Source organism: Sus scrofa, chromosome 8, assembly GCF_054392235.1.
Source record: "Sus scrofa isolate SSC_HxYL_T2T_F1_AM1 chromosome 8, Sscrofa_HxYL_maternal_Yorkshire_Landrace_v2.0, whole genome shotgun sequence".
In the NCBI taxonomy this organism is placed as follows: Eukaryota; Metazoa; Chordata; class Mammalia; order Artiodactyla; family Suidae; genus Sus; species Sus scrofa.
In genome coordinates, this window is record NC_139390.1 from 90,714,771 (window position 1) to 91,003,128 (window position 288,358).

At 40.8% G+C, this 288,358-nt stretch overlaps 2 protein-coding genes and 2 long non-coding RNA genes across 42 annotated transcripts; 1 reads left to right on the forward strand and 3 right to left on the reverse strand.

The window, feature by feature from the left end:
* Positions 1-319: 319 nt before the first annotated feature.
* GAB1 (GRB2 associated binding protein 1) lies at positions 320-131,665 on the reverse strand. 31 transcript variants are annotated; one of them, XM_084972803.1, is made up of 13 exons: positions 123,572-123,654; positions 107,871-108,026; positions 44,033-44,327; positions 31,243-31,468; positions 30,750-30,830; positions 26,070-26,671; positions 24,768-24,853; positions 24,272-24,575; positions 15,639-15,728; positions 13,605-13,698; positions 12,422-12,545; positions 5,515-5,637; positions 320-2,305 (listed from the first exon to the last, which is right to left on the reverse strand). In XM_084972803.1, exons 3-13 carry the CDS (start codon positions 44,088-44,090, stop codon positions 2,147-2,149), a joined length of 1,947 nt encoding a protein of 648 aa, XP_084828929.1. In that variant the 5' UTR covers positions 44,091-44,327; positions 107,871-108,026; positions 123,572-123,654; the 3' UTR covers positions 320-2,146. The 31 variants fall into 31 exon arrangements, with proteins under 31 accessions (XP_084828929.1, XP_084828913.1, XP_084828923.1 ...); XM_084972787.1 differs by lacking the exons at positions 107,871-108,026; positions 123,572-123,654 and adding an exon at positions 130,567-130,967; XM_084972797.1 differs by lacking the exons at positions 15,639-15,728; positions 30,750-30,830; positions 107,871-108,026; positions 123,572-123,654 and adding exons at positions 46,155-46,315; positions 127,764-127,860; positions 129,849-130,058.
* On the reverse strand, positions 79,963-84,377 carry LOC146400937 (uncharacterized). Of its 2 annotated transcripts, none has more exons than XR_014812895.1 (2): positions 82,903-84,377; positions 79,963-82,589 (listed from the first exon to the last, which is right to left on the reverse strand). It is a non-coding gene; the product is annotated as an uncharacterized LOC146400937 (long non-coding RNA). The 2 variants fall into 2 exon arrangements; XR_014812894.1 differs by having other exon boundaries at positions 82,687-84,377.
* LOC146400938 (uncharacterized) lies at positions 110,972-115,490 on the reverse strand. The gene is made up of 2 exons (XR_014812896.1): positions 112,507-115,490; positions 110,972-111,795 (listed from the first exon to the last, which is right to left on the reverse strand). It is a non-coding gene; the product is annotated as an uncharacterized LOC146400938 (long non-coding RNA).
* LOC110262149 (uncharacterized) lies at positions 130,637-169,230 on the forward strand. 8 transcript variants are annotated; one of them, XM_084972830.1, is made up of 4 exons: positions 130,637-130,826; positions 160,059-160,120; positions 168,158-168,238; positions 168,920-169,230. In XM_084972830.1, exons 1-4 carry the CDS (start codon positions 130,637-130,639, stop codon positions 169,064-169,066), a joined length of 480 nt encoding a protein of 159 aa, XP_084828956.1. In that variant the 3' UTR covers positions 169,067-169,230. The 8 variants fall into 8 exon arrangements, with proteins under 8 accessions (XP_084828956.1, XP_084828957.1, XP_084828952.1 ...); XM_084972831.1 differs by having other exon boundaries at positions 168,929-169,230; XM_084972826.1 differs by having other exon boundaries at positions 167,938-168,238; positions 168,920-169,050.
* The last annotated feature ends 119,128 nt before the right edge of the window (positions 169,231-288,358 follow it).

The following is a 288,358-nucleotide window of genomic DNA, read 5'->3' on the forward strand; positions in this document are numbered from 1 at the left end:
ACCCTGGGAAATTTTCTACAAATTAGAGTGTTGTAGGTCTTCAAAAACGGTAACGTGTAAAAAATTGAGAAATGACACTAAAAAATTCATCATTGCCTTAGACACTTCTGATCGGTAGCTTTAAAGCAAGATTCCTATTTTTGAATTAGTGATATTTATTGTTGTGTTCTAAATCTCAAAGTAGGTTTATCCTCCATGCAACACAATTTAGTATCTCCATACTTGAACTGCGTTGTGTGTTCTGATACTTCAGGTACAGTGTACCAATTTGGGATTTTCTCTTGTGGCGTCATTATAAAACAGCTTGCGCACACCAAACTCGAACAATCATTTTTATTTAAAAATCCACCTCAAAATTCAGTTCTGCGTTTTAGTTTTTGTTTGAAAAGAAGCAAACATTTAAAAGCATCAAATGTGACTCGTCTACAGTTGATCTTGTTATGAACACTTTTAGTTCATGGAGGGGACATAAACTCATTACATGGATTAGGCACAGTACAGTGGCCAGGGGGCCGGAAATTGGGCACATCTGTGTATTCAGGCAACAGTAAGAGGTCTGAATGGAGGGGACAGGCCTCAGCTGTGGGCTCTCCTATCTCTGTGCCCCCTCCAAAAACTGTTAGTATGTCTCCAAATCAATACATAAGAGATTGTATGTAACTTAGTTAAAAAAACAAACAAACAAACAAGCCAACAACTATACCTGCTTTCTACATTACATTGTAAAGCCAAGACAGATAAATACAACTGTAGCCTCACTATATATCATTTGTGGTCTTGACAGCCTTGTCACAGGACCATGTTACAGGTGAGACAGAATTATACGATAGCTTCCGTGGTTTCAGAAATCTGGTTGGAAGAGGTCCATGACTATAATATTTCACATTATAGCAAGGCTCCAATATTTACGGTATTTGGGGCAGTGAATATAAATCACAGTACAAAATCATTCTTTTACTGGAAAAGCAATAGGTGCTACATAGGAGAATCATTTATGAGACATCTATTTTTTTTAAAAATGCAGATATAAAACATTAATTGCATAGGGATTTAAATAGGATAAGGCCAAGAAGAATATTAAGTTTTTAAAAAAATCATAGGGCACTATGGTGTTAAAAGATAGAATTTCATTCTTAAAGTAATACATCTGAATGACTGTCTAAAAATCACAGTATGTTGCTAAAACTAACAGTAAATGCCATGTGTCATCAATTTCAAACCGGAAACCCATGTTAAAGGACCAGCAAGAACAGAACTAAAGCTCCTTGTCTAAACCCAATCAGTGTTATCAGCACACCAGTGCTTGGTACGTACCTGATTAGTTATATAACCTACACTTGGCCAAAACAGTTTAATACGTGTTAAACGCGAGTGTTGAGAGCACATCATCACCACAGAGCACACCTCAGTGATTTGTACACTTACTTGGTAGTGTAATTATTTACTCTTTCCAAGGTATAAGATCCCACCTGGCAAAATCTTCACTCAATGAACCAAAAACACTGTAATTAACAAAATATAATAAAGTTCCACCATTGAAAACTAAATATACACGAACCAGAGAACTGAGTCCTGATACCAGTACATACATGAAGCTGAGCACTTCGGAAAGCAATGAATGATGAGTCCAACCCTATTCTGGAGTTTTAAGCTAACAGGTTACCATGTGATGGTTCGGGTAGAAAGGCAGGCTGTGACTCAACTTCTCCTTTCCATGGTGTTCCTGCATTTTAAAGAGCAGTTTCCCAAACTAAAAGTAGCTTAGTTCACTCAGCATCGTTCTTAGAGCAGTGTGAGGAAGAATAAGAACTCCCAAAGGAACCATGTTACCATCCATGTGGGAAGACCCAAACCAATGTTTTAAATGAAAAAGTGCATAAATACAGTAATACTAAGAAAGTGTGTTAACTATGGGACAAATGCTTCTCCGGGAACCCAACAATACTATTTTCCCACATTATGTACATGTGATGAGTTGTTCAGCTACCAGAAAGCACCAATGACAGTCTCAACTGCTTGACTCAGTCTGAAAGTTCCTTTGACTTCAACTCTACCTAGAGTCAAAGAGTCAAGTCCTTTTCCATCAAATAGGGTTTTCTCTTTACCATTCAGTCCTCTTTTGTTCAGAGACAGCAAAGTGGCGTTTTTACTTCACATTCTTGGCTGGTGTTTCAGACTCTGTGGACTGCCTCCCATCCGTCCAGGCCTCCCGGGTGCTCTTCAGAGCCAGGGTCTTCTGTTGGTCAACCACGACATAGTCCACTCTCTCGTCAGCTACACTGCTGCCTGAGCCGCTGCTCTTTTGCTAAAAAGCAAAGGAAAGACCTATAAACACCCATATAAAAGGAGTGCTTCTGAGTGAATTCCAACCTTAAAACACAGACACACATGCACTGCGAATGACTCTTGATATTCTACGGCGTCACCAAAAAAATAATGTTAACTACCTCTGTTTAACCATGTTCTCTCTCTCCTAACTGTACTCTGTTTTCCCCTTAAATTTAAAATCACTCTATCTGGAGTTGCCATTGTGGTGCAGTGGAAATGAATCTGACTAGGATCCATGAGGATATGGGTTCAATCCCTGGCCTCACACAGTTGCCATGAGCTGTGGTGTAGGTCTGATTCGACCCCCAGCCTGGGAACTTCCACATGCCGCACTTGTGGCTCTAAAAAGCAGAAAAACAAAACAACGCCCCCTCCTCCCATATTTAATAATTCAAACTGATGCTCCCATCAGAGATGGAATTCTTATAAAAGAGAGCAGACACCTGGTTTATCTTAAGATACAGTTTGTCTTTAGCCTTTAGCTTCAGCTTAATTTTAAGTCTTGAGAACACATACCAGTGTTTGCTTTCAGAGCTAAGAGAGGAGTTTTTGAAAAGGAGTATCTCAAGAATGGAAAAATCGTAAAATACAACTAGATATTTGCTAAGTTAAAATAAATGTGATTACTAATGCATTGCCGGGCTTGCTAAAAATTAAGGGAAATAACCAAGGTGTGAAGGAAGTGGAGGGGCAAAGAGCTGCTGAAGAGTCAAGACAGTGTCATTTTTAGGATAAATGCCAATATGGGCAATGCTGTTAGGAGGCGTTGGGAAACAATCCTGTTAGGCCATCACCCAGAGCGGACTGAGGCGGTTCTAGGGTGGCAGCATCACTTGCTTCCTAGTAGAAGCAAATCCTTTTTGAAGGAAATTTAGGTCTGCAGGTTTCCCATGGGTAGGCTCAGCAAAATAAATTCGCAATAAAAATATATGAAACACACCAGGAAACAAGCTATCAAGTGTGTGAGTTAGCAGAAAGAGTAAACACAGATTCAGACTTCCATGGACTTCAGATACTGAAAACGTGGCAGAAATAGTATGAAAGACAAGTTTATAAAACGTTTAAAGGAATTAAAAAATTAAATACAAGGAATAACCAAGGAATAAGAAGCCCTTCAAATCAGCTAGGCATATTTGAAAAAATACAGGTAGAACATCACTTTAGAAATGAAAAATAAAAATCATATAATTAGTATTTTAATATAAATAATAATAAAATAGTAAAATTAAAAACTAAACACATGGGTTAAGCAGAAGAATTGAGAATTAGTGAACTTCGTGACAGATCTCAAGAAATTATCCAAGTAAGCATAAAGACATGATAAAACAGATAATATGAAAGAGTGGTAAAAGGTATGAAAAACAATGAGAAATTCTAACATCCAATCAGAAACCTTAAATGACAGAATAAAGGGAATAGTGGAAAAGCAGTATTTAGAGAGATGACGATTGAGACTTTCCCAGAAATGACAAAAAATATGAATCTAGAAATAAAGACTGCATAACTTCTATCACGAAGAATAAATAAAAATCTATGTCTACATATCTAGACACAGTGTCGTGAACCTGGAGAACACCAAAGATATAGGAAAGATCTTAACATCAGCCGGACAGAAAAGACCAGTCACCTACAAAGGAATTATAATTAGATCGACAGCATACTTTTAAAAAGAACTTTATTTATTATAGTTGAGTTGCAGCATTGTGTCAATTTCTGCTGTACGGCACAGTGACCCAGTCATACATAGATAGGCATTCTTTTTCTTATGCTATCTTTCATCATGGTCTGTCCCAAGAGATTGGATATAGGTCCCTGGGCTGTACAGTAGGATCTCACTGCTTATCCCTTCTTTTTTTTCTTAGCATGTTTCTAAATATCTGGAATTTATTTCAATTTAAATCATATACGAATTTAGCTTATAAAATGGAGAAAGAATACTTTTCATCCTACCAATTTATTATTTCTTACCCTTAATACTTATTAACTGTTTATAACACTCTCACCACAACTCTTGACTGAACAATTATAAAATATATAATCTTTTCCTGGATACTGTGTAATTATTTATTTTTTTTGCTTATCCATTCTAAATGTGACAGTTTAGGTTGACAGTATCCTTTTCAAGAGGAACAATGGAAGCCAGATGTTAGAAAACAGTATGTCCCATGTGTTGAGAGAAACTGTCAGTCAAGACTTGTTAACTTGGAATTCCCGTCGTGGCTCAGCAGTTAATGAACTGGACTAGTAGTCATGAGGGTGCAAGTTCAATTCCTGGCCTTGCTCAGTAGGTTAAGGATCTGGCGTTGCTGTGAGCTGTGGCAGAGGTCGAAGACGAGGCTCAGATCCTGCGTTGCTATGGTGTAGGCCAGCAGCTGTAGCTCTGATTCAACCTCTAGCCTGGGAACCTCCATATGACTCAAGTGCAGCCCTAAAAAGACAAAAAAAAAAAATACAAAAAAAAGACTTGTTAACTCAAAAACTGATCCTCTCCAACCGCAAACTCTTTTTTAAGAATGAAGGCAAAATAAAGACATTTCACTTAGACACAAAGTGTGAGGATTTACCATCAACAGACTTTTACTAAAACTTTTAAAGGAAGCAGGAAGAAAACTGATTAGAGAAGGAAGGTCTACGATACAAGAAGGAATGATTAAAACAATGATTAAATGATTAAAAAAAGTTAATATTAATGACTAAAAAAGAATGATTAAAAACAGTTGACTAAATGATTTAAAAAGTTGGTAAAAATGTAGGGACATGTAAATAAACACTTTCTATATAATAAGAACACCACCACTAATAATGTCCCATTTGTGTGTTTAACAACAACAACAACAAAATCCCCCAAATTTGGGGACAAAATTAGCAAGTAGGTCAGAAAGGGAGTAATTTGAGCTAACAGCGGAAAGGGAGTGAAGATTTTGGAACTTTAGAATTTAGTTAAGTTAGCGTTTCAGTGGCAACAACTTAAAAAGTAGTAAGTGTGTGACTTCCATACCATTAGAAACGAAAAAACAAATGTACCAATCTGCATAACGTTGTGATTTATAAAAAAGCATTAAGTAATAGACTTTACTACATTTAAATGAAACATATTAATACTATTAATAAAATCCCCCAAAGGAGACATGATTCTTCAGGCTTAAAAGCTAGCTACTTGTACTTCTAGAACAAGGCTTCACTTACCTTACGTGGTGGTGTGGACTTCCCAGTATCTAAATCTAGATCTAAGTATTCCACTTGTTTGTCTCCTTTGGGTTTGATCATTGGGCTGCTTCCTCCATCAAGACTATTACTGCCGAAGAGATTCTGAAAGTGTAATACAACAAGATCCACTGTCAAACAATCCTGGGACATACTGCTTATCACCTTGTTTGTCAAACATTAATTTCAGGAAGACACAGCTTGAAGAAATGTCTCCTTAGAAAATTAAATGATCTTTGGGGATTGGAGAAAAATAAATAACATTAAAAATTTGCTGAAAATATAGCTTAGATAAGCAAGCTAAAAGTAGTTTGAAAAGCGAAACTTAGTTCAGATTAAGACTGGCACATTAAGCTACAGTTACAAGAGCTCTACCCGAACACTGATAAAATGATGGAATGATAACTGTACTCAATCACATGCTTGCTTTTTTTTTTTTTTTTTTTTTTTTGGCCACACTCACAACATATGGAAGGTCCTGGGCCAGGGACTGAATTCCAGCCACAGTTGCAATCTACAACACAGCTATGGCAATGCTGGATCCTTAACCCATGGAGCCATAGCAGGAACTCCTCGATCACATTCTTTAACTATGGGATATATGCAGTCTTTGCTTTCAGATTAATTTCTTTTTTAAGGATTGACTAAGCTGGCTGAGTAGAAAGACACTAAGCTTTCAAATTAAAATTTTAAAGAAGTTCTGTATTTTATTTAAAGGCTTTCACATCAAAATTAGTTTAGAATAAGCGCAGTAACTAAAGGCTATGAATACCAACTGTACTGGCAAAGTCTACTTTATTTCGACCATCTGGAATTTTTACCACTCAATTTTCTGCCTCCTCTTAGCTCTATCGCTTCTATATTAATAGGACCTGTACAACAGATGGACTACTCTCTAGGAAAAGAAAAAAGGAAGAGAGAGGGCAGCAATAAATAACAAGAATGAAAAAGCCTGAGGCAGAAAGATGAAAAAGAAATAGGTTATCAGGAACCTATTAAAGACGATGCTAAATAAAAAGGGATAATGTGAACTTACGTCCCTATGTATACCCTTTACTCTGATTATGATGGTCTTCCAAATGAGCTCCCAAAACCAACTTGCTTCCAGGCCTTTTTTTTTTTGTCTTTTAGGGCCTCACCCATGGCACATGGAGGTTCCCAGGCTAGGGGTCAAATTGGAGCCACAGCTGCTGGCCTACACCACAGCAATGCCAGATCTGAGCCACGTCTGTGACCTACACCACAGCTCATGGCAACACTGGATCCTTAACCCACTGAGCAAGGCCAGGGATGCTAGTCAGATTTGTTTCCACTGAGCCATGATGGGAATGCCTTCCAGGCCTTATTTTTTGCTTTTTTTAGGGCTGCACCCTCGGCATACGGAGGTTCCCATGGCTAGGGGTCCAACTGGAGCTGGAGCTGCCGGCCTATGCTACAGTCACAGCAACGCAGGATCCGAGCCTTGTCTTTGATGAACACCACAGCTCAGGGCAACACCAGAGCCTTAACCCACTGAGCAAGGCAAGGGATCGAACATGCATCCTCACAGATGCCAGTCAGATTCATTAACTGCTGAGCCACGGGAACTCCCAGGCCTTTAACCTCACCTAGAAGTGTTGCCGACTGCATATTCATTATGGACTTTCACCCTCGAGTCTTCTATCACATAGATATTACAGCTGACATGTCCTCTCATACTTCTGAAGAAAATCGTAATGATGTAATGAACCTGACGATTTTATACCTGTTAGTACGAACAATGCAATTTGGAAACTGCATATATCTGGGTCTGCTGATTCCCCCATATGGCTACTCCATTTTTTTTTTTTTTTTTTCGGCTCAGGCTAAACAGAGTAAGCTACAATTTAGGGAAAGGACAATCTCTAGGAAAACACTGAGTTTATTCCCTTCATTTATAAGCAGGGCTGCAGACAGCCCTTGTGAAATAGTTTTGTGATTTGGAAAAGGTGCTTCTTCCTCTGGGGTGACAGAGTTCTGTGCCAGGACCCAGAGCCTGGTGAGTGGGACATGGCCTGGGTCACCTGCACTCAAATGCAGTGTGTGCAGGGTCTACTGTAAAGACAACATCCTGTACACAGCAGAAAGCCTGCACGACCGAATGTGACCACCCTATTGGTAGCAACAGGTTTTTAAACCACACTTCATCAACTACCATTAATAAAATATTTAAGAGGTATTGACCGTAAAATGTAGGGCACAAAAAAACCATTAAGCAAGCGTTGGTCAAGCAGCGCCTATGGCTGTTCTCCTCCCCCTTCCTAATTCATGAAAAATCTGAAAAGTTTTTCTCCAAATGACTCCACATTTCATTTTCAGATAAGAAAACCAAGCAATACTCTGTATGTGCATGTATGTGTGTGCAATTTTGTATTCAAATGTAAGACAGAACCCATACCCGGAATTTCCCTAATTGCAAACATCTAGACTTGTTCATGGTATTGGAGGCTATGCAAGGAACCCTTGAGTTCATATGATGCACACATTTAATCTCAGGAAGCTGTTCCTAGAGAGAATTTCTCAGAATTGCTAGTTAAGTGGTTTTCTGTCTAATAATCACTAAAACTGGAAATTTTTCATCTTCAAGTATTGTTACAGGGAAGTCTCTTTGCTTTGATCTAATCTCAACTGGGAACAGCCTGTCTGTTTTCTAGCCTTTCAGTGTTTTCCCAAAATGGTTTAGAAAAACCCTAAGATTCTAAGAGTTATTTACAAGTATTCTGTGAATTAAAAGAAAAAAAATAGTAGTGCTTTTTCTAAAATTCTTTCAAAAATGCTTAACATCATTGAACATATTTTTTTTATTGTTGCAAACTATATGTCTTTAGTAATGGTGTACTATCACTTGACTTTCAGGTGTTACGTTAAGAGTTCCTTTCACGAATGCTGGACTTTGAATCTTTGTATAAACGAATAGGCACCCATCACCAATTCACTGTTTCATTAGACACTGCCTATGCCATCTCTATGACTGCCAGGATAGGAAAGAGATCCTGCTCCAACATTTCAATGTATAGAATTTAATCTTCACTGTCCCTATAATCCAGATTTGATCCCATCCTTTCTCAATTTCTCTAATTTTTCTTACGGACTTCATCAATCCAGGCAGGTGTTAGATCTTATGAACTTCTATGGTTTCCCAGGAAGACACTAAATTCCAAGAGGTGTGGGAAATACTGCTGTAACTATCACATTCTTCCCTGAAGAAGTTTTTTGGACTATGATGGGCCCTTGCAGTTGGCAACACACCTGGAAGCCAGGTAGGTTGTAAAGGGCACAGCTGACTTTTCTATTGTGGATGGAAGATGGGTATTTTCACCTGGGGCATTTTTGCTTATTTCTAACACTTAGGGCCTATGTGCCTTAGAAATTCACCATCTGGGGAGTTCCCCTCATGGCTCAGTGGTTAACGAACCCGACTAGGATCCATGAAGATGCGGGTTCAATCCCTGGTTTCGGTCAGAAGGTTAATGATGTGGCTGTGGTGGAGTTCCCACTGTGGCGCAGTGGTTAACGAATCTAACTGGGAACTATGAGGTGGCGGGTTCAATCCCTGGCCTTGCTCAGTGGGTTAAGGATCTGGCATTGCCTTGAGCTGTGGTGTAGGTTGCAGACATGGCTTGGATCCCGCATTGCTGTGGCTTTGGTGTAGGCCAGCGGCTACGGTTCTGGTCGGACCCCGAGCCTGGGAACCTTTGTATGCTGTGGGAGCAGCCCAAGAAATGGCAAAAAGACAAAAGGAAAAAAAAAAAAAAAAAAAAAAAAAGGATATGGCTGTGGTGTAGGCTGGCAGCTATAGCACCGAATGAACCCCTAGCCTGGGAACTTCCATATGCCTTGGGTGAGGCCCTAAAAAGCAAAAAAAAAAAAAAAAAAAAAAAAAAAAAGAAGAAATTCACCATCTGGTAATTACTTTGATACCTCTACCGGTAGGCAAAATTACCTTTCTGGCTTAGTGTTACAAAATCTAAAAGACCAATTTTATATTTCCATTTCCTCTGACTTTCTGATTTTAAAAAATAGTTTTTCTTTCTAGTCTTTTCCTTTTACCTAATACCTACTCATAACAAATCATACTTTCAAACTTTCCTATTACAGGTCATTTCCAATATTTTAATGGTTATTTACCATTTGGGACAAAATATGACTTCTTAATATCTCAGAAAATAATTACTTTTGTAATAAAAAAATTCATTCAACCATCTAAAGGTGAAAACTGATGTGTCAGTACTCTGATGCAGCACTAAGAATTACTAGAGGGTATTTAGTACAATAAAAAATAAGTTAATAAAAATAATAAAACACCACTCATCAAACTGAAAAACAGTGACTCCAAAAGCAAAAGTTGATTAATAAAAATTGCCCTGTGAAAAATTAGTGAAAACATTTATTGATAAACAGTCTGTATTCTATTTCAGGGTTGACATAAATATTTTAAATTATTCACTTTGAACACTTAAATTTGGTAATATTTAAAGTTAATTAGTTCAAGCATCAAATCAAGCTTTTTAGGTCACTTAATTTTGGTCCCTGACAACACACGGTTGTGAGAAACCAGTTTTTGCCTCAAGTCCAATAAAGACATAAATTCACTGATAAAACTGGACTTCATATTTAAACTCTCTAAACAGAACTGTTTTAAAATAAAACTTGGAAATTCCCTTGTGGCACAGTGAGGATCTAGCATTGCTGCAGCTGACTGTGGCACAAGTTTGATCCCTGGGCCAGGAACTTCCATGTGCCTTAGGTGAAGCCAAAAAAAAAAAAAAGGATAGAAAGGAAAGAAAAGAAAAGAAAAAAAAAGCAATAGGAATGATACCCATTCCCAAATTTTAACATTAGGTATTTGCTTTTCAGATGCTCCCTGGTTGTGCCCCACTCTGTTCTCAGTTTCTCCCCTGGGAAGAGACTTTTTGGCCTGGCCCACTGTCCCTTGGTCCAGAGGCGATGCTTTCTAGTTCCTTTCCTGTCTGTGTGGCCAGAGACTAAGTTTTGGTCAATGGTTTGTACTCAGCAGTTTCTGGGAACCTTCTTTATGAGGCAATGAGGTCAGAGCCTCTGCTCCTCCTCCCTTCCTCCCTTCTGCAGCTTGGAATGGGAATCTGCGGGCTGGAACATCTTCTGGTTCTACTCTGCACGTGAGCCGGACTCAGGGAACAGTGGGCTGGGGAGCTGGAAGGGGCAGAGAGCCCCGAGGGCTCCTGGAACCAAGCTGCTGCAATTCGGAACTGACTCTCTAGACGTTTACACAAGAAAGAAATACGTGTCTGTTTTAAATCCTTCTTATTCATTTATTTTCTGTTACTCAGAGAGGACCCTTATGACAACAGATGTACTTATCTACTAAAATACAAACAACAGAGCAAGCAGAGCCTCTTGTTTAAGGGAAAGCAAAACATTTTTAAAAATTTAAATTGGCTTGTATTCTTAAACATCTAAAGTATTTTTCTGGCAACTATCTGATTTCTGGGAAACATAATACCTGCTATTATTATAAAATTTTTCTGCCTTGTGGTAGTAACAGCCGATCTGAAGGAAATCAGGTTTTAACAGGTCTTCTTTGATCTTTAAGCCTTTCCTAAGGATGTATTATTGAAAGATTATCAAAAGACTTTGGATATAAGATTATTTCATTCTAAGAGTGCACTGATGTGGGGCTTGGAGAAACGCATTATAAAAATGCTTCCAGTATGAACCACCTAAATGTCCTTTGACAGAAGAGTGGATAAAGAAGATGTGGTACATATACACAATGGAATACTACTCAGCCATTAAAATGGCGTTTGCAGCAACATGGATGGACCTAGAAATTTATCATGCTGAGTGAAATCAGACAATGAGACACCAACATCAAATGCTATCACTTATATGTGGGATCTAAAAAAAGGACACAATGAACTTCTTTGTAGAACAGATACTGACTCACACACTTTGAAAAATGTACGGTTTCCAAATAAAACAGGTTGGGGCATGAGGGGATGCACTGGGGGTTTGGGATGGAAACGCTGTAAAATTTGGTTGTGATGATTGTTGTACAACTATAAATGTAATAAAGTTGAGTAATTAAAAAAAACAAAGAAGTGGAGCCTAGATGATACAGTCTGAAGAAATCAGCCTCTGGAGCCACATAGGTGGAAAGGGTAAAAATAGATCTGCAGGAGTACAGTGAAAATTAACAGCACATAGGATTCTACAGGTATTCTTTGCTTTATAGATTTTGGTTGTTATGTTTCGACAACATATTATGATAAATAATAATTAAGCTCTGTTCGTCAAAAAAAAAAAAAAGTTTCCAGTATGAAGTAATTTCTTGAAGAGTTTCAAAAACTCCTAAAAGAAATATAACTAAAAGAAATATAACTGGAAAATTTTATGATTTTTTTATGCTAATTTATATATCTTCTTTATAGACACTGATACCACACTTTGACCCTCTATTAGTTTTAGACTTCATCATACTATCTTTTTTTGTTTGTTTGTTTCAGGGCCATACCCAGGGCATATAGAAGTTCCCAGGCTAGGGGTCAAATTGGAGCTGCAGCTGCCAGCCTACACCACAGCCAGAGCAACACGGGATCCAAGCCATGCCTGTAGCCTACACCACAGCTCATGGCAATGCCAGATCCTTAACCACTGAGTGAGGCCAGGGATCGAACCCACATCCTCCTGGATACTAATTGGGCTCATTATCGCTGAGCCACCATGGGAACTCCTTATGATACTATTTTTAAAAAGTTGCCCTGTATCCTTTTTCCTGAAGGCGATAGAGATAGATGGGTGGGTAAGGTGTATGGACTTGAAAAAAGTCTGGCGTGAATGATTCAGAAGGGCTGCTTAGGAAGGAGAGATGTTAAGAGAAGACTCTACTTACTGAGTCTTCACTGGACAGGTTTGGGTTCATGGGAACATAATTCTCTTCGCTGTCGTGCGAGTCGCTGCTGGACGTCGTGCTGTGCACTGAATCTGGCCGGGGAGACAGGGGGAACCTGGAGGAGCTGATGACAGAGACGATCGTGACACACACATCTGGACCACCGAGGCTCCTCAATCCACTCCAAAGTACCAAGGAGTGACAGCACATTCTTCCAGCGAGTTAAGCTTACTGTCATTTATAGTGCATGTTGATTACAGTACAATTTATCACGCACATTCAAATGCACAACTAGTATTTACGGTTACTTGTAAAGGGATTCTTTTTTTTAATTTAAAAATTTTGCTTACAGTTGTTAGAAAATATTGGCTATATTCCTTATGTTGTACAGGACATCCTCGGGGCTATATTACACCCAATAGTTAGTATCTCCCACTTTCCCACCCCTATGTTGCCCCTCCCTCTGCTCCCCACTGGTAACCGCGAGTTTGTTCTCTGTATCTTTGAGTCTGCTTCTGTAAAGGCGTATTTGCAAGCACTGAATTATTTGGTGGACCAAAAAAAAAAAGTATTGTTAGTGACGTGAGGATAAGTAGAAAGGCGCAGATTTACAAAGACAGACAAGAATTCCTATTTTTAATAATTGGCTATACATACACACACACACACACACAAAACATGAACACATTCAACACAGGTTTGTAAATGCATCCATTTTCTTCATTTCCCCATACACATTTAAATGAGTCTTGATTAAACAAACCCCTCACAAGAAACTATTGTACTTTTCAGAGCAGTTCTCAGAAATTTCTAGCCTCATGAATCTTTTGCTTTTAAAAATTACTGAGAATCTCTAGAAATTTTTGATACGAGTGATACCTATTGATATTCACCATACTACACATCATAGAAAAAAATTAAAATATAAGCATACACAAATGCTCTCTTAGCTGTCACAATGAAACCATCAAATATTATGCCATCTATGGAAGTCTCTGGTGCGTACTCATGAGAATAGGAGAGTGGACAAAGCAAATGACATTTTAGTATCTCAATGAAAATAGTTTTGACTTCACAGAATCCCAAAAGGGGGGCTCCCCAGACCATCCTTTGGGAACCACTGTTCTAGGTACTTTCCATTAATAATGACCAATCAAAGTACCTTTTTGAAACAAAGACTTACTCTCGAGCAAAACTCCTGGTGATGGGAGATCTAACCGGGGCCTGTAATTCTTCCCATTCTGGCAATGGTTTTATTTCTAAAGGTGCTGGCTTGGCTGAAACAAAAGAGAGTAAGAGAGATTTTAGGATACAGAAATTTGGAAAATAAAAAGATCCTCTTTCTACATCTCTATTTACATATTATAGCCAGAGTACACACACCTAAGACCCGCTGGCTTCACACATGAAAACAAGTTCACAGTTGTAATATGATTTTCCTACAGGTACAGAGCTAAAACAATTGGTGGCAAAAGCTAAGTTAGACAATGTATCCTGACTGTTGCCTGAAAGCCTAAATAAAGCTCTATGATTAAACATGTTTTTTAATTTAAGTGAATATTTTATGAATATAAACTAAATGAGAATAAGAAAGAGTAATGTGACCCAATTCCTTCCTAGTTACTTGATTTATACTTTTCATTATTTCCTTATTTTATTTTTTTCACTAATTTTATCCTCAAACATGGAGATTTAACTTTCTATATAAAAATGTTTCAAATTATCAACACTGAAACACCAGCTATACAATATACATAGGTGATGATGTTTAGAAAGCAATAAACACACAAAACTGTTAAAACCAAAGACTGAAAAAAGAATTAATGTCCAAATTTTTTTTTGTCTTTTGAGGGCCAAACCCGTGGCATAAGGAGGTTCCCAGGCTAGGGGTCTGTAGCCATCGGCCTACACCACAGCTCATGGCAATGCTGGATCCTTAACCCACTGAGCGGGGCCAGGGATCGAATCCTCAACCCATGGTTCCTAGTCGGATTTGTTTCCGATGTGCCACGACTGGAACTCCCAATGACCAAATCTTTTAAATTAGTTCATGCCCAGTCTGGAAACAAATAAAACAAAGCAATAAAAATGCCTTTATACTCAAACTCAGCTTGGAGAAAAGGCCATAATTAAACACTTGCCTCAAATTTTTAGCTTCATTTAACCAACAGTATTCTTTAAAAAATTAAGTAAAAAAAAAATGTTAAGATACATATTATTTTTATTTACAAGCTGTCTTTCCTTCTTCACCCCACTGCAGTGGTAGACAATTACTCTGCTAGTGTATATACCACAGAGCTCCTGGCCCTTAAAGGTCAGGCTCAAAGTTCTCAGAAATTCATGAAATGAGCAAAAGAACCAAAGCAGTATTACTTGCTGATATTAATTATATTTTAGGAGACTATTTAAACATAGTAGGTAAATATTTTAGTTACATTTCATCCTGCTACTCTAAAGAAAAAAGTTTCATTTTTTCCCAGGCATTCTTCCTCCAGTCTTTGTCCTCATATGTTTACTTCTAATCAACCAAGCTATGATTATCTTCAAACTATAAAAGAGGTAGTCATTTTAAAGGATTATGTAGATTCACTGGGGTTTATGACTCAGTTATTTTTGTCAACTTGAATACCCGCCAAATCGATGTGATTTTCCGAAGAGTATATTAAGTTCAAGATAAAATCATTTTGCTCATCTAAATACTTAAAATGGACATGAACAGAATACTGTGCTCACTGAAGGTATTTATCTCTCATGTTTTCACTTTTTTAAAACCCAAAGGCTAACAACAGTCAAATTTAGTCAAATTCTAAGTAGCAGTGTAAAATAATGAATCCAAGGAAATGACTGATACTGTCTCAGAACAGAATACATAGTACATACATTACACCTAAATACAACTGGAACTCACAGGCAGTTTACAAATGTAAAGAAAACAATGCACTGATATCTAAAAGGTTAAAAGAATAATACAAAGGACAAGACTGAATATCATATATTATCAAATATCTAACATGCTGCTGCTGTTAATTGCATGACATATAGACTCATTGTGAATTATGGGAAGCATTCACTTTAGAAATGACGTGCTGGGAAGCTTTATTTTATTTACAACAGCAATAGTATGGAAGGCTTTTCTCCTTTACTTTCAAAGGAAAAAACATCACAGAATAAATAAATTCCCAATACCCCATCCAGCATGCGGTGCTAAAGTACATACCCTTTCTTCTTGTAGCAAAGTCACCTATGGTTTGTGAATCAGTTCGCTCTAAACCATGGGGTTTGGGTCTTAAAATTTTAGGACTTTGACCTAATTGGTAAAAAGAAGACTCTCTTAATATAATGTTATTTAATTGGAAAAAAAAATGGATTCTGTAAAAAAGCAACAGAGCCCTGAGCAGAAATGTTACATCTCAAAAGCATAAACAAAAGACCCCTTTGTGGAGACTACCTCAGTCTTGCTACACACACACAGTCAGGCTCAGTACCATGGGAACCAGGAAGCTGCATGCAACAATGTAATAAGCAAAGTGTTAATAAAAGGTGGTTGCATTTTAGCGGCATAAGCCTGGTTAGTTGTTATCTTTATTTGGAGGAAGGGAGGAAAAGCATGCCATGTTAGTTATTCTTCTAACATGCCTTAGAAAACTGGATCAAATGAAAAATTATAAAATCCCTCAGATTGCTAGTATCTGGCATCTCTTCCGAGAGTACCAACCAAGGCCTACTTTCTTAACTTGATGGAGGTGTTTCAAAAACCTTCGTCTGACTACTCCTTCACCTCCTGAGAGCCCTTCTAGAGAAGCAATTCGGCAATGTCTGCTAATCCAAGATCAAAACCAAGACCATCATTCTCTTTCCCAGGATCCTCCGGGGTTGCCCAGTGACACCATGTTGCAAGGATGAGATGTCTAGATTGTCTAGTTTTAATCTGTCTAGTTTTAATCTGCATATTTGAAAGCACACATTCAGATGCCATCTTTTTCTTTCTTTTCTTTTTTTTCATTTAATCTCTGCCACAGGCAGGTACCGCTGAAAAGCCTTACGAAAAGTACAGGTTTAACAGTCAGCAGTTGGCCTCATACTTTTTTCCACTGGAAGCTTCGATGCCAGAGTAACAATAACATTTCAATCAAGAATTTTTGGATGGTTAATGTGAGAAAAGGAAGGTACATCTATATGCATGAATGGGTTACTTTGCTTACAGCAAAATTTGACAGAACACAGTAAATCAACTATAAGAAAAGGGAGTTAAAACTCTTCTCAATGGCACCAAATTCTCTCTTTTTCTTGGCATTTACAAAATTCAGTTGATATCTATTAGATGGCAAAATTAGAGTGTGATGACTTCATTGCTGATATCTAGAAAAAACTTAAGTTTCTGAAGATGTGATTTCCCAGCTTACACAACATGAAAATTCCCTAATTCTCTCACGTCTTCTCAAGGGTAAAATCATATTTTTTTTTCATAGAAAAATACTTCATTAAGTGAAAAGATTTTTTTTTACAGAGCATTTATAAAATTTACATATATTTTCAATTCCACACAAAGTTTAAGGTTGATTTTAGGACAAAAATCTCAATGTAAAAATGTTGCACTGGATTGTACCCAGTCACTTAGGCATTTGGGTAGCTTTATTTCTTTGTATTTTTTATTGCCAGGCTCAATTCGACATTTAGGTTCCTGACAGAGTTCAGAAAATGGTACTCAGATGACGGTGCAGTATTACTTATGAGGAGAGAAAGGAGAAACGTCAAAGGTTTAATTAAGAACTTCTCCTCTACTGCCTGGAGGCCATTTCTTGGCTATTTCTCCAACTGCTTAAGAAAAGGATGAAAGTCAACTAAAGAATAAGAAATCAGAATATTGAAAAGTAAAGGCAAAAATGAACCACGTCTGGAGATGGGCTGATTCTCAAATTCTGAGAGCCAACAGAGTAACTCGTTTGAGCCTCAGCTTTTAAATCCAAGGCAGGTACAAGTGGGCCGGACTAGGTTTAAACACACAAAGCAACATGACATATTTCACTTACTGAAGAAGCACTGGCTACTAGGGAAATTCCCATTGTGATGTAACCCTTAAGGGGTTAAAACGACCTCACCTGGGTTTCTCAACCTTTGGATCATGTGATCAGCTCCCTCATGTGGAGAGCAGGTTGCTACATCTTAGCCTCTAGTTCAGACCTCTCCCTCAAGAGCCTCATCTGCATTAACTACAAAACTACCTGACCTGGAAGTTCGGCAGGTTTCATACCACATGTTCAAAGTGGATTCTATCCTCTTTGATCCACCACAAACCTGCTCTGTTTCCTCTTTCTCCAGTTGCTACAGCAGATCTTCTAGGAGTTACTCTAGATCCACTTTCTCTCCCAGCTCCCTATATCAATGCTATTTTCTATTTATTATGAATGGCACTGGTTTGTTTACATTCATCCAAGAAAGTAAAAAAATCTGCAAGTCTGAAGTCCTTTCCTTTTTAAATGTGCACTTCATTTACCTGGTCTGTTTTTCTGAAAGTGATGAACTCACACTGCATGGCTTGACGACCTCCACCTATACTCCAAGTGCCCTTCAAACTTGTAAAAATAAATCACTCTAGGTCTCCAAGTTGGAGGGAGCAACTGAGAACCAGGAAAGTGATCTTTGTTAGGCCTTCCTGTCTGATCATTTCTAAAGCAAGGCTTTAAGAATCCTGGATTTGGAAAACTAGGCAAAGCATTCTTTAAAGAAGATGCTAAAAAAAGTGTGATTTTATAACAGTTTACATTAAAAAAAATACAACTCTTTTCCTATCGTCTCCTTAAATCTTAGAATGAGCTTTCTAGGGGCCAACCTGATTATGTTACTTGCCTACATAAAACCCTTTAATGGTGTACTCAGAATCAAGCTCAAACTCATTAGCATGGATTATAAAAGCCCCAGGGTGAGGCACCTGCCAGGCATTTGGCATGTGTTCCTGCATTCATACTTTCCTCCCTCCCACCCAAGACTCTGAGCCAGTCCTGTCCCGCCTCTTTCTAAAGGATCTGGGTATACTGTTTATTCTGATTAGAAGATCCTCTACCATCATTTAATTGCCACTCACCCGCTCAGACTTTCCTCAGAGGAGTCAGCTAACCGTGCCAAGAGCTTACCTCAACCCCAGCCCCTTCCATGCTAATTATGATAATGTGTTTACTTTTCTACCTCCTCCATTAAATGGTGAGCTGCTTCAGGGAAGCCACCTTTTCTTCCTTGTGTTTTGAGGCCCAAGACACACCAGACGGTCTATCCTACCGCCCGGAGACCCTTCAATTTGTTTTGATGAACTGCAGTTCTCTTAAAGATGGCGGTGTTTAATCTGATCAATGTCATAATTTTGTGTTTGTCTTTGAGAAGGTAAATAAAAAGCGCCATTAAATGTTGTTTCAAAAGTTGATCATTCCCATTACGGTCAAGGCAGTCACATGAGGTCATGCTTCAGAGAAGCAGATGGAATCCTCTTTGAAAAGTCCAAACATGATGAAGTTTGATTTTAACAGGTACTGCTTACATAAATTTGACTCAAAGTGGAAAACATATTTTCTCTATCATTATAGGATTAATCAGCCTAAATTATTTACTCATCTGATGTTTCAAAGATTATGCTATTTCTAGTAGGCACCTCAAATATCAAGAAAGAAGAGCTGTTCCTATTGAGGCTCAGTGCTAACAAACCCGACTAATATCCATGAGGATTCGGGTTTAGTCCCTGGCTCCACTCAGTGGGTTATGGATCTGGCCGTGGGTTGCCGTGGCTGTGGTGTAGACCAGCAGCTGCAATTCCAACTGGACCCTTAGCCTGGGAACCTCCGTATGTCATGGGTTGGGCCCTTAAAAAAAAAAAAAATCAAGAAAGAAGAAAAATTTACAACATTATGATCCTCTGTTAATTCTAAGGAGTCATCAAGGTCACATACTAAAAAACTTTTACACTTGTTTTAATGTTCTCCTTGTATAAAGGGGAATATAATCATGACAATTATACTGGAAGGTCGGGAACATTTAGGAAAAAAAACCCTGTGTGTAGAGGCTATGCTGTAAAAATGCACTCTACTCATTTCCTATAAACTAACCATACTGAAAATCTGACTTGAGAGCTCATACTTTAACACCTGTTTTTTAAAATCTAGTTATATTGTCTAGTATCATTTATTCATCTGCTAAACATTTATTAGAGTATAAAAATAGTTTTTAAAGATCCACCTTGGGAAGCTCCTAGATTCATCTTCTGGGTGCTTCCTCCACCAAAGTGAAGATCCAGACTGAAGATAGTTTAACCAAATGAATGTAAAAAAACACCAGAAGTAACCTCACACTGCTTTTTTAAAAAAACAAAACAAAAAGAATGGTAAAAATGACTGCTGAAAGCCATGCACGGACAAAGCCAAACAAAATAAAACATAAAGACACCATATTTGAGGCTTAAACAGCTGCTATATCATGTTTGAAAGAGCCTGAACGGGCCTACTTAAGTGCAGAGATGAAGTCTGTAATAGATTTAGATAAGGACTTACTTTAAGAGAAATCACAATATCTTAAATGGCTTTTCCATCAAAATATAAAAATTTCAGTTGAAGCAATCAAAACAGAATTTGTCCTGCATTTCCAGTGACTCACCTGCTTTCCTAATATTTGATATATGTAAATTATGTTTTTCTTTTCTGTTAATATACACAAAACTTGGTTCAAATACCAAGAACAAATACCATCATGGCAGAAATAGTGTGGGTGAAAATATAGCTACCACAGTTGGGTGATGGGTAAAAGGGTCCATGAAAATACATTAAACATAAGTGTTTAAAACATCTATGTATTTTTGCAGTTCAGTAACTCAGAAGTATTTGAAAAACTCAACTGTACTACTCACTGCAGCAGCTGATGCCTATAATTGGGGGTAAAAACAAGACTAGAATGTCACTAATTCACTGTAGACACTTCCAAAGAAAATCACAGGAACTGGTTAGACTGGGTGTTGAACTAGTTATACTGAGTTTTCAAACTAATCAGGCCATATTTTATAGAATTAGGTTTGCTTATTATGAGGTTTAGTTAATAAGAGATACTACAATAATAGATGGAGTCATGTATCTGATGTCACAAAATTTTTGAAAGGAAAACAGACTCATCACATGGTATAAATACACATAATGAGAAGAATTTCAGGACCAAACAAGACCTTTATTATACAGTTGTAGTTTTTAAGGACAGACTTTGCTCCAAGATCTGAATTTGGTTTTTAAAATATTCTTCTTGAATAGCTATAAACGTTCTAAAGTGAGCTGACAAAGTTTCCCCTGTAATATTAAATGCTTTTTCATGCTTCCTCTTTTATATTCTACTAATTTTATTTTTCTTTTTACAGCCACACCTGCAGCATATGGAAATTCTGCAGCTGCATGCCTATGCCACGGCCACAATACCAGATCTGTGGCTGCATTTGTGACCTATGCCACAGCTTGTGGCCACACCAGATTCTTAACCCACTGAGCGAGGTCAGGGATCAAACTCGCATGCTCATGGACACTATGTCAATCTGTACACTATCCTGCTCAGCTCCAATGAGAACTCCTCTTCTATTATTTTAAAAAGCAGAGTGGATACAAGAAAAGTAACCCTCTGCCCTCCCTTTTTTTTTTTTTATTACTATGACTGTAGCAACCTCTTTACTGTTCTACTATTTTGATTCTGCCAGAAACTACATGGATATTTTATTCTGGGTGCTTACTCGGTTCATTGCGTCTCTAAGCAGAGATACTAAGTCAGTCATCTAGCTCATGAGGTCAGGATTGTCTTTCAACAGTTCAGTTAATTTTTATTTTTATTTTTTTTTGTCTTTTTGTCTCTTTAGGGCTGCACCCGTAGCACATGGAGGTTCCCAGGCTAGGGGTCTAATCGGAGCTGTAGCTGCCGGCCTATACCACAGCCACAGCAGCACCAGATCCTTAACCCACTGAGCGAGGCCAGGGATCGAACTTGCAACTTCATGATTCCTAGTCGGATTCGTTTCTGCTGCGCCATGACGGGAACTCCAGTTCAGTTAATTTTTAAAAGACTGAACAGCATCTCCAAAGTAACCAAAGAAGCTACTTTGTTCTGTTCCATAGTAAAGTCACCTTAGGTTGGTTTAGAAGACTAGGACAATTAATCTTTCATGTACTAGAATATATAGTACTTTCACTACATACATAGGGAGGTATAATTATACATATATGCAATGATATGATATATATAGTTTATGTATTTTATATACATAAGCTAATATCTATAATAATATGGGGTGCATGAACTCTGTCAGACCTAGGTGATGTTAAAACTTTCCTAACGTAAAAACAGGGATCTTTTCTGATTCTGCTTTGTGCTTACCACGTAGAACTGTTAACGGTGGACTATACCAGGAAATTTCAAACTCTGTTCTACAGAGTGTGACGAGAGGCAGGGGAGGCAGCGGAGGAAGTGGTGAAAAGCTGGAAAGACTCAGAATTTACCCAAACTTTCCCCAAGGCATACCATCTCTGTATTTATGTGGCGCCTCAAGATATAAAACTGTTACATTTGGTGTCAAAAACCAGTGATCTGCTGCTAACATGCATTAATTACAGGAAAAATAAGGAAAAAACCAGCTTGGCATTAAAATAAAGATCTTGATGTTTCATGACACTTATATCTCAATCCTTCCACAATCTGTGGGCTCAATTATAAATCTATACATGCCCAAATATACATTTGCATATTGGATGCAAAGAAAAAAAGATGTCTAAATAGATTGAAATTATATATGAGGACAAAAAGAAACAAAAGGAAAAGTTATCAAATAAAAACCTTGAGATGCTCACACCCTTTCTGAAAGAGCCAGCTCTAATTATGGTCCTGCTGCCAGGCCTGTCTGGGTGGCCAGGCACGTGACCTGTGACCAGCTTTCAAGCTGCTGGACCACAGGTGGGCACTTGACCCAATGGCAGCCAGCCTGTGGGTTGGACTACACTCTAGCAGTGGCTTGAGGAGGAAAGACAAGGAGACCAATCAAATGCTGCTGGAGCAACCTGAAGTGAGTAAATAATGAACGAGGCAATTAGCAGCAGATGTGGAAGCTGCCAGGGCCCATAAAAAGGAGCCAGGAGGCGGAATCGAGGCCAAAGGGGCACTGGAGGCCAACACTCTCTGAAAGCAGAAAGCACCTGAGGGTACAGCATCAAAGAAAACAGCGAAGAAGGAAAGAACATGACAGACAACAAGACAAAAGTAAAGACTTTCCGGAGGACAGAAATGCAGATAGGGCAGGACAAAGTGACAGGCTCCCAGGACCGTCTCAGTTCCTACTAACTTTTTCCATTTACTTACTTAAAAGTAAAAGAAAACCAAAGTCATTTTTTTAAAGACACTCTGAATGACCATCTCTGCTCCCCACAATGGGAATGTAACTGGAGTGATGACCAATGATCCAAGCCCAGGTTAATGAGACATTTGCACAAACATTACATGCTTTTTTTAAAAAAAGGCTACATAGAGTATATGAGACTTTTCAAATGTGCTGAATCCCCCAGAAGTTGCGCCACGCATCCCACAGCCAAGATACTAATTTATTTAATTGTTGAGATTAAAATCCACACTAGCAGCATGCTGCAACACAGCTGGCTGGCTGGGTTCAAACCACTCAAACCCAAATTTTAAACGTGGCTGCCCAGTACCAATTTGGCTAAAAAGCTTCTTTTACATTGAGTTCTTAACAAACCATGCTACCTTAGAATTTAAGGTTACTTATGAAGGCCAGTATGAAAGACTCGACTAGAAGCATTTGTTTACACCCCAGCAAAGGTAGAATCATTTTAAAGAAGTTGTTACATGGACAGAATGGAAAGAGTATACAAGTGACCTTTTTGTTCTTAAAGAATTACATCAAATGTACTAATAATCTCAAATCAGACTTGATACTAAATACTCTGGAGGAGAGGTTACAAAACTGCAGCCAAAGACCAAATCTAGCTGGTAAAGGTATGTGGTAGGATCTGCCATATCCTGTGTTGCTTTTAAAAATAATTAAATTAGGAACCTAATACATGGCACAAATGAACCTTTCCACAGAAAAGAAACTCATGGACTCACAGAAGACTTGTGGTTGTCAAGGAGGAGGGGTACGGGGAGGGAGTGGGATGGACTGGGAATTTGGGGTTAACAGATGTAACCTATTGACTTGGGAATGGATAAGCAATGAGATCCTGCTGTATAGCACTGGGAACTATTATCTAGTCACTTATGATGGAGCACGACGGGGGATAATGTGAGAAAAAGAATGTATATATGTATGCGTGACTGGGATACAGTAGAAAATTGACAGAACGCTGTAAACCGGCTGTAGTGGAAAAATAAAAATCATTTAAGATAATTAGTTGGCAGAACCTAAAAATCAAAAGATAATACACAGTAAACCCCCAATTTGTGACTTTTTTTTGGATAACAAAAGGATTTTCCTCTAGGGGTCGATGTTATTTCACCAAGTCCACAAAGGGTCACCCCCAGGCAGTAGTTAGTTCCTCCATGTGGACAGGGTAAGGGCATTCCAGTTTCTCCTAATTATCTCCTGCTGCTTGCCAATCCCTGTGAGCCTTTGAGTTTGTAACCTCTGCTCTAGAGAAAGGAGACTTAACAGTCTCACCTGAGCTTTAATCTATGACATGTAATACTTATGCACCTATAAAGAGCAACAACAGTACGTAAACAAGTCGACAAGCAAGGCAATAGGAAATACTTCCGTATCTCTAGCCCCGATTCGATTTTGGATTTAATGACAGTTAAATGCAGATCTAACAGGCAGCCCCCAGCCCCTGCTCTCCCTACCTTTTCTGTCTGGCTTGAGATTCCGATCCACGGGGGGTGGTTCACAGTCTGCAACAGGAACTGGCCTTCTGGGAGGGGTTTTGGGGCTGGACCTGAAGCCCATGTGTGCAGGAGGAGGAACTTGCATTCCAAATGAAGAAAAATCAAAGGTCCCTGGAGTCATTGGCACGTAATTTGCTTCCTGCATTGGTTCCGTAAAACTGCGGGAATGTTGCCGGGGCGGAGAGTTGGGATTCATTGGGACGTAATTTTCATCCAGTTCTTCACTTGATATACTTCCCACTGTCAACACATTTTTGATTTTCTAAAACACACATACATTTCTTTTAATAAACAAAGACTACTGTCAAACAGGAAAACACAATTGTAAGTCACGTCTCTTCATATGGATTTGAAGGGACTTTTATTTTGAGATCCCATTTAGTCTCAGGGCCCTAAGTGCAAGATTCTGACAATGAAATACACACTCGATGATGCCAAGGTCGATTATACTTACAAAGGGGTTAGGGAAGCCTTCGAGGGAACTAGATCTATCACTTGGAAGTGTTCGTGGAATATCATAGCAGTCTTGAGAACTAGCATCTAAAACAGAGAACAAACTATCAATATTTTCTTCCCACCTTGGCCAGTTCTCAAGGCAATCAGGACTGACCCCTCTCTCTCTTCTATATGAAGGCATGCATGCACACACACAGATTTTTAAAAGGGTGCTCACAGAATAATATCTTGAATTGAAACATTGAACCGCTAGAAAATGCAGATATACACTTATATGCTAACAAATACCAGTATTTGACCATGACAATGAGTGAATGTCTAAGCCTGGGATGAGATGGGTTATCTAAAGATGGAGAAAATGCTTCTATTTTCTCCTCTTTTGCATCTTTGGGTCTAACTTTTATCTCACTAACTTACAACCACTTCCAGCTATATCACAGCCACTTCAAGAAGGACGTTAGAAACTGATACCGAATGGCTAAAAAGTGCTGCCCTAAGTGACATTCACAACAAATCAAATCTTTATTTTCTTGAAGACAGTTGGATAACCCCACCACAAAATCCATTGTGTCAGCACACAGATTTTAGTGTGTGTGCCTTTTAAATGTGGGCTTCTTATTTTCAGGGCTTTAAGGACTGCAACGTATAACCCAGACTCTGATTTTTCTCCTCTCAAAATCTATGAGTTTTGGCAGGCTCTTGGAAACGGTACAGCAATCAGTGCAGTGGGGGTGGGGGGGGGGAGAGAGAGAGGAGGAGTGGAAAGTCAGAGCTTTAAAAAGAAATAAAACCATGCTGACAAAAAGCAGAAGGGCTTGATTGGAACTGAATGTTACCTGTTAGACATAACATAAAAACTGGGGACCTAGGAAGGAAGGAAACAGAGCCCCACAGATGTGACACAGAAGCAGCCATAATAGGACACAAATAGAGGAAAGGGTATGACTTGGGAGAGGCTCTGTGGCTGGTCCATTTCCTGTCCCTCTGCCCCCGTCGGGTCTGCCCACCCAGAATGCAGAGAAGGTGAGAGAGAGGGGTGCATGCTTCCTGAGAGGGGGAAGACATTACTAAGACAAAAAACTCCACCTCCCTCTCCCCTCCAACAGAACATGCATCCTCCGTGCACAAACACCCCGCCGGGAGCTCCTGAGACTCTGCTATCTCAGCTCCCTGAGGTGGGCTCAATGCAGAGCTGAAGCAAAACGGGACTGGCATTTAACATCACACCAGGAGCAAATATTTGCAACAAGAGATGTTCTAGCCTTAACCTCTAACCCGGTAGCAGCCACGTAGAGCTGACCTTTCCGCAGTTTGTTCAGATCCACGGTGGAAATGGTATTGCTACGGGACGGAGGCACCCCCGCGGTCGGGATACAGTAACTGCTGTCAGTGTCCGAGGCCGCGCGTGGGACGCTACATGTTTCCACAGGAGACCGATCGTGAGCCGGGTGTGGCTTTGGTGGCCGAGGTGGAGGAATATCTGGAATAGTGTCCAGCTTTGACGTCTGCCCCAAGGTTCCTTCTGGAAATGTTCGCGGAATCTGGTAAGTATTACCCGGCGTGGGAGGAATGTCATAACTCATGGACACATGCCTCATTTGGGTCTCTAAGCTCGCGGTCCCCGATGGCGTGTTGAATACGTAGAGTTCTCCGTCTGCTTCCGTGCTCGAGGGAGACGCCTTGGGCAGAACATCGTGGGAGAAACTCCTGGGCAGGTTGTAAAGGCTGGAGTCTACAGAAACTGACGGGGCTCGAGACGGTGGAGAGTCGTACATCATCTGCTGCTGAAAAAAGCCGTTCACTCCATGTTTGCTCTGGGAGGAAGTGGGGTTTTTATGAGAAGGGACGTTATCATTGCAGTCTGTCTCCGAAGAGGTGGGTTTGGCAGCGTCAGGGTGCATTCTAAATAAAAATTGTTAATGACAGCAAATTAAACCTGGTAAAGACCTAAAACTACATTTTAGTAAATATGTTCATAGCTTAGCAATCAAAATCCATGGCTTGTTTCATTAGATATTTGTGTGTGTGTGTGTGTGTGTGTGTGTGTGTGTGTGTGTGTGATCGATCTGATTTTTAAAGCACGAATGTTCTTAGTTTTTATGATTATACACCAGGTAACAAAACCGCCACCATAAAACCAAAAGCATCCTCCCTAATTCCTAACTTCTATCTGGCCACACCCCCACCTCCACCTATTAAGTCCACACATAAAACCACAATCCCTGAAGCACTGGAATTAGAAAGGTACAAAACTCGGAGGAAGGTAAATGATTAAGGAACAGACACAAGGAAGAACATTTCCTCGGAAGAGCATGCAACAACCTCGTGCCAACAGTTTACCAAGTTGATCCACTGCTCTTTAGCCCACCTGTGGCAACTCTGCTGTTCTGTAAAATGAAAAGTCTAATGATTACCTGGTATTGAATAAAGTTCATGTGCTCTACAAGGAGGTGGCAACCTGTTAGGTTTTGCATAGCTTCCTTTTCACTAATTTTCTTTAGCAGATATTTAGCCAATACTATAAAGAGGATCAAAATACAAGCCACAGAGTTAGCCAACTCCAAGTAATAATTAACCGTGAGATAACTCATTGGAGTACATTTTATGCTTTGTGGAATCTCTTGTTCTGTGGAATCACAATTTGGGAATAAGCCAAAACGAAGTTACCAATAGCAGAACACCTGTCCTTTCTTAATGCTAAACAAGATACCTTAACTACCCAAGTGTGTTGTCCAAAGCCCTGTAGGAACTTAAACTCAATATCTTAAAAAATAACTTGTGATAGTTTTTTAAAGGGCCTGAATCCCTGATTTCTTGGTAACATCTGGTGCTATGTACTGCATTTATTCATCAAAACTCTCTCTCTCTAGTATCAGAGAACTTTTATTGTGGCAGGATAGCCTGACTTCTCCCTCACTGATTAAGCCCTTGTTTCACTGACCGGCTCTTCTTCCTGTGTCTCCATCTAGAAAGGGCCAACAGAAATCAATCCTCTAAATCTTCACTGGACACGCCATTAAAAAAATCCTCCTTTCCAGGAGTTCCTAACGTGGCTCAGGGAAAACGAATCTGACAAGCATCCATAAGGACGCAGGTTCAATCCCTGACCTCGCTCAGTGGGTTAAGGATCCAGCATTGCTGTGAGCTGTGGTGTAGGTTGCAGACACAGCTCGGATCTGGCACTGCTGTGGCTGTGGTGTAGGCTGGTAGCTACAGCTCCAATTAGACCCCTAGCCTGGAAACCTCCATATGCCTCAGGTGCAGCCTAAAAAGAAAAAAAAAAAATCCTCCTTTCCCATAACTTCACCTTCTATGGAGTGCTAACATCTACTGTCTTCTTTCCAAATTCTTGAGTCCATATTTTCAAAGAGTTCAAATATATTTCTCTTGGTTAACCCAGGAGACCCTCACTCATGGGTACCAAACCAAACTCAACTTACTTCTCAAATCGATGGCTTGCCACAAAAAGAAATATATTTACGCAGGATCTCTAAACTCAATAGCCAGTCAGCTCTGATTCATTCTCTTTGATCGCCACCACTACTTGGCACCATGTCCTTCTTCCTACCCAAGTACCTATTCCCCTGCTCTGTTCCCACCGCTGCCGCCCAAAGTTCAGGTCTGTGTCTCTGCTGAGATCTACACCACTGACCCTTCCCAAGTGAACTTCTTTCCTCTTGTTTCTCTCTATTCTAGTCCATCCATGATACCATCCATGGGACCAGTACTAATGGAAGATAGTTTCAAAATATGGTTTTTATATCACTCACCTATTCAAATAAAATCCTGTCCAGGGTCCCTATGGGCTGTAGGAACTACAAAAAGCCCTCAAACCACTCCACTTGGCACTGAGACTACTGACGGCCTGGTTCTACCTTAGATGCCCTACCTTACATCCTACTGTTCCCCACAAGGAGTCCTTTACTCCCGATAGGTTTTCCTCCTCATTAACTTCCTCCCCTTGCTCTCATTCTCACTCCCTTTTTCCTCAGGCTATTTTTACGTAAATTATTAACTACTGACCGTCTCCTTTTCTCTCACCCACCAGGTGTGCTTCAAATCCTACTCCTTTTCTGAGGTTCCTCACCCTCCATCTCAACAACACATCGCTGTCCTTTCTAGGGATTTCTTTTTTTTTTTTTTTTTTTTTGTCTTTTTGCTATTTCTTGGGCCGCTCCCGCGGCATATGGAGGTTCCCAGGCTAGGGGTCTAATCGGAGCTGTAGTCTCTGGCCTACACCAGAGCCACAGCAACTCGGGATCCGAGCCGCGTCTGCAACCTACACCACAGCTCACGGCAACGCCGGATCGTTAACCCACCGAGCAAGCGCAGGGACCGAACCCTCAACCTCATGGTTCCTAGTCGGATTCGTTAACCACTGCGCCACGACGGGAACTCCCTTTTCTAGGGATTTCTAACACACCTTGTAAAATGTGCACTTCACTAAACTCAAATGTGAAGTCACGAGAAGCTCAATGTACTAGTCCTAGGTTCTCTGTCCTTGACTAGCTTACAGGAATGGAGAGTAAAGACAGTTATCAAGCAATTTCCAGTTCCGTGATGAAAGAGAGATATGGGGGTCAACCAGAATGCTATGAAAACCCAGACAGGCATTTAATCCAGCCTGGGAGTTTGGGGGGAACATCTCGAGAAGCAGGTGTCTGCGCTTGTAGGATGTCTTGTAGGATGAACAAGAGTTGCAAAGGCAATGCTCATTTCTTGCCTTCACTTATCAAGACTTAATGTTTGCATGTTCAACTCTGAAGGCTGCATGCGAGAGGGCTGTATATCTTATTAGTTTGTACCTTCAGAGCACTTAGCAAAATAGTGGGCCCACAGCAGGTACTGCACAAATATTTGCTATTTAACTGTCACTTTTGCAAAAGATAGACACAAACTCTATCTGAGCAATGATTCTGAGCATAATCTCGACTACAACAGGAAAGCTGCTGATACTAATGAGATCAAAGAAAGACATATATAAAAGGAAACTGTACTGAAAACTGCCCCTTGGCTGTTGGCTTTTAAAAAGTTAATGTGGAAAAATAACTGTGGCTCTCTCTAAAATAAAATCTTAGTTAGTAGCATAAGGTAATAAAGTTGCAAGTGTATAATTTTAAATATTCACAGCAAACAAGCAAAAATCAAGTTAGAATCTGATATTAAATAGTGCTGATTTATAAATTTTTTTTTTAACTCTTACAGGTAAAATCCCATTACAACAAAAATATAAAATTCATCCTTGGAAGGTTTGTGAGCTGTTTCCATTATCTCTGGGAATGTTTCACAGAAACTCATTTGTGGATTTATCTGAAAAAAAATTTTATCTGAAAAATTTTGAACAGGTGCTTTGTATGATTCTACAGCCTAGTAAGAGTCACTTTCTACTTGAAAAAAAATATTTTTTTGTTATGAAAATAATGCTTAAATCTAACACCTGTTTAAAAAAAATCTATTCACATCTCAATGCAATGCACCACCCCCCTTTAATGGTGTAACTTAATAAATATACCCGATATCACTAGCTGTCACTTAGCTGTTAATGGTATGACGGGCCCCTTGATCATCAGTTTCTGGCTCCAACTCTGTTACCGAAAGCCTTCTCGCCAATTACTCACTATCAAATGAGAAGAATGATCCAATCAAAATATCTTCGAGCTTAGAAGAGAGGGGTATGGGAGCAGAGATGGGCATGACATCAAAACCAAGGATTTGGAAAAGTCTTATGGAACCTCTGGTCAAGCACTGAAATCCACAGACTTCATTCTACTTAAAAATCTGTAAAGTAAAGGCCTGTGGTAAGCTCTGCTTCATCGCTAGGTATGACGATTTGAAAGTTTCCAAGTGTTTAGCAATGTATTTAATTTCATTAAATGTCACTAATGCCCAATTTGTTTATTCCACAGAATTTGCTATATTGGGATTTTACCTGTATGATTAATTTCTCACACAAGATCCAAAGCAACCATAACACACTCACTGCAATGGAATCGTTTTGCTTTCAAAATCTTCTAGCAGTAGGTATTCCTCTCCTTCTTCAGAAACAAAAGATGACCCTTGGCTGGTTTACAATCACATAAGAAATGGAGCAAGATCACCATTTATAAATCAGTGAAATCTGTTAAGCAAGTAACACTGTGAGTCTGTAACAAAGACTATGACGCAGGAGACAGATTTCCAAAAGAGCTTCACAGCCACAAGTGTTCTTTGCAAAAAAAAAAGAAAGAAAGAAAAAAAGAAAAAAAAAAAGACAGAGAATGCGTTTCTTCAATATAATATCCTGAATTTCTTCAAGATAATCTCTCGAATATCAGAGATCATTAGTGGAGAAACATAAGCCTGAAATACAAGCCTAAAAGATAAATTTCCATGGATGGTCTCTTTTAAGCCTTTGAATTAGGGTTAAAAAAGTTTAAGGGTAAGATTCCTAAAGGTATGCATGCACGCATGCTCGCACACACAGAGTGGCTTACCTGGTGGGTTCTGGCTTCTTGCTTTGACAGTTGATTAGCAAGAGGTAGTCTTGAGGATCCTCCTGGATGCCAAGAGTTTCCAGGTGTGGTGGAAGGCTGATTAGCTGATAGGGAGGAGGCGGAGCAGCAGAGGAGGCGTCCACCTGGGCGGACGGTGGTGCTGCATTTATCGCTAATGGTAAATCAGCTGGTGCTGGTAAGGAGCTGCCGGGTGGCTTCACAGGATCTGCAACACCCAAGTGTGACCATCACTGTCCATCCCATTTTAAGAACTGTTGCTTAAACAAAACTCCTTGAAAGTTTGGAGATAAACTGTCTAACTACACGAACCCAGGAATAAACCAGGACAGTGTCAGTTAAAATACATACGACCTGAATGGCAACCCTGATACAGAAAATAACTTTTTAGAGAGATCTGGCTTTTTCCTCCAGAGGCTCTCAAAAAGCCATGCTTAACACTGTCCTGAACAGATTTCGGTTTTCTTTTCCTTTAATTTTTTTTTTTTTTTTTTTTTTTTTTTGCCTTTAAGGGCCACACCCTCGGCATGTGGAAGTTCCCAGGCTAGGGGTCTAATTGGAGCCACAGCTGCTGGCCTACACCACAGCCACAGCCACAGCCACACGGGATCCAAGCTGTGTCTGTGATCTACACCACAGCCTCACGGCAATGCCGAATCCTTAACCCACTGATGGAGGCTGGGGATCAAACCCACATCTGCATGGATACTAGTCAGGTTCATTATTGCCGAGGCACAACAGGAACTCTCCAGTGTTTGGTTTTGAGGCTACCAGGAATAAAGGTTTTAGCATAAGCAGCAGCTGATTTTTTTGCCCCACAATAATCAAGTGTTTTCTAAGTCAGGCCAACATTCTAAGGAGACCCATTTTATTATGTGGTAGCTATAGGTCCACGGTGCTGTGTGTACCAGGCAGGGCTCGCTCTTTACCCCAAGTTTATTTTTTTTTATGTTTCAAATTAATTTTTTATTAAAATATAGATTTACAGTGTTGTACCAACTTCTGATGTACGGCAAAGTGACCCACTCATACATACATACATATATTTCTTTTCTTATATTATCTTCCATCATGATCTATCCCAAGAGACTGGATTGCTATTCAGCAGGACCTCACTGCTTACCCATTCTAAATAGTTTTGCATCTACTAACCCCAAACTCCCTGTCCATCCCACCCCTTCCCCCTCCCCTTTGGCAACCACAAGTTTTGTTCTTTTTGTCTCTGAGACATACAGGAGTTCCCGTCATGGTGCAGCGGAAATGAATCCGACGAGGAACCATGAAGTAGCGGGTTCGATCCCTGCCCTCACTCCCCAGTGGGTTAAGGATCCAGCGTTGCCGTGAGCTGTGGAGTAGGTCCCAGAGGCGGCTCGGATATGGCTTTGCTGTGGCTGTGGCCGGCAGCTACAGCTCCAATTAGATCCCTAGCCTGGGAACCTCCATATGCTGCAGGTGCGGCCTTAAAAAGACAAAAGACAAAAAAAAAAAAAGAAAAGAAAAAAAGACATACAGAAAAGATGCTCAACATTACTAATTATTAGAGAAATGCAAATCAAACTATGATCAAGTACCACTTCACAGCTCTCTTAATGGCCATCATTAAAAAGTCTACAAATAATAAATGCTGGAGAGGGTGTGGAGAAAAGGGAACCCTCCTACACTGTTGGTGGGAATATAAATTGGTACAACCGCTATGGAAAACAGTATGGAGATTCCTCAGGAAACTAAAAATAGAACTACCATATGATCCAGCAACCCCACTCCAGGGATTATATCCAGGCAAACTGTAATTCAAAAAGATCTATTTGTTTTTCTTTTCTACTTCTCAGCCAACTACGGAGAAATAGGTCAAATTCCACGATTCACTTTCAGGGAAAGAGCTTTTCTTTATGGTATCAGGCATCACCTCTTCCCTCAGCTTATAGCCCCAAAAGGATTTACTGGATTTCCATAGTATTTTTACTGGATTTCCATAGTATTTTTATGCAAAAGGGGTCAGCAGGTAAAGAAGTGATTTACTAAGCACCTATGTCCTGAGAAGACATGTGAAAAATTGCATATAATGAGTAATTTGAAAACAAACTGAAATTTAGAAATAAAATCTCACAGCAGTCCACACAACCAAACCTTGAGGGCCCAGGAGAAAAATTGTTTGGTTAGGAATCCGAGCTAGAAATCCAGAAAAAAAGGTAAACACTCCTATTTGAATAAAGAAATCTGTTGTTTGTTTATATTAGGAAGAAAAGCTGTGTTGAAGTTGAGATGTTTCACACATACACACAAATTACCTAAAGTGGTAAAAAGTGGTAAGAGAGTTAATATGTTCTACAGACTAGTATCAAAGGCAGGTCATTTGGCCTGTCACCTTCCCAGGAAAGAGCTACCTGGCAGCTCTCTCTTGGCTAGATTCTACAGAGTTAAGTCCACACGCTTTTGATGTCTTTGTGTATTCCACATAAACAACGTTAACATTAATATCCATCCATGCAATGCAGCCAAGTATACAGAGCTTATTTAAAAATGCTTCTGCTGCAGAGCACAGAGAACTCATCAAAATGTCTTAATTTCATAGGATCTCATACATACCTCATCTACCCAATATTCTGTGATAATCTATGTGGGGAAAGAATCTGAAAGAGAATAGATGTGTGTGTACACATAACAGAATCACTTTGCTGTACACAGCAGAAATTTTTACAAGCTTGTAAGTCAACTATACTTCAATAAAACGTAAGAAATAATTCAGCATGAACTGGAGATAAACAGTTATATATTAAAAAACAACAACAACAACAAAAAAAACCCAAACCCCAACTGTTCTGGAGTTCCTGCTGTGGTGCAGTGGGTTAAAGGATCCAGCACTATCTCAGCTGTGGAGTAGGTTGCTGCTGCATCTCAGATTCCATCCCTGGCCTGGGAACTATATGCCTCAGATGTGGCCATAAAAAAGAAAAAACGAAACAAAACTCTTCTTCCTAGGCAGAGAAGCTCACGTCCTAATTGTAAAGCTTGAATAATAACACGAGTATTTTTATTTGCTATTTAGTTTATCTTTATTGTAAGTCCCCCAAATAAACAAAAACAATCAGAACTCCTGTGGCAGATGCTCAAAAATGTTTCATTCACCCAAGAGAAACTCACTGAGCACTTTCTCTATGTCAGGTTGGAAGAGATTAAAGCAAGGCACACTCTCTGATCTGCAAGACCTGGTCACATGCATGCACAGTTTGGAATTGGGTCCTTTAGAAGTATGTGAGCCCTGCTAGATGCTAATTGAGTATGAAAACTTCTTTCAGTTGGAGAATTTGGCAGATGTGAGCTAATTTCTAATGATATATCTTTGTTATGCTGCATGCCACATCACGTTTTCACACAAGCTCATCTAACAAAACCTAACACATTAGGGCAGCAACTAACTAATTCTTATTTATTTTTAAATTGAAGTATTTACAATGTTGTGTTAATTTCTGCTGCAGAGCAAAGTGATTCAGCTACACATATGTATATGTTCTTTTTTATATTCTTTTCCATTATGGTTTATCTCAGGATATTGAACATAGTTCCCTGTGCTATACAATAGGACCTTGCTGTTTTTCCATTCATTCTTTTTTTTGAAAGTCCAGAAGATGGTGAGAAAAGAAAAATAAATTTTTAGACATTTATACAACAAAATGCCTTAATTTCATAGGATCTCATATATACCTCATCATATCTAAGAGACGCTGGCTATAGTGTATATAACATACCCTATGAAATGTTTTACTGTTTTGACTGTTAAAAATATAAAGAGCTTTATTGGAGGGGATTTAAAATGTGGTAGATTGATCAGTGACTCAAGAGTAAATCCTTGTGGACTGTTAAACTTCAGAGAACTGTAAAAAATATTCACCCTTTAAAGAGCTTAAGAAAAATATAAACAACATGGAGGAAAAAAAAAATCAGAGGGATCAGAGAGTAGTTGCTGTATCTTACAGGGTATATTCACAAGTATGTTTTATATACTTCTCCTTTCTTCTACCAGAGATATAGTTAAATGGTACAATCCAGTTCAATGTTTAGTTCTGACCAAACAAAATGAAACTAAACACCGGAAAAACATTACTATATAAAAGAGTATGAATTCTCGTTTTCCACTGTAACTCCTAAAGTAATTTTTCCAGGTGGTTGTTTTTATAGATATACTTTTCCTTTAATGTTTTTTTCTAAACTGGATGGCTATACACTAAATGAACTGGGTGATTCACCTTAAGAGGGGAAAATAGTCTCCCGGCCAAGCAATCACTTTTGTCTGGCCTTGTTTTATTAACACAATGGGACCATCTCCTTTTTGACCTTCCGTCTTTCCCATCTGTGAATGAAGAAAGTGCTTTTACTCTCTTTATGGCTGCAAGATCCTCTCAATTTTCTGAAAAAAGGACTGGGACTCAAAGTTTCTTCCTTTCTTTTTTTTTTAATCTTGTTCACAATATGGAAAGACTTGAACATATGTCTAAGAGGCAAGAACTCGAGGGATACTTCCCGTTATGTTCACGAGCGAGCTCGTGGAAGAAAAAGGCCTTCCGAGAGCTGTGAACAGCAAGTCCACCCGGTCCAAACAAGATGGCTTACAAAGGACTTTAAAAGGGAAGGGGATATTGCTTTACCACTTTGGGCTCCGATAATGCACCATCCTCAAAGTTTTAGTGTTTGGGATGATTTTGCTCCCGTTAAATTCACCTAATACTCATCTCTGCCTATTTTGATGCCAGCCCCACCTGGTGTCTAAAAATTCTTTAACATAAAATTTTTAGCCAAAGTTCACCAACTGGTCTGAAAAGAGAAACTTCTCTTCCATCTTGTATAGACACATGACCAGCCTCTACTCCCTCTAAGTAGTGGAGGAGACTGTTTATTGCTTGGGTTTCTAACTTACTGCTCTTTCTAAGTATTGCTGGTATCAAGTTTCTGAGAACCAAACATCAGCTTAGGGTTTGCTTCTGTGTGTAAAATTATTTCCTGTCTCTTAATTCAGAAGGCATGAGGAGCGTAATTACCATCCATTAAAAAGGCCTAATAAGCTGCTGTAGGAAACTCTTAATTGAATTTTACTGACAAAGCTAATATGTATTGCTAAGGAAAGCCCTAACAAGTTTTCAGTGAAGCAGATTGTTCTGCGAGAAGAACCACAAATAATAAATGAGGTCACATGATCCCTACCCTAATGCATGGTTTTACCCCATCTGGAATCATAACATCCTGGAGTTAGTGCTCCTCACAGAAGTTGGGGTGCCCAGATAATGCCTCTAAATGTTCAAAATTATAATTAAATATATATTTAAACCATATATATTTAAACCAAATATTCAAAATTAAACATATATTTAAACCAAATGTAAAATTATATATATATGTGTATACACACACACACACACACACATATATATTTATTTAAACCAAATAGCACAAGCGCTTAAGCCCAGAGAAGCAATCCTACTCTTTCTTGTTGCTAAGGTAGAATATGTTGAAGTAGATGTGACAGAGCCTCTGATTTGGTGACTTCTAATGCGCCCTACCTGAGCATGTGGTGTCAAAACCGCCGTGTTGCTCACCTCCTGTCAGAAGACCAGATGAGATCCTTTTCTCTGAAGATGGGCTACATCTGCTGACAGAACTTTTTTTTCTTTTGCTTTTATTGCAAACGTTTTCCCTTAATGTTCACAATGAAAGGTAAGTATGTCGAGGTCAGTCTGTACGGAGACCTGATTTACGTGGTCTGGGGTAGAATATTTTTCCTCTAAAGAGAAGCATTTCAAATAGATCTATGTCTAATGAACCTAGCAAGTAAGAGTCTGCCAAGAGTATACATTATTATTAATGCTAACATAACCATCTTCTCACTTCTGAACACAGCCTTCTTTATAGAAGACTGTTTTATAAAGGTAAATCTAACACATGGATACAAACAAGAAATAGCAGTGGTTGCAATTTTCAGTGAAACAACCTGAAATTTCTTCACATTATTTAATCAAGTTCTGAAGACCTTTCATCATAGCCCAATCTAGTTAATATGTTTCAAGTTGACAATGTTTTATCTTTTTATTTGTCACGACCATCTCCTTAACAGAGTGTGAACACATTCTTGGAGACTTTAAAAATAAACCCCCAGTCAGTGCTGACAAATGCCTTAATTCTTATCCAGAGGGGGTCACTTGTATTTGAGAAATCTCAGTGTCAGGGCTTTATCTCAGGAGACTCAGTGCATCAAGATCTCAAAGGCAGTAGCTTGATCATGTGTAATAAAACAGCACAAGACAAAACAAAACGGATTCTGGTTGAATTGGTCCTCAGGAAAATGCACATTAAAATCACAATGAGGTTCCACTACACACTCACTACAGTGGCTAAAATTAATGATGCACAATACCGAATCTCGGTGACAATGCAGAGTAACTGGAAAATTTATACACTGCTGGTAGCAAAGCAATCGGTACAATAACTTTGGAAAACTAAAGCTACCAAGTCTACTGAAGTCTACCAAGTCTATCCCCATCTATCTATCTACCAACCTATCTATCTACTATGATGGAGCAATAATACCCATGGGTGGATACTCAAAAGAGCTAAGCATTCATATCCAGCAAAAGACACATGTAAGAATGTTCACAGTAGCTCTATTTGTATTAACTACAAACTAGAAGCAAGCCAAATGTCCATCAATATGTGAATAGACCAATAATCTGTGATATGTTCACACAACGGAAGGCTACATAGGATACAGAACAACTGTCCCATCCTACATGGATGAATGTCACAGATTGACTGCAAAAAAAAAAACAACTGTCCCATGCTACATGGATGAATGTCACAGTCTGACTGGAAAAAAGAGGCCAGACTCAATGGTTTCATTTATAAATTTCAAGGATAGATAAAACTAATCTGTGGTGATAGAAGCAAAATAATGGTTATCTCTGAACTCTTTTCTGGGTTTTTACTGGGAAGAAGCATGAGAAAACCTTCCAGGGAACGGGAAGTGTTCCATTTCTTGATCTGAGGGGTGGTTTCAGAGAGCTCTATGTCTATGTAGATTCCAAATGGGTACATAAAACTATATTGAACTGTATACTTTAGATCTGTGCCTTTCACAGTCATATGTTATACTGGAATAAAAAAGGAAATAGAAATTTAAGTCCCCTATCCCCTACGAAGTGCTGCTTTATAGGAATGGGAACATATGTGTATTCTTTTTTTTTTTTAATTTGTTATAGTTGTTTTGCAATGTTGTTGTTAGTTTTAGGTGTACAGCAAAACGGTTCAATTTACATTTTACATCTATCTATTCTTTTTGAGATTCTTTTCCCTTAATGGTTATTACCAGATATTGAGTTCCCTGTGTTATACAGTGAGTCTTTGTTGTTTATTTTATATATAGCAATATGTATATACATTAATCCCAAACTCCTAATTTACACCTTCCCACCGCCTTTCCCTTCAGGTAACCATAAGTTTGTTTTCTATGTCTGTGAGTCTAGTTCTCTTTTGCAAACGTACATACATTCTTACATGTTAGTTTACCTCCGTTTCTAAAAGGAAGAATATCAAACAGAGAATCACACTTTTTTTTTTTTTTAAAGCCAGCATTATCTGAGTGTTTTGAGAAAAGCAACTCAACAGATTAAAAGGCAACTTTCTCCACTTGTATCCTTAAATTAGACCAGGAGCCCTTGCGCCACGTTAGCTGCCTGCAGCCCCAAGGCTGTGTTTTCTGGCACTTGTTTAGCAGATTTAACAGCTTCTCCCTCGGTTGTAGAAACAAAAATAAATCTGCACATTTCCAAGAAAAACAAAAGAAATTAGTTTCTTACTCTCAAATCTACTAAATAAAAGCATTCATAGGAACTACACATAGTTCAATGAGCTAGAATTGAAAAACAGATTCGGCCTGCCAGCATATTCTGAGTATTCAATAATAGCAGTGGTCACCTGGGGCAGCGGAAATAACATGGTAACGATATTTTGAGAGGTTCCTGGAATCAAAACACAGGTCAGATTTTTCCCCTGTCCTTTTGTTTTCAGGAGAAAATTAGTTATTCTCCTAGGGGTTGGGGAGAGTTATGTTCTCAGACTGTAATACCAAGCATAGATGATTTCTTCCCACATCTATCTGAAACTAGTTATGGTAAAAAATCATTTTGTGTTATTAATTTGAAGCCAAGAATGGGAGCATATTCGGCTGTCTGGAAAGGGAAGAGCACGGGGCTCTGGGGACAGATCTAGGTAAAAGTGAAAACACCTATTATTTAGTGAGTGGAGGTGAGACCTATCTGGAAGCAGAATAAGAAGCAGGTAGTAGACTTAATGAGAGAACACAAACATTTTGATATTTACCTTGTCACATTAAACTGTACGGATGTGATCACAGAGAATAGTAGCAGTTCTCTGCAGTTTAGAATCTGATACAAATCTTTAAGTATGTGGAATTTTTAAAAGTCATCTAGCAAAGTCAGCTAAGTACAAATGAATAGGGAAATAACAGTGGTTAACTTTTTTGCAATTTTGCTACCGTGCATCGAAAACCAAAATTATGGAGCAAAATAAAATATTTCTTTGGCTCCCTGATGCTACACAATGAAGGACTGCTTATCTTTACCTGATTTTATTCCAAGAAATTCAAGCCTTTAACGTAGTTTAGAAAGACATGTCTAAACTATGGCTATTTGGGAGGTGGCCAGGATGAACGTGTAAAAAAATCTAAATTTTAGAATTAAAAAGATAAACACAGTTGCATTTAGATAGGGATCAGGAGCTAAATTTAAAAGTTTTAGTAAACTAAAGTCCCCAGAGGCTTGTTTTAATGAATAGATAAAAATGATCTGTGATAAGCATAGCTATTCTTGGTAACCAACTCAGCTTATATATATCAAATTTGACTTTTTTTGGGGGGGAGGGTGCATGCATGGCATATGAAAGTTTCCAGGCCAGGGATGGAATACTACATGCAATTGCCACCCGTGCCATGTGACAAGGCTGCAGAAACCCATGAGCCTTAACCCACTGCACCACAGTGGGAACTCTTAAACACATCAAATTTGATGAATCATACTTTTAATTTTCTTACAGCCTCCTCCTTATGGATACTGTGAAGACTAAAAGTTTACAAATTAAAAACTTCACTCCCAGGGAAATACCCTTCTTATCTGTTTTAGAAGGATTTGGGAGTTTTGCCACTGAAAAGGTGGCTTTCGAGTTTTGAAACTTTCCTCCTCCCAATACTAGTAAGTTTATGAGGGGCGAAACAGGCACTGTAACCAATTCCGACTGTTAATGCCAACAGAAATGTTCCAGTGAGGACAAAAATAAAGTTCTCAGTACAGTATCAGTTACAGTCACAGACCTAAAACTACCTAGGCTTTTCCTGACCCTCCTAAGAGGCAATCAGACGCTAGTGACCTATGCTTTTTTAAAAAATTTGTTTAGCAAAACACCTATCACCTGGTATTATTATAATTCCTAGATTATTTGCCCATTTCTCCTACTAGACTGACTGTAAGCTCCATGAGGACAAGAACTATATTTGCACATTCCCACAGAAACATACTTTAATATATGGAATTATACCTTAATACTACATTTAATACTTATAAGTACTAGTATCATTATATATTAATGACATGTCATAAGTCATTAATATGTATGTTAAAGCATGATTTATATAAGTAAACACATGTACACACATGTACTTACAAACATGAATAACTTGTATTTATCAACTGTAATGAATTATTTTGGGTATGAATCTTCTCTCATTAGATGCTCAGTTTCTTATAATATTTGCCACCTGGCTCCCTAACTAGTCACCTAATTTATGCTGGTTGAATGAACACCCCAGCCCTGGAGAATACTGGCAAACTCAAATAATGTGATAGATGAATCAATCAATTTTCTAAAGCAGACAAAACTTACTTCTTCCCAGAGCTGACTGGGCCTTCATCAAGCTCCCAGATGATAATGAATCATGAGAAGGGGGAATAATTGGACTAACTCCATGCCTTTAAACTTGCAAAACTAATTTGGGACACTTGAGCATTAGAAATTGTCCTTTTAAGGTTTTCAACTCTAATCACCCCCAAAGGAGCTTCCAAAAATTACACACTCACATTCCTTGACTGAAGAATGTACTAAGAGGGTCTCTCATATCCTTCTGTCAAATAGGAGAATTATAAAGAAAACAGAGAAAGGACACCTAGTTGAGTCTCAGGTTAGCTGAATCTATACAGACAACCAAAAGAGACAGAAGTCTGCCTTTCTATCCCCCAAACAAATTCTAAATTCGCAAGGTAGCAGGCAAAAGAACACCATCAACACAGAGGTTATACAACTACTTATTATTTTAGCTGAAAATCCATCATACAATGAAATGAATGCAAAGTCTAAATCCAGGAATTATCTTTACGGGGTGGTTGTTAAATAACCATTAAAAAGTGAGAGATATCATTTGTGACTAAACTTAAAAACCCTCCACTGCACTCAAATATAGACCACATATGTAAACAAGAAAGGAAAGGAGTTTAATTAGAGGTAGAAATAATACTCCCAGGCCCACTTAAAATGTGAAATGTGAGCATATTTAGCAACTTTACAAAAACAACCAAAGCTTTAATTCCACATGTGCAATAATTTCTCGAGGCTTTTACACAGTAGAACTTCGCTGAAGGGCTCTAGACCCTGGGCCTCCTGTCTAAATTGTAGGCCTCCTTCCCTTTCGCACTGCTCTTGTCCCTTGGGCATTCTGGAGTCCCTCAGCATGGGGTTCCCCCTGCCTCACTGGGCCAATCCCAGCCCTGGAAGCCTCCTTCTCCTGGGGGCTGATCAGCCAGAGAGGAAACCACACGATGACCTGAGCTAATGAGAGATGAGGACTGTTTCACTTCAATCCAAATCTTGATGTTGACTGTTAAGACAATTTTTCCACCCTTTGCTGAATCTCCAGCATGCCGAAATATAGGTATTTGGAAAGGCACACTTGTCGATGTGAGTATAACCATAAAGACAACAGGGTTGAAGACCTCAGGTTGCCTTTATTTCTGATGCTTGGCTCTGCAAACGTAAACCTGTATTGGAGACCCCTACGTGGGTTCTTCAAGTTTGCTTAAAAAGGAAGAGAAGTAGAGAAGCAGACAGGGAATATAAATATAAGAAGACAGGGGATACCTAAGGTCAGGACATCCAAAGAGGAATTCCACTTGTAAGATTCTTCTGGAGGCCTCTCATCACTCAGCTCTTCCTGGAACAGGCACCCAAATCTCAGCAACTCTCCCCTTGCCTTCATTGGTCACAGTCCTCTGCTCTAGTCAAGGAGTGGACTCCACCAGTGGGTCCTTCCCTCACCTGAGAGCCTTCAGGTTCTGCCTCCCTCCTCTCATTATGGAGACAGCTTCAGTTTACAATCAGTCTTCCTCCGAGGAAGCTTTACTTCACTATCTCTTATCTATAACTTGAGCCCCTTCTTCTTCCATGCTCTTTTTAGGACCTTTGTGTTAAGTAAACTCACATGTTTGTTACTTTTTCATCATGTTTGGTGACTGATTCTCATTTGCTTTTCATAGATATTGCCAGTCACCTCGGCCATTTCATAACTTCATAATCCAACTTAGTTTAAAAAATAACTCCTGTATCCATCAATAGATGAATGGAGAAAGAAGATGTGGTATATATACAATGGAATACTACTCAGCCATCAAAAAGAAGTGGCTTTTGCCATTTGCAGCACCAGGGATGGACTTGGAAGACATTATGCTAAGTGAAATATCAGACAGAGAAGGCAAATACTGTATGATATCATGCATATGTGGAATCTTAAAAATATAACAAACACATGAATGTAACAAAGAAAGAAGCAGGTTCACAGATATAGATAACAAATTGGTAGTTACCAGTGGTGAGAGGGAAGGGGGAGGGGCAATACAAGGCAGGGGAATAAGAAAAACAAACTCTTGGGCATAAAATAAGCTGTAAGGTCATGTTGTACAACACAACAAATACAGCCAATATTTTATAGTAACTGTAAACAGAGCACACCCTTTAAAAATTGTGAATCACTATACTGTATTACTATAACATATAATATTATATAGCAACTATACTTCAATTAAAAACAACTCCTAAGAATTAAGTTGAAGGAGTTCCTACTATGGAGCAGTGGGTTAAGCATCTGACTGCAGTGGCTTGGGTTGCTGCAGAGGCAGGGGTCTGATCCCTGGTCTGGTGCAGTGGGTAAAAGGATCCAGCATTGCTACAGCTGCAGTGTAGGTTGCCGTTGTGGCTTGGATTCAATCCCTGGCCGGGGAACTTCCATAAGCTGGAGTGAAGAAGAATTAAGTTGAACCACTTGAAAATGTTTTTCTAATAGGTTAAAACAGTCAAGTATCAGCAGCGTTCCAGGGGTCAACCTAATATTTATACAGGAACTCAAGAAATACTCTTAAATACGTACGTCTTCTTGTCACCTTCTTTAGGACATTGTTTAGACATTGCTCCATGGTTGTCTCTCTTTCTAAAAATCTATAAAGTTTCTCCCTTGACTGTTTAGACATTGCTCCATGGTTGTCTCTCTTTCTAAAAATCTATAAAGTTTCTCCCTTGACTGAAGAAAAGCTTGCTTTTCCCAAATGCTATTATTAAAAAATATATATATATATATATACTGTGCAACTGAAATAACAAAGAACTCTAAAACAGTTTTTAAAATGTAGTAATAAGAGAGAACCCAGGTTGAATCACAAAATCTTGAACTTACCTTCTTCTGTAGGATTAAACCCACAGATGTCACAAATACAACGAACCCACTTATTCATCTCCTCTTCACTGTCTGCTACCAAGTAGAAAATCCGGTCGATAGTGTTGATATCAAAAATGTAGCTGTTTTCAAACTCTTTTTTGTTAAATGTCAATCCAGCATCAACTTGCTGACATAAATTTAAATCAATAATACGGATAGGCTTCTTGGCATGATCATTTTTGTAATATTCCAAGACATCTGGATCGCCAGTCAAACGGCCACTTCGTAGCACAAACCATCTCCTCTTCCATGCCTAGGAAGAAAACAAAAATATCCACTCCGGGTTACTTGGACAGAAATTTTTCAAGAGGATACCCATTTGTCAAACCAACTTTTTAGAAATGCATTAACTAGAGAAAGTAATATATGATGTTTTGTTTCTACAGAATAATCTACCACCCCAGCAAAGTTTACTGATGCCTCCTCAATTAACTTAATAATGTGCGTGTGTGTGTGGGTGTGTGTGTATATATATATATATATATATATATATATATATATATGTCTTTATTATTTTATATTAGATCTTCTGATAAAATATTATAAGACACTGATTACTAGAAGATGGTACATTGATAATAATATTATTATATGTAATATCAAGTCAACAAACCAAGGAAGATTTAGTTTTTACTTAGTTTAAAAAAGCAAATGGTGCTGGGAAAACTGGACATTCATGTGCAAAAGAATAAAGTTAGACTCTCACCTTCTACAAAAATTAGCTCAAAATTGATCAAAGGCTAAATGTAAGAGCTAAAACTATAAAGTCCTTAGAAAAATACATGGGAAAAAGATTCGTGCTATTTGATTTGGCAGACTTCTTGAAAATGACACTAAGTAGTCAGGACACAAAAGAAAAATGGAAACTGGATTGTATCAAAATTTTTATATCTTAAAGGACATGATCAGAGAATGAGATGGCAACTCACAGAATGGGAGAAAATGTCTGCAAATTATTTATTTCATAAGAGATTAAGTTCAGAACACACAAAGAACTCCTACAACTCAGTGACAACAAAAATACACAATGCAATTTAAAAATGGGCAAAGGACCTGAACAGACTCTGCAAGAAAGACATAAGAATGACCAATAAGCACAAGATAAGATGTTCAGGAGTGCCTGTGGTGGCACAGGGGAAATGAATCCAACTAGGAACCATGAGGTTGTGTGTTCGATCCCTGGCCTTGCTCATGGGGTTAAGGATCTGGTGCTGCTGCCATGAACTGTGGTATAGGTCACAGATGCGGCTCAGATCTGGCGTTGCTGTGGCTGTGGTGTAGGCTGGCAGCTGTAGCTTTGATTAGACCCCTAGCCTGGGAACCTCCGTGTGCCAGGGGTGTGGCCCTAAAAAGACAAAAGACCAAAAAAAAAAAAAGATGTTCAACATCACTATGCTGTCAGTAGAGAAATGCAAATCAAAACCACAATAAGATCCATATGCATGAGAATGGCTATTACCTAAAAAGCAGAAAATAACAAGTATGGGCCAGAATGTGAGGAAACTGGGACCTTTGTGCATTGCTGGTTGGAATGTAAAATGGTGTAACCACTGGGGAAAATGGTATGGCCGTCCTTCGAAAAATTCTAGTGTGGGTAAATAACTCAAAAGTACTGAAAGCAAGGCCTCAGAGAGATATCTGTACACCCATGTTCACAGCAGCATTATTCACAACAGTCAAAAGGTGGAAGCACCCCCAAATGTCCACTGATGAATGAAGGGATAAATGAAATGCTATTCAGCCTTAAAAGAAAATTCTCATACATGCTACAATCTGGACAAACTTTGAGAGGTTATGCTAAGTGAAAGAAGCCAGTCACAAAAGAACAAAAATTGTATGATTCCACTTATATGAGGTACCTAAAGTCGCCAAATTCAAAGAGTGAGAAAGCAAAATGGTGGGTGCTTAGGGTTATGGGGAGGGGGGATGGGGAGTTAGTGTTTAATGGGTAGAGTTTCAGTTTGGGAAGATGAAAAAGTTCTGGGGAGAAATGGTTGCAGAACAATGTGATAGTACCTTATGTTGAACTATACACTTAAAAATGGTTAAAATGGTATATTTTATGTGATGTATATCTTACCACAATCTTTTTGCAAAAGCAGTGTTTTCTCATGCCTTAATATCATTCCATATTTTAAGCTATAGGTTTTTCTCTCTCTTTTGAGGGGCTGGTGGGGGGAGGAAGGAGGCAAGAAGTAGGAAGGAGGAAAAAATGGTTTAGAAGCTTTCCTGGTCTCTCATCTGGAAAGTAAGCAAAGAAATAAACTGTGGATAAAATCTGTAATCTTGAGAATAGCATACAACTTAACAACAACAAAAAAAGCCAACTTTCTCTTTCTCTTTCCAACAAACGCATATTGGCAATCTGGACCTACACTCAACATGTATTCCCTTCACAAGTTTTGGTAAATTTGGAGTTTGATTATTACACATATGAAGTCTAAAATTCCTTTACTATTACCCTATTTAAACTCAACATTGATCAAATAATAAAAGCAGAACCAACTGCCTGAAACAGTCAGCTTCATCAGGCTTTAAACCCACCATCTCTGCCCAGAGACAAAAATGAAGCCTGACTCCTCTTTGAGGGCCTTCCTCAGCCGGCAGCAAGCCAGACCAAAAAGAGGCCACTGCAGCAAGACTCAGTGGCCTACAAAGAGACATTCTCTACTCCAGACCGAACATACAAAGTCAGATCACCCAAAGGAAATGCGGGAAGTGCAAGGACAGACAAACAGGACAATTTATGAACCCCAAGGGTGTCACATATTCTTAATGGCCACTGTTCACATCTGTTCATTTGGAGAGCATGATGCACCAGTCACATCTCAGTCCGCTCATTCTGGAAAAGTATAACACAACAAAGCATGTCTCTTCCTATGGTAACCCAGACTAAGGAGAGCTTTATGCTGATGGCATTTCCAGAAATTTTCAAGTATGAGTATGGTGCTCTATATAACCATCTAATTAGGCCAAGAAGGCCCACCATGTTGGTACTGTAACACAGGCCAATCTTTCCAAAACATGATTTCTATTTCTTCATTAACATAAAGACCAGTCTATTTTTTAAAAATCTACTAAATTTATAATCACCAAAAGCAATACTAGTATGACTTGATAAAGTTTTTGTTCTTCAGAACTTGGCAAAACACCAAAAGGCATTGCAGTATCATAAAAATTGTTTCATTTGATCCTGAAAAATCCATGTGAGCACAGAAAAAGCAGGACTGGCTAAAATCCACATATATTTCTCCAACAGATGTTTAGTCACAGCTGCTACCCTCACCAAATTGTTTAATAAATTGTGACATGAGTCAGTTGTGACTGGTAGTTTATTGATGGAGTGCTAGGAAGCCGGGACAATGGTCTGAGGCAGAGACAGAAAAAACAAAAACTAAGGGGGTGGAGTGGTCCATACAAAAGCTCATTTGGTCTCTAATAACTTGGATTATTGTACCAATAACTCAATAAACTAGGGTGATAACTTCAGATTTAACATTTTAATAGATTCTTTAAATTGTCTCCACCCAAGAAGTTCCTGTCTTGTGGCACAGCAGAAATGAAACCAACTAGGACGCATGAGGTTGCAGGTTCGATCCCTGGCCTCACTCAGGAGGTTAAGCTTCCGGCCACCATCTCTGCCCAGCCATGAGCTGTGGTATAAGTCGCAGATGCGGCTCTGATCTGGTGTTGCTGTGGCTGTGGTGTAGGCTGGCAGCTGTAGCCCCGATTTGACCCCTAGCTTGGGAACCTCCGTATGTTGCAGGTGTTTTTAGGTCCCTAAAAAGACAAAAGACACACACAAAAAATTGTCTCCATCCAAGAAAATTTAGATATATTAAGAACTAAACCAATGAGATAAGCATCCAATGTTACTGATTATACTGTAAATGCCATGCTAGGTACTTGTGGGAAGAAATACAAGTAATTCATGATTCCTACTCTCAAGGAGTTTACTAATTATGAAGGAAACACATACATGCAAATAATTTGAGAATACAGCAACCTTGGCAAAATCTATGCAGAGCTATTGCTAAACAGACAGGTATTCCTTCATGGAAAAATTTATGTAATCCTTCAATAAGAAGATCAGCAGAAAAATCACAAACATCTAAAAATATTATGTATGTAGTTCTTTAATATCATCAAGCTTTTAAACTAACTTCTCAGACTGACTGCAGCTCAAAGTTAAAAGCAAATGATTAGTGTCTAGAAGGAGAAGGCAGTGTTGAAGTTCTACAGATGCTTTAGATAGTACTGAGAAGTCAAAGTGCTTAATTCACATGAATTTAGCACTGGTTTCTGGATTATAAAAAGCCATTCTGTTAATATATGACATCTATTTATTTCAAAATAAATAAGTATCCTCTCTTAGTAAAATTATGCCTTCATGGATACCTCCCTATCCAGCAGTAAGCTTGAAAAATGAATAGAGAAAAGAAAATTCAGTATTATGCCACTTATCAGAGCCATCTAGGAATCATATCTTTTTGTAAGTTAAGTGATTTCTCCAGATAATGAGAGGTTCATCTTTTAAATACAGAAATGACTTTTTAAAACTTTAATATATTGCATGGAAGTCCTTCTAAAATACTTTACTATATAATTCACTGAACATAATTCACCCACTGCCCAATGACTCAGACTAAGTATTACAGGCATCAATTTCCATACTGCACGTCAATGAAGCTCTCAGGCTGTTGGACTGTACAGAGGGACATTTACCCCTCCAGTAAATAGTGTCGTACTGCTGTGCTCATAGAGTTCACCTGTACATTTTTAAATACCGTCTTTCTTCTCTCACGGTTTATCAATTGTCACTTGTCCCTCCTGAGCATAAGGTTTAAAGGATGCCAAACTGTTTCCTGCCTCAGGGACTTTGCACCTCTGGCTTCCCAAGTCCAGGATGTTCCTTCCTCGTTTTGTCAGGTGGACTTTGACCTTTAGGCTTTCCCTTCCCTGATGACCCTCAACCCAGCCACCCGCAATGTAGAGTGGGGATATTTTGGGGATCCCATCACATGTAGTGACTTTTGTTAATTTTGTAACCCAATTTTTCTTTATACTTATTTAGTACCTAACTCCTCAAGCAGACCTCATGTGAAGTCTGAGGAGACAGGGGCCTTGTCTGCTTTATTTGCCATTCTGCACTCAATGCAGAGCACAGGGTCTGGTGCTTAGACATAGTCGTACCATAAATGGAATTCCCCTAAGACGATGAAGTTGTAAAAATTTTTGAGATTATTAGTTTAGACATACAGGCCACACTGAATAAAAAGGTATGCTTTCAAAACCTCTTCCACTTGAGAAAAAGAACCCCAATACTGAACATATACAAAATAAAATGAACAGAACTAAGCTTTATTAAATCACATCAGGAAAATAACAGAAAGAGAAAAGAATGCAGTATGTCCTTATGCTACAGCTTATGTGTCCCTCTCTGTCATCCAGTTGACTGTGGCTCCTCCATCCATTTCTTTGCTTCTCTGATGAAATGACACTGTTCAAATTTAAGAGGCCCTTGGAAATGAAAATAAATAGCCAAGAAAGGAGCAGCAATGAATGGCTGGTCACTCGACAGATTGGGCTAGTGATTACAGAGGCCGAGAAGACATTATTTAAGAGATGAACCCTTGCAGCAGGAAATTACAGCATGAAAACACAGAATTTAGCCAAGTAGCACCTGCCACTTATTTATTTATTTTTAACAGGGTCCAAATGTGACTGTTTGTCTCGGTCACAAAATGAGTCACTCTCATTGAATCTGGCACAGATTAAACTGGAAAACAAAGGCAATTACATAAACTACACACTTTAATAAGGCAGATACAAAGGTTCTCTGGATTAGGGTACAAAGCACAATTTAGTCACAGAATAAAGCTTGATGCTCGACAAGAGAACTGACATCAGCACCCTTGCTAATCACAGCACAAAAGCTTCTCTATGTTTTGTCTGAGCACAAAACGGGTCCACATAAATCAGTCTTTGTTATCTGAAAATATCTGGGATTCTTAAAGTTTGCCCTATTTTTATCCTCGCTGCCTTGGTAGCCCCAGAGAAAGCTGTACATTGCCTTGCCAATCCCGCAGAGTGGGAACAGACAAAAAAAGACACATTTTCTAGAAACCTTTAAAAACACTCAAAGCCAGTTTAAACAAAGGGCACGTGAAAAACCATTTTAACTACTGGCCTTCCAGGATGGGTAGGTTTGCGTGAGAGGAGCTACGCAAACATTTATTTTGTTGTCACTTCTTACAGTAGTCATGTTAACCTGAAGTTGAAGAAATGATGCAGCAATAAGATTTGGGGGGCAGGTCTGCATCTGCATGTGGCTTAAAAGCGCCACACGCTGATACCAGTGTCCCATCTCAAGATTAGCTGTGGCTGCTACATTAACATCAAAAGAGAACAGCATGTGGAGTCCATGGATCCCAAAAGAAATATATTTAGGTCAGACTGCCAAACTAAATATCCATAATGCTCGGGGTATTTGCATTGCCCTTTACCCATTCCTGGCGTCTGGTGACTGCCTGCCGCCTGCAGGCCGAAGCCAAACTCTTCAGCAAGGGGCTCTCTGAGCCTCTCCCCATCTCCCAGCCTCACTTCTTGCCTCTCTGCCTTCCAACCACATCAGAAATGCTTGCAGGTCCCCTAACATCAGCTCCTGCCCTGCCTCTAGCTCTGATATATGCTGCCCTTTGGCACATGATCCGTCCCCTGGATTTACCTCGGACTTCTTCATGGCACCATCACTGAGTGGCCCCCCTCGAAACTCTCCGTTTCTATTTCATTCCTAGTAACAGTGTTTGACATCCCTACAAGTGAGCTTCTTGAGGGCTGGAACCATATCTCTTCCTTTTCTTTTCAGCACATGGAATTTCCTGGGCCAGGGACCAAACCTACTCCACAGCAGTGACCTGAGCCGCAGCAGTGACAATGCTGGATCCTTAACCCACTGAGCCTCTTCTAGAGCCATGTCTTTTCACCTTTCATCTTTCTTCTCCTAGTCCCAGGGAGGTGCTCAGTCCATGTCTGCTGAATATGTCAGTTAAAGGAGACATGAACAAAAATATGGAAGTTTGTACACTCTCTAGGCATTATGGGGATATTGACACGGCTGCAGTTTGCCCAGCTCATCATCTACAATTGGGCTGACGAGAATTTGTCAGGCAAGGTAGAGGCGCATAAACAATAAATTCATTTGTTTTCAAAGCTTTACAGCTATGAGAGGAATTTTTAAACTTCACTTTGAAGGAACTGTTCTTTTAAATAATTTTTATATTTAAGCCAACTACATACATCATACTGAAGATAGACTTGTCACATGGAAGCAAGGTTCTAAGATAGGTTTATCACACATCCTACAGACTATGGGGAGATACACACTGACGACAAAGTTCAAACTGGATCCCATTATCTCCTGGGAAGAAAAAACATTTCGATCTGGTTTAGCTTCAAACCATTACTTGCAACAATATTAACAAACTCACAAAATATGCCTGTTTTGCCTAACTGGCAAATGGGTTCAGCTTTAAAAGAAAAACACTCCAACTGCTACACACAATTGTTTCCTGAGTTCCCCCTGGTATAACTGATCTAGCACATGTTTACAGTATACGGCTTTTTTTCTTTTTCTTTTTCTTTTTCTTTTGCTTTTTAGGGCTGCACCCACAGCATATGGAAGTTCCCAGGCTAGGGATCGAATAGGAGCAATAATAGTTGCTGGCCTACACCACAGCCACAGCCACTTAGGATCCCTGACCCACTAAGCGAGGCCAGAGATTGAACCTGCATCATCATGGATACTAGTTAGATGCATTTCCCCTGAGTCACAACGGGAACTCCAGTATAAGATTTTCCAATACTCCCCAATCTCTTCTCTGTACTTTTACTGGAAGAGCTATTCCTTAAAATAGAACCAAAAAAACCTTTACTGTATCACAGAAATTGGCCCAACATTGTAAATCAATTATAATTTTTTTAAAAAAATGAGAAAACAACAACAACAACAAAAACAAACACAGAGGTCCTTTTAAACTTTGGTCTAATTCCTTATCTTCTCAAGCCTTCTGCTCTGGCCAACATGCTCCCTCCTTGTTTTTGTTCACAATATTTATCAACCAATGGCAAATATATTTGAACTCCTTTCTTGTATTGGAAACCTAATCCATTCTTCAAGATTCTGCCCAAACCTTCCCCTTTCCTGGCCATACCTTCCCCCTGGAGTCTTGGCAACTCATCAGTTACTGCCTGAAAAGTCTTCTGCATCACTATGCGACAGTTTGGAACCATCTGTTATTCTACTAGGTACATTTCCAAATGTTCCAAATGCTTGTGAATTATTTTCCCAACTAGACATCAAGTTCTTTGAAAGCCAAGACCATTCCTAAAATTTTTAAATATCTGCTACAGCACTTCATGTATTGTGAAGCCCTCAAAGCCTCAATGGGATGCTTTTCACGTTTTCTGTTCATCATGAGAATTGTGGAAAGCCAGTGAACTTAAATGAAAAGATCTCAGGGAAAGGAAAAAGAAGTCCGCAACTGTCCTTAGGATAGTCCCAACTCCCTTCCAAGGATGGTATACAAGGTTCTTCAAAATCATACTTACAGGCCTTGCCTCTCTACCAAATGCACAGATTTTATTTTATTTTGAAGTCTAACACACATCCTCTCTCTCTCACCCAATGAGCTCTGACTCAGTCTTCAAGACCTAGCTCAAGACCTATTCTTTGCAGCTTCTCCAAACATCCTCTGAGTTAGGGTACCTACTCGCTCCCGTGTCTCTGAGGTTTCAGCACACAGGTCCCAGGTAGCCCGTTAATAAGCCCATTCCCTTAAAGCAGTTCTGAAAGACCTCTGATGGCTGCATGTAGGGCCCTCAGAATTGCTGAATCCTCAAAGTTACCTTGACCGGATAAACTGAAGAAGAGCACTCTCTATATCCTTGAGCCAACTGACCTTCCATCATAAAACATCACCACTGTAATTTTACCAACCCCATTATTATCATAGGGGAAAAGTAGAATGAGACTCTTAATTCTGAAATTCCTCAAAAGATATTTCATGATTGATATTTAAAGAAAGAAGGTCATTACTGTGAATTTGAAATTAACCTATAATCTTAGAAATTGGTAAAAGGTTATGGTTGAACATATGTGTTTCAGAAAATGAAAACGTTTATTTTTAATAAGACAGGTTTGTGGGTTTGGGGGCCATGCCCGTGGCATGCAGAAGTTCCCAGGCCAGAGATTAAATCTGTACCAAAGCAGCAACCCAAGTCACAGTAGTGACAAAGCTTAACCTACTAGGCTACCAGGAAACTCCAATAAAACAGGTTTTAATCTAAACTTCATCAGCAGGGTGATGTTAACCTTAAATAAATTATAAGATATCTATATGATAATAAATTGATGCAAAACACTAAAAAAGTGAGATAGATTTGTATACAAAAAATTCCCACAAGATAACTGTTCATTTTTTTTTTTAAAAAGCAAGTTACATTGTATGATTCCACTTTGTCTGAAATGATTGTGTGTCTGTCTATATAAACTATGTTTAGAGAGCAGGTCTGGAAGGAGACACAGGGGAAGTGTTAATTGTGGCCATTCCAGGAATAGGGATGGGAGGGTCAGACCAGTTTCATATTTTTATTTTATACGATTTTGGGTAGTCTGATTTTTTTTTTCAAGGAGCTTCCATTTATTACTATTACAATTTTAAAGACATTACATGTTTTAAAAATGTATACCTTAAAATGCTCTAAGAAAAAGAAGTCAATCAGTGTTTTAAAATTTAGTAATAATGTATACACACACGTAAAGGTTTATGTACGTATGGAATGCATACTCTTCTTATTCTGCAATTAGTGAATAAATTTAGCCTTTCTTTTAAATATAGAATTCCAGGATACATCTGGAGAGAGTCTTGGTCAGGAAATAGCTTAGACAAAGTGTGACCACTTTGTTTCAAAGACTAGAATTTAGAGGGTTAAAACAAAAAAAGAAAAGAAAGTTGGTAATACTTAAAATAGAGAAAAAAAAATTTCTTTCCCCGAACTCTGGTGGTTATAGTCTCACAATTTTTATTTTAAAACCCTTGTCAGCAAATGGTAATACACTTAGATATTTAAATATCTAAAATAAGCACTTTGGGAATTACTCTACCTATTAAAACTATTAAATTTCCGTAACAGTAATACAACCATGGTAAATAAAATAAAGAAAAACAAATTAACCATGAAGCAGGGACAAAAGAAAATCATTTGCTTTAAAACACTTGAGTTGTTTTCCAGGAAGCACCATCTTTTCTCATAGAGCAAAATAAGGAAAAAACAGGCTCGGTGGAAGTTTCCACTCCACTGGCTCTGTCATTATGATCATCTGTTCCAAACACACACAAGCCTAAAATTTCCTGTTTTCAAACTATTGTCACCATTTTCTAGCCCAGTGTTATCTGTGCTAACTTTAGCTTAGTAATATAAACAAATTCAAGAATACACCAAAAATAATGCAGAACAATGCCTAGATGTAGGCTAACGACTGTGCCACAAACCTTTTAAATAGGAGTTTACATACAGTTCCTTGGACAAAAACAAATTAGCTAGACCTAAACCAATTTCATAACAGCAAAACTAACCAAAAAAAAAAAAAAAAAAAATCAAATTTCACGAAAAAAACCCCAACTGATCAAAAACAAAACAAAACAACCCCCCCCAAAAAAAAACAACCACCACCACCAAAAAAAAAAAAAAACAAAACAAAACAAACACCCAATACTGTAGCTGGGAAAAAATTCAAGAAATTTTAAATAACTAATTAATACTACATATCATTTATTTGTTGAAATCATTGCTAAACTGATACCTATTATCTAAATGCTTTGGTGTAAATCCTGCATAAAACAAACAAAGCAACAAAAGGCCAAAAACTTCCTAGTATTTAATACAGACAAACTAGTTCTTACACCTTTTGGGGTCACAGACTGTTTTGCGAATCTAATAAAAGCAATGGAACTTTTTCTTAGAAAAAGGTACATAGATACTACTGTACAGTTTCAGGGGTTCCCAGACCCCTGAGGCACATGTTAAGGATACTTGAAATAGGACTACCCTTTAATGCTTCTTTCTACAAAAAAACAGTCTGATAGGACAGTTGGACCCTAAGTAGTCATGTTAGTTATTAAAGTCCCACAGGAAAAGTAGGATACCTCATGGCATTGGCTCTCAGTACAGCACTGTGGGGCAGGCTGAGTACATTTTTACCTGTAAATGCTATTTTACTTCTCATCATATGCCTAATTGTGAGGGCTGTGGGGACACACGAGCTCTGGGTGTTCTCCAGGCTGCCTTATCCTGACTGGCAGGAGGCTGAAGAGAGGCAGGGGCCCGGCCAGTGGTGGATCCAAGAGAGGCTTGCAACATCCTATGGGGCTGGGGGTGGAGGCCTGGGGTGACTTCCCAACCCCACATTAGGAAGAGACCACCTGCCTTGGGTTTCATCAGCTCTCACCCTTTTTCTGCCGCCATGTGCACCTGGCGGGGGGGGGGGGGTCAGTGAGCTCATGTTAGGGTGTGGCCATGGGGACGTGGGGTCAGCCAGTCCATGTTATCTCCTGGAATCAGCCTGGGGCCTGCCTCTGGCTTAGACAAGTGGTACTTGGAGTCATATGTGATCTGGCCAGCTAGAGGTCTGATGGGGGCTGGAGCTAGTACAGAGCAAGTGGGTACCTGGCTGTGTCTTTTGTGTATCTCCCCAAGAACCTGCGCAGGAAGAGGCAGCAGAAATGTCCAAGAAGACGCCTACCAATCCAGCTGAAAACAGCCAAAGTACAACAAAGGGCTGTGACTCTGGGCTCCAAACATGCCCAGAGCCTCTGCACCCTCCATTTCATCTCTAGGAACCTCACCTAAGGAAAGGACGCAAAACTCAACTACACAGAGGTATCAAAATACTCAATACAGTGTTGCTCATGTGAGTAAATATCTGAAACAATCTAAACAGTCAACAGTCTGTAGGGTGACCAACCATCTCAATTTTCCAGGACTGTCCCTGTTTAATTTTTCTTTTTTCTTTTTTTTATGGCTACGCCTGCAGCATGTGGAAGTTCCCAAGCAAGGAATAAATCTGAGGTGCAGCTGTGACCTATGAGGCAGCTGTGACAATGCCAGATCCTTTAACCCACTCCGAGAGGCGAGGCATTGAGCCCACACCTCCAGAGGGACCTGAGTTGCTGTAGTCGGATTCTTAACCCACTGTGCCATGGTGGGAATGCTGCACTGTTCCTTTGTTAGAAGTCAAAGCTGCACGTCCCAGGAAACCCGCAGTTCTGAGCAAACCAGGAAAGTTGGTGACAGTAGGGCATTGAGTAAATAAATTAAGATACATCCCCAGAAAGGAGTCTGACATAGTCGTTAAAATGATGCTTTGTGAATGGCATTTTTAAGAGTCCCCTCCTCCATAGTTTGAAAAATTTCCAAAACACTGTGGGACTTTGGCAAGGAACTTGTCTTTTCCATGTGGAGGAACTGGAATTTGGTGTGAAGGAAAACTGGCAACACCTTCCTGTCTTCCTTTTCCGGCTCTCTGTCACCTGTGCCAGGTAAAGCTGACTGCTCTGGACATCCAGAGCACCCGTGCAAACTTCTATTCGAGGACTCTCCTCTTGCATGTCGAGCAGTCCTTTGTGCAGATGTTTTCTCCTCCAAGATCTTATCTCATCCCCCTTTAGGCTAAGTGCTCAGTGCAGCACCTTAAAAGGCCTGTGTAATAACTGTTACCTGAACAAATGAATCAGTGGCTCCTGGTGATCCTGAGGACGTAATCTTCATGTAAATGGATGATGTGCCAAACCAACAGCAAGCCTTCTTATCACTGAAGAGTCTGCCCACAGTCCCATCAAATATCCTCCTCCTTTGCTCAGTCAACAAAAAGTGAAACTAACTTCACCAAGAAACAAGTCAATGTGAAGCCACGTGAAACCATGCCAATTAATATCTGGAAATTGCAACTTCAGACAGGACCTACAGTAGTTTGAGAGGTCTACTCATTTTCTTTTTTCTTTTTAGGCATATGGAAGGTCCCAGGCTAGGGGCCGAATCAGAGCTGCAGTTGCTGGCCTGCACCACAGCCACAGCAACCTGGGATCTGAGCTGTGTCTGCGACTTATACCACAGCTCGTGGCAACACCAGATTCTTAACACCCTGAGTCAGGCCAGGGATCAAACTCACATCCTCATGGATACTACTCAGGTTTGTAACCTCCTGAGCCACAATGGGAACTCCAAGAAGTCTACACAGTTTAGTTAGAAAACATTACTTATGTTCGTATATTTATTTATACATACAATTATCATCTCTCTATATATGTATATTCAACATCTGTGTTTGCGTATGTGTGTGTATAATGACATTCCAATCTAAGGGTAGAATGTAATGACATTAGAAGAAGAAAGGCAAAACACGACATACTATATAGTGCCAATGTACATATTTGACTAAGGCATAAGACACGAGAACTTAAATTTTGTTGCTTAAGTGGTAGAAAACGGATATCACATCTTTATTTATTTACTTATTTTTCGTCTTTTGTATTTATTTAGAGCCGCACCTGTGGCATATAGAGGTTCCCAGGCTAGGGGTCTAATCAGAGCTATAGCTGCCAGCCTATGCCAGAGCCACAGCAGTGCCAGATCTAAGCCGCATCTGGACCTACACCGCAGCTCACGGCAACACCAGATCCTTAACCCACTGAGTGAGACCAGGAATTGAACCTGCAACCTCATGGTTCCTAGTCGTATTCGTTTCTGCTGCACCATGATGGGAACTCCCTGATATCACATCTTAAAGTCACAACATTTTCCACCACAAATACAAATTGTAATCACAGCTTTAGAGTGCTGGCCAACAGAACTCTCTGTGAAGGTGGAAATGCTGCACTGACCTTCAGAGTAGCACTAGCTGCATGTGGCCACAGAAAACTTGAAAAGTGGCCAGTGCGACTGAGGAACTGATTTTCTAGTTCATTTAATTTAGCTGTCTGTGTCTAGCAGTTATCATTGGGTAGTGTCATTTTAAAGTCCATTTCTTTGGGAATTTCCCAGTGGCCTAGCAGTTAAGGATCTGGTGTTGTCACTGCTGTGGCACAGGTTTGATCCCTAGCCCAAGAAGTTCTGCATGCCATGGCACAGTCCAAAAAAAAAAAAAGTCCATTTCTTTGATCTGAAAGAGAGACAATACCAACTGCCAAGAAGTCTAAATAAGAAAACCCACAATGAATATTTAAATTGTGTTCCTGTAGGCTGCTGTGCCTGAGATGCTAACAATCTATTTCCTGAACTTACTGTGTTCCCCAAACTTAGTTTGCTCCACAAATGCATATATCACTTATGTTGTTTTTATTACTTTCTGAAAAGAACATGCTTGCTTAAATAGTGGCTTTTTAAAAAATAAATACCAGTAACAATCTGAAATTTTTAAAAATTTTATCTTCCCTAAACCCCAAATTTCTAAACTTTATTTCCTGTTCAGCTATCAATCCAAAATAATTAATTCTGGAATAAAGATAGCATTTAGAGTTTCCGGCAAAACACACTAAAACATACTCCTTTTCTCTTTGAAGTTTCTTCCTATTAAGTAAAACACCAATATTTGGATCACAGTTCAAAAACAACATCTAGAGAAAAAGCACTGAAGTGTTACAAAACAAAATTCAAATTCCCGAAATTACACTTACATGTAAGCAAGCCAAAATAATGCTCAGTATAATTTTCTTCTAAACATCATCAGTACAAGGCTTCCAGAACAAAAGATACGGCAACAAAAGGTTTCCTTTGAAAGACATGCTTCCAAAGAGATGAATTATGCATTCTGGAGTCACTGCCTATAAAACACATTAAGTTCAAGATGCAAAGAGTAACCTCACCCAAAGAGGGGAACTAAGCACACAGGTGAACATGACACAAAAATTACTCCAGGGAGTTCCTGTTGTGGTGCAGTGGAAACAAATCCGATTAGTATCCCTGAGTATGCGGGTTCAATCCCTAGCTTCGCTCAGTGGGTTAAGGATGTGGTGTTGCCATAAGCTGTGGTGTAGGTTGCAAACACGGCTCAGATCTGGTATTGCTTTGTCTGTTCTGTAAGCCGGCAGCTGTAGCTTCGATATGACCCCTAGCCTGGGAACTTCCCTAAGCTGCAGGTGCGGCCCTGAAAAGCCAAAAAAAAAAAAAAAAAAAAAAAAATTACTCCAGACATAATGAAATCAAGAGGATCTTTGAAGCAAATGTGGAGGACTTGGCCCAAGAACCGATGTTGACGCCTCCCCCACCCCCCACCCCCATGACCAAGGGGGTGTTACTCTTTGGAAAGACATGATTCTTTGGATAAAACATGTTTTCATTCACGTAACACAGATAACAATCTCATTATACAAGAAAAGCTGCTGATCATTTACATCTTTTTTTTTTTTTTTTTTTAAGTCAGTGCTACCTTGCCCCTTCCATGATATGTCAGCCCTAAAATGAGCCTGGCTTTCTTTTTCCTGTCAACTTTCCATCTCCCTTGACACCACCCAAGCCTCCTAACCTTTGACCAACAGGAAGTAGATACAATGGACTGAAAATAACAGCCACAGTAAGGACTTGCGTATGCATGTGATTTAAGGCTGAGAAAGGACTGAGAAAGAAAGGTTGGGGGAAAGAAAAAAGAACTAGCTATTTCTGCCAGGGCCATCTGGCAGGACACAACTCATATGAACTCCAAGGAAAACTACTGCCCAAGTTATATAGTGGATAAAAGCTAAAAACACATAGAGTGTGTATAATAATACGTATATAGATATACCATATGCAGTTGCCACAAGATAATGTACACACTTATCTGCTCTAAAAACGGTAGAAACCCCACGAGACAATCAGAGTCATTCACAGAGCGTTGGCATCTGAGGTAACAGACGACAACTGACTGTGTCTGACTTGCCAACTGGGAAGTTCACTAAAGTCTGTAGAAGCTAAAAATAGCCACACAAACATGTTTACAGCATTTTAAAAATACGGGATCCACACTGTCTTCTAAATATAAATCTTGGGTTTGGAGCACAGGGATTGGCTTTGGGTTTTCACAGACGTCACTGGGACATCCCACACTTTGCCACAGAAATTCACATCTCAGTATTTAATTTTAAATACATAATTGGTGGTATTTAACCAGAGTGAAGGCGGGGTGGATCTGGAATAGAGAGGACAGGTAGGAAAGGATGGCATCTACTCCCCCCATTCAATTGAGGGCTTTGGAAGACCCCGAGCCCCAACTCTTTGTGGTAGGATCAGATCGTCATGAAATGCTGAGAGGAGCTATTCTTTTTTATTGTTTTGTTTTGTTTTTATGGCCGCACCTGAGGCATAAGGAAGCTCCCAGGTTTGGGGCAGAACTGGAGCTGCAGCTGCCAGCCTATGCCACAGCCACAGCAATACAAGGTCTCAGCTATACATGCGATCCATGCCACAGCTTGCAGCAATGCAGGATCCTTAACCCACTGAGGAAGACCAGGGATTAAACCCGCATCCTCACAGAGACAACACTGGGTCCTTAACCTGCTGAGCAACAATAGGAACTCCTAAGAGGGGCTATTCTGCCTGAATCTTCCCTCTCTACATCTACACTCTAATCCAGTCCCTGCCCCCTTCCTGAGACTGTAGGTGCTCTTGCAGTAGATACATACACACAGGAAGTCAGGTGGAACATGAACATGTGTAAAAGCCCCCACACCCTCACTGGTACATGAGTGCAGGCATGTTGAAGGCAACAATTCTAATTCTTCTCCTGTTCCTAAAAAGTGAAATAATTCTAAATCAAACACAGGAAAATTTCCAACTAAAACCCATAATGCTCACATCAACTGGGATTGCTGGGGGTGGGTGGGTGGGGCTGTGTATTGAGACCATTAAAGAGTCAAATTAGTGTTTTATTAACATAGAAAAAAAAGTCTATTTGGTCTTTTTACTTTATGCAAAATTATTTTTTTATATTAACTTCTCGATAGAATTTGTTTAGATTTTATCTTCTGCATTTAGTTCCAAGAAATATTTAAAATCTGTCAGCTATTAAAAAAATAAGGGAGAAGTTCCCACCGTGGGGCAAAGGCATCAGAGGCACCTCTGCAGTGCCGGGATGCAGGTTCGATTCCCTCCACCCAGCACAGTGGGTTAAAGGATCTGGTGTTAGCACAGCTGTGTGTAGGTGGCAACTGTGGCTCGGATTTGATCCTTGGCCCGGAAACTCCATATGCTGTGGGGCAGCCAAATAAAAAATAAATAAATAAATAAGGGAAAGAACCTACAGCCAGCAACAGGCTGAGCCCTACGCTTGTATGTTATAAACTTCAAATGCCTGTGCCTCCTAAAGTGCTGTGGTGGAATCTATATTTCTGGGGTTATCTGATATCCAAGTGAAGTGTTCTGGCATAATAAAACTATGTAAGACATACGGGCATTTTCTTAACTTTTTTGTTTTTACAGCCACACCTGCAGCATATGTTGGTTCCTGGGCTACTGGTCGAATCAGAGCTGCAGCTGGAGACAACGCCACAGCCATGGCAACACCAGATACAAGTCACATCTGTGACCTATGCTGCAGCTTGTGTCAGCATCAGATCCTTAACCCACTGACTGAGGCCAGGGTCTGAACCCACATCCTCACAGAGACAATGCTGGGTCCTTAACCCACTGAGCCACAACAGGAACTCCAACAAATTAATTTTTAATAAATGACAAGCAAAAACAAATTCAACTGAAAAACCAGAGGAAAATTATATATCATCCTATCATCAAAAAAATATATCTTTTCATATATTCATCTTTTTATTTATATACATTCATATTTTTAAAGTAGCTAGCATTTAAAATAAAGATGAATGTATTTTTAGTTTTATAAGCCACATACCTACTTTCAGAAGTTTAAAATTCTTGGCTTTAAATTTTTAATTCCTTAATATTTCACTTGTTGTGAACTTTTTATCATGCTAGAATTATGAAAATAAAGGTGAAGCCCTCACTGAAATGCTTTCTGAAACCCAATAAAAAAACACTTTTGATGACTGTAAAAACAAAACAAAACAAAACCAAGACATTTATTTACTGTGGGCTTTCTTAGCACTGCACCCTAGATACACTCTAGCAATTAAGATATTTAATTATAACTCCAATATCCTGCTGGGCCTTGTCCAATTTGCTACAGTATGCAGTTGATGCTCTAAGCAAATAATATCTAAAATAAACATGTATTTTCTCCAAAGAAATCCTATTACCTTGTTTACCAATAATGGTGAAGAAAATCACATTGTGTAGAATGATTAAGTCCAACAGAAGAGTAATTTATTCCAGAAAAAAATCTTTTGAGACTTTAACCTACGTTAAAGGCATTATTATAACTGGAACACATTCTCATAATAAATACCTTGACTTCTTGGCCATTTAAATGTTCATCCTTAAAAATTAACAGGTTAGGCAATCTATTTATAGATTATTTACAATGAACAAAGGAGAGTTTGGTTTAAAAATAGAGGAAAGGTTGGGGAGAAACAAAATACCTCTAGTTAAAATTTGACTAGCTTTAACAAAGAAATAAAAACAAAAACACTGCTCTGTATATTGCTGAATAACTGACCATGTCTTTTGTTGAATAATTGACCATGAAAAGGCAAAAGTAATGAGATTTTCATTTAAAGATTAAGATTATGTAACCCTAGGCTGGATGAGGTCAATGATTTGTGGTAACTAGATCCAATTCTTGGTGGAGCAGAGACAAAGGAAGACTGAAAAACACAACATCTTTGGCTAGCCCCCTAGACAAGGCACCGAAGCCCCCACACCAACCCCATATGGCATTCTAGTCTTTAGGAGCAGTTAGAAAAGAATCATCAGAAATAAAAACTATCCAGCTTTGCAGTCATCAATAATTCCTTGTGGGGAGCATTATAGGGATGGGGGAGTGGGAGGTACAAACTAGTAGGTGTAAGACATGCTGCCAATATAATATGTAAACATAGCCAATATTTTGTTATAACTGTAAATGAAGTGTCACCTTTAAAAACTGCATAAGAATTAAAAAGTATAACAGAAAGAAAAGAGTATAAAGGGAAAGAAAAAAAAAAGAATCCCTTCTGGTTCCTCTCAGCCTCTTCTTTTCATCAAATGGCTTAGAGGGCAACCATAAGTAATCGTTTGTTTATATTCAGTCTCCTGGGAGCTCCATTTTCACTGCCCTTTTCTCAAATCCCAACACACACAATGCTTCACAAAAGCAGGGACCCAGGGAGTAGTGACTGACTGACTGACTGAATGAATGAATGAGAGTCTTCATGTACAAGGTGCACCCTCCAGGGATCATCATTACAATCATCCATAAACAATAATTAAGTGGTTTGAGGTTTGAGGGTGGAAACATGCTAGAAAAGCATAAGAAATATACTGTGACAATGAATTAATTGGAAAATTACCATAAGCTTGAATAAATGTTTACACTTTAAATACAGAAATAAGCGTAATAAAAACCACTCTAGATGCTATTATATGAAATACATTAAGGAAAAAAAAAAAATGTTCCGGCAAGGTATCCCGAAGGAGCAGCAGACACGCGGGCATAAAATTATAGCGAAGGCAATGCGGGGCATAGGTTTCCTTTTTTTTTCTCCATTCTTTCGTCTGCCCCCTAGTGGCGTCCTTAGGAGCAGAGAAAACATGAGAAAGGCAGGCACTACAGAAATCAGGAAAAACCAAAACAGCACACAACACAGAACAGAACAAAACAAAGCACAACAAAGCACAAAAAGAGTACTTTGGACTTCTACAAATCAGTTACTCAAGAACAGAAAGTTAACTTTGGAATTTTCTATTCCACACTTTTGCCCCAAAGACAAAACTTGTGTATTCACTTAGGTAGGTTCACTATTTCCTTGTGCACCTTTGGACTTTTGATCATTACCTTTTAAGGAAAAGGCAGCATCTCTAGATGGCATCGAGGTAGTATGTGCATTTTTGGATGTGCAAGCAGACAATTTATTAACTGCTAGTTTCTAAGCTCATGTGGTTGGCCCGCTTTACTTTCTGTTTTTTCAGGTGTCTTTGATAGGAGTAGCTCAAACAAAATCATTTCCATAAGAACAATTCTGGAAAGCTAGGAGTTCATTTACACAGCACTTCAAATCAAGGGACAGGTAAAGTGAAACGAGACGCTGGTTCGGGAGTAGCAGGCATGGCTGAGTGACTCCTTGGGGAAAGCAGGCTTATCTCCATGGGGATCTTTCTGTCTGGAAAGGGGTGTGGGTTTTGCCAATGATCTCATCAGCAACAACGGGCTGCCCATTTTACACCCGAGTTTCACACTAACACGTACAGTTCTTTAAATATGATGACAGACGCTGCCACTGACTCACGTAAATAACCAATCACGTGGGACCCGCCCCCCCCCTTGGGACTGGTGACACACATCTGCTAACCAGCCAGCCAGGGTTACACAAACTCTACTCACTGAACAAAACATCAGAAAATTTCTCCTAAAGAGAGATACGAGTATTAGACATGGGTTCTAGGCTTCCGTGATCCAGTGATTCTATTTCTTAACTTCTGGAGCAATCAGAATGCTTAATAACTCGTGATTATTTTAAACAAAATGATTTCTGGAGAGGTGATACTAGACTTTCTCTCCCATATAAGTACTTAACACATCTAAAACTCGTCCTGCATCGGTAAGAATTGTTTGCTAGAACTGTATTAAAAAAAAAAAAATCAGGAGTTCCCATCGAGGCTCAGTGGTTAACAAACCCAACTAGTATCCATGAGGATATGGATTCGATCCCTGGCCTTGCTCAGTGGGTAAAGGATCCGGTGTTGCCACGAGCTGTGGTGTAGGTCGCAGATGTGGCTTGGATCCAGTGTTGCTGTGGCTCTGATGTAGGCCAGCAGCTACAGCCTGGATTCGACTCCTAGCCTGGGAACCTCCATATGCTGTGGGTGTAGCCCTAAAAAGACAAGACCAAAAAAAAAAAAAATCAAATAGGGAGTTCCCTAGTGATTAAGGACCTGGCGTTGTCACTGCTGTGGCTAGGGTCACTGCTTTGGTGCAGGTTCTATCCCTGGCCTGGGAACTTTCTCATGCCACAGGCATGCCCCCCTCCCCCCCCAAAAAAAAATCAAAGGAAAAGATCCATACAAAAAAAGCATTCAGAGATGAATAAAAGCATAAAATAAACAGAGCTCCTTTAATTACCACGTATGACACTCTTTGAAGAAGTGCACTAGTATAATTCTAGCAGGTTCCAAAAACAGTTTCCTTCCAGTGCTTTATAACTATACCTTACAGGTCCACAGTATCAGCTTAAAACACCCTCACCAGCTTTCTCACAGAGGAAACAAAGGGGCCTAAATCAAGGGAGATGAAGTATTCCAGGTTTACTCTCATAAGCCAATGCTCAGGATATAGGAACACAAGACTTAAACTTTCTTAGACTGCTGCACATGCCATGAAAGGCGAGAGAGATGAGACAGCTGATATCCATCTTCCTCCGTCCATATATCTTTTTAATCTTTTCCTCTTGAACAAACCCTCAGCAACAGGAAGTATCAAAAAGACAGAAGCAAACTCCTATGCTGGTAATGCTTTCCCCCGTTTCTCTTCTGTTGCTCAGATCTCTACCAGAAAAGCCAGGAAAGGCAAATTTCTACTAAGGACTCCCAAAAGATTTCCCCCAATTATCAAGATTCGTATGTCAGGAAGAAGGAAGGTGGTGGTAGGCGGGGGGGATTTTCCCAGCTCTCTCTCCTATCCATACTAGGATACGGAACCTTGGGTTAATTTTTATCTGCTGTCTGTCTTACTACCAAATTATTTATAGAGGGCAAAGCAGCTAAAATAATGGACTTTTAAAAACTTACTATATTTAGAGAATGATATCACTACTAAGTTTTAAATACACTAACATGATATAACCCTCGAAGCATGCTTATATATCTAATTTAATGTTCTGGAGTCTGTTCAAAGTATTCATTAAAATGAGTAGCAAAGGAACAAAACAACGAAGAGGCAGCTGTTCAGTTTGTACATCTGATTTGCAGCGCGTCGTGTATTCTAGTTAGAGCAAAACAAGCTTCTCAAGAAAGAACTGTTACTTTTAAAATAATCTTTTAAAAACTAGTGCAGTATCATGACTAAAGACTTAAGTTTATACAAGCTGCACTAACTTTTTGTGTGCTATGAAATTAAACATAGCATGAATCCCAATCGTAATCATATTTATTATTTTGTTTGCTGGTTTGTTTAGCAGCATCTCCTCTCCCCAAGGAGACTAGAGGCAACATAAGAGCAGACAGAGGCTCTCCCGTCCACCAAGATCCTAAGCACATGAGATGAAATAACGGGTGCCAAATAAAAGCATTTATTTATCTTTTTTTTTTTTTTTTGCCTTTTCTAGGGCTGCTCCTACGGCATATGGAGGTTCCCAGGCTACAGGTCTAATCGGAGCTGTAGACGCCAGCCTACGCCAGAGCCATAGCAGCGAGGGATCCAAGCCACGTCTGCAACTTACACCACAGCTCACAGCAATGCCAGATCCTTAACCCACTGAGCAAGGCCAGGGACCGAAGCCGCAACCTCATTGTTCCTAGTTGGATTCGTTAACCACTGTGCCACGACGGGAACTCCATTCCTTTTTTTTTTTTTTTTTCGTAAAAGCATATATATTAAAGTATTCCATTAAGTTCATACCTGCAGGAGGTTAAAATATCAAATGGTGCACAAGAGCTTCTCAGGCAACACAATAATCCCCACCATGGCATCCTCACCCCCAGTTCCACCCTCAAGAGAAGCATGTTCTGGTTTTGGCTTCTCTTAGTGGTTATGCTGGGCTGGTTATTCTTGGTTTAATGCCCTCACCCCCACCCATCCTTTGCCCTTCTCTGTGTTTAGAGGTGGGTGTGTGTGTGTGTGTGTGAGGGCAATTTCCTCTCTCTCCTGGCTTTAACTCCCACTTTCCAGTGGTGGCTGCCTCATTTCTGAGTACAGCGCCCCCAGGTAGTTGCTCCTCATTGTTCCAAAGCTCACTGGTCTTGTACACACAATTTTAAAAAAAATTTTTTTCTTCCTTATTAGAGCAGCATATGGACGTTTCAAGGCTAAGGGTCAAATCAGAGCTGAAGTTGCCAGCTTTCGCCACAGCCAGCCACAGCAACACCAGATCCTTAAACCAATGAGCGAAGCCAGGGATCGAACCTGCATCCTCATGGATGCTAGTTGGATTCTTAACCCACTGAGGCACAACGGGAATTCCCACACAGTTTTTAAAATTAGCCTTTACCATTTCCTCCTCTGTCCCTCCAGCCCTAAGGGTATAAGGACCCTCACCTAAGCCCAGCCCACAGCACCGTAAGTACTCCCTTCATTAAAGCCTGCAGGTGAACCTTCTGAGCTGAGGTGTCTCTCACCAGGACACTAATAGATACCTCCTGTTTCCAAATACCATACTTATTGCGCATGACGTGTCCCTTTTAGACATATCTATTGAGGTCCAGCCTCGACAGCTCACATCCCTCCACTGCTTCTTCCCTCCTTCCTAAGGGATGGCCACCAGTTCCAGTCTCTCTATGAGAGGAACTTTGAGTGACGTACTAAGCTGCTATTGTAGTTTCTCAGCACAGAGTGTAACTTTCTTGGAACCGTTAGTTTTCATCTTCTCCATCTCAATCTCTCACGCCCTTCCACTGCCTAAGTGTCATCTGCTATATACATGCTTTGACCTTATCAAGGCTGATCACACTCGCAGTCTGTTCTATAACCACCTCAATTTTCTATGTTTGTTGGTTTTTACTCTACAGGTTGAGTCTGAGAGTTTAAAATCAGTAAAGGGCATTTGCACTCTCATGACCATGGATGCGTTGTTTCCTACAGTCTCATGTTGGGGCTCACACTGCACTGGCTTCTCTGCTTGTCCAGGGTCAGGGTCACAATGGAGAATGCACCTTGGGTCGAGGTCTGATGGATTCTGTTTTCTACCTCACCAATTGCCTTAATTAGATCTTCAACTTTACCCAAGCCTCTCATGATAATTCCCCTTTTGTCAATCCTCTCCTTTCCTGGGTCCACTCTGCTAGATTCTTTCCCTGCCCCACCCTTCTGCTTCGCCAGGAATGGGTGTCCATGGGTCTCCCTCCTGTGATTCCCTGCCTTACTGTCCCAGGATGGGTCCACCATGCCCAGTAGGCTGTGCCTTCCTCCTTCTTGGTTTCCTCCTTGTTTTGTTACATCTAAACCCGGAGAAAGGGTATATGAAAGGCACCGTTTACAGATGGCAGCAGAAAAGATTCATGCATCCCAATGTTCTTAGCAGTGCTATTTATAATAGCCACACATGGAAGCAACCTAAATGCCCCTCGACAGATGAATGGATAAAGAAGATACACATAGGAATATTACTCAGCCATAAAAATAATGAAATCATCCCATTTGCAGCAACATGGATGGACCTAGGGATTATCATCCTAGGCGAAGTAAGTTGACAGAGAAAAACAAATATGATATCACATATGTGGAATCTAAAATATGATACAAATGAACTTATTTACAAAACAGAAATAGACTCACAGACATAGAAAACAAATCATGGTTACCAAAGGGGAAGGGGGGGGATAAGGGATAAATTAGGAATTTGGGATTAGCAGATATCTACCACTGTACCTAAAATAGATAAACCAAGGACCTACCCTATAGCATAGGGAACTATATTCAATATCTTTTAGTAACCTATAATGGAAAAGAATCTGAAAGAGAATTGGTATATGTGTCATAACTGAATCACTTTGCTGTACACCTCAAACTAACACAACACTGTATACTTCAATAAAATAATTTTTGTAAAAACATGGCCGCATAGCATAGAAATTAATCACACTTTATGATACACTGCTACGTGAAAGAACACTGTTTGAAAAATTAGTATTTACTATGCTATTCTCTTAGAATAATGGGAACGACAATATAGCTGCCCTTCATATCCACAGGTTGCACAGCCATAGTTTCAACCAATCCTGGATCAAAGTTATTTGGGGAAAAAAAAAAAAAATTCCAGAAAGTTCCAAAAAGCAAAATTTCAATTTACCATTCTAGCAACTACTTACACAGCATTTACATTGTATTAGGTATCATAAGTAATCTAGAGGTGATTTAAAGTATACAGGAGGATGTACACTAAGTCATTTAATAGAAGGAACTTGAGCGTCTAATGGATTTTGGTACCCGGGGAGGGGGGGATTTCCTGGAACTAGTCCTCCTTGGATACACCAAGGGACAACTGTATTTTAAAAGCCCTCTCTTGGGGTTCCTGCTGTAGTGTAACAGGATCAGTGGAATCTTGTGGGTGCTGGGACATGGGTTTGACCTCTGGCCTGCCACAGTGTGTTGAGGATCCAGTGTTGCCACAATTGTGGCTTGGGTCGCAGCTGTTGCTGGGATCTGATCCCTGGTTCAGGAACTCTATATGCAATGGGGAAGCCAAAAGGGGGCGGGGGGCGCTCTTGGGAGTTCCCTGGTGGCTTAGCAGGTTAAGGACCTGGCACAGTCACTCCTATGGCTCTGGTTATATCCCTGGTCCTCCTGGTATTCACATGCATGGCCAAAAAAAAAAAAAAAAAAAAAAAAGGCCCTCTCAAACATTTTTAACTGCCTGAGCCATGGGCCTCTAACAATCGTACTGCTTACCATTTAAGTTACAATAATATTAAACCATGAAAACATGGATTTCATGTTCGATTTCCCTTTTGCATACTCAACTGCTCATGGGTTAAACAGAATTCATTCAAAATTTAAAGGATTCTTAAAATATTCTTAGCACAAACACATTTAAAATGTCACCAACTGGCAACCTATATGCATCTGGGGAGGATATTTAAGTGGAAATCATGAAAAACTGTATTTAATCTACTCATTCATTCACTCATCCAAAAATATTTATTAAGCACCTCCGTGTGCACTGTTCTAGTTGCTGGAGGAACATGAGTACTTTAAGAAACAAAAATTCGGAGTTCCACTGTGGAGCCGTGGGTTAAGAATCCGACGGCAGTGGCTCGGGTGGCTGTGGAGGCGAGGGTTTGGTCTGTGGCCTGGCGCAGTGGCTTAAAGGATCCAGCACTGCCACAGCTGTGGCTCGGATACAGTCTCTGGCCCAGGAGCTTCCATATGCCGTGGATGCAGTCATGAAAAATAAAGCAAAAAACAAAAATCTGCCTACCTCAGCAAATGTGAATTCTCATGGAGGAAGACAGACAGGGGTCAAGAAGTAGGGTTTTCATTCTCTATCTGGTTTGAGGGAAAATTAAAGTTGATCCAAAAATGCTAACGTTATCTGAACAATCCAAAGGATGGGGGGAACTGTCGCGGCACTCCCATAAAACATATTTTAGTGCCCTAAGTCCTGCTATTCTTTTTTTTTTTTTTTTTGTCTTTTTTTTTTTTCTGTCTTTTTGTCTTTTTCTAGGGCCGCTTCCCGTGGCATATGGAGGTTCCCAGGCTAGGGGTCTAATTGGAGCTGCAGCCACCGGCCTCCGCCAGAGCCACAGCAACGCGGGATCCGAGCCATGTCTGTGACCTACATCACAGCTCATGGCAACGCCAGAGCCTTAACCCACTGAGCAAGGCCACAGATCAAACCCGCCACCTCATGGTTCCTAGTTGGATTCGTTAACCACTGCGCCACGACGGAAACTCCAGTCCTGCTATTCTTAATGTGGTCCCACTGGGCAGTGACAATTATCGAGCTCTCACAATCAGATTCTAGGAGCTGCAGGCCTGAAAGCTCTGCAATCTGGTCCTCTGAAAGGCCCCCATCAGCTAATACGATGAGGTAATAATCAATGCGCGGCTGCCTGTGTCATCTCCATGCCAGGCCGTTACTTCAGCTCCCTGACATCATCAAATACCAATCCCGGAACACTCCTCTCTCTGACCCAACCTCCACAGACAGAATAAACGGCTCAAGTGCAACAGAAGCCAAGAGAAAGAGTAAATTATACTTCATTCATTTTTTTGGTTCGTTTCTTTAAGTTCTACATTCTGCAAGTAACTTAAGTTTGTTCTTCCCCTACTTGAGAGTGATTCAAGGGGTACTGGAGAAGACGAAGAAAGGTATTCAGAAATCCATCAGATGTGTTTTAATGATGATGATGATGAAGCAAGTGGTGAAAGTTAGTAAAATGACTTGGCTTCACAAATAAATATACAAAATATGGTGATTTTGTGTGTGTGTGTGTGTGTGTGTATTTGTGATAAGTATTTTTTTATGGCCACACCCACGGCCTATATGCGTTTCCAGGCCAGGGACTGAACCCTCGCCTCAGCAGCGACCTGAGCTACCTTAGAGACAACCCTGGATCCTTAACCCTCTGTGCCACAGCAGGAACTCCTGTGACAGTTTTGAGGGAACTTATATACAGTGTGTGTTCAGTGAACATTATTTGACTTGATGCTGGAAATTTATTTCTGCGGAGGAAAATAATCAAACAAAAGATGACAAGCTTTCTTCAATGGGAGCACTAAATTGGGCACACAGAATAATTAGAGTGGACTCCCCAGAAAGGAGAGATACCGGACATTTGCAGAAACCACCAGCCTCCCTTTGATCTAATCTTTCTCCTCTTCTGCTGACTGCCTTTCATGATCTTGTTTCTTCTTTATCTCTCACCATTATCCTCTCTCCGATCTTTCTTATTTCCACTGTATTTCTTCTTATGCTTGTCGTAAGTACATCAAAGAATGTGTGCTTGCTTTGTTTTAAAGTGTCACATTTAATGTTCTTTTCTAAACCTAAAAAGCAGGTGTCTTTATCATGTCCTTTTAAGCTTTCAAGGTTTTTGTTTGTTTGTTTGTTTTTTAATGTCTGAGTATGGGTCTGTCTTGACTTCTTTTTACAGTAAAGCAGGCATTATTAGAAAGAAAATGGGCCTTCTGTTTTGACACAAAAAATAGGTAATGGTCTTTGACAATTTGGACATTCACCAGTTGAAAGCAAAGACTAGTTTAGATGACTTTTTAAAGATTTTTCCCACAATAGTACTAATTTTCATTAACATCTGTTGAGTACTCACTCAGTACCAGGTCTTGTTCTAAGCACTTTATACATTAACACAGTTCTCATCTCTGTGAGGTAGGCACTGTAATTAGCCACATTTATAAATGAGAAAAGGAGTCACAGAGAAATTAAGTAACTTGCTCAAGGTCATACCAGAAGTGGAGAGCCAACATTTGAACCAGTTCTCCCTGGCTCCAGTATCTGAACGTTAACTATTTAACATTATATTATCTGTCTATGACAGGGAGCAGGAAACATTTTTGTAAAGGGCTGGATCGTACACATTCAGGCACTGCAAGCCACACATGGTCTCTGCCTCATAGTCTTCCTTTTATTTTTATTTTATTTTACAAACTTTTAAAAAGGTAAAGAGCCTTCTTAGACATAAATCAGACCCACAGGCTTTAGTTTGCTGACCCCTAGGCTATGATTTAATTAATTCATATGAGCCCCTCTACTACTTTTCATTTAGACAAATTCAGACAGAAGTAAAGGTGAAAGATTCCAGAGAGGTGGTTTATAATCCATAGTCCATGAATGCCCAAGAGCTACCAATCATGGCTTGTCAATGAAACAGTCAAGAAAATGCAAACATCTTGGAAGCAGTGCAGGTGTCCATCAACAGAAGAATGGATAAAGAAGATGTGATTCACACACACACACACACACACACAGCAATACTACTTAACCTTAAAAAAGTCAGAGAAAAACAAATACTCCATGATATCTCTTATATGTAGAACCTAAAAAATACAACAAACTAGTGAATATAACACAAAAGAAGCAGACTCAGAACAGAGCAGCGGTTACCAGTGGCGAGAGGCAATACAGGGGTGAGGGATTAAAAGGCACACACGATTAAGCATAAAACAAGCTCTAAGGGTATACTGCGCAACACAAGGAATACAGTCAATATTTTATAACTATCAATGGAGAAGACCCTTTAAAAACTGTGAATCACTATATTACATACCTGTAACTTCTCTACTGTACAGCTACTATGCTTCAATTAAAAAAAGGTACAGGATAATGTGAGAAAAAGAATGTATATATCTATGTGTGACTGAGTGTCACTTTGTTGCACAGTAGAAAACTGATAGAACACGGTAAACCAGCCATAATGGAAAAAATTAAAATCATTAAAAAAAAATGAGAGTAGAAGAGTTGAAGAATGAAGTGTACAGAATGTACCCAAGCACTGTCTAGGTTAGGGTGAATCTCAATATAAATATTATTATAGTTCCATCATGAGGATGAGCTCTTAAGCTCCCTTATGGTTGAAGGACATTTTCCCATATTATCTATGTTTTCTTATCAGATTCTGTGCTTCCTTAGAAGTGTTTTGGTTATAGTCTGGCTACTCACTATAGATTTGCCTAAACGAAGAAAATATTTCAGTCTTGTCAACATATGGGCTCTGGTACATATGAACTGTAGTATACAGCTATGGAGAGAGACGTAGACAGATGCATTTTTATTTTAGTTTTACAATTTCTTAAATAATTAAAAATTTTTTTCACACAGTTCTAAGCTTGGTGAATATAAATCTGATTCTGAATGAGGAATCTGTTATTGTTATGCTCTTGAGATCTATTATCTGAATCACAAAGCCCACAGACCCGAGCCTGGACAATGGGAAATTAACCAAAATAATGGCCTCCAGGAACACCTTTGGATAGATGGGCTCTCATCATTTTTTTATACATTTACCTTGCCTTGTCTTTCTTTTGAATTTATAAAGAATTTACAAATATTCTCAAAAAAAAAAAAAAAGCAAATATCAGAAACAAAGACTCACAAGAGGCTTATGAACACACACAAGGATGTACAGCTTACAAATATGGGCCAGGTCGTGTTATCACCAATGGAGATTAAAAAACACAGAACTCTAAGTGAGCTTCAGCAACCCAGTACTTTACAAGCAGAAAACTCTGAATATTCCTCCTTAATCTGTTGGACAAAACTACTATTGTAATCTGCTCCATGATGCCTAACAACAGCATCTAAATATTGAAGCAATGCCTTCTTTTTCAAAGTCCCTCATACTGATTGTTGAATTTTGAAAATATTCATTATTTTCAATGTCAGAAACTAAAGAGAAGTAACTAGTTAACTACTAGCCCAAGACCCCTGACGAATTTGGAAATCTAAGAATCTAAACTTCAACAAATGCAGTTCTTCTGGGACCTCAGGCCAAGGCCCTACCCACCTAAAAAAGGAAGGTGCTGTACCACTTATCGGCCTCTTAAGATTTTAGAATATCTGAAATGAAAGTTTTTGTAGGCTCTATATATTTCACAACTTAATTTTCATTTTAAAAACAGTGCAGCATTTTGATAAACACATGCAGAAAGTAGGAGTTTTCGTACTTTTTGGTTTTTGACTCTCACAGGTCAAACAGATCAAGCTACAAAATCCCACCTAAATTCCTGAGGGAAACTTACTTCTTTAGAGGTAAACACACTGACACGAAATTCGGTTCTGGGTATATGTTGTTATTTGTTTTGTCATTTTTATGGAGGAAAAATTTTAAAAGACAGACTAACTGCTACGTTCTTTCCTATCCACTTTGGTTCATCTGTTTAAAATAGCTGCAGGTATTTTCAGCAGTTAGGCAAAGGGTTACTTGCAAAAACAAAACCTGATGCCTGCTCACATATGAGCATTACTTGCATACAAAAGAGCCCAGCCTAAGTTACTTGCCAAGTCTAAAATTGTAGGAGATTTTAAAAAATACTATGGACAGACTCCAGACATAATTTCATTCCTTCAAATTATTTCTTAGCAATTGCTAAAAGCACAAGAATAACATAACTTGGAGATCATCTTTATAAGCATTTAAAGCTAGATCTTTACCCCCAGCTTGGCTGTGAATAAGAATCTGGACATTTCTGTTGAGGAAAGTTTGCTTACATGCTAGGTTTTTGTTTTGTTTTGTTTTGTTTTTACCGAAAGTACTTTCTTTTAAATGCAGAAACTCATGTATCTCACCTTTCTGTTTTCTTTGGCAATAGTGACAATTCAGAGATGATCTCAATGAATATTAATGTAATTTTGCCCTCCACATAGTACAAAGTGTATCTTTGAAAGAGAAAAATCAAGATGAATAAGTCTTCTTTATGCAAGTCTCCTCTTCTCTGCCTTCTTTTTCGGTGCTTTGAAATAACTTCCTTGCTCCTAGAAAAAGTTTCTCTAGAAGCCACTGTACTTTGTCCTCGCTGGGTCAGATAAGGGGTTAAGTTTAATTTACAAAGCTGGCCTTTCTTGTCAGTGGCCTTCACTCCGTTTATCACATTCCCACCCCTTCTACAACCTTCTACCCACCCTTCCCACTCTCCCTCAAGGCTTACCTGGATCTGTGGTTTGACACTTAAAGGCCCTCCTCCCTCAAAAAACAACTAACCTCTTAGAGGAGACACAGATTCTGTGCTGCTATAGCTCCATCATCCCTCTTCCCCTAAAGCAAGGCTACTGAAACCCTCACTTGCAATGTTATATCTTAGTAACTAAATAATGGTGGAATTTATTAAACTCTGCTCCCCCAAGTCCGTTCTTCCATCCGTCCACTGTGAACACCTTATAACGAGGGAACATACCGTCCAGCTAGAAATTCCAGCCTCTCTGGCAGCCAGATGTGGCCAGGTGACTGAATTCTCCCCAGCAGAAAGTGAGTGTAGAGGTGTTTCTTTTCTGGCTCTGAGCCTGGAGATGCTGGGTATGGTGCCTCCATACTTCCCCTTCCCCTCAAGTTTGGACTCAGAAGTGCCCATGACCTTGCTCTGACCACCCAGGTGGACCCTGCATTGTGGGGAGGATGAAATAACAAGCTAGAAGGAACCTAGGTCCCTGGATTTCTGCAGAGGGCGTGACTGCCTTGCCATGCAAGTCTGGATCCGCTAAATAAAGGTGTATCTTCTTTAATTCACAGTATTGGGCAAGGGGGCGGCGTCTCTTGTTCCAACAGCATTGGCTTTATCACAATTGGTACAAGCACTGTAGGTAGCCCTGTTTTGAGAGCCTTCCTTGAATTTCCTCATTAATGAACTTGTGAGGAAAGTACTGTTACTATTCCCATTTTCCCGATGAAGAAACACAGACTTGGAGGACAAAGGGACTTTTCCCCAAGGACAAACGGTAGTGAAAGGCGGTACCAAGATCACTCAACTGCAGGTATGTAGGACGGAAAATCCAAACGCCTACCTGCTACACTGCAGGGTCCACTATGAATCACTTTGCAAATTATCTCACTCTGACAGAGATTTTTCTCCTGTGTAATCTCTTACAGACCTGAGCAGAAATATTATGAGCTCAAAATTAAGGGATACAAATCATATCTGGTTTGCTCACAAATCCTGTTAACCTACTGTTTGTTGAAGATCTACTTTGTAGAAACCCCCCAATGCTTCAAAGGAATGAGACAGCAGAGCGAGCTGAAAGAGGCTAGTGGTTGAAACTTTTTACTTCCTTTCCAAAATTCTGTTGTGTAACACACAAAGCCTAGATCTGTACCTCCATTCAGTGCTGTAAGACACGGGATTAATTCAAAATAAACTCATTTTGGCTGTTTAGCCCCTTCTTATGAAAGGGCCCACGAAACCCTTACTCAACACTGGGGCTTTTCTTTCAGTAACTCACCTTCACTCCTCCCAAACTTTTTAAACTAAAACCAGGGGAGGTGCCAGGGCCCTAGGTACTGAAGCAGGTAGGCGAGGTGAAGGCAGGAGGCGGATGGGAAAGATAAGCTTCTTTTGTCTTTACATTTCACCCCCAAAACAAATCATTTTGCTGAGGAATCCCTTTAATCTTCCAGAAAGCTCTCTCTCTTTTTTTTTTTTTTTTTGGCTGTGCCTGCAGCACAAGGAAGTTCCCCTTCCCCTCAAGTTTGGAATCGAACCCTTGCCACAGCAGTGACTGAAGCTGCTGCAATAACAATGCCAGATACTCAGCCCACCGCACCACAAGGGAACTCCCAGAAGGCTCTTAAAGCTAAGTACCAGAGTCCATGTATTTATTCCTTTAACAAATATGTGTTGCACACTTTTATCGTTTGTTGAGCCCTGTGCCAGGCACTGGACACAGAGCAGTAATACAGGAAGAGTTAGGAGATGGAAAGAGAGAAGTAACTTTCACATGATGGTAATGGCTTTTTTTTTTTTTTTATCCTAACGAGTAAAAACTCCAGGATAAATTGTTTAATTATTTAATACTGCAGAGTGCAGTTAAAGAAACCCCTTCCCTTCGTTCTGACCTCCTTCCGTCAGAGGGGGCTGTAAGCCCTGTTTGGAGGTGGGCTCCAAGCATCAGCTTTTGAACTCAGGTGAAGCCGTACTGTCTAGGGAGCATCTTTCCTTCCAATCCTTTCAGAAGGTCTGAATATGCATTTAAAATTCATGCTTATCCATCTGCTTCCCACCATCATCATCGACCTCACTAGGTTTTAATTAACAGGACATGGATGAGTGGACGGCATGGGTTCTTTGCCACCATAAGCACGAATTTCCTGATTCAGATGGGTCCCCTCATCTTAGGTTTCGTTAAAAAGATGGAGGAAGCAGGAGTTGGCACTCCCTAGGGTAATACATCATTTCTACAAAAACAAAGCTCTTCTGACATTTGATAAGCCACTGTGGAAAGATGAAGCTGTGAAAATGCTATCTTCTGTGAGTATAATGGGAGTAATTTTAGTTGGTTCTTCTGTGTCGTAACGTATGACTCTGGCAGTACTGGTTAGAAAAAGGCTCCAATCCCTCGCCAGGCGTGGACCAAGTGGCTTTTCTGCAGGTGGCTCTTCTCCTGCACTGGGGGCTTCTGCCTCCATGCTCCCCCTTAACCCTTACACACGGGCAGTCAGGTTTTTGGTTCAGTCCTGGATTCCAAGCAGCTGTTTAAAATTTCCAACCATAAATGAATTCAAACGCTGCCTCAGGTCTTAAGAAAATACTTTTACAATGCAGTGTTTGTTCTCTAAAAACTCGCTAAAAATTGCTCTTAGGTTTTGAAGATCTTAAGCGGCATTCGTTTTCAGCATAATTATTAGAGCCCTATTTTCACTTGCACCAAAACTCCTCTAGGTAAGTCAGTTCCATTTTTTGCAAGACGCATTAATTTGTACAGAGCATCACGGTGCCACTGGCCAAGATCTACCAGGTGAAGGCGATGATGCAGGGCTCCAGCAGATCTGGGCCCTGCCTCAGAGACCTCACAGCCTCTGGGAGACTAGAAACAGGGTGGGGGAGGGATGGGCTGGGAGTTTGGGGTTAGCAGATGCAAACTATTACATTCAAAACAGATAAACAACAAGGTCCTACTGTATAGCCCGAGATAAATCAAAATGGAAAAGAATATAAAAAAGAGTGCATGTACATGAATAACTGAATCACTCTGTGTTACAGCAGAAATTAACACAACACTGTAAATCAAGTATGCCTCAAATTAAAAAAAAAATTGGATAACTCTAACCCCACCCAGAAAGCAGCAAGTGTCATAAGAGAACAATGGAGCACTATAAACTTTCAAGGAGGGAGAGCTTACCCTTGGGCTGGGAGAAAGGGCCTAGCTGGAAAGGGAAATCTTTTTTAAAAAATTTCTTTTGTCTTTCTGTCTTTTTAGGGCCATACCCACAGCATGTGGAGGTTCCCAAGCTAGGGGTCCAATTGGAGCTGCAGCTGCCGGCCAACACCACAGCTACAACAACACCAGATCTGAGCCTGTCTGTGACCTACACCACAGCTCATGGCAATGCGGGAGCCTTAACCCACTGAGTGAGGACAGGGATCGAACCCACGTCCTCATGGATGCTAGTTTGGGTTCGTAACTGCTAAGCCACGACAGGAACTCCTGGAAAGGGAAATCTAAATGTGGGAGGCCCCTGAACAGGAGGTGGCAGCCCAGTGTATCCAGCTGTGAATGTGTCTACCCTGAACCAGCCTAGGTGTCCAGAGCCCCTTCAACAGAGTGAGGCTAAGGAGACCACAGGAGATACATGGAGATGGCCAAATGCAGAGCAAGCACGATGGGTTTCTGTGAGGCTGGAGACCAGAGTGTGTCTAAGGCTGTGAAGGAAAAAGGACAGGAAATCAAGATTAGGGCCAAAGAGTGGGAAGAACTGGAGTGACAAACCAAGGAGCTGGGCCTTTATTGAGGAGATGATGGGATCCACTGGCAGTCCCTTAAAGGGGAGTCACGTAGGAGGCACATTGAGAGGAGGTTACCTTGGATGGTCTGGGGCCGAGGGTCTGTGCAGGGAGACCAGTGAGAAAGCAGTGGGAAAAGAAGACTGACCCACGGTAGTGGCAGGAGGAATGCAGCGAGCATCCTGTTTGAGACAGAGGGGTGGGCTGCCGGAACGGGAGAGGGGGCCTCAAGTTATGATGCCCCACATTCATGCCCCACCCTCCCGCCCCTTCGCCTCCACCAGGCTACTTCAGGTCTGGCTCCTTCCATCTTTCTAACGACCCTTCCTTTTCAACAACCACCTGCACACCAACATCCTCTCCCACGGGTCACTAGTCTTCGTAAGAACCAACCCCTACCTCTGAATTTCCAAGGCAGGGACTCCCCTGCTCACCAGAGACGACCAGCTGCTCCCCTAACAGTCATCCCCCCTCTTCTTATAGCAGAGGTCGGTGAACTTCCATAAAGCACCAGGTAGTCAATACTTCAGGCTTTGCGAGCAACAAGGTCTCTGTCACAATCCCTCACCTCTTGCACTTCCATGTGAAAGCACTCACAGACAATTCATTAAGGAATGGGTGTGGCTGTGTTTCTATGCAATTTGTTTTGAAATTTTTATTTTTTTTTTATTGAGGTATGGTTAACTTACAAAAGTGTACAGCAAATTGCATATATGTGCATATTCTTTTTCAGATTATTTTCCATCATAGGTTATTACAAGACATTGAGTTTAGTTCCCCGTGCTGTACATGAGGGCCTTGTTGTTGACCCATTTTATATACAGTCGGGTGGATGTGTTGATCCCAAACTCCCCATTTTCCTCCCCTTGCCCCTCGGCCATCCCCTTCGGTAACCCCAAGCCTATACACTTTTATCTACAATGACAGGTAGCTGGCTGACTTGATGCTCAGACCCCCGTTGGCCAGCTCCCATTCTACTGGAACAGAAGCCTTCGCAGGGTATCTGGCTTTTGCTAAAAATGACACCTGCCAGCCTCCCTCACAGCTGGCTGCGGTCGTGTGACTCTGGGATGTGAATGAAAATCATCAGAACAACATCTAGATCGGGTCCCTTCTCTTGGCTGAAAAGAGGTCGTGGTGAGTCACCTTTGACTGGAAGATGAGGGCAACGCCCACGGGACGGCCAAGAAACAAGATGGAAGAATTCATTTGTTGCGGTGGCCTCCCAGTCCTGGGCCAGTATGGACCATCTGGACTGTTCTGAGACAAGAAGAGAAGAAAAAAGCCCCCCCAAACCTCTTAAGTTACTGAACAGGGGAGGGGGGGTGCTCATTATAAGGCTTGGCATTTTCAAATTTAGTTCGGTGCATGAGGAGGCTGTATTCAGAAGGGGAAAGGACTCTGTGTGGGGGCTACTGAATGATCATTGATCAATCAAGAACCGCACAGTGTCAGGTGACTCGGCTCGAATCTATCATCATCATGGGAACTAATACTGAGTGAAAGCTTACTCTGTGCATGCGCTTATAAGATACAAGCACTCACTTATCTTGAAGGCAATTCTTATTCTCATCATTTTTTACAGGTGAGGTTCGGAGAGATGAAGAAACATGCCCAAAGTCACACTACTCCTTCCCAAGGAGCTGCACAGATGTGCGAACTCAGGGACACAGAACTCCCCAACACCTTCTTTTGCCCATGTCAGCTCTCCCTCATGTCAGGGACAAGCCACAGCAGTCAATTCAAGAGTGATTTTTAGCGACAGCTCTGTGAGTTGCAGGCTTTAATTTTCAAACTGAAAAGCGCCACTAAGATCCTCTGATGGACAGCTCCATTTGGTTTCATTACTGCTCCCCTCTAAAAGCCAAGTATGCTAAAATGACACAAGGTTAAATGACTTACCCAGATTCCTTTGAAAGACTCTGGGAATGCCAGAATGTGGACTGCTTGAGCTGCCAACTAGGCCCCAGCTTTGCCACCACCTCCTCCTTCACTGCCTGTTAGAAGTTAACTGCCTGGACACCTGCTAGACCAGGCTGAACAGAGCCTGCAAAACACTCTCAAAATATGCCAGCAGAGGGGAAGGGCTTCTTTTTCTCTCCAGGAAAGGGTGAGCCAGGCTACCAACATTTGTTCTAGATGCTAGGCTGTCAGGTGTAGCATCCGTCTCTGCTGGGGGCTGGGCACTCATCATGGGGACCATCTGGCTCTGTTTCCCTGAACGCACAGCCTTTCCTGTCCTGTACAGCTTGGAGGCTCAAGGAAGGTCAAGTTCACCCCCAAATCACAGCACAGCCGATGGCACCAACTGATCATGGCAGCTGCAAAAAAATTTTATTTTTTTAATGATTTTTATGTTTTTCCATTATAGCTGGTTTACAGTGCTTTGTTAATTTTCTACTGTACAGCAGGGTGACCCAGTCACACATATGACCAAAAGTTTTAAACTTGTCTGACGTTTAAAAGGAAGAACTGCTTCAAAATTGGACTTTTTTAATAGGAGAAGTTCATTTTTGAAAACTTCACTTGTTTAAATAGCTATGAATGGCTAATTAAAAATTAATGACTATAATTGGTTGTTGCTATACCAAGAATTACATAGTTGAAGAAAATGGTTTATTACAGACATGTAGCAAAGAATAAATGTTTTTCTTGAGGAAAGCACAAAATTAATGTGTTCTCATTTACTTTTTAATTGTTTTATTGTTGGTCATGCTCACGGCACACAGGAGTTCCCAGGGCAGGGATCAAGATGTTCCCAAGCCACAGCAGTGACAATGTTGGATCCTTAGCCACTACGCCACCAGGGAACTCCTCAATTACTTTTTAAAACCAATTATTTTTTAAATTAGGAAGGAAGACCTTACCCTCAAAATATACTCTTTTCTTCGGTGTATCTTTAATAAGTATTTCCAGAGACAAACTACAATGAAAGCCAAACTGTGCAGCTATTTGAAATCATATTTTCAAAGGATATTTCTGGGATGTGAAGAACGTCCTCACATATATTATCATGTTTTTAAAAGAGTAGGTTTCAAAAGGATTTATAAACATTCTTGTAAAGAAGTAACTACAGGAGTTCCTGTCGTGGCGCAGTGGTTAACAAATCCGACTAGGAACCATGAGGTTGCGGGTTCGGTCCCTGCCCTTGCTCAGTGGGTTAAAGATCCGGCGTTGCCGTGAGCTGTGGTGTAGGTTGCAGACACTCGGATCCTGCGTTGCTGTGGCTCTGGCGTAGGCCAGTGGCTACAGCTCCGATTCGACCCCTAGCCTGGGAATCTCCATATGCCGCGGGAGCGGCCCAAGAAATAGCAAAAAGACCAAAAAAAAAAAAAAAAAAAAAAAAAAAAAAAAAAAAAAAAAAAAAAGTAACTACATATCCATATGAACAAGCACAGAAAATTAGTCTGGAAGTAAATACCTTAATATTTTAATAGCAGTTTTTCCTCTGAGTGGTAAAATTACATGTATTTTCACTCTCAGCATTTGTATTTTTTAAAGAGTTAGACTATTGGCGTTCTCTTGCAGCACAGTGCATTAAGGATCTGGCATTGTCACTGCTGTGACCGGGTTTGATCCTTGGCCCGGGAACCTGCATATGCTTTGGGGGTGCCCAAATAAATAAATAAATTAGAGCTAGACTCTATAAAGAATACCATGACACTAAAAAGCGCAGCTTTCTCTTTCTGCTATATTTTGTAAGAGGATGCAGAATGTGGTTTGTGCAAGCTATTTTCTGTCCAAACCATATATAAAAATCTCAGAAACTCTCATATTAAACCCCAAGTTTCAGTGCTCTGACAGTGCACATTTCAGAATGATCAGAGGACCCCCATAACATATGGAGACACGGAGTCACTGGGGAGAGGGTCCAGATTCATGACACCCACAGCTATTACCTGTGTTTTATCTCGACTAAATTGACATTAAAAATGGAGCAGGGAGTGTATGTAGCACTCAAACACCTGTGACATCATTATGGAGGAAAGATATTTCCTGGAATTGAACTCACAATTATGCTTTTAAATGTAATTTTAAAAGAGCAGAAAACAACTGTTAAATTGTGTGGGTCACAATAAAAACACAGAACCCCGCACCCCAATTAAGGAACAGAGGTCAGAATAAAATCTAAAAACTGGAGAACCTATCTCCCACCCCCAGCCACAGTGCCTGACAGGGTCCGAGGACACACATTTGTTTGCAGATATTGAAAAAAAAAAAAAAATCAGAAGGGCTCCAGCTAGCAAATCACTGCCCCAAGTTTCACATTAATGGTCATATGATCCTTCAAGGGCTGTTTCTCAAACAGTCTCTTCTTTTATAAAAAGCCAAGAGACAATCAAAAAAGCCGAAACCAAGCAAGAGCCTGTACTTTTTAAATGATGGAACCTCTTAACAGAGGAAAACAGGATTTTGAAAGAAACGTTTCAGGAAAAGGTGAAGGTAGGGAGTTTCAGGAAAATGTCTGATAAAATTCCATCGCTTTTCCAAAACAACAAAAACATAGTTTCCCAAGCCCCAAATACAAAGGGAGAGCAGAAAATAAGTGTGTTCTCAAGCGACACTATTCCTGAGAGGAACACACTTTCACTTGCTATTTCAACGAATCATTTCCCTACAGGGTTATTTTAATTACAGAGGGGGGGAAAAAAAAGACAATATGGAGTGAATAGTCCTCAAATCTCACATCTATTTGTGTACACACACACACACACCCACCCCTACAGAAATACACAGCTTTACTGAGAAATTTTACCTGCCTTCAATAAATACTTTTAGTTAATTTAAGAGAAAATTTTCACAATACAACAACAATGGAGGAAGATGTATGACAAATCAGCGTTTGTCTGTCTAACCAGAGAACAAGTAAAATGACAGCTAAAAGAAGAGAGAAAGGTTGTGGGGTAAGAGAAAAAACCTTACTAAGATATCAGGTAAGACTCTGATCCATCAGCATCGATACAAGGAAGACAGTGAACACACCTTTCATGCTGGCTGCCTAGAAGGACAGCTTCCCCGTACCTCTGATTTCCAGCATCCTGTTCAGGACCAGTCTAGGAAAGTAATATATGTGCGCAGAAACGCCAGCCTGGCCTGCACCCAAGTCAGTGACTTCAACTGCTCCACATTAATAACAAAAGCTGTACAGAGTGGACAGGCAGGGAGAGAGATGAAAAGACCAGGGCAGACTTCAAGAGCAAATCTATCCCCTGTTAAAGATTCTGGCCAAGCCCTGTTCACAAATAACAGCCTCCTCCATGGAAAACATCGGTTCTCTCTGTAAAGCCTATAGTCATTTCATGTAATGGTTTTAAAGTGTGCATCACACTCCAAGGACCAAAGAAAAGGATTGTCCTTGTAACAGACCAGAGTGAACACAGACATGTTACCTGCCAGGGACTGTTCTGCACACTGCACGCCGGTGAACACCGGGAATCGCCAACCACCCAAGGGTGTCAGCACGACTAGCCTTGGTTTACAGACCTGGAAAGCGAGGCACTGATTGATGAGTGACTTTTCCACAGTCACAGAGCTAGTAGTGCTGAACACAGGCTCTCTGGCTCTAGAGGCCAAGGGCTTAACCAGGACACCGGCTACTCCATGCTGAGTCCTGCTCGTTGTCACAGTCCTTGGTGCCTTAACCTCAGACCAGGCTACTCCACGGGCTCCAGTTTTGTTCCTGCTTTCTGGCTGCTCCATGGGTTAGAGGGGAAAGGCAGAGGGCTACCTTTCACTGAGTGCTGCTGCAGAAAAGGTAAATGCTCTCCTTCTGTGCTGTGATCTCAGCAATATTATTCTAATTCCCATTTTACAGATGAAAAACAGAGTCTGAGGGGTTAAGTAGCTTGCATCATGCTAGTCGAGGGGCAGTGCAGGCATGTCAACCTAAATCCATCTTTTTGTCTTCAGTCCCTGTTCCTGCCACTCCAAAAAGCATCTCCCACCTCAGTCACATTCATTCCCTAGCTGGGCGACACATCCAACAGCCATGGAAGAACTCCCATGTTTTAACTAATCATTTCACAAATAAATGCTGCCCGGACAACTGGGAGGAGCAGAGAGGGAAGAAAGGTCAGTAAAATTCCAACACAACAGCCAAAAAACTCTCTTAAAATAAACCATAGAAAATTCCAATTAGGTAATAGAAAGTATATTTTGTGTGCACTTACTCTCATTGTTGTGGAGGCCTATGAATTATAAATATACAGACCTGGGCATTTCTGATGCACATAAACAAAGCCTCTGTAAATCATATGACATTTTAAATGCACTGGAGGAGCTCACTATGGAAAAGAATTCTATAGTCAAACCCCTTGGTAAAGTCACAAGCTCTTTATGATAATCATTCTCTAAGCCTTTGAATATTCAAAAGCAGGTATATTCTATTTAACAAATGAGGTCTTTAAAATTCAAATGATTTTATATAGGTTTGAGATCTATTCTGCCTTAAAAATCAAAGAAATGGACTCTCCTACATTTCCTGACACTTTCCAGCCTATGATTCTATAAATTGCTAAGTTGCCTCTCATATGTCAGCATATAAATCAATTAGCACCTACAAATTAGCTAAGAATTTCCCAAAATAAAAATAAAAGGAATCAAGAGAATAAAAGGAATCAAAAGCTTGATTAAAATAAAAAATTAGAAGCTGGTGACTCACACAATGTACAGATATGAAGGCTTCAGATTTCAATCTCCTCATTTCATGGATAAGGAAACTAAGGCCCAAGAATGAAATGATCTTTTCTAAATCTTAACTAGAATCACTAGAAGAAACACTAATATCCAATTCTGTGGATGCTGCATGGCCCAGAATTGGTTCCCTCTAACGGTGTGAGATAATATAGTATTATAAGCTTTAAAAGAGAAGAAACTGTGTCATCTTTCTTGTTTCTATAGCTCCTACGAATTGCCTTGCTTAAGAAATATTACTAATTTTCTTTACAGTGGGAGAAGAAGATCAGAACGTGTAGAGGAGGAGTTCCCTTGTGGCACAGTGGGTTAGGGATCCAGCATTGTCACTTCAGGGGCTGGGGTTGCTGCTGTGGTACAGGTTTGATCCCTGGCCTGGGAACCTCTACATGTTGCAGGTGCAGCAAAACACAAACAAACAAACAAGGTAGAGGAGGCTACCCCTTGCTTCATTTCTGGTCTTTGTAGACGTCTGCAGACCCTAGGATCTCAGCACACACCTTGCAAATCAGTGCCAACCTTACACAGAGGAGGTTTGGAGACCCAGACGCAATGCCTCAAAGACATCCTATGAAAGGACTCAAGATTCAAAGGCACAAGACACTTGCAAATCAGTTAACCTCTCAAGCTCAAGGTGTCTCTGCTCCAAAAGGAATAAACTGTACTTCCTGACCTCCCTGGCTGTTTCTAGTATTAAACATTATTTTGCTGTTTAGACCTGAAGTTTACAACTTTGACACACAAAATAATATTTTAATAAGCTCCTCTCAGTGTGTCTCTTTGGTGGGTTACTGTGAATCTTACATGCATACATAGTCCAGCCCCTACCTGCCCCAAAGACAAGGTGGGTAATGGGAAAGGTTTGCTCTGCCACTGAGTCCCCACTTCCTTTCCTAATGCCTCTTCCACCAGAAAACAGGTTACTTTGCTGTATAGCAGAAATTGACGGAACACTATATCACTCATAATAATTTTTTTTTCTTTAATAAAAAAGCTCCTGTGTTGGGGATTAGGCCCATGGCAATTTGAGTTTTACTGTGAGCACCAGGGCCTAGGGCCAGACCTGTCACATCAAAACTACTGTTGCTAGGCTGGGGTCCCTTCAGACAGGCTGCCCGTTTGGTGTCCAGAGAGGCTTTGGGCAGAAGCGGCCCCTCAGCAGAGCTGGTCAGCGGGGCAGAGCTGGTCTGAGGCCAGAGGCATGGGTCACAGAGAGGCCAGAGACACTGGGAGGCCAGCCTGGAGTGTGAGCCCTGGTATGTAACCTGAAACTTGAGAAGGTGATTAAGAGAGAGACACTCAGACAAGGAAAGAACAGGAGACATTTGGAGGCTAGAAAAGTGAGAGGAGGGGAGGGAGAGATTACTTGGGGAGTTCCAGTCAACTGTCTCAAAAAAACAAATGTTATTATCTCCCAAATGAGTCAAAATAACATGAATTTATTGTGTCTGTGAGCTAAATGGGATCTTATTCATTGTGCAGCATAAGGAGTGTGGCTACTAATACACATGTGTCAAGAAAAAGAAAAGCCAGGTCACAGGATTTTCATAATGATGGAAGGAACCAGAACTTACGCTGTATCTTTGTATAGAACTTTACAGTTTACAAATCGCCTTCATGTGTACTTCCTGCTCTGATCCTCACAATGACTTCATGACATGAACAAACTGAGGCTCAAGAGGTTGACTGACTGGTCTGATGCCCACACTGCCCTGTAGAAGGGCTTCAGGTCTGTCTGGGGCTCCCCCAGCACCCCCAGTTTCTTTGGAACTACTTTCCCTCAAAAACCATCTTTTAAGAGAAATAAAACGTATCCTTATACAGTAAACTTTTTTTTTTTTTTTTTTTTAGAGCCGCACCTGCAGCATATGAAGGTTCCGAGGCTAGGGGTCGAATTGGAGCTGCAGCTGACAGCCGACGTCACAGCCACAGCAGCGCCAGATCTGAGCCACATCTGTGACCTACACCATAGCTCACGGCAACGCTGGATCCTTAACCCACTAAGCGAGGCCAGGGATCGAACCTGCAACCTCATGGTTCCTAGTGGGATGTATTTCCACTGCGCCACAACAGGAGCTCCACTTTTTTCACTTTTTATGTCTTGCACTGACACAGGCTGCAGGTTAGATATCATTAAATCGTGTTTTTTTTTTTTTTTTATCTTACTGAAGTATAGTTGATTTACAATGTGGTGTTAATTTCTGCTGTACAGCACAGTGATACAGTTATACATATATATACTCTTTTTCATATTCCTTTTCATTATGGTTTATTACAGGATATTAAAGATAGTTCCCTGTGCTATACAGTAGGACCCTGTTGTTTATCCATTCTGTATGTAATACTTTGCATCTGCTAACCCCCACCTCCAATCTGTCTCTCCCCCATCCTCCCTTTCCCCTTGGCAACCACAAATCTGTTCTCTATGTCTAGTCTAAACCATGTTTTGATATGTTACACAGCTGCAAAGCATGTTAGCATAGGATGGGTTAACTAAGCTTTGAGAGCTGGTCTGGAAACTTCAGCAGCACACATAGTTCACTATTGTTTCTATGGGAAGCTCTGTTCCAAGTTCCAGTCACCTGACTTAAAAGAGATCTTTTGGCGCATATGAACATGGTCTAAAAATAATCACCCTTGCAAACTGAAGGCATTTCTTGGGTCTCACTTTTCTTTTTCATTTCATTTAAATATATACAGACATACACAGAGGCTGTTTTCATGGAGAAGCAGGACCGGTATGAAAAGCTAAGCATTTCAGTACAACAGAAGAAACAGCATCAAACTGCCACATGTGCTGCTTGTGGATTGCATAAAGAAGTGGGAAAGTCCCCTTCCACCCCAAAACTGTGCCAAGACATCAGACATGCTCATGGCTGCCAGGAGTCTGCAGTTATCCAAGTCAGAATCCACATTTTAGATAAATCGGCATAATACTGTAATGATCCAAAAGTTCAGAAAGGACTTCAGGGGTCCTTTTGGGGCCCTTCAAAAGATCAGTTTGGAGAAAAAACGCCTCCCTGCCAAAGGATTTCAAATGCTAAAAGCAGAAGGGCAGGTTTTCAGTGATGAATTTTCAGCAAATTACCCAACATACATAGTTGAAAGTTCTCTCATTAAGAATCGAGGTGCTGGGCCTAAGATTTAAAAAAAAAAAAAAAAAATCCAGCGTATATAAAGAGAGAAATCAGAGCAGGGCCCTGACCACTACATCTATTAAAGGAAACAGGTGACCAGAACATCAGGATAAATTTCATTAAGCTCTCCTGATGCTTTCTGATTTGTTAACAATGGATTTAGCCACAGTTTTTCAGAAATATGTCTGTTGTGTTAAGTTCAGACGTGAATTATGCTTAAACCCAACCAGGCAAAAAACCCCAAGAAAGAACAATCAGATGGAATCTAAATATAATACTCTCAGCCGAAAGTTCAGACAAAAACCTGTCCGTTGCATCTCACCCTACCTCAAATGGGAGGGCTTGTGCGGACCCCAGGGCTCAGGAGCCTGCCGGTTCCTCTCCTGTCCTCACTCAGGACAGTCCTCCCAGCAGAAACTTGAAAAAGACAGACGAAGAATGATAGGGACCCAAACAAAAGGCAGCTTACACGCATGAGAAACTCTGAATTGCCTCATTTCAGTCCCAAAGCGTCTCAGTTGGCCAATCCTCTATAATTTTTGATGAAGTACAACATAAACCTGTTTAAAGCTGTTTGTAATCAAAAGGTACAAAGTGTGAGAACCGAATACTCTGGGTTATTGAGATGAGTCTTAAAATAACCACAAGCGGCTAATATTTAATTGGGTGTTCTTGCCTTTCTGTGAGAAGTCTGAGTAAGATACAAAATGCCCTTATAAAACGGAACTTAACCTACAGTAGAAATGTCTCAGGGAGGCCATTATCTCAATTATCTAGATCTAAAAGGCAAGTCATTTTTCGAAAAAAGTCCAATTATTGTTACTTTAAATACTCTCGTGTGTGTGTGTGTGTGTGTGTGTGTGTGTGTGTAGTCTAATATGAAGCCCACACAACTCCACAGAGCTGCACTAGAAATCCAATCATAGTCTAGTGAGTTTGCTCTGTTCCTTTTTTGATCTCAAAAAATTCAACATATATCTTAAGTTCTCTTTTTTTCTGGTGGTGCTAGCCTTTAATTTTTCTGTAATACAAATTCTTATTCCTTCCTTACCGATTCCTATAAGCTTATGTTTCCTTACTGAGTCACCTGAAAGTAGACATACTTTCGTGATCTGTAAACAATCTTCAACCAAATAAGCCTATAGTCCAAAATCAGTATTACCTTAAACACCTGCCTTTTCCCTTTTCTGTATGCACTGACTGCCCCGGCTCACAGGTTCTCCATGTATAAAATGGAGGGTGTGTTGGCGTGGAGGTGGGGCAGGGGGACCACCAGGGGAAACAACGTGCTGGATGATTTCCGAGCTCCCTTTCAAATCCAGATTTCTATTATTTGCTGGTTCCTCTGGTCTGCATTTATCCCAGATGTGAGCTCCCATAAGGCAGTGGTTCTTGGCAGCAGTGGGGGGGGGGGAGAATAGGGGTGAGGGGGGTTGGTTCTGCTGTGCCTCCCAAACGTTTGGCAATGTCGGCAGACATTTCTGGTTGTCAGCTGGAAGTACATGAGCTACCTACTGGCAGTGAGTAGAGACCAAAGATGCGGCTAACTAAACATCCTACCCTGTGCAAGTAGCCTTGCAACCAAGAACCGTCCAGGCCTGGCACCATCAGTTGTGCTGAGGTGGTTGAGTCACAGACTTGGGAGACTAAGTGATTTGTCACATTCAGAAAATTGTGGGAAGGCCACTTCTTAAAATATTTACTATCTTTCGTATGCCTAGACAGGCAGCCCGGGTGCTTAAACGCCTAAAAGAGAAGCAGAAAGCAACAGGGCTTGCTTTTTTAAAAAATGACTTGCTTTATTCTCTTATCCCCCTGTTTCTCTCATCCATAGCACAGAATGATAAATGCCTTCCAGGTGCTAACATCTAGTGAAGGAGAGACAAAAATCGACAGCGGTCAATGCACTGGGTACAGCACAATGTGACTGATAAAGCCTGCGCAGCCCACGGATTCTTTTTTTTTTTTTTTTGTCTTTTGTCTTTTTTGTTGTTGTTGTTGTTGCTATTTCTTGGGCCGCTCCCACGGCATATGGAGGTTCCCAGGCTAGGGGTTGAATCGGAGCTGTAGCCACCGGCCTACGCCAGAGCCACAGCAACGCGGGATCCGAGCCGCGTCTGCAACCTACACCACAGCTCACGGCAACGCCGGATCGTTAACCCACTGAGCAAGGGCAGGGACCGAACCCGCAACCTCATGGTTCCTAGTCGGATTCGTTAACCACTGCGCCACGACGGGAACTCCCCACGGATTCTTTATAAGACCCATTAGGGATTAAAACTTCTCTTAATCAGCAAATGTTCCTAAGGCGTCTTCAAGGTTTTTTTTAACAGATCAGTTCTGCTAGAAAAGCGCCGTTCCAGTAAGAAGAGGTGTTTTCAATCTACCAAAATGATGTAAGTTGTTCCTCAGCCATGAATAGCATCAAATGTGCCTCCAGGAAAACTAACAGTACTCCAAGGACTGTTGGGTGTTCTGGTCCCGCCAGTCACTCTGGAGTCTCTCTGTAGGCAAAGGTGAGTAAGAAAGGCTCAGAGGTCAGAGCAATGACCTGCTTTCCAAGATACTCTGGGTGTGCCCAGGGAAACCATACAGTTTTGCTTTCAAACCAAGACACTATGGAGAGTATAAATAAACCAAGACCGATGTTCACCAAAGCCAGGACGGCTAGGCTATGGCGGCCCTTCTGAAACAGTGTCATGGGGAGGATGAGGCTCACAGGAACCTCGGAACAGCCACGGCACTGAACAAAAGTATGAGTTCTGCTTTCTTCGTCAACTAAAGATCAGCAATAGTCAAAAGGAAAGAAATGTGATACTCAGGGTAAAGTCAACCCAGCCAAGTTTTGAAAACCCAAACATACTCTGCTGATGAATCTAAAGTACAAGATTCCCACAATAGCGCGTTCCAGATGGGTTTTAGTCTTTTCTCCGTAGCACATGAAAAGCAAGAAAAGCTGTGAAACAGCTTCTGGTCTATCCACTTAGCTAAGATACGGATCCTTCCTGATATCCTGGTGCTTGCAGTCAGGGCAAGCCCTCCCTTAAGAGGCAGGTGACGTCACAGGTCTGGTGTGTTTAACCACATTCTGGTCCACCGACATTTCTGTCTAGGCAGCAACAGCCGGATAACTCTCCCCTGGGTAACGCTCCCCTTGATGGTCACACGACTAGCAAGGTGGATGGGTTCCTGGGCATCCGAGTGGAGGCAAGATGTTAGGCTCTTAATCTAGAAAATCCTAGAAAACCGGATACCCCGCGCTTTGGAAAACAAAAATGTTCCCAGAAGAATAAGTCAATATTGTCTTTTTTCTCACCCATAAAAAAGGTGGCCTCTTAAAATGTTTTATTCTTACAGGAATCTCAGCAATTAAAAAGCAAACCAGGAGTTCCTGTTGTGGTGCAGTGGAAAACAATCTGACTAGGAACCATGAGGTTGCAGGTTCGATTTCTGGCCTCACTGAGTGGGTTAAGGATCTGGCATTTACCTGAGCTGTGGTATAGGTGGCAGACGTGGCTCGGATCTGTTGTTGCTGTGGCTGTGGCACAGGCCAGTGGCTGTAGCTCCGATTTGACAGCTAGCCTGGGAATCTCCATATGCCATGGGTATAGCCCTGAAAAGACAAAAGACAAAAGACAAAAAAAAAAAAAAAAAAAAAAAAAGCGCAAACCCAAAACATATCCTAGTGCTTTGCGCACATGACTGCATGTAAGGGCTGACTGACTCCCTGCCAGCTGTGAGGAAGGCAAGAGCCAGCCCAGAAGACCTCAGGGGCCGCCAGCCGCAGCCCCTGCTGCTGCATCCCCGCCCACTTTAAGCTGTATCAGAAGCAAGATAAAAAATCCTGGGAAGGTGACACAACCTTCACTTCACCCAAGTCAGAAGGCCCAATTATTCAACTTGTCTTTGACCTCAATGTCCGGGAATTAATCAAGGAAGAGACTGAAAGCTGGAAATGGTGACCCAGAAAAGAGGGAATAGAGACCACTTTTAAGTTTTAGCCTCATCTCCTCCTCAAGATCCATGGGGGTTACTGCTTGCAAGCTCTCAACCCATGAAGGTAGAGGTTCCAGAAAAGACATATACCAAGATGGTAAAACCACAGACAGCCAAGCCTCGTATCAATTCAAACACAAATTCTGCCTTGATCTTCAAGCAGATAAGACTATAAAGACTTGGAGGAAGAGGGAGCACCAGTGGCTGTGTTTCCAGTGTCATGTCAAATTATCCTAATATGTCTTTTGGTAAGCCTGGTATCAGAGAGAAAGGCCACCAACAGTATGTCTCTTCATTTTTCAAAAGTTGCTGGATAAAATGAAGAAATGTGAGCTAGATGACATAGCTAAGGGTATTCTCAATTATTTAAGCCCCCACCCTAAAAGAGTACTAATTATTGAGCTGCTGTAACCTGAAGGAATGGGCTGGTGGCATTATTCTTTTCTAATTGAATAATTATGTTAATCACATAGATGAAGTTTGAGAATAGGCTTATTAATTTTGTAAATGGCACAAAGTCAGATGGAAGATAATATTCAAAAGAATCTTAATGTAGAAGATTATGTGGATGGCAACGAAACGGCATTTTTATCTTATTTATTTATTTATTTATTTATTTATTTTGGCCATGCTCAGGACATGTGTACGTTCCTGGGCCATGGAGCCCACCCCGCAGCAGTGACAATGCCAGCTGGCTCCTTAACCAGCTGAGCCACAAGGGAACTCCAAGATGGCATTTTAAATAGAGATAGATATTGAGCCCCATATTTAAGTATAAACGTAAATTGGGGGCTCCTCTTGTGGCACAGGGGAAGTGAATCCAACTAGTATCCATAAGGATGTGGGTTTGATCCCTGGCCTCGCTCAGTGGGTTCGGGATCTGGCATTGCTGTAAGCTGTGGTGTAGTTCGCAGACATGGCTCAGATCCCGAGTTGCTGTGGCCAGCAGGTGCAGCTCTGATGTGACCCCTAGCCTGGGAACTTCCATATGCCACAGGTACGGCCCTAAACAAAAACAAAAACAAAACAAAACAAAACAAAAAGATTATAAATTGTACAAAAAGAAATGCTGGAGACCAAGCTTAATAGTACTTTAACACTGAGAGTCAGGAGCAACACAGCTGTTAAAAAAAAAAAAAGGAAATTCAAAATCCATGGTTGCATTACTAAAATTAAATAACCAGACCAAGGAAGGGAAGAAGCAGACTACAGGCATTATCCACGTTGAAACCACATCTAGAGAATCAAGGTAAATTCTGGGAGCAGCACAATTTTCAGACGAAATGAATAATCTAGAGAAAGACCAGGATGGTTAAGAGTCCAGAAATCATACCATCTGAGAAACTGTTGATAAAACTGGGAAGGTGTGGCCTAAAGAACACTCTCTGGGTATATGATGGCTTTCTTCAAGTATTTAAAAGGCTATCCTGGGAACATAGGGAATGATAGTCAATATCCTGTGATAAACCATAATGGAAAAAAATATGAAAAACAATGTGTGTGTGTGTGTAACTGAATCACTCTGCTGTACAGCACAAATGAACACAACACAGTAAATCAACTATACTTGAATAAATTTTTTTTAAAAGACTATCCTGGGACACCCCCTGAACAAGTTCTAGTTTGCCAATGTCCTTCTTGAATATAAGTGCAGTACTCCAGGTCCAGCTGAACAGTAAGAAAGCAGAGGAAACACAACCTTTCTAGAGTCGGGCATTCTGTTTACACAGCCTAAGATGGAATGAGGCTTTTTGGCAACTGCATTACACAGTTGACTCATAATGAATTTGAGTTTCTCTTGTGAAAGAGGTTAACAGCTGATCGTCTCAGCAGTTAGCACCACCGGTCAGTCATCACAGGATATGCTTCTTTGCTCAAGGCACCTCTATCCACTAGAACATAAGCTTCAGGAATGCAGGAGTTTGGTCTTGTTCACAGTTGAACAGCCTGCATCTAGAACCTAGCAGTCATGCAGTAAATACAGGCTGAATAAAACGAATGACTGTTAAACAACCACCAACAAAAAAGCTGTAAGGGAGACAAAAGATAAAGCGGAAGAGAGTAGCCTTGTTCATGCAGCTCCAAAAGAGAGAACAAACAACCACTCTAAGTTACAGGAAGGCAGCTTTCAATGCAAGAAAAACCTCCCTGATAACTGGAGCTGTTCCACCATGGAACAAGCTGCTTCTTAAAGTAAGATCAGCTTCTCTACAACTGAAAATATTAAACTAGATGTTGGATAACTAGGAAGTCTGTACTTGCTGGCTGCCTGAGCTGAGTCACACAAGGATTTTTGAGTCAGTGATTCCTCATAGAGACAAGCTCCACAGTATCCACGGGGAAGACAGGGATGTCCCTTCAACACAGGAGTCGCTTTTACAGCATCCGTGCTGGACAATTTCCAGCCACCCCTCCAGATCCTCTCTCCCCCTGGTCCTGCCCTATTCTTAGCTGAGGGAGGCTAACTGGTAAAGGCTGCATCACAGCGGATTCTCTAGCTGGGGGATGGGTTTGGTGAGCGGGGATAAGAGAGAGAGGAGCCTGAGGGCAGGGGGCTGCTTCCGGCTGCACCCTCCCTCGGCCAGCCAGAGCCCTCAACCCCTGCCAGGCAGCTGTTTCTGCACGGCCACCCTCCTGCCACCCCTCTCGGGTCTGGTAATGTTCCTTCCGCTTTCCAAGTCAGGGGCAGGGGCTGGCCTTTGCCTACCCCTCTTAGTTGAGTTGTATTCTCACTATATGCTTGATTTGAGTAAGCAGCCTTTTAAGGAAATGTTCCCCAATTTATCCAACTTGAGCATGCCACCTGCTTCCCACCAGGCCCTGATCGATCAATGCACCAGCTAAGTGGGAACACGCCCGCTTTCTATCTGAAGGCTTCCAGGGACAGGGAGTGGGGGGCACCTAAAGCAGGTTCTGGAGAGCTCTGGTGCAAGCTCGAATTGTTACTTGTGCCTCTTTCTATTCAGCCAACTCTCTCATTCTTATTCATTAGTTTTAGTGCTGCTGTGATAACACTAGGCCTTTCACTTATTGGACGCCGGTTTTCAAAACCAGTCACGACATCGGGGAGACAATGCAGCCTGCACAGTTTACCCTCGTGTCTCAGCAGAACTGATTAAGCAGCTCCATTTCCTGTGCGTTCAGTTAACAGCAGTTTCCCGGTTTAGCAAGCCTTTGGGCTTCACACCCAATCACTCCTTCAGAAGGAGGAAGCGATGTCAGGTGTTACCTAGCTAGTTAGTATCAGATTGTGGACACCAACAGTGGTGACCAACATATCATGTATGTATGACCTTCTTTCTCCAAAAACGAGTTTGTCAAATAGCAAACACCAAACTCCTCTCTTCCATCTACCACAGAGGCTGCCGTTCTGTGGGAGCTAGAGCAATAAGCTATTTTCACCCTGCATTGCCTTTTATCTTCTAAAGAATGTAAACAGCAGGGAGATACTGCCTTTTCTCACTGCGAACAGAATGAGTGGTGTAGAATGAATGAAAATGTTTGGTAGGAAAAAGTATTCCTTTATATGGCCAGTGCCACAGCAAGCATTAAACAAACAAAAGGCCAGGTAAGAAAAGAACACATAAAGCCAGACGAAGTTTGACAAAGGAAAATAAGGGCAACTTTTAAAGTTATCAAATAAAAAGGAACAAAATCTTGAGGGCTGTGCAAAATATGAAGAAAAGCCTCCATAGGAATCTACTGCCAAGAACAACTTATGTGTCATAGTTAAAATATTTCAAATTGTATACACTTATAGAAATTTGGCATATCTGCAGCAACTCAGATGGGTAGAAATGGAGAGGATAAAACAAACGAAAGCCACAAAACTTTTTACTTCCTCTGCAACAGGTTTTCAAACTGTTTTAAATATCTAAGTTTTGGGTAATCACAAGATGATGGAATAGCATTATCTACTCCCGAAACAGCACAGTCCTATTTGGGGGCAACCTCCGTTATGGAAAAAAGAGAAATTAGGCGAACCCTAAGAGCCTGGACGCCTACTTCTTCCATCACTGGGCTGCTGTCCTGTCCCACCTGGGGCTCGCGTCTCGAATCTCTGACCACATAAAGTAATTGGCACCAAAATATAAGAAGTTCTTTGCCACGCTAGCACTAAAATATGTTCTTTGCCACACTGGCAGGGATCCCCGTTCATTCTTTTTTTCTTCAAAAACAGGACCTGCCAATAACCTCTTTCTTCCTTTTCAAAGCCCTGCAGATGGGGCTGAAAACACTACCCTAGAAGCAAAGTCCTTGCTTTGCTGCACCCAAGGGGAGCATCTGTGGATGGGCCCATCATCAAAACTGAGATCCTTATCAGAATTTGCAGCTTGACCCTTGACTTAAGGTTGGTCCGAATCTGGCTTCAAACAAGATAAAAGAGGTTACCCTCGAGCCCTTACACTTAGAGGAGAACGTATGACAGTCTGTTTTATTAAGGCTTCAATGGTAACTGGCAACTGGCACTTAGTCCTCTAGAAGGGAGAAGAAAAAAGCAAACACTTAATGACATATGCAAATAGGCTGCACCTCATATAAAAGTGAGAAGCAATTGCTCTGCAGCTCTCCTGCCAAGAAATACTCTCCCCACACATTCCCCACTGGACTGCATATGTTCTTGCTGATTCTCTCCCATTTAAACCTGGGGCTTCTACGTAAATTTATAAATACACAATTTCCTTTCTAGAGACACTGAAGATTTCCCCAGTCCTGTCACCAGATACTGGGTCCAGTTCGACAAATATTTATTGAGTTCCATTTAGGTGCTAGACCCTAGGTCACTGAGCCAGTAATAGGAAAACAGAGTGTTTTGTTTTGTTTTGTTCTGTTTTCCCAAAAATGTAGTTATCTTCCTTAATTTCTGGAAGTTTTTTGGCATCTGGACTAGAAATACTAACTATCAGTTATGGCCTTAGTCTTATGACATCCGGGTGATCTCAAATGATCTCACTCATTAATTTAAAAACTATTTATTGATCTTTGGCTATTTGTAAGGCTATTTCTTGTAGAGAAATGTCTCTGTCTCATGCATTAAAATTCGAAGTGAGGGATAAGTGTATACATAATCAAAGGCACAAGTTAGAAACTGTGGCACAAAACACTGTGACAATCTGAAGGAAAAGATTACTTACTATTCAAGGGATCAAGAAAAAAATATTCAAAAAAGAAGCAGCCTTTGAAAGAGTCTTCGAACAAGGAAAGACTACAATGAAAACCCAGCTATGAAAGGTATGGGTCATGGACAGAGAGGTAAGAGAAAGCAGCCTGGGAAAATTCCAGAGGGTGTGAGGATTGTAAAATTTTCAATTAAAAAATAAATTTAGGAGTTCCCGTCGTGGCGCAGTGGTTAACGAATCCGACTAGGAACCATGAGGTCGCGGGTTCGGTCCCTGCCCTTGCTCAGTGGGTTAACGATCCGGCGTTGCCGTGAGCTGTGGTGTAGGTTGCAGACTCGGCTCGGATCCCGCGTTGCTGTGGCTCTGGCATAGGCCAGTGGCTACAGCTCCGATTCGACCCCTAGCCTGGGAACCTCCATGTGCCGCGGGAGCGGCCCAAGAGATAGCAACAACAACAACAAAAGACAAAAAAAAAAAAATAAAAAAATAAATAAATTTAATCCATTTTGGATACACAAATTGTGATCTAGCCATACAATGGAAGATTATTCAGCAACAAGAAGGCATGGCATTCTAATACATGCCCCGACACAGACGAACTTTAAAAACACTAGGCGAGGAGTTTCCATTGTGGCTCAGTGGTAAGGAACACGACTAGTATCCATGAGGATGCGAGTCAGGTCCCCGGCCTCAGTGGGTCAAGGATCTGCTGTTGCCATGAGCTGTGGTGTGGGCTGAAGACTTGGCTTGGATCTCAGCGTTGCTATGGCTGTGGTGTAGGCCAGAAGCTGTAGCTCTGATTCAACCTCTAGCCTGGGAAATTCCATTAGCTGCAGGTGTGGCTAAAAGTCAATCAATCAATAGATAAATACATGCGTACATTAGGCCAAGTGGAAGAACACAGACACAGGAGGCCACATATAATTCCATTACATGAAAGAGCCAGGATGGGCAAATCCATATAGGCAGAAAGTAGATTACTGGTTGCCTAAGGGAGGAAGAGGTTGCAGGGAGATGGAGTTACTGCTAAATGTGTACAGGGTTCCTCTTTTCAGGGTGATGAAAATGTTCTGGAATTAGATGGTGGTGATGGATAAATAGTTCTATGAATCTAATAAATACCACTGAACTGTATACTTACACAACTAAAGGGTAAACTTTAATGTATGTGATTTATATCTTAATAGAGCTATTGCAGAAAATATAAATTAATCCATTTAATATTTATGTTGACACAGAATTTGAATATCTAGGCTAGTGCATCAAACATATTTTGCACTTAGGCATATGTATTAACTATGTATAGAGAATACCACAAAGGTACAGAACATAAAACATAACTGCAGGTCAAAATTTTTAAGTTTAAGGTTCACTGCCTTAAAACTTTCCTAACTGGCTCTCTTCTTAACTTTCCAAGTCAGCTTCATTTCAGGTATTAAAAAATAAATAAGTTACATGAAGCTTTTTCATATTTGAACACAAAATAGTTAGTATAAAAGATTAGTGTCCTTGGTGGAGTTCCCGTCGTGGCGCAGTGGTTAACGAATCCGACTAGGAACGATGAGGTTGCGGGTTCGATCCCTGCCCTTGCTCAGTGGGTTAACGATCCGGCGTTGCCGTGAGCTGTGGTGTAGGTTGCAGACGCGGCTCGGATCCCATGTTGCTGTGGCTCTGGCGTAGGCCAGTGGCTACAGCTCCGATTCGACCCCTAGCCTGGGAACCTCCATATGCCGAGGGAGCGGCCCAAGAAATAGCAACAACAACAACGACAAAAGACAAAAAAAAAAAAAAAAAAAAAAAAAAAAAAAAAAAGATTAGTGTCCTTGGGAATTCCTGTCGTGGCTCAGTGGAAATGAATCTGACCAGTATCCATGAGGACTCAGGTTCGATCCTGGCCTCGCTCAATGGGTTAAGGATCCGGCATTGCTGTGAGCTGTGGTGGGTGTGGTGTGCATTGCTGTGAGCTGTGGTGTAGGTTGCAGATGTGGCTTGGATCCCAAGTGACTGTGGCCATGTCATGGGCCAGCAGCTACAGCTCCGATTCAACTCCTAGCCTGGAAACCTCCTTATGCCACAGAAGCAGCCCTAAAAAGACAAAATTAAAAAAAAAGAGAGCGATTAGTGTCTTTTATAAGGCATCAAGTTTAATTCCTTCCCTCCCTCCCTTCCTTTCTTTCTTCTTTCTTTAACTTTTTCTGGCCGTACCTGGGGCATAAGGAAGTTCCCAGGCTAGGGTTGATTTGGAGCTGCAGCTGCCAGCCTACTCCACAGTCACAGCAACACCAGATCCTTAACCCACTGAATGAGGCCTGGGATTGAACCCGCATCCTCATGGATACTAGTCATGTTCGTAACCTGCTGAGCCACAATGGGAATGCCCAGGTTTAATTTTCAAATGGCATTTTAATTGAAACTCAGGGGCTGCATTCATATACATACAATACAATGTATATGTTTTCTAAAACCATATAAAAAAGACCCATCATGAATTTTCTGATGCCAGTTTTTGTTTTGTGTTGGTGGCCCATTTATTTGTTCTTAATTATAGAAAGTGGGCTTATATGAGTATTTGCTTTATTCTGTCTTCCTCTGAGAAAGATGTGAAGACTTGAAAATGCTAACAGTTTCCTGTTCTGGGTTATAGTTACCATAGACATCTGATTTTGTGTTTTGGTATAGAAGAAATAAACTTAGGAAAAACTCAAGTAGAAGCAAAATTTGACTCATTACAAGGAAAAATCTAGCCAAATGTTCTTTTTAGTAGTAAAAGGAAATGAAAGTGAAAAATACAGATGCACATCAATTGATAAAAAGCTTACCAATCTTGTACCATGTGCACGTACTTAAGCACAACCAGAAGGAAAATGTCATACAATGTGCAGATCTGTGGACTGTGAGATGATCTGAACTAGTCTGAATATTTACTCTCTTCGGCACAAGTAAAAGGATTACTTATTGTGTACCTATTATGTGTCAGTTATTAAGAAAGGCAGTTCCTTCACTTTAAATTTGATTCATTACCTCGCCATAATATGATTTTCTCCTAAAAGGCAAATAATAATCTTCCAAAAAAACTTGAGGAAGAGCCTCTACCTTTCATTTCTATAAAGGTGAGATAACAAGTATCAATTAAACCAAGTTCATATGCATCCAATTAAATAATTCAAGGTACCTGCCAACTCTAGATAAGGACCTCTTTTTGTCAGCAGAAACGCTGCGATATATGCCCATGTGAATTATCATTCTCTATCAACTACCACAGCACAGAATATTTAAAGGCTCACAGAAGCAAACTGCTGTATAATTTATGAATTGTTCTATCACTAGAACCAAACTACTCCTAAAATGTGAATTTTCAGTTTCTTATAACCAGGGGGACCAGATTCTAGCTAAAGGCTGACTTTTTTTTTTTCGTTGCACCCCGAGACATGTGTATGTTCCCAGGCCAGGGGGTCAAACCCTCGCCAGAGCAGCAACCCAACCCGTTGCACCATAAGAAAATTCTAAGATTGATTTTTACATGAAAAGAAACTGCTAAAATGATGAATGAGAAACCAACAAGGCAATAAAACATAGTTAATTAGTAGTCATGGTAGTGAGGAAAAACAACACCCCAAAATGTATTTGCAAATCCAAGTTTAAGCACTAATTTTGGGATTATCCTGATAACCCTGATCACTAAACAGAATTCCAGAAGCTAGATATGGTACTTATTTCTGTTCAGATCCTGAGAGGAAACAGTAATTACTTCACTTGCCAGAAAGAGTTAATATATTACATGAACTACAGACTTTTATTTAAAAATAAAAGAGGTCCAGAAACAAAGAAGTCTGTGGTACAGATCAGAGTTGAAATTAACTACCAGGTAATTTTTCCAAGTTTCAAGGCAGACTATTTCCACACAACCCAATTATTTTTTACTCCAGGGAATTCTAAGTACACTTTATAAATATCTGCAGAATTTTTTATATAAACATCCAGATTTCCCACATTCCAGTTCCCAGAAACTAGGTTTTGCTCATCAAGTATTTATTATGATGCATGGGTAAATGATGTGGGGAAAGAAGGAGATCTCACTGAAATATTTTTACATATCTGAAGAGATGCCATGTTGTATGCATGTGTGTATAATAAGGGCAGTGGAAGAAGAACATACATTTGCTGTAAAATGTTTGGAAGTTACAGAAAAGCACTTTTAAAATATCTATTAATCCCACATTCACATATACTGTCCTTGAGAAATCTGTATACTTTCAAAATAAAGCCCTTATCACTCTATTTTTATGGCAATTTCATGATGTGTCAAGCTTTATTCTTTTTATGATAAAAAGCTGGAATAAAAATAAGTGGTTTGCTCCCACATTTTTCCTTCTCAATAATAAAGATAATTTAGGAGTCTCCCAGTGGCCTAGTGGGTTAAGGATCTGGTGTTGTCACTGCTGTGGCATGGGTTCGATTCCTAGCCCAGGAACATGCCAAAAAAAAAAAAAAAAGCAAATTCAGAATTACTTAAAAGCTATAAAGGTGAAGTTATTGCTACTAATTGTTATTTATGAATGTCAATATGCTTTATTATTGCAACATTATCTAAAAATACATTTTATAAGAGAACCACATATGACAAGGAAAATGGGTAAACGAATAAGAGCAATTCAAAACCACAGAATTGCTGAGTATCACAGCTAGACACGACCTGACCTTGTGCGCTACATGAGTGCAATTCCTATTTAAATGGAAACCTGACTGTGACCTCACAGGGACAGAGTCCCTATTTTATTCACATGTGAATCCCTCCTACAGAGCCCAGCAATGTGCCAGGCCCTCTGTAAATACATTTGAAATGAAAGTACCATGCTTGCAGGATGAATGAAATTCATCTTAATGTAACAGTTTGTAATCTCACAAGGAAAGACTTCTGGCTCTGTTCCTTCTCCAAAGAAATGGCTTATTGTTCATTTATATATTAGTAATGAATAAAAGCCCGAACGGGAGATCATGCCATGGCAGTCCCCAACTAATGGAAAGGATATAAGCCAAAAGTCTGTATGGAAGTCGATTCATTTGAAGCAAAAATGCATTTTCCCAGAGAAGCAGTGCATACACAGAGGCTCACTTCTCTGGCCAGCCCACAAAAACTTCCTTAAGTACATAGTTCCAACAGACTAACCACCAGGCAGAAAAACGTGCCCTGGGAAAACAGGCCCAGCACCCCACGGTGGGAAGCCTCTTGCTGCTGAAGGCTCCTTCAGGATGAGAGATGGGGGGATGGCGAGCAAGAAATCAGACCAGGGTAAAAGCTGTCAGGAATGAGAGAGAAATAATGGCTTACTCTCTCCCTCCCACCCCCAAACTTGCCTTCGGTTCCTCTCAACCACTAAGCATAGGCCTATTTGGATGGAGCATTTTCTGTACGTTGGGAACTCTGCTAGCCTAGCCCCGGGGAGCACAGCAGAGACCATAACTGACACAGCTTTTATAACAGGGAAGACAGACGCTGAAGGGTCAGAAAGGAGAACAGGGTGAGGGGGAGCAGGGAGAGGTCTGATGAGCAGAAGAGGACAGAGTATAAGAAAATGTTAAGGTATCATCCCTCTATCTACATTAATTTCGTCACTGGAGTGAGAAGAGGTAAGAGACACAAATAACCAAAAAGCAGATGCAGGGAGTGCTTTCATGTTTGACCTTTTTTTAAAAAAAAAAAAAAGATCCCAAAGCCAACTAGTGTCGGTGAGATGACCGGCACTGACCTGGGCTGGGGAGTGGACTGCAGACACTAGAACTGTAGCAGGGACCACAGGGCGCAGAGAGCGGGGGACAAAGGACAATCATGCAGTGACTGGGGATGGACAAGGCTGCACCTAAACCAGGAAAAGGCCCTCCACTCTGGGCGCACCGAAGACAGACTCTGCTATGGACATTTAACCTTAGAAATATTAACGTCTATCCCAACACCTCTTCATTTCCCCCTTCGTTTTCTATAAGCCACTCAGGAATACTTCTACTCTGATGCCTGTATATTCTAAAGAGAGAGAAATTAAATAAACTGCAAATAGTTAAATTTTAACCACTTGTCCTTTCTGAAGCTTCATTACAAGGATGACGACATTAGGCTCTTTTGATTTGCAAAAAGATAAACAGCGCAAGTGGTTGGAAGGTGTCACAGAACCACCTGAGTAGGAAGGAGGCAGACATAAAATAACAGAGGCAACCAATCAAAGTCATTCTTGAGGGACGATGACCTCTAAATAAGCAAAGCGTGATTCCAGAATGGGCATGGGACACACTCTAGTCCCAGGGTGTCCACCAAAACCAAAGCATCCTCTAAAAAAAGGAAGAAAAATTTTAAACACAAAATTGCATAGGTCCATTGAGTATGTGAACCTAAAATACAGAGTGGCATTTCTACCAGATTCACAGAGGAGGGTAAGATTCAGATACAGAGGAGGGTAAGATTCAATGGCCTGTTCCAGAAGGCCACCACAGCTTCCTGCGTGGCTGGTGGACCCCCATGGTCTATTTTCCACCTCATCCTAGTTTGATTCTTGAAGCACCTGGCTCCCAATCACACCTCCTTCTTAAACTATGATCTCTGGCTTCCCTAACAGGATCTCCTGCTACCAAGGGAAAAATCAGTCTCTACTGCTGGCTCCTCTCCTTCAGATCTACTCACGCTACAAACTCTCTCCACACAAAAGTGTAAATGCCCAGAGCACCCAAGGACTCTTTCTTTTCTTTTCTTTCTTTCTTTCTTTTTTTCTGGTGGTGCCTGTGTAACACAGAAGTTCCTGGCCCAGGAATAGAACCTGTGCCTCAGCAGCAACCATGCTGGATGGATCCCCAGCCTGCTGTGCCTCCAGCAAACTCCTGACACTTGCATTCTGTGGCCCCTGAACCTATAGCTCTAGCTGCAATCACCCTCCTAAGCCTGGAAGCATCTCCCGACTCAGGTTAACGATAAGTAATGGGTTATGAAGGAAACGATGCAGAAGCACCCACACAACTTTGTGGTTTAAATCAGGGAAGGCATCTTGGCTCTTCCACAAATTTCTGTGAGGAGGAAACCTGGTACAACAGAAGGAACAGGGGTTTTGAAGCAGCCACAAGTGGGTTTGAATCTCAACACTGCCATACAGCAGCAGTGTGCCTTTGGGAAGTTACTTTGAGCATCTGTTTCTTTATCTGTAAAAATGGTGGCAAGAATACCTACTTTCCAAAGTTGTGTGTGAATGAGGAGATAAATTAAAAACAAAAAAAAAACAAAAAACCACCACCCAGCACACAACAGTTGCTCAATAAACAGAGTGCTTGCTCTTCCGTCTGTGGAGGCTGCTGTTATGAGAATATAGATCTGTGACTTTCAACAGAGTTACATCTTTATAAACCCATTATATACTGAAAATGTAAATAGAAAATGCATTTAGTACACCTAACATCATACCTTAGCCTAGCTCACCTTAAATGTGCTCAGGACACTTCCATTAGCTTACAGTTGGGCAAAATCATCTAACACAAAGCCTGTTTTATAATAGTGTTGAATAGCTCATGAAACGTGTTGCACACTATACTGAAAGTGACATAGAGAAATGCTGTGTGCATTTCGGTTGTTCACCCCCGTGACCGCATGGCTGTCTAGGAGCTGTCCCGGTCGCCGCCTGGCATTGTGAGAGAGGATCGTACTGCACAGGATCAAAATGCAAAAATTCCAAGTACAGTTTCTACCAAATGCGGATCTCTCTTCCACCACTGTCAAGTCAAAAAACTGTAAGTCACATCGTAAGGGGGCTGTCTGCACTAGGAAAGTATTGGTTTTTCAATGACATTTTTCCTCCTATTTGTAGCAGAGATTTTATTTTTGAAATTCTGTGGGAAGGTAACTGTTGTCCTTAGTAATCCTTTCACCTCTATCTCTAATATGCCAGGAACAGGAGACCTATGTGATTTTTTCAGGTTGTCCAGCCTGGGAATCTCCTCCTCCTATGTTTGGAAAATCCTTAACCCTAATATAACAAAAGCAGAAAACTCCAGATCTTTGTTTTCTTAGCCACCCCGACACCTTGCAACACAGTGAAGGCACGTGATTGGATCCATTGGCTCCACCAAACACATTCACTCCAGATTTTTGCATCTTAAGAAATCTCAATGAATACTGTACAAAAACCTGGGTCTGGGGTTGGGGCATCGCAAGCAGCTTACCGAGGCAAGAGTGGCAGCATTTGGTGTGTGGTGTCAGTGACGTTGATGCTGTAGGATGTCAGGTCCAGGTCACGGTCCAGGAGGCAGGAGTGATGTTCCCTGGACCAGTTTAGCTCGGAGATGATAAGGTCCCAAGCTAGGATTTCAGCTTTCCCAGGGAAACTGTGAGCTACCTAATAGCCTTGAGAAACTTTCCTGATGAAATCAGCCAGAAGTTTCTGTTGCTTATGACTGAGAATCCTGACTGATATAATACCAACTCACATGACATTTTATTACCTTTGGTCAAAGGCCACTCTAAGATTTACAAAGCAAACAAACACTGTAAGATCCTACCCGTAAGTGAGGAAGTCAGAGTGAGTGGCTAAATAAGATGTTACTGAGCATTTCTGAAATTCTCACTCAAAAGGAATGATAGGGAGGCTCCTGTTGTGGCTCAGCAGTCACTCTGAGTTAATCACCCAACTAATATCCATGAGGATGTGGGTTGGATCCCTGGCTTTGCTCAGTGGGTTAAGGATCTGGCGTTATCTCAAGTTGTGGTGTAGGCTGCAGACGTAGCTGAGATCCTGAGTTGCCATTGCTGGGCTGTGGTGTAGGCCAGCAGCTGTGGCTTCGATTCAACCCCAAGCCTGGGAACTTCCATATGCTGCGGGTGCGGCCCTAAAAAGCAAAAAAAAAAAAAAAAAAAAAAAAGAGGAATGATAGGATGAATGTACCACCATGCTGTTTCAATACAAGTATCTAAAATAGGATTTATTTTTTTCCTATCAGGCTGAGAGACGCAAAACACTGGCCATGCCCTAAAATCACTCAGTTACTTTCTCACATGCTGTAAGGTATCCTAGTGCTCAAGAATTCCAGTTGGTCCCTTCAAGGACTTAACTTTTCATCTCCCTGTTTAACTATTCCCAAAGAAGGGGTGGTGCCATTCCACGAAGCTGGCTTAGTCAGAACCATCACCCTCTATTTGCATAATAAAAAAAATCTTAAAAATGCGTATCCTTGGGAAGAAGACCAGGTAGGAAAGGAAAAAAAAAAAAAAAAAAGGAATTTTTGAAACTAGAAACAAGCACTCAGACATTTTATCTACTAGAATTGATAGTCCTCTTACAATAACCTAACTTCACTCACCTCAGAGAATGCATTTAATGTCCCCAGTCACTGCAACTAAATTGTAGAGAAGTTCATATTACATTTTCCTTTTGGCTTTTAATCAACAACTTTTACCACTGTACTTCACCAAAAAAAAGTTCTCAGTAAGACCCAAATTACTGTAGAAATCACATGAAAAACAAAACTTTGGCACAGGAAAAAAATTCTTACTAACAGTAAGCAGCAGGATTCTGAGAAAAAGCAGCTCACAAGCAAACCCTTTTTTTTTTAGCGTGATGGCAAGAGTTAGGGAAAAAGGAACTTACAGGAAAAAGAGTTTATGTTGCATTATTCACTCTTTTTTCTTCTTTCTATTTTTGCAGCATCCAAGTAGAACTCCTTGTCCCAAATCAAATTTTATTCTCTATTTTGTCTTCTAAAGGTCTCACAATCTTATGATTATAAAGTCCAACAGTCAGCCACTGAAAAGATAGTAATTCCATGGATATAGGTTTTGGTTCAAAAATAAAAAGTTAGAATATAAAAATGTATTTTTGATCTCAAATAATAAAAACAAATTTAAAACAGCAAAAATACTGCTAAAAAAATCAATCAGAAGAATGAGAAATGTTTAAAAATTTTCTCAGCTCTGAATTCTGATTTTTTTTTTAAAATATATGTGATATACAGGGGATTATCTCTCTCTCATCATCTCAGAGAAGGACAGAGTGGTGAATCTAGTTATAACAAAGGAAGCGTCTGTCTATAAGCCAGGATTCATATGAAGTTAGATCATTTGCACAAGGCTATGGAGGTTTATGCCACATTCATAAAAGAACCACTTCCTCCTCTACTCTCTAAAATCATTATTAAGCAGGGGTACTAAAAAAAAATCAAGCAGGCTGCAACCTGTCTTTCAGAAATGAGAACCTTCTTTAGGATGTTTCGAAGGAAGAGTGACTCATGGAGGGGGGGAGGTGGGTTGTTGTTAAACTGAGACCTTCTCAGTTAGGATTGCCCAGTCTTTTTGCTCAAAGAGAAGCCCCGAGATGGACACAGGGGATTAAGGTCATTGGTGTCACTCTGGGTTGACACTCTTTGCCCCTGGGAACCCCTGCACATCCCAGAGAAGCCCTGCATGAGGGGGAGAGGAATTCCAGAAAAGACTTCCAGAATATCCCCCAGGAGGGCCCAATTTCCGAGGGGGTGGGGAGGGGCTGCCAATAAATGAATATGAGAAGGACACACTCCACAGAGAATGGGACACACAGCCCCACAGAGGGTTAGAGCACTCGCATACGATGAGACGACGCCCCTCAGTCATGACGTTCAACAGACAAGGACAGAAAACAAATAACCCTATAATCTGGGGCGGGGGTTGTGAAGCACCAAGAGTCAGCACAACCCTTCGGTGCTCAGGCCTCAAGGGAGTTCATCACAAGTGCGTGGACACGTCCTCCATCCACGGAGGCAGGAGGAGGACCAGACTATAAACGGCCTTCCTCCCTCACTGTTTCCATGTTGGGCACAGACAAGTGAACATGGTTCCACTGGTTTGGTCTGTCCGTTCCTGCTTGTGTACACGCCTCATGAGCGGACAGTTACCACCTGCTCTTAGTATCGGACGTTTCTGCTCTCCCACATGGCGCTGGATGTCATCTGCATGAAGGAGTGGTCCTTTGGCCAGGCGTTGCTCAGTTTCATGTGGCTTTCCAGTTCCTCATAGGAAATGGAAACGCCCCCAACCCCTCGCCCACCCCCCGACCCCGGGCCACCTGACAGCTGGGCTCCTCTGTGACATCACTCCTCCGGGAACGGGTTAAGTTTTAATGCCATTTAAAATGTCACCCCACGTCTACTGAACTCTGCAGTTTATAACAAACCTACCAAACTGGACAAGCCAGTCTGGATTATATAACACGTAAACAGGGCGCTGAGGAGGGAGCTGACAGGACCGAGGCCAAGCTGCGAGGACGGTGAAATGAGATCAACCTCACTACACCTGAAGGCAGCCTTTCCGTTGACTGGCCCCCCTGCTAGCGCTTTACATCTCGGGTAAAGAGAATACAAAAAGCGCCAACAATAACAAAAAGGTTATTATGTGTATCTCCAATATGCTAGTAAATCACTAAGATGAATTCAAAGGGACACAAAAATCAATATTTACATTTCTCTCCGTTTCTGCAATCAGATAACTCATATGGAGTAACTCCTATTCAAACCTAACAATATTAACACATCCTATAGAGATTATAGGTAATTAGTATCGTCTTCCCCACACAGGCGCTATCAGTTTAAACGTGGGCCAAGTGCCAGAACTCAAGTTTCATCAGTGCTGTTATAGGACTTGTAAAAACTGATTTATAGTTTTGTGCATGTATTTGTTTAAGAAACAGATGTTACCTTCAGAGATGGTAAAGATGCACTAAGTACTGAAACGGGTAATATTCCATATTATATTAATTCTAGGAGACATTAAACTGACACAATAGAGAAGCCCCAGGAATATTTAACATGTTATAATAAAAAAGGAAAATAATGAACTAATAATCCGAGTTATTCATATTAATCCCACATTGCTTCCTGAATTACATGATTACAATCACCTCTAAGTTCTTTCTTTTCAACAGGCTGGTAGGAATCAACCGGGGGGAAGAAGCTATAAAGAATCAAAGTTGTATTTATATAATCAGTGAAGAGTAGATGGTGATTGTGTAAATTTAAGAATCATGCACAACACTGGAAACATTATAAAGAAACCAGTGAAGTTCAACAAAAGCTGGCTAAAATTTAATAACTTCAACCCAGAAATTTAAAAGCACATATATTTATACACACATGCCTGGCATATAAAATGTACATATATGCTCATTATACTGCTCGTTAAAAATTTAGGACTGAGTTTAATGTACCAGAGTTCTTTCTTAGGTTCTGAGTTTTTTGTTTTTCAGGTTTTTTTTGGCCACGCCCAAGGCATGTGGAAGTTAGCAGGCCAGGGATTGGACACGCACCACAGCAGTGACTCAAATCACTGCACTGACAATGCCGGATCCCTAACCTGCTGAACCACAAGGGAATGACAGGTTCTCAGTTTTTCTTAAGTTTTTTTCTTTTTATTATTTATGTGTGTATGTATGTATGTCTTTTTTAGGGCCGCAACAGAGGGATATGGAGGTTCCCAGGCTGGGGTCCAATCGGAGCTGCAGCCGCCAGCCTACACCACAGCCACAGCTGTGCCAGATCCGAGCTGCATCTGCGACCTACACCACAGCTCATGGCAATGCCCGGTCCTTAACCCACTGATCGAGGCCAGGGATCGAACCTGTGTCCTCATGGATACTAGTCAGATTTGTTTATGCTGAGCCACGACAGGGACTCCAGTTTTTTTCTCTTTTTCAATAGCTAGAATCAACTTGATTCTTTCCTGTTTTTGATGCTCCATATTAGTGACTTAAAAAAAAAAAATCAGTCTTCTCACAGACATAGAGAAGAGACTTGTGGTTGTCAAGGGGGAGAGAGGAGGGAATGGGATGGATGTGGAGTTTGGGGTTGGTAGATGCAAACTATTGCATTTAGAATGGATAAGCAATGAGGTCCTGCTGTACCACAGGGAACCATATCCAGTCTCCTGGGATAGACCATGATGGAAAAGAACATTAAAAAGCTAAAAAAAAGAACCAATCAGAGGTGCTTGATTGGTGAGACTCATTAAATGTACATTGAGCCTATTATTTCAGAAGCTTTCACACCAGTCATAAGGGCTGGTGACATCAGGCTCTATCTTTCCATTCCTAGGAGGAGTAAACATGAGGCACAAACTATGGAAACTACCACACTGTGGAAGCACTCACAGCTTCGACAGATTCTAGCTTCAACTGCCACCACATTTCTTTGTCATCCTTACCCTTTGCTGCAATAGGGAAATGGGAAGAAAAAAAACAGTATATGTTTTTTGAAAAGCTCCTGGTGACTCTGATACTCTCCTGAGTATCAGTAAGCTGCTCCCAAAATGTGACCTAAAGAACTAAAAAGCATGAGCACTGCCTCATCTCCTCACCCTTAAAGGCACTACTTCAAAATACCTAAGAATCTCTGGTTTCAAGTGACTTCTCCCCAACTGGTTTTAGAGCCCAAAGTTGTGGTTTCAGGCAGAAGGGTATCAAAGAAAAGTCGAAAGTGATACAGGGAGTTCCCGTTGTGGCTCAGAGGAAATGAATCTGACTAGGAACCACAAGGTTGTGGGTTCGATCCCTGGCCTTGCTTAGTGGGTTAAGGATCTGGCATTGCTGTGAGCTGTGGTGTAAGTCACAGATGCAGCTCGGACTCCGAGGTGCTGTGGCTGTGGTGTAGGCTGGCAGCTACAACTCTGATTTGACTCCTAGCCTGGGAACCTCCATATGCCATGGGTACGGCCCTAAAAAAAAAAAAAAAAAAAAAAAAAAAAAAAAAAAGTAATACAGGTCACAAAATGAGACCCTGTAAAGACCATGTCTATGCAGAGGTGAGCCGGACTACCATCTTGATGATCTGAGCATCCATTGGGTAGGAGCTGACTCCACGGGCACCCTCGTTTATCCTGTCTGTCCTGTTCTCATCATTTGTGTTCACATGATAAGCCTGCAGAAGAGCTTCCCCAGCAAGGCTCACAAAAAGAGCTTCAGGACTAATTCTGCAAAGACAAAAACCAGGCAGAGTAGGAACTCAAACTCGTCCAGGAGAGATTACCAAAAGCTATTTCTGAGACAAGTTCTATGGTACCTTTTTTTTTTTTTTTTTTTTTTTTTTTTTAGTGCCACACCTGAAGCATATGGAGGTTCCCAGGCTAGGGGTCAAACCGAAGCTGTAGCTGCTGACCTATGCCCCAGCCACAGCAATGGGGGATCCGAGATGCATCTATGACCTACACCACGGCTCACAGCAACACAGGATCCTTAACCCACTGAGCAAGGCCAGGGATCAAACTGGCATCCTCATGGATACTAGTCAGGTTTGCTACCACTGAGCAAGGACGGGAGCTCCTATGGTACCTATTCTTTAAAAAAAAAAAAAAGTGGTGGCGAGAAAAGATCTGAAATTTCTGCAGATGTGAAGGCAGAAAAATAAAGTTATTTTGTTCAGAGGGTAAGAGAAGTAGCCTAAATAGCATCTTCTAAAGTGTTTCCCCTCCAAGAAGAAAAAGTAAACATTTTACAGGCTGGAATCTCTACACTCCTCCCAGAAATTCCCAGGGCCCAGGGCTCACGTGGCCTGCCTCGCCTCCAGATTGCCTAGATCTGCTGGCAAGTAGTCAAATACAGTTATTCAGAATATGGTAATGAGGCTAACAGGGTGCTCCTGTCACGTAACCCCACCCTCTCTTTCTTTGTGTGAACTGAACCTGTGCAGGTTAAAACAGGCGTGCCAAACACTTGCTAAGTGAGATTACTGAAGCTGGCTAAATGACTGCCAATTTAAAATAAGCACTGAGGGAAACCGGCTTTGTCCAAATGTGTGTCGTCTTTTAAAAGGAGTACTTGGATGTTCAACTTACTCCCACTCCTATATTCCTCTATGGGTGTAAAAATGTAAGCATTAACGATCGACAATTCTTTCAGAACCATATTCAAACAAAGAACCTTCCGGATTCCAAGGTACTTTACAAATACAATTTAAAAAATAACTTCCCAGTGACATAAGTTTCATTCCACAAGTGAAGGAATGGAATTGGTGGTTGGGTACATGTTGGGAAGATAAAAGAAAACTAGAATCACAGGCAGGTTTATGAACATATTCATTTATCAGTTAATAAATTTATTCAGCATTATCTCAAGCCCAATACGGAACATTTCCTTTGTATACCCAGAGAAATCACAAAGCCAGCTAGCTACGCTGGTACCTATCTGAACACTCTCAAAGTTTCCCCCATAAAATCAGATTATCTTAAAAGTTTCCATTCCTCTGTCTCCCTGCCTCCCCCAAAAGCTTTAACTTGTTTCTTCATCCACACAGACATTCCGCACATAGTCTGAATTGTGAAACTTAGGCCATGAAGCTTCACTGTCAGTAGCCTAGAAAGTGCTGGTTCCAAAAACAATATAAAAAAAATCTCAACATCGCCAGGTCCCTAAGTTCGTCTCACATCAGTGGACCTTAGACTGGAATTCGGGATCCAGTCCCCTAAGTTTAAAAATGAAAGGGAGGTTGGAAGGAAGGTATAAATGGGATTACACACATACCCAGGGTGACTCATGTTCATATGCTCAGGATTAAACTGAGCAGGGAACCTACAATCAGGAAAGAATTTTTCCTCGGGAGTAGAAAGGGGTGTGGGATTTCCAAAGGTGCACTAAAGTGGGAGCTTCTGCACGGATCAGGTGAGCAAATCCCACGTAATTAAGTCCGTACTACCAGGAAGGCGCAAACACAGGCAAGGCACACGCCTTCCCAACTGGGTGCCAGAATAAACCCCTTCCGATGTTTCCAATGCTGCAGAGATTTGATGGAGAAGCAAAAGAGACGGGGGCGACACAACCATGTACACTGAACATTACTGAACTTAAAAATGGGTAAGAGCATACATTTTTTAATGTGTTTTTTTATAACTGAAAATAAAAATGTCTTAAAAAGCGACAGCGATTGGGGTGAAGTTACCATATTGCCACTGCTTTAAGGAGCAGCTAAAATGGTATTACAATGATCAAAACGGTTGAATTTTGGAGATTACAACAACCCACTGAAGCTGGGGGTGGATGTGGCAGACGAGAGTTGACACCAGGTTGGGTGGCAGGAAGCCTGGGTCCCTGCCTACCTCTGCCTGCTGAAACCAACTGGCGTCGAACTCAGGGTATTTCCCTAGATCCTCATTTTTCTCATTGAGAACAGGATGAGTAATAAGTTTTTCTCCTTTCACTACTTTCAGAAAAAAACCTTGAGTCATTTTCTTCTCTTTAAGTATTTCAATCCAAAATCTCAAAGCTATGAAAGCCGACTCTGCCTTGGAAATACAGGACTTAGAAGTACAACAGATTCTATTTGAAAAAACAAACAGGGATGTTTTCAAAACTAGAACCTTATCTGAAACATTAGAAATACTTCCTTAGCCATGTTCCAATATCCCAGAGTTAACAAGAACATGGGTTTCTCAACACATAACTTTTTTTCCAACTTGGGGAAAAAAAACTGCATTTGCTAAAATATTTAGTAGACATAAAACCTACCATAAGATAGTATCTTTCAGCTAAGAATCACTGAAATCAACAGAGAGATATTAAACACTTAAATATGTCTGAGTATTAAAAATATACCTTAAAACACAGAAATAAAGAAGCAACAGCCTATGAATTAGGTTAATCTATGCATCTTTCTAGTCAGATAAGTAAATATAAAATCATTAGAAGTCAAAATACATGAAGTTTAATGATAAATCTTATTTAATTACTGAAGAGACATTTCCCTCTAGTAACTCAATCTGCTCACCGAATATTTTATAAGTTTTTCTACCTGTTAAACCAAATCCAGAAATCTGAGGGTTAAAATACTCCCAAAGAAAATCTATCAGCTATCTAATTTTTATGCTACACTTGGGATGATGAATGTTGTGATTCTCCCTATAAGCATTTAGACTTGATTTCGGCAAATTTAAGTATTCTTTGGAAACACCAATCATTATTATGTTGACCAATAAATGCGTTAGAATAACTTACTTAGAAAAAATGTGGAGCAATAATTAGAAATACCGAGAGACTCATAAGAAAAGAGGTCTACCAGGGATATGGTTTTAAATACAGGCAAGCAAGGAAATGAGGTCACCTGAAGTGAAAAGAGCAAGTGGTGAGCCCAGCCTTGGGTCCTTCGTGCCGGGTAGAAGTCACAGGAGTCTAGCCTTTCTTGGTAGAAGCTGGTTCTGGGGCTCCAGCGCCACTCAGCAACAGCCCGAGCGAGCATTCACTCGGGGAGCAGAGCAAAGTGATCTACTAACCAAACTGACTTGAACTCTCGGTGCAGTGAGAGGGTGTGGCGGACTTTTCATATAATGACAATAATGATACTCAACACTTACAAAGCAGATAGGAAGGTTCTCTAAGATCTTGCGGGCAGATGGGCAGAGTGTCTAAGAGGCTGAAATCTTCCTGAGTAAAAGAAGGCGTGGAGGATGGGGAAAAGGGAGGGGGGCTCATCAAATGACACCCCAGTGCTGAAAAGTCTACCGAACAACCCGGGTACATGATTACCGTAGAGCAAATGCAAAAAACAAACACTTTGATGAAGAGATGGTTAGAGCAGGGTGAAGAAGGATTTAACAAAAGCTGATGAGAGCCATCATTTTAGAATCCCCCCAAATTCCTTTTACTTTAGGAGAAAGGTGTCAAGATCCTTCTGCAAGGTATACATAGAACATAAAGTTCCCCTAAGGAAACATGTGGAAAAAACAGCTTTCTAGAAACAGAGTAAATTCAGTAGGTAGCTAGAAATAAATCCTTTATTCCTTTTCTACGACTAAATAGCCATCCCACACGGGCCACTTCTTGGCCCATTTTCTAAAATAGAGTCTGTCTCATCTGTCTCTCCTGCACTCTTTCTCTAAAATGGAATTTAAAATCAAAGTTTAGGTTAGGAGTTCTCCTGTGGTGCAGCGGGTTAAGGATCTGATGCTGTCACTACAGAGGCTCAGGTCACTGCTATGGCGCAGGTTCTATCCTTGGCCTGGGAACTTCCACATGCCATGGGCATAGCCAAAAAAAAAAAAAAAAAAAAAAAAGCTTAGGTTAAGAAAATAGATTAGAACATATACATTAAACACCGGGAGAGAGAGGAGAGACAGAAATCTGAAAATAACTCCTTTAGTCAAGTGGAACTACTTTGATGCTCTTCTACAAGTCCATCACATCTCAACTAACCAAAAAGTAGGGCCAAATGGCATGTACTATAAAGACCATGGGGAAACATAATGGATCTTAGAACTATTTCAGGAAATATGGACTGTATTTAACAATATGCTTTCAGACCCAATAACCAGAATAACCAGAATTTCTGGTAAAGAATTAATCCTCTGTCATCTCTCTTCATCTTTAAGCCATTTATAAAACTCTTAAATCAAGAATGCACATTCTTTTTCAAATCGATACCTACATGACACCTTCCTTGATTTTTTTTTTTTCTTTTTTTGTCTTTTGTCTTTTAGGGCTGCACCCACAGAATATGGAAGTTCCTAGGCTACGGGTTGAATCGGAGCTGTAGCTGCTGGCCTACCCACAGCAACACGGGATCTGAGTCATGTCCACGACCTACACCACAGCTCACAACAACGCCAGATCCTTAACCCACTAAACAAGGCCAGGGATTGAACCTGCAACCTTGTGGTTCCTAGCTGGATTCGTTTCTGCCTCACCATGATGGTAACTCTGATACCTTCCTTGATTTAACGACATCTTTGAGCTTCTTGGTGATGGTCAGATGCTTTCTCAAATTCTAACCTTTCTAGAAATTCCCTTTGAATTTTGTCATCCTCTAAGTATGTTCTCTTTCGGGGAGAGTTTGATCTAAATCACAGCAAGAAAACACTAAACATTTTTTTAAAGCATCATGGCATATTTCCCTTATCTCATAGAAAAGAGGCTCAGGTTACTTGCTGGGTTTTGGTTCGTTCCTATCCCACTCTCTATAAATAATTACTTCTATTGGATTTTCTTTCTTTTCCCATTTTTCCTCCACACCCAACTCAGCATTTCTCCAAATTTAAAGACCACCTACATCAGAAGCAACCAAACTCCACCCAATATTCTGGGATAATCTATGTGGGAAAAGAATCTGAAAGAGACTGGCTGTGTGTATGTGTATAACTGAATCACGTTGTTGTACAGCGGAAATTACCATGACACTGAAAATCAACTATACTTCAAGAAAACTTTTTAAAATGGGGAAAAGAGAGAGAGAGAAGCAACAGAGATTTAAGTTAGAAAATGCAGTTTTCTGGACCCTGACCTAGATTTACTAAAAATTTCAGAAGAGGGGGAGGGCTCTTGAATTTTCATTTCAGAAGCTACCAGGCAATTAATGTGCACACAGAGGTTTGAGGACCACTGCCCCAAACTGAAAGACACACAGGGACTCAATCGAACTACATATTTAAGTGGCATGATCAGAGCCTCTAAGAAGAGAGAGCAGCATGGCAGTTCTGCTCACCTTCCTTCTGAAATACAGATGGAGGAGGCAAGAAAGTCTGGAGACCAGAATCTGAACTGACTGTGAGACATCAGCACAAACGCAGACTCGCAGGGCCTGCTCCGTGGCTATGGCCAATTACAGTAGCCAGACCTGCGAGAGGACAGATTACATGTAATTTCTAAAAAGTAAACAAGCCGAGCGGCTCATGAACAATGAATGGTGATATTCAAGCCAAGAGGTAATAAAAAGCATGAATAAATGACTCAGCATCCCCCTCCCCACCCAGAGGACAAGTGGTTGTCCTCCAGTGAGGATCAGTGCGAGCCAGAAAAATGAGTACTGGGGGAACGATTTAAACGATAACAGACCTTTTGCCACTGGAGAGTGATTCTGCCTCTCTCCCTTCTGATAGGGGGACAGACACAGCCGCACTCTCTGGGGTCCAAAGGCTCAGCCTTTTCAGTGACGTTTTCTTAACCTCACTGAAGCCAGCAAAGGAAACGCCTGGGTCCAGGGCTGCACCATATGTGCTCCTGAATTACAGCTCTTAATGCAAACACAGGGCAATAAACCAAATAAATAATCCAGCTGTAGAAACCAAGCTTTATGAAGGATCCCTCTCCATGAGAGTTCCCCAATTTTAGCAGAACTGATATAGGGCTGGGTGATTTTCAGTGGCAGGGCTACCCTGTGCACAGCAGGACGTTTAGCAGCCTCCCTGCTTTAAGCCACCACCTGCCAGCAGCGCCCCCAGGGGTGACAACCAAAAACACTTCCAGAGGTTGCTAAATGTCCCTGGCAGGGCAAGAAGGCTGGCCTCCCACTCCCACTACAAATCAGTGCCCTACACAGACACATCATGAAAACATTCACATTAACAAATTAGCTCAAGGAGCCTATCTTTGACATCATAACGATCTCATGATTTTGGCTTGGAAATACACACAGAGGTTAAATACACATCTCTGAAGTCCATCACTCTATTTTTTTAGAATTTATTTTTCCACTCCAGGGACTACCATACAAAATTGTAAAGCAGTTTTGGGGAGCTACTCAAGCCACTACAAAGGCACCACATAAGGAAATAACTGAGGGGGCTCCTCACCCTTCCCAGTCATAATCAATCAGCCGAAGTGTGCTGTCAACTTTATCACCAGAGAATCTGTCCACTTCACAAAGCCAAGGTATCCATCAGGCCACTAAGTGCTAGAACCCATGACACTTTTAGGAACCCACCAGAAGTGTCTTAATAGGAATTTCTTTTTAAAAAAAGAATTAAAAATGAATATTAAAACATATATGTAATAACAAATCCAGCTTGGAATAGAGTCATCTTTATATGGACGCAGTTGCAAAATAACATTTTCATTCTTTTTTGTTGTTGTTGGAGGAAGGGAGTCCCAAAGGAAGGGAGGGCAAATGTACTGGGGCTCATGAAAAATCACAATGTGAGAGCTCCCTGGTGGCCTAGCAGTTAATGATCCAGCAGAGTCACAGTTGTGGCTCGGGGTTGTTCCCAGGCCTGGGAACTACCACATGCTGCAGACAGGGCCCAAGAAAAAAAGAAAAAAAAGAAATCACAATGTGGCCCCAGCATGTAAAGGGGAACTAGGAATTAAGCAAACAAGCACAATCCGGTGTGATGGGTGGCCAGGCATCAAAGGAGAACAAAACAGATGCTCTCTGTCCACTGGGTCTGCATTGGTGAGTGATGGTGGTGGTGGAGGAGGGGCGGACGGGAGGCTGGGGGCAGAAGTGGCGCTGGGGGAGGTAAGAATAGGCAGAAATTAGCCTGGGTGTGGAGGCAGTGAGAGAAGGGCCAGGAATTCCTAGAGGAGAGCCGCGCACAGGCCAAGGCCAGAAGGCATGATGGCGAGGACTATGTGGGGCTGGGAAGCTCCGTATGGAGAAGCAGAGCACGTGTGGAGAAGGCGGCGGCGCTTGCGCAGGGTCCATGGCACGGAGCGCCCTGCCAGCCAAGAGAAGGGGTTTGGGCCTCCATCAGAGCAAAGGGACACAGGAGAAGTGTTGCCAACTGGGACCCGGGATGATCAGATCTGTATTTCAGAAAACCCTCGCTCCTTGCCTTGACTGCCGAAGAGGGTCGGGAGGGGCCCAGGCCAGGAGGCAGGGAGCTGACTGGCTATTGCAGCAAACCTGGCAGAGAAGGCGGCTCAGGCCACACGGAGGTCAACAAGTCAAGAGAGACTTAGAAGGTAAAACCACCAACAGGATTTGGTCCCTGGGTGTGGACACTGAAAAGAGAACAAAGAAAACCACCTGGCTTAAGCCCCAGGGAAGGGATGGTGGTGACTGACTGAAAGGGGGAACAGCAAAAGGGCAGCGTTTAGGGCGAGGATTGGGGCGGGGGGGGGGGGGGGGTCTGAGTAGTCAGGGATCTACTAACTAACCAGTGAAAGTCATGGATATGGAGTGAGAAATGGGCTGCAATGGTTGCTGTCTTCGAATTACAATGCGGGAGCATTTCACTGGGCTTTAAGCCCTGCAGGGGGGCTTTAAACGGTTAGGAAACGTGCAAGCGGATCAAAAGGTTTGCATGAAGTTTGTGAGAATTCTGCCGCAAGAGAGAGCATGGAGCGCTTGGCGAATTTTCAAAAAATTTTTTGTCAACTCCCAATGAAGAACTCCTAAGCAGTGTGAGATAGAAGAAGCGTTCTAGCATGAGAAGTCCTGGAGCTCCGACACTGCCAGAAACCAGAGCCTGCCCTTAGGAAGGTACAGAGAGAGACATATTTTTAGAAGAACGGACTGGTCCCCTACAACAAGGCAGTCAAGAGTTCCACGAAAAACGGAGTTCCTGCTGGGGCACAGTGGGTTAACAATCCAACTGCAGTGGATCTGGTCGCTACAGAGGCACAGGTTCCATCCCTGGCCCAGCACAGTGGGGTAAAGGATCTGGTGTTGCCGTAGTCGTGGCATAGGTCAAAGCTGTGGCTCAGATTCAGTCCCTGGCCTGGGGAACTTCCATATGCTACTGGGGCAGCCATTAAAAAAAAAAAAAAAAAAAAGAGTTCCATGAAAAATAGGATTTAGAAAGTTCAAATCTAGTTCTGCTAGATTTGGCAATCACTGGACCCTGAGTGGGAGCTGATTAGATAAAGATGGTGGAAAAAGACCCAGGCTGTATTTCATTATGAAATGAGCGGCAGGTGACAAAGAGCGAGCAGCCAGGTGTACACCCAGGAGTCTGGCTGGGAAAGGGAAGGGAGGGGGAGGGGAAGGACCCCAGCTCTTTGAAAAATGAATCCACCTTTTTAAGGTCCTAGTAAAATCCTTCTTTCCACCTTCATGAAACCTTCACAGAGTCCCTTAATTTACCTCCCTCTGCTGAATTCTTCTAGAGCCTGGTCTCCCACAGCACTGTCCCTGGTAGCATTTAAACTCCTGAAAGATGGAGGCGGTGCCCTCTTGGTCCTCTTCTGAATTCCTGGCAATGCCTTGTTCTCAAGGGCATTCCCTCAAGGACCGAAGGGTCTGACCTGAGAAGCAAGAGCTCTGGCCCTGTCAGAACAGCTGCTTAATGTGTATGAACTTGGATGAATCAATCAGTCTCCCAGAGGTTAATTTTCACTCCCTATAAAAAGAGGTTAGACTCTACACTAGGGAAGGAGATATGTGTGACTGGGAAAGATATTTAATATAGATATGTATTTTTTATTGAACTATAGTTGATTGACAATGTTGTATTAATAGAGCTATTATTTTTGGAATGCAAATCACAGAAAATAAAACTGGCTTAAAAGCATCAGAACACTCAAGCAATTCGTGATAGAGAAATGGGTTAGAAAAGGCTGAGAAACATTGGACTAGATGATTTATGATTTTAGGCTTAAAATCCTACAATCGTTTGATCATTCTACTCAAGAGACTGTGCCAGGTACCACACTGTACATTTTAGATGTGGAGAACAAATGCCATCTTTGTCCTCTGGAAATTAGTATCCTATTACAAACACCAAAGAACGATAAATGAAGCCATAATTTTCTTTGTAAATAGATCATGTGTACACACCTTCTACTGTGTATATTGTGGTCATTATGAAAACTATCTAGAAAAATATGTTAAAAATAAAAATATACACAGGCATGCTTTTCCCGCCTTGACCATTTCACTGCATAAATAAGAAAAAAAGAATACTGTTCTGTAGCCTCAGTTTAAATTTTGCGTGCTTTTCTTTAGAGATAAATGACCCGTTATATCCCCTGTAAAGATTACTCAGTAGGCTTTGGTTTTATGTAACAGCATCACCAGGAATAAATTAACTTCCCAAATATTTTACATTCTTACTAGCTCAGTATTTCCTTTTACCTTTTCCCAACACTTTAAACATTTCAATCGGAAACTGTCAGGGAGCACTAGTAAAAAATCCAATCCTCCTACACGACTTTGGGGTCAATTATAACTTTGCCAGAGGGTAGGGGCTTCAAATAATACTTTGCTAAGTGAATGAGGTGGGCATTCTTCACTGGGGAAAACCATTGGAATTCAAAACACTGGAGGTAGCATTTTACTAAGTGTTTCTCTTCCAAGAGTCAGAAGGTAAAAGCACTTCTCTCTGGCAAATCAAGTGGTCATCCCTCCAATCAGAAGCACTTTGGCCTCAGCTTCCAGGACTCTAGCCAAGGCACTGATGGGAATGTGTGATGGACCAGAGTTGAGAAAGCACACCAGGTACTTAATTCTTTCAGCAGGTAGTCATTTCAGGGAGGAGACCTGCTAGTCAGAAAGTGGCCTGACTGCATTTCCCAGTATAGTAGTAACTGCAAACTGCACTTCAGGAGAGAAACACAACCAACATGCTGGGTGGAACATTAGGACTTCGTGATTACCATATAATAGGACATAAAAAACCTCCCCCTTTGGGGAGAAAAGCTGAGAGAACGTGCGTGCATGTAAAGATTTTGACAGGGAATCCTTGCCATTGTGGGGGGCTAGACGTTCTACAGAGGAAGAACTGCAAATGGGAAAAGAACAAGAGAGAGTAGGGAATCCTTGGGGGAAAGATTGTTTTTTTGTTTGTTTGTTTGTTTTAACCTCTCACTTAAAAAGTTACAGATAAAAATTTACAGCAACTGGCTAACCGATGTATTAAATAAAATAACAGCAACAACAAAAACCGATTGCGTTCTCAATCTCCTGATGCTATTGCCCTGCATTTCCATTTCACAAAAGCAAGCCTCTTAACTAAAATATATTTACCTGCTTATTTCACATGTAACAGCTAAGTATCTCTAGGCATAATGGCAAACATTCAATTCAACCAAGCAACCTGACTGTGGGTAACAAAGCCTTGCTGATAATTGACTTGCCCCCCCTTCCCAAGACCAGAGGATGAAAAGTCAAATGGAATTTTCATGTTTTCTTTTTCCATGTCTGAAGTTCCTAAAGAAGAACAATGTATAAAACTTTTCAAAAAAAAATGTAAACGGCATGAGTCAAAACAAAGGAAAATAAACAAAAAAGGGAAAAGAAAAACAATGTGCAGGATAGTTAAAGCAAAGTTTAGTATTTTTCTTCCTTTAAAAAAAAAGACGTAAGATTTTTACATTGAAGAGAAATTTTTGGACTCTCCGTATATTGTTTTTAATTCTCAGAACAATGTAGCCATTTTTTTTTTCTTCCCTTTTAGGATTTTTTTTTTTTTTTTTTGAACACATAGGGAAGGACCTAAACCAAGTATGAATTCAAAGAAAAAAGGTGGGAGAAAAAAACCTCCACCACCATAAGAAAACCTCATGGTAAATTTGGTACTTTTTCTCATGTATAAAAATAAAACTCAGTTTAGAAGTATGATAAAAATATCTGAAACACACAGAAAGGAAAGAACGATTAAATAGTAGGAAGAAAATTTAAGATCACTCACATTTCCCCTTCTAGAAGCTCTATTTCTTTGCAACTTACATCTTCACGTGCAGTTTGCATATAGTAGCTCTGCTAAAAACAACCACATGGAAAATTTTTGTTCCAGATAATGCTGCAGGACTGGGCTTGGCAGCTACAAGTTGTAATCAGAATGCTTCAAGGGCTAATGTAACTGAGATAAGGACCAAGCATGCATTTCAGAGCAGAGTCTTAACTTTTTTTTTTTTTTTTTAATAAAGCAGGCTGTGGGAGGGTCAAAAGTGTTAGTTTTTACTCTATACACATTCAGCAATGAGTATTTTGCTCCTATGAATAAAATAATTGCTTGAAATATAAAAGATTCCTCTTTCCAGTTAAGGCATTCCTGGAGGACTTGAGGGGTTCACACAGACAAGCCTGGAATGGTCAAAGCTTCCAGTCCTTACGAAGACTTTTTCCAATAATTCCATAGGCCTGCATGGCCATCTCCAATTCATTAAGGCTTTCCCAACCATTTGGTTGGCAACAGAAGAGGCTCCTTAGTTGAGAACCCTGGAAATCCATGGTACAATGAGCCACTTTTCCCCAGGGGTAATCCAAAGCAGAAAAGCATGCTACTTTTATTTGTGGTTGCAGCTGAAGACAGGGAGCAGAAAGACACTGGGACTTGCTCAGTTTTCTGTACTGAGCTCACGAACCGAGACCAAGAGTCACAGAAACCAAGGAGATCAAGGAGTCACACAGTCCAAGGAAAAGTGGCAAACTCAGCTGGAGAACTAATTTGGGGAAAAGGAGCCACCATGTGAATGCAAGGAACGTGAAATGAGAGCTACCCTTCCATCCACAGTCAGGAAGGGTTTAATGGGACCTGATGGTGGTGTTCTCTTTCCTCCAACACTAGCTGCACTCACGCAGCTGTGCTAAGATGGCTTCTGAAGTCCAAAATAAGACGCTAGCCCAAGGCAGCGAGGCCCTCCTGCTGGAACTCAGAAGCAAGCGAATCAAAGGCTCTTTTATTCTCCCTCCCACCAGAACATGCTCCCTCTCTGTTGTAAACGAAATGCTTGCCAGCAGGAATTATTTCCTTCAAAACAGCCGTAAAGAAATCTTAAGTAACACATGTCCCTTGGAATTTTAATAAGTTCAGGTGACCAGACAGGTGGCGGTGTTTGGTTGGTTTCTGGCCCGGGACAGAAAATTCGCTTGTGGTCAGGATCCCATCAGAGGCATTAGGTCATGGCACACACTGAAACTTCTCACATGGCAAGTTACAGCTGACATCCAAACTCCAGGCGTGAAACACAGGGGTTCCGTCCTTTTCTCGAAGATGTCTGAATGCAATACAAACACCCTGTTCTTCCCTTAAAGCCAGGCTTCCCTTCTGAGTTTGCTGTTTCTGTCAGCAGCAACCTGGATTCTTCCAAGAAGAGAGCCTGAAATGCACGGGAGACATCTCTCCTAGACAGCCCCTACCCCCCTCCCCTCTTAGTCCCTGAAATCTTAAGCAATTATTGCCTATAGCATCCATTTAGCAATTAATCATATATGGCCTTGTAAACATAGCTCTTGTAAAAAGATTTAAAGGAACGGTGCATTTATAGCTTGTCTTCACAAACAGATTAGAAACTCCCTATGGGCAGGGAGTGGGCCTTTCCCGGCCATTGTATTCCACACATGGCACCTTTACAAAAGCTCCAGAAATACCTGTTTAGTCAAAAGCTCCTGGGTGAGCTTCCACTCTGCAGCAGACACAGCACCCAGCACAGGGAGTGGGCTCAGTGAGCCTGCATTCTGCTAATGGCAGCACCACAGGGTCCCCCAAGAATTCAGCTTCACTGGTTCTAAAACATTCACTAGACTATTTAAGAAGAACAAAAAGCAATGATTTCTTTCTCCCCCAAAAAGGAGGCCTATTGAGAAGTTCCCCATCTGCCACTCCCTCCCAAGGAAATGTCTGAGAAGAGAAAAGTTAGGGAGAGTTTAGAATGTAGATTTCTTCCCCATCCCGTCCCCATTTTACAGATAATAAAACCAAGGGCCAGAAGGATGCCAAGATCACAGGAGTAGTGGCAAAGCCAAGGTGAAACCTGGTCCTGACACTCAACTCAGGGTTCCTTCTAACCACAGCAGAATTTACCAGAAACCCTTCAAAAATAAAGGAATAATCCACTTGCTACAATGTCCCTTCTCCTGTCTTAGTCTCTGTGTGAAAATTAGGAGTGCTGGCACTTAATTACCTCTTAAACTTCCTTGATCTGCAAATCATTAAGACCTTACATAGTTTTTAAGAGTTCCTGGGGTGGCTCAGCGGAAATGAATCTGACTAGCATCCATGAGGACACACTGGCCTCGCTCAGTGGGTTAAGGATCTGGGGTTGCCTTGAGCTGTGGTGTAGGTTGCAGATACCGCTCGGATTCTGCATTGCTGTGGCTGTGGTGTAGGCCAGTGGCTACAGCTCTGATTTGACCCAGAGCTGGGGACCTCCACATACCGCGGGTGTGGCCCTAAAAAGATTTTTTAAAAGACCTTACATAGTTTTTATGTTGACTCCACAATATGGAATTTTACTTAGTCTCAAAGTGCTTTGTCATTTTATTTCTTTCATATTTTTTAAGCAGCCTTATTACGGCCAAACACACTGAAATAACCAATCTAGCTGCCAGCCAGATATCCAATTCTTACCACACTGTTGAAAGATGGTCAATTAAAAAAACAACAACAGCAGAATTCACAAACTACCCTCCAAACTTATACACCTTCCTAATATCAATTTTGAATCCCCAAAGACAATAATCGGATTGAGGGACTCAGCATGTTTTACTTGGAGAGTCAGGTACCGTTGGGTACCTATCTGTAAGCCCAGGCACAACAAAAGAATTAACTACCATTAATTTTCATAAAGACTTCATGCAGTTGCTAGCTCATGATCTTTGTTAGCAGAAACAATGTTCCTGCCTCACTGGGAAGGTAAAAAGAAAACATTTGAAATTTGAATGAAATGTTGGGAATTGCAAGAAAAAAGTTCCTTCAACAGAATATTTAGGCTCCTTCAGTCACTGTAAGCAAAAGTTCCAGAATTTGTGGACTGCTACTGGTAACTGCCAAAAAAGGACAGGAAGAGCTTCCAGACATCACAGGCCTCTTTGTTGTGGTGACACCAGCTCCTGGGCTGTCCTCGACCACGGAGATGCTACTATTCTGTCTTCCCCGTAACTCTCTCCTCCATGTAGCATGTCAGGTGCCCACCTGAAGGAAGAGGCTCTTTCTGTTTGCAGATCCCTTTCCGGAACCAGGTCGGTGCTCTGGAAGTCCAGCCAAGCACCGTCCTGTTAAGTGACAGCTGAAGCTCAGAGCCCAAGCTGGGTGCAGATTACACACCCGAGAGCAGGCGGAGCTCTTGCTCCCAAGCTGGCTGGCAGCTAGCAAGGCTCCCCTGCCCTGGCCTCAGAAGCAGGTTCTCCTGCTGAGACTGCACACCTGCCCCACATGGACAGCTGGGCCAAGGAGGAGCCCAAACTTGGTGTCTGGGCTTGCTGCAGGCCAAGGGAAGATCCCCCTGCAGAGAGAGGGGGGACAGCCAGCTGGCTTGAAGCAATCCTTTGTTTTCAAGACTTACATTTTTATCTCAGCTAAAATTTCAAGTCCTGATGAAAAGTCCACCATTATTTCAAATGGCTGATTTGTCTTTAAAATAAATCTTTTTAAAAATCTGAGCACTGTTGCTGAGTGCGTACTACCACGAGTTTGTATCTGGTTATCTGTATGTATATGATTTGGCTCAGATTCTTAGCCTAAGAAAGCAGCTTGTTTTATAACCCAGGATGAAAACATCAACACAGTAGTAGCAAAACTGAGAAATAAGCAGGAAGTTTTTCACTTCCATATTAAGGAGACTTTTAAAAAATTCAGGAGTTCCTGTTGTGGCTCAGGGGAAACGAATCTGACTAGCATCCATGAGGATGCTGGTTTGATCCCTGGCCTGCTCAGTGGGTTAAGGATCTGGTGTTGACATGAGCTGTGGGATAGGTGGCAGACGTGGCTCAGATCCCGCCACGTTGCTGTGGCAGCTACAGCTTTGATTCAGTCCCTAGCCTGGGAACCCCCATGTGCCTTGAGTGCAGCCCTAAAAAGACAAAATAATAATAATAATAAATTAAATAAATAAAAAATAAAAAATAAACCAGAGGATGGAAAATACACAAGTGGTTCTTACCCTTTTGCAAAGAAATAAAGAAAAAAATCAAGAGACAAAAAAAGCTGGAGAATCTGCTCACTAGTCCCGTCTTTTTCTTTTATGCCACTTTCACTCTCTAGGAAATTTGAGACAAGTTTCCATATCAGATGAACACACAAGTGTGCAAAAACAATGCTATCTGACTATGAAACAGCAAACATAAAATGGGAATTGGAAATGGAACTCCCACAACTTGAGATGAATTTGGGGCCGTAACTTGAGATGACTTTGGGGCCATAACTTGAGAAGACCTTGAAGATAAAACTAAAACAATTTTTTGTCACTTAAAAGTCCTGATGGGATCATATTAATCAATGCTTGGACTACCCTGTAAATACTTTGAGACAACTGTCCAAGTCCCCTGGGCCAAATGTTCCCCAACAGAATCAACGCTCAAACTCCCTGAAGTCTCATTTAACAATCCTAGCAGCACACATCCAAGATATCTTATCGCCACAAACTGTTCATTCAGAGCCATTATCAAGCAACATTTTGCCTATTGGGCGGCCAACAGTATTTCCTTTCAACCAGCAAATAAAGATTTTACATAAAAACAAAACAAACACAGGAGATGCATGCATATAGGCCCATGTCTCTGAGGGGCACAGGTACTTCAGCCAAAACTATCTAAATGGATACCAAGCCAAACAGCAATCATCTGGGGATGTCAAAATCTTCTGGACAACCAACCTGAGAGTGCAATCACCCTCTCGGACTCCTCAATTCTGACAGTCACCCTGCCCACTGTCTTCCTGGGCCACCTCCGTGTACTTCACTAGCTTGGGAAGAATACACTAGTGAACCACCAAGTAAGGAAGACCCTGCCTCTGCTCAGCTGTTAGGCGCATTCTTCCCTCTGCTGATGGCAGTTTAGGGAGCCCACCATCTCTCTAAAGTATTCCTACAGTTTCAGTCTACATGGAGCTTGATCCTCCAAACATCTATGAAATGCCCAAAGCGCTCAGCTTGTGTACACAATCAGAAACCACTTTGTGTTGCTGGCTCCCTTTTCCACACCTGCTTGTCTTAGGTTTTTTTCAGCCCTGCACCTCTGAGCCACAGCCCGCCTCTTCCTCACAGGCTCAGCGAATATCCACAGACTCATTGAGAGGTCCTGTGTTGATTTTCTGCCTGGTTTGCATTAACATTAAATTGCATGCCCAACAGGCAAGGCTTTTTTCCTACTGTATTTTTAAATCTCATGGTGCCTAGTCCAGGGCTTGGCATCTTTAGAGAGAGCCATAAACCAGTAGTGTGAAAGAAGGCATTAAACGTCTATCATCACTACCTACTGCAGCTAAGGTCTTGTTCTTTAGTTCTTCCAAGAATCCAATCATCTCCTAAACAGTTCCTTCTCAAAACAAATACATCTCTCCAATAACCTACTCCCTCTTCTCACACACAAACAATCTTCTCTTTAGAACTCAGAGCTGGAAAAAACACAGCCTCTCCCCAATTTCTGGAATAAAGCTAGCATATTTACCAGAATATTTAAGCAATCTGGGATAGGTGGGGAGGCAGGATTTGGAAGGATTCAAAAACCTCTGGAGAACTTTCTTAGCATTTGTGACATCAAGTCCTTAAATGAGAATCACTTGTCTATAACACATTCTGGCAGAAAGTAAACCTGAAACTAACTCACTGGCAAATGGTCGGTGAGGTTAAATATTGCACTTCACTCCTTCAATGCAAGCAAACAGTGACTAATAGGATTAACTTGAGCTCTCACGCTGGGTGCAGATACCCTTCAACAAGAAACAGGTTTCTTTATTAGTGTCGGCCCCCTGGTAGTAAATTTATTTTTAAGGGGGCTTAAATTTTGCTTTCAAAACATACTTCACTTGAAAAGTATTTGCTCCATATGCCAAGGCAAAGGTGTCATTACTTTCCTTTGCAGAGGGCAACGACAAAAGAACCACTGGGGGAGAAGGGGAGAAGATCCCAGACCCCCCAAGAGGACACAGATTTCCCACAAAGAAAGGTTGGTCCTTTCAAGGAATATTTTCCCTAACAGCTAAAATGGTTTAACACATAATCAGCATCTTGTATCAATTACACAAATACCAAGCTCTGATGGCCTGGAAAAGGACCGCAACACACAGAAATCCTAACTGGCCTCAGCTGTCCCCTCCTGCGTGTCTTGACAGCGTGTCCAAAGCTCCCGAACACCAGCCACCAGGCTCCCTCCAGCGCCCTCCTCTCGCAGCAAACAGCCAAGGCTCTCGGGCCAAACTCCAATGTCCCTCGATTCAAAACCGCAAAAATGTGAACCCTGCTAAGCAAACGGCAGGGCGCGTAATAACTTTTTTCTTTCCCTTGCGCGCGGACTGGAGATGCTCTTTTCTAATGCAGCTTCCCAGGTTCCCCTCCCGCTTCCCGCAACCACCCCGAGGGGAAGGCGGGAGGGAGCGCGGACCAAAGAGAAGACTGCTGAGTTCAACACCTTGGCGGTTTTCCCAGTGCGGGAAATTTACTACACAGCAGCCCCTAAGAATTCCATGCAGAAATCACGAAAAGAGAATGCCCTCCCCTCACCCCCGCTAAAATAATAAAAACACGCAGCGGGCGTTCAGCTGGCAACGCTGGGCCTTCCGATGAGCCGAAGTCTGCAATCTGGATGGAGGAAAGATCCCCGGCCAGGCGGAGGCCAGGCGGGAGCTTACAGCCCGGGTCCCAAGCCTGCCGGGGAAGGGGCCCAGGGGCAAGGGATGGGGACTGAGTGGAAGCAGCAACGCCCGCGCGAGCCGCCCCGGGATGGGAGCAGCGGCGGAGTTTTACTTACATAACGCTTCAACTTTTTCTCCGGGGGGGACTTGCGGAGCCATCCCGAGCAGACCACTTCGCCGCCGCTCATGGTGCGCGCTTCTCAGGCTCCGCGCCGGGCGCGCTCCCGACACCGTCGACGCCGGGCGGTCGCGCAAAGGCGGGGACCTTGCTCTACTGCGGCGCACCTCGGGTGGACGGGGTGGACCGGGCGGACGGGCTTCGCGGCGCGCAGGCTCAACGCGTCCGAACTTCTTCCCCGCAGGCAGGTCCTTGGACGTGAGTAGAATCGGGCTGCGCCGCCGAGGCCGACACCTCGGGGCTGGGACCGCGGCCGGGCCGAGGGCGCCCCGGCCTTCCTTCAGTGCGCCCGCCTGGCCGCCAGGCGTGCCGTTCTGCCGGCCGCCTCCGCCGCGCTTCGGCTCCACGGGACTCTGCCCCGGCGCGGAGCCCAAGCCTCGGCCCCCTGCGCTCCGCCCCCTCGGGACAGGACCTCCCAAAGCGCTCTCGAGACAGACACGACGCTGCACGCGCACACACACATACACACTCACACACTCACAAAGCCCCCGGGAGGCGCCCACTCTGGCTCGCCCGCTCTGGGTTTCGGGGCGCCCGGCGCGATCCTCTCCTTCCTCCTCCTCCTCGGGAGAGGGTGGGTCACTTCTCCGCGGCGCCCGGGCAGCGGGGAGGAAAGGGGAAGCCGCGAGGGTCCCGTGGGCACTGGGCGCGGGGCTGGTCCCGAGCCACGGAGGGAGCCGCCGGCTGGGCGTCGCTGGGCAGGGCGCAGGTCTAGCCGGAGGGTGGGTCCGCGCTCGCCGCCGCCGCCGCCGCGGGAGAAAGAAGGCGGAGAGACGAGGAGCTCCGCGGCTAGACTGGGGGGGACCGAGCCCACCGTCCGGTCCCCTCGCGCTCCTCCCGCGCCGCCTCCCCCACCCCGGGGCGTGCGGTAGGTTCCGAGCGGCCCGGCCCCCGGCCCAGATCCCTCCCTCTCTCGGCCTCCCGGCTCCCTCTTCCTCCCTTCCCTCCTCCCCTTCCCACGTTCGGCCGGCTCCGGTTTCTGCCTAGACTTTCTCTGAAACTCCGCCGGAGCGCTTCCAGCCAAAACAACAAGGGCCGGGGAGGAGGAGACGCACGGAGGGAGGGAGCGAGAGAGGGAGGGAGCCGGAGTCCGAGAGGCACCCTGGGATCTGTAGTTCGGGAAGCTGGAGAGGGGTCCTTGGCCGCCTGGCTGCATTGGCGCCGGGAGCCCCCCGCGGGGTCCTCGCTGGGAATAGCGGCCAGGCCTCGGAGAGAGTAGCGCTCCGGGGCTCGGTCTGCTGAAGGAGTGAGGAACGTTTGAATGTTCGGTCTGGGGATTGCCATGTTGGCTCAGCCGAGTGTCAGTTTGGAGTTTGTTCGGTTTGTTTAATCAGGGGTTTGGGCGGGGGGTGAGGGGGCCTCTACTTGACGGCCGGAGGGAGACCGCGCGCCCTGAGAGTCCTCGACCCCTGTGCCCCGGCCCTCGAGGTTGAAGGTCAGACACCAGGAGAACAAGGGCGCAGGGGATCGCGCTAAGGCACCCAGTCTGGAGAGGAGATCAGAAGGGGACCCTTTCGGGCCGCTGTGGGCTGGACCTTGGAGCAGCCTTGCCTGAGTAATGGGAGTTCTTACTGGGACCAAAGATTTGGTTGAATCTCTCTCTGGGACATTTTGAAGTCACTCTCCCTCCACTTGTAGCCAGTTTCTTCCACTTGACTTTGGATTTGTTTAAAATCTACCCTTGGGATGTTGAACCAGAAAAGGGAAACTTTACTAGACGTCTTAGCTCTATTTGCTTGCGTGTGTGTATTGCAATTATGATACCTGGTCCTGAGTTTGACACGATCCTGTAATAGAAATATAAATTTATTTGTGAAAAACAAAGCCCCCAAACAAATTTTAGAAGGTAATATAAATAAATGAGATAAAAGTGCTAAAAATAGTAGATGAGTGAACATTTCTGGAAAAACCTAACCTCAGGCACTTGCTTATTAATAACAGTACTGGCATTCAAAAGTTTCTCTTGAGTTTGAAAAGGTTTACCATTATAGCAGGAAAATAGGTGCTGGGTGGTGACAAAGTTCCCTGCACTCATGGAGGTGACATTTCTGTGGTGGCAGAGGATAAACAGGGGTCAGCACAAGTACAAATTGTGATAAATGTTGTGCCCTGGGGAAAATAAACACGGTAAATTGGAAGAATAACCAGATGGGACTAGGTCAGATAGAATGAGAGAAGTCTTCCTTGAAGATAAGCTAGCCAGAGATGAGAAAGGTGTTTGTAAAGAAAGAGGAGATTTATACTTGTTTTGTAGAAAAATCAAAGAGATAAGGAGGATTGAGAGAGAAAAAACAAGCAAGAGGGTTCATTGTTTTTCTTAAATTTTAAGGCTTTTCAGAATACGAGTGTAATTTTTATGGCAGCTAATAAACCAAAGCAATTTTTTATGTGAGCTCGGGTTTTACCACAAGCCTTCCAAATGAAAATAAATCATTGAATTTGATTTCTGCTTCTCCCACAGGCAGTGTGTCTGTACAAAGTATTTATAATTAACATTGCTAAGCCTAGTCCACTCTTTCCTAGTTAACTGTTGACTAGACAATTTACTGCTCCTCCAGTCCTGTTGTAAAGGCCTTTTTAGTGGAAATTTGTACTGCCATTGTGCCTCGGTATTCCCAGGGAATTGGTTCCGGGACCTTTCCCCTTACCCAGATCCTTTAATGCTCAAGTCCCTTATGTAAAATGTTGTAGTATTTGCATGTAACCTAAATGTGTCCTCCCATATACTTTAAATCACCTCTGGATTACTTGTAATACCTAATACAGTGTAAATAATATGTAAATAGTAAGTACAATGTAAATACTATGTAAATAGTGGCCAGCAAATTCAAGTTTTGCTTTTTGGAACTTTCTAAATTTTCTCTGAACACTTCCCACTCCAAGGTTCATCGAAGCCTCGGATGAGGAACCCAAAGATATGGAGGGCCCACTGTATCTCCTGGACTACTTTGGGATGTTCCAATGATTTTTTTTTTTTGCTTTATTTCAAATGGATTCAGTTATCTCATTTGCATATAAGAAATCAGTAAGTATTTTTCCCTCTCTTTGACTGTGTTGTTTGAGATTTGCATTTCTAAAGATCAGGTAAGTGAGGAGAGGTTGAAGACAAGCATGTCTTCTTACACGTATGTAGAAAGGACATTGGCTTTATCTTTACATTATATGCCATTTTTAGATTATCTGTTAAATTATATTTATGTCATTTAAAACATGCTGGAAAACACTATTACACCTAAGTGTCTTACATTTCATTCATACGACGAATATTTATGGCATGTCCTTGTATGTACAAGTTCCTGAGGACCCAGGATACAATAGCGAGGCTAACCAGACCTATTACCTCAGTCGTCCAGCCTGGAGAAGATCATTTTACTAATCATGAGCCCCATAGCTTCTACAATACACTCGTTAAATGCTGTGAAGGAAAAACAAAGAGTCTTAGCTGGACCTGTAACTGGAGGCTCTGCCCCACCTGGGAGAAGGGTGGGTAGGTGGGGAAAGACTTGCCCGAGGAACAAACTTTGAACTAAAATTCTTAGGATTAAGAAAAAATGGCCTGGCCAAGCAGCAAAGAATATTCCAGGCAACAGAGAAACTGCGAGCTGTCAAGTCCCCAGGCTGAAGGAGACTCCTGAGGACCTGGATGAAGGTAGCAGGGAGGCCAGAGAATGGGACATAGGTAAGGTGACAGAGGTCGGCACAGTCAGACTGTGCAGATACTGGGAGATAGATTTAGAGTTTAGACTTTTTCTTTGAGCAAATGACAAGTGTCACCTTCTGTGACTTTCAAATCGCCTCCAACAAGATAGACTTTGTCATTCACCGCCAGCAGCCCACTTTAACCATACATCTTCCAACTTAATCTCTACGTTCTCCCTCTGTAATCTTCTTTCTTCTCCAATAGCTTTCCAGCCTGTTGACACCCCTGCTTTCTCATGCATGACCCATCAGATCTCTCCACCTTCACCTTCTCCCTTATTCAGTTTGAATGTTGTGGTCCACATTTTTAATAGCATGCTTCCAACTCAAAAAACCCCGACTCTGCGTGAACCAAACTGTACTTTCTTCTGCACCCACACAGCCAAGCACTGTTGAAACAAGTTACACAACAGAATGAATGACATCACTCTAAATTCATGGTCAGTGATGTCAAATAAATCCTCAGCGATCTTCAAGGGCACATCTTGATTTTCTGGTACCTGAAGCATATCAAGTTCCTTTATCAAGCATGAAGGAAAAGGATGTACAATTAATTACAAATACAAAATTGGGATGCATGTGAATCTAGAATAAGGAAATGAATAAGAAACAAATTTCTGGTGCCTTGGAGATACAAATGCCTTTCTTTTGAGATCTTTATGATGATTTACCAGAATCCTTACATAGATATGCCTCCTGAGTGCATCCGGGCTTCCTTTTCCAAATAGGACACCCCACCTTTCCCAGCAGCTCCCTACACACATGGAGGCCTGTGCGACAAGCTTCGTTAGCTGTATGGATATCTCTGCCACATGGCAGCCTTTATCTGGACAGTGCATGCTACTCTCTGCAATAACTTTGCTTTCCTTCTTTTTTTGATGATAGCTTTATGGAGATTTAATTCATATACCATAAAATTCATACTTTAAGTGTATAGTTAAGGGGTTCTTAGTATGTTCACAAAATTGTCAACCTCACCACTACCTAATTTCAGAATATTTCATCACCTCCAAAGGAAACCCTATTCTTTCTTCCTCCCATATCTCTGACAACCCCTAAATTTTTTGTTTCTATGGATTTCCCTCTTTTGTTTTTTATTTTTTTTTTTATTTTTTTTTTTTTTTTTTTTTTTTTTTTTTTTTTTTTTTTGTCTTTTGTCTTTTGTTGTTGTTGTTGCTGTTGTTGCTATTTCTTGGGCCGCTCCCGCGGCATATGGAGGTTCCCAGGCTAGGGGTTGAATCGGAGCTGTAGCCACCTGCCTACGCCAGAGCCACAGCAACGCGGGATCCGAGCCGCGTCTGCAACCTACACCACAGCTCACGGCAACGCCGGATCGTTAACCCACTGAGCAAGGGCAGGGACCGAACCCGCAACCTCATGGTTCCTAGTCGGATTCGTTAACCACTGCGCCACAACGGGAACTCCGGATTTCCCTCTTTTGGACTTTTCATTTAAATGGAATCGTACAATATGTGACCTTTTGTGACTGATTTCTTTCACTTAGAATAATGTTGTTCAGGTTTATCTGTGGTGTAGCATGAGCGGTATTCATTCCTTTATAATGTTAAATACTATTCCATTATGTGGATATATCACATTTTGTTTACTCATTTATCAGATGAACATTTGTGGGGGGTTTTTGTTTTTAAGTTTTATTGAAGTATAGTTGATTTACAAGGTTGTGATAATTTCTGCTGTACAACAAAGTGATTCAGTCATACATAAACACATCCATCCTCTTTCAAATTCTTTTCCCATGTAGATTATCATAGAATACTGGGTAGAGTTCTCTGTGCTATACAGCAGGTCCCTGTTGGTCAGTCATTCCATATATATACCTCAGTGTACCTATGCCAATCCCAGACCCCAGTCCATCCCTCCCACTCCCCCACCTGTCCCCTCTGGTAACTGAGTTTTTCAAAGTCTATGAGTCTCTTTCTGTTCTGCAAATAAGTTCATTTGTATCCTTTTTTTAATATTTTACATATAAGTGATGTCATATAAGTTTGTTTTTCATTGCCTAACTTCACTTTGTATGATAGTTTCTAGGTTCCGACATGTTGCTTCAAGTGGCATTATTTCATTCTTTTTTATGGATGAGTAATATTCCATTGTATGTATGTCCCAAGATGTTGGATGTTTGGATTGATTCTAATTTTTGGCTCGTAGGAATAAGGCTTCCAACAACTCTGAAACCGTCTTCATATATCTCAAATGTCCAAACCCTCCACCTTCTCCATCAAAGATCTTACAGTTTCACCAGAAAAATCAAAGTGCTCAGATAGAAACTCCTTCAACCATTAGCCATCAAACATGCAAACCTACATGCCAGCCTCGCTTCTACTTCCTCCTTCCTATGTCAACTCAAACACATTGCTTTCCTCTTATGACAGGTCCCGCTTATGCTTTGGATTTCATCCCATTGCACCTTTTCAAGAGCATAACCCTATAAATGATCTCTCTATATTTAAATACTGTACTTTTTTTTTTTTTTTTTTTAGTGCGCCTATAGCACACAGAAATTCCTGAGCCAAGGATTAAACCCATGCCACAGCAGTGACAATGGCCAAATCCGTAACTGCTAGGCTACCAAGGAACTCTCTAAATACTCTACTCTTTTTTTATGATTTTTATTTTTTCCATGATAGTTGATTTACAGTGTTCTGTCAATTTTCTACTCTACAGCAAAGTGACCCAGTCGCACGTACATATATATATTCTTTTTCTCACACTATCCTCCATCATGCTCCATCACAAGTGACTAGGTATAGTTCCCAGTGCCATACAACAGGATCTCGTTGCTTATCCATTCCAAATGTAATAGTTTGCATCTATTAACCACAGATTCCCAGTCCATCCCAGTCCCTCCCGCTCTCCTTTGACAACCACAAGTCTGTTTTCCAAGTCCATGATTTTCTTCTCTGTGGAAAGATTCATTTGTGCCATATATTAGGTTCCAGATATAAGTGATATCATATGGTATTTGTCTTTCGGACTTACTTCACTTAGTATGAGAGTCTCTAGTTCCATTGCTGTTGCTGCAAATGGCATTATTTTGTTCTTTTTATGGCTGCATAGTATTCCATTGTATATATATACCACATCTTTTTAATCCATTCAACAACATTTAGGTTGTTTCCATGTCTTTGCTATTGTGAGTAGTGCTATAATGAACATACGAGTGCATGTATTTTTTTCAATGAAAGTTTTGTCTGGATATATGCCCAGGAGTGGGATTGCTGCATCATACAGTAGTTCTATATTTAGTTTTCTGAGGATCCTCCATATTGTTTTCCATAGTGGTTGTACCAATTTATATCCCACCGGCAGTGTAGGAGGGCCCCTTTTCTCCACACCCTCTCCAGAGTTTGTTATTTGTCGACTTGTTAATGATGGCCATTATGATAGGTGTGAGGTGATACCTCACTGTAGCTTTGATTTTCATTTATCTAATAATTAGTGATGTTGAGCATTTTTTCATGTGCCTTAATACTCTACTCTTAATGTAATTGTTTCTATTACTGCATATGCGTTGCAATAAAATTTTTTTTTAAAAAAAGCAGTGAGCCAGATGTAGCCAAAGGGCCATAATTTGCCAAATTTTGCTTGATACCATCATGATCTGATTGGGTGTACATTCACACACACATACACACACACACACACCTCACTCTTTTCCCAATGGAAGTGAGCTGTTACTTTGATGCCTTTTAAAATAGCTATTATGAGAGGAATCATATGAAATTGCCAATAGCATGCAGTTGTAGATTATTTAATTCTTCCTAATGTTAGCACTGAATAAACTACCAGATAATTAAAATGAAAGTTGGTTGCAATGTATTTGACAAAAGGATGGTAGGCAACGGATTACAGTTCTCTTCAGTTTTAAATGAAAACCGAGTTAACTTATCCATCCCATTTTAACTATATTCATAGCTCTTCTGTTAAAACAGTGTAAAAAAAAAATCCTTTGCATCCTATACTGCTTGTCAGCTGCCTTTTTTCTACTAGCATTTCTCTCCTCTTTCACAGCCAGATTTCTTATATTGAGTGTTTCTATAGCTTCTATCTTCCATTATTTCTCTTTGTTCTTGCTACCATCCTAATTTCTCTTTTACATTTGCCAAGGTCACCAGTGACCCCCGAGACCCTAAGTCAGATGAGAAATTTTCAGTCTTCGTATTTCTCGATCATGCCTTTCTAAAACTCTCAGTACCTTGGCCTCTAAGACATCGCAGTTTTGAACCTTCCTATCTCTGTGCTCCACTTGGGTTTCTTTGCAGGCTCTTCTTTAATTGGCCCTGAGCATTCTAAAGTCTAGGCCACCTCTCTTCTTCTCTTATTCTTTCTGATGTGGGTGGCATTTGACACTTCACAAATTTCCATCCCTAGCCTGGTTCTCCCTTCTGAACAACCAACCTGTAAATACAACTGCCTTTTTTACATGCCACATAGCGCCACAAAAATCAACAAAATCAGAATCATGATTGCCTTCTCAGCTCTCAGATGTCTCACCAATTCTCCTCCAGTTTCTTTTTCTTTTCTCTTTGGAGCCATTCTTTACATCTTCCTTTCTCAACTTCCATCACCAACCCCCTACCACATGTGGATGAGCTTGCCAAAAGAATATTTTTCCATTTCATCCCTTTCTGTACTACCACTTGTTTCCAAGCTACTGCCTATCTCACTTGAATTTTTGGTCATATGCTTCATGTATCTAAATCCTTTTTCCTCTGATCCGTAGATGCTTCACTTTTTAGCCAGAGTAAGAGATATAAAGCACAAATATAATCATTCAGTGGCTACCCATGAAGCACAGGGTGAAAACCAACATCCTTAACGTGGCCTACAGGATGTGCATGGCCTCTCGCCTCTGCAGACCCAGCTTCATCTGGACCACTCTCCTTTCTCCTTCTCTGCTCCATCACTCAGGCCTTCTTCTGGTTCCCCAGATACACTTTTCTTCCTCTCCACCCCAAGGCCTATGTTCTCCCTGTCCCTGTGCCTGGCATGCTGCCATCCCCCTTGTGTGACTTTCATTACATTTTATTGGGGCTGGTTCATTTATCCCCACCCCTCAGATGTCAGGGCACCACTTCTCCCACAGGAAAACTTTCCTCATACCTCGATTGCATCATATTCCTTACTCCTACTGCTCTACTGCCCTCTTCAGAGAGATACATCAGAGTTGTTCTACATTGTTAGCAGATTATTTTATTGACATTGACTTCTCTCACTAGATAATGGACTCCATGGAAGTCCATGGAAATGACTACGTGTATTTTGTTTATTCAGTTTATTTGTACCACTAACATCTACCAGGGTACCTGGTGTATAATAGGTTCTTAATGCCTATTTGTGGAATGAGTCACTGAAGTGGAGGGCTTTGATCAGCTGGCTGACTGACCCAGATATTTGCTTGCTGCTGACCTGATAACAAGAGATAGTGCTAGAGTCAAGGTGTTTGGGTCTTGCTACAGGCTGAATGTTTCTGTCCCCTTAAAATCCATATGTGGAAATCCCAACCCCCAAGGTGATAATATTAGAAAGTGGGGCTTTGGGGAGGTTATTAGGTCATAAGGATGGAGCCCTCATGAGTGAGATTAGGGACTCTGTACAAGAGCAGAGAAACCTCCCTTGTCCTTTCCACCATTTGCGGTCACACTGAGAAGGTACCAGGTATGAATCAGAACGTGGATGCTTTCCAGATACCAAATCTTCCAGCACCTTGACCCTGGGCCCCTCAGCCTCCAGAAATGTGAGAAATAGATTTCTGTTATATATAAGCTACCTAGTTTAAGGGGATTTTATTTTGTTATAACAGCTCAAATGGACTAAGACAGGTAGAAATCGTCTCCCAAATAACCAGATTCCAAAAGTGACAAACTGTGCTGTATATCATTACCTGAAGGTATGATTGTTTTTCTTTTGAAAATTTTCCATGTCTTATGTATATTTGATGATTTCACTGTAACAAAAATGTTTTTGTTTAGTAATAGGCAATTTTAAGTTTTAACAACAGAAGTGATGTAATATTTTTAAATTAACAGATAACTTAAACCTAAACTTGAAACATTGAAAGTTTAACATATCTAAATATTCTCAGGAAGTTGTGTTTAAATAGTCTTGGAATGAAAATATCCTGGAGTAAGATTTCTTTAGACAGAGCAAGCAGATGCTCTTTTGACAAAGAAATAAAATAGCATTTTAAAAAATGTTTCATTATAGTTATTAGGGGACCTGATAACTTTAAATGGAATTACATAATTTTCAAAATATCTCAATTTTTAGGTCACTTACCAAATAAAAGAGTTTTTATTTTATAAAATATAGCCCCAAATCCCTTAATGAGTATGATATAAAAACATTATACACTAGTATTAGTTATTTAATATAATAATTACATTTAATTATATTTTTGAATTCAAACTGCTTTATTTTAGATAAGCGACAATATTCTACTAAGTTAAAACTTAAGTGTACTTAAGAGAAACGAACTCTCAGTTTTCTTTTAAACTGAAAACTATGAAATAACTGCTTCAAATCAATGCTCTTTATCAGACTAAGATTAAAACTGTATATAAAGATAGCCAAGAAACAGACTCATACGTGTATGGTCATTAAATTGATGACAGAGTTGACACTGCAGTACAGTGAGGAAAATGATAGACTTTTCGTAAGTGGTTCTAGGTCAACTGGATACACATATGGGAAAAGAAAAGAATCTTGATTCCTATCTCACAGCATATGCAAAAATCAATGCTAAATGGGTTTTAGACTTTAAAGAAAATAGAATATTTCTCAACAAATACATAGAAAACTGTCATCTTAACTTAAGGAAAGGTAAACAGATGCAGAAAGCACTAACCCTAAAGTAAAAAACAAACAAAACTAATCTATTGGGCAACATTAAAATTGACATCGCTTCATCAAATATCATATTTAAGAGAATACAAAAACAAGTCACAGATGGAAGATATTTTAATTCCTGTATTGGTCAAAGGGCCTGTAGTTGGAATTTATAAATATCCCTAGAATCATTAAGAATATGAGGCAACCCAAGACTTTAGCTTTCAACCAAGATGGAGTTAAAGAAAATAGATTTACCCACCCTACTGAAACAGCTTTTTTGAAAAAAGACAAAATATATGAAACAACAATTTTTAAGACATTGAATATCCAGCATGAAGGACAGTAATACCTGGAGGTGGAAAATAAACAAGGTGAGCACTGCAGCTGTCCTGGCTTATTGCCTGTAGAGACTTTCTAGGCCAGGGAGTTTGCAGTCCTCTCTGATTTGAGGAGGTGGATCTGGAAATTCAGGGAGGCTAATGCATTTGGAAGTATCAGAACACAATACCAGACAGGAAAGAGCTACAGAGAGAGAGAGCTCTGGAGATCCCAACTCAGGTGGTCCCCTCCTGACCGCCTGAATGGTCATATAAATAAAATTATCCACACTTGGAGTTCCTGTCATGGTGCAGTGGTTAACAAATCCGACTAGGAACCATGAGGTTTCAGGTTCGATCCCTGGCCTTGCTCAGTGGGTTAAAGATCTGGCATTGCCATGAGCTGTGATGTAGGTCGCAGATGCGGCTCAGATCCCGCGTAGCTGTGGCTCTGGCGTAGGCCAGTGGCTACAGCTCTGATTAGACCCCTAGCCTGGGAACCTCCATATGCTGTGGGAGCAGCCCTAGAAAAGGCAAAAAAAAAAAAAAAAAAAAAAAAATATATATATATATATATATATATATATATATATATATATATATATATATATATACATACACTTATTGCTTCAGCTTAATACTGCTCAGCAAATGCAGGTGAAGAAACTACCTGATGCTAGGGAATGGAGCCCCAGAAAGAACCACAGGGAATCTTATCATGCAGGGTGGAAATAATTCCTGTTCTCCAAGCCAGGGTGAAAAACATAATTCAAAAAGCATGAAGGATTTTTGTCTCAGTAGTGAGACAGAATTAGCACTAGACTAAATACTGCTGTACATATGCCTAAGGAAACCTAGTAGCAAGATCCCATAAGATCAAACTACTCCCAAGAAACTTAACTATGTCCTAAATAGGAGCTCAGTATATTTGTAAGAAAACAAAAATATCTAGCACACAACTCATTTTCTACAATTCTATCCACAGTTTTCACAGTTTCAAAGTTGTACCAGTATTTAATACTCTTTTAATCTGCTAAAAATATTAACTGATTGCTCTCCTAAATCTAAAGATTATGTACTTTTAGTATAAATATATATCAATACTTCGTAAAATTTTGACAAAACCTAATTAGCCTGCCTTAAATCCACGCTTTTCTACTGTTTATAAAATCTGATTTAATGATCAAAAATTCTTAGCTCGACATTGCTCAGAAATTACAAAGAAGCAGGTAAATATGACCCCAAATTAGGAGAAAAATCAGTTGAAACCAACCCAGATATGATATAGATGGTAAAATTACTTGACAAAAATAGAATAGGTGTTACAGTTATGCCCACATGTTCAATAAGCTAGAGAAATAATATGTTAAGTAGAGACATGGAGGATATTATAAAGACCTAAATCAAACAACTAGAGGTTAAAAATATAATAACTGATATGAAAAATGTACTACATGCAATTAACAGAGTAGACATTTCAGAAAATTTTAGTGAATTTAAACACAGCAATATGAGACAGGAAAAAAAAGACTGAAAAAGTCACCAGAGCACTAATGAAAATGGGACCATTTTTAATAGCCTGTACGCATGTAATTGGAATCTCCAAAGTTCAGGGCACAGAAAAATATTTGAAAAGATAATGGCCAAAAATTACCCACATTTATTGCAACTATGAATCCATAGATTCAAGACACAGGATCACAGAGAAATTAAAGACCTAAGTGAGTTATACTGAGTTCATGCATGAGTAAAAAAAACAGTGTTATTAAGTTGTTAGTTTTTTACCGGAATGATCTATAAATTCAACATAATTTCAGCCAATACCCCAGCTAGCTTTTTTTTTCAAAATTGATTTTTTTTTTTTTTGCAGAAGCTGATTCTAAAATTCATACAGAAATGCAAAGTACTCAGAATAGCTAAAACAACATTGAAAAAGAATGGATAAGCAGTGAGGTCCTGCGTATAGCACAGGGAACTGTATCCAATCACTTGTGATAGAACATGATAGAAGATAATATGAGAAAAAGAATGTGTATATGTATGTATATATAACTAGGTCACTTTTCTGTACGGTAGAAATTGACAGAACATTTTAAATCAACTATAATAAAAAAGAAAGAACAAATTCAAGACATATCAACCAAGCATAATAATGACAGTATAATATTGAATCAAGATTGACCAATGGATTAATGGAACAGAATAGAGAGTTCAGAAATAGACTCGCACATATATAGTCAGTTGATTTTTTACAAAGGTGCACAGGCAATTCAAAGAAAAAAGGATAGTTTTCAGTAAGTGATGCTGAAGGGAGTAGCATAATATATATTTAAAGTGGTGAAAGGGAAATACCTACAAACAAGAATACTCTATTCAACAAGACTCTTATTCAGATTTGATGGAGAAATCAAAAGCTTTACAGACAACAAAAGCTAAGAGAATTCAGCACCACCAAATCAGCTTCATAACAAATGCTGAGGGAACTTCTCTAGGTGGAAAATAGAAGGCCACAACTAGAAACAAGAACATTACAAAATGAGAAAACTCACTGGTAGAGGCAAACTTAAAGTAAAGGTAGGAAATATTCTACACACAAATATGATGTCAAAACTAGCCATCCTGAGAAGAGGAGTGTACAAATGCCTGATACTGGAAATGCATTTGAAATTAAAAGACCAGCAACTTAAAACACTCATATATATTTATATAGACTTCTATTCAAAACCTCATGGTAAATACAAATCAAAAGTCTATGGTAGATATACACACAAAAAAAGATAAAGAAATCCAAAAACAACAGTAAACATTGTCATCAGATTACAAGAGAACCAAAGAGGAAGGGAAGAAAAAAAGGACTACAAAAACAAATCCAAAACAATTAACAAAATGGCAACAGGAACATACATATCAATAATTACCTTAAATGTAAATAGATGAAAAACTCCAATGAAAACAAGACCATATATATGCTGTTTACAAGAGACCCACTTCAGGTCCAAGGACACATCCAGATGGAAAGTGAGGGAATGAAGAAAGGTATTCCATGAAAATGAAAATCAAAAGAAAGATACAGTAGCAATACCCATATCAGACAAAATAGACTTTAAAGACTGTTACAAGGGACAAGGTCACTACATAATGATCAAAGGATCAATCCAAGAAAGAGATATAACAGTTGTAAATCTATATGCACCATAACAGAGAAGCACCTTAATATATAAAGCAAAGGCTAACAGCCATAAAAGAAGAAATCAACAGTAACACAATAAAGGTGGTGGACTTTACATCAGTGGACAGATAATTCAGACTGAAAATTAATAAGGAAACACAGGCCTTAAATGATGCATTAGACCAGATGGACTCAGTTAATATTTATGGAGCATTCCACCTAAAAGCAGCGGAAGACACATTTTTTTCAAGTGCACATGGAACATTCTCCAGGATAGATCACATGCTGAGCTGCAAAGCAAGCCTCAGTAAATTTAAGAAAATTGAAATCATACCAATAATTTTTTTTCTGACCACAATGCTATGAGATTAGAAATCAACTACAAGAAAAAAACTAAGAAACACAACACTTGAAGACTAAATAATATGCTACTGGTAATCTTTAGTAATCTTTAGTGGATTACTAAAGAAATCAAAGAGGAGATTAAAAAAAATACCTACAGACAAAAGAAAATGAAAACACGATGGTCCAAACCCTTGGGAAGCAGTAAAAGCAGTTCTAAGAGGGAAGATCATAGCAATACAGGTTTACCTCAGGAAACAAGAAAAATCTCTCTCTTGCTTTTTTAGGATCACACCTGCAGCACATGGAAGTTCTTGGGCTTAGGGTTGAATCAGAGCTGCAGCTGCCTGCCTGTGCCACAGCCACAGCATTGTAGGATCTGAGCCATGTCTGCAGATTATGCCTCAGCTCATGACAACACCAGATCCTTAACCCACTGAGTGAGGCCAGGAGTTAAACCTGTATCCTCATGAATACTGGTCAGGTTTGTTATTGCTGAACCACAATGGGAACTGCCAAGGAAAATCTCAAATCAACAACTTAACCTTACAACTAAAACAATTCAAGAAAGAAGAACAAACAAAACTCAAAGTTAGTAGAAGGAAAGAAACCAAAGATCAGAGCAGAAATAAATGAAACAAGATGAAGAAAAAATAGATCAATGAAACTAAAATCTGATTATTTGAAAATATAAAAAATCTGATAAACCTTGAGCCAGACTCATCAGGAAAATGGGGAGAAGGCTCAAATCAATAATATTAGAAATGAAAAAGAAGTTACAGTTGACACCACCAAAACTCAAAAGGATCATAAGAGACTATATACCAATAAAATGGATAACCTCGAAAAAATGGTAAATTCTTAAAAGGGTAAAATCTGGAGTTCCCGTCGTGGCGCAGTGGTTAACGAATCCGACTAGGAACCATGAGGTTGCAGGTTCGGTCCCTGCCCTTGCTCAGTGGGTTAAACGATCCGGCGTTGCCGTGAGCTGTGGTGTAGGTTGCAGACGAGGCTCGGATCCCGCGTTGCTGTGGCTCTGGCATAGGCTGGTGGCTACAGCTCCGATTCAACCCCTAGCCTAGGAACCTCCATATGCTGCGGGAGCGGCCCAAGAAATAGCAACAACAACAACAACAACAACAAAAAGACAAAAGACCAAAAAAAAAAAAAAGGGGGTAAAATCTCCTGAGACTGAACCAGAAAGAAATGGAAAATATGAAGAGACCAACCACAAGTACTAAAATTGAAAGTATGATTTAAAAAACTCACAGTAGGTATTCCCAGTGTGTCAAAATAGGACCAATGGCATATCTGGAGAACTGGGGTGCAGGATTAATCCCCAGCCCAGCACAGTGGGTTAAGGATCTGGCATTGCTGCAGCTGCAGCTTAGGTTGCAGCTGTGGCTCAGATCCGACTCCTGGCCCAAGAACTCCATAGCCATTGGGGCAGCCAAAAAAGAAAAAAGAAAACAAAAAAATCCTCTCAACAAACAAAAGTCCAGGACCAGATGACTTCACAAACAAATTCTAACAACCATTTAGAGAAGAGCTAACATCTGTCTTTCTCAAACTATTCCAAAAAATTGCAGAGGAAGGAACCCTCTCAAACTCATTCTATGAGGCCACCATCACCCTGATACCAAAACTGGACAAAGAGGAATTCCCATCGTGGCTCAGCAGAAATGAATCTGACTAGGAACCATGAGGTTGCAGGTTTGATCCCTTACCTCACTCAGTGGGTTAAGGATCCGGCGTTGCTGTGAGCTATGGTGTAGGTTGCAGACGCAGCTCAGATCTGGCATTGCTGTGGCTCTGGAGTAGGCTGGTGGCTACAGCTCCAATTAGACCCCTAGCCTGGTACCCTCCATATGCCATGGATGTGGCCCTAAAAAGCAAAAAGCAAAAAAAACAAAAAACAAAACAAAACAAAAAAACGACAAAGATACCACAAAAAAAGGAAATTACTGGCCAACATTGCTGAGGAACGTAGATGCAAAAATCCTCAACAAAATATTAGCAAGCCAAGTCCACATGCATTGAAAGGATCATACATAATGATCAAGTGGGATTTATCCCAGTGATGCAAGGATCTATCTTTCTCTTTCTTTCTTTCTTTCTTTCTTTCTTTCTTGGGGCCACACCCATGGCATATGGAAATTCCCAGGCTAGGGGTTGAATTGGAGCTACAGCTGCCAGCCACAGGCACAGCCACAGCAATGCAGCATCTGAGCCACATCTCCGACCTACACCATAGCTCAGAGTAATGCTGGATCCCTGAGCCACTGAGCAAGGCAAGAGATCAAACCTGCATCATCATGGATACTAGTTGGATTTATTTCTTCTGTGCGACAATGGGAACTGCTGGATTTTTTTCATTATTCACAAATCAATCAGTATGATACACCACATTACAAAATTAAAGAATAAAGCTCATATGATCATCCCAATAGGTACAGAAAAAGCTTTTGACAAAATTCAACCCTCATTTCTGATACAAACTTTCCAGGAAGTGGACATAGAATGAACCTAACGCCACATAATAAAGGCCATATATGACAAACCCACAGCTGACATCATTCTCAAAGATGAAAAGCTAAAGCATCCTCTCTAATATCAGGAACAAGACAAGGATATCCACTCTTGCCACTTTTATTCAACACAACTCTGGAAGTATTAGCCATGGTAATCAAAGAGGAGAAAGAAATGAAAGGAATCCAAACTGAAAAGGAAGTTTAACTGTCACTGTTTGCAGATGACATGATACTATAGAGAATCCTAAAGATGCTACCAGAAAACTACTAGAGCTCATTGATGAATTTGGTAAAATTGCAAAGTACAAGATTAATACACAGAAATCTGTTGCATTTCTATACACTAGCAAGAAAAGATGAGAAAGAAAAATTAAGGAAACCCATATACTGCTGCATCAGAAAGAATAAAATTCTTGGGAATAAATTCTGTAAGGAGGCAAAAGACCTGTAACTCTGAAAACTATGAGACATTGATGAAAGAATCAAAGATGACACAAACACATGGAAATATACCCCATATCCTTGGATGGGAAGAATTGATATTGTCAAAATGACTATACTGCCCAAGGCCTTCTACAGATTCAGTGCAATCCCTATTAAATTATTATAATTAAAAATTTTGGCATTTTTACAGATCTTGAACAAAAATATAATTTGTATGGAAACACAAAAGACTCCAAATATCCAAAGCAATCTTGAGAAAGAAAAATGGAAGAATCAGGTTCTCTTACTTCAGACTATACTCTAAAGCTACGGTTATCAAAACAGTGTGGTATTGGCACAAACACAGACGCATAGATCAATGGAACAGGATAGAAAGCCCAGAAATAAACCCACACACCTATGATCAATTAAAACATAAACAAAACAAAGTAGGCAAGAATATACAATTGAGAAAAGACAGTCTCTTTAATAAGCGGTGCTGGGAAAAATGGACAGCTATGTGTTAAAGAATAAAATTAGAACATTCTCTAACACCGTACACAAAATTAAACTCAAAATGGATCAAAGACCTAAGTATAACACTGGGTACTATAAAACTCTTAGAGGAAAACATAGACAGAATACTCTTTGACATAAATCACATCCATATGTTTTTGCATCTGTCTCCTAGAATAATGGAAATAAAAATTAATAAATGGAATCTAATTAAGCTTAAAAGCTTTTGCACAGCAAAGGAAATCATACACAAGATGCAAAGACACGCTCTAGAATGGGAGAAAATGTTTGCTAATGAAGTGACCAACAAGGGTTCAATCTCTAAAATATACAAACATCTCACACAGCTCAATATTAAAAAAAAAATAAATGGGCAGGAGGTCTAATGAGATATTTCTTCAGAAAAGATGTACAGATGGCCAAAAAGCACATGAAAACTTGCTCAACATCTCTTAAGTATTAGAAAAACATAAATCAGAACTACAATGGGTTATCACCTCTCACTGGTCAGAATGGTCATCATGAAAAAGTCTACAAATAACAAATGCTGGAGAGGGTATGGGTTATGGAACCCTCTCACATGGTTGATGGGAATGTAAATTGGTGCACCCACTATGGAGAATAGTATGGAGTTTCCTTTAAAAACTCAAAGTACCTGGGCATCTATCCAGTCCTGGGCATCTGTCCAGTGAAAATCATGACTTGAAAAGATACATGTACTCCAATGTTCATTGCAACACTATGTACAATAGCCAAGACATGGAAACAACCTAAATTTCCATCGGCAGAAGAGTGGATAAAGAAGATGTGGTACATATAAACAATGGAATATTACTCAGCCATTAAAAGGAAACAAATAATGGCATTTGCAGCAACATGGATGGACCTAGAAATTATCATGCTAAGTGAAGTCAATCAGACCATGAGACACCAACATCAAATGCTATCACTTACATATGGAATCTAAAAAAAGGACACAATGAACTTCTTTGCAGAACAGATACTGACTCACCAACTTTGAAAAACATATGGTTTCCAAATGAGACAGGTTGAGGGGTTGGGGGGATGTAGTGAGGGTTTGGGATGGAAATTCTATAAAATTGGATTGTGATGATCATTGTACAACTATAAATGTAGTGACATTCATTGAGTAATTAAAAAATAAATATGTAAACGAGGGTAGTAATAATACAAAAAAAAAAAAAAACCAACAAAACAACCTAAAAGTAGAACTACCATATTATCCTGTATTTCCACTCTATGGGCGTATATCTGGAGAAAACCATAATTCAAAAAGATACATGTACCCCAATGTTCATTGCTACAATGCTTACAATAGCCAAGACATGGAAGCAACCTAAATGTCCATCAACAAAGGAATGGATAAAGAAGATGTGGTACATGTGATATACTACTCAGCCATAAAAAAAGAACAAATAATGCCATTTTCAGCAATATGGATGGATCTAGAGATTATCATAGTAAGTCACCTAAGTCAGACAGAGGAAGATATCATATGATGTCACTTATATATGGAATCTTTAAAAAAATGATACAAGTAAACTTATTTATAAAATAGGAACAGAGTCACAGACATAAAAAACAAATTGTTGGTTTCCAAAAGGGAAACATGATGGAAAGGGATAAATTAGGAGTTTGGAATTAATTTATACACACTACTACATATAAAATAGATAATCAACAAGGACCTACTATAGAGCACAGGGAACTCTACTCAGTTTTCTGTAATAACCTATATGGGAAAAGAATCTGAAAAAGAATGGATATATGCTTATGTATAAATGAATCACTTTGCCATACACCTGAAACTAGCACAAGATTGAAGATCAACTATACTCTATTTAAAATAAAGATGGGGAGTTCCCATCGTGGCGCAGTGGTTAACGAATCCGACTAGGAACCATGAGGTTGCGGGTTCGATCCCTGCCCTTGCTCAGTGGGTTAATGATCCGGCATTGCCGTGAGCTGTGGTGTATGTTGCAGACGAGGCTCGGATCCCGCGTTGCTGTGGCTCTGGCGTAGGCCGGTGGCTACAGCTCCGATTCAACCCCTAGCCTGGGAACCTCCCCCAAGAAATAGCAACAATAACAACAACAACAACAACAACAACAACAAAAAAGATAAAAGACAAAAAAAAAAAAAAAAAAAGATGGGGAGTTCCCATCATGGCTCAGTGGTTAACAAATCCAACTAGGAACCATGAGGTTGTGGGTTCGATCCCTGGCCTCACTCAGTGGGTTAAGGATCCACGTTGCCATGGGCTGTGGTGCAGGTCACAGATGTGGCTTTGATCTGGCGTTGGTGTGGCTGTGGCTTGGGCTGGCGGCTACAGCTCCGATTGGACCCCAAGCCTGAGAACCTCCGTATGCCACGGGAGCAGCCCTAGAAAAGACAAAAAGATAAAAAAAAAAAAAAAAATTAAGACTCTGTTCTTTGAAAGACACCATTGAGAGAATGAAAAGACAAGCCAGAAATAGGAGAGTAAATATTTGCAAATCACATATTTGATGAAAGACTTGTCTCCAGAATAAATAAAGCACTATCAGAACTTAATAAGAAAACAAACAACCTGATGAAAACATGGGCAGTAGATTTATACAGACTCTTTCCCCAAAAGACAACAGATAGCAAATAAGCCAATCCAACGATGTGCTGTCATTAGTCATGGGGGAATACAAATTAAAATTACAATGCAATACTACTCTACACCATTTAGAATGACTAAGATTTAAAACATTATATCAAGATTTAGGAGATGGAGCAAGAGAAATTCATACATTTCTTGAAAGAATGTAAAATGGAAGACCTTTTGGCTGTTTCTTAGAAAATTAAACATACATGTAACATATGACCCAGATATTCTACTCCTAAATATCTGCCTAAGAGAAATGAAAGCATATATTCACTCAAAGACTTGTGCACAAATGTTCTTAGCCCCTTTATTTTAAATACCCCCAAATTGGAAACAACTCAAATGCCCCTCAATAGATTAATGGATAAACAAAGCTTAGTATATCCATACAATGGGTTACTATTCAGCAATAAAAAGGAATGGGCTAGTGATATGTGTAATGATATGGATGAATCTCAATAATTATTCTGAGTGAAGAAACCAGACCAAAACAAAAATATACTGTGTGATTCCATTTATAGAAAATTCTAGAAATACAAACAAATTGATAATGACACAAGGTGGATCAGTGGTTGGCTGGGGCTGGAAGGGATTGATTGTGGTGATGGTTTCATGATGTATACATATATCCAAGTATATCAAACTGTGCACTTTAAATATGTACACTTTATTGCATGTCAGTTATATCTCAGCTTGCTTTAAAAATAAAACAAGATCGCCAACGCCAATGTCTTGTAATAACCTATAATGGAAAAGAATCTCAAAAAGAATATATGTCTGTATAACTGAATCACTTTGCTGTGCACCTGAAACTGACACAACATTGTAAATCAACTGTACTTCAATTTAAAAAAAAAGATAGCAATCCCAATAGGAAAAAAGGACCAACTTTAAACTTAGGCAAAGCTAATCTGTGGAAGTTAGGAGAATGGTTATGTGTATGTGGGGTGGGGGGCTAGCAGGTGGTAATGTTGATTTCTTGATCAGGGGTCTGGTTGCAAGGATGTGTTTTAATTTTGGAAATTCATCCAGCTGAACACATGTTTTGTGCACATTTCTGTACTTATGGTTCAAAATTTTTTCCAAAGCTCTTTTATCATAAAAAGCTGTTATATATATATGTCTGTGATCGTGGTGCAGAATTTTAGGACATGTCAGAATGGCCATCATTAATAAGTCCACAAATAACAAATGCTGGAGAAAAGGGAACCTCCTGCACTGTTGGTGGGAATGTAAGCTGGTACAACCACTATGGAGAACAGTATGGAGATACCTTAGAAATCTATACATAGAACTACCATATGACCCAGCAGTCCCACTCTTGGGCATATATTCAGACAAAACTTTCCTTAAAAAAACATATGCACCTGCACGTTCATTGCAGCTCTATTCACAATAGCCAAGACATGGAAACAACCCAAATGTCCATCGACAGACGATTGAATTAGGAAGATGTGGTGTATATACACAATGGAATACTACTCGGCCATAAAAAAGAAGAAAATAATGCCATTTGTAGCAACATGGATGGAACTAGAGACTCTCATACTGAGTGAAGTAACTCAGAAAGACAAATACCATATGATATCACTTATATCTGGAATCTAATATATGGCACAGATGAGCTTTTCCACAGAAAAGGAAATCATGGACTTGCAGAATAGACTTGTGGTTGCCAAAGGGGAGGGGGAGGCAGTGGGGTGGATTGGGAGCTTGGGGTTAATAGATGCAATCTATTGCCTTTGGAATGGATTAGCAATGAGATCCTGCTGTGTAGCACAGGGAACTATGTCTAGTCACTTATGATGGAGCATGATAATGTGTGAAAATAGAATGTGTACATGTATGTGTAACTGGGTCACCATGCTGTACAGTAGGAAAAAAATTGTATTGGGGAAATAACTATTAATAAATAAATAAATAAGATTTTATGACATGTTGCAGCTCTGTTTCAGGGGAAAGTCTCCGCCTCTCTTACTCTAGGAGGTGAATCCTCTCACTGCTTTTCCAAGTGGTAGAAAAATTTCCTCAGAAGTTTCTCAGAGAGCTGTTTATTATTTTTGTAAGGGAGGGATGTGCCGATTTTAGCTTCAAAGAAATCAGCGACCTCTTCCAGACAGGAAATTGCTGGGGAAGTGAAATTAGATTGTTCAGAACATTAATGCAGCTAGACTCCAGTGGGGTGGTGCCTTGGCCTGCTGGCCAGTTTGCCTGTTCAGTCCCTGTGCTTCTTCTCTGAGAACTTCCTCCTTTCCCAAGGCCAGCAGGGTGGACTCTTGGGTCATGGTTGAACTCTCGGATACTCTTGCCTCTGATGACAACTCATGGTGCCCCTTGATATACAGAAAAACAAATGATAAGCTGTGCCAAGCCAGTCAGAGTCCCTCTTGAAGAAGTTGGATTCAAGATAGACACTTTTGTCTATCTCGAATTTGTTGGTGAGGGGCTCTGGAGCTGGGAGGTCTTGTCATTCTCCAGGAACGAGAAGTGAGGGAAAGAGAGATTAAATCTCCTGAAGTACCAGAAAGACAGAGACAATCCCGGTTTCAGCTTCTCAGGGGGCCACCCTGGAGTTCTTGCCCTTGGAATCCATGAGACTCTTCCTTTTTGTTTCATATAACCTGAGTGGTTTCTCTTTCTTGCATCCAAATCATTCCTGTCTAAAACACTTGGCAAGTAATCTAAGTGGGTAAAATCTGGGTTATGGTGGCAGAAGGGAAGAGTCTATTGTATAGAATCTTAGATTTGCAGTCAAACTTCAGAGTTGTCCAAGCTTCTCCCCCATATCAGGAATTCCTTCTATGAGAGCCCCTTTGTCTCTGCTTGACCACTTTGAGTCTTTTTTCCCTCCTGCTTCCCTTCCTGCACAAATGTCTATTGAGTGCCCACTATTAGCCAGGCACTGTTCTGGGTGATTGGGATTAAGCAAACAAGAAAAAAAAAAAAATCCTCTGGCTTCGTGGAGCTTACATTCATGTTAAGAGAAACAGAAGAAAAACATTTACATAGTATTTTAGAAGGTAGTAAGTCCTATGAGAAAAAGAAAGTGAGTACTAGGTCGATAGTACCTACCTACCATATCTTTAATATACTGACCTGTAATGGAAGAAAATCTGAAAAAGCATATATATATATATATTCAAATTGCTTTGCTCTACACCTGAAACTAACACATCATTGTAAATCAACTATACTTTAAATAAAATAATTAATTATTTTAAAAAAGAAAGAGATAGTAGGATACAGGCCATGGAGAGTAACAGTGGTGTTGGGGTATGAAATTTAACACTGAATCAGTCTCACAGGGAACGTGCTATTTGCGGAGACTTGAGGAGGTGATGAAATGTCAGGAACAGAGGAATCAGGATGAGCTTGTAGGAGATGACAGTCGTAGGGGGAGTACAACAGGGGCCAGGTCACACGGAACATTCTAGGCAAATGCGCACAAAGATTCTGGCTCTTGCTGTGAGTGAGTAGGGGAGCGCTTGCTGGGTTCTGAGCAGAGAGACATATTCTGGCTTATGTTTTAACATAACGGGCTTTTGTTCTGCGAACAGATTATAGGAGGGCAAGGATAGATTCAAGGATGTTGTGAATATTCCTAGGGCATCTGGTAGCATTGGGTCAAAATCTGTGTTCTTTTTAATTTTATTTGCAATTCTAAACTCTATCTGAAGCATTTGAAATTGTGAATATTTTTTTTTAAAAGAATGTTTTATCTGATTATGAAACTAGCCGTGTATGTTCCTGATAGGACAATTAAGAAACACAGAAAAAAGAATTACCATAGGAGAATCAACATTCTCATTTTTATATAGCATTCTAATCTTTTTACTATGCATACGTTTACATATTTTTAACCCTCTCCGCCAACAATTCTTCAGCTATTGGAAGGAAAATACTCATATTTTCTCCCCTAAATATTTCATCTCTAGGCCACGGTATCTTCTTTGGGGGTTCATGGATATATTCCAAGGTTCTCAGGGCCTTTGAAAGCATAAACAAAATTGTGTGTGTGTTTTTGTATAGAGGAAAATGTATCTCCAGCTTTTCAAAGGGGCTCATGACATCAAAGAAAGTGATACAAAATTTTGGGGGTATTTGCCTGACACAGAATGATCTCCTTAATCATCCCCATTCCAGTCCATGGGGGTGGATTTCTAGCAGCTTTGTTTGTCTGATGGACTCCATGCACTTGGCCATAGTTGATTAGGTTGGGGTAGGCCCTCGACCTGTTGGGAACTTGGAGCTGGGATAGAGAGAAAGCCATTTTCTGGCAAGTGGACTAGGGATTGGAGAAAGCTGTCTCATCCAGACAAAGAGGAATGAAACAGAGGGTAAGAGCAGAGAGCCAATACTGCCAGCCTTCCAGTGACATTCCATTCCTGGCTCTAGCCCTTTCCAAAGCTCCGCTGTATCCCTGGCCTTGGATTCTAGAAGATACTCCTGTTTCCAGGGGTGATATTCAAAATATTTAAAGCCAGTACTCTATGGGAACCAATGAATCAGAGTAGATGCCAGAGATAAACAACGTGTTCAGCCATACCTGTGTATCTCATCTGAACGGCAGCCCTGTCCAATATCATTAGGATTCATGACCCCCTCTTGCCTAAGCCAGCTGAGTTTTCCGTTGCACCAAAAGACTTATAATTGAGAGAGAGCCACGGCTCAGGCAGGGTGCAATTGGTCCAGCGATTCCCTGTGCTATGGAGAGCCCAGATCCCTTCATCCTCCTTTGCTTCTCCAGAATTGTCTGTGGTTGTTAATGGCCCCCTTGTAGTACGGAGGTCACAACTGAGTCATCAGCTGTTAAAGGTGGGTCTATGGAGATTATTGGCTTGCGTGATTTGTACACAATCCTGTTAATGCAGCCCGCAAGAGGATTAGCTTTTAGAGCAGCTAAGTCACATCAAGCTGAACTTAGGTCAACAGAATCACTCCAGTCTTTTCACAGAAAATAGTCAAGCTATTTTTTTCCCATCATCTATATTTGATGGAACTTGAATATTTGAGATGGTATTTGGAACTCAAACTCATGGCTGTTAAATTTCATCTTGTTGCTCTTGAATGAGGCTTCCAACCTCTCAAGAGCTTTTAAAAGTCTCCATCATGTTCGCCTTCTCTCCTAGCTTCATGTCATCCACAGATTTGAAAACTTGGCTCTCTTGTACCCTAGCACCATTAGGCTTGTCTGAGACCAGTCTGGAGGCATACTCAGTCAATGACCGGAGTCTCATTTGGGTATCAGATGTTGCCCAGTATCTCAAAGCCTGGACTGCGGTCAGACAGCTGAGCCAGTCACAGATATTCTTGTGAGAGGCGTTATAGGGGGTGTCAGGGAGCTGTAGCTGGATTGTACTGGAATACAGTGGTACTGGAGGCAACTGCAGATGTGAATTTCAGTAAAACAAGAGGACAGATTGGTGAACTCAGTTATCCTGATGGAGGACTCAGCCTAGGACTTCTTCTGGCTACATGGGTGAATGACCTTTGCTGTCTCATTGGCCTCACCAACCTGGTCTGCAGAGAGTAGCCTTCTCCCTTGCCTCTGCCTTCCTCCAAGTTGCTTGATAAAAACGCTGGTCTAGACAGCACCAAAGGCAAAGCCACTAAAGACCTGGGTATTTTTACACCTATACATCCACAAAGAGCCAAGTTCAGGAAGCATGAGGGAGAGGGAGATACCAAATCTAAATAGGAATTAGAATCAAAGGTGCAGACCTGAAAGTGCCCGCAGGAGACCCTGACACTCTTGCTGCCATGGGGATGTTTGTGCATGTCACCTTTCTCACCTCAGACTTCCAAACCCTCTGGTTTAAAAAGTGTAGTTTCTGGAACCCAATGTCTATGTTCATTGTAAAAATTATTTTACATAAATGGTGTCTAATTATTTAGCCACATGTTTTATTTGGGGATCTCTTTTATTTTCTTTCTTTTTTTATGAGGATGTTAAGTCCAGAGATTTCCTCAGTGAGAAACAATGACGTATTTATCTGGAAACAGTTATCTAGAAACAGTTACATCTTTGAATTCCTGGATAAGGGATTAATGATCTTCAGATTGTTAGTTGCATGACAAAACGTTGAAATTGGCAGTCAGCAAAGGCTGAAACCAAAGCCATAGTTATTATCTTATAATTGCAAGCTATTTCGAGTCAATGAAAATGAAGTTAAGATTTTTAAAATCTGTACACTACTTGTGATTTCCAAAAATGGCACTGCTTTCTAGTCAACTTTTTTATCCTCTTGTTTTATACGTTAAGAATTTTCATGCAATTACTACACAAATGTGTGCAGTTTTGTAGTGGAGTATGGAACTAGGATAACTTGTTTTTTGTTTGTTTGTTTGTTTTTTGTTTTTTTGTTTTTTTGTCTTTTTAGGGTCGCACCTATGGCATACAGAGGTTCCCAGGCTAGGGGTCCAACTGGAGCTGTAGCTGCCGGCCTACCCCACAGCCACAGCAACACAGGAGCCAAGCCACATCTGTGACATACACCACGGCCCATGGCAACCCCGGATCCTTAAGTGAGGCCACGGATCGAACCTGCAACTTCATGGTTCCTGGTCAGATTCTTTTCTGCTGTGCCACGATGGGAACTCCTAGGATAACCTATTCTTACTTTCATGGGATTTCTTTCTTTTCTCTTCTTTCTTTCTTTCTTTCTTTCTTTTTTTTTTTTTTTTTTTTGACTGCATCCCCTGCATATAGAAGTTCCCAGGCTAGCCAGGGACAGAACCCAAACCATGGCAGTGACCCGAGCCACAGCAGTAACAATGCCAAATCCTTAACAGCTAGGCCACCAGGGAACTAACAGGATTTCTTTGAAACATTTTTCCTAAGGTTATTTAAATGTAAGCACTAATATATTCTAACAAAGAGCCTTCTTTTTCCCCTTTTCTTTTATCCCTGTACTTAGATACCTAAATTAAAAATTTCAGTAAATTGATAGAAACTCATATATTAACACAGTATAGCAAGAGAACACTCAGTGGAGGCCCTCAGTCCACTTCCTCCAGTGCCCTTGAAGGAAGGAGAACTCCGAGGCTGAGCTGAGGTGGGTATCACTGCAAAGAGCTGGAGAACCTGCTATGCCTACTGAAGGCACAATCGTGATGAGGTGAGATGTGGCCCCAGATAACTCTTCACCAGCCCCTGCTCCATAGAGCATCCAGGAGGCCTTCTCCATGCTGACATCATTTTCTTCCTGCAGTGGTTGGGATACAGTCGTTTTTTTCTCTGAGTAGCTCTATTCCATGTGCTGTAACCCAGACTTGAGGATTTCCATTGGTTGGCTTAGAGGAATATATTTCTTGGGGACTCCAGTTTAAGAACAGGAATATCCTTCTGGGGAACACCATTCTGTCATTATGACTTTTTTGATAGCTCTGCCAGCAAGAAGCTTATATTCTAGGAGGGTTAATCTCCAAGTTGTCTAAGCTGTAGAAGGTATAGATAATGCCAAGGTGTTGGAAGAGATTCATCTGTTCCTTGAATGATCTGTTCATGTGGCATGCCCCATGCTAGTTGCTTTTGTGTAGAGATGGCCAAAGATTGCAAAGATCTCCTTTGCTTCTACAGGGTCTGCGTGGTCCCTGTAGGTCCTGTAAGTCTCTCAGATATTCCCATACGGTGTCTAGAAAGCTCAGAAATTAATCAGCTTCTTTCTTGCAAACCTGAGGTTAAGACTGTTTGTGATCGCTCACATACATCTTGCTGAGAGCTCTTCTGGAGTCTCCTTGGAGCTCTGTGTAGTAACCATCTCACAAATGCCAGTTGCTTTTGGACCCCACACCTCAGACACGTCTCTCTCCAGGCTTCTGTCCTAAGACAGGCAAGAAAGCTGGAACTACTGACACCTTTTGGCTCAGCCCTGCCCCTTCCTTTTTTCTCCACCCAGCCCCCGGGGGAAGTTTTTGTTAGTTTTTCCTCTCTTTGATTTTATTTCAGTTGTCTTTTTAGGGCTCTACCTGTGGCACATGGAAGTTCCCAGGCTAGGGGTTGAATCAGAGCTGGAGCTTCCAGCCTACCACAGCCACAGCAACTCTGGATCCGAGCCACATCTGCAACCTACACTGCAGCTTGTGGCAACACCGGATCCTTAACCCACTGAGCGAGGCCAGGGATCAAACCCGCATCCTCATGGATACTTTTAGATTCCTAACCCGATGAGCCACAACAGGAACTCCCTCTTTGATCTCATTTTAAAAATCACTCTGGGAGTTCCCTTCGTGGTGCAGTGGTTAATGAATCCGACTAGGAACCCTGAGGTTTCGGGTTCAACCCCTGGCCTTGCTCAGTGGGTTAAAGATTCGGCGTTGCCGTGAGCTGTGGTGTAGGTCGCAGATACAGCTCTGATCTCGCGTTGCTGTGGCACTGGTTAGGCGGTGGCTACAGCTCCGATTCGACCCCTAGCCTGGGAACCTCCATATGCCTGGGAGTGGCCCCAGAAAAGGCAAAAAAGACCAAAAAAAAAACAAAAACAAAAACAAAAAAAATCACTGGAAATTTCATCAATGGGACACAAAGCTCAGAGATTTCTCTCCCCCACCCCCTCCCCTGCTTCCTTCCCTGAGGCCAGAGCTCAGGTCTGACAATGTGCTTAAAAGAGGCAAGAAGAGGAAAGATGTAGGAAAACCCAGGGATAAAATGGTGGTTGAGGTTGGGAAAATACAACTGTCAAACAGGAAGGCCACGGCCAGGACAGGCTTTTAGTGCTCTAAGAAGTGTTCAGGGGAGTTCCTGCTGTGGCGGTTAAGGATCCAGTGTTGTCTCTATAGCAGCTCGGGTCGCTGCTGCGGCTCAGATTCAACCCCTGGCCCAGGAACTTCCACCTGCCACTGGTGCGGTCAAAAAAAGAAAGACAAAGAAAATAACAGAAGAAAAGAACCGACTCTGCCTCTACATTTAACACTAATTTCTTCCTTCAGTAGGTTCTCTGGAGGAAGCTGAATCGAAGCTGGACTTCGATGGGTGGCTACATTGTGGGCAGGTAAGGGGCCAGAATATTGCATTCTAGATGGAGAATAATGATCCTCCAGATACAGGAAGGCAAGAATAAGGAAGGCTGGAGCTGGGAAGATTCTGAAGAGCCTTGAATCCCAGGTAGGGAGAACAGTTTTAATCAGCGAAACAGTATTTTCTAAAATGGGTTCAGTTAATGTAAATAAATAAACAAGGACTTTTACCATCAAATTAAACGATTTGTAAATTCTTACAAATGTTTCTTTCTTTTTTTGGCGGGGGGGGGGGGGGGCATGCCCAGGGCATGCAGAAATTCCCAGGCCAAGGATAGAACCCTTGCCACAGCAGCAACCCGAGCCACTGCAGTGACAAAGCTGGATCCCTAACCTGCTAGGCCACCAGAGAACTCCATACATGTTCCTTAAGTGCCTGGGATATGTGGAGCTCTTTGTTGGAAGCAAGGACTATAGTAAGTAGGAGTTCTTCTTTCAGTGAGGGAGGCAGTCATTAAACAAGACATTTCCGGGAGTTCCCGTTGTGGCTCAGCAGGTCACGAATCTGACTAGTATCCATGAGGATGCAGGTTCGATCCCGGGTCTTGCTCAGTGGGTTAATGATCTGGCATTGCCGTGAGCTGTCGTGTAGGTCGCAGACATGTCTCAGATCCCAAGTTGCTGTGGCTGTGGTGTAGGCCAGCAGCTACAGCTCTGATTAGACCCCTAGACTGGGAACCTCCATATGCCATAGGTACAGTCCTAAAAAGAAAAAAGAAAAAAAAAAATCGCTTCCAGTGATGAGCATGAGGGAGGAAGGAGTAAGAAACAGGAAGCATAACCTGATTTGGGCAACAGCTTGATGGAAGGAAGAGAATGTTCAGTTGAGCCTCAAAGAAGGAGTTGAGGCTCCCAGATGAAGAGGTGAGAGAGTGCGCCGAGCAGGGGGAACGGCACATGCAAAGGCAAGGAGGAGAGCTGGGGTAGAACATTTGAAAAACTTAAAAGACTTCCATGTGGCTTCAGTGTAGCATTATCAAGGGTTTGGGGCCAAAGGTCTCCCTCAGGGTCTAGACCAGCTTAGGGCTTTTAGACCTTCTCTGGTCCTCAGCTCATTTACCTGTACTCTGAGTTAAGCATAGTTGTCTCACCATTGTTGGGACAGAATGATATGAAGTATATTAAGCTTCTTTAAAATAGGCTTCTTAGAGTTCCCGTCATGGCATAGTGGTTAACAAATCCGACTAGGAACCATGAGGTTGTGGGTCTGATCCCTGGCCTTACTCAGTGGGTTGGGGATCCAGCGTTGCCGTGAGCTGTGGTGTAGGTTGCAGACACGGCTCGGATCCCGCGTTGCTGTGGCTCTGGCATAGGCTGGTGGCTACAGCTCTGATTCGACCCCTAGCCTGGGAACCTCCATATGCCTCGGGAGCGGCCCTAGAAAAGGCAAAAAGACAAAAAAAATAATAATAATAATAATAATAACAAAATAAAATAGGCTTATTCTTTTCCTGCCTCTCTCTCCAGAAGAAGGGGGACTTGTTCAAATCCCTCACTGAGGGAGCAGTTGAATCAGCTCTCAGGCCCAGATTTCCATGTCCAGAGTTTATTTTTACATCGTCTGCCTTTTGGGTATTAGGAAAGCACCAGCCTGTTGTGGACAGTGATTTGGAGACTCGTTCAAGTTTTCTTCTCTGAAATGATGAGAAACCCTGTCACCTCAGGGCCTTCATTTCAGCCTGGAGTTCTTCCTCTTCTGTCCCTAGAATAACCGTGGCTGTCAGACCCAGGGGATCCTGGCCAGCTTCCTAAGCTCAGCATTCTCTTGGCCTTTCGGAGTGACCTTTCTCCCTCTCTGGACCTCAGAGCTCCCGGTCCTTTCCAGCTCCAAGCCTGTATGACGATTAAACCAGAGAACAAAGACTCTTGTTCCAGAGAACAGAGCTGCTGATCAAAATCAGAATTCTCCTCTTCCTCATTAAGAGGATTCTTATTTGGAAAAGCAACGTGCCCAGCTAACAACCTACCCCTCCCAGCCCACTCTGCGCTGGCTGTGACCATGTGACTCTGTCCTGGCTAAGGAAGTGTGAACAGAAGTTGTTTGTTGAAACGGAGATGTTTCCTTCAAGGAGACAGACAGCTGTCTGTGGTGCAGAGGTAATGGCTGGGTTCCACCGTGTATTTTGAAGTGACCTCGAGGAAGGAAACAGCCTGAGGAGGAGGCCTGAGCAAAGAGGAGAGGAGCAGGAAGATCCTGAGTCCCTGATGACTCGGAGCCACCACGCTTGTCCTGGCTGCCCACTGTTTCTTTGAGAGAAAGCTCGGGAGGGAGAGGGGAAGGGGAGGAGTAAGGGACAGAGAAAGAGGAGGGAGAGGGAGAGAGGAAGAGGGAGGGAGAGAGAGGGAGAAAGAGAGAGACTCTTCTGTGCCTGCTGTCAGCAACTAAACACAATTCTTGACAATAACTAGGGGCCTCCCCTCAACCTCCAACCACATAGCCTAGAGAGATGGCCATTTTATTTTATTTATTCATTTATTCATTCATTTATTTATTTATTTACTTTTGTCTTTTTGCCTTTTCTTGGGCCGCTCCTGCGTCATATGGAGGTTCCCAGGCTAGGGACGGCATCGGAGCTGTAGCCTCCGGCCTACACCACTGCCACAGCAACACCAGATCCCCAACCCACTGAGCAAGGCCAGGGATCAAACCTGCAGCCTCATGGTTCCTAGTCAGATTCGTTAACCACTGAGCCATGACGGGAACTTCTATTTTATTTTATTTTATTTTAACTGCCACACCCACAGCATATGGAAGTTTCTAGGCTAGGGTTCAAGTCAGAGCTGTAGCTGCTGGCCTACCACACAGCCACAGCAACACTGGTTCTGAGCCACATCTACAACTCAGGCCGAGCAACGCCAGATCCTTCACCCACTGAGCGAGGCCGGGTATGGAACCTGCGTCCTCAGGGACACGATTTGGGTTCTTAACACTTAGGGCCACAACAGGAACTTCCAGTTCATGTAATTCCCAAAATAATCCCATGAGTTAAGCATTTTTATTTTCATTTTGCACAGGAAGAATTCAAGCCTGTGGAACTTGCCCAAGGTTATAGAGCCAAGAAGTGGTAGAGCTGTGATTCAAACCCAGTTCTCTCTGCCTCTAGAGCTCAGGCTTTTTATCTCCAGAACCAGGGTGTGCTATGGGCAAGGATCCTGATTTGACCTTTATCACTAATCTAGTTCATAACATGCTTCTCCCTGTCTCAGTGCATTTCATGTAGAGGAAAAAAGAATTTGTCTTTAGAGATGACCTGAGCATTTCAGTGTGTTTGGTAATTATATTTCATACAACAAATTAAGAAGGCCCCTGGGATTAGCCATTGAGTTTCAAGATGACGTCCTCCTGATCACGCTGAGAGTTGATTGAAAGGAAAGCTGAGGACTAGCCCCTCGACCTGGTCAAGCCAATGCTGAGTTTTCTACCTCTTGACTATAACACCTAGATCTTCTTGCTCCTGTGTTGTGTTGAGAGTGACAAAGGCTATAGATGCAAATCTAAGTAGCCACCTAAACCCCAGAATTAAAATACTTTTTTTTTTTTCTAGGGCTGCACCTGTGGCATATGGAAGTTCCCAGGCTGGGGGTCAAATTGGAGCTGTAGCTGCCGGCCTACACCACAGCCACAGCAATGCAAGATCATTTGCAACCTACACCACAGCACACAGCAACACTGGATCCCCCACCCACGGAGCGAGGCCAGGGACCGAATCTGCATCCTCATGGATACTAGTCAGATTAGTTACTGCTAAGCCACAACGGGAACTCCTAAACTTCTTGCTAGTGAAATGGAATGTAGAGGTTTCTTTCCTAGAAATCCAGGAGCTTTGGAGAGAGCAGGTGGGCCTGGTCAGGGGCCCAGGCCACACTTCCCAGGCGGTTTCAGAGTGTGAGGCATCTCTGAAGGTGGAGTGTGAGGGAGAGGCTGTGGGAAGGCCAGGCCGCAGTGAGGAGGCGGGGCACCCACTGCTCTTGGGAACCTAAGTGGGAAACCAAGGAGAGGCCTGGCTGAGCCGATGTGCTGGGGCTTCGAGGCAAGGGGCAGAGCTCGAGCCCAGGTCTGCGGGGCATGTGCATTAGCCACCTAGGGCTGCTGTAAAATCCTGTTGCCAGCTAGATGCTTAAAATAGCAGAAGCACCTTGTCGCACAGTTGTGGAGGCTGGGAGTCTGAAGTTAAAGTGTCAGCAAGTCTGTTCTCCCTCGGAAGACTCTCTCGTAGTTTCTAGAAGCCTTAGGTATTCCTTGCCTTGTGGACAGCCCTCTTTTCCTTGTAACTCTTCTCTTCATTTTCCTTCTGTGAGGGTCTCTTCCTGTATCCAAATTTCCCCTTTTTAGAAGGACCCCAGTCATACTGGATTAATGCCCACCTTTGTGACTTTGTCAACTATATCTGCAAAGACCCTCTATCCAAATAAGGTCACATTCTAAGGTACTTGGGGTTAGAACGTAACACGTTTTCTTGGGAGATGTAATTCAAGCCCTCACAGGATGAAACTCAGATTACAGAAACAGATGTCAGAGCCAAGATAGAGGGAACCAGGAGGTTAAAAGGCCAGGAATTCTTGGGAAAATGTTGGGAGGGCTTGGGCTCACCCAAGCCGTAACTCTGGGAGTTCACACCAAGTTTACCTAAATCTCCAAGCGTTAGGGAAGCTTGCTTAGGAGACCTGGGCTGCAGAAGAACAGGAAGAGGCAAGGACACTGCCTTCCGGAAGGGAACACCCTCTTTGATGGAGCCATAAGGATCTTTACACTGTGGGGTGCATTCGCTTTCTACAGGAAGCCCTTCTCGCAGTGCAATTTCCAAGCGTTTTTAATATTGATGCTAAGGTGCCTTTCTGGCAGCCCCCAGGAAACATGAACCTAAAATCCAGTCTTGCGTCATGTTACAACAACATCATTAAATACAAGAGTGGGGAAGGAAGATGTGGCTGATGTATTTGTCCTCACACAAATTGAAGGGAATCTTGACAAAAGAGCTGAAAAATAATCCGTTTTGAGTGCTGAGGTTAGAGGGTGGAGCTTCTTGATCAATAGTATCAAATAATTGTCCCTAGTGGAAGTAGGTATTTTATTCCTTTGCCCAGTCACCCTGCCTCTGCTTCCCCCAGTGACTCTCAGATGAGCTGCCCGTGGCTCCAAACGTGGCTCAGTTCCACATACTTCCCAGAACAATTCTGACTTGAGGCAGGACTCATGTCAGTAGCTCCAGGTTCCCCTCTAACCAGTGAAGGATTACAGCTCTCTTGCAGGTTTATCGCAAATATGACATCCAAGCTCTGGCTCTGTGTGCCACGTCTGTGCCAACCACTGATTTTCTTGGTTTGTAATTGCTCCTCTGTGGGGCTCTCACCCTAATTGTGGAGTTGTTGCCTTCAGATTCTTGATTTATGTACACACACACACACACACATCTCCACTCCTCCCTTGTTCATAAACCCATTTGGAAGAACCATGCATCAACTTTGGCTTTCATTGTGAGTTCCTATCCAAGTCATCTGTCTCCTCCATTAATCCTACAGTGAGCTCTGGGATGCAGCCCTTCGCTGGCATTTCCTTCTTCCTAGTGACCGGGGCCATGCGAGTACCCAGATGCCTGTGGCTTTGTGACTAGATTTTAGGACACATCACCTAGGTTCCCTGTTGTCATGCTACTGCATCTACTGGGAACCCTGTTAGTTCCTCTGAGACTCTTCCTTGGCCTGAGAATGGAGAGTGTCATCTTCTTATATTTGTTCTCTAATCACCTTGCTTTGGTGAGTTGGTTCAGCTCAGGGGTGAGCAACCTTTTTCTGTAAAAACCCCCCACCGAATGTTTAGGCTGTGCAGGCCACATTGTCTCTGTTGTAATCATTCAACTCTACTGGTGTAGCAGATAGTGTGAAAATCAATGGGCTGTGCACCCGTAAATACGTATTTATGAAAATGGACAACAGCACCGTGGAAAACAGTATGGAGATTCCTCAGAAAACTAAAAATAGAATTACCATTTGATCCAGCAGTCCCACTCCTGGGCATCTATCCAGAGAAAACCATGACTCAAAAAGATACATGTACTCGAGGAGTTCCCGTTGTGGCTCGTTGGTTAACAAATCTGACTAGGAACCATGAGGTTGCAAGTTCGGTCCCTGCCCTTGCTCAGTGGGTTAAGGATCCGGCATTGCCATGAGCTGTGGTGTAGGTGGCAGACGCGGCTCGGATCCTGCATTGCTGTGGCTGTGACTGTGGCGCAGGCTGGCAGCTACAGCTCCGATTAGACCCCTAGCCTGGGAACTTCCATATGCCACGGGAGCCGCCCAAGAAATGGCAAAAAGACAAAAAAAAAAAAAAGAAGATGTGGTACATACACACAGTGGAATATCACTCAGCCATTAAAAGGAAACAAACAATTGCATTTGCAGCAACATGGATAGACCTAGAAATTATCATGCTAAGTGAAGTAAGCCAGACAATGAGACACCAACATCAAATGCTATCATTTACATGTGGAATCTGAAAAAAGGACACAATGAACTTCTTTGCAGAACAGATACCAAATCATAGACTTTGAAAAACTTATGGTTTCCAAATGAGATAGGTTGGGGGGGTGGGGGATGGGCTGGGGGTTTTGGGATGGAAATGCTATAAAATTTGGTTGTAATGATCATTGAACAACCATAAATGTCATAAAATTCATTGAGTAATTTAAAAAATGGACAACAGGCTGGATTTGGCCCAAGGGCCATAGTTTGATGATCCCCTGGGCTGTAATTTTATTTTCCAGTCTCTCACTCCCATTTCCTCTTCCTTCATCCTCTTCCCTTATATTGTTGTGAGTAAAGCACCCTGCCTTAATATCCAGTGCCAAGACAGAACACTGATGGTTATATCACTAAAAATTAATCTGTGTATTTGAGTGACAAGTCTAAGTGTCCGTGTCCACAGGGGCTTCCTAGAGGAGGAGGCATGTAGATTGGGTCACAGAGAGTCCAATCTTTACTCAGATGCCATGTAGGCAGTTTCTGCCATTCCTTTTCTAGGAATTAGAACCCTGCCTCGACTCTCTTATACGATCTGGGTGGTAATTGCCCTAAGTTGCCTTATCCAATACTATTCCTTCCACATTCCCTGAGTAAGAACTTTGACCTTTGTTCAGCTCTGGCAGTGGTGTGCTCACAGGGGATATATGCCTCCCAAGAGCAGAGAATACATTTCTGCCTGGAATTTGTATTAGATTACGTCTCAGACCCAGTTCTGGGCAAAAGTATCTGGAGAAAGTCTTCTTGGGGCTTCTAGGAAGACTTTTTCTCCATGGTGAGAAAGGGAGACATAAGGAGTTTCCTGGTGGCTCAGTAGGTTAAGGGCCTGGCACAGTCATTGCTGTGGCATGAGTTCAGTCTATGGCCTGGGAACTTCCACATGCGCCAGGCACATCCAAAACAAAACAAAACAAAACAAATCAAATCAAAAACAAAAAGAGAGGCATGAAGAGAAGCCCATAGCCTGCTCTCCCTGCTGTTGCTTGTCACTGTAAAAGAATAATATTCTTGTAGTTGTACCCACCTTGGCACCACAAGAGGAGACATGATCGTGATCGATCTTTAATGGTGGCAGAAGGGAAATAAATGAAGTCTCTTTGACTTGGGGGTGCTTTCTGTCCTCTGAGATGGAGTGTGTGCCTCACATTAACTTTTAAAAAAATCCAAAAGATTCTGAATTCTGAAACATATTTGGCCTCAAGGGGTTTGAATGATGGATTCTGGAGCTGCGCTATAATTTGTATCCTGCGTGGGGAAATAAAAATCCCATTTCTAGGGTGAAGAGTACCCCGGTGCCCCAGGAAAGCCTATTTTCCACATGCTGCAGCCTCTCTGTATACAGCACCTCACTGAGCTCAAGTCTGTGAATGAAAAGAAATTCCTGGCTCCTTCCCGTGAGAATTCAGCGGGAGCCTCTTCCTCTGCACATGTGTGTTTGCCTGAAGAAAACCCCGAACAAGGGCATAACCAGCTAAGAGTCTCCTTCCTTCTTCAAGAAACAGCGGAGGAATGCAGCAGAGCCACGTACAGGCATTGATCAGCTCTCTCTCCTGACCTCATGTGCAGATCACACCAAAGTAGGTAGTGGTAATACCTGCCTTATCCGTCTCACTGAAGCTTCTCATGTCAACAGAGTTCTCCATCTTATCATCCCTCCCTCTGTACGCTTGGCTGATGAAATCTGTCTGAATAAGGCCTATGTGCTTTGGGTGGCCCACAACAAACCTCTAAGGGCGGTAAATTGCATCTTGGAAATGCAGGCTCTTTGGAACTGTGTCTGCATTCAGACTCCCGGGGATTTCAATGCAGAGGGACTTGCAAGGTTTGCATTTTTCATTCATTAACGCTGTGTTGCTGCCAAACTTCTCTTCCTGTTAGTCATCCAGGGAGGAGGGCTCCACACAGCGGGAGGGTCATAAATTATTGTGCGGCTCAAGCCAGCCCGAATGGAATACCAAGAGGGCCATAGATCTTGGCACAGGTTTTGTGAACGTTTTCTGAGAAATCCAAATGTATTGAAAAATCACATGTTTATAGAGGCATGAAAAGACTCAGGCTATCTTTAAATTCGGCAAGCCAAGAATTAAGCTTGTCCTCTGTCTAAACCAGTGTGAGAAACCCAGAATTAGATGACTCTGGATAGTCTGTTTTTGCGGCATTCCATAGAAAAATTGCTACAGTTAAATAATTCTTGATTCTTGATCTGTGGTTCTTAACCTTTTTTTCTTTTTCTTTTTCTTTCGGTGGATCCCTCTGAGAATCTGAAGAAAGCTCTGGACCTTCTGACCAGAAATTGCCCACAAAATACTCACACAATTGATTGTGTATACAGTTTCAGGAGGTTCATGGGTCCTCTGAGGCTCAGGCATAACCCTCACGTGAAGAATCTCTGCTCTTTACACTAGAAGCTCCTTGATGGCAATGATTATGTCTAATTGTTATGTCTAATTATATCTAATCTGCATAACATCCCTCCTGTTTCTGCCTAACACCCCCTTACATACTCAGAAATTCTATTTAGTGTTTCCTGATGTGAACTTACAGTAATAAAGTTCCTTTCTATTTTTACAGTGTTCTTGTAAAAAGTCCAAGGTGTTTATTGGATTAAAAATGCAAGTCCCCTTTTTAAGCTGGCAATGTGTCATTATATTCGTTGATACAGGAAAAAAAAAATCATAAAAATGAACTACTTCCATTCTAGCTCCAGAATGGCCTTGAACCAGATATATATTTAGGCAGAGTTGGAAATGGAATCATTTTTGCTGAGAATTGCCCATGAGCTATCTACCTTCTGCTTGCCGAGGACTTCTAAGGGCCCTCCTTTTCACTGGCATCTTCCAGAGCTGAGGGGTCAATTGTCTGTGCAGGCACTGACCTGAGCAGTTCCAGGGGGCGCCACTGATACATCTTACCATGTGGACCTGGGTCCTCACTCCCTGTGGGTAGTGATGGCCATTGCTGAGTTGTCACTGTGCCAGAGTGTATTATCTTCACACCACCGGGCAGGTTAGATGGGATCTCCATTATTCACCGAAGGAAAGGAGGACCAAGCAAGCAAAAGCCATCTGCTCACAGACTCAAACTGCAGAGTCACGATTTGAATCCAGACTTTTCTGACTTCAAGACCCTGCACTTAGCTATGACACTTGTTCCCTTCCTCTGCTCTTGCAAATTTGCCAAAGAAAATCAGGTTAGAGAAACGGACAGGGAAGGGCTGCATTATCCTTCTGATAGGGGTAGAGTAAGCACAGGTGGTTGTAGAAGACCCAACAGGGGATGACAGATAAAGAGGGAAGCCTGGGGGGTGTTGGGAGACCACTGTAAGTTCAAGAAAACCATCAGAACAAGCAGGCTTGCTTGACCAGTGGAGGTGTGAAAATTGCCTCAGGTCATTGGGTGGGGCTGGGATAAGGCCTCCATTCAGATTCAGACCAAGGGCAAGAGTTTGAAGACCACCCTTCAGCTGATTTGAATACACACCGGATACTAAGGAGGAGCTACTACCCTCAGAAAGGAAGAGGCAGGCCTTTCCCACCCCTACTCCCCTTGGATGATAAAACTGTGGCCCACCGGATCCTTGGGCAGAGCTTCCTTGCCTGCCTGCTTGCATCTTTCACAAGCTTCCTCTCCTAATAATATTTCTTGGCGTTCCTCTCGTGGCACAATGGTTAACGAATCTGACTAGGAACCATGAGGTTGCAGGTTTGATCCCTTGGCCTTTCTCAGTGGGTTAAGGATCTGGCTTTGCCATGAGCTGTGGTGTAGGTTGCTGACTCAGCTCAGATCCTGTGTTGCTGTGGCTCTGTTGTAGGCCGGTGGCTGCAGCTCTGATTCAATCCCTAGCCTGGGAACCTCCATATGCTGTGAGAGCGGCCCTAGAAAAGGCAAAAAGACAAAAATTAAAAAAAAAAAAAATCTGTGTCTTGCCTATCACTTTGTCTCTTGCTGAATTCCTTCTGCGTGGAGGCATAAAGAACCTGAACCTCCGTGAGTCCAGACACAGGGTGAGTAATTCTCATTTAAAACCATGGGTTCAAGTCCCAATCTGGCTTTTGGCTGGGTTCGAGTCCTGGCATGTGGGTTCAAGTTCAAGTCCCAATCTGTTCTGGCTAGGTTCAGGCCGTCAGTGCTGTCAGTTTCAGCTGGCAGCCACAAAGGGACAGTGATAAGGCAAGAAAATGTTCAGCGTTAGCTCTTGGTCCTAGAGCAACTGCAGCTCCAGGCCAGAACTCCTACTCTCTACACGCTTCTCCTTGATCCCGAGGGTCTTCCCTGCTCTGTTCCTTTCTTTCTCCTGTTAACCCCAGAAGACCTGTGTGGCCACCAAGGTGTCCTTTTTATTGCCCCAGCCCTTGCAGGTACCAACGCTTTATTCCCAGCTTGCAGCCAGACCAACTTCCACCCATCATGGACACTGTTGGGGGCACCTGTCGGCAACTTCCTGGGCATTAATACCTGGTTGGGAAACTGCCTTGAAGAAATAGTCAGGGCAAATCTTGACCAAATTGCGTGGTGTATTTTGAATTTGGATAACACGGGAGTTAGAGGCATCACCTCAGGATTGGGTCTGAAATGGGTCAGGCTGCATCCCTCCCAACCCATACCCCTCTGGACAATGAGACCCCAAAGGCCTCATTTAAGGGTGTGTGTAGCTCGGAGGGGTAATTCTGATAGAAACACGGAAGACATTTTAACTGACTCAGCTTCTGAGGCCAGCCAAAGGTCAGCCCCTCCTCCAGGAGGCGCTATGGCCAGGGTGGAAGCCGCTGTGTCAGCAGAAGCTGTCGGAACCCATTCTCCAGCTGAGGCTATGGTTCCAGGGGAGGACAGAGCTAGGGATGGAAAGAGGCTCCCTTCTATTCAGGAAACCTCTTCTTTGTACCCTGAGTTACCCAAGGGGCCCATCTTAGCCCAGCTAGCACTCAGAGTGGTTTAAATCAACTGCCCCTATGGTTTTGCCTCAGAGAAGTTCCTGATGGAAATCAGGGAACAATTAGAAGCCATGTGACTTTTTTCAATGTCTGATCTAAGTATGGCAGAGGATGAGTTGGGAAGTTTTCCTGAGGATTCTGAACTCTTTGCGAAGGGGTTTACCCGACTAGTGAGACCTTTTGATCTCAGCTGGGGGCATTTACAGATCTTACTCTCCCACTGCTGCGCCCCTGAGGAAAAGCAGCTTCTAATATTGGCGGCCAGAGCCCATGCAGACCACCTGGCAGCCTGGGTCCAACAGGGCCATGCAGTGCACCGGGTGGGGAAGGCAGAGCCACAGTGGAACTACCAGGTGAATTCTATTGATAGAGATAGGCGGGATCATATGATGAACTGTTTAATAGAGGCTATGAAGAAACCTACATTAAAATCTGTAAATGATGAAAAGATAAGAGACGTCCAACCGGGACAGGATGAAAATTTTGCAGTCTTCCAAGAGAGACTAGTGGAGGCTTTAGGAAGTATACAAATGTGGATCTCTCCTCCCCTGAGGGATGCCCTTTTGGCTGTGCATTTCATAGCCTAGTCTGCCCCAGACATCAGGCGCAAACTTCAGAAAGCAACTGCAGGCCCTAAGACTCCAGTGAACCATTGGCTCCAATTGGCTTACTCGATTTTCAATAATAGGGATGTGGCTGAAAAGGCTGAACGCACCCAGAGAAATATGCACAAGGCTGAAATGATTACAGTGACTTTGTCTGGTCATAGACCACCAATGGGGAGGCTGGCTTTTCCAGGCCAATCTGGCTCTGGTGGATCACTAGGCCCATGGATACCCAGACAGAAGCAGTGTACCCTGTGTGGACAAAAGGGGCACCAGAGAGAAGGTTGCCATGGATGTGCCTTCTGTAAACAGCCAGGGCATTGGAAGAGGGAATGCCCCAGATGCCAGAGAGCAACAGGTGCCCATTGACCATTGACCGTGTCACAATCAGAAGACTGAGGAGGCCCTGAGGCCAAAAGTGGCTCTGCCTAGAAAAATCATCTACATAGCAAATGCCGAGCCTCAGGTGGTCATTGATGTGGCAGGCCACTCAATAGAATTTCTTACAGATACTGGTGCAGCCTTCCCAGTCTTAACCCAAAGGATTGGAAGCCTTAGTCAGCATAAGGAGTAATAATGAGGCTGTCAGGCAAGAGGTGAGGGCATACTTTCTTGGAGCCCCTCTTATGCAACATCAATGGCCAGCTGCTTTTGTGTTCTTTTCAGTTTGTGCCTGATCGTCCCATGCCTTTCATAGGAAGAGATTTATTAACTAAGTTGGGGGTCACTCTGTTTCTAGAGGAACAAGGAAGCCACCCTCCTCACCAAATGGTTCTAACAGAAAACAAGGAGGAACTGATTGAACCTGAAACTGAGGTGGAAGCCCTAGTGGACTCTGGAGTGTGGGAATTTCAAGTTTCCAGGCCTGGCTAAAGATGTCCAACTGGTGGTTATTAAATTGAGACCTGGGTGGGAATATCCCTGCAAAAAGAAGTATGCCTTGGGAGTTCCCATCGCGGTGCAGTGGTTAACGAATCCAGCTAGGAACCATGAGGTTGCGGGTTCGATCCCTGGCCTTGCTCAGTGTGTCAAGGATCCAGCGTTGCCATGAGCTGTGGTGTAGGTCACAGATACGGCTCGGATCTGGTGTTGCTGTGGCTGTGGCTGTGGTGTAGGCTGGCAGCTGATTAGACCCCTAGCCTGGGAACCTCCATATGTCATGGGAGCAGCCCTAGAAAAGGCAAAAAGACAAAAAAAAAAAAAAAAAAAAAAGCAATATGCCTTCAAATCAGAGACAGATGAGAATACTGTTAAGACCCTAATTCATTTAAGGAGAAAGGGTTCTGCAAAGGTGAGGTGCCACTCACAGACCAGGAAACCATGGGAGTCAGGGGACCCAAAGAGACCATGGTGCACCTGGACCCCAAGTTTTCCAAGGGCCCCCAGGTGAGCCTGGAGCCTCAGGTCCCATGGATCCCTGTGGTTCCCCTGACCCCACTGGCAAGAATGGTAAAGTTGGAAAGTCTGGTAGCCCTGGTGAAAATGGAGCTCCTGGTCAGATGGAGCTGGTCACACCAGACCCCCGGCCCTGCAGATGCTTGTGGAAACGATGATGCTATTGGTGCTGCTGGATCCCCTGGTCCCACTGGCCCAGTGGTCCTCCTGGCTTCCCTGGTGCTCTTGGTTCTAGGGATGAAGCTGGTTCCTGAGGAGCCCCTTTGGACCTCGGGCACTAGTGCCCCCCCCTGGGTCCCAGGGGTAATAGCAGTGAACCTGGTGCTCCTGGAAGCAAAAGAGACACTGGTGCCAAAGGAAAGCCAGGCCCCCACTGGTGTTGAAGGCCCCGATGGCCCTGCTGGAGAAGAATGAAAGCGAGGAGCCCAAGGTGAACCCACACCTGCCGGCCTGTCTGGAGCCCCCTGGCAAGCATTGTGGACAGGGTGCTGCTGGAGCACCTGGCAAAGCTGGAGAGCGAGACGTTCCTGGACCCCCTGGTACTGTTGGTCCTACTGGCAAAGGTGGAGAAGCTGGAGCTCAGGGACTGCCCCCAGACTTGCTAGCCCCACCTCAGGCAAACCTGGTGAACAGGGTGCTCCTGGAGACCTGGGTGCTCCCAGACCTTTTGGAGCAAGAGGCGAGAGAGGTTTCCCCAGCAAACACGGTGAGCCTGATCCCCCTGGCTCTGCTGGCTTCTCTGGCCAACCTGGTGCTAAAGGCAAACCTGGTGATGCTGGTGGTAAAGGCGATGCTGGTCCCTCTGGCCCCACTGGTACCACTGGTGATCCTGGACCCAAAAGTGCTAAGAGAGGGGAGTTCCTGGCGTGGCGCAGTGGTTAACGAATCCGACTAGGAACCATGAGGTTGCGGGTTCGGTCCCTGCCCTTGCTCAGTGGGTTAACGATCCGGCGTTGCCGTGAGCTGTGGTGTAGATTGCAGACGCGGCTCGGATCCCGCGTTGCTGTGGCTCTGGCGTAGGCCAGTGGCTACAGCTCCGATTGGACCCCTAGCCTGGGAACCTCCATATGCCGCAGGAGCGGCCCAAGAAATAGCAACAACAACAACAACAACAACAAAAAAGACAAAAGACAAAAAAAAAAAAAAAAAAAAAAAAGTGCTAAGACAATTGCTGGTCCTCCTGGTGCTACTGGTTTCACCATGTGCTGTTTAATCTCTAGGGTGGCTGGGAAAATAATGTTAACCAGAGAGACACTGGCTTATGGCCCTCCCGACAGAAAAGGGCCAATTAACACTTTGTTTTACTTCTTCCTTAGGCAGGCCTCCACCCTATTTCAGCAGGGAGTATTTACTGCCGCCGTTGTCACCCAATATCCCCTTTAAGCATCAAGGAGTAAAACACCTGGAGGGGGAAATGATAGGGCTGGAGTAGGTACAGGTGGTTGTAGAAGACCCAACAGGGGATGACAGATAAAGAGGGAAGCCTGGGGGGTGTTGGGAGTCCACTGTAAGTTCAAGAAAACCATCAGAACAAGCAGGCTTGCTTGACCAGTGGAGGTGTGAAAATTGCCTCAGGTCATTGGGTGGGGCTGGGATAAGGCCTCCATTCAGATTCAGACCAAGGGCAAGAGTTTGAAGACCACCCTTCAGCTGATTTGAATACACACAGATACTAAGGAGGAGCTACTACCCTCAGAAAGGAAGAGGCGGGCCTTTCCCACCCCCACTCCCCTTGGATGATAAAACTGTGGCCCACCAAATCCTTGGGCAGAGCTTCCTTGCCTGCCTGCTTGCATCTTTCACAAGCTTCCTCTCCTAATAAATCTATCTCTTGCCTATCACTTTGTATCTCGCTGAATTCCTTCAGAGTGGAGGCATAAAGAACCTGAATCTAGGTGAGACCAGACACTGGGTGAGTAACTCTCATTTAAAAACATGGGTTTAAGGAGTTCCCATCGTGCGTGGTGCAGTGGTTAACGAATCCGACCAGGAACCATAAGGTTGCAGGTTCAATCCCAGGCCTTGCTCAGTGGGTTAAGGATCCTGTGTTGCCGTGAGCTGTGGTGTAGGTTGCAGACATGGCTCAGATCCCGCATTACTGTGGCTTTGTCATAGGCCAGCAGGTACAGCTCTGATTAGACCCCTAGCCTGGGAACCTCCATATGCCGCAGAAGTGGCCCTAGAAAAGACACACAAAACAAACAAACAAAAAACCATGGGTTTAAGTCCCAGTCTGGCTTTCGGCTGGGTTTGAGTCCTGGCACGTGGGTTCAAGTCCCAATCTGTGTTCTGGCTAGGTTCAGGCCATCAGCGCTGTCAGTTTCTCTTCCTCCCATCCTAGGGAAGAGCTCCCAGGAGATGTCTGAGGAGCTTCCAGGCACTGACACTTCCAAGCACACCACCAGCCCCAGCCCATGTTCCCCCTGTGATTGGCTGCGATGGCACCTTTGCGAACAGCTCTTCCTATTGCAGAAGAGGTGAGGGTGCATTGTTGAGAGTCGTATAGGGTGGCCCCCAGAGAATCTGTACTGTAGGCGAATGTTGTCTTGGGTCCCCTCCTTCTCTTGCATCCTCCATCACTTGGGTAGCACCCCTCTTATCATGGATGATAGTGCACTGACATGAGGGCAGGGAGTTGGGCATTTTTTCACCTGTAGGAAAGTGGCCGAGTTTGCTGCATAAGTGTTTGTTGCCAGGTAACAGAGGCAGGGGACACGTGAGAAGAGGGACTCAACTCTGAGCCTGATTTAGGTATGTGTTGGGGGAGAGGGGATGCAGGCGAGGCACTTGTGTAGACTAGTTGAAACAAACCCAATTTCTCCTCTCCCAGATCTGATTCGTCTAGGAGGTGCCCCTGAGGACACCTGGATGCAAAAAGATTCTGTGGGCACTAACTCTTATCATCCAGGTCTCCTCTTTCTGCCCCTGGAGCCTCTAGTTGGGAAAACTAGTTGGGCACTCACCAAATCTGGACTGATGAGTGAAGAAGCTAAAGGAAAACCAGCTACTATTCAGGTCCATACTTTCAAGCTAGATCATGGAAATAGATTGTCCTGGTATTTGTGCCTTAACAAAGGGGACCAGAAGAGAGTTACCTGGCTGGAGCCAGGGTTGGCAGAGCATGCAGGATGGAGGGGAAGGAAGAGGAGGGAGGCTAGGTTGGAACACACTCCATAGAAACATCCAGGATAGAAGCCGGTGAGCCAAGGGCAAGCCTCTCCTTAACCTCACCTCACCCTTGGAGACGCGCCAGAGTCTGCTGGAAAATGTGAGCCCTGCCCCGAGTCGACTTCTCCTCATCCACGGTTCAGGCCATCTGGGAGCACTAGCCCTCCATGTGCAGGAGGCTTGGCCCCTGACCCTGATGGGCAGTGGTGATGTGGGAAAAAAGCCTCAGCAGTGGGACTAGGGTGAGGCTGCTGGGTGGGGGAAGCTGCCGTTCCTGTAACCCCAACTACGAAGTTAACCTCGTAGAATTAAACTGCCCCAAGAGTAATGGGGCTCCATTTAAAAATCTGACCTGAGAGAATCTTTCCTGATTGCTACCTAAACTGACTTTTATTTTAGCACATAAAATTGGTGAATTTTATTATGCAAGTGATACCTCAGTACAGCTGATGTAACAAAAAGTAAACTGGAAATTCTTTGTGGGTGGGGCTTGTTGACTTGGGATTTTTTTTTTCTCAATCTATTTTTATTTATTTTTATTTTTTTTATTATAGTTGATTTACAATGTTGTGTCACTTTCTGCTCTACAATGAAGTGACCCGGTTATCCATTTGTACACATTCTTTTAGTAGATGCAAACTATTGCAATGGGAGTGGACCAGCAATGAGATCCTGCTGTAGAGCACAAGGAACCATATCTGATCACTTGTGATGGAACATGATGGAGGATAGTAAGTAACCTGACATTTTGCCTGGGATTTAAAACTTAGGCATTCTCGACTCCCCGTTGGAACTCAGCAGGTTAAGAACCCATAGAATGTCCTTGAGGATTCATGCTCAATCCCTGGCCTTGCTCAGTGGGTTAAGGATCCAGCATTGCTACAAGCTGTGGCATAGGTCAGAGATGTGGCTTGGATCCCGGCGTTGCTCAGGTTGTGGCATGGTCTGGCAGCTGAAGCTTCCATTCCACCCCTAACCAGGGAACTTCCATAGGCTGCAAGTGCGGCCCTAAAAAGAAAAAAAAAAAAAAGATAAAGGAAATAAAAATTATGTGATCTATACTCTTTCCCAGAAGAGACTGTAAAGCCATAGGATACTAGAGTCTGTCACCAGAGGTCCCCAGATGTGGAAAAACTTCAGATGAGCTATAATATTTTTGGACAAGATATAAAGCCTCAGCATGGAGACTGACCGGTAAGGCCACCAAGCAAGCCTGCGCAGCCGATGAACAAACAGCCCCAGTTATCCAAACCTGGTCTCCATGCTCACTCTTGTCGCTCTAGACCAATATTCTCACCTATGTTCAAGATCAACTCTAACTCAAAGGAAAGTGCTAGAAGAATAGCCTGAATTTCATCTTCAGAGCAAGACAGAGCAAGAGCCCTAAAGATGGGAAGAGTTTGAAAGGATCCTTTTTTTCCTTTTTCCAAGGGAGAAAGCAGGGGGTAGTCTAGGATTATGTCTCTTTCACCCTTCCTCAATTTTATTTTCGCTTCCATTAAGTATCACATGCGTTGAATATCTTCTGTCCTAAAGACGTTGTGCCAAGCATCTCTAAAAGTGCCGAGAGGCATCAGCCACAGTTCCCTTTCTGGTGGGAGTTCTAGCAGGGGGAAAAGTACAGGTTTTAAACACAAATAATAGAAGGCCCATCCAGTAAAGCTGAAGGTAGTGCTTGAGAGGCTCTAACAGGGAGAAATGTGCCCCCCTTGAGAAGGATCAAAAAAGATATCTTGTGTAATATATATATTACATACTATATTACATACATATAATGAAATACTACTCACTATAAAAAAGGATGAAATAATGCCATTTGCAGCAATAAGGATGGACCTAGAGATTATCATACTAAATGAAGTAAGTCAGACAGAGGCAAATATCATATGCTATCACTTATCTGTGGTATCTAAAATATGACACAAATGAACTTATCTATGAAGCAGAAACAGACTCACAGAGAACAGACTTGTGGTTGCCAAAGGGCAGGGGGTGTGGGGGAGGGATGGGTCGGGAATGTGGGATTTGCAGATGCAAACTATTATCTGTAGAATAGAAAAACAGCAAGGTCCTACTGTACCACACAGGGATCTGTATTCATTCTCTGTAAACCATAATGGAAAAGAACATGACAAAGAATATGCATGTATAACGGAATCCCTTGGCTGTCCAAGAGAAATTAACACAGCATTGTAAATCAACTAAACTTCAATAAAATAAATTTCAAAAAAAGAAAAGGTATCCTGAAGACAGTAACCTTTGAGATGGGCCTTGAGACATAAATAACGTTTACTTAGTGGGAGGAAGATTGAGGGTTGGGTGAGTGTGTTTCTGGAAGAGGAAACAGTGTGAGCAAAGGCCCAGAGACAGACGGCCTGGTAGTGCCTGAGAAATAGCTAGGAGGCTGGGGGCACTGAAGTATATGGCATTTATAGAAGAGGCCTCAGAGCAATAATCTGAAATACTCTGCTCTTCTGGCATCACTAATTCAGCACATCCCAGAACAGGTGCCTTCAGACCGGTGATGGGGCAGAATATCCGTTAGGTGATACAGAGTAGATGGCAGGGTTTTCAGCCTCTGTTTCCTATGTTCCGCCTACGTGTATCTATGTTTCCTCTTTCCACTATTCGTATTTCTCCCTCCTTTTATTTCCATCTATTATAGGAAACAAACTTGGCCTTCCACCTCAATAAAGAATATCTATTCTGCTTCAGAATGGAATTTGTAAACAGGCATTTTTTTGCCCCTTAATAGTAAGTAAAAGAAAACTTTATGTAACTTTTGCTTCCAAGGTAAACATCAAGTTTAATGTTTCCATTTCTCAAAACTGCCCTGGCTACAGCTGTGTGTGCCCTGATGTTAGGCCAGACAAGACTTACCAGCTAGTCAACAATCCTGAGCAAGGAGCATGTCTGAACGAAGAAGATTTTGACTACTTTGCATGAACATTTTTTTCTAGTTGGGTGACATATACCATTTAATGAACTATTTGGGGAGGAAACATCACCATTCAGTTCTTCTGGAACTTGAGGAAGTCCCATGGCTGCCTTGACTCCAATGGGTTTTCTTGGCATGGTTCCATTCCTAGGTAGAAGACTCCAGGCAATGGAAAGATTAAATCTCTTTATTTGGGAGAAACCACAGCAGCAGGAGGGCTCACCAAGTCTAAACCTGGTTATGTTAAACCAGATGTGACAGACTTCCATGTGGGGAATGTCTGTCTAAGCAGCCCTCTCCCGGCTTGGGGAATAAAAGTGAAAAGTGAGTCTGGAAGGAATCCATCTAGAACAACCTCCCAGATGGTAAAATTTCCTGTGGGGCATGAGAAGTTCATTAAAAGCTCTAAAATACAGATGTCTCTTTGAAGAGTTGAACCCATTTGTCATTCCAGTGATGCAAACTACTTGACACAGATACATTTTATTCTCATTTCACAAGTTAAGCCCAGGTATATGGGAGCATCGGGAGGAAGTCAATGGGGGAGGACAGGGGTTCATTTTTAGGCAAGAGACATTTGCCCCTCTGTTACTAGATGAGGTTTTTTTATTTTTTTTTCTCCCCTTGATGAGGCACTAGGATTATGACGTGGTCTTTGTAACACTGAATAGGAGACTACATCAGGGATCCCGGAAAACTCCTGGAGCTGGAAAGGAGCTCTGATAGAAGGGTGAATGCCTGCCCTGGGTGGTAGGAGCAGGAGGCTGGGGATGGGAAGGTTGTCAGCCCAACGTCACCTGCTTCGAGAGGTTACCCATGGACCTGGTGGTCGGAATCACTCCTTGAGTGAAGAAGACCTGCAAACTGCTGGGTCCCTACTCAGTGTCTGAATGGCCTAAAATAAATGTTTTAGACCCGTTGTGAATCTTTCCTCTTCCTATAGCTAATAAGGGGATCTGATAGACAAGATAGTTTACTTTGGAGTGAAACAGGCTCTGGTCCTTATCCTAGTTCTGTCATTAACGTGCTGTGTGATATGGGGCGTACTACCTAACCTCCCCGAGCCACACCCTCACGTATAACAAGAGGCAATAATCCCTGTCTTGCAGAGCAATGAAAGAACCACATAACATAAGGTATGTTTAAAAATCTCAGCAGGTACTTGCAGCAAATCCTCTTTTGCTTTTCCATAACACTCCGTTCCATTTTTGGAGTTCTGGAAGGACAGTCTCACGGTGGAGAGCCAGCAGGGCCCTGGGGTCATTCTTGATGGGCTCCTCCAGGTCTCAGCTACAGCCTAGCCCTCCAAGGCCCTGAAGCTGACTCACTCTCTCGGGGGACCTGGGAGCAGCAGAAGAAATGGACTGTGGTTCTGTGCCAACTAGAGCAGAGCCCTTCCAGAGCTGTCCTGAGCACAAGGCGTTGCCCTGGAACTGGCCCAGCCGTGGATGGAAGGGGCCTGGCTTCGTGGGGTTTGGCTTGCGTCGGAGTTTCCAGAGAACCCTGCCAGTGTCCTGCCAGGCGTGAGAGGCCGTGCCCTTTTCCCTCAAAGCTGTTTATGTTAATTAATCAAGGCATTTTGGAGGCAAGGATTCTTCATGTAGAGGCTATTTCCCACAAACATTCCAGCCTGTAACATGTCTTCCACACTAAAAATATTTTAAATATTCTAACCACCAAAACTTTATAAATTACCATTCAAGCTGGAAACAGTGATGATTTATACATATTCCTAATTGAATGTCATCTGAGGTAAAAAACAAAAAAATGAATAGTGATCCCGGCAACAATCTTATAGGTTCTAGAATTAACTCAGGATTCTCAAATGTGCCTGGTTAAAAGCAGTTTCAGAAACTGTCAGTCTAGGAGTTCCCTGGTGGCTCAGAAGGTTAAGGATCTAGCATTGTTACTGCTGTGGCACAGGCTCGATTCCTGGTATGGGAACTGTCACATGCCACCGGATGGGCCAAAAAAAAAAAAAAAAAAAGTTATGTTTAAAGAGATAAAAGAACTGGGGAATTACCATGTGTGGATGTGTTGATTTGTTTTTTGGGGATGTTTCTTTGGGATGATCAAATACAATTTCTGGAAGATACTTTTAGTAGATTTATCAGTTTATTCTATGGTAAGTGCCTTTGCAAAATGTTGTTTGTCTGACACAGCATGAGACTAAACCTTGAGAGTGACACATTTAAGCTTAACCGGCTCCCCCCACAAAAAGAAAGATCAATAACTGGGTCACTGTGCTAAAGAGTGGAGTTTCTGGGGGGAGGAGCAAAGAGATGAACACTTTTTCCCTATTGCTTAGAGTAAGTACCATTTGGGAGGGGAGGGAAGACATAATTTGCTCTTCAGATCATCCTTTCAATTTTATATTTATCATCTATTTATTTATTTGCTTTTTAGGGCCATGCCTGAGGTATATGAAAGTTCCTAGGCTAGGGGTCCAATTAGAGCTGTAGCCGCTGGCCTACACCACAGCTCACAGCAACGCCGGATCCTTAACCCACTGAGTGAGTCCGGGGATCGAACCTGCATCCTCATGAACACTAGTCAGAGTTGTTTCCACTCTGCCACAATGGAAATTCCTTATTTTTCTTCTTTAAAACATTTATTTCTTTTCCCTTTTCATAGCGGTGGGCTCAAAGAGGTGGGACTGAGGTAGCCTGTCAGACGGAAGGGCCCCTGGAAGCGGAAGTTCTAGAAGGAATTGTAGGGCTCTGAGGAAGGGAGACAATGGCCAGCTGTTCTTGCCCTGGTGTGAAAGAGCTCTTCCCTTAAATTGCTCTTGCCTCTGGCTTCTAAATACTAGAAGCCTGGGGAGGGTCTGAGTGTGGCTCTGTAATAATCATTCTCAGAAGGTGATCCCCAGACCTCAGCATCACCAGAGAACTTGAAAGGAACGCAGGTTCTCAGGGCCCGCCCCAGATCTCCTGAATGAAAGGCCCTGGCTTTAACAAGCCCTCCAGGTTTCACTCGTGCAGATTGAAGTGGGAGACGGCTGGCCTCAGAAAGCCTATATCCGGTTGAAGTCTTAATTAAGCTAGAGAGACTGTGCCTCCCAGTTAAGCAGAGGAGAGACCTGAGGTCGGAACCTCAGCAAGTACTGAAGTATGTGGGCCTAGAAGACTCTGTCCTTTTGGATCTGTGGGAACGTAAGTATCTGGCTGAGGATTTTCATTCAATTTGCTTCTTGAATATTCGAGTGAATATCAAAAGGATTCTTGGGTTAATGAGCACCTACGTGGACAGGGGCCTGAAAGTTACTGGGTAGAAGGAAAAGGCCAGAATAAAATGAAACATTCACCATAGGTAGTTAACAAGGTGAATCATTGAGCTAAAAGTTTTAACTGTTTTAAATCGGGTTTTTACAGAGAAGGTGTGTTTTCCCTTCCCTTCGCTCTGTTGTTTGTTTCAATGGCAAGGGATGCTTTACAAAGTGAGGACGAAGACCCTCAGTCCTGGCCCCAGCCACCTGCATGGCCTGGAGCCAGTTGCTTAACCTCTTGAGCTTATTTTCATCATCTATAAAAAATAGACTAATACTTAGTTTTCGGAGCTGGTGTAAGGTTAGAGATTCCAGGTAACCCTAATGAGTTTATTTAACAGAGGAGGACTATTGCCATCCAAAAAGAATGAGTTTCTCTTTGGCCCTGCAAAACATCATATGATTCCTTTTCTCCAAAAGTGTTTTTTTGGGGGGGTCTTTTTTTTTAGGGCTGCACCCGTAGCATACGGCAGTTCCAAGGCTAGGGGTCGCGTCGGAGTTATAGCCACTGGCCTACGCCACAGCCACAGCAACACCAGATCCGAGCCACATCTGCAACCTACACCACAGCTCACAGCAACACTGGATCCTTAACCCACCTAGCAAGGCAAGGGGTCAAACCTGTGTCCTCAAGGATGTTAACCAGATTCGTTTCCGCTGAGCCATGACGGGAACTCCCTTCTCTGAAGAATTTAGCTTCCTAATTCTTAGGCTGAGATGAAGATTCCTTTCCATGGTGGGAATTATTCCCTAATACTGTGGGAACACACCTTTGTGGCTGGAGTTTGCCAAGGAGACACGAAAGCTTTTTGCAGATAACTGAGAGTAGGCTGTCAAACTCTGGACAGTTCAAAAATTATAGGCCATGGGAAGTACTGTTGGTGCTAGGTTATATGCCAGCTGGTGTCCCTCTGTGTACCTGATGGAGTGTGAACAGAGCAGTGCAGACTAGATGAGCCTGTGCTCCGGGAATGAGGCAGGCCCAGAGGGTCCCCTTCTGTGTTGATGGTGACCAGTTCTCATAGAGCAACACAAATGGTTACTCCAGAGATGCCGTGAGCAAAATACGAGGGTCGTTGCATCTCAGTTCTCTCATCACGGGCAAAATAGCAGTATAGCCCATGCCTTACATCCTTTTGCCTTAAGGGTTAAATTAAAGCTGTGTGCAACCAGCCCATAGGAGACTACTCTTTTTAAAGAGTTCTTCTAAATCCTACTGGCCTTCGATATTTTTCATGATCCTGGTCTCTACTCTCTCCCAGAAAAGTACCATTTTCAATCTGTCAAGCCTAAGAGTAGATGATTTCAACCTGATATGTCATACTATGATCTGCCAGAAAGAAAATGTCTTCATTTCTTGAGAAGAACTAGTCAGTTCTTTCTCACCCCAGACCACAGTGACAGCCTGGTCCTTTTTTTCTAGGGGAGAGAGGCAATGCTAGGTTCTGAGTTCACACAGGAACACAGAAAAACCCCTGAGGTTTTCAAGCCCTCTTTCTACACAAGTGTTGAAACAAAGGGTAGCCCGGGACCTCTGCAAGCATCCTCACATGTATTTTTTTATCTTTTTTTTTTTTTTTGTCTTTTCAGAGCTGTACCCACGGCATATGTAGGTTCCTAGGCTAGAGGTCTAATCAGAGCTGTAGCCGCTGACCTACACCAGAGCCACAGCAACGTGGGATCCAAGCCGCGTCTTTGACCTACACTACAGCTCACGGCAATGCCGGATCCTTAACCCACTGAGCAAGGCCAGGGATCGAACCCGCAACCTCATGGTTCCTACTCAGATTTGTTAACCACTGAGCCATGATGAGAACTCCTATCTCATTTTTTTAAGAATCCTGTTGAGGATAACTTGTGTTTGTTTGTTTGTTTGTTTTCCTTGAAATGTGGTTAAATCAAGATTTTCCTTGGCTATTTTGTCAGTCTTCATGTGTCAACAAGTGCCCATATTGTCTTGTATATTTCAATGAGTGCCATATTAACTTGTTTATTAGTACTTTCTGTTCCTTGATGCAAAACAGCAGCTATGGTGAAATGATAGCCTGGCGATATGGAAATTACGCACACTCTCAAGTTCAATAGGCACAGGTTCAATCGACTCCAGAGTCTGTTGAATACCCCTTGTGTGACTTCAGACAAATCACTTCCCCTCTCTGGCCTTCAACTGCCTTATCTAGAAAAGGAAGATAATGAATGAAGCCTATTTCATAGGACTAATTATAGGGTCAAGATAATATACTAAGGGACTTTGCACGAGGTAAGCAATAAAGTATAGCTGTGATGAAATTCTAGTCCTTGAAATTTTAACATTTGTCTGAAAGTTTAAGGGAAGTTGTGCTCTTCACAATTGCCCTTTGAGGCACTTTTGTTTTCTTTTTTGTAGACAAGGAGTGGAGGCTCAGAGAAGTGAAGACATGTACTCAGAGATGTGCATCTACAGAAAGAAAATATCAGGGTTCAGCCCAGACCTTTCAACCCTAAATATGGGCCCCTTTTATTCCTTCCCATGATGAAAATGTAATTCTTTGTGGTATAATGAGACCCAAAACTGTGAATACCAAAAACAGACACTTTGTTCCTCTTTAAAACACTGATTACCTTCTGCTTATGAGATAATTACTTATGCATATGCAACAGTTTCTCTGTTAGCCTATGCAGAAAAAAAAAATCAAAGTGGAGCCTGACTCTGGGAGGTCTCTTATTCCCCATAGTATGAGCACAGATCTCTAAAGCCAGTGAGTCCTCAACAACTGTTCATTGAACAATAGAGAGCTGAGTGGTGGAGGCTTGGACCCAGCTTCTGCGATAGTTATACCAGCAGGCCAATCCCACTTTTTTTGTGGATTGCAGAGTTTGCTTTAAAAATAATTTCTTGGGAATTCTTGTTGTGGTTCAGTGGAAATGAATCTGGCTAGTATTCATGAGGATTCAGGTTCAATCTCTGGCCTCACTCAGTGGGTTAAGGATCTGGCATTGCTGTGAGGTCTGGTGTAAGTCGCAGACGTGGCTCAGATCTGGTGTTGCTGTGGCTGTGATGTAGGCCTGTGGCTACAGCTCCAATTCAACCTGATCCTGGGAACCTCCATGTGCCATGGCTGCAGCCCTAAAAAAGGACAAAAACACGCACACACAAATTCTTACAATGGGAGTTCCATTGCAGTGTAGCAGAAACCAATCTGACTGGTATCCATGAGGATTTGGGTTCGATCCCTGGCCTTGCTCAGTGGGTTAAAGATACTGTGTTGCTGTGAGTTGTGGTGTAGGTCACAGACGCAGCTTGGATCTGGTGTTGCTATGGCTGTGGTGTAGGCCAGCAGCTGTAGCTCTGATTCGACTCCTAGCCTAGGAACCTCCATATGCCATGGGCACAGCCCTAAAAAGCAAAAAAAGAAAAAAGAAAAAAGAAAAAAAAATTTCTTACACCTGTCTCAAGTCCCAAAGTGCTTGAGGGGGTTTGTTGCTCAGATTAATCTGTTCCTGACTTTGCTGACTCACAAGGGAGAGCAACAAGTTCACACAGCGTTATGAATGAAGAGGGAGGGGACAGCCGTTTTAGGACCTATCAAGAGACAGGCACTGACATATCAAAAATTTTATATGCAGATGAGATGTTCTGTTTAAATAAGTCAGTGAACAGAAGTCCATGTTGCAACATTTCCAAGCAATGTTGTGAGAAAAACGGAGTTGAGGCACTTACCAGATAACAAAAAGTATTCATCTGCTTGGATCAGTCATCCTGTGGGCTCCTCATCCCCCGCCCTATTCTACCCACAAGCAGCTCTGCTCTTAGTAAAGGCTTTGAGCTAGACATGATTCTGCAGTACAGTTCCAGTGTTGCTTCTGGTCCATTTCAGGCCATATGGACTTGCTCTCTTTGAGAGCCGAGTTCGTCTTAGAATTTACTTAGTGACTCCCAGGAGAATAACACCAATCAGACATCGTCAGCCTAGCCAAGGATTCAGAGCAGCAAGAGGGAACATTTAGGCCGACAACTCTGTCTTCGTGGATGTGTTTTTGGAACTGACTTGAGGAATAAATTAGGGACTTGAGTTTCCACTGAGGCTGGGTGCAGTGGCAGTAAGTGTCACGTGCTTGGGGCTCAGGCATCATCATTTTCTTTTTCCAGTTTAGCGACTGCTTCTGGGCTGGATGCTATGATTTAAGGTTATGGACTGCTCTGTGCCTTGGTTTGTTCATTGGGAACTGCATGTCACAACTGGGCACCATTTTGTCCCCTGAAGGACAGATGGCAATGGCTGGAGATATTTTGGGTTGTCACAAGCAGGGGAAGGGACAGTGGTATGACTGGTGTGTCATGGGCAGAGATCAGGGATGCTGCCAAACATTCCCAGATAGCACAGGGTGACCCCCAACAAAGAATTATCCGGCTCAAAATGTCCATAGGGTGGCGGAGGAGGAACCCCAGCTTGCAGAAGCAATGGGAACATCCTGCACTGACTCCCTTGAGTGGAACATTAGGCGATTTTACTTTTATAGAACAGTTTGAGATCCTTGGATGAAAGTTGCTGTGTAAGTTAAAAAAAAAAAAAAAAATCGTGTTGTTACAAGTCCCCAGGCCTCATTGAAGCTTGCTGACAGGGTCTGACTCAGCTTCTTCCCACATTTTAAAGGGTTATCTTTGCTCTTTTTTTTTTAAAAAAAAGTTTGTTTTTCTTCCTAAAGTGCTTTGAACATTGAAGGTATGGTCCTGAACCACTTTGTTATCTAGGTCATTTCTGGCATAGTTATCAAGAGTCTTAAAGAGAACTTTGTAAATTGGTCTTGGTTCGAGATTTATTTTCCTGAGGTCAAGGAACCAGGTTAGCCTTTAGCAGCGATCCTATTCCTGGCTGACCTGACCGCTCACCCACAAGTGAAAAAGAGTTCGGTTAGTAAGAGCAAACTGAGTCTTTTCATTGGCTAGTTTCTTTTCTTTCTTTCTTCTTTTTTTTTTACTCCTGGAAAATTCTCTTCAGCAGCCCATTAGGATTCACACAGAGAATGACAAAGAAGGGAAAAAACAATTTCCAATGTAGACGTTCACAAGAATCGTGCTTATTTTTTCTGGAACCATCTAGAAAAAAAGAAAACAACCATACAGACAAGACGGTTTTAAACCAAGCCTGCTTCTGATGGAAGTCATTTCCTTTCTGCTAGCCTGTCAAAATGCAACTGTATAATATCAAGTTGGTCTGAAAACCAGATTGGCGCATGAGGTATTTTTGGCACTCCTTGGACCTTGGCAGGCTCTAGAAAATATCGAATGTGTCAAAAATCTGGGAGGCCAGGGGAACAGAGAAATTTCTTTTCATGGAAACTTGCTTGTGTGCTTGGGCTGCTGAGAATATTTTCCCTATGAAAAGATGATTTAACTAAGGTTGAAGATGAGGGGAAAAAATTAAACCACTGAAGATCGGGCAAAGAAGTAGAATTTTAACCTAAGAGAACTTATTTTGGCATAGAAACTTCTGTTTCATTTTCCAAGGAGGACCATTCTACCAGTTCTGTTCATCATATTTCATTATTATTCAGTGAATTTCTTTTTTCTTTTTTGATTTTTAGGGCTGCACCCATGGCATATGGAAGTTTCCAGACTAGGGGTTGAATTGGAGCTACAGCTGCCGGCTTACACCACAGCCACAGCAACGCCAGGTCCCCAACCCACTGAGCAAGGCCAGGGATTGAACCTGCATCCTCATGGATACTAGTCAGATTTGTTTCTGCTGCTGCACAACAGGAACTCCCTGAATTTCTTTTCTTCATTTCTTTCTTCTTCTTCTTCTTTTTTTTTTTTTTTGATTGGAGAAAATCAGCTTTTTGATTCCCTGTGCTAAATTCAGAAACATACCACAATGAAACAAAATAAGTGAAAGGGGCAAGACTTCGGGTGTACCCTCTTAATCTCCAGGCCAATTCCCAGTGGCTTTATAGGTGAACCTTCCTCTTGAGTGTTCTCAAGTGTTCAGTGAATTTCTTTAGGGGATGGCAAGAGTCATTTAATAATATTGTGAGCTGGAGGGTACCACTGGAAGGCGCGGAAGGGTCAGCCAAGGGGACTGGAGGCTGCTCTCAGAGTCAGGACAAGAGCTAGAGAAACAGGCCACCCACTGTTGTGAACTAGAGCATTGCTCTCAGCCTCACCTTTGATGTCTCTGGGATTGCCATTTCTCTGCTTTTTCTTCCTTCCACTGTGTGAAGGGGATTATGGGAATTCAATCGGCTCCTGATGATGACACTAGCATTATGAATCATGCTTGGGGGCTAGACCCAGGATGCTGAGAACTGCTTGTTAGATTCCCAGAACATTTTGCATAATGACATCTGGGATGCCAAGTCAGCAAAGTGACTGTCAGAGGGAATCTGGGCAGCAGAAAACCATTGGAAGAAGATGTTAAAAACTAGATATTTAAACAGAGAATTTTGCAAGAGTGTCTTCATCTTGTTTGCTTTGTGGTGTGGTGGTGTTTACCTTGCCATCCTCTTGTTATTCTTCATTCATAGAATGATATAGCTTGAAAAAAATCGTCTCTGGCTGTTATTTGGTGTGATCGCTCTTGGCTTCGTTAGGATCAGTCATGGGATTGGCAAAAATTCATGAAACTGGCAGTCAGATCTATCTGCTTGTTTAGATGTTTCTCTTCTGTGTAGACTGGAATTATGTAAGAAGTAACTTGATCTGATTAGTAGAACTTGAAGGTAGGAATGAGATTTCCCTTGCAGGCTGGACGTGCAAGCATGGAGATTTAACTCTTGTAGAGATGGGGGTCAGGTGTATTCGTTACATCTACTGTGGGAAAGAAAGCCTGCGGATGTTGGGATTTTTTAAAAAAAGTGATCTTTAACAAAATTGCTACTACCAAATTAGGATAACGTTATCTTCAAGGGCTTGAGCGTAAGAATTTTAGGCTGTAGGCTATAGGATCTCTGCAGCAACTATTTAACTCTGCTATTGTAGTGTAACTATAGCATAGATAGTAAGGAAAGGAATGAGTGTGGCTATGTTCCAATAAAATTTTATTTATGGACCCTGGAAGTTGAATTTCATGTAATTTCCACATTTTGCCAAAAAATTCTTTTGATTTTTGTCAACAATTTAAAGATGTAAAAACCTTAGTTTGCAGCCTATGAGATGGCATAGCAGAGCTGGCAGGTCGTCCGCAGTTTGCAGACCCCTGGTCTGGAGGAAAACAGGAATTAGACTTGGGTTAAAAACCTGCCACAACTGACAAACTGCTTGATTTGGCTGGAGCTGGATCTCTCTCTCTCTCTTTTTTTTTTTGTCTTGTCTTTTTAGGGTCGTACCAGCAACATATGGAGGTTCCCAGGCTAGGGGTCTAGTTGGAGCTACAGCTGCCAGCCTATGCCACAGCCACAGCAACTCGAGACCTGAGCCGCATCTGTGACCTACACCACAGCTCATGGCAACGCCAGATCCTTAACCCACTGAGTGAGGCCAGGGATCGAACCTGCAACCTCATGGTTACTAGTCAGGGAACTCCCTGGATCTCTTTTCTAAGCTTCAGTTTCCTCACATGGAAAATGGAGATAGTAAAGTCTCCCATTCATACTTAATATGAATATAAAACAGATAATGTAAGCAAAATGCCTGGTACTCTCTCTGCTTTCCCTTAACAAATGATAGCAAGATAATAAAAGCTATTGTTAACTGCATGTACTGAATTTCAAGAGTCACTCCCATTTGCCATATGAACATACCATGGTGCATTTCTTTAAAAGTAGCATGCGATCAGATTTTCTTGGGATTGGTCAACTTTAGTTTTATTCTACGAGGATTCTCCTCATCCAAAGGCGTTTCTGTGGTCTTGGGCTGGAGTCTGCAGCTGCAGACTTAATACCTACCAACCCCAATCTATGCATCCTTTCCCACATGAACAGATAAATAAACATTCAAAGCATGTTTTTCCTGAACCTTCTTACATTGCTCTAGGGAGAAGCTTGTCAGGTTCAAATTGCCATTTAAACCTGGGAGTTGCTGTGTTCCTGGTTTGTCTTTCTCATCAGACTTGGCAAGACAAGCAGCTTTGGTTTCACTTTAGGCCTTATGTTTGTGACAGAGCAAGAGGTAACCATGAGAATATTGTTTGCCTGGCTTTAGCTAGATGATACAAACGAGCACTTGGAAGAAACTTTGTTCAGAAGAAGTCTTCACATCTAATTCTTCAAGGTACAAGCATTTCTCCAACGCCATAATTTGTGAAAATAGCTTCCCAAGAGAGTTCCAGCCTCCAGTCTATATTTGACTAAACCCAGACACTTAATTAGACTTTCCAATTGAAAGAAATACCTCTGTTTCTTCATCTCTTTCTGACAGCACCAAATCAAATTTTGAAGAACAATATGATCTGCGGGGCTGGGATTACCATAAGACAAGGACACTTGCCTTGGGTGCAAAATTTAAAGGGCACCAGAAAACCAAGTAATCAAGATAAAGGATATTTTAATGCAATATTTAAAAAAAAGTCAAAATCCATTTGAACAGAATCCAATTGAAGGAAATTTCAAAATTTTAAATAAAGGCAGTTTCAGTAACTGCCTGGCCAAAGAGTATGTGAGCTTAAGGCAAAGAGAAAAATCAGAAAATCAGTAATATTGATGCAATAAATCTTATTTAGACTCCTTCATAATTATTTCTCCCTTAGAGCCTGAGCCTCAAGTGATTACTGTAATTAAAAACACTGACTTATAAACTGGGTTGCTTCTGTTGCACTGTTTTATCCTCTCATTGCCTACTCTTCTCTACCTTCTCTTTTTTGACTATTCTTTTCCCTCCTTTTCATCTTGTTATCACGCACTCACATTTCTTTTTGCTACTTTCTTTCTGCACGTGAGCTTTGACCTATTTACTCTTCCTCTGTGTTTGCAAGGAAGACGATCAAAGAGCTCTTTCATTTATAATAACTGAATGGTTTCCTATCAGTCAATACTAACTCTGAGGCCCCAAGGCATTTCGTCCACCGTGGTTTATGTCCTCTTGGCTGGAAGCTGCTACGGTGACCTCTTTAACAGTTCTCATGGTTCCCTGGAGCATGGAAGTCTCCAGTCTGGGAAACACTGAGCTACGTGAACGCTGATAAACCACAATGCGGTCTAAGGATGTCCCTTTATTCTATCCGTGGCAATCTCAGGGTACGTGTGCATGAATGCAAGGGGCCACTCCTCTGTGACTCCTGACAGTTACCAGCACATTCTTTTCGAGAGGATGGTTTGAGAACGAAATGTTTGAAGTAAGCACCACAGGGATGTGTCAATCTATTAATGGGGCAGCATCTGGCATTTATAATCTGAACAAAAGCTCCCTTCCTCTTTCTTAATCTTTATCCCAGATGAGAGCATGGCTCACGACCAAGAAAGTTTTCAGTTTTTCTTCCCAGGGAAGCTAAGCCAGAAGCACAGAATGCCACAGGGAAGTGACCATGGGAATAGGGGTCAGAGCTGTCATATATTCCATGCAGTAGCTAGAGCACTGTGGGGACACAGACGCTGATGAACCATTTTAAATGTGAGCAATTACATGACCACTGATTAAATCCAGCCCTGCAAGTCTATAGCAGATAATCAGACAGAATCATGATTTGGGGGTATTTTTGCCCCCGTGTTTAAAAATGTATTTAGCTCCTCTGTAGCCCAAGAGTATAAAGTGATCGTTCCATTAGTCCAGAAGTTTAAGCTCTAAAAGAGTAAAATAAACATGTCACATATTTATTCACATACTGTCCAAACACACACCAAACGCTCCTTGTGGTTGGTTTGAAGTTTTGATTCTGGTTTTCTGTGTTTATTTTTCTTTTTCAGAAACAATGTGAATATCCTGTGCTGGGATAGGGTGGGAGCTGGGGGAGGCAGCTCTCTCCAGATGATGGGTGAAATCGAATTTAGTTCCTCCAGGATTGGAAAGGTTCCTGCATTAAGTACACTTAGAGTTGAGCTTGAACCAGGCCCCCAGAAGGGAGTTCTCTAAGAAGATCAGGGAAGCCTTTTCAGCCAGATGAGAACTAGTGGCTTTCTGAGGCAAATCCAGGGGAAGCAGAGCAGCATTCCCCAATTGAGCTTGCATCAGAATCACCTGGAGGGGGTGTTGAACCAAGCATCACTGGGCCCCACCCTCGGAGTTTCTGATGCAGCGCTTTCAGGTGAGGCCTGAGCACTTGCAGTTGTAAAGAGTTCCCAGGTGATGCCATGGCTGCTGGCCCAGGACCACACTTTGAGAACAACTAGTATGGAGTGAAAGCTGTAGATTCCTTTGGGAATCTGAAGGGAGCTCTTAAGACTCCCCTTGGAAAAGTGCACAGACAAAAATGGGGAATTTTAGGTCTGGTTTCAGGGTTCCAGGGATCCAGATCAAGGATGTCCATTTGGTACCACTCTGGGGTAGCCTACACTATCTTCAATTCCATGATTCTTCAATTAGGAACTTCATTCATTCCCTCCACTGAACCCCGTAGGATTTTCCTGATTTTTGCTGGACTTAATTAGGGCCCCCGGATTTGACTAACATTCTTGAAGTTAGAAAAGTTTTTGGAGGAAAAAAACCATTTAAAAAACCCAACTATTTAAAACTCTGTGAAATGCTTTTACAAAATTTGTTCTGGTGCCTTATAGGTACTCAGTTCATTTTTTTTTTTTTTTTTTTTTTTTTTGGTCAAACCCACAACATGTGGAAATTACTGGGCCGGGAATTGACCTGTGCCACAGCAATGACCTGACCCACAGCAGTGGCAATGCTGGATCCTTGCCCACTAGGGAACTCCATCATTTTTAAATAAATCAAAACTATAATCTTCCTTTAAAAAAAGCTGACTTTGAAAGGATGAAGAAAAACTGCAGTATTCATGAGAAATGTTGAGTACATACATTTTAAGTGTTGAGTGCAAGTTTCAAGCAATTATTGATGGGAGGAGATTACCAGCAAGTAAGTAAATAAAGAAAAGCTAATTCTCTCCAAATTTTGTCAATGACAGGCCATGATATAAGGAGAGACAGCACAGCAAACTGCAGAAAGATACTTTTCAGTTAGAAGACGTAATCTTGGATCCAAGCATGGACGCATCTACCAGCCCAGTAATCCTGCAAAAGCTATTCTCTTCTGGAGCCCAGCATCCCTTTTCTGTAAAATGAGTAAGTTTTCTATCTCACATGTCTTTGTGAAGATAAGATATACCTGTTAACTTGCCTAGTATAGAGGAGTCACTCCAAAAATATCCTATGGGGTGTAACTTTGCACATGCTCAATATTACCCCCTTTGATCCTTACAGGTGGCTCTTTGCCCATCCTTGGATGGTTCTTCTCACTTGTATTCACTCATCAGAATTCTGATTCTCAAAGGGGATTCTGCAGTTCTCTCTCCATGCAGCTGTCCTTTCTCTGGCTTTCCGTCCTGTGAACTCTGGCCACATTGGTCTAGCAGGACTTTCTTATATCTCGGTGCGAGGAGTCTTCTGGGCTCTGCTTGAGATCCCCCTCTGCTCCTCCAGCTAGAAACTCCTTCAAAGCTGTAAGCTGGGCTGGTTATAGGGCTCCCCTCTCAGGGATCACTTTCCTTGAATGCCCGATGTTTGGTGTTTCATATTTTGTCCATTTTTTGGTGCATTTTTTTCAGGTAGGGGAGTAGGTCTTGTCTCTGTTACTCCATCTTGACTGGAAGTGAAGATACACATTATTTTTTTAAACTTGTTTTTTCTTTTGAAATCTATTAGAAACACACAAAAAGCATTTATATATATATATATGCATGTGCATCTTTAATAATAAAACCAACACCTATTCACACATCAACCAAGTTAAAAATTAGAGCATTGAGAGTGTATTAGAATTTTCTCTGTGCCTCTCCCCAATTCCATCCCCTTCCTTTCTCCCCAGAGAAAACAATTTCTCTGAATTTATGTCTATTATTCACTTTAAAAAAAATATCTTTGGCCACCCACGGGTACATGCTTAAATAATATTTTTTAGTCTTGCCTGTTTTTGTATTTTCTATAAATGAAATCAGTGTATGTATACTCTTATGACTTCTTTTATTTTACATTATATTTTTGATATTCACTCACGTAGATACAGTTTCTTCATTTTCCTTGGTTGTATCCACATTTTATTTACCATTCTGCAGTTTATAGACTTTTGGTTTGGTTTAAGTTTGGAGCTATGTGAACAATCTGCTTTGATTATTCTTACACTTGTCAGCAAGTGTTCACATATGTGAATTGATCGAGGGTGAGTACGTTGGAGTGATATTACTGAAACTGAAGTGTGTATACAAGTTTACAAGTGATGAAACACTGTTTTTCAGAGCAGTTTCCCTAATGACAGCCCCAGCAAAGTGCCTAAGAATTCTCACTGATTTACTTCTACACTTTGAATTCCCATACTTTTTAAAATTTTGCAAAACTGGTGAGTGTGTAATGATTTCTTATTATGGTTTTCATTTGCCTTTCTCTAATTACTAATGAAGTTGACACTTGAATTTCTTCTTTAGTGATATCTATTATCTATCAATCTATCTATATATCTATGCCCAGTTTTATCATGTTTGTTTTTTTTTTCTTTATCAATTCAATGGTCTCCTTTATATATTATGAATGCTACTCTTTTGTGCTTATATGTGTTGCAAATACCTTTTCACATTTTGTGGTTTGCTTTTTCACTCTTTTTCATGATAGCTTTTGAAGAATTCTTAGGGAGTTCCCATCGTGGCTCAGTGGAAACGAATCCGACTAGGAACCGTGAGGTTGCACATTCGATCCCTGGCCTTGCTCAGTGGGTTAAGGATCCAGTGTTGCTGTGAGCTGTGGTGTAGGTTGCAGACGAGGCTCAGATCTGGCATTGCTGTGGCTCTGGCAAAGGTCGGCAGCCATAGCTCTGATTAGACCCCTAGCTTGGGAACCTCCACATGCCTCAGGTGCGGCCCTAAAAAGACAAAAGATAAAAGACAAAAAAAAAAAAAAAAAAGAATTCTTAAATTTAATATAGGTGGATTTATTAAAATTTCCCTTAAAACTATCCATTAAGAAATACCTTTAAAACTATCCTTTATTATTCGCAAGATCACAAATTTTCCTTTGTGATATTCTTAAAGATTTATGTTTCGCCTTTACATTTAGATCTTTTCTCCACTTGAAACTGGTTCAGTGGTACACTGAGTTGCACAATTACTCTGCACTAAAACACAGTATCAACTCTATCATTTATCAAATGATTATCTACACAGAGGACTCCATTCTCTTCTGTAGTTTGTCTCTTCCTGTGCCCAAACTGCATTGGCTTAATTGCAATAGCTTTACAGTAATCTTGATAATAGATAGGGCAAATCCTTACCTTTTTCTTTCTCAAGAATTGACACTTTCACAGTAATAAACCCTTTAATCCAAGAATTTTATATATGTCAGTTTATTTAGGCCTTCTTTAATATGTAGCAAAATGTTTATGGTTTTCTCCATACAACTTTTCCATATTTTCTGTTAGATTTATTTTAGGTACATTTAAAAATATTATTGGAAATGGCTTACATACATATATTTCAGATTCCTTTTATAATTCCCTGTTCTATACAGTAAGGCCTTGTTATTTATGTATTTTACATATAGTAGTGTGTCTCTATTAATCCCAACCTCCTAATTTATCCCTCACTCCACCTCTTCCCTTCGGTAATTATAAGTTTTTTCTCTACATCTATGAGGCTAATCTCTGTTGTGTTGATAAATTCATTTGCATTTTTTTTTTTTTTTTTAGGGCTGCACCCACGGCATATGGAAGTCCCAGGCCAACACTTTGTATCAGAGCTACAGTTGCCAAACTACACCATAGCTCATGGCAACACCAGATCCTTAACCCACTGAGCAAGGCCAGGTTGAACCCACATCCTCATGGATACTACTTGAGTTCATTTCCATTGCACCACAATGGGAACTCTCCATTTGTATCTTTTAAAATTCCACATGTAAGTGATAAATAATATTTGTCTTTCTCTGTCTGACTTCACTTAATGTGATAATCTCTAAGTCCACCCATGTTGCTGCAAATTGCATTACTTCTTTTTTATGGCTGAGTAATATTCCTTTGTGTGTATACACTATAAATTCCTTATCAATTTATTTGTTGATAGACATTAGGTTGCTTCCATGTCTTGGCTACTGTAAATAAATTGTACTGTGATGAAAGCTGGCGTGCTTGTGTCTTTCCAAATTAGAGTTTTCCAGGAGTGGGAGTGCAGGATCATATGATAACTCTATTTTTAGTTTTTTAAGGAACTTCTGTACTGTTCTCCTTGGTAGGTGCATGAATTTACATTCCTGCCAACAGTGTAGGAGGGTTCTTTTTTCTCTATACCATCCACAGAATTTATTATTTGTAGACATTTTGATGATAGCCATTCTGACCCTTGTGAGGTGATACCTCATTGTAGTTTTGGCTTGAATTTCTCTAATAATCAGTGATGTTGAACATCTTTTTATGTGCCTGTTAGCCGTCTGTATGTCTCCTTTGGAGAAATACCTATTTAGATCTTCTGCCTTTTTTTTTTTTTTTTTTTTTTTTTGGATTATTAGCGCTGCACCCGTGACGTATGGATGTTCCCAGGCTCGGGGTCAAATTGGAGCTGTAGCTGCGGGCCTATACCACAGTCACAGCAATGCCTGATCCCAGCTGCATCTGTGACCTACACCAGAGCTCACAGCAATGCTGGATCCTTAACCTGAGCAAGGTCAGGGATCGAACCTGAGTCCTCATGGATACCAGTTGGGTTTATTAACCACTGAGCTGCAACAGGAACTCCTTCTGCTCATTTTTATTGGATTATTTGTTTGTTTGTTTTTTTATATTAAGCTTTTAGAAATGTTTGTATATTTTGGAAAATAATTTCTTGTTGGTAGTATCATTTTCTATGAGTATATTCTCTGAGTATGTACATTTGCAAATATTTTCTCTCATTCTATGAGTTGCCTTTTTATTTATGGTTTTCTTTGCTGTGCAAAAATTTTAAAGTTTAATTAGGTTCCATTTTTTAATTTTTGTTTTTATTTCCATTACTCTAAGAGACAGATAAATATTGCTCCAATTCATGTTAAAGTGTTCTGTGTTTTCCTCTAGTTTTATAGTATACAGTCTTATGTTTAAGTCTCTAATCCATTTTCAGTTTATTTTTGTGTATGGTGTTAGAGAATGTTCTAACTTCATTCTTTTATAGGTAACTGTTAAATTTTCCCAACACCAGTCCTTGAAGAGACTCTCTTTTTGCCATTTGCCAGAGATAAATTGACCATAAGTCAATTTATGAGCTTTATTTATGGGCTTTCCATTGGCTTCCATTTATCTATATTTCTGTTTTTGTGCCAGTACCATCCTATATTGATTACTGTAGCAGTGTAGTATAGCATGAAGTAGGGGAGTCTGATTCTTCCAGCTCTGTTCTTTCTCAAGATTACACTGGCTATTCAAAGATTTTTGTGTTTCCATAAAAATTTTAAAATATTTTGTTCTAGTTCTATGAAAAATGCCATTGGCAATTTAACAGGGATTACATTGAAACTGTAGATTGCCTTTGGTGGTCTAGCTACTTTGACAGTATTGATTCTTCCAATCCAAGAACATGGTATATCTTTCCATGTGTTTGTGTCATCTTCAATTTCATCAGCATCTTATAGTTTTCTGAGTGCAGGTCTTTTGACTCTTTAGGTAGGTTTAATCTCGGGTATTTTAATTTTTCTGATATGATGGTAATTGGGATTGTTTCATTAATTTCTCTTTCTGGTATTTTGTTGTTAGTATATAGAAATACAACAGATTTCTCTGCATTCACTTTGTATCCTGAGACTTTGCTGAGTTCATTGATGACCTCTAATGATTTTCTGGGAGCATCTTAGGATTTTCTATATATAGTTTTTTTTTTTTTATTTTATTTTCCCACTGTACAGCAAGGGGGTCAGGTTATCCTTACATGTATACATTACAATTACAGTTTTTCCCCCACCCTTTGTTCTGTTGCAACATGAGTATCTAGACATAGTTCTCAATGCTATTCAGCGGGATCTCCTTGTAAATTTATTCTAGGTTGTGTCTGATAAGCCCAAGCTCCCGATCCCTCCCACTCCCTCCCCCTCCTATCAGGCAACCACAAGTCTCTTCTCCAAGTCCATGATTTTCTCTTCTGAGGAGATGTTCATTTGTGCTGGATATTAGATTCCAGTTATAAGTGATATCATATGGTATTTGTCTTTGTCTTTCTGGCTCATTTCACTCAGTATGAGATTCTCTAGTTCCATCCATGTTGCTGCAAATGGCATTATGTCATCCTTTTTTATGGCTGAGTAGTATTCCATTGTGCATATATACCACTTCTTCCGAATCCAATCATCTGTCGATGGACATTTGGATTGTTTCCATGTCCTGGCTATTGTGAATAGTGCTGCAATGAACATGCGGGTGCATGTGTCTCTTTTAAGTAGAGCTTTGTCCGGATAGATGCCCAAGAGTGGGATTGCGGGGTCATATGGAAGTTCTATGTATAGATTTCTAAGGTATCTCCAAACTGTTCTCCATAGTGGCTGTACCAGTTTACATTCCCACCAACAGTGCAGGAGGGTTCCCTTTTCTCCACAGCCCCTCCAGCACTTGTTATTTGTGGATTTATTAATGATGGCCATTCTGACTGGTGTGAGGTGGTATCTCATGGTAGTTTTGATTTGCATTTCTCTTATAATCAGCGATGTTGAGCATTTTTTCATGTGTTTGCTGGCCATCTGTGTATCTTCCTTGGAGAAATGTCTGTTCAGGTCTTTTGCCCATTTTTCCATTGATTGATTGGTTTTTTTGCTGTTGAGTTGTATAAGTTGCTTATATATTCTAGAGATTAAGCCCTTGTCAGTTGCATCATTTGAAACTATTTTCTCCCATTCTGTAAATTGTCTTTTTGTTTTCTTTTTGGTTTCCTTTGCTGTGCAAAAGCTTTTCAGTTTGATGAGGTCCCATGGGTTTATTTTTGCTCTAATTTCTATTGCTTTGGGAGACTGACCTGAGAAAATATTCATGATGTTGATGTCAGAGAGTGTTTTGCCTATGTTTTCTTCTAGGAGTTTGATGGTGTCCTGTCGTATATTTAAGTCTTTCAGCCATTTGGAGTTTATTTCTGTGCATGGTGTGAGGGTGTGTTCTAGTTTCATTGCTTTGCATGCAGCTGTCCAGGTTTCCCAGCAATGCTTGCTGAATAGACTTTCCTTTTCCCATTTTATGTTCTTGCCTCCCTTGTCAAAGATTAATTGACCATAGGTGTCAGGGTTTATTTCCGGATTCTCTATTCTGATCCATTGGTCTGTCTGTTTGTTTTGATACCAGTACCACACTGTTTTGATGACTGTGGCTTTGTAGTATTTCTTGAAGTCTGGGAGAGTTATGCCTCCTGCTTGGTTTTTGTTTCTCAGGATTGCTTTGGCGATTCTGGGTCTTTTGTTGTTCCATATAAATGTTTGGATTGTTTGTTCTAGTTCTGTGAAAAATGTCATGGGTAATTTGATAGGGATTGCATTGAATCTGTAGATTGCTTTGGGTAGGATGGCCATTTTCACAATATTGATTTTTCCAATCCAGGAACATGGAATATCTTTCCATTTCTTTACATCTTCTTTGATTTCTTTGATTAAGGTTTTATAGTTCTCGGCATATAGGTCCTTTACCTCTTTGGTCAGGTGTATTCCGAGGTATTTGATTTTGTGTGGTACAATTTTAAAAGGTATCGTATTTTTGTATTCCTTTTCTAATGTTTCATTGCTGGTATACAGAAATGCAACTGACTTCTGAATGTTAATCTTATATCCTGATACTTTGCTGAATTTATTAATCAGTTCAAGGAGTTTTGGGGTTGAGTCCTTAGGGTTTTCTAGGTATAGAATCATGTCGCTGCATACAGTGACAGTTTGATCTCTTCTCTTCCTATTTGGATGCCTTTGATTTCTTTTGTTTGTCTAATTGCTGTGGCTAAGACTTCCAAAACTAAGTTGAAGAGCAGTGGTGAGAGTGGGCATCCCTGTCTTGTTCCAGATTTGAGTGAGAAGGCTTTCAGTTTTTCCCCATTGAGGATTATATTTGCTGTGGGTTTATTATAAATGGCTTTGATTATATTCAGGAATGTTCCCTCTATACCCACTTTGGCGAGGGTCTTGATCATGAATGGATGTTGAACTTTGTCAAATGCTTTTTCTGCGTCTATTGAGATGATCATATGATTTTTGACTTTTCTTTTGTTAATGTGGTGTATGATGCTGATTGATTTGCGTATGTTGAACCATCCTTGTGAACCTGGGATGAACCCAACCTGGTCATGGTGTATAATTTTTTTGGTATGTTGTTGGATTCGGTTGGCTAAGATTTTGTTGAGAATTTTTGCATCTATATTCATCAATGATATTGGCCGATAGTTTTCTTTTTTGGTGGTATCTCTGCCTGGTTTTGGAATGAGGGTGATGGTGGCCTCATAGAATGTCTTTGGGAGTATTCCTTCTTCTTCAACCTTTTGAAAGAGTTTAAGGAGGATGGGCACCAATTCCTCTTTATATGTTTGATAAAATTCACCTGTGAAGCCATCTGGTCCTGGACTTTTATTTGTAGGGAGTGATTTTATGACCTCTTCAATTTCATTTCTAGTGATCGGTCTGTTCAGTTGGTCTGTTTCTGCTTGATTCAGTTTTGGCAGGCTGTAAGATTCTAGAAAATTGTCCATTTCTTCCAGATTGTCAAACTTGTTGCCATATAGTTGTTCATAGTATTCTCTTATGGTTTTTTGTATTTCTGCTGTATCCGTTGTGATTTCTCCTTTTTCATTTATAATTTTGGTGATTTGGGTTCTTTCTCTCCTCTTTTTAGTGAGTCTGGCCAGGGGTTTATCAATTTTGTTCACCTTTTCAAAGAACCAGCTCTTGGTTTTATTAATTTTCTCTATTGTTTTTTGAGTCTCTATTTTATTGATTTCTTCTTTGATCTTTATAATTTCCTTCCTTCTGCTGACTTTAGGACTTTTTTGTTCTTCTTTTTCTGATTCATTTAGGAGGAGGGTTAAGTTGTCAATTTGGGATCTTTCTTCTTTTTTGAGAAAGGCCTGTATTGCTATAAATTTCCCTCTGAGCACTGCTTTCGCAGCATCCCATAGATTTTGAGAGGTTGTGTCTTCATTATCATTTGTTTCAAGGTAGTTTTTAATTTCCTTCTTGATTTCCTCATGGACCCATTGGTTTTTTAGTAGCATGTTGTTTAGTCTCCAGGTAGTAGGTTTTTTGTCATTTCTTTTCCCATGGTTGATTTCTAATTTCATGGCGTTGTGGTCAGAGAAGATACTTGAGATAATTTCTATGCTCCTAAATTTATTGAGATTCGCTTTATGTCCCAATATGTGGTCGATTCTTGAGAATGTTCCATGAGCATTTGAGAAGAATGTGTATTCTGCTTTTTTTGGATGTAGTGTCCTGAAGTCTAACTTTTCTATTGTTTCCTTTAGGATCTCTGTTGCTTTATTGGTTTTCTGTCTAGAGGATCTGTCCATTGATGTGAGGGGGGTATTTAGGTCTCCTACTATGATTGTATTCTCATCAATATCTCCCTTTATGTCTGTTAATATTTGTTGTATGTATCTGGGTGCTCCTATGTTTGGGGCATATATGTTGATGATAGTAACATCCTCTCCTTGGATGGATCCCTTAATCATTAAATAGTGTCCTTCTTTGTCTTTCTTTATGTCTTTTGTTTTAAAGTCTATTTTGTCTGATATGAGCGTTGCAACTCCTGCTTTTCTGTCATGTCTATTGGCATGAAATACTTTTCCCCACCCTTTCACTTTCAATCTATATGTATCTTTTGTCCTAAGGTGAGTTTCTTGTAGGCCGCATATTGAAGGTTTTTGCCTTTTTATCCACTCAGCCATTCTGTGTCTTTTGATTGGGGCATTCAGTCCATTGACATTTAAGGTGATAATTGATAGATGATTATTTATTGCCATTTGATCCTCATGTTCCAGTTGATTCTATGGTTCTCCATTCTTCCTTTCTTTTTTTTTTTTTTTTTTGGTTGGATGGTCTCCTGTTATTATCTGTTTGAGTGTATTTTTTTTTTCATTTTTTGCAAATGCAATATTTGGTTTTGGCTTTTGGTTGCCCTGTTTTTTAAGTATGCTAACCCCTTCCCATAATTGTGTGTTTTAGCCTGATGGTCCTGTAAGTTCAAACACTTCATTATTATATTAAAATTAAGAAGAGAGACATACATACAAACGAAAAGGGTTATTTACCTCCTAACATCCCTTGCCCACATTTTATGGTTTTGATGACTCTTTTATTTTTTTTCTTTTTAATTTTATTTTGTTTGAAGCATGTTCATGATTAAATCTGTATGCTGGCTTATTTGAGTGACTGCTCTCTGATTGTGGTTTCCTCAGTCCTAGTTCTTCCTCTTCTTCTTCTTTTTTTTTTTTCTTTTCTTTTTTCTTCCCTTTCCTTCCTTTCTTTTTGGTTTAGAGAAGCCCTTTCAATATTTCCCTTAACCTGGGTTTTGTTTTGCTGTATTCTTTAAGTTTTTGTTTGTTGGGAAAAATTTTTATTTCCCCTTCTATTTTAAATGATATTCTTGCTGGATAAAGTATTCTAGGTTGCATATTTTTTCCTTTTAGCACTTTAAATATCTCTTGCCATTCCCTCCTGGCCTGTAGTGTTTCTGTAGAGAAATCAGCTGATATTCTTATGGGGGTTCCCTTGTAGGTAACATTCTGGTTTTCTCTTGCTGCCTTTAGGATCCTCTCTTTATCACTAACTTTTGCCATTTTTATTATGATGTGTCTTGGTGTGGGTCTGTTTGGGTTCAGTTTGTTTGGGGCCCTCTGTGCTTCTTGTATCTTGAATCCAGTATCCTTTAGATTTGGGAAGTTTCCAGCGATAATTTCTTCAAATATATTTTCCATTCCCTTATCTTTTTCTACTCCTTCTGGAATTCCTATTATGCGTAGATTGCCCCACTTTATATTATCCCATAGGTCTCTTATATTGCTTTCCAGTTTTTTGATTCGGTTTTCTGTCTCCTGACCGGATTGGGTGATTTCCATTATTCTATCTTCCATATCACTGATTCGTTCTTCTGCATTATTCATTCTGGTTTTTACTGCCCCTAGTTCAGTTTGCATCTCTGCAAATGAATGTTCTAGTTTTTCTTGGCTCCTCCTTATATTTTCTACCTCCTTTCTGAGGGTATCTGCATTACTGTTCATATCTTCTCTTAATTCCTTCAGTATTTTCAGTATTTCTCTTTTGAATTCCAGGTCTGTCTGACTGCAGAGATCTGTTTCATTGTTGACTGTTTTAGGTGAGTCCTCCTGTTGGTTTGACTGGGGGTGGTTTCTCAGCTTCTTCATCTTGCTTGTTGTCTTCTTTCTCCTGAGGGAGTTGTATTCTCCGTTATCGGGTAGTGTTTGCCTTGTCACTGCCGTGGAATATTTCCTGAGGGCTGGCGTTGTTGGTCAATCTTTTTTGAGGCAGTGTGGCTTTTCTGGAGTGTTGATGGGACTAACAGTGTTTCTTTGAAGCAAAGGAGGACTTCCTGAGGGCAGACAGGACTGGGAGGTCCACCGCACGATGGTAGCAGATTTCACTTGGTCATGCAGAGCTTGCTCTGGTGTTTTTAGGCTGTGGGGTTCTTGCAGGGAGTTTGCGGTGTTGGGCAGCTGCTCTTCAGGGGTGCATCACCCCCTGGGGGCTGGAGCAGCTATCTGGGTCACTGAGACCCTAAGAGGCTCTTCCCTAGGGCAGCCCAACTCAGAAGGACAGCCTGAGAATGTAGGCGGATCTTTTCATAGTCTGGCCGAGCTTGTTGCAGCTTTTCTGGGCTGCAGGGGCTCTTCCAGGGGGCTGGTGGTGCTGAGCAGTTATTTCACGGGAGTGGGGCACCCCCTTGGAGCTTGGGCGGGTAGCAGGGCCCTTGGAGACCCAAGAGGCTCCTCCCCAGGGCAGCCCGACTCAGAAAAACCGTCAGAGAATTAGGCTGATCTATTCACGGCCTGGCTAGGCTTGTTCTAGCTTTTCTGGGCTGCAGGCCTTTTCTAGGGGGCTGGTGGTGTTTGGTGCTGCTCTGTGGAAGTGTAGCCCCTCCAAAGGGCAAGCAGGCCTGTGGAGGGAGAGCCCCTGCGGTGGTAGGCTTCAGGCAATTGTTGAGGCCAGCCCTCCTGGATGGCAGGCAGCCCCAGGTTCGGCAAGAGCATAGGGGGTGGCGGGGGTGGGGGGAGGGAATGCACTGGGAAGCACAGCTTTCTGCTAGCTAGCGGGCCTGTAAGCTTGCTGTGGCGTGGGGGGTATTCTATGGGGACCCACCTCTTCTTCTCTCCCCTCCACAGCATGGGTGCAGACCAGGCTCTTCTCCCAGGTTCCCTCTGAGGCGGCTTTCCACTTCCCCGCCCCTAGAGTATTGCTCCCTTCCTCTGCGACAGCTTTGTTTTCTAGTCTCCCAGGCAGTCTCTGCCCCATCAAATGGTTTAGAGACCTCCCAAGCAGTTTCCGCTCTTCCCCGCCCCCCTAGCCTGGGGACTAATCTCTGGAGCCGAGGTCTCGGTGCCCAGCCCCCCCCAGGCGTCCCCCGGCCCTTTCTCAGGGATTAACCTTCGGAGGTGAGGTCTTGGTGCCCAGTCCCCACCCAGGCGTCCCCCGGCCCTTTCCCGGGGACTAACCTCTGGAGCCGAGGATTTGGTGCCCAGCCCCCACCCAGGCGTCTCAATTTTTGGTGACTGTGCCCGTAGTTCAGATGGTCCGTTGGGTTCTTGATCGGTTTTTCCGTACTCCGACTTACTGCTACACTCTTCTCTGCATCTGGGCATTCCTCCGGTTCATTTGATCTTTCGCCCGGTAGGTGACTTTCCAGGGTGCGGGATCCCCTTCTCCTCCGCAGTTCCCTTTCGGGAGCGCCCGTCCCGCTGGGATTCACCTTCTCTCACTCTCTTCTTTTCTCCCGTTCTGCCCAGTAATGTCACGAACTTCTTGCCGTTATTGGAGTTTAGGTTCCTCTGCCAGTGATTGGTTGCTGTTCTGTGCGAATCATTTATTCTGTAGATGTGCTTTTTTTGTGTGTTCGTGGGAGAGGGCGAGCGTGTCCCCCTACTCCTCCGCCATCTTGTCCTCTCCCAGTTTTTTTAATTTTAATTTTATTATATTTATAGTTGTACAATCATCATCACAACCCAGTTTTAGAAGATTTTCATCCCAAACCCCAATCCCTCCCTCTCCTCTACCTGTTCCCTTTGGTAACCATAAGTTTTTCAAAGTTTGTGAGTCTGTTTCTGTTCTGCAGATAAGTTCATTCCTATCCTTTTTTTTTCTTTTTTAGTGCTCCATGTACAAGTGATATCACAAAACTTCTGTCTCTCACTGCCTAACTTCATTTAGTATGATAACTTCTAGGCCCATTCATGTTGCTGCAAATGCTATTATTTCATTTTTTTTAAATGGCTGAGCTATATCTATATATATATATCACGTTTTTTATCCATTTCTCTGTCGATGGACATTTAGGTTGCTTCCATATATTGGCTATTGTATATAGTGCTGCAATGAACATTGGGGTACACATATCCTTTTTTATTTTGTCTTTTTAGGGCCATGACCATGGCATGTGGAGGTTCCCAGGCTAGGGGTTGAATCGGAGTTGAAGCTGCCAGCTTATGCCACAGCCAAAGCAAAGCAGGATCTGAGCTGCATCTGCGACCTAGACTGCAGCTCATGGCAACACCAGATCCTTAACCAGCTAAGCAAGGCCAGGGATTGACCCTTCAACCTCATGGTTACTAGACGGATTCATTTCCACTGCGCCACAATGGGAACTCCAACATGTATCTTTTGGAATCATGGGTTTTTTAGGATAGATGCCCAGGATTGCTGGATCATATGGTAATACTATTTTTAGTTTTTTTGAGGAAACTTCATACTCTTTCTTTTCCATAGTGGTTGCACCACTTTACATTCCTACTAGCACTGTAAAAGAGTTCTCTTTTCTCTGTACTCTCTCTAGCATTTATTGTTTATAGATTTTTTGATGATGGCTAGTATAAGGTGGTACTTCATAGTAGTTTTGATTTACAGTTCTCTAATAATTTGTGATGTTGAGCATCTTTTCATCTGCATTTTGGCCAACTGTATATCTTCTTTGGAGAAATGTCTGTTTAGATCTTCTTCCCATTTTTTGATAGTTTTTTTTTAATATATATATTGAGCTGCTGGAGGTTTTTATATATTTTGGAGATTAATCCCTTGTCAATTGCTTCATTTGCAAATATTTTCTCAAATTCTGTGGTTTGTCTTTTGGTTTTATTTATGATTTCCTTTCCTGTACAAAAACATTTGTTTAATTAGATCCCATTTGTTTTTGTTTTCACTGTCATTACTCTAAGAGATTGGTCTGAAAAGATATTGCTGCAGTTTATGTCAGAGAGTGTTTGGCCAATGTTTTCCTCTAAGAGTTTTTTAGTATCCGGTCTTACATTTAGGTCTTTAATCCATTTTGAGTTTGTGTTTTTTGGTATGGTGTTAGAGAATGTTCTGATTTCATTCATTGACATGTAGCTGTCCAGTTTTCCCAGCACCATTTATGGAAGAGATTGTCTTTTCTCAGTTGGATATTCTTACCTCCTTTGTCATAGGTTGGTTGACCATAGTTGCTTGGGTTTGTCTCTTGGCTGTGTATTCTGATCTATATTTTTGTTTTTGTGCCAGTAACATATTGTTTTGATGATTGTAGCTTTGTGATATAGTCTGAAGCCAGGGAGCCTGATTCTCCAGCTCCATTTTCACTTCTCAGGATTTCTTTGGCTATTCAGAGTCTGCTGTGTTTCCATAAAATTTTTTATTTTATTTAAAAATTTTTTTTAGGTTTTTATTTTTTCTATTACAGTTGGTTTACATTGTTCTGTCGATTTCTGCTGTATAGCAAAATGACCCAGTCATACATACATATGTATACATGTCTTTTCTCACATTATCCTCTATGATGTTCCATCACAAGTGACTAGATATAGTTCTCTGCTATACAGCAGGATCTCATTGCTTAACAACTCCAAAAGCAATAGTTTGCATCTACTAAGCCCAAACTCCCAGTCCATTCCATTCACTGCCCCTGCCCCTTGGCAACCACAAGTCTATTCTTTGAGTCCACAAGTTTGTTTATTTTCTGTAGATAGGTTCATTTGTGCTGCATTTTAGATTCCAGATATAAGTGATGTTATATGGTATTCATCTTTGTCTTTCTGTCTTACTTCACTATGAGAGTCTCTAGTTCCATCCATGTGCTGCAAATGACCTTATTTTCTTCTTTTTTATGGCTAAGTAGTATTCCATTGTGTATATAAACCACATCTTATTAATCCACTCATCTGTTAATGGACATTTAGGTTGTTTCCATGTCTTGACTATTGTGAATAGTGCTGCAATGAACATACGGGTACATGTATTTTTCTCAATAAAAGTTTTGTTTGGATATATGCCCAGGAGTGGGATTGCTGCATGAAATGGTAGTTCTATATTTAGTTTTCTGAGGTACCTCCATGCTGTTTTGCATAGTGTTTGTACCAGTTTACATTCCCATGAATAGTGGAGGAGAGTTCCCTTTTCTCCATACCCTCTCCAGCATTTGTTAGTTGGTGACTTGTTAATGATTCTGACTGGTGTGAGGTGGTACCTCATAGCAGTTTTGATTTTCATTTCTCTAATAATTAGTGATGTTGAGCATTTCTTCATGTGCCTCTTGGCCATCTATATATCTTTTTTGGAGAAATGTCTATTCAGGTCTTTTGCCCATTTTTCAATTGGGTTGTTTGTTGGTTTTTTTGCTGTTAAGTTGTATATGTTGTTTGTTTATTTTAGAGATTAAGCCCTTGTCAGTTGTATCATTTGAAACTATTTTCTTTGATTCTGTAGGTTGTCTTTTTTTTATGCTTTCTTTTGCTGTGCAAAAGCTTGTAAGCTTGATTAAGTCTTATTTGTATATTTTTGGTTTTATTTATATTGCCTTGAGAGACTGATGTAAGTAAACATTTGTCAGGTTGATGTCAGAGAATATCTTGCCAATGTTCTCTTCTAGGAGTTTTATGGTGTCTTGTCTTATGTTTAAATCTTTGAGCTATTTTGAATTTCTCTTTGTGCATGATGTGAGGGCATGTTTGAGTTTTATTGATTAACTTGCGGTTGTCCAGTTGTCCCAGCACCACTTGCTGAAAAGATTGTTTTTTCGCATTTTATATTCTTTCCTTCTTTGTTGAAGATTGATTGACCACAGGTCTCTGGATTTGTTTCTGAGTTCTCTATTCTGTTTCATTGCTCTATATGTCTGTTTTGGTACCAGTACACACTCTCTTGATTACTGTGGCTTTGTAATACTACCCGGAGTCTGGGAGAGTTATGCCTCCTTCTTGGTTTTTGTTCCTCAGGATTATTTTGGCAATTCTTGGTCTTTTATGGTTCCATACAAATTTTTGGACTCTTTGTTCTAGTTGTGTGAAAAATAATTTGATAGGGATCGCATTGAATCTGTAGATTGCTTTGGGTAGTATGGCCATTTTAACAATAGTATGGCTATTTCTTCCAATCCAGGACCATGGGATATCTTTCCATTTCTTTGAATCCTCTTTAATTTCCTTGATTAATGTTTTATAGTCCTCAGCGTATAAGTCTTTCAAGTTCTTAGTCAGGTTTATTCCTAGGCACTTAATTTCTGGGGATGTGATTTTAAATGATTTTGTATTTTTATATTCTTTTCCTAATACTTCATTTTTAGCATAAGAAATGCAACTGATTTCTGAATGTTAATACTGTATCCTGCTATTTTGCTGAATTTGTTGATCAGTTCGCATAGTTTTTGCATGGAGTCCTTAGGGTTTTCAATATGTAGTATCATGTCATCTGCATGGAGTGACAATTTTACCTCTTCTCTTCCAATTTGGAGACATTTTATTTCTTTTGTTTGTCAGATTGCTGTGGTTAGGACTTCCAACACTATGTTAAATAAAAGTGGTTAGAGTGGGCATCCTTGTCTTGTTCCAGATTTTAGTGGGAAGGCTTTCAGCTTTTCTCCATTGAGCATTATATTGACCGTGGGTTTGTCATAAATGGCTTTTATTATGTTAGGGTTTGTTCCCTCCATACCCGCTTTGTTAAGAGTTCTGATCATGACTGGATGTTGGACTGTGTCAAATGCCTGCATCTATTGAGATGATATATGGTTTTGGACTTTTCTTTTATTAATGTGGTGTGTGATGTTGATTGATTTGCATATATTGAACCATCCTTGTGAACTTGGGATGAATCCCATGTGGTCGTGGTGTGTGATCTTTTTTTTTTTACTTTGTTGGATTTGGTAGGCTAAAATTTTGTTGAGAATTTTTGCATCTATATTGATCAAAGATATTGGCCTAAAATTTTCCCTTTTGGTAGTATCTTTGCCTGGTTTTGGTATTAGGGTGATGGTGGCTTCATAGAATGTCTTTGGGAGTGTTCCTTCTTCAACCTTTTAGAAAAGTTTAAGATGGATGGGTATAAGTTCTTCTATGTGTGTTTGGTAGAATTCGCCTGTGAAGCCATCTGGTCCTGGACTTTTGTTTGTAGGGAGTGCTTTTATTACATATTCAATTTCATTTCTAGTAATCAGTCTGTTCAACTGATCATTTTTTTTCTCTTTTTTTAAAATTAGTTATTTTTTAATAGTTATTTCCCCATACATTTTTTTTCTACTGTATAGCATGGTGACCCAGTTACACATATAGGTACACATTCTATTTTTGCACATTATCATGCTCCATTATAAGCGACTAGACAAAGTTTCCAGAGCTATACAGCAGGGTCTCATTGCTAATCCATTCCAAAGGCAGTTAGTTTGTATCTGTTAACCCCAAGCTCCCCAACCACCCCACTCCCTCCCTCTCAGCAACCAAAAGTCTATTCTGCAAGTCCATGATTTTCTTTTCTGTGAAAGGTTCATTTATGCCTTATATTAGATTCCAGATATAAGTGATATCACATGGTATTTGTCTTTCTCTTTCTGACTTACTTCACTCAGCATGAGAGTCTAGTTCCATCCATGTTGCTTCAAATGGATCTATTTATTCTTGATTCAGTTTTGGCAGGTTGTATGCCTCTAGAAACATTGTCCATTTCTTCTATGTTGTCAAATTTGTTGGCATACAAATGTTCACAGTATTCTCTTATGGTTTTATGTATTTCTGCAGTATCCATTGATATTTATCCTTTTTCATTTCTTATTTTGTTTACTTGAATTCTTTCTCTCCTCTTCTTGGTGAGTCTGACCAGAGGTTTGTCAATTTTGTTTACCCTTTCAAAGAACCAGCTCTTCGTTTTATAGATTTTTTTTTTCTATTGTTTTTTGAATCTCTATTTTATTGATTTCCTCCCTGCTTTTTATGGTTTCCTTCCTTCTGCTGACTTTAGGTTTCGTTTGTTCTTCTTTTTCTAAATTATTTATGTGGTAGGCTAAGTTGTTGATTTGAGATTTTTCTTGTTTTCTGAGGAAGGCCTATATCACTATGAACTTCCCTCTAAGCACTGCTTTTGGGGCATCCCATAGATTTTGAATGGCTGTGTTTTCATTATCATTTATATGAAGGTATTTTTTAATTTCCCTTTTGATTTCCTCATTGACTATTGGTTTTTTAATAGCATGTTGTTTAGTCTCCATGTAGGCAGTTTTTTTCTCATTTCTTTTCCTGTTGTTGGTTTCTAGTTTCATGCCATTGTGGTCAGAGAAGATACTTGAAATAATTTCTATACTCTTAAATTTTTTGAGGTTAGTTTTGTGCCCAGTCAACCCTTGAGAATGTTCCACATGCACTTGAAAAGAATGTATATTCTGATTTTTCTTGATGTAATGTCCTGAAAATGTCAATTAAGTCTAACTTTTCTGTTGTGTCATTTGGGATCTCTGTTGCCTGATTGATTTTTTTTTGTGTAGAGGATCTGTCCATTGATGTGAGTGGGGTGTTAAAGTCTCCTACTTTTATTGTATTCCCATCAATTTCTCCTTTTATGTCTGTTAGTATTGGTTGTTTGTATCTGGGTGCTCCTATATTAGGGGTATATATATTGATGATTGTTATATCCTCTTCTTGAATGGATCCTTTTATCATTAAATAGTATCCTTTTTTGTCTTTCTTTATGGCCTTTGTTTTAAAGTTGATTTTGTCTGATAGGAGTATTGCAACTCCTACCTTCCTCTCTCTCCCATTGTCATGAAATATCTTTTCTCATCCCCTCACTTTCAATTTATATGTGTCCTTTGCCCTAAGGTGAGTCTCTTGTAGACAGAATATTGTAGGCTTTTTTTTTTTTAATCCAGTCTGCCACTCTAAGTCTTTTGATTGGAGCATTCATTCCGTTGACACTTAAGGTAATTATTGATAAATATGTATTTATTGCCATTTTAAGCCTTGTTTTCCAGTTGATTCTATGTCTCTCTTTGGTTTCTTTCTTTTTTTTTATTTCAATGATTTCCTTATATTTTATGCTGTGTCCTTTTCTTTTTAATTTTTGTGGAAGTTTGGTTTTGATTTATGGTTGCCCTGTTTTTCAAGTATGTTAACCCCTTCCTATATCTGCTTGCTTTAGCCTGATAGTCATATAAGGTCTAACACATTCTGGGAAAAAAAAAAAAGTCTAGATTTTCTTGCTTTCCTTCCCCACATTTTATGATTTTGAAGTTTGTCCTTTTGCTGTCCTTTGTGTTTATCATCAGTTTTATTTATTATTTATTTTTATTTTTGTCTTTATAGGGCTGCACTCATGGCATATGGAGGTTCCCAGGCTAGACGTTCAGTTAGAGCTTAGCTGCCGGCCTACACCACAGCTACAGCAATGCAGGATCTGAGTTGTGTCTGTGACCTACACCACAGCTCATAGTAACACCAGATCTTTAACCCACTGAGCAAGGCCAGGGCTTTAACCCAAGTCCTCATGGATACTAGTAGGGATCATTAACTACTGAGCCATGACAGGTATTCCTATCATCACTCGTCTCTTTTATAATAGGTTTGTTTTTTGTTTTTTAGATTGTGTACTGGTTTATTTAAGCGATTGCTTTCCAGTTGTGATTTCCTCCATCCTACTTCTTCTTACTTCTTATTTATTTAGAGGAGCCCTTTCAGCATTTCTCTTAGAATGGGTTTAGTATTGCTGTACTCTTTTAGTTTTTAATTGTTGGAGAAGTTCTTATTTCTCCTTCTATTTTAAATGCTATTATTGCTGGGTAGAGTATTCTAGGCTGTAAATTTTCCCCTTTTAGAACTTTGAATATATCTTTCCACTGTTTTCTCGCCTGTAGAGTTTCTGTAGAGAAATCAGCTGATAGCCTTATGGGGGGGGTGGTTCCCTGATGAAGTAACTCTTTTTTTTTTCTCTTGCTGCCTTTAGAATCCTCTCTTAATGTTTGCCGTTTTTACTATAATATGTCTTGGTGTGGATGTGTTTGGGATTGTTTGGGGACCTCTGTGCTTCCTGCATCTTGATATCTGTTTTCTTTAGGTTTGGAAAGTTTTCAGCCATAATTTCCTCAGATATATTATCAATCCCTTTTTCTTTTTCTTTTCCTTCTGGAATCCCAATTATGTGTAGATTGGCCCACTTTATATTATCCCACAGATCTCTTATGTTGCTTTCATGTTTTTTTTTTTTTCTTATTTGTTTTTCTCTCTGCTGTCTTGACTGGGTGATTCCTATTATTCTATCTTCCAAGTCACTAATTCGTTCCTCCATATTATTCATTCTGCTCTTCAATGTCTGTAACTCAGCTTGCATCTCTGCAAATGAATTCTCTAATTTTTCTTGGCTCTTCCTTATATTTTCTGTTCCTTTCTAAAGTAATCTGCATTACTGTTCATATCCGCTCTTAATTCCTTCATATTCACTCTTAATTCCTTCAGTGTTATCACTATGTCCTTTTTGAACTTGATGTCTGTTAGACTGTAGAGGTCTGTTTCATTATTTGCTCTTTCAGGTGAATTCTCCTATTTTTTTTAAACTGCAAATGGTTCCTGAGCTTCTTTGTTTTGCTTATATTTTTCTTGTTTAGTGAGTTAGGGAAAACAACTACTGTAGTTTTGGAGGGCTATGTATATGCATGAGTACTCCTGCATATTTTGTTAGGGTTTTTTTATTTATGGGTGCTGTGTATGCTTCCAGGGAGATGAAGCAGTGGGCAGTCTAGTAGCCAGTGCCTGGTTGCTGGGCCCTTGACAGTGGCAAAGATTCACAGCAAGGTGGCACAGGCTGTTCCTTGTTGTGGGTCCCTGAGATGTGACAGAGATCAGGCATGTGTAGGTAGTGCCTGAAGCATTTGGCAGTGGCAGCAGCAGGGCAGGTGTTTTCCCAGGGGAGTGAGAGCAACAAATGGTGGTACTCAGTTGGAGTGCCTTCTTCTTTGCTGACTTCTGAGGTGGGTGGTGCCTGTTAGAGACCCCTAGTGGTGGCAGGCCATACCCTCTTCTGGTGTCTGAGATGATTGCTATGGTTTGTATCTACCACTTGTAGATCACCCAAGAGGTGCCACTTAGACCCCTGCTGACCTTAGGCCACACAAGTGGTGCCTGGTCACCGGTACCCTCACAAGGGGCACCTTGTCACCTGTAGCCTAAGCAAGTGGTGCCTCTCCATCTGTAGCCTGTGTCAAAGGTGCCTCGACCTCTGAGAGTCTGAGCATGTGCAGGGAAAGATATTCCCATGGCTCTCCATCCTGCCTTCTCTTGCCCTCTCCAACAATAGCACTTTGCTTCTCCTGCAGGCCCATACCTTCTCCCAGATTCCCCCGGCTGTGGCACTTGGCTCCCCAGCCCATAGCATTCAGCTCCCCTGCCTGTGTTGCACTGCTCCCTAGCCTCTCAGATGTCTCTGTACAGTCAGCTCTAGTCTTCTCCCTGGAACTGAACTCCAGAGCCTGAGTCTTTGTGCCCAGCCTCCGCCTGAGCATCTCAGGCTGTAGTGTCCAGGGGCAGTGTCAGAGATGGTCTGTGTAGCTCTCACTCTGCTTTGCCCTCCTCAGTCCAGCTGCTGTGCTTTTCTCCATGGCTTTGAGGTCCCTCCATCTCTCTGATCTCCCCATCAGTTAGGTTGTTTCCCAGGGTGCGGGTTCCTTTCCTCTTTAACAGTTCCCTCTCAGGAGTGCTAGGCTGTCCTGATTCCTTTTTTCTCTCTCTCTTTCCTTTTTTTCTACCCAGTTATGTGAAGGTCTTCTCACCCTTTTTGGAGGTTTAAGGTCTTCTGCCAGTGTTCAGTAGATGTTCTGTGTGACTCATTCTACATGTGAATTTTTTTTTTTTTGGATGTGTTTGTGGGAGAGGTGAATGACACGTTTTGCTTCCCACCATCTTTTTTTTTTTTTTTTTTTGTCTTTTGTCTTTTTAGGGTTGCACCTACAGCGTATGGAGGTTCCCAGGCTAGGGGTCCAATTGGAGCTATAGCTGCTGGCCTATGCCACAGCCACGGCAATGCAGGATCCGAGCTATGTCTGTAGCCTTTACCACAGCTCATAGCAATGCCAGATCCTTAACCCACTGAGTGAGGTCAGGGATCAAACCTGTGTAGTCATGGATACTAGTCAGGTTCACTAACCACTGAGCCATGACAGGAACTCCTCTCCTCCACCATTTTGATCCTTCTCCTTCCATAAAAATTTTAAAACATTTTGTTCTAGTTCTGTGAAAAATGCTTTTGTTAATTTGATAGGGATTGTATTGAATATGCATATTGCCCTGGGTAGTACAGTCATTTTGATGATATCAATTCTTCCAATCCAAGTTCATGGTATTTCTCTCCATCTGTCTGTGTCATCTTTTATTTCTTTCATCAGTGTCTCATAGCTTTCAGAGTACAGGTCTTTTGTCTCAATAGCTAGGTTTATTCCTAGGTATTTTATTCTTTTTGATGCAATGTTAAACGGGATTGTTTTCCTAATTTATCTTTCTGATCTTTCATTGTTAGTATATAGAAATGTAATAGATTTTTGTGTATTAATTTTGTATCCTGAAAATTTACTGAATTTTTTGATGAGCTCTAACAGTTTTCTGGTAGCATTTTAAGGACTTTCTAGGGATAATATCATCTCAACTGCAAATAGTGACAGTTTTACTTCTTCCTTTCCAATTTGGATTCCTTTCAATTTCTTCTTCTTGTCTGATTCCTGTGGCAAGGACTTCCAGAATTATGTTGAATAAAACTGATCAGAGTGGACATCCTTGTCTTTTTTCTGATCTTAGAGCAAATGCTTTCAGTTTCATCGCTGTGGATTTATCATATATGGTATTTATTATGTTGAGCTAGGTTCCCCTATGCCCACTTTATGCAGAGTTTTTAAAATCATAAATGGATGTTTAATTTTATCAAAACCTTTTCTGTACCCATTGAGATGATCATATGGTTTATTCTTCAATTTGCTAATGTGGTGTATCATAATGATTGATTGGTGGATATTGAAAAATCTTTGCATCCCTGGGATAAATCCCACTTGACAGTGGTGTATGATCCTTTTAATGTATTTTTGGATTTGGTTTGCTAGTATTTTTTGAAAATTTTTCCATCTATGTTCATCAGTGATATTGGCTAATAATTTTCTTTTCATGTATGTGTATGTGGTATCTTTGGTTTTGCTCTCAAGGTGATGGTTGCCTCATATAATGAATTTGGGAGTGTTTCTTCCTATGAAGTTTTTTGGAATGGTTTTAGAAGGATAAGTGTTGTCTCTTCTCTAATTTTTTTGATAGAATTCACCTATGAAGCCCTCTGGTCCTGGACTTTTGTTAGTTAGGAGTTTTTAAATCATAGTTTCAATTTCAGTACTTGTAATAGTATGTTTATATTTTCTGTTAATTTCTGCTCAGTCTTGGGAGAGTGTACCTTTCTCAGAATTTGTCCATTTCTTCTAGGTTGTTCATTTTATTGTCATACAGTTACTTGTAGTAGTCTCTTATGGTCCTTTATATTTTGGTGGTGTTGTTTTTAACTTCACCCTTTTCATTTCTATTTTATTTTCATTTCTATTCATGCTATTGATTTGGGCCCTCCCTCTTTTGTCTTGATGAGCCTGGCTAAAGTTCACCAATTTTGTTTCTTTTCAAAGAACCAACTTTTATTTTAATTGACCTTTTATATTCTTTTCTTCATCTCTATTTCATTTATTTCTGCTCTGGTCTTTATGATTTCTTTCCTTCTACTAACTTTGGGTTTTGTTTTGTTTTTTTTATCGCGTTGATTTAAGTGTAAATTTAAGCTGTTTATTTGAGATTTTTCCTTGTTTCTTGAGGTAAGCTTATATTACTATAAACTTCATTCTTAAACTGCTTTTACTCAAGCCCATAGTTTTCTTTGTTGTTGTTGTTATTTGTTTGTTTTGGTTTTGGTTTTGGTTTTTTTGGACACCCCATACCATATGGAGCTGCTGGGCCAGGCATCAGATCTGTCAGGTTCTCAACCCACTTTGCTGGGCTGGGGATTGAACCCTTGTCCCAGCACTCTCCAAGTGCTGCCAATTTCGTTGTGCCACAGTGAGAACTCCATCCCATAGGTTTTTGATCGATGTGTTTTCATTTTTGTTTGTCTCTAGATTTTTTTTTATTACTTCTTTGATTTTTTTCAGTGATCCATTGGTAGCATATTCTTTAGCTTCCAGGTGTTTTTTGCTGTTTTTTTTTTTCTTTTTTTTTTTCTTGTAGTTGATATCTAATCTCATAGCATTGTGGTTGGAAAAAAATGCTTGATATGACTTAAATTTACTTAAATTTACTGAATCCTGCTTTGTGGCCCAGCATGGAGAATGTCACTTGTTCATTTGAAGAGAATGTATCGTCTGCTGCTTCTGGGTCGAATGCTCTATAAATATCAATTAAGTCCATCTCATATAATGTGTCACTTAAGGCCTGTGTTTCCTTATTATCTGTCTGGATGATATGTCCATTGATGTAAGTGGGGCATTAATATCTCCCACTACTATTGTGTTACTGTTAATTTCTCCTTTTACGTCTATTAGCATTTGCCTTATATATTTAGGTGCTCCAGTGTTGGGTGCCTATATTTACAAGTGTTATATCTTTGTCTTGGATTGATCCCTTGATCATTGTGTAGTGTACTTCTTTGTCTCCTAAAACAGTCTTTAAAGTCTATTTTGTCTGATGAATATTGCTACCCCAGCACTGGATCCTACAGGCTGTTGGTTAGAGCCAGGTCTTGGTTTCAAAATGGCAGCCTCCATAAAAGCTCACCCCAGTAAAATTCCCCAGTATCTCCACTGCCAGTGTCCTTATCCACACAGTGAGCCACAGCCACACTCTGCCTCTGTAGGAGACCCTCTAAGACCAGCAGGTAGGTCTGGCCCTGGTTCCTATTAAGCCATTGCCTTTGCCCTGGGTCCTGGTAGGTGCAAGACCTTCTGTGGAACCTCTAAGAGTGAAGTCTTCCCCCCCAGTCCTATGGATACCCTGCAATCAAGCCCCACTAGACTTCAAAGCCAAATGCTTTAAGGGTTCCTCCTCCTGATGCCAGATGCCCAGGCTGGGAAGCTTAACTTGGAGCTCAGAACTCTCATTCCTATGGGAGAACTTCTGTGATATAATTATTCCCCAATTTGTGGGTCACCCACCCAGGGCATATGAGATTTGATTATATTGTGTGTGTGCCCCTCTTACTGTCTCATTGGGTTTCTTTTGTCTTTAGATGTGTAATATCATTTTTGGCATGTTCTAGTCTTTATTTTAATCAATGGTTGTGCAGCAGTAGTTGTAATTTTGGTGTGCTCATGAGAGAAAGTGAGCTCAAGGTCCTTTACTCCACTGTCTTGTCCTAACCCCTCTGACCACTTTCAAAATCCTCTCTGACTTTAGTCTTCTGCAGATTTACTTTGAAGCATCTGGTTGTAGTTTGTTTGTTTTGATTTGTGCTGTTTGAATTTGTAAGTCTTCTCAAGTCTATGAGTGATTGCTATATTTTAAGAAAATTTAAACTATTCTGTCATTAAATATTTTCTCTGCTAAATTATCTCCCTCAACTCTTTTTGGAAATCAAATTAGATTTATGTTAGTCCCTCTTTCTCTATTCTTATAACTTCTCATAAATTCTCATGGTCTGTTTCTTTATGACGACTCTTGAATAGTTTCTCCATTCTATTCCTGTACACTGATTCTCTTTTTCATTATGTATATTGTTAAAATCTATTCATTTGTTTTTTTAAAAAAAACATTATATTTTCAATTTTTAGAAGATCAATTTGATTCATTTTAAAATATGCCTGTTTTTGGAGTTCCCATCCTAGCACAGCAGAAATGAAGCTGACTAGAGCCAATGAGTTTGCAGATTTGATCCCTGGGCTTGCTCAGTGGGTTAAGGATCCTGTGTTGCCATGAGCCGTGGTGTAGCTTGCAGACTCAGCTCAGATCCCACGTTGCTGTGGCTGTGTCATAGGCTGGCGGCTATAGCTCTGATTAGACCCTTAGCCTGGGAACCTCCATGTGCTGCAGGTGTGGCACTAAGAACCAAAAAAAAAAAAAAAAAAAAAAAAAAAAGGGCAAAAAAATATGCTTGTTCTTAAAGAGTTTCTTTTCACATGCAAATATTTCATGGTTATCTCACAGTTCTTTTTACATGAAGGAAATAGACAACCCACAGTTGAATCTCGCTGCTTTTTCCGTTTGTTAATCTCTGACTTTCATTTGTGTTGTTTAGATTAACTATATTTAATGTAGCTATTAATATGATTAAATTTAAGTCTACATCTTGCTACTGTTTTCCATCAGTTCCTTATTCCCCTTCCTCTACTTTACCACCTTCTTTTGGATTAACTGAGCCACATATTTCAGGTTTCATTTTCTTACCACTACTTGTTAGTTACATCTCTTTTTACTTTTTTTAGTGGTTTCTCTATAGGGTTTACAACATCCATCTTTAACTTATCATAGTCTACCTTCAACTGAAATCATATTACTTCCTGAACTGTGTAATAATCCTACCATGTTATACTTCACATGTTTTCCTCCCACTCTTGCACAGTTTTGGTCATATGTTTTACTTCTACATATTTTTTTTAATTAATTAAGTTATTTTTTTTATTTTCCCACTGTACAGCAAGGGTATCAAGTTATCCTTACATGTATACATTACAATTACATTTTTTCCCCCACCCTTTGTTCTGTTGCAACATGAGTGTCTCAATGCTATTCAGCAGGATCTCCTTGTAAATTTATTCTAAGTTGTGTCTGATAAGCCCAAGCTCCTGATCCCTCCCACTCCCTCCCCCTCCCATCAGGCAACCACAAGTCTTTTCTCCAAGTCTATGATTTTCTTTTCTGAGGAGATGTTCATTTGTGCTGGATATTAGATTCTAGTTATAAGTGATATCATATGGCATTTGTCTTTGTCTTTCTGGCTCATTTCACTCAGTATGAGATTCTCTAGTTCCATCCATGTTGCTGTAAATGGCATTATGTCATCATTCTTTTTTATGGCTGAGTAGTATTCCATTGTGTATATATACCACCTCTTCCGAATCCAATCATCTGTCGATGGACATTTGGGTTGTTTCCATGTCCTGGCTATTGTGAATAGTGCTGCAATGAACATGCGGGTGCACGTGTCTCTTTTAAGTAGAGTTTTGTCCGGATAGATGCCCAAGAGTGGGATTGCGGGGTCATATGGAAGGTCTATGTAATTTCTAAGGTATCTCCAAACTGTTCTCCATAGTGGCTGTACCAGTTTACATTCCCACCAACAGTGCAGGAGGGTTCCCTTTTCTCCACAGCCCCTCCAGCACTTGTTATTTGTGGATTTATTAATGATGGCCATTCTGACTGGTGTGAGGTGATATCTCATGGTAGTTTTGATTTGCATTTCTCTAATAATCAGCGATGTTGAGCATTTTTTCATGTGTTTGCTGGCCATCTGTATATCTTCTTTGGAGAAATGTCTGTTCAGGTCTTTTGCCCATTTTTCCATTGATTGATTGGTTTTTTTGCTGTTGAGTTGTATAAGTTGTTTATATATTCTAGAGATTAAGCCCTTGTCCGTTGCATCATTTGAAACTGTTTTCTCCCATTCTGTAAGTTGTCTTTTTGTTTTCGTTTGGGTTTCCTTTGCTGTGCAAAAGCTTTTCAGTTTGATGAGGTCCCATGGGTTTATTTTTGCTCTAATTTCTATTGCTTTGGGAGACTGACCTGAGAAAATATTCATGATGTTGATGTCAGAGAGTGTTTTGCCTATGTTTTCTTCTAGGAGTTTGATGGTGTCCTGTCGTATATTTAAGTCTTTCAGCCATTTTGAATTTATTTCTGTGCATGGTGTGAGGGTGTGTTCTAGTTTCATCTTCTACATATTTTATAAAGCCCACAATAAATTATCATTTTTGCTTTAGATAGTCAATATTTTTCTTTTTTAAAGAGTTTACAAAATAAGATGAAGTCTCTTTTATTTCGTTTTTAACTTTTTTGGTGCTTTTTATTGATTTGCGTAGGCTCAGAAAACGAATGCCTAGTATCATATATCTTCTTCCTAAAAAATATTCTTTAACATTTTCTGTAGTACAGTTTTTATGACAATGAATTATCTGAGCTGTTACTTGGCTGAAAGAAATCCATTTTCTTTTCATTTTTGAAATACATTTTCACTGGGTGTATAATTCTAGGTGGATAGATTTTTTTTTCTTTTAGTACTTTAAAGATATTACTTCCTTGTTCTGACTTTGTGTAGTTTCTGATAGTCTGCTATAATTCTTATCTTTGTTCTTCTGCATGTATTTTTTCCTTTTTTTCTCTTTTTCGCCCTCAGCAATTTATTGCTTTTTGTTTTTTCAGCAGTTTTTTATGATATGTCTAAGTATGTGTGATTTGGTATTTATCTGCTTGTAATTCTCAGAGGTTGGTTATCACCATCGTCATTGTTATTATCATTAGTAATTTGTTCTCTTACTTCTGAGACTGTAGTTACATGTATATTAGAATGATATTATCTCACAGTTCTTGGGTGCTCTATTTTATTTTTTTTCACTCTCTTCCTCCCTACTTGTGTTTCAGTTTGTATAATTTATATCAACCTATCTTTGTGGCCAAATTTTTTTTTAGCTGTATTTATTCTGCTAATAAGTCAATCACAAGATTTCTTCGTCTCTGTTACTTTTTAAATTGTCTAGCATTTCCATTGGACTCTTTTTTTATATTTTCCACTTCTCTGCTGAAATTCTCACATATATTCATGCAAGTTATATGTATTTTCCACTGAATCCTTTACCATATTAATTTGAATTATTTTGAAGTCCTTGATTGATGGTTTCAACATCTGGGTCACTTTTACGTCTGCTTCTGTTGATTCCCTAATCTTGACAATTGGTGGGTCTTTCCCTTGTTTTTTTGTGTGACTTGAACATTTGATTTAATGTCAGACATTATGTCCTGAAAAACTGTTGACACTGAGATAAATATCTTCCTTAGTGTGGGGCACTGGGTCAATCCAGTCACAGATTGAACTAGAATTGGATTTAGTTTTTTTTTTTGGTTGTTACTTTCATTGTACCTCAAGATTGAAATGGAACCAGCAGTGAGTTGTAGTTACCTTGTTTTTAGTGTGCAACTTGGCAGCATTCCTCCTCTACCTATAGCTTTCAGCAGTTCGTTGACCTTTGTACCAAAGAGGAATTATTTTCTTATCAGTGGAAGACTGTTGTTGATAGTAATGGTAGGTTCCTGGTAGAAGTGATGGGAACAAAGGTAGTTGTCAGTTATCCTGGTCCAGCTGTGGTCTTAGGCAAACCTGTGACCCTGGAACTCAGAGGACAGAACTTTGTACTTCTGCCTTAATCCCCCATGGGAGCCAAACTCTGCATCATGTTTATGGTTGTCTTACCCCTCCTCCAGTGCTAACAGACCTCTAGTTTATATCAATACAGGAATATGAGCACAAGAGGTATTCCTGTGCTTTCTCCAGGAGCAGAGAGCTTTCAGTTCTACCCTTCCTTCAAGCAGTAGGTCTTTTCCAAGGGTTTGCTTCCCCTAACTAAGGGATAAAAAGCTTTTGCTTCCTATGAAAGAAGAGTCTAGGGAAGAATGTAATGTTTCATGCCTTTTCCTCCAGTATCAGTCAATTATCACTGCATATCAACAGGGACTTTCTTGAGTCTTCTACCCTATGCTTAGTGTTTTCTTACAAAGACCTAGTGTAAGCCTAGAGAAAATAACTTGCAAGTGAGGGCAGATTCTCTTTGAGTCAGGGGCCCCTGGTTACATTAGCCTATACTCAGCCTTTAAGCACTTATTAAATAATATTAGCTTATTTCTTCTAATCCACCTTTACGGCAGTCACCTCTTCTACTCATGCCCTCTTCAAAGGCAACAGTCCTGCTTCTCTGCAGAGGAGGTTGTCCCTCTTTGGAATTTTGTTTACTTCTTTGTCCTGTGAACTCATCTCTCTGGTGAGTTCAAGAAAAGTTAGTCATTGTACTGATAATATATTATATAACTTTTTTCCTGTTAGAATGTGAGCAACCTTATCTTGCAGTTTTTCATGTCCTAAGCATAAGCAGAACACTCTCACCTTTCTTTACACATTAGACATAGTCATTTTATAATCAGTGTCCGATAATGTAGCAGTCAAGTTTTAAACAACAAACATATATCCCTTGCTGGGAAATACATACACACCCACACAAACACACACACCATTATTACAAGGAATTGCCTTATACAATTTGGGGAGCTAAGTAATCTCTGCAAGGCTGTTGTTTCCACTTTTGAATCTGGAGCTTTAAATCTATGGGGTAGGAACAGAAGATCAGAAGCAGGCTGGAACTCACCAATATGACCTGGAATCCTAGTGGGTAGACTGATCATATGTGTCCATTCTTATTACATCTGCCATTGGTGACAAAGGAATTCTGTATAGTCCTTTGTCAGAGCGCTGTATATACATGCTTTGCCTAGGAGTTAGAACAGCTAAAGAAGAAGGAAGGGGACAGGAGTTCCCGTTGTGGTGCAGCAGAAATGAATCCAAGTAGTAGCCATGAGGATGTGGGTTTGATCCCTTGCCTTGCTCGGTGGGTCAAGAATCCGATGTTGCTGTGAACTGTGGTGTAGGTCACAGAAATGTCTCAGGTCCCACACTGCTGTGGCTGTGGTGTAGATAAGCAACTGTAGCTCCGATTTGACCCCTACCTAGCCTGGGAACTTACATATGCCATGAATGTAGCCCTAGAAAGCAAAAACAAAAAAATCAACAAAACAAAACAAAACAAGAATGAGGGGGATAGTAGAGCAATTGCACATTGAAATGAGTCAGCAAAGAAACATTGTGTGTGCACTACTAAATGGTTGCTGCTTCCTTCCTGCCTTCCAAATTCCAAGGACCTCCCTGTAGCCTATTCTAATAGGAAACCTCCAAGAGAGGGAATTCTGGGAAAAGCACTTCAGCCTAGCCAGGTTGACACATTACAAAGCCACCAGAGATACTTCACAATTAGAATTTATTATAGTAGTGTTTTATGGACCATAGTGTGCCACTGGTTCATTCTTGGTGACATTTTTCTTATGTGTTTTGTTATTTTTCTATTCATTTTTCTTATATATTTCATTATTTGGCTATTCATTTTCCATAGAATTTTGTTTGCAGGAATTCTCATAGGCTTGGTTGGAAGTTGGATTTTTATAGTGTATATTTTATTTGCTTCTTCCAGGAACCTGGGGCTCTTACCAGTAAGGGATTACTTTACATTGAATTCTTGACTTGAGATTTTTGCACTGCCTGTTATGTGAATTGAGGTATGAATCCACAATGAAGATGAATTGTGGATCCAATTTTTAGCATCATCCCCCCCCCATTTTTTTCAGTGCCATTTTTGAGAGAATTTATTTTTCTTACAGTTCTTTGTAATTGAGAACAGACTTACTTCCACTTTACTCTTTGCACTAAGAATATAGCTCTCTACATCCCAAAGTCATATTGATGAGGGGAGGAACTGTATTTTCTTATATTTATAAATTTGCTTGTCCTTGGATTTTTTTTTTTTTTTTTTTGGTGGAGGTTCCCAGGCTGGGGGTCCAATAGGAGCTGCAGCCGCCAGCCTACACCACAGCCGCAGCAACGTGGGATGGGAGTTGTGTCTGTGACCTACACCAAAGCTCACGGTGACACCAGATCCTCATCCCACTGAGCGAGGCCAGGGATCAAACCCGCAACCTCATGGTTCCTAGTTAGATTCATTAACCACTGCACCATGACGGGAACTCCCTGTCCTTGGATTTTTATTTCAGTTCCCCATTTTGGTAAAACAGAAAGACAGGTCTTGAAGGAAATATTTTTAAAAGCATAATTGAGAGTAAAAAATACAGAGATCTCAGGAAATGACAATTTGTTTCAATCTTCTTTTTTTGGTGGATATTTAAGACTTAACCTAGAATTTAAATATTAAAATTTAAACTATTTCAAATGAAAGTATTTAAAAATATTTCTCAGTTATCTGTAATAGAGAATACCAAGCATAATTTACTTTTTTGTGCTTAGTCAGAATCATCGTTTTGAGTATTCTTTTTTTTTTTTTTTTTTTTTTTTGCCATTTCTTGGGCTGCTTCCTCGGCATATGGAGGTTCCCAGGCTAGGGGTTGAATCGGAGCCATAGCCGCCAGCCTATGCCAGAGCCACAGCAACGCAGGATCTGAGCTGCGTCTGCGACCTACACCACAGCTCACGGCAACGCCGGATCCTTAACCCACTGAGGAAGGCCAGGATCGAACCCACAACCTCATGGTTCCTAGTCAGATTTTTTTAACCACTGCGCCACGACGGGAACTCCTGTTTTGAGTATTCTTAAACTTCTAGTCATCATACTGATAATCTTGTAAAGATATTACTGAAATTATTCACTCAAAAAAACTATAAAATGATGAACTTTGGAGAGTGCCAGGGAGTAAGAAATAATAAAAGCCTTTCCAGATGATAATTTTGATTATGGGGGAGATCTATAGTTACAGATATTTTTTTATTTTTTAATTTTTATTGTTAGTTCCCCAATACATTTTTTTTTTTTGTACTGTACCGCATGGTGACCTGGTTACACATACATGTATACATTCTTTTTTCTCTCATTATCATGCTCCATTATAAGTAACTAGACAGAGTTCTCATATAGTTATAAATATTTTAGAAGATGCATCCTCTCTTTAGTATCTTTTGAGGATCTTTAGTCTTGACTTTTGTGACTGCTGATGTGAAATATGAACAGCTTACATTTATTGAGTGTTTACTGTTCACCGGCGTAGTTCTAAATGCTTTAATCCTCACAAAAACCTTATTTGGTTGGTGCTATTTTTATTTCCACTTTGTAGTTAGGAAACTGAGGTACAAGAAGATTAAGTAACTTGTTCAAGGCCAAACCGTTAACATGTAAAAAAGTTGAAATATGATCTCCGGAGTCTGTGCTTTTAACACCACACCAAACTGCCTTGTGCAATATGTTCTGCACTATGAGGAGGGGAGAGAGCTGTTCTCTGCTCCTGCAGGCAGAGCACCTGGACTGTTTTCTTTTCACCGCCTTTCCCAATAGGGGAAAGATTTCAAATCCACAGAAACTCTGCAACTGTTTATATTCTTCAACTAGACGAATTTTTAATCTTTTGCCTTTTTATTTCTCTGTCTTTAAGTCATTTGCAGACGTCATAGTCATTCAGTCCTTAGAAGATACAGTTTTTATCTCCTACGAACAAAGATATACTCTTATGTATGGCCCATTATCCAATTTCTGTAATTATCTGAATACTATCCTTTATAGCTTTAGTGAAAAACAAAACAAAACAATCCATGATCCAATGAAGGATAACTTACTGCATCTGGTTTTTATACTTTGGTTCCTAACCGGAGTATTTTCCTATTCTTCCTCCCCCCCGCCCCATGATACTGACATTTTTAGTCCAGGCCAGTTATTTTTATAGATTGTCCTACAGTTTGGATTTAATTGCTTTCTTGTGATGAGATGCAGGTAATGCTTTTTTTTTTTTTTTGCCACCCATGGGTCGGAACCTGTGCCACAGTTGCAACCTGTGCCACAGCTGTGGCAATGCTGGATCCTTAACCCTCTGTGCCACACAGGAACCTCCCAGGTAACACATTTTTGAAAGTAGTACTATGTAGCTGATAGGGGTCCTTCTCAATGAATCACATCATAGGCATAGAATGGGTGTGTCCCATTACTAGTAATGTTGAATTTGATCGTTTGGTTAAAGCATTTTCTGCCAGAGGTGCAAAAGCACTTTTTTCCTTCCAAATTAATAACTAGTATTGGAATGAAACCTTGTGATTGTGTGAATATTTTTCCCAAATAATCTTCTACCCAATAAATTTTGGTACCCATTTTTGTTTCCTGTTGACTCAGTTATTACTGCACTGATTATAAAAATGGGAATTTTCTACTTCCTTCATGTCTTTGCATTTATTAGTTGGCATTTTTCCCCCCCTGTAAATCATACCTCCTCCTCCTGGACTTTAAAAAATGTTTTATCATGGAGTTCCCGTCGTGGCGCAGTGGTTAACGAATCCGACTAGGAACCATGAGGTTGCGGGTTCGGTCCCTGTCCTTGCTCAGTGGGTTAACGATCCGGCGTTGCAGTGAGCTGTGGTGTGGGTTGCAGACGCGGCTCGGATCCCGCGTTGCTGTGGCTCTGGCGTAGGCTGGTGGCTGCAGCTCTGATTCGACCCCTGGCGTGGGAGCCTCCATGTGCCGCGGGAGCGGCCCAGGAAATGGCAGCAACAACAACAACAACAAAAGACAAAAAAAAAAAAAAAAAATGTTTTATCAGTGTTAACATGACCTTCATGGATCCTTTTTCTTCAATGTGTAATATCCATGTCAGTGAGTATTCATTCTGGTGAACGCTTTATCCAGAATATTGCCAGTGGTTGCCCCTTCATGCTGACCCCTACAGTCTTTTGGCATGCCCTCATATTAGTTTTGAGCACTATCATACTTTCTGGAACTTCCTACCACAAGATGTCCCAGGCTCATGGAAGTCCTATTTATATTTAAGGGTTTTTTTTTTTTCCATTTAATTTTTATTTTATGTTGGAGTATAGTTGATTTACAATGCTGTGTTAGTTTCACTGTACAGCACAGAGATTCAGTGTTTTTTTTTTTGTTTTTGTTTTTGTTTTTCCTTTTTAGGGCTGCACCCACTGCATATAGAGGTTTCCAGGCCCAGGGGTTGAATTGGGGCTGTAGCTGCTGGCCTATACCACCGCTCACGACAATGGCAGATCCTTAACCCACTGAGCAAGGCCAGGGATCGAACCTGCGTCCTCATGGATGCTAGTCAGATTCTTTAATTGCTGAGCCATGATGGAAACTGAGATTCAGTGTTTTATATATTTAAAAAAAGAATATTTTTTTTCAGATTCTTTTCCCATATAGGCTATTGCAGGATATTGAGTAGAGTTCCCTGTACAGAAGTTTCTTATTGATTATCTATTTATATATAGTAGTGTGCGTATGTTTCTTTAGGGCCTTCTATCTCTGCTCATTCCTAGATTCAGTTCTTTCCCAATTTCTTCCCTCATCTTTTCTCCATGCTTATTCTAGTTTCCCTTGATTCTCCCATTTACCTCAGCCATTGTGCTGACATAGTGGTCTTTTAATACATATCACAGGCAATCAAAATGCATCATTTATGTCATAAAAGCTAGGTCCAAGCTATACACTGAAATAGCCTTCTATTTTGTCCCCTGCTTCCATCTTGCCTCCTGGAGTCCATTCTTCTAAAAGCAGCCAGAACAATCTTTTAAAAGCATAAATAAAATATTAGTAACTTTTCCTGCTTAGAAGTCCTCTAGTGGCATGCAACTGCATACAGATTAAAAATAAAACTTCCTCCTATGGCTATGAAGTACTCTCCAGTCTTACCTCCTACCACTCTCTTGCTTGCTCCAGGGCTTTAGCGTTTGTCCATCAATACAATAAGCTTGTGGCTTTTTTTTTTTTTTTTTTGTCTTTTTGCTTTATTTCTTGAGCCGTTCCCACAGCATATGGAAGTTTCCAGGCTAGGGGTCTAATCGGAGCTGTAGCCGCCGGCCTACGCTAGAGCCACAGCAACACTGGATCCGAGCCAGGTCTGCCACCTACACCACAGGTCACGGCAACGCCGGATCCTAACCCACTGAGCAAGGCCAGGGATCAAACCTGCAACCTCATGGTTCCTAGTCGGATTCGTTAACCACTGAGCCATGACAGGAACTCCACAGTAACCTTGTTTTTGTTTTTGTTTTCTTTTTGTCTTTTTAGGGCCACACCCATGGCACGTGGAGGTTCCCAGGCTAGGGGTTGAATCAGAGCTATAGCCACTGGCCTATACCACAGCTCATGGCAACGCCAGCTCCTTAACCCACTGAGCAAGGCCAGGGATCGAACTTACATGCCCATGGATGCTAGTCAGATTTGCTTCCGCTGAGCCACAATGGGAACTCCCCACTAAGCTTGTTTTTACCTCGGAGCCCTCATTCCTGGAGTGTCTTTCTCTGGGATGCCTGTCCTTGGATGTTTGCATGGGGGACCACTTCCCATTCTAAGTCTTAGCTTGAATGCCTGCCCTGCTCAACCAACAAAATAAGGCCTCGTCTGTCTTATTTATCTAATGCCATCTCCTCACCCCCCCTTGAATGGAATGCATTATAGCTGGTAAATAAGTATTTGCTGAATGAATCAATAAATGAATCAATGAATAAATAAAGTATATGCAGCACATCCAAATGTCCCAAATAGATTGAGGGAGTTTTTCTTTTTTGGCTTGGTTTTGTTTTGTTTTGCTTGATGCTCAGATATCATCATTTGATAAAAATGATAAATTGTATGATTATTATTTTGTGTGTATTGCAAGAAGGCAGCGGTCAGGGTTACTTCCAGGTTCAAATCCATTTTGAAAATCTTGTGGTTCCAGAAGGCTGTCTTTCAATAGCTGAAGTTTTACCGTTTTTTGTAGATGAACTTGATCCTATGGGTGAAAAGTTTGGAGGCTATACACAGGATGCGAGCTCATCCTGAAAGCCTCTGGAGAGCTTCCTCCAGTGTTAGTCGTGTGTTTTGAGTGAGATACGATGGGAGATGCAGGAAGAGGCAGCCCCCTTGTGCTGTTTGTGACCCAAGGCTACTTGTTCTGCATGTGAGACCAGTTTTGAAGAAAGGACTCTGTTACTTAATGATGCTACTCACACCTCTGAAATATTTAGATGTGAAACAAAGATCTGTTTTAGTTGTACTTATATCTTCCATTTTCTGTGAAGCAGGCCCATAGCAAAGAGTTCCCCCTGAAATAACACACTACAGGTCCCAAGAAAAATATTCTATGAGTTATTAATGTATAGTTTACTTCAAATCAATACTAGATAGAATTAAGAACTCTGCATCTTTCAGATGAAAAAATATATATATAATGAAGCATAGTCTCCATATGATGGTGGGTACATACGACAGCTAATGAGATAGGATTGCTTCTCCTTTTTTTTTTTTTTTTTGCATTTTAGGGCCAAACCCATGGCACGTGGAGGTTTGCAGGGTAGGGATGGAATCGGAGCTTTAGCTGCCAGCCTACACCACAGCCACAGCAACTCAGAATCTGAGCCGCATCTGCGAACTACACCACAGCTCAGGGCAACGGCAGATCCTTAACCCACTGGGTGAGGCCAGGGATTGAACCTGTGTCCTCATGGATGCTAGTCAGATTCGTCAGCTGCTGAGTCAACTCCAGGGAACTCCAGGGTTGCCTCTCTTTTGTCTTTGGCTCCATATTTGGCCATTTCCTATCGTGGACAAATATCTAAGTTTTTAAGTTTGTTTTGGATGTTTTGGCTTCCCCTAGGGTTTTATTTGGCAAATTATTATTTTTTTTTCTTAGCCCCCACCCCAGGTTCTCAGCTATAGACAAAGTCTAGAAATATTGCTGAAAACTTTGATTACCTCTTCAAATGACAATGGTGATTAAGGAAAAGAAGAAATTAAAATTTTTTTCTGAGTTAAAAAATGGCTGCTCTGTAAAATATCACTAAACAGTATGGATATTTCTGACTTTTCTTACAACTGAAATAATTAAGACAGAACTCATTACCAAAAATGAAAAAATGTTGAAAAAAACAATAAAAGTAATCGCAAGGAGACCAACTGTATAGCAGAGAGAACTGTACTCAATACCTTATAACAGCCTGTAAAAAGAAACCGGAAAAGAATATATATGTGTATGTGTAACTGAATCACTCTTCTGTACACCTGAAACATAATACTGTAAGTCAACTGTATTTCAATTTTAAAAAGAAAGAAAAAGAACTATAGACACACAAAAGTAATTCTCAAATAAAGCTATCAAAGGAAAAATATAGATATGTGTGTATCTGCATCTATATTTATACATGTGTACAATATATACATGTATAATATATATAAAATATGTAATTAATAATATATATATATTTTTCCCTCCAAACCTTGTGTTCCTGACAGGATGCTATTAATCTGTGGCAAAGTGCTTGTGGGAATTATTATTATTATTATTATTATTATTATTATTTATTACTCAGTGAATTTTACTACATTTTACAATGATCATCACAACCCAATTTTATAGCATCTCCATCCCAAACCCCCACTGCATCCCCCGACCCCCCAACCTGTCTCATTTGGAAACCATAAGTTTTTCAAAGTCTTTTCTGCAAAGAAGTTCATTGTGTCCTTTTTTTAGATTCCATATGTAAGTGATAGCATTTGATGTTGGTGTCTCACGGTCTGACTCACTTCACTTAGCATGATTTCTAGGGCCATTATTTGTTTCCTTTTAATGGTTGAGTAATATTCCATTGTGTATATGCACCACATCTTCTTTATCCACTCCTCTGTCAATGGACATTTAGGTTGTTTCCATGTCTTGGCCATTGTATATAGTGCTTCAGTCAACATTGGAGTACATGTGTCTTTTTGAGTCATGGTTTTCTCTGGATAGATGCCCAGGAGTGGGATTGCTGGATCAAATGGTAATTCTATTTTTAGTTTTCTGAGGAATCTCCATACTGTTTTCCACAGTAGTTGCACCAATTTACATTCCCACCAAATCACTATGAGGTACCACCTTACACTGGCCAGAATGACCATCATCAAAAAGTCTACAAACAGTAAATGTGGGAATTATTTTTAAGAGCCACCTTTCTACTCTTTCCCTGAGTAAGTGTCTGAAAAGCCAAGAAGGTTGACTCAGCAAGGGCTGGATGCAACCCTCATCAACCCATCAAATTCACTAATAAATGGGCATTTAAAATAGTCTGGACAAGTTAAGTAATTTTGGCCTGAGTGCTAATAAACTCCATCATACTCTGCCTGGACCACTCCCTCACCTTAGGCTAGACACCTAGTTGTCAGAAGTCACAATTGTGCTTGTGTGTGATGACAGCCCTGGTGGCCCACCCTTGCTGAGGCGCAAGCCTCAGGTATCTTCCTAGCAGTGAAGAGTTTTCTCCCTTGTTCCTCACATTCCTAGGTCGACCCCCGTGTATTTGTGAGGCGGAGCTAGTCATCAAGGAAACATTTCGTTCCTTGCAAACCTAGCTGGCCTCCTATTAAAGGCACAGAAATGGTAATTTGAGAAATTAACCTTAGAGACCTATATCAGTGTGGGTTCCCCCAAAGCACCTCTTTCCTCTCAGGGAATCAAACCTTGTGACACAAAACTGTCAACCCCACAGCTGCAGCTTCATGATTTTATTCCTTCTCCTCTAACTTTCTACCTTAAGAATTTGCAATCCCACAGGAATGTTGAATCAATATAGCAGTGAACACTTGGACAGCCTCTCTCTGCATTCAGGCATGGATAAATGCTGCCACATTGGGCCATTTGGCCGTAGGTTTCAGACATCATGACTGTAATTCTTCAACATGAACCTCCTGAGCACCAAGGACATTTTTGCATCAGATCATTATCATGCCTAAGACAATTAATAGCATCTCCATATTATAATCTAATATCAAGTTTATTTTCACGCTTCCTCTGTAAGCCACCCCAAATGGCTTTTATAGCTATTTGTTTTTATTAAAAAAAAAAAAACAGGACCCAACAAATTTTATGAATTGAAATCGATGGTTAGTCTTCAGTCTTTTAAAATCTAGATCAGTAACCTCCCTCAGTCCCTTTTTTTGACTCAGTTCCTAGACCAGCGATTGAACCAGGGCCACACTGGTTAAAGCACCCAGTCCTAACCACTAGACTATAGGGAACTCCCTCCCTCAGTCTTTTTTAACTCACAGTATTTATTTTTAGAATGGTGAAAAACTATCTTGCTGGCAAAAAGATCCGGAATATCTATACTGTTTTTAAAGGAAATTCATATTTGCTCAAATATGTATTTATTATAGCCTTTTAAGTCATATTTGTCTTTGGTTATACTATATTATTTTGTATTTTCATAAGTAGCTATTAAGCTCCTAGTTGTTTGGTGCTTCGGTATTCTTTCTCTAAAAGAATTGCTTATGGGAGTTCCCTGGTGGCTCAGCAGGTGCTGATCAGGTGTTGTTACTGTTACTGTTGTAGCTCTGGTTAATGATGTAGCTCTGGTTACTGCTGTGGCACAAGTTTGATTTCTGGCCTGGGAATTTCTATACGCCTTGGGCACAGCCCCCCTCTCCCCCCAAATTACTTATGTATTCTTTCCCTATTTTCTTTTTTAAAAAATGATTTTTATTTTTTTCCATTATAGCTGGTTTAAAGTATTCTGTCAATTTTCTACTGAACAGCCCGGTATACATTATTTTTCTCACATTATCCTCCATCATAAGTGACTAGATATAGTTCCCAGTGCTATACAGCAGGATCTCTTCGCTTATCCATTCCAAAGGCAATAGTTTGCATCTTTCCCTATTTTCATGACTCATTTAAAATTTTATTTTTTAAGCATTCTCATATGTAGTTGCTGGTAGTATATATTGAAGTTATCTTTCTGGAGGACAATTTTGAAAGCATCTATCAACATTTAAAATATATATACCCTTGACTAAAAATTCTGTATTTAGGAATTTAACCAAAAGAAATATTTGTACAAATAAATAAGGACATATATGTAAGGATAGTTAATTGTAACAGTATTTGTAGTAACTCCAAATTATCAGCAGTTTAAAGGTACATTCAGAAGAGGCTGACTGAATCTTGGTAAATCTACTGTGCAATTGAGTAAAATGAAGTAGATCTCAAAATACCCATGAGACAAGATATTCAAGAGATATTAAGTGGCATATGGCCTAATCCTACTTTGTTTAAATGTTTTACATATGCATATATATTTGCTATGAGTAATAGATTCACATATATGCTTTTATATATTATATATACATTTGTATATGCATGGGAAAATGTTTTGAATGTAAAAGTAATAGTAAAAGGAATTGTGTATGCTTAAGGTTAGGTTTTTTTACTTTAAGAAACTTAAAATTTGTTTTCTTTAGCTGTGGGTTTTGGGAGATAGGAAGAGAAGAATTCCTTTTTTACTTTTTAAACTTTACGTGTTTTATTTTGCAATGAGAGCATATTGCTTTTATAACAAAATGTACCAAAGATTTTAAACCTCTGTCCTACCAAAATAAATTATATGTCAAAATTATTTTCAGAGAATTTAGAGATAAATGCAAAAGTCCAATCTTTTAAAGAAAATAGAAAGAAATATCAGTTAAAAGTCAAGGAAGAAAATAGTCTTTTTCCAAATTTTATACTTCCATGTGTAAACCACTACCCCCTGCCCCGTTACAAACTCGGTGTTTATTTAAATATTGTTTTCAATGTTTGGTTAAGAAGTTTTGCTAAAGCAAATGAAGTAATTGTTAGTTTTTAGAAGAGTTTGAAACACAAGATGAAAAAGCGCTGATGACTTGTATCATAAGAACAACTTTGCTAATGTTTTATAAAGTGAAGAAGATGGAAAAGATGCCTGATGGCTGAAGGGTCTCCAATCAGAACCTCATAAAGCAGGAAAGGTTTAGAAGAGGACCACTCTCGGGGAGACCAGGGCTAGGGCGGAAAGGCAGGAGGAAGTTTCTGGAATGCAGATTATTATGCTACTAAGTAGTTTCTTCCTTTTCTGGTCTGGCCATGTGCAAGAGCCTCAAGGGAGACAGGGATGGAATGGCCATTTAAGAGGAACATCTGGTAGACCAGTCACCTTCTCAGGCCCTCCCACCTGTACCGCAGGGTAAAGGAAAGAGGCCGTGGTCAGGAAGAAAGTGCTGTGGCTTTTGTCACCACCCTGACCCTGGAAAGCTGAAAGAAGACATAAGGGTCAGTTAGGGAGAAACCAAGCCTGAGAAGGTAATTAGATTTCAGCCATGCAGTCAAACTTAGAAATGATTTTAGTTGCCCATATTCTTTAACTGTTATGCTAATTTTGCTTTCAATATAAATTTAGAATTTGGAAATAAGAGTTAATCTTTACCCCTAGATTTCCTTTTTTCCTAAATGAAAGCTTGATTTTGTTATGGTGTTGGTTTTTAGAAGCATAATTGAGTGGAAGAATATGCTAAGATCTTAATCCCAGTAAACCACACCTGTGAGTGGCCTACTCTTGAAAACCATGAGGTCACAGTCTAACCATAGCTCCTATTACAGATGGTCTGGCTTAGGGTGGATCAAGGACATTCCTTCTGATTTCTAATTTCCTCTGAAACTGTACCAGGCTGATTGAATGAAGCAGCCAACACCCAAAGTGTTCTAAGCACACTTATATTTTGGGGACAGCGATCAAAATGTGTGTGGTTTACTCTCCCATCTTATTTCTTCCAGTCCTCCTGGGCTTCATGTGGGGTAGATACACAATCAGGACTCTCCTTCTGCAATGAGGTAGCAAGAGATGGAATGGTTACTGGGTGGGGTTGGGGCGGGGGAAGCTATGAATCAACCTGCAGAAGAGCTATGCCCAGTCTGGCTGCTCTTCGTGGGAAGGTTGAGGAGCAGAGTTAATTCTAGGCAGATTGCTATGTGCAGAAATTGGTGTGTCTAAGTCAGCTTGCAACTGGCATGGCTGCCACTGTATGTGTTTGGGGGTGTGTGTGTGTACAGTTACTTTTGACTGTAAGTCTCAGAAGTTACAGAGTGCTGATGATTTACAAATAGCAGTTGTATAAGATAGACTCTGTTTTTTCAATGCATCTTTTAAAGTTTGGACCAGCCTTCCTCAGGTCTGCCTTCTGCTGGTCTCTTGAAGTTTCCCTAAGGTTTGTTGCTGCTGAGGACCTTGTCCAGGTCATTCTGCCTAGGTGACTCAGTCTCCAGCTGACCTCCTACTTAGGCTATGCATTGAGTCCCAAGGCTGACCTCCAGCTCCCTCTGCCTGAGAGTGTGTTGCTAACCAGATTATGCTGGGCATTAAAAGTTCAGAATTCACATGCTATATTCTGGACCTTTTTATTGGTCTGTTTTTGTTCTTGTTCTGTTTTGTTTTTTTTACGGGCACACCCACAGCATAAGAAGTTCCATGGCTAGGGGCCAGGGATTGAAACCTATGCCTATGGCAACACCAGATCCTTTAACCCACTCTGCTGTCCAGGGATAGAACGCATGCCTCTGCAGGGACCCAGAATCTGCAGTCAGGTTCTTAACCCACTGTGCCACAGGGGAACTCCAGTCTTTTTTGTTTTAAGGTGTTTTCTCCTGCACACGTGAGAAGATTTTTGTACTTGCAGTGCAGTTTGGTCAAGGAAAAATGCCATTCTTTAACTTTATCCTCTCCTGGTCTGGCTGACAGGAATGGTAGAAAATTAATTGCTGCTTCCTCTTGTAAACCAGCACTTTTTTTTCTGCAGCTGAGGCTACTAATCAGCATATTAACAATACTTTCTAAATTTACATTGTGTATGAGTGATACAATTTCTCCATATCCTTGCCTGCATTTGGTGTTGTCACTCTTTTTTATTCTAGTTGTTCCGACAGGTTGGTAGTGATAGCTCATTGTGATTTTAAATTGCATTCCCCTAATAACTAAAGGTGTTGAACACCTTTTCATGTGCTTATTTGCCATCAATATACCCTCTTCCGTGAAATGTCTGTTCATGTTTTGGCTCATTTCCTATTGGGTATTTTTTTGTTGTTGTTGTTTTGTTTTTTCCTGTAGAATTTTGAGAATTCCTTATGTATCCGAGAGACAGTCCTTTGTGGATATGTAGTTTGCATTTTCTCCAACTCTGTAGCTTGTCTGTTCATCCTCTTAATAAGGATTTTCACAGGACACGTTTTTAAATTTCATGAGCTTTTTTTTTTCTATAAAGGACTGTGCTTTTGGTGTCAAGTCCGAGGGCTCCTGGTTTAGCCCTACATCCTGAAGATTTTCCTCAATGCAAAGACTTGCATTTTTCACCAAATCTGGGATGTTTTCAGCCATTATTTCTTCAAATGCTCTTACAGCCCTGCACTCTTCTCTGGTCCTTATGCAACGTCAAAAATAAGAACATTGAATTTTTTGTTATTGTCCCACCAGTACTTGCCTTAAATTCATTCCCTCTCCTTTCTTTCATCTTTACTATTGAGCACATCCAGTGGGTTTTTAAATCTCAGTTATTATATTTTTCATTTCTATAATTTCTATTTGGTCCTTTTCATAACTTCTGTTTCTTTGCTGAGATGTTCTATTTTCTCATTTGTTTTCTCATTAAAAAAAGTGAAGTATAGTTGATTTATAATGTCATGTTAGTTTCAGGTGTGCAGCAAAGTGAATCAGTTATATACATATATACACATTTATATATACAGTTATATATATACATAGATATGTATTTTATGTATATATATAAAATATTCTTTTTCAGATTCTTTTATCTTATATGTTATTACAACATATTTAGTATAGTTCCCTGTATATACAGTAGGTTCTTGTTGGTTTTCTATTTTATATATAGTAGTGTGTGTGTATTAATCCCAAACTCTTATTTATCCTTCCTGCCTTTCCCCTCTGGTAACAGTAAGTTTGTTTTCTATGTCTGTGGGTCTCTTTCTGTTTTGTAAAGAAGTTCATTTGTATCATTTTTTTAAAAATTCCACATAGTGATATCATATGACATTTGTCTTTCTCTGACTTACATTACTTAGTATCAAAATCGCTAGGTCCATCCATATTGCTACAAATGACATTATTTCATTCTTTTTATGGCTGAGCAATATTCCATTGTATATACTTTCCACATCTTTGTTATCCATTCATCTGTTGATGGACATTTAGGTGCTTCTGTTTAGGTCTTGGCTATTGCAGATAGTAGTGCAATGACCATTGGGGTGCATGTATCTTTTCAAATTAGAATTTTCTCTAAATATATGCTCAGGAGTGGGATTGCAGGATCATATGGTAATTCAATTTTTATTTTTTTAAGGAACTTCCATGCTGTTCTCCATAGTGGCTGCACCAATTTACATTCGTACTAATAAGAGAACTTGTCACTAATGAAGCATTTTTATGATTCTGTTTTATTTATTTACTTATTTGTATTTATTTAATTTTTTGGGGTCAGTTCAGATTATGATTCTGTTTTAAAATTCCTTTTTTTTATTTTCATATTTTATCTTTTGTCCTTTTAGGGCCGCAACCATGACATGTGGAGGTTCCCAGGCTAGGGGTGTAATTGGAGCTAAAGCTGCTGGCCTACACCACAGCCACAGCAATGTGGGATCCAAGCCGCATCTGTGACCTACACCACAGCTCACGGCAACACCAGATCCTTGACCCACTAAGAGAGGCCAGGGATCGAACCCACAACCTCATGGTTCCTCGTCATATTCCTTTCCGATGTGCCTCGACGGGAACTCCCTAAAATTCTTGTCATATAATTCTTGCCTTTGATTTGCCTTGGTGTTGGCATCTGTCGATTGCTTTTTCTTACAAGTTGTAACTTTCTTGATTCTTGGAGGATGATGATTTTCAGTTATATCCTGGACATTTGTCGATTATGTTGGCAATACTCCAGGTTCCATTTAAATCTTTTATTTTAGACGCATTCACCTGGTTCAGCTTGAGCATGCAGCTCCTGGCCTTCTTTTTGGGCTGTGGTTCTCAATGGCAGTTTAATTCCTAGAGCCCTCGTGGTGTTATTTTAGTGCATTTGGTTTATCAGTGCCCAGGGTCTCCCCATGCTCCCTGATGGTGCTGGCTGGGCAGGTGGTCCCTGGGCCTGGGCGCTGGGGCAAGTCTTGGTGAGCAGGGTTGTGTAGGGTTCTCCTATCAGTGTCTCTGGACAGAGTTTCGGGTCTATAGGAATAAAGAGGCTTCTTTGACTGGACTGCTTGCCAGACCTATAGCCAGGTCTCTTCTGCCAGTTTTGCCAACTCACTTTCATTTTTCTTGACAGAAAAGAGAACTCTCAGGCTCTGCAGGAAGGAAAGTGCTTCCGTTGGCTCAGGGCAGCAGTTGATCCTGGTGGCCTGTGGAGTTGAGTTTGCCTGATGCTGTCAGAGGGGCTCCCATTCAGTTTGGGGAGAAACGAGGTGCAGCGTTCCCCTGCTAGGTTGGGAGCTAGAAACAATATGTGTGGTGACCTCCTTCTGTTGGGTGGTCGGGGGTGCAGAGAGCCCTACCGCTGTGCTGTGCCTCTCCTCCTGGGGTCCCAGACCAGCTTGCCCCCTTCCCACCATGTTTCCAACTTCTCCTTTGGATGCCATTTCCAGAGTGTATAGTTAACCAGGAAAAAATGACTCTATGCCATCAGGTCCAGACTGGAAGTGGTGTGTGTGTGTGTGTGTGTGTGTGTGTTTGTGTGTGTGTGTGTTATGACATCTATTGTCTGCCTTTGAGATGCCAGGCTGGGGTATGGTGGGAAGAAAGCTGTTTGATGCAGCAGACACACATTAAAGTAAAGGAAGAGTTACTTCTCATTGGCTTAGACTTTGATAATGCTTGTACGTTGATTTCCTGAAAATTGGCCCTTCATTTGCCTCAAAACATTCTTTTCCCCAAGCAACCTTTTCTTTTTGCCCTCGCCCTGGTTTGTACAACTGGCAGATTACTCCTTCTGCTCACAATGGCCCCAGAAAACTATAAGATGTGCTGAATAGTGAGGATTCGACTTCCTGTCTTGTCCCACTTCACCTTCACCTACACTGATCCAAGCTGCAGGCAGAGTTTCAGGGAAGCAACAGCAACCTCAGTACTTACCAGATTTAACAGTTTCCAAACTCTCAAGTATCTCCAGATCTCATAGTTTTAAGATAATATACACATAATAGGTCATCAATACCTATCAGCTGAATGAATGATTCATAATTTCAGTCTACTTTTTTTTTGGCCTGGCCTGCAGCCTGTGGAAGTTCCCGGGCCAGGGATTGAACCTGTGCCAAGGCAGTGACCCGAGCTGCTGCAGTGACAAGGTCAGATCCTTAACCCACTGAGCTACCGGAGAACTCCTCAATTTACATTTTTACTTTCTTAGATTCTCATCTGAATCACCATTTTTCTTAAGATAAGCATTTATTCATAATTCAATCAAATGTGTGTTGAAGCTGGGTTGAATGCTCTGGCTGTGTTTCTAGTTTCATTCCCTTACCTTCACACAGGGATATCTGCCAGTTCATTGAGCTCCTCATCAATGATGGAGCTTGTCCTAGTGTTCACAGAAGCAATAGATTTTAGGAATATGTCAGAAGACATTCATTAAAAGGAACAATCAGGAGTTCCTGTTGTGGCTCAGTGGTAATGAACCTGACTAGGATCCATGAGGATGCGGGTTCAATCCCTGGCCTCTCTCAGTGGGTTAAGGATCCAGCGTTGCTGTGAGCTATGGTGTAGGCCTAAGACATGGCCCAGATCTGGCATTGCTGTGGCTGGCAGCTATAGCTCCAATTTGACCCCTAGCCTGGGAACTTCCATATATTGCAGGTTTGGCCCTAAAGAGACAAAAAAAAAAAAAAAAAAAAAAAGGAACAATCAGGGAGTTCCCACAGTGGTGCAGTGGGTTAAGAATCTGACTGCAGCAGCTTTGGTCACTGTGGAGGTGCAGGTTTGATCCCAGCTTGGGCAGTGGATTAAGGATCCAGCATTGCTGCAGCTGCAATGTCAGTCACAACTATGATTCAGGTTCAATCCTTAGCCCAGGAACTTCCATATGCTGCTGGTATGGCCATTAAAAAAAAAAAATCAGCAAAGCTCGGGAATTAAGGAGCTCCCTCCTCCTCACTTCAAATCCTCAAGATGTCTTCAGAGGCCCCTTCAGTTTAGTGCATATAGAGTCAGGATGTGAGGCTCACAGGCAAATTCTCCAAAACTGGGAACTGACATCTGGACTTGGCTTCCTAAGAATCCATATTCCACCTTGAATGGAATGCTCTGGCACAAACCACACATCATTTGCCTTGTGGAATACCACCCTCCAGGTAGGCACGATGCCATGGAAATAAATGAACCCTCACTGAACACCTCACTCTCAGAGGCATGGCATTTGGCTGTTACTGCTTATGCAATCATATCGCTTATCCATCTAGACTTTAGGCAATGGATGAAGAAAACGGTACTAATTTGGCTATTTGCTCTCCAGTAGTCGACACAGTGCCAGACCCAGAGTGGGTGCTATTATTTAATGATTAACTCTTCCAGACACTGGGGTGAGAAGGAGTTTAAAATGTGGGAGAACTGGTTGTTTCCTTAATAACTTAGAACTTGGGGGCGGACGATTAATGGGGAAATAACTAATGGTGGTGTAAGTCATCAAAATAAATGCTAGGTGGAGTTCCCGTCGTGGCTCAGTGGTTAATGAATCCTACTAGGAGCCATGAGGTTGCAGGTTCCATCCCTGGCCTTGCTCAGTGGGTTAAGGATCCGGCGTTGCCGTGAGCTGTGGTGTAGGTCGCAGACGCAGGTGGGATCCCGAGTTGCTGTGGCTCTGGTGTAGGCTGGCAGTTGTAGCTCTGATTAGACCCCTGGGAACCTCCATATGCTGCAGGAGTGGCCCAAGAAATGGCAAAAAAGACCAAAAAAAAAATGCTAGGAAGAGATTTAAATGATCAGCCTTGGAAGTCTCCAGCACAAGGAAGTTAATTACTAATTTATGGGAGCAAGGAAGGCTTTACACAGGAAGTGCTTTTCAGCTGCATCTGGAAATAATGAAGTTTAGTTGATGGTAGATTCTTTCTCCAGAGTGCATCCCCCTTTTCCTGACTTCTATTCTTTTTCCTGAAAGGAGAAAATTTTTTACAAAGTCTTCCTGTAACTACGGGTTTGCTTCCTGCGGAAAGTCCTGAATAGCATTCAGTGATTTAAAAACAAGAACCTCTCTGGGATAATAATAGATCTAGATCTGGGTGCTAAGTCTGGAGGGAAAATATTAACCAAATTTTCAATCCAAATACTATCCCAGGGCCTTTGGGAGTCTCTGTTTTGGTTTAAACAATTTGTTTTTGGCTCATAAGTAATCTCAGATGGTAGCAGTATTTCTAATTAGATCTTCATCCTGCTGACTGTAATTCATTTAGGGTGTGAACATTTTTTTTCTTAATTGGATTCATAGTGTTACTGAATTCTCCAATGACCAAGAGAAATTGCATAGACTTCGGTAATTGGATTTTCCAGCTGAAGGGCTATTAACTCTCTCAAGAAGAGAGACTATAAAACAAATCCAGTGGAACTCTGTTATTTTCTTATAAAAGGGCTGCATGTTTTCATAAAATATTTTGCTAAAATATTACCAACTGTTGGTGGACCATCTCATTGATTTTCACCAGGAACCTGGCTGAAAACGTGAGAAAGAGACCAATCATGTTGTTTTCTTCTTTAAATGGTTTCTTCAGCACAGAAAGTTTAGGTGACTTGCATTTTATCACACAGCATACCAGGAGCATAATCATTAGCTGTATCTTTTTTTTTTTTTTTTTTTTGGTCTTTTTGTCTTTTTAGGGCCGCCCCTGCAACATTTGGAGGTTCCCAGGCTACGGGTCAAATCAGAGCTGCAGCTGCTAGCCCTACATCACAGCCACAGCAACGTGGGATCCAACCCGCGTCTACCACCTACACCACAGCTCATGGCAATGCTGGATCCTTAACCCACTGAGCGAGGCCAAGCATCAAACCTGCAACCTCATGGTTCCTAGTCGGATCCATTTCCACGGCACCACAACGGGAACTCCCAACTGTATCTTATATGACATGCTGATTGTGTAGCTATAAAAAATATATTCTAAAACCTTTGTCCCTAATAATAGGTTGAGTTTTCATTAACTACTCAGAAAATGAGGAAGTAGGGGTGGAGATGAAGGTAGATCAAAATGAATGTCTTGAGAAAGGCAGGAGAAGGTGGAGAGGTTGAAGGCTACCTGAGGGAGGCAGAACTTCCGGAGGTGGTCTCTAAGGCCACATGGTTGGCCCATGCCACCACAATGGTGGGCTATAAACATCAGAAGGGACTGTGACGGAGTTGACTGCATGATGGTTGGTTGGATGAATTAAACATTTCCGGCCTTTCCTTCTTTTCCCTGAAGTAATTTATACCCCAGTATCTTCAACAAAGCTTGTTGGGGTCAGAACATTTATTATCTCTACCTTATACTTAGCCCTCAACTACTCCTTCTCGTGCATTTTACCTCAGTTTCTCCTCAAAGAGATGGTGGTCTCTTCAGGGGCAAGGTCTAATGCTAATGGGTGGTATCCCTATATAGTTCCTTTTTCAAGTAGGGAAGTCAGTAAATACCTTTTGATGGTATTTCATTTAACTTCCATGTAAGGGATGCCATCGTGTTTATCTCCGGGTCAAGACAATTCTTGTTCTCGTTTTTTGAGGACTGATGTTCTCTTTTCTGCACCTATGAGTCATCCGAGGTGGGACCTGAACCCTGCCTTCACTGTTAGAGTCTCCCTGATAGGCCAAGTGGAGCTCATAAGAGTCTTTCTCTTAGACTTTTGGCATTTGAGACAAAAAGGAAAAGGACATTTGAGTTTCTTCACAATGGAAACCCAATACCATAAGAAAGCAAGGTCTGGAGTTCCCATCGTGGCTCAGCAGAAATGAATCTGACTCGAATCCATGAGGATGCAGGTTCAATCCCTGGCCTCTCCCAGTGGGTTAAAAAACGTGTATTGCCATGAGCTGTGGTGTAGGTCACAGATGAGGTTCGAATCTGGCGTGGCTGTGGATGTGGCTGTGGCTGTGGCATATGCTCCAATTCAACCCCTAGCCTGGGAACCTCCATATGCCATGGGTGCGGTCCTAAAATAAAAAGTATAAATAAACAAAAATAAAAAATAAGGGAAATCAAGGTCCATAAATTCCCTACTTCCTCTATGAGCCACACACCCTGGCTGGCTATCAAGAGACACAGCTTCCATTCTTGTCAATTATCAAACACCACAACTTCCCTCTGGTGGTAGCTGACAGTCCCTTGTTCTCATGAAAAATGGGCCCATCCTCCAGTCTACAGATGGTCATAAACCTCTAATCCAGTTCTGTCCAAAGATAATCATAACTTCAGTTCTGTCTAGTAAGACACACATGAGATCTGCTAAGGGTTTTCTGTAAAACCCTTGAGAAAAAAAGAGAAAGAATAATAAATTTCTCTCCACCCTAGCCACCATCCTCACTCCCTGCTTCCTGCCTTTAAACGGAGAGTGTGGGGTTAAGGCAGCTGTCTTGTGACCATGAAGCAACTAAGCACAAGAGTGACTGGCGCACAAAAGCTGGTAAAATGAAAGGACGGAAAGAGTCTAGTTCTTTGATGACATTGTTAGGTGGCAGAACAGCCATAGAATGTCTGGAATGGTCTCTTGTAGAAGAATTAAATGCCTTTAAAAATTTTTTTAAAAGCCAGCCACCCTTAGTCATATATTTGGTTATTTGCAATAAAATGTATCCTAAAGAGAGACCACATCATAGACCAGATCTTCCTTGAGTTTCATTAGATTCACTAATATACCTCCTACAGATTCTTTTCCCTCTTGGGTAACTAGAGTAAGTTTTCTATTTTATGCAGCCAAAGCAACTTTACCTTCTTAGGTAGAGCTTAGTATTTCATTATATAGCTGTTTCACAAAATATTTGTGGTTTTTCTTTATGTCGTAGGAGGAGTTCAGGAAAGTGTTCATCCACATAAGAGAGAATTTGCTTCCTCTGCTTCCTTGAGTATTTTCCTCTGCAGTTTGACTTAACCTTGGATGATAGCAACAATGCAAAAACTGCTGTTGCTCATATACTCCCAGCTTTTGAGAGAGAATTGCAAGAGAAATGAGAGAATTTGAATATATTCTTAATCAAAGATAGATGCTCTTGCTAGTAAGCAAGTGAATGCAATTCGGACTTATAACTTATATCACCTGAGGTAAGAGTCAGTTTAGATACATGTATGTAGTAAAGAGCATTTCAAATTGGTATATCTCCTTTTTAAAGAGATAGGATAACATTTAGAAAAAGCTGCAAAGACATTCATGTCCTTTGATCAAGTAATGGTATGCTAGAGAATTTTTCCTAAGGAAATATTTTGACAGATGTAGGACAGATGCTTCTATCTCTAATAGGGGAAAAATACCCTCTGAAAAAGAAAAACATTAAATATTCAACAATAAGAGGATAATGTAGTTAATTCCAAGAGGGGCTACAATCCAGTTATTAAATGTAATAATTACACAAGCAAGGTAAGAATATAGAAAATGTGATTTTTTTAAAAGCATAATTCATAGTGATATAAACTATGATTTGGAAATACAGATGAGATCTGGAAGATATATGAAAAATTTTATTCATTTGTTCTTTTGTGTGTGTGTGTGTGTGTGTTTAGGGCCCCACCCACAGCATCTGGAGATTCCCAGGCTAGGGGGCCAATCTGAGCTGTAGCTACCGGCCTATACCACAGCCACATCAACAAAGGATCTGAGCCATGTCTGCGACCTACACCACAGCTCATGGCAATGCCAGATCCTTAACCCACTGACCGAGGCCAGGGATCAAACCCACATCCTCATGGATACTAGTCGGGTTGGCTAACTGCTGATCCATGACGGGAACTCCTGAAAAATTTTAGAAATAGGTTTTGGAGTTAGGTGGAGTTAAGGGTTATTTCTTTTATTTTTTTGGTGTTATTCCAATGTGTTTACAGTTCATGCCAAGCATTATGAAAGGCCAAGATCATCACCTGTGCATAAAAAATTGTCCCTCTCTTTAAACTTCATGTGGGCTTAAAAATTTGCTTGTTTTAAGATTTTTTTTTTCTTTTTAGGTCTGCACCTGCAGCAGTTGGAAATTCCCAGGCTGGGGATTGACTCAGAACTGCAGCTGCCAGCCTACACTACAGCCACCGCAATGCCAGATCTGAGCCACATCTGTGACCTGTGCTGCAGCTGGTGGGAACCTCAGATCCTTAACCCACTGAGCAAGGCCAGGGATGGAACCCGCATCCTCATGGATACTAGTCAGGTTCTTAACACACTAAGCCACAACAGGAACTCCTTTTTTTTGTTTTTTTTTGTTTTTATGCTGAATACTCTGAGTGATGGGAAACTCTTGAGGAGTCTATATCTGAGAACTGACAGTACCACCATTGCAAAGGACAGAAACATTCCAAAAAGCTCTCCAAGGCCTGAGCAGATTGATGATATATGGTCTAAGGGGGTAGAAGAGTGGTCTTCACTCTTCCTAATCCTTAATTTATCTCTTTGGTCTACTGGGTGCTATTGATCACTATCCTTGGAAAGGTTTCTGAGCCCAGGAAGTTCTCTCCTAGCCCAATTGAAGGTCACTATTATGGCTGAGGTTGTATTCAAGGGCATACCATATATATTGCCTGGGAAAGTTCTCAATGAATAAATTAGTTCCTTGCACTAGAATTTAAGTCTGTTTCTTTCTTTTTTTTAAAAAAAATTATTTATTTTATGGAAGTATAGTTGATTTACAATGTTGTGTTAGTTTCAGGCATAGAGCAAAGTGATTCAGTTTTACATAATATATATAAAATAGAGGAGTTCCCTTGTGGCTCAGCAGAAATGAATCTGACTAGCATTCATGAGGATGCAGGTTCGATCCCTGGCCTTAGTGTGTTAAGGATCTGGTGTTGCCATGAGCTGTGGTGTAGGTCACAGATGTGGCTTAGAACTGGTGTTGCTGTGGCTGTTGCGTAGGCCCGCACTATAGCTCCAATTTGACCCCTAGCCTGGGAACCTCCATATGCCACGGGTTGGCCCTAAAAAGACAAAAAAAAATATGCATTCTTTTTGGATTCTTTTCCATTATAAGTTATTATAAAATACTCAGTATAGTTCCTTGTGTTGTACAGTAGGTTCTCATTGTTTATCTATTTTATATATCGTAATATATATATATGTTAATCCCATCTTCATAATTTCTTTCACCTCCCATTTCTCACTTTGTAATCTTAAGTTTGATTTTGAGATTTGTGAGTCAGTTTCTGTCTTGTAAATCAGATGTTTTGTTATCGATTTTTAATGATTCAACATATGAGTGATATAAGTGACATTTGCCTTCCTCTGTCTGATTTCACTTAGTATGATAATCTCTAGGTGCATCCAAGTTGCTGCAAATGTCATTATTTTGTTCTTTTTTTATGGCTGAGTAATATTTGATTGTATTTATGTACCACTTCTTCTTTATCCATTCTTCTGTTGATGGACAATGAGTTTGCTTGGCTATTGTAAGCAGTGCTGCAATGAATATTGGGGTACATGTATCTTTTTTTTTTTTTGGTCTTTTTAGGGCTGCACCCACGGCATATGGAGGTTCCCAGGCTAGGGGTTGAATTGGAGCTGTAGCCACTGGCCTACACCACAGCCACAGCAACACCAGATCTGAGCTGCCTCTGCAACCTACACCACAGCTCATGGCAATGCCGGATCCTTAACTTACTGAGTGAGGCCAGGGATCAAACCTACATCCTCATGGATACTGGTCAGATCCATGTCTGTTGAGCCACGATGGAAACTCCACATGTATCTTTTTAAATTAGAGTTTTCTACAGCTCAGGAATGGGATTGCAGCATCATTTGGTAATTGTATTTTTAGTTTTTTACAGAAACTTCATGCTGTTCTCCATAGTGACTGTACCAACTTAATTTCCCAACAACAGTGTAGAAGTAATAGTCCTTTTCTTGAAAAGAACATAGTTGGTACAATAGCAACATCTAGAAAATACTTTCATTTGTCCTTTCTGAGAGGAAATGCTGGCATATGAAGAGTGTGGGCAAGGCTGGGCTGAGATGATGTGGGAGTGAACTCCTTAGGCCAAGCAAACACACTGAATTCTACTCCCATTTTTATTTGTGTTTCTAAACAAGATAAGGAAATTCAGCATAATAACCATCACGTTCAATGGTAAGAATGGACCCATGTTAGAAGGAATCATGCCTCCAGCAGAGATGAATACAGTGCTGGAGAGAAACCTCGGTATTATGAGTAAGAAGTCTAGCGTCTCAGCCACAAGAATGTAAATTGCCTTTGGGGCTATGAGACAAAGCAGTGTCCATATAGAAACATACGTCTGAGGTACGGTGGTTCTCAGCATTTGGAAATGTTGGGTTATTTGTGATGTCAGAGTAGCTGGGAGATATTACTCAGTTGAGTGAGCAAGGGCTCAGAATACTAATCTCCTACAGCATTATAGACTGTTTTGAACAGGGAAGAATTGTCCTCCATAAATTTCCAATATTGCTCCTGTAGGAAAGCCCTAGAAAATCAAAGCTGGGAGTAATCGTGACATTATCATAAAAAATGGAAGGAGTAGGGGGACGACAGAAGAAAAACACACTTCTCTGGGTGTTGAGTTTTGTTTTGATGGTAATGACCCAATGATTCAGGAATGCATCTAGTATTTTAGGAAAGTCTTTATTGGAGATCCTTATACAATGTTGTCCCAGGAGAAACAAGCAGCTTTGGAATTCCCTAGGTAGATGCATTCTGAAAATGGGGACATTGAGAGAGTTTTTTGAGAGAGGAGCTTTTAGAAATTAAGTTTCAAAATATAGCTGCTGGAATTTTTATCAACTTTTATTATTTTTCAAGGCTTTATAATTCCATCTAGACTTCTGGGATGGAAAATCTGATGACAGAATATCTGTCAATGAAAGAAAGAAAGAATAATTTTTAGTTACATTTTTCATCCTGAGCCTAACTCTCTTACTTAAAACAATCCAATAGGGGTTTTTTTTGCCTCATATATGTTTTTCCAATTTGGGGATAGGTGGGTTTGTTCTAATGTTTAGTCATGCAGAATGATAGACACTTTTTTTTTTAATTGCAGTATAGTTGATTTACAGTGTTAGTTTCAGGCATACAGCAAAGTGATTCATATATATATATATATATTTTTTTTTTCCCTTTTCAGATTATTTTCCCTTGTAGGTTATTACAAAATCTTGAGTATAGTTCCCTGTGATACACAGTAGGTCCTTGTGGTTAACAGTTTTATATCCAGTAGTGTCTATCTGTTAATCCCAGCCTCCTAATTTATCCTTCCTCCCAGCCCCCTCTCCCCTTTGGTAAATACAAATTTGTCTTCCATGTCTGTGGGTATATTTCCCCTTAGTAAATAATTTCTTTGTATCCTTTTTTAAGATTCCACAAATAAGCGATATCATATGATATTTGTCTTTCTCTGTCTGACTTACTTCATTTAGTATGATAATATCTAGGTCCATCCATGTTGCCACATTCTTTTTTATGGCTGAGTAATATTCCACTGTGTATATGTACCCCATCTTCTTTATCCATTCATCTGTCAATGGATACTTTGGTTTTTTTCCATGTCTTGGCCACTGTGAATAGTGCTGCTATGAACATTGGGGTGCATGTAAATGCAGCATGATAGACTTTTAATTAAAACTATCACATGTTGAGCTGATCGAGAATTGAGAAGTCTGCATAATACATACTCATCTATTTGCTTCATGCTAAGGTCTTCCTGCGATCACACAACTGCAGTTATGTCTGTTCAACCTGTAGTTTTGGGGTTTAACTAAGCTCTTTAATTTTAATCTCCTTTCCCTATGACTGGTTATTCACTATTATAGAGGATTAACATAAGGGAAGGATTAGTCTGTAGTGATCCTTCCTTAAGTGCATTCTACACTATATAACGGGGAAAACATAAATTGAAGCATACCACTTGTCAGGCTCAAGGAAGTGAACATATTGGAAAGACAAATATTATCAACTTATTTTTGATCTTTTCTATATGCTACTAATGTATTTGAAAGTGTTTGCAACCATAAATCTAATCATTCTCTGCTTCCCTCTCCCTCTCTTGTAAAAAGGATTCTAGTGCTTTGGCTAGTTCTCAGTGTTTTTTTGTTCTCCAAGTACTTCATCTTTGCTCATCTTGAGTAATGGTTCCAGTAAAGAAGAAGTAACTCTAAAATCGTAATATACTTTCTCACCCCTTCTCTTCTCTCCTTGCACAACTTCCGCCATGTTGCTTTTGGCAAAATCCTCTGGTACAGTTACTGCTAAGTTACCGAAGGGAAGGGGTGTGGATTTTGAGTTGGCCATGGGTCATCTTCCTAGGTGGCTTTTTGGAGCCTGAACTTCCATTGCCCTTATAGGAGATAAACTCTTCAGGGACTGGAGGGAAAAAGATAAAAGGGTGTTTTTCTTAGTTCACAAGATCAAAATGGGAAGCTGATACTTGGTTTTGTTTTTCAGCACTCCCTACGCCCAGGAAAATGGTCTGAAGAGGGAGGGCAGGGTGTTTCTCTCCACTTAGGAGGCCATAGTCCTGGTCCCAGAGGCATTCCCTCCAGAGCAGAACTGGCTCACAGCCTGGGTGGCCAGGAAGCTTCCTCCAGGAGAGGGGAACCCGGAACAAGGGAGTGGCCAGAACTCTAGGCCAGGTGAGCTATCTGAGCTTACTCTTCTTTATGCCCCCAGGGGCCTTCAATTAGGAGCTCCAGTTGGGAGGGCTGATGGAAACAATTTTCTGTTTGTGTTGTTTTAAATGAGAGGAATATAATTATCTTCTCCCACTCTTTATCTTTGCTTTAGCCCTGCTTCTAGAGTATGCCATTTCTTCCCAAAAGACATCACTCACTTAAAAAGGGTGTGTAATGAAGATCTCTTAAGTGGATACGGGAAAACATGCAAGGCAGTCAGGAGAGACAGATTTTCCCCCCTTCTGTTAAATTCTAGTGAAGGCTTATCACAAGCTATTTCTGTTGCCTTGAATGCCCACTGCTTTCTCGTCTGTTCCGAGAGCCACTACTACATTTTCAATCCTCCTTGTACAAAACGTTCCCTGAAAGCATTCGATCTTTCCTCCCCAGATTTTATACCTCAACTCCCAGGGCATCAAGTAAACACCCTGGTGGAAACCAAGCTTTATTAAAACATCATTCTTTAAGCCATCCACAGGCAAGTTGCTTACCAAGCTTTGCGAGAGAACAAGTAGGCAGGAGGGTTGATCTAGTCCACATGTCCTTCTGTGATGGTATCTAGAGGAATTCTTGAACTTGAGATTTTTAGAGAGATGACAATGACAACAACAACAATAACAATAACATAACAAAAGGAGGAAGTGTCCACACGTAAGGAGATGAATGAAAACCATTTGCATTTGACTATAGACAATTTAAATCTTTGTGCTGGATTTTCTTTTGGGAGAGTAGCAAGAGTTGCACCCCGTCTATCCCCTCACTACACATTACAGGGTCTGGAAGCCCAGAAAATATATTTTCCAAACTGCTTTGTCATCAGGTGTCTAGTGTAGGTTCCAGGAATGAGGGCCTTCCTTGAAATTTAGAACAGAAGGAGAAGCTATCATTGACTCAGCAGCTGTAGGCAAAGCATGTAAGCTCTGGCAAAGTGCAGACGTGAGGTTTTGCCAGAAGTTCCTAGGTATTCTTTTGAATGCCACTTTGCTGCTGTAGGAAGCTGAGATTATTGGCTCAGATTTGTTGGAATCCTTGAACTTCCTGATTTTCTGTATGCTGTGAGGAGCTGCCCTAACCTTTATTCTCTTCCCCCTTACAGCAGTTTTATGTAAGGACTCAGATTCTCGGAATAAATCCCTTCCTGCTTCAAATACCTACAATGGTATTTTCTTGACTAGACTCTTGACTGATACAATTTATTTAACCAAGTAGAAAAAATAATAAGGGCTAAAGGGTAGAGCTTTGATAAGAGATTTTAGTAACTGCTCATCAAGGCTCAGATGATTAAAACAAGAGTCATTTCTTTTCTCATGCCGTCCAAACACTGCTCATCCTGTTTTGTCTCATACCTGTATCATTATTTACTTCCCATACAAGAGCTCTTACTCTTATATGTCCCAATGGTTTGCATGCAGTACGTCCACAATATTTATAGGTTGATTTTTTTTTTTTAAAGGGAGTTCCATGGTGGTTCAGTGGGTTAAAGATTCAGCATTGTCACTGCTGTGGCTCAGGTCACTGCTGTGGCACAGGTTTGATCCCTGGCCTGGGAATTTCCGGATGCTGTGAGCGTGGCTAAAAAATGAACTATGCTTATGTCCTTGCTTTACATTCATTTTAGATATAATATTTGGTAGCTGAATGGCAAACAAAGGAAGCTACAATACTTCCAAAATATTTTGTAAAATGTCTAATGACTACATACACCAAGGAAGAGTTCATCCTTTGGTGTGAATAATATTGAATCATTGCCTATGCATTCTTGCATATAATCACTCAGTAAATACTTATTGATCACCTACTTTGTGTCAGGAATCATTATAAGTACTGGGAGGCATCAGTGAACAAACGAAGCAGAAATCTGCCCTATTCATTTCACTGCTTTAATTTGATCTTGAAACTTGAAACTGGATCTTTCCTTTGCTTCTTTGTGTTCAGTGCCTCCTTGTGACCAAGGCAATTATTCTTGGTGAGATATTAGGTGACCCAATGGCAAATCCAAATGGAAAACTGGTTCTCCATTTTAGGAAGAAACATAGAGTCCAAAGCCCTGTCTGTGAAGTTCATCTACCGGGGGTCCTTCATACAGGGATGACACTGTCTTCCTTGTCGGTCAGTGTCCCATGCACATGAGGATAATTTCTTCCTGTGTGAAAATCCAGTGTTAGGAATTCCCGTCATGGCACAGCAGAAATGAATCCAACTAGGAACCATGAGGTTGTGGGTTTGATCCCTGGCCTCGCTCAGTGGGTTAAGGATATGGTGTTGCCAAGAGTTGTGGTGTAGGTTGCAGACATGGCTCAGATCTGACGTTGCTATGGCTGTGGTGTAGGCCAGCAGCTGTAGCTCTGATTAGACCTCTAGCCTGGGAACCTCCATATGCCACGGGTGCAGCCCTGAAAAGAAAAAAAAAAAAATCCAATCTTCCTCTTCTTCATTAACAACAGCAGAAATTAAGCACAGTTTCGTTCAAGCCTTGGCAAGTTGTTGTTCTGCTGGGATTGATAGCATTGAGTAGCAGTCTCATTCAAGTCCCTTTTTGCCAATGGTTTATACTATTTCTTTTATTATGTAGATTTAGATGTAAAATAGTCTGGAAAGGTTTCTCACTCTATATGTTGTTCTTGGCATATTTCCATGAAGAAGTCCATCATCTTTGCTCATACATTACCTCTGAGTGATTTCTGGAATGAGACTGACTCATTGCGTATGACTAAGTTTGGTAGACTTCCTTTAAAACGGATAACTCTACAGTTAATCCTAATATATTATAAATACTCTGAAATAGTAAGTAATATACTTGTGGGTAAATGATGGAAATGTATTGACTTCAGGACACATTTTGTCCTTCTTAGTAAATTTAGTACCTGGGGAGGAGAATCCACCCAAATATCATTTAGGGTAATTTTACCTCTATTCATGAGTAAAGGAGGCAGAAGCCTTCACTGTATTTGTGGTGGTCCCAAAGAGTGGCCAGAAGGAAACCAGGGACCACTGTTGGTTCTGCTTGATGAAGAGTCTCCGGTCACTGAGATATGGTTTTTAACTTTACTCAGGCTTTATTTCCTGCCTTCCATTGAAAGGGTGATACTCTGACCAGTGCTGAGAAGGCCGGGGCTGGGAGTGGGTGTGGTAAGGTCTCCTGACTGGGGCCAGAAGAGTAATGAGGATCCAGGCAATAGCACTACATGGCATTTAGGCAGCTGGGATTTGGCTCCATTCAAAGGAATCTGTGATTAAAGTCATAGCCTGGGCCAACTGAACTCACATTCTTAATATTTAGGCCAATCACTTCAGCAAGGATCCTTTTTTTTTAGAAGATGGAAAACCTCTGCTTCCAGATTCTTATTCTCTATTTCCAAACATGCAGATAGAAAATAGCAAATCAGGCCAAATGGATTTTACAGTGTGTATCTTGTTGGCTGCCTGCATACAAAAGCAGATTGAGCTGCTTTGAAGCTGGATTGAAGAAAGGGAAAAAAATTGTGCAGGGAGTGGGCAGAGGAAAACAAAGAACAAATGAGTGGGAAAGACTTTTAAATCAGTTATTTCAAAAAATACAAGGAAAGGAAATACTGGATTCCTACCTTTAAATAATGCCTATGAATTGTCTTAAATCAACCAAAAACCTAGGAAATTCAAAGTGAATTTTAATATCTTTTCCATCCAAGCCCATTAGAAGTGTTCCCCCAAACTCAAACAAATAAACCAACCTCACAGGGCAGTACCACAAGAGAAAAGTTACTTTTACTGTATGTCAAATAAAAGTAATAATAAGAAGAATTGTTTAAAACCCGGGGTGGCGGGGGGCGCGTTCTAAGCCTGAGGCATCGTTGGGGAGAAGCAGAAGGATGATGGTTTTCTCCTTTGCACTGTATTTCTACTTTAATCCAGCCTGTTAACATTCTGTGTGTTATTTATTTAAATAGAAAGAGGTATGTAAATACACTAAATATAGGAAGGCAAAGCTGGCAATATTCCGGCTTTGCCAACGTGGTAGATGAAATGGCCGTGGAGCGCTCCGGCCAGCACATTCCAGCTCTGTTGGCTAACCCAGGGCCGGTACCGCACAGACATCCTAAGCAAATATTTTTTCAGTTAATGGGCACAATTACTGAAATTTCACACAACACTTCAGTCTTCTCTGAAGTTCAATTTCCCTTCCATATTCAATATCCAGCCTTTAAAAACACACATTTACAGAACTAAATTGGCTTTAGGAAGCTTTGAAAAGACCTACTGAATGAATGGAAACAGGCTGTGAATATCTTCTCTTTTCCACTTTTTTTCCACTAGATCCTCCTGCCCTAGTTTAGGGAATGTGTGAGGTCAGGGAAGCAGGTGGGGTCTGGCTGCGGGAAGACAGAAGAAGGTTGGCATATACTCTCTGGAGTATCTTTTTTTAGGATGGAATCTCATCAGGGAGCAGTCACAACTTTTTTTTTTTCCGTACCAGTTGACATATCTTTTATCTCTCTATCAAATTATCTTCTTTATTTCTCCCGAGATTATTTCTACCAAGAAAGATTTGAGGAAGAGTTCCTGTGGTGGCTCAGTGGTAACGAACCTCACTAGTATCCATGAGGTTGTGGATTTGATCCCTGGCCTCGCTCAGTGGGTTGAGGATCCGGCGTTGCCTTGAGTTGTGGTGTAGTCACATATGTGGCTTGGATCTGGAGTTGCTGTGGCTGTGGTGTAGGCCAGCAGCTGCAGCTCCGACTGGACCCCTAGGCTGGGAACTTCCATATGCCGAGAGTGTGGCCCTAAAAAGACAAACAAACCAAAAAAACAAAACTCAAGAAAGAAAGAATTGAGATTACACTCAAAACCATATACAATGAATGGGATACATAATTAGGAAGTAATTTTTTTTTCTTTTTATGGCTACACCAGAGGCATATGGAGGTTCCCAGACAAGGGGTCCAATTAGAGCTGTAGCCACTGGCCTATGCCACAGTCACAGCAATGCAGGATCCAAGCCACATCTGTGACTTACACCACGGCCACGCCAGATCCTTAACCCACTGAGCAAAGCAAGGTATCGAACCCTTATCCTCATGGTTCCTAGTCGGGTTTGTTAACCACTGAGCCATGAAGAGAACTCCTAGGAAGTGAATTTCAAAGCCATATATGCAGGAAAAAACCCATAATGGACCATTAATTTATATTCATATCTTTACAGTACCCAAATCAAAAGGAGAAATATAAGCATGTATTTGTTGCAGGAAGGGGGACCCCTTCCAGAGCCTGAGAATGGACTCTTGTCTGACACTAGGAAATGAATTATTTGGGGAGAACACACGTGCTGACAAAGCAGACACTTCATTGGGAGGGGGCACTCTGGCAAAGAGCAGCAGGGTGAGGGAGCCCGGGAGGACTGCTCTGTCACGTGGCTTGCAATCACAGGCTTTACTGGAATTGGGGTTAGTTTCTGGGTTGTCTCTGGCCTATCATCATGCTCCACCAGTACTTGGTTTGGCCCAGGATACCTCTTGGTGGAAAGGGGATCTCTCAGCCAAGATGGATTCCAGCGCCAAGTATCCTGGGAAGTTGGTTGTCTCCTCCCTCCTACTGGCCCCTCCCACATTCCCCCTTTAGGCTTTGGGGTGGACCGTGTTCCTTATCAGGACTTCTTGCTATGAGGCAACTCATGCAAGCTGCTGTTGCTGTGCTTGGCCAAGGGGGGCAGTTTGGGTCAGTGGTCCCCTAACATATTTACTGAGTGAGGTCTTGCAGTGTGCTCAGATCTGTGTTTGAGCACAGAAGAGCACTCACAATAATGCATAATAATACCCAATTATAGCATCTTTGATATCTTCACCTGAGAAAATTTGGTGACTGCTCAGCTTCATTCTGACTAGAGTTAACTGTTGATAATCAAAATATGCCTTAAGCAAAAGTCATGTCTAGAGAGTTTAGACTCTTTGTAAATGTGTGGAGGGATATGAAAAGGTGCTGTTACCATATGTAATTGAGGAGTCTGGCTCCAGGCCAAAATCCCATGGGTCATCTTTCAGGCCCAACCTCAGACAGTTGTAAAGGCTTTATCTGGCAGGAGAAAAGGGGAAAACTGCCTTCCCCACTCGCGTTGCAAAGTCCAGTGGGAGTTACGTCAGATTCACTTTCCCACAGGCCAGCCAGGCTCACATACAGCTCCATCCCTAGCCCACATGCGTCCATCCGGAGGCCTCCTTATCAAGGGCCCTTCAAGTCATTTTCCCACCTTCTGACTCAGTGTTCAGTACTTTTCCACGCCTTGCCTTCTCCCCTTCCCCAGTCCCCCATCCTGAGGCTGCCCTGGCAGGTAGACTGTCCCTCAATCTGTGCTAAGAAGCCTAACCCTGGCCTGGAGCTGCTCTGGGAGGGAAAATGGAACCCTGATGGAGCCAGTGCTTTTTCCTGTTTTGCCTCCTGGTTCTACTTTTGCCGTCCGCGAATAAAGGCTGAATTGTGACTCTCAGTTTGGCTTGTTGTCTTAACTGACCACCTTGACACCTGGCAGCTCGGCTTTCTCCAGCTCAGCTCTTGACAGGAGTTAGATATCAAACTTGGGAACAGAGACACCATTTATAGAGCTCATTCTGGGTTGAATGGACATTTACCCAGAATGATCGGGCAGCTTCCCTGAATGCCAGAGTCAGCCTGTCCCTTCAGGGGAATTGACAAGCATCATGATTTCATGGACGGGGCACAGAATGAAATGTCGGGAGTTGGCTTCTAAAATATACCTTGCTGTGTAATTTGGACATAGAACAGCATCCAAAATTCTGGGGTTTTGTTTTCTCAACTATGAAATGAGGAGCTCTGGACAAGTGGACATCTAAGATGCCTTTCACTCTGTGGTTTTATGAAAAGTGCTCCTCTTCACTCCTTGATGATGACCTCAGAGTACCTGTCACTCACCTTGGCTAGGACATGGGAGGAGGTGGGGGCAAGAGCAGAGTCCTCAGTGCCTTCAGGAACAACTGCCCTGTCCTAGATCATCCGAGATCATCTTCTGGGGAGACTGAGGCCTTAGATAAGAATTTGGGTTTTCTCTGAGGACAAGTTTAATTTGGCCTGGAAATTTGAAAAGGTCATGCATATTTCCTAGAGCAGACAAGCCTATGGTTGAGTTTTAGGGCATCCTCAAGGGAGTGTCTTGAGTGAGACACTTGGTAAATGATACTTTTCTCTATTTATAGACATAAGGGATTACTTATTCTAGTATTTATTAAATAGATTTTGAACAAATTTGGCTGTTATGGGCTAAATTTGTGTCCTTCCAAATTTCATATGTTGAAACTCTAACCCCCATGGTGATTGTATTTGGAAATAGGGTTTCCTTTAAGGAGGTAATTAATGTTGAGTGAGATTATAGAGGTGGGGCCCTAATCCCAAGGGGCTGGCGTCCTCATAAGAAGAGAAGGATCTCACCAGCGGGTTTTTCTCTCTCCACTGTCCACGGGGGAAAGTTCATGTGAGGACACAGGGAAAAGGTGGCTGCCTACAAGCCAGGAAGAAAGATCTTACCAGAAATCAGCTCTGCTGACACCTTGGTCTTGGATTTCTAGCCTCCAGAACCATGAGAAAATCAGTGTCTATTGTTGAAGCCACCCAATCTGTGGTATTTTGTTGTGGAAGCCCAAGCAGACAGATACAATGAGGGAAAACAATCATTTATATAAAATTCATTGTCTAAAAATGAAGCAAAAAATGCGGTATGATATTGATCAATTGATGGAGTGTAAGAAAAGAGGATTCATTTGACCATGGCATTAGAAAAGCTTCCTTCAGGCAGCACAGCTGATTGACATCAGATTATGTTTTGCTCTTTGAGGGTCCAATCACACCATTTGCTCTGCTGAGGAAAGCATTTTTGTATAATATTTTAAATATTCATAATTGATTTTCAGTTTTCACAGTTTAACCTTTGGACCAAGCTTGGAACATGTTATTATAATAATTGCATGTATATGAATTATGTAAAAGAATAATATTATAAACTTTAATAGTGTGAAAATTAAAGGAAGACCTGATGAGCTGGAAGGTGTTGAAGGAGGAGAGTTGGAACAAGATGGAGGGAGCTGATTCCTCATTTTATAGAGCATTGAGCAATACTATCTGAAGTGACTATATTAAGAAATATGGGAGTTCCCGTTGTGGCTCAGTGGGCTAAGATGTAGTCTCCATGAGGATCCTTGGCCTCGCTCAGTGAGTTAAGGATCCACTGTTACCATAAGCTGTGGTGTAGGTCGTAGATGCAGCTTGGATCTGCTGTGGCTGTGGCTGTGGTGCAGGGCAGGAGCTGTAGCTCCAATTCTGCCCCTAGCCCAGGAACTTCCATATGCCGCAGGTGCAGCCATAATAAAGGGTGGAAAAAAAGAAAAAAATAGAAGACACAGTTTTTTAGTTACAAAAATTGCAAGTAGTAGAGCTAAAATAAAAAAGGTTAACGAGTTCTTAGAGGAAAAGGAGCTAGTTGTGAGCCAGATCCCTTGTATTTATCAAATAGGTCAACAGCTACTCAGAAAATTGATGCATCAGAAAGAGAAGCATTATATGTGTTGTTCAGAGCTAGAATCCCAGTCATAAGTAGGTGATGTTGGAGTACCAACCAGTGGAGCCCCTTTCCCATCCAGTTTCTGAATGAATCTGGGAATAAGGCCAGGAGGAAGGCTGGTGGGAGATTCAGAGGTTCCTTTATTATTTGTAAGTGCATCTTGGAGCTGTGAGGGCTTGAAGCCTTGTTCGATGTACTCCAAGAAGAGGAATTTTCCATCAATTATAAAAGTGCTGGACCAGGGCAGCCCTTCCATGTTGCAGGAAGAGCCCACACTTGGGAAAGCAGCAGGGGATGCCTCCCTCCTGAAGCTCCAGCCCAGGAGAAAGAAAGGAAGAAGCTGAGGCAGGCACATAAAGTTTATCTTAAATTCCCCACACAGCAAAGCCTTTTTTTAAAAAAATTAACAATATATTTCATTTGGCTTGATCTATCTAAAATATCATTTCAATGTGTACTCAATTAAAACTATTAATAAGGCATATTGCAGTCTTTTTTCATACTAAGTTTTTGAAATCCAGATTGCATTTCACACTTCTAGCACATCTCAGTTTGAACTAGCACATTTCTTTTCTTAAAGTTTTGTTGACCTAAAGTTGATTTACAATGTTGTGTTAATTTCTGCTGTACAGGAAAGTGATTCAGTTATACATATACACATACCCATTTCCATGTAGGTTATCACAGAATATCCTTTAAGCAAATTCAATGGTGGAATGGAGAGAGGCCAGGATTGACACGTGTGGAAGGAAACCTCAAGAATAGGGAGTTATCTCCTTAAGAGATGCCTCTGGGAACTGACCCTGTATTGTGTTTTTTAGGGTGGACTGGAGAATGTTACTTTTCAGTATATGGGAAGAATAGCAATGGAAAGTGGGAAATGAATGAGGGTTTGGTCCATGGCTTGCTTTCACTTTGGCCTATTTTTGTTCTTAAGACTAGTGCGCTTTATGCAATTTACTCTGTGTGTGTGTGTGTGTGTGTTATACACCAGTTGAAAAGAAAACCTAGCCTTCAATTTCTTGACCATTTCTATCCTTGCTCCAAGCTGGCACAAGAGCAGGCATGGCCCTTCCCCTAGACTGTTATTCTGGCAACACTTTGGATGTGGAGCTTTTTGAACTCTTTATAATCTGCTAGTGTTTCTGTCTTTGAAATATTTACTTTCCTCAAGACTTACTGAACATTTTCAAGGCACAATTAATTTTCTTCTTCATCAGATCTTTAAACTGAGACATAAAAACCTACAAGCCATAAAAACCTACAAGCATTCAAAAAAAGCAACATGAGCATGACAAAAACACCATGAGTAGGATAAAAAAAATGGATGAAAAGATTAAAATGGGAAAAAAAATCACACCTCAAATCACAGATGTATGATCCCTAATATAAGTTCTGACCAGTTTATAAAGATTCTGATAGAAAAATGGGCAAAAGATGTGAATATAACATTCCATAACATATAAGATGCCAAGTGCTTAAGCTCACTCACAATAAGAGGATTGAAAATGGAAACTATACCAAGACACCATTTTTTAAACTATTGAGCAGGATAAAATAAAAAGCTACAAATTGTGCTGGTAAGGCTGGGGGAAATAGGCACTGCTGTACAGTACTTGGGAGAGCAAATTTTTGATCTTTCATAGACGGTTGTTTAACAGGACCTATAACAATGACAAATGCATATGCCCTTTGAGTTTGCAGCTCTAATTTTGGGAATTTAGATGGCAGGAATACTTTTTTTTTTGGGGGGGGGCACCTGTGGCATGCAGAAGTTCCCAGACCAGGGATCAAACCTGTGCAGAAGCAGTGACAACACTAGATCCTTAACCTGCTAGGCCACCAGGGAACTCCTGGCAGGTATAATTTTGACAGGCAAAACAGTGCCTATTCAAGATAACATCACTGCTTACACTAGCAGACTACTGAAAATAACCTAAATGTTAAGAATAGAGCTCTGGGAGTTCCCATCATGGCTCAACGGAAACAAATCTGACCAGCATCCATGAGGATGCAGGCTGGATCCTTGACCTCGCCCAGCATTGCTATGAGCTATGGTGTAGGTCACAGACGCGGCTCCCATCTGGCATTGCTGTGGCTGTGGCACAGGCCAGCAGCTACAGCTCCGATTCAACTCCTAGCCTGGGAACCTCCATATGCCTTGGAGAAGAAGAAAAAAAAAAAGGAGTAGAGGTCTAGTTAAATAAATTATGATACATGCTTACAACAGAATACTAGGCAACTATAAAAAATAAAAAAAGTATTTTTTGTTATAATATAAAACAAATCTGAGTTATTGTTGAATTAAAAAAAACCAGTGGAGGAGTTCCCATGTGGCTTGGTGGGTTAAGGAGCCAGCATCTTCACTGCTGTAGCACAGGTTCCATCCCTGGCCCAGGAACCTCTGCATGCGTGGGCATGGCCAAAAAATTTGGAAGACAAAACAAAACAGTGAGTAGAACAATGTACAGGCTTGTGTAAAGAAGGAAGGAATGGATGAATGAATGAGGTGGTGGTTCCAGATCTGCCTAGAATGTGTGTTTAGGGGATGGGGGGAGGGGGTCAAGATTAATAGGGAGAGACTCTGAGGTAATCATGACTTGACTTTTGTAGCCTCTGCTCTCATCCTAACCCAGAAAGGTTCTTAGTTCTTTGCTCCATCCCTTAAGCCTGGCCCTTCAACCCCAGTGCTCAGAGTCCCGCTCTAGCTCTCAGCACAGCCAGTCTCTCCAGCCAACACCACCATAGTTAGGCTGTGGCGCGTTTCTGTAGCAATCCTCCCTGTTGTAAATGAATTTTAGAGGAGAATCCACAGGCTGCTGATGCTTCCCGTCCTTCCCGTGCTGGTACCGCCCATAACCTTCGAGGCCTGGAGTTGCCTTTGGTCCTTGGGGGTGGGGGGAGTGGCCAGAAATGTTTGAAATAGGTGCTTCATGAGTTCTGGTCTCAGAAACCAGGAAGTGATGGAAACACAGGTTTTATTTGGTGAGGAGGTTTTCTTGCTTTTTTTTTTTTTTATCAAAATAATGTTTCTGAAGGAAAATAAAGAGCTCCTTTGAGCTTCTAACAAGAGAGAAAGGAAAGACATGAAGTCTTTGAAGATATTGCAGAGGTTGGAGGGATGTGAGGATGGTGCTGGAGAACGAGAGAGGGTAGAACAGAGAGGAAGTGAAAACCTTCCACAAACGGAGGAGGGAGAAAGCTGAGAAATAAGAGGACAGCTGAGAAGGAACGACGGAGTCAATAGACCTGCAAGTTCCTCTGGTCTCTGGGGACAAGCAGTAGAGCCCAGCACCCTCCACAGTGCGTGAGACCAGGAGTGGGAACTCTTTGGGGGCAGCAGGCAAGCCACTTGGAGTGGCTTCCTATACCACTGTAGACTGCACTCCAGGATATACTTGCCTTTTAAAAAGTGAGGTGGGAATTTCCATGGTGGCTCAGCGGAGGAGAATCTGATTAGCATCCATGGGGACACAGGTTCAATCTCTGGCCTTGCTTAGTGGGTTAAGGATCAGCATTGCTGTGAGGTGGTCACATTCGCAGCTTGGATCAGGTGGGGCTGTGGCATAGGCTGACAGCTACAACTCCAATTTGACCCCTAGCCTGGGAACCTCTCTATGCTGCGGGGGCTGCCCTAAAAGGACCAAAAAAAAAAAAAAAAAAAAAAAAAAGTGAGTTGAATACAATCAGGTATAGTGTGCTACCATTTATCTAAAGAATGGATAAAAATATAAAGATATAGATATATCTTTATATAGTGTAAAACTACATAAAATATTAAAACCATATATAGATATATATCTTTAAAAAATAAAAGGAATGAAACAAAATGGTTGCTAGTGGGAGAGGGAATGATGAGGAAAAGGAGAAAATATATCTTGTTTGAATATACCTCGTTTGGTAGGTTTTTTTTTTTTTTTCTTTTTGCCTTTTTCTAAGGCTGCTCCCACTGCATATGGAGGTTCCCAGGCTAGGGGTCTAATCGAAGCTGTAGCCACCAACCTACACCACAGTCATACGGGATCCGAGCCGCATCTGTGACAACCAGAGCTCACGGCAATGCCGGATCCTTAACCCACTGAGCAAGGCCAGGGATTGAACCCGCAACCTCATAGTTCCTAGTCTCATTCATTAACCACTGAGCCATGAGGGGAACTCCTTGTTTGGTAGTTTTGATTTTGAAATCATGTATGTGTTTTATAGGATTACAAAATTAAAAATTAAATTTAAAAACATGTCCTAAAAGTAGAAACATTAAAAAAAACACACAGGTCTCTAACTCTGTATCAAGTTAGAGACATAACCATACAGAAAGTCACTTTTCTAAGTGCCTTTAAAACAAGAATTTGATTGTGGTCCCTAGAGGGCTATTCTCTATGAAAAACTATAGAAAGGAAAGCGGTCCATTCAACAACGAAAACAACAAAATTTGCAAGGAAAATAAAAGGAAGTGATGAAAGGAAAATGCATAGACTTAAGTCTGAAGAGGAACATCTAAATCAATTGCAATGTATGGATCATATGTGGATTCTGATCCAAACAAACATTCTAACACAAAATCTTCTTAGTAATGTAGAAACAAAACATTCTCAAGCAACCAGGAAATCTGAGTGCTGGCTGGAAATTTCATGATGGTAAGAAGCAATTGTTTTGGGGTGTGAATATTTTATGGTGGTTAAGTTTTAAAAAGAATGCTTTGGATTTATTATTACAAATAGAAATATTTAAAGAGGAAATGATGCCTGGGATTGCTTCAAAATCATCCAAGGGGGAGGGAAAGTAGCTGATAGGTACATGAAGATTCATTTTACATCTTGTCTTTTTATATATTTAAAATCTTCCAGTCTAAAAAAATAAATTTCATATTGTGCAGCAGGAGAGAGAAAATTCTCATTGAAGTTACCTTAACAAGTCATATTAGTGATACAGTTGTATTAGGGTCTTCTTCACACAACTGAGGTCTTTTAGTTAGATTGGGTACCTGCGGTTCCATGAGCGTCAAACGCATGGAGATAATGTACCCCTTCAGGCCACGGGAGAATGAAACATCTCAGAGATCAGAATTCAGAGCTTAAAGGCCCAGCTGATTTTAAAACTGGCCTCAAAAATCGTTTCCCTCATTTATCTCCTTTTTAAAAAAATTCTGCTGCCAGTTCCAGTTCAGCTTGATTCTATCATTTTGCCAATTGTGCCAAGGCTATTACAGTAACTACCCTATTATTTCTTCCCAGAGCATAAAGCTAATAGCACAGAGTTTCTCTATAGTAAACAAACTAAAAATCTCCCTAACATCGATTGCTTTTATTTTTTGCTTTTTAGGGATGCACTTGCCACATATGGAAGTTCCCAGGTGAGGGGTCAAACTGGAGCTGCAGCTGCCAGCCCACACCACAGCCACAACAATGCAGGATCGCTGACCCAGTGAGCAAGGCCAGGGATTGAACCCACATCCTCATGGATCCTAGTTGGGTTTGTTAGCCATTGAGCCATGAAGGGAACTCCTAAACATTGGTATTTTTTAAAATTATAACCAAAAATTCATAGAATGGAGAAGCACTATTGATTAAAAATACTTTGCACCAATGATCAGAATTTATTTACGCTTACTGTCTGGTTAAATAAAACAGTTACTTCTTTAGAAAAAAAAATGAAAAATGCAATTACATATATGTGAAACAAAATTCACAGAAATACCATAAAAATGCTATAAAAAACAAGTCTCCCTTCTCCCTCTAATGCCACAGTTCTCTCCCCGTAAACATGAATGTTAACAATTTGTGTATTTTCTCCAGAGATATTCTAAATATATTTGCAGAAAACGAAATTATATATCACAAATAGCAGTAAATTAAATATAACTATTGATTAATCCTTAACTTTCCCTAATCCATGATTTCTTAGAGCTCCCTTTTACTTCTGGACTATCATTTACACAGCCAGCATAGAAAAAGAATTCTGAAAAAAATTTTTGTTTCACATTTATTTTTTTCCTTTTTGAAAACTTAGTTCTTGACTTTGACAACTCGAGCAATTTCATTTTTTCCAGATGAATAATCACAGGACTGCATAAATAAGGATTTAGTGTGTGCATGTATCTACTGATGGATTGCAGTGAACATCTTGCTTTGGGTTCTAGCTGTGTCCTAAAACTGACATTTAAAAACATTAATAAAACTAGACAATCCTGCTTTTACTTCTTGTCTCCCTAGTTTCAGAATTGTGAATTTTTATGAAGAGCAAAACCCTGGGGATTTTTTGATAAAAGGATATCTTGACTTATTTTTTTTTTGTCTTTTTTTTTTTTTTTTTTTTTGCCTTTTCTAGGGCCGCTCCTGCGGCATATGGAGGTTCCCAGGCCAGGGGTCTAATCAGAGCTGTAGCCGCCGGCCTACACCACAGCTCATAGCAACGCAGGATCTGAGCTGCGTCTGCAACCTACACCACAGCTCACAGCAACGCTGGATCCTTAACCCACTGAGCAAGGCCAGGGATTGAACCCCCAACCACTGAGCCACGATGGGAACTCCTATCTTGACTTACATGTTAAGGGCATTAGATCAACCACTGCAGGCTGGGGAAGGCCAGAGATTGGGGAATGGGTAGGAAAGTGAGAATGAGGGTGAGTGTCACTCCCTTGGCAAGCTCATTCTTACCTGGATCCTCTACTCTAGCTTGTCTTTTTAACATCTGCCTTTGGAGAAACAGAAATTATAAAAATGCATCATTCCAAAGGTCAGAGTGCAAGAATCAAAAAAATGCCAAACAATTCACCCATGTTTAAAGATAACTAAAATTGGAGTTCCCATCATGGCTCAGTGGAAACGGATCTGACTAGCATCCATGAGGACACAGGTTCAATCCCTGGCCTCCCTGAGCGGGTTAAGGATCCATCCAGGCTTGCCATGAGCTGTGCTGTAGGTCGAAGATGTGGCTCAGATCTGGCGTTGCTGTGGCTGTGGTGTAGGCCAGTGGCTACAGCTCTGATTCAACCCCTAGCCTGGGAAACTCCATGTGCCTTGGGTGCAGCCCTAAAAAGACAAAAATAAATAAATATAGAGAACTAAAATTGCTAAGAAGTTACTTTTTCCCTGTGGCTTTTGATGGTGCCTTATGATTACACAGATTAAGGCACAACTAAGCCAAATACTCTTTCCTCATTTAATAAAAAATCTAGTGCCTACTCTACCCAAATTGAAATTTTCAGACATTATCTTATTCTGTTATTTGAAGTGCTATACACTTATAAATTCTAATATGACATGATATAATATAATAGACATGCATTACTCTGGTATAGAATTACTGTTTTTTTCAATGGGTCACAATTTTTTAAATGAATTTTATTACATTTATAGTTGTGCAATGATCATCACTAACCAATTTCATAGCATTTCCATCCCAAACCCCACTATTATCTGTAACTCCTAATTCCAAATTTCTAGAAAGGGAATCTAATTTTTTCATCTTGGGTGGAATGTCAATTCTTGGCCCAGTTATGACCAGTTTCTTTGTTGGACACACATCCCCCAAAATACGATGTATTTTCATCCACTTATCCTAATGTATGCTTTTTTTTTTAATGATTTTTATTTTTTCCATCATAGCTGGTTTACAGTGTTCTGTCAATTTTCTACTATGGAGCAAGGTGACCCAGTCACACATACATATATACATTCTTTTTCTCACATTATCATGTTCCATCATAAGTGACTTCCTAATGTATGCTTTCTTCTTAACAAACCATCCAGACATGTCTTAACTAATTATGGCTATCTGTTTCTTGAAAACTCATAATTCTCATCTCTTGGAAAATGATCCTGTCTAACACAAAAAGTTTTCATTTCAATGTGCATCTATTTAGTGCTTTAAGTGTCAGATGGTACAGTAGACACTGGGTTGCAAAGATGAAGGCATTCTTTCAGAGGGAATTCAGTCTAGTTGCAGACAGCCATATATCCAAATATACAAAATTAACAATAGACTGTTTTGATGTTCTTGACACTTTAATGATGAGTGTGTTAAATATACCTTTTTGAAAATGGAAAGATACCCCATGCTCCTGGATTGGAAGAATTAAAATCATTGAAATGGCCATACTTCCCAAAGCAATCTACAGATTTAATGCAATCCCTATCAAATTACCCATGACACTATTCACAGAACTAGACAAATCCAAAAAATTCATATGGAACCACATAACTCTCCCAGATTTTAGACAATAGTACAAAGCTACGGTAATCAAGACAGTGTGGTACTGGTACAAAAATAGATATACAGACCAATGGAACAGAATAGAGAGCTCAGAAATAAAACCCAGACACAGTCAATTAATCTTTGACAAAGGAGGCAAAAATATAAAATGGGAAAAAAACAGTATCTTCAACAAGGGAAAACTGGCCAGCTGCATGTAAATTGATGAAACTAGAACACACCCTCACACCATGCACAGAAATAAACTCAAAACTGCTTAAAGACTTAAAATATAAGACAAGACACCATAAAAATCCTGAAAGAGAACATAGGCAAAACATTTTCTGACATCAACTGTACAAATGTTTTCTTGGATCAGCCCCCCAAAGTAATAGAAGTAAAAACAAAAATAAATGAATGGACCTAATCAGACTTACAAGCTTTTGCACAGTAAAATAAAACAAAAAGACAACCTACAGAATGGGAGAAAATGGTTCCAAACAATGTAACCAATGGCACTTAATCTCCAAAATATACAAACAACTCATACAAAACAAAACAAAAAAAAAATCAATAGCAAAAAAAAAAAGAAAGAAATTCAATAGCAAAACAAACAAACAAAACCCCCAAACAACCCAATTGAAAAATGGGCAGAAGACCTAAGTAGACATTTCTCCAAAGAAAACTTATGGATGTCCAACAGGATATGAAAAAATGCTCAACATCACTAATTATTAGAGAAATGAAAATCAAAACTACTATGAGGTACCACCTTACACTGGTCAGAATGGCTATCATTAATAAGACTACAAATAACAAATGCTGGAGGGGGTGTGGAGAAAAGGGAACCCACTTATACTGTTGGTGGGAATGTAAATTGGTACAATCACTATGGAAAACAGTATGGAGGTACCTCAGAAAACTAAATACAGAACTACCATATGACCCATCAATCCCAATTCTGGGCATATGTCCAGACAAAACTTTCATTCAAAAAGATATATAAACCCTATTTTCACTGCAGTACTGTTTACAACAGCCAAGAGCTGGAAACAACCTAAATATCCATCTACAGATGAATGGATTGAGAAGATGTGGTACATATACACAGTGGAATAATATTCAGCCATAAAAAGAACAAGATAATGCCATTTGTAGCAACATGGATGGAGCTAGAGATTTTCATACTAAGTGGAGTAAGTCAGAAAGAGAAGACAAATACCGCATGATATCACTAGATGTGGAATCTAAAATATGGCACAGATGAACCTATCTACAGAGCAGAAACGGATTCACAGATATGGACAGCCAACTCATGATTGCCGGGGGGGAGCAGAGGGTGGAGGAGGTGGGATGGACATGGGCATTTGGGGTTAATACATGCTGTTACATTTAGAATGGATAGACATGAGGTCCTGCTCTATAACACAGGGAACTATGTCCAATCCCTTGTGACGGAACATGAGGAAAAATGAGAAAGAGTGTATAGATATATGACTAGGTAACTTTGCTGTATGTCAGAAATTGACAGAACAATGTAAATCAACTATAATAAAAATTTTAAATATATCTTTTTGTTGGGAACTGTAAGGACGAAAATTACATAAATATATTTATTTTTCATTTTTTATTGTAGTTGATTTACAATGTTCTGTCAATTTCTGCTGTACAGCAAAATGAGTCAATTTATTTAAAGCCTGAAAATTAAAAACAACTCCCCACTTTGAAATGGTGTATCAGAGGAGAATAGCCATGTGGCTCCTTGTTTTAAATTTCTATGGAGAGAGTAAAATAATTGACTAACATGAGGTTATCACTGAAGTATTGTCATCTGTGATCATATATTTTTTTAAAAAATGGAGACCTTCTTTCTAAAAAACACTCTTACTCTCACTGTTCTTACTCAGAATCAAGCCTTCAGTGTAGTTGGGGTTGCTAACTAACACTGTTGCCTAGAAAATAGAGATGGATTGTTTTAAACACTTCTTCTGAGTGGGTAGTAGATCTGGGAAGATAACTCATTTGCCAGATGGCAGCCAATGTATTATTTTGTCTCTAGTATTTAACAGAATCTTAGCCCTTTATCTACTTACACATGTCTATTCATGATGTTTCAACAAGAAATAGTGGAATATTAAAGAGGAGTTCCAGACAATTGCTGACATTTTTATATTGGCAGCCATTATGCTGGCTGAAGACACAATAGAATATTCTGGGCAAGGCTTCCCAAAGCAAGAGTCTTAGTTTAGTTTGGAATGTTTTCTCTAATATTATTTTGTCAAGATTTAGGGGAGGGCCGTGGAGATTCAGAGGCAAGTTTTGTATTACTGTCATTATTATTATTTTACTTTTCATTTTGTGTTCATCTTAGCCATGAGTGAAGAAAGTAATAAACTCATCTCTGACCACTGGCTAATTTGATTATGCAATTGCTTTTGCTATTACTGAAACTCAAGAGAGTAGAAATTATCCAAGGCAAGAAATTATTCAGCAGAGACATACAAAAGTGTATCACCAGTTATTATAACAGCAAATTACTTTTCCATGTTTTGAACCTAGATTTCAATATCTTCCTCATTAACTCTGGGCCATGTTTGAGAACAAATTGCTCCAGACAGAACCAAATTAAGGTCAAGCCTGCCCATCACACCTGAAAATGATGAAGTTCTTTGGAAATAGAGGCTGTCAAAAATACGGCATGAATGGTATTTATAAATATGTGCCTTGGAATTAGCCAAGTATAGATCATCCTGGAGAAACTGAAAGGTGGCAGTGCTTTCTTCTGAAACACTGTGATTTTGGTATCAAGATCTCATACTACAAGACAGGCATCCTGAAAACATTCACCTCTGTTATTCTCTTTTCAAAGAAACTAGGGTCACTAGAAGCAGCTAACAGCAGACTACAGGAGGCAGAAGAATGAATAAGCGAGGTGGAGGACAGATTGGTAGAAATTACAGATGCAGAACAGAAAAGAGAAAAAAGATTGAAAACAAATGAAGAGAGTCTCAGAGAACTCTGGGACAATGTTAAACGCACCAACATCTGCATTATAGGGGTGCCAGAAGGAGAAGAGAGAAGGGGACAGAAAAAATATTCCAAGAGATAATAGCCAAAAACTTCCCTCACATGGGAAAGGAACTACTCACTCAAATCCAGGAAGCACAATAAGTACCATATAAAATAAACCCAAGGAGGAATACACTGAGACACATATTAATCAAACTGACCAAAATTAAAGAAAATCTTGAAAGCAGGTAGGGAAAAGAAACAAATAACATACAAGGGAACCCCATTAAGGTTATCTGCAGATTTTTCAGCAGAAACTCTGCAGGCCAGAAGGGAGTGGCATAATATACTTAAGACAATGAAAGGAAAAAAACTCCAACCAAGATTACTTTACCCAGCAAGGCTCTCATTCAGATTTGAAGGAGAAATCAAAACCTTCACAGATAAGCAAAATCTGAGAGAATTCAGCAACACTAAACCAGCCTTACAACAAATACTAAAAGAACTTCTCTAGGCAGAAAAGGCCACAACAGGAAACAAAAATGCCGCAAATGACAAGGCTCACCAGTAAAGGTATATATACAGTAAAGATATGAAATCATCCATGCACAATTATATCACAAAAATCAGAAATCATGAGAAGAGGTGGGTACAAATGCAGGACACTGCAGATGAACTTGCAATTAAGGGAACAACAACTTAATACAATCTCATATACATATAGACTCATATCAAAACTTCAGAATAACTGCAAACCAAAAATCTGCAATTGATAGACAAACAAAGAAAAATCAACTCAAATACAACACTGAAGATAGTCATCAAACCAGAAGAGGAGAGAACAAGAGAAGAAGGAAAGAAAAAAGAGCAGCAAAACAAAGCCAAAGCAATTAATAAAATGGCAATAAGAACATACATATCAATAATTACCTTAAATGTTAAGGGACCAAAGGCCCCAACCAAAAGACATAGACTGGCTGAATGGATACAAAAATAAGACCCATATATATGCCGTCTTCAAGAGACCCACTTCACTTCTAGGGACACATACAAATTGAAAGTGAGAGGATGGAAGAAAATATTCCATGCAAATGGGGATCAAAAGAAAGCTGGAGTAGCAATACTCATAACAGACAAAATAGACTTTAAAATGAAGAATATTTTAAGGGACAAAAAAGGTCATTGCATAATGATCAAAGGATCAATCCAAGAAGAAGATAGAATAATTTAAAATATCTACACACCCGACATAGGTTCACCACAATATATAAGGCAACTGCTAACAACTTTAAAAGGACAAATAAAAAATAACACCATAATAGTGGGGGACTTTAACACCCCACTTACAGCAATGGACAGATATCAAGACAGAAAATCAATAAGGAAACACAGGCCCTGAATGATGCATTAAACCAGATGGACTTAATAGATGTTTATAGGACATTTCATCCAAAAGCAACAGAATACACATTCTTCTCAAGTTCACATGGAACATTCTCTAAGATTGATCACATCCTGGGCTACAAATCCAACCTCAGTAACTTTAAGAAAATTGAAATCATATCAAGCATCTTTTCCAACCACCACACTATATGATTGGACATCAACAACATGAAAAAAATCTGCAAAAAAACACAAACACGTGGAGACTCAACAACATGCTACTAAACAACCAATGGATCACTGAAGAAATCAAAGAGGAAATTAAAAAATACCTAGAAGCAAATGACAATGAAGATACGACACTCCAAACCTATGGGATGCAGCAAAAGCTGTTCTAAGAGGAAAGTTTAGAGAAATACAAGCCCACCTCAGGAAACAAGAAAAAGCCCAAATACACAAGCTAACTTTACATCTAAAGCAGCTTGAGAGAGAAGAACAGACAAGACCTAAAGTTAGTAGAAGGAAAGAAATCATAAAGATCAGAGCAGAAATCAATGACATAGAAACAAAGAAAACCATAGAAAAGATCAATGAAATGAAAAGCTGGTTCTTTGAAAAGATCAACAAAATTGATAAACACTTAGCCAGATATATCATGAAAAAAAGAGAGAGGACTCAAATCAATAAAATTAGAAATGAAAAAGGAGAAGTAACAACGGACATCACAGAAATACAAAAGATCATAAGAGACTTCTATATGCAACCATATGCCAATAAAACAGACGACCTAGAAGAAATGGACAAATGCTTAGAAAAGTACAATCTTCCAAGACTAAACCAAGATGAAATAGAAAAGATGAATGGACCAATCACAAGAACTGAAATTGAAGCAGTGACTACAAAACTTCCAACAAACAAAAGTCCAGGACCAGATGGCTTCACAGGCGAATTCTAGCAAACATTTAGAGAAGAGCTAACACCTCTCCTTCTGAAACTATTTCAAAAAATTGCAGAGGAAGGGATACTCCCAAACTCATCCTATGAGGCCACCATCACCCTGATACCAAAACCAGACAAAGATACCACACAAAAAAGAAAACTACAGGTCAATTTCACTGATAAACATCAATGCAAAAATCCTCAACAAAATACTAGCAAACTGCATCCAACAATACATTAAAAGGATTGTACACCATGACCAAGTGGGATTTATCCCAGGGATGTAAGGGTTCTTCAATATCCGCCAATCCATCAGTGTGATACACCATATTAACAAACTGAAGAATAAAAACCATATGATCCCCTCAATAGATGCAGAAAAAGCCTTTGACAAAATCCAACACCTATTTCTGATTAAAAACCCTTCAGAAAGTGGGCATAGCGGGAACCTACATCAACATGATAAAGGCCATATATGACAAATCCACAGCGAACATCATTCTCAATGGTGAAAAGCTGAAAGAATTCCCACTGAGATCAGGAACAAGACAAGGATGTCCGCTCTTGCCACTACTCTTCAACATAGTTTCGGAAGTCCTAGCCACAGCAATCAGAGAAGTAAAAGAAATAAAAGGAATCCAAATTGGAAAGGAAGAAGTAAAGCTATCACTATTTGTAGATGACATGATACTATACCTAGAGAATCCTAAAGACGCTACCAGAAAACTGTTAGAGCTCACCCATGAATTTGGCAAAGTCGCAGTATACAAAATTAATACACAGAAATCGATGGCATTTCTATACACTAACAATGAAAGAGCAAAAAGAGAAATTAGGGAAAGCAATCCCATTTACCATCACATCCAAAAGAATAAAATATCTAGGAGTAAACCTACCTAAAGAGACAAAACACCAGTACTCTGAAAACTATAAGACACTGATGAAAGAAATCAAAGATGACACAAATAGATGGAAAGATATACCGTGCTCATGGATTGGAAGAGTTGATATCAAAATGGCTATACTACCTAAGGCAATCTACAGATTCAATGCAATCCCTATCAAATTACCAAGGACATTGTTCACAGAACTAGAACAAAATATTTTAAAGTTTGTTTGGAAGCACAAAAGACCCAGAATAGCCAAAGACATCCTGAAAAAGAAAAATGGAGCTGGAGGACTCAGGCTCCCAGACTTCAGACTATACTACAAAGCTACAGTCCTCAAAACCACATGGTACTGGCACAAAGACACACATATAGATCAGTGGAACAGTATATAAAGCCCAGAATTAAACCCACGCACCTACAGCCAGCTACTCTATGACAAAGGAGGCAAGAATATACAATGGAGAAAAGACAGCCTGTTCAACATGTGGTGCTGGGAAAACTGGACAGTCACATGAAAAAGAATGAAATTAGAACACTCCCTAACACCATACACAAAAATAAACTCAAAATGGATTAAAGGCCTATATATAAAACCAGACACTATAAAACCCTTAGAGGAATACATAGGCCAAACACTCCCTGACAGAAACGACAGCAACCTCTTCTCAGATCCACCTCTTAGAGTATTGACGATAAAAACAAAAATAAACAAATGGGACCTAATCAAACTTAAAAGTTTCTGCATAGCAAAGGAAACCCTCAACAAAATGAAAAGACAACCCACAGAATGGGAGAAAATCTTTGCAAGTGAATCAACTGACAAGGGATTAATCTCCAAAATTTACAAACACCTTCTGCAGATCCATACCACATCAAACAAAAAAAAACCACATCAAAAAATGGGCAGAAGATCTAAACAGACAGTTCTCCAAAGAAGACATATAGATGGCCAAAAAAACACATGAAAAGATGTTCAACATCACTCATTATTAGAGAGATGCAAATCAAAACCACAATGAGGTACCACCTTATGCCAGCCAGAATGGCCATCATCAAAAAGTTTACAAACAATAAGTGCTGGAGAGGGTGTGGAGAAAAAAGAACCCTGGTACACTGTTGTTGGGATTGTAAATTGGTGCAACCACTGTGGAAAACAGTATAGGAGATGCCTCAGAAGACTAAAAATAGAACTACCATTTGATCCAAAAATCCCACTCCTGGGCATCTATCCAAAGAAAACCACGACTTGCAAAGACACATGTACTCTGATGTTCATTGCAGCACTATTTGCAATAGCCAAGACATGGAAACAACCTAAATGTCCATCGACAGAGGAGTGGATCAAGAAGATGTGGTACATATATACACAATGGAATATTACATTAAAGTGAACGAAATACCAGCATTTGTAGCAACATGGATGGACATAGAAATTATCATGCTAAGTGAAGTCAGTCATACAATGAGACACCAACATCAAATGCTTTCACTGACATGTGAAATCTGAAGAAAGGACAGACTGAACTTTGTAGAACAAATGCTGACTCACAGACATTGAAAAACTTATGATCTCTGGAGAAGATAGTTTGGGGGGTGGGAGGGTATGCTTGGTTAATGGGATGGAAATTTTGTGAAACTGGATTGTTATGATCATTATACAACTACAGATGTGATAAATTCATTTGAGTAATTAAAAAAAAAAAGAAACTAGGGTCAGTGCTAGGATATAGAGCACAAAATTTAACCCCAAATCCAAGAAAATAAAAACAAACTTAAAAAGAAAACAAGATGTTCTAAAAGGGCAAATAAACATTATGAGTTATTTCCTTTCTTATAGTCATAGACAGACTGTTCAACAGGAGTAGCATTAAAATAAGTTTATTGCTCTGTTGCCTTAATAATGGAAGGTTTTATTTTATTTTATTTATTTTTTTAGGGCAGCACCTATAGCATATGAAGTTCCCAGGCTATGGGTTGAATTGGAGCTGCAGCTGCCAGCCTACACCACAGCCACAGTAATGCCAGATCCGAGCTGTGTCTGCGACCTACACCACAGCTCACGGCAACGCCGGATCCTTAACCCACTGAGCAAGGCCAGGGATTGAACCCACATCCTCATGGATACTAGTCGAGTTCATTTCTGCTGAGCCACAATGGGAACTCCCAAAGAGCAGGTCTTTAGTATTGCTGTAAGTCCCTCTTTCACTAGTCATATATAGTCATATATTTAGTATTCTCTACATAGAATTGAGCCTGAAATTTCCATGAAGACTGATACCCATAAATTTTTCCTTATTTTCATTTATTTCATAGGAAATAGACATGTATTTAATTTTTTTAATAAGGGTACCCAGATGAAGGGTACTTAGGATGGGAAGGAGGTATAAAAGAACAAAATGCAGTTTACCACCACTATGGTTCATCACTATTTTTTAGAGATAGGCTCTTCATTATGGTGGCCATGAACCACATGGGGCCATGGACCAGTTAAAATGTGGTTAGTGCACCCGAGGAACTGACATTGTAATTTAATGTAAAATTTAAAATAGAGACTCAATTTAGATATATACAAACAATTCATTTTCATTCTCCAATTTTCCTCAACTCTCTTCACTTAAACCCACCATTCATCAGTGGGGCTCTTGGAGTAGCTCCTTAACTGCTTTCTGCCCAGTATCATAAAATTGCCAGTTATAAATGAAATTTTTCATATTTTTTGAAGTATAAAAGACAGGGAAAAGTACAAAATAATAATCATATAGTTTGATGTGTTATCACAAAGTGAACACAACTGGTAAATGAACAACTAGGTAAAACATAGAACATGTGACACCACAGAAGTCCCATTCGTGATCCTTTCCAGTCACTTCCCCCCACCTTTCTCTAAAGGTAACATCCATACTTCTTGCCTCCACAAAACTGCCTGCTTTATCTAAATGGTTTGTTTTCCTCAAATTATGCTTGTGGAATTTATCCATATTGTAATGTTAAACTGGAGTTCACTCACGTTCACTGCTGTGTGGGAATCTAATATATGACATCCCATAATTATTATATTTTACTCTTCATAGACACTTTATTTCACGTTTTAGGCTATTATGGCTAATACTACATTGAACATTTTATCTTTTTTTTGGTCTTTTTTGAACATTTTAAAATGTGTTTTGCAAATACATTTCCTAGCAGTGAGTTACTGAGTAATAGAATATGCATAAGTCCAGTTTTTGAGGATACTGCTGGTTTCCAAAGTAGTTTTATCAATCCTCACTCTTGTAGTAGTATAAAGACTTTATATTTTATATCCTTGTTAATGGTTGATACTATCAATCTTTCTATATTTATCTTATGAGCATTTAATGATGTACCATTGTGGTTTTAGTTACATTTTCTGATGATCAATGAAGATCAGTATCTTGTGTTTGTTAGAAATTTGTCTTTTCAAGTTCCTGCTTACCTTTTCCTCATTTTTCTATGGATTGTCTTTGTTTTTTGTTTTTTTGGTAGCAGTTCCTTATATATTCATTTGTGAGTGCAATTATCTTCTACTCCATGGCTTTTTCACTCCGAATGGTGTTTCTGATGAATAGAAGTTTTTCATTATGTTATCCATTTTATCGTTGTTTTCCTTCACAACAAGAGCTTTAGGGGTCCTGTTTAAGAAATCTTCCCAGGAGTTCCCGTCGTGGCACAGTGGTTAACGAATCCGACTAGGAACCATGAGGTTGTGGGTTCGATCCCTGCCCTTGCTCAGTGGGTTAATGATCCGGCGTTGCCGTGAGCTGTGGTGTAGGTCGCAGACGCGGCTCGGATCCTGCTTTGCTGTGGCTCTGGTGTAGGCTGACAGCTACAGCTCCGATTCGACCCCTAGCCTGGGAACCTCCATATGCCGCGGGAGCAGCCCAAGAAATGACAAAAAAAAAAAAGAAAAAAAAAGAAATCTTCCCATATTCCTAGGTTTTGAAGTTATTCTACCAAGTAATCTTTCAGAAGTCTTTCAGTTTAGATTTATAATCCACCTGAAATATATTTCTGTATAAAGTGTGAGGTAAGGGCTAAATGCCTTTTATTTTACATGATTATCCAGTTGCCCCACTGTAACTTATTAAAAAGGCTATCATCTCCTTACTGCTCTGAAGTGCCACCTTTGTCTGTGGTAACCAGCTCAGCCCAATGTTCCTGAGAATTTCCTGGTTTTAGCTCTGAAAGTTCTGTATCCTGGGAACAGCCTTAAGGCTCAGGAAAATTAGGATGGATAGTCACCTTACTTTTGTCATAAATCATGTGTGCGTAAGCATGGGTCTATTTCTGGATTCTCTCTTTTGAACAGAATAATAAACACACTCTGTCTTAATTAGTTTTATAATAAGCCTTGTTATCCTGTAATGAAAGTCATCTTGTTCATTTCCAAGAGAGTCTTGGAATTTTTAAAATTTTTTTTCATTTTCATTTTAGAATTAGCTTCTCAATTAATATAAATAAAATTTTCAAGATCAGGAATGAATTAATTCTATAAGTCATTTTGAGGAAGATTAGATATTTATAATATTGAACTTTCCAAACCATGACTTATTTTGGCCTTAATTTCCTAAATGTTTTCTAGTATTCCATGTGGAGATCTCTTATATGTCTATTAAGTTTTTAAAAAACTGATTTTTATATTATTTTATATGACATTTTAAATTTTATATTCTAATACTAGTCCCTTCTAGATAGATATACATTTGAATTTTGTATATTGGCTTTATAGTCTGGGAATTGGCTAAACACTTATTAATTTTAAAAGTTTATATGTAAGTTAAACATTCTTATTATTTTGGATTTTCTACACAAACAGGTGGCTTGTTCATAGGCTATAGTTTGCCAAAGCCTGCTCTAGTCCATGTTTGTACTTATTTTCCAGGAAGGGAGTCTCGTCTGTCTGTGTGGTGCATTGAAAGCATGGTGTGTGCAGCGGAGGTCCAAATTGCTACTCATGGGCACAGCATGAGTCTTGAGCTTTCCTAAGCTGCCCTGCTTTCCTGGATATTGAGTCAGTGGTGCCAAATCTATTTCTAGCACTCTTCATTTCTTTGTGTATATCTGAGTTTCCATCTGGTATCATTTTCTTGAAGCCTGAAGAATTTTAACATATCATGTAGTGTAAATAGTCAAGAAAATTTTCTCAGCTTTTGTCTAAAAATGTCTATTTCACCTTCATTTGGAATGACATTTTCACTGGTATAGTTTAGCAGATACTCACTAGGTAAACTGTCTTTCTTTTTTTTTTTTTCTTTCTGCACTTGTTAGATGTCATTCCATTGTTTTCTAGACAACTGTCTTCTATTTCTCTCTAACAGGGATCACAAACTTTTTTCTGTGAAGTACTGTGGTAAATATTTTTGGCTTTCCAGGCCAAATAGTCTCTGTCACAACTACTTAACTCTGCCATTGTAGTGTGAAAACCACCAAGGACAACAGGTAAACAAATAGGTATGTCTGTGTTTCAGTAAAACTTAATTTATGAAAAAACGGGGGCAGGATAAATTTGGCTTGAGGGCTATATATAGTGTGCCAACATCTGCTCCATATGTAATGTGTTCTTCAGATGCTCTTAAGAGTTTCTCTTTATCACAGTTTTTAACGAATTTGACTGTGATGTGCCTTGCTGTGGTTTCCTTTATTCTGCTGAGGGTTTGTTGAGCTTCTTGGACTTTTTCATTTCTTTGTTCATTTTGTTCATATTTTTCTTTACTTTCTTTTAAGCTCCTAGTTTGTTAGCTCCTTCTTTTCTATAATTTTTGAATGTTTCTATTGACTGATTTTTCTCCTGGGTATGAATCATATTTTCTTCCTTTGAATGCCTGATAATTTTTTTTATCAGATCCTAAATATCGTAAATTTTACTTCTTTGAATGCTGGGTTTGTTATATTCCTTTAAAGAGTGTTCTTTGTTCTGCATGCAGTTAACTTACTTGTAGATGCGTGTGATCTTTTCAAGGCCCACTTTTAATCTTTTTTGGATGCAAAGGATCAGTTTTCACCCTAGGGCTAGTTTAGCTCCATTATTAAATCATGGTGTTGTCTTTTATTTTTTTTATTTTTTTGCTTTTTAGGGCTGCACCTGAGGCATATGGAAGTTCCCAGGCTAGGGGTCAAATTGGAGCTACAGCTGCCGGCCTACACCAGAGCCACAGCAACACCAGATCCGAGCTGCATCTGCAATCTGCACCACAGGTCATGGCAACCCTGGGTCCCTGATCCACTGAGCAAGGCCTGGGATTGAATCTGCATCCTCATGGATACTAGTTGGAATCATTTCTGCTGCACCACAGTGGGAACTCCCAAATCATGGTCTTTTTCAAGGAGAAGCGGAAGACAAAACCCTGGATAAAAGGAGAGACAATTCAGTTTGGGAAGTTGGTATAAGACTTGAGCATATAGACAGGTGAGCAGGAATTAGTTAAGTGAAAGCAAGGAGATAAAAGTGGGGTGAGGGGAATTGTATGCTATACTGAGATTTGCACGTACAAAAGCCTAGAGATGAGAAGTATATGATCTTGTCTGAATAAGAGCTATGCAAGTTCATATTTGACTTGGGAGGACAGAAAGGGAATAATGGGAGAGATGAGGCTAGTAAAATAAGCAAATATTAAATGTGTAGCAAATGAATTTCCTAAGAACCAAGTTTCTCAACCATTTATATCACTACCTACAAGTTTTAACAAAGCAGGTCTCACTTTTTTTTTTTTTGAATCATGTTTGGAGTGCAAAAGAATAAGTGATATGGGTTATAGAAATTTAATTTTATAAGAATTTTTATTTTTAAAAGTCTCAATTTCTAATTTTCTAGCTGCATGGTTTTAAGCAAGTTCCTTAATCTGAGTCTTTGTTTTCCTCATCCATAAAGGAGTAAGGGAGGGCAAAAGTATGAACTCACTTACAGGGCTGGAATAAGTTAAAAAACATAGAAATAAATACCAGTGTCCAGCGTGATAGACACTCACCATGCAAGTATCCTTGGATGACATCCCTTAAAAAATGACTCCTTTACTCCTCTTAGCCCAGAAGGTCTCACCTGAGGTTGCACATTAAAATCACATGAGGAATTTCGAAAAATATTAATGCCCAGTCCCCAGTCTGGGGTGGGGCCTGGGCTTTGTATTATTTTTTAAAAGATTTCCAAGTGATTTTAACATAATGCAAGGTTGAAAACTGCTGATCTAGCCAAAGAAGACTAACATTTTCACCTCTCTGAAATCAAGATTGTGTGTGTGTCTAGCAAAGCAAAACTTGAAAACATGAGATTTATTAAGAGAAAAACAACTGCAGGCCATAACTGCCACTGATGAGAGCTGGATACACACTTGGCTGACTTCTTAGATTCTATTTTTAACATTAAAAAAAAAGTATATCGCTTATGTAATACTGTGACTGTTTTACATAATACATCCTTTTGATTCGAATAAAAATTTTTATTTCTTTAAAATTATTTCTATAGCAAAATAGAGGAAAGTTTCAGTTTCTTTATAATTTTTTAAAGCATTATTTACTTTGAACTCTTGTTTTTTTTAAATCTATCATTCATTTTAGGTTCATTCACTTCTAAAGGACTTAGAAAATTAACTTAGTAAAACAAAAATACGGCCAACAACATGATGGCAGTTAAATGCCATTTAACTGTCATATATATATCCATATATGTCCAGATATATATGAAACAGCTTATATTTTAGACTTATCTTAAGCTTCATTGGGTTAACTTTTTTGATTATCTGTATTTATTTAATTGAAGTAGATTTTATTTTGTGCTGTGTTGGTTTTAGGTATACAGCAAGGTGATTTAGATATATATGTATACATACACATATGTACACACACACACATATTTGTTTTCAGATTCTTTTCCCTCACAAGTTATTGCAAAATATTAAGTATGGTTCCTTGTGCTGTACAGTAGGTCCTTGTTGGTTATCTATTTATATGTAGTAGTGTGTACATGTTAATCCCAAATTCCGAATTTATTCTTCCTCCTCTTTCCCCTTTGGTAACCATAAGTTTGTCTGTGGGTCTCTTTCTGTTTTATAAATAAGTTCATTTGTATCATTTGTTAAAGATTCCACATAATAGTGATACTATATTTGTCCTTCTCTGACTTACTTAGTATGGTAATCTCTAGGTCCATCCATATTGCTAAAATGGCATTATTTCATTCTTTTTGTGGCTGAGTAATATTTCATTGTATACATATACCACATCATATTTATCCATTCACCTGTCAATGGAGACTTAGGTAGCTTCCATATCTTGGGTATTGTACTTGTCATAGTGCTACAATGAGGTGCATTATCTTTTCAAATTATGGTTTTCTCTGGAATATGCTCAGGAGTAGGACTGCAGGGACATATGGTAGCCCTAGTTGTAGTTTTTTAAATAACATCCATACTGTTCTCCACAGTGGCTATGCCAATTTACATTCCCACCAACAGTTAAGGAGGGTACCCTTTTCTCCACAACCTATACAGTATTTATTACTTATAGACTTGTTAATAATAGACATTCTGACCAGTGCGAGGTGGTACCTTATTGTAGTTTTGATTTTCATTTCTCTGTTTTGAGCATTTTTCCATGGTATGTCCAGCCCAGGCTCCTATGACATCATTGCTTGTGTTCTGTGTCCCAGCACGTGTGAGTCCTTTTGTGTGTTCTCCAAGAGTGGAGTCTGTTTCCCCCATTCCTGTGGAGCTCCTGTACTCAAGCCTCACTGGTCTTCAAAGCCAAATGCTCTGGGGCTCTTCTGCTCGATGCTGCAAAGGGCTCAGAACACTCGCTTCTGTGGGAGAACTTCTGTAATATAATTATTCTCCAGTTTGTGGGTTACCCACCCAGGGGGTATGATATTTGATTATATCATGAGTGTGCCCCCTCCTGCTGTCTTGTGGTTTCTTTATTTTTTTTAGGGTTTTGTTTTTTCTAATATACTTGATTACATTATTCTATTTCTGCTATATAGCAAAGTGACCTGATCATACACACACACATATACACATTATTTTCCTCACATTATCCTTCATCATGTTCCGTCACAAGTGACTAGATATAGTTCCCTGTGCTATACAGCAGGATATTATGCTTATTCACTCCAAAAGCAATAGTGTGCATCTACTAATGCCAAACTCCCAGTCTATACCACCCTCTCCCCTTCTTCTTCAGCAACCACAAGTCTGTTCTCCAAGCCCATGAGTTTGTTTAATTTCTATAGAAAGGTTCATTTGTGCTGTATATTAGATTCCAGGTAAAAGATGCATATCATATGGTATTTGTCTTTCTCTGACTTCACTTAGTATGAGAGTCTCAGTTTCATCCATGTTGCTGCAAATGGCATTATTTTCTTCTTTTTTATGGCTGAGTAGTATTCCATTGTGTATATATACCACATCTTCTTAATCCATACATAGGATTTAGGACATTTAAGTTGTTTCCATATCTTGACTATTGTGAATAGTGCTGCAATGAACATTCGGGTGCATGTATCTTTTTCAATGAAGGTTTGTCTGGATATATGTCCAGGAGTGGAATTGCTGGATCATATGGCAGCTCTACATTTAGTTTTCTGAGGTACCTCCATACTGTTTTCCACAGTGGTTGTACCAGTTTACATTCCCAACAGTGCAGGAGAGTTCCCTTTTCTCCACAACCTCTCCAGCATTCATTATTTGTTGACTTGTTAATGATGGCCTTTCTGACAAGTGTGAGGTGGTACCTCGTAATAGTTTTGATTTTCATTTCTCTAATTATTAGTGATGTTGAGCATTTTTTCATGTACCTATTGGCCATCTGTATATCTTTGGAAAAATGTATATTCAGATCTTCTGCCCATTTTTCAATTGTGTCATTGGTGTTTTTTGTTGTTCAGTTGTATAAGTTGTTTGTATATTTTAGAGATTAAGCCCTTGTGAGTTGTATCATTTGAAACTACTTTCTCCTATTCTGTAGGCTTTTTGTTTTCTAATGGTTTCCTTTGCTATGCAAAAGCTTGTAAGCTTGATTAGGTCCTATTGGTTTATTTTTGTTTTTATTTCTGTTGCTTTGGGAAACTGACTTAAGAAAATATTTTTACAGTTGATGTCAGAGAATGTTTTACCTATGTTCTCTTCTAGGAGTTTGATGGTGTCTTGTCTTATGTTTAAGTCTTTAAGCCATTTTGAGTTTATTTATTTATTTTTTTTGCATGGTGTGAGGGTGTTTTCTATTTTCATTTACATACAGTTGTCCAGTTTTCTCAGCACCACTTCCTGAAAAGGTTGTCTTTTTCACATTTTATATTCTTGCCTCCTTTGTCAAAGACAAATAGGTGACCATAGGTTTCTTAATTTCTGGGTTCTCTATTCTGTATATGTTTTTGTACCAGTATCACACTGTCTTGATTACTGTGGCATTGTAATAATTTGCCTGCAGTCTGGGAGAGTTATGCCTCCTGCTTGGTTTTTTTTTCTCTCAGGATTACATTGGCAATTCTGGGTCTTTTATGGTTCCATATACATTTTTGGATTGTTTGTTCTAGTTCTGTGAAAAATGTCATGGGTAATTTGATGGGGATTGCATTAAATCTCTAGATTGCTTTGGGTTGTATGGCCATTTTAACAATATTGATTCTTCCAATCCAGGAGCATGGGCTATCTTTCCATTTCTTTGAATCCTCTTTGATTTCCCTGATTAATGTTTTATAGTTCTCAGCATATAAGTCTTTCATATCCTTAGTCAGGTTTATTCCTGGGTATTTAAATTTTGGGGGTGTGATTTTAAAAGGTATTATATTTTTGGGTATTTTCTTTTGATCTATTTCTTCTTGATTCAGTTTTTGTGGGTTGTATGTCTCTAGAAAATTTTCCATTTCTTCTAGGTTGTCAAATTTGTTGTCATATAATTATTCATAGTATTCTATTTTTTAAAAATATTTCTTCAGTATCCATTGAGAGTTCTCCTTTTTCATTTCTTATTTTGTTTGAGCTCTTTCTCTCCTCTTCTTGGTGAGTCTGGCTAGAAGTTTGTCAATTTTGGCTACCCTTTTAAAGAACCAGCTCTTGGTTTTACTAATTTTTTGTATTGTTTTTTGAATCTGTTTTATTGATTTCCTCTCTGATCTTTATTATTTCCTTTCTTCTGCTGATTTTAGGTTTTGTTTGTTCTTCTTTTTTGAATCCTTTTAGGAGTTAAGTTGTTGATTTTAGATTTTTCTTTTTGTTTTTTGTTTTCGGAAGGCCTGTATTGCTATGAACTTCCTTTTTGAGGAAGGCATGTATTGCTATAAACTTTGTGGCATCCCATAGGTATATTTATTTATTTTGCTGTTTAGGGCTGCACCCATGGCATGTGGAGGTTCCCAGGCTAGGGGTTGAATTGGAGGTACAGCAGCTGGCCTGTACCACAGCCACAGCAATGCCAGATCCAAGCTATAACTGTGACCTACACCACAGCTCATGGCAGTGCCTGATCCTTAACCCATTGAGTGAGGCTATGGATCGAACCCACAACCTCATGTTACCTAGTTGGATTTGTTTCCACTGTGACAGGATGGGAACTCCAACACCCTAAAGATTTTGGATAGTTTGTGTTTTCATTATCATTTGTCTAGAGTTGTTTTTTAGAGCAGCACTTGAGGCATATGGAGATTCCCAGGTTAGGGACTGAATCAGAGCCGGCCTACACCAAAGCCACAGCAACACCAGATTGGAGCAGCATCTGCAGTCTATTGCCCAGCTCACAGCAACACTGGATCCTTAACCCAGCGAGCGAGGTTAGGGATCAAACCTGTGTCCTCATGGATGCTAGTCAGATTCATTTCCACTGAGCCATGATGGGAACTCCTCAAGATATTTTTTTAATTTCTGTTTTGATTTCCTCTTTGACCCATTGGGTTTTTTAGTAGCATGTTGTTTATTCTCCATGTAGTCATTTTTTTTTTCTCATTTTTTTCCCCCTTTGGTTAACTTCTAGTTTCATGCCATTGTGGTCAGAGATGATAACTGAAATAATTTCTATACTCTTAAATTTCTTGAGGTTAGCTTTGTGCCTCTGTATGTGGTGAATCCTTGAGAATGTCCCATGTGCATTTGAAAAGAATGTATATTATGATTTTTTTTGGATGTAATGTCCTGAAAATGTTATTTAAGCACAATTTTTCTATTGTTCCATTTAGGATCTGTTGCCTTATTGATTTTTTGTCTAGAGGATCTGTCCATTGATGTGAGTGGGGTGTTAAAGCCTCCTACTATTATTGTATTCCCATAAATTTCTCCTTCTATTTCTGTTAGTATTGGTTGTATGTATCTGGGTGCTCCTACAGTAGAGCATACATATTGATAATTAGAATATCCTCTTCTTGAAATGGATCCTTTTATCATTAGTGTCTGTCTTTGTCTTTCTTTAGGCCCTTTGCTTTAAAGTCTATTTTGTCTGATATGAGTATTGCAACTCCCACCTTCTTACCTTTTCCATTGTCATGAAATATCTTTTCCAGTCCCCTCACTTTCAATTTATCTATGTCTTTTGTCCTAAGGTGAGTCTCTTGTAGACAGCATATTGTAGGCTTTTTTTTTTTTACCTAATTTGCCATTTTATGTCTTTCAATTGGAGCATTCATTCCACTCACATTTAGGGTAGTTATTGATAAAAACATATTTATTGCCATTTTAAACTTTGTTTTCCAACTGATTCCGTTTCTTCTTTGTTCTTTTTTTTTTTTTTTTTGGTTGGATGATTTCCTTTTATTTTATGCTTGTGTCCTTTTCTTTTTAGTTTTATGAATGTAATGTTTGGTTTTGATTTGTGGTTGTCCTGTTTTTCAAGTATGTTAACTCTTTCCTATATCTGCTTGCTTTATTGTGATAGTCATAGGCTCAAACACATTCTTAAAAAACCTACAAAAACAAAGTCTAGATTTACTTACTTTCCTTGCTCATATTCTATGATTTTGATGTCCTTTTGTAAACCTCTTCATGTTTATCATTTTGCTGTTGCTTGTGGTTGTCATCACTTCTATAATTTTTTTTTTTTTTTTAGATCTGTATACTGGCATATTTAAGCATTGCTTTCCAATTGTGACTCCCTCCATCCTATTCTTCCTTATTTCTTTTTTGTTTAGAGGTGACCTTTCAGTATTTCTTTTAGAATGGGTTTAGTATTGCTGAACCCTTTTAGTTTTTGTTGGAGAAATTATTTCTCCTTCTATTTTTAAATGATATTCTTACTGGGTAGAGTGTTCTAGGCTGCAAATTTTTCTTAGAACTTTGAATATATCCTGCCCTATCTTCTGGCCTATAGTGGTTTCTGTAGGGAAATCTGCTGATAGTCTTATGGGGGTTCCCTTATAATTAATGCTTAGTTTTTCTCCTGTTGCCTTTAGAATCCTCTTTAACTTTTTGCCATTTTTATTATAATATGTCTTGGTGCAGGCCTGTTTGTTTGGGGCCCTCTGTGTTTCCTGAATCTTGATATCTGTTTCCTTTAGATTTGGAAAGTTTTCAGCCATAATTTCTTCCAATGTATTTTCAATCCGCTTTTTTTCTTCTCCTTCTGGCATCCCAATTATGCATAGATTGGCCCACTTTACATTATCCCATAGATCTCTTATATTGGTTTCATATTTTTTCATTTGGTTTTCTCTCTGCTGTCCTGACCGGGTGTTTTCCATTATTCTATCTTCCAAGTCACTAATTCATTTCTCTGCATTATTAATTCTGCTTTTCAATGCCTTTACTTCAGCTTGTGTTTCTTTCTGAAAATGAATTTTCTAACTTTTCTTAGCTCCTCCGTGCATTTTCTAATTCCTTTCTAAAGTAATCTGCATTACTGTTCATATCTGCGCTTAACTCCTTTAGTATTTTCTCTATCTCCTTTTTGAACTTGATGTCTGTTAGATTGTGGGGATCTGTTTCATTATTTGATCCTTCAGGTGAATTATATTCTTTTAACTGGGAATGGTTCCTGAGCTGCTGCTTTTTGCTTATATTTTCCTTATTCTATGAGTTTAGGGAAAACAAGTACTTCAGTCTTGGAGGGCTGCTTATATGCAGATGCACCCCTGTCTATTTTATTAGGGTTTCTTATTTTTAGGGTGCTGCATGTGCTTCCAGGGAGATGGAGGCAATGGGCAAGTCTAGTAGCCAGTGCCTAGTTGCTGGGATTTTGACAGTGGCAAGGACCCATGGGAAGGTTCCTTGATCCTAGTTGCAGGGCCTTGGGAAATGACAGTGATCAGGCAGCTGTAGGCAGCACCCAGAGTATTTGGCAGTAGCAGCAGCAAAGCAGGTGTGTTCCTGGAGGAGTGAGAGCAAGAATGGGTGGTGCTTGGTTGGAATGCCCTCTTCTTTGCCGACCTCTGTGTTGACCAGGACTGTAGATGATGCCCATTCACAGACCCCTAGTGGTGGCAGGCCCTGCCCCCCTCTGGTTTGTCCCTGCCACCTGTAGATCATGCAAGAGGTGCTGCTTACTGCTTAGCCCCTCCCTGCTCTTAGGTCACAAAAGAGGTGCCTGGCCACTTGTAATGCACACAAGAGGTGCCAGGTCATCCATAGCCTGAGCAAGTGGTGGTGCTTGCCGCCCAT

Excerpts from the sequence above, each read along its gene's own strand:
- LOC110262149 (XM_084972823.1), top strand. The coding sequence starts at position 130,637 with ATGGTGCGCGCTTCTCAGGCTCCGCGCCGGGCGCGCTCCCGACACCGT. Across the intron at positions 130,827-160,058 it reads CCGCAGGCAGGTCCTTGGAC|TAGGTTCTCTGGAGGAAGCT; the intron begins GTGAGTAGAATC and ends TTCTTCCTTCAG. Across the intron at positions 160,121-168,157 it reads GGTGGCTACATTGTGGGCAG|AAACAGCGGAGGAATGCAGC; the intron begins GTAAGGGGCCAG and ends TCCTTCTTCAAG.
- GAB1 (XM_084972787.1), bottom strand. The coding sequence starts at position 130,638 with ATGAGCGGCGGCGAAGTGGTCTGCTCGGGATGGCTCCGCAAGTCCCCC. Across the intron at positions 31,469-44,032 it reads GTTTAATCCTACAGAAGAAG|ATCCTGTGAAGCCACCCGGC; the intron begins GTAAGTTCAAGA and ends TGGGTGTTGCAG. Across the intron at positions 15,729-24,271 it reads TCTCAAGCCAGACAGAAAAG|GTCAAAGTCCTAAAATTTTA; the intron begins GTAGGGAGAGCA and ends TTTACCAATTAG.